At 36.1% G+C, this 288,358-nt stretch overlaps 17 protein-coding genes across 25 annotated transcripts in view; 6 read left to right on the top strand and 11 right to left on the bottom strand.

Moving 5' to 3' along the window:
* LOC120415163 (insulin-like growth factor 2 mRNA-binding protein 1) overlaps positions 1 to 98,621 on the top strand; it is a 118,444-nt gene extending 19,823 nt beyond the window's left edge. Inside the window, exons 1-6 of one of the 4 annotated variants that reach the window (XM_052707168.1) lie at positions 37,097 to 37,610; positions 78,544 to 78,714; positions 82,751 to 83,134; positions 83,214 to 83,928; positions 84,009 to 84,158; positions 89,491 to 98,621. In XM_052707168.1, coding sequence (XP_052563128.1) covers positions 37,504 to 37,610; positions 78,544 to 78,714; positions 82,751 to 83,134; positions 83,214 to 83,928; positions 84,009 to 84,158; positions 89,491 to 89,640 — 1,677 coding nt within the window. In that variant the 5' untranslated portion in view covers positions 37,097 to 37,503 and the 3' untranslated portion in view covers positions 89,641 to 98,621. Of the gene's footprint in view, positions 1 to 37,096; positions 37,611 to 63,362; positions 63,909 to 78,543; positions 78,715 to 82,750; positions 83,135 to 83,213; positions 83,929 to 84,008; positions 84,159 to 89,490 lie in introns of those variants that run through there. The other 3 variants (XM_039576598.2, XM_052707170.1, XM_052707169.1) reach the window with 3 other exon arrangements.
* Positions 98,622 to 103,678: 5,057 nt separating this feature from the next.
* On the bottom strand, positions 103,679 to 104,523 carry LOC128092707 (uncharacterized). Its single transcript, XM_052707075.1, has 3 exons — positions 104,079 to 104,523; positions 103,816 to 104,019; positions 103,679 to 103,761 (listed from the first exon to the last, which is right to left on the bottom strand). Exons 1-3 carry the CDS (start codon positions 104,155 to 104,157, stop codon positions 103,679 to 103,681), a joined length of 366 nt encoding a protein of 121 aa, XP_052563035.1. The 5' UTR covers positions 104,158 to 104,523.
* Positions 104,524 to 108,523: 4,000 nt separating this feature from the next.
* LOC120415194 (UDP-xylose and UDP-N-acetylglucosamine transporter) lies at positions 108,524 to 114,308 on the bottom strand. The gene is made up of 5 exons (XM_039576651.2): positions 114,018 to 114,308; positions 113,853 to 113,896; positions 113,668 to 113,780; positions 113,431 to 113,599; positions 108,524 to 109,813 (listed from the first exon to the last, which is right to left on the bottom strand). The coding sequence occupies exons 4-5, from the start codon at positions 113,505 to 113,507 to the stop codon at positions 108,877 to 108,879; spliced, it is 1,014 nt and encodes a 337-aa protein (XP_039432585.1). The 5' UTR covers positions 113,508 to 113,599; positions 113,668 to 113,780; positions 113,853 to 113,896; positions 114,018 to 114,308; the 3' UTR covers positions 108,524 to 108,876.
* A 9,480-nt stretch (positions 114,309 to 123,788) lies between these two features.
* Positions 123,789 to 135,736, top strand: LOC120415185 (major facilitator superfamily domain-containing protein 12-like). 2 transcript variants are annotated; one of them, XM_039576642.2, is made up of 5 exons: positions 123,789 to 124,008; positions 129,610 to 130,424; positions 130,542 to 130,867; positions 134,895 to 135,359; positions 135,421 to 135,736. In XM_039576642.2, the coding sequence occupies exons 2-5, from the start codon at positions 129,657 to 129,659 to the stop codon at positions 135,584 to 135,586; spliced, it is 1,725 nt and encodes a 574-aa protein (XP_039432576.1). In that variant the 5' UTR covers positions 123,789 to 124,008; positions 129,610 to 129,656; the 3' UTR covers positions 135,587 to 135,736. The 2 variants fall into 2 exon arrangements, with proteins under 2 accessions (XP_039432576.1, XP_052564051.1); XM_052708091.1 differs by having other exon boundaries at positions 123,789 to 124,430.
* An 8,288-nt stretch (positions 135,737 to 144,024) lies between these two features.
* On the top strand, positions 144,025 to 163,004 carry LOC120415208 (sorting nexin-17). Its single transcript, XM_039576664.2, has 6 exons — positions 144,025 to 144,230; positions 160,146 to 160,338; positions 160,479 to 161,197; positions 161,258 to 161,464; positions 161,850 to 161,948; positions 162,014 to 163,004. The coding sequence occupies exons 1-6, from the start codon at positions 144,168 to 144,170 to the stop codon at positions 162,200 to 162,202; spliced, it is 1,470 nt and encodes a 489-aa protein (XP_039432598.1). The 5' UTR covers positions 144,025 to 144,167; the 3' UTR covers positions 162,203 to 163,004.
* A 5,877-nt stretch (positions 163,005 to 168,881) lies between these two features.
* On the bottom strand, positions 168,882 to 172,465 carry LOC120415189 (regulatory-associated protein of mTOR-like). The gene is made up of 4 exons (XM_039576647.2): positions 172,326 to 172,465; positions 171,258 to 172,264; positions 170,006 to 171,201; positions 168,882 to 169,816 (listed from the first exon to the last, which is right to left on the bottom strand). The coding sequence occupies exons 1-4, from the start codon at positions 172,330 to 172,332 to the stop codon at positions 168,922 to 168,924; spliced, it is 3,105 nt and encodes a 1,034-aa protein (XP_039432581.2). The 5' UTR covers positions 172,333 to 172,465; the 3' UTR covers positions 168,882 to 168,921.
* Positions 172,466 to 174,969: 2,504 nt separating this feature from the next.
* On the bottom strand, positions 174,970 to 237,539 carry LOC120415213 (ras-related protein Rab6). Of its 2 annotated transcripts, none has more exons than XM_039576671.2 (6): positions 236,822 to 237,539; positions 225,923 to 225,981; positions 196,980 to 197,139; positions 187,215 to 187,420; positions 186,908 to 186,974; positions 174,970 to 178,537 (listed from the first exon to the last, which is right to left on the bottom strand). In XM_039576671.2, the coding sequence occupies exons 1-6, from the start codon at positions 236,889 to 236,891 to the stop codon at positions 178,467 to 178,469; spliced, it is 633 nt and encodes a 210-aa protein (XP_039432605.1). In that variant the 5' UTR covers positions 236,892 to 237,539; the 3' UTR covers positions 174,970 to 178,466. The 2 variants fall into 2 exon arrangements, with proteins under 2 accessions (XP_039432605.1, XP_039432606.1); XM_039576672.2 differs by lacking the exon at positions 174,970 to 178,537 and adding an exon at positions 178,589 to 179,387 and having other exon boundaries at positions 236,822 to 237,532.
* On the bottom strand, positions 185,641 to 186,595 carry LOC120415210 (trypsin 5G1-like). Its single transcript, XM_039576666.2, has one exon. The coding sequence runs from the start codon at positions 186,464 to 186,466 to the stop codon at positions 185,693 to 185,695; it is 774 nt and encodes a 257-aa protein (XP_039432600.1). The 5' UTR covers positions 186,467 to 186,595; the 3' UTR covers positions 185,641 to 185,692.
* LOC120415211 (trypsin 5G1-like) lies at positions 201,385 to 202,226 on the bottom strand. The gene has a single exon (XM_039576667.2). It carries the CDS (start codon positions 202,177 to 202,179, stop codon positions 201,406 to 201,408), a length of 774 nt encoding a protein of 257 aa, XP_039432601.1. The 5' UTR covers positions 202,180 to 202,226; the 3' UTR covers positions 201,385 to 201,405.
* Positions 206,845 to 207,981, top strand: LOC120415209 (trypsin 5G1-like). The gene has a single exon (XM_039576665.2). It carries the CDS (start codon positions 206,879 to 206,881, stop codon positions 207,671 to 207,673), a length of 795 nt encoding a protein of 264 aa, XP_039432599.1. The 5' UTR covers positions 206,845 to 206,878; the 3' UTR covers positions 207,674 to 207,981.
* Positions 212,918 to 213,839, bottom strand: LOC120415212 (trypsin 3A1-like). The gene has a single exon (XM_039576668.2). The coding sequence runs from the start codon at positions 213,714 to 213,716 to the stop codon at positions 212,970 to 212,972; it is 747 nt and encodes a 248-aa protein (XP_039432602.1). The 5' UTR covers positions 213,717 to 213,839; the 3' UTR covers positions 212,918 to 212,969.
* Positions 237,540 to 242,671: 5,132 nt separating the features above from the next.
* Positions 242,672 to 244,136, top strand: LOC120415205 (protein FAM8A1). Its single transcript, XM_039576660.2, has 3 exons — positions 242,672 to 243,161; positions 243,226 to 243,367; positions 243,429 to 244,136. The coding sequence occupies exons 1-3, from the start codon at positions 242,783 to 242,785 to the stop codon at positions 243,901 to 243,903; spliced, it is 996 nt and encodes a 331-aa protein (XP_039432594.1). The 5' UTR covers positions 242,672 to 242,782; the 3' UTR covers positions 243,904 to 244,136.
* A 5,776-nt stretch (positions 244,137 to 249,912) lies between these two features.
* Positions 249,913 to 257,160, bottom strand: LOC120415196 (glutactin-like). The gene is made up of 3 exons (XM_039576654.2): positions 256,175 to 257,160; positions 250,525 to 250,902; positions 249,913 to 250,461 (listed from the first exon to the last, which is right to left on the bottom strand). The coding sequence occupies exons 1-3, from the start codon at positions 257,072 to 257,074 to the stop codon at positions 250,000 to 250,002; spliced, it is 1,740 nt and encodes a 579-aa protein (XP_039432588.1). The 5' UTR covers positions 257,075 to 257,160; the 3' UTR covers positions 249,913 to 249,999.
* A 98-nt stretch (positions 257,161 to 257,258) lies between these two features.
* Positions 257,259 to 269,829, bottom strand: LOC120415190 (glutactin-like). Of its 4 annotated transcripts, none has more exons than XM_052708386.1 (6): positions 269,698 to 269,829; positions 258,949 to 259,436; positions 258,370 to 258,894; positions 257,938 to 258,312; positions 257,546 to 257,876; positions 257,259 to 257,485 (listed from the first exon to the last, which is right to left on the bottom strand). In XM_052708386.1, the coding sequence occupies exons 2-6, from the start codon at positions 259,402 to 259,404 to the stop codon at positions 257,382 to 257,384; spliced, it is 1,791 nt and encodes a 596-aa protein (XP_052564346.1). In that variant the 5' UTR covers positions 259,405 to 259,436; positions 269,698 to 269,829; the 3' UTR covers positions 257,259 to 257,381. The 4 variants fall into 4 exon arrangements, with proteins under 4 accessions (XP_052564346.1, XP_052564343.1, XP_052564344.1 ...); XM_052708383.1 differs by lacking the exon at positions 269,698 to 269,829 and adding an exon at positions 266,706 to 266,849; XM_052708384.1 differs by lacking the exon at positions 269,698 to 269,829 and adding an exon at positions 265,631 to 265,864.
* LOC120415197 (uncharacterized) lies at positions 268,686 to 269,722 on the bottom strand. The gene is made up of 2 exons (XM_039576655.2): positions 269,425 to 269,722; positions 268,686 to 269,365 (listed from the first exon to the last, which is right to left on the bottom strand). Exons 1-2 carry the CDS (start codon positions 269,498 to 269,500, stop codon positions 268,755 to 268,757), a joined length of 687 nt encoding a protein of 228 aa, XP_039432589.1. The 5' UTR covers positions 269,501 to 269,722; the 3' UTR covers positions 268,686 to 268,754.
* Positions 269,830 to 276,289: 6,460 nt separating the features above from the next.
* On the bottom strand, positions 276,290 to 277,231 carry LOC128092835 (uncharacterized). Its single transcript, XM_052707698.1, has 2 exons — positions 277,072 to 277,231; positions 276,290 to 277,004 (listed from the first exon to the last, which is right to left on the bottom strand). Exons 1-2 carry the CDS (start codon positions 277,142 to 277,144, stop codon positions 276,349 to 276,351), a joined length of 729 nt encoding a protein of 242 aa, XP_052563658.1. The 5' UTR covers positions 277,145 to 277,231; the 3' UTR covers positions 276,290 to 276,348.
* A 3,358-nt stretch (positions 277,232 to 280,589) lies between these two features.
* On the top strand, positions 280,590 to 283,606 carry LOC120415191 (uncharacterized). The gene is made up of 2 exons (XM_039576649.1): positions 280,590 to 282,317; positions 283,601 to 283,606. Exons 1-2 carry the CDS (start codon positions 280,683 to 280,685, stop codon positions 283,604 to 283,606), a joined length of 1,641 nt encoding a protein of 546 aa, XP_039432583.1. The 5' UTR covers positions 280,590 to 280,682.
* The last annotated feature ends 4,752 nt before the right edge of the window (positions 283,607 to 288,358 follow it).

Below are 288,358 nucleotides of genomic sequence, written 5' to 3'. Positions count from 1 at the left end.
ACATTCAATATTACGCCCTTTTGAAATGTTTGTCTTGGTTTAAAAAATATGCAAATATTTTTTTCGAAAAGATCGGAAAATTTCACGAATGTTTCATATTTTAACATTGTAAATCGGACCATTAGTTGCTGAGATATCGACATTAGAAAATAGTGGGTTGTTTGGGTGAGACTTAGAAAACATCAATTTTCCTGTTTTTAAACACTTGCATGGCAATATCTCAGCAACTAAGGGTCGTATCAACAAAGTTCAAAAAAGCAAAATATAGAGAATTTTCTCAGCTTTTCAAAAAATTTTTTTTTCAAAAGTGGGCAAACATGTGCACTAATTTTAAAAATTGAAAAACTGCGACTATTTTCAAAAAAGTCACCTAAAAATGGATTTAACTTGAAAACGGTGCACTTTATCAAAATTTCACTACAGTACTTTTTGATTGCAAATTTGATTTTACATCGAAAAATTAATTTAAAATTTTTTGCGACCAATATTTCGATTTTTTGAAAAAATCAGTATTGATTAAAAAAATCATAACTCGGTCAAAGATTTTTTGCACAACCTGGAAATTTCTGAAAAGTTGGCATTTGATGTCCTCTAAAACATATAAAAAAATAAAAAAAATAAAAATAGTGTTTTTTTGCAAATCAAGTTTTAGTGACAAAAAGTTAAATAAAAAATCACCAAAAATTTGTTTACCGTGTATCATATTTTTTCAGTGTAGTCCATATCCATACCTACAACTTTGCCGAAGACACCAAATCGATCAAAAAATTCCTTCAGAAGATACAGATTTTTGAATTTTCATACATCATTTTTGTATGGCCAGCTGCCAAATTTGTATGGAAAATTATATGGACAAACTAATGATGCAAAATGGCTTCTTTGGGCATACCGAAGGTACCAAAAAAGTTTCAGTCGGATTAAAAAATACAAAAAAAAAAATCGAATGACCGAAATCTGAGAGAACTGCTCAGCTGTATCAAGATTTTTTTCAAGATTTAAGGCAAAAATCTTAATCTCACTCAAACACTTGCAAAAATATACGGTCCGGTCCTACTCAAAATCCTTTTTTCACCCTCGAGCACAAATCGGACGTGACGCAAATCTGATCCTTCTCTACTGCTCTCTCTCTCTCACACTCTGCGCAGAGTCGCTCCAAACTGATTCGAAATAGTTTGCAATCGATTGTGTTTTAATCATTAATTTGATGGCTTAAAATCAATGTTATCAAAAACATGTTACAACTATGGCAGGTCAATTGAGTGTGGCTACCAAAATAAGTTTCACTCCTCTCTGGGCATATTCGTGTGTGACTGTCGCTGACGAACGGAGTAGGCCAAGTTATTCACCAAAGATTTGAATAGCTGTGTAAAGCGTCCAGAAAGAATCGCTGGTTGCTTGCGAATCGTGGTAGCTCACGATTGATTGCGTGATTCAATCGTTACCGATTTTATCGACTCTGAGTGAGTCATTTCTGATATTTGAGCCAAAATTGGGATCATTGATTGCAACTTGCGTTTTCAGCGTAATGAAGGAGAGAGAAAAAAAAAGAGAGAAAAAAAGAGAGAGTTTTTTGAAAATGTCAGTTGTTCGTAGATGTGATTTTAAAGGTTTGAATAATTTCTACATTGGAATAATTTTGTTGTTAAACATATTTTATTGTTAGATGTTTAAGAAACAAATTAATGCAGTTTCAAAATTCAATTAATTACAAATGAGCAATTGAAAATCTTCTTTTTGCGTCTTTCCTGCACACAAGTGCATCAGATGCAATCTGCAACCAGAGGTTTTTGGAATTATCCTCGTCGACGACGAAGAACACGGGAAGGAATCTCAAAAAAAGAGAGAGAGTCGGCGCAGATGCATTTTTATCGTGTGGACGACGCGTGCCGAAAGAATTGCAAAAAAAAAACACAGCGAAAAAATGCCAGACCGGACTCTTCATACTTGACCAGAGATTGTTATTAAGTGCAAAGTCTTGGCAAACGAACGCAAAGGCGCCGAGGGGCGGGCAAACTGGCCCCCAGTGGGCACGAACTTCGATTAGCGAGAAGGCGCTGCCTGTGTTTGGGGTTCGGGTTAACCCTCGGTTGTCAGTTTTGGAATGTCGACAAATTAGAGGACTTCATTACGCAGATCTAAGGGTTGATAACCTGCTGAGAGGAAAAAGCTCTTGCATTGATAGTAAAATAATCGAATCGAGAGCATTTTTCTCTTAGATTATTTTCATAGTAAAATCTACCACTACTGAAAAGTTCAAAGAGTATTATTATAAACATACACACAAAAAACGCAATAATAAATTCGAGAGCATATTCCTCCCAGTTTGATAATTTAAACCGAGAGCATTATTCTCTTAATCTTAAGGCAGGTAAGCTTTACACAAGCAAGTCATGACTTGCGATGGAATCCAAATTTAATAGCTAAAATCATTTCATTTACCTTAAGTTGAGGGTTAAGAAGAAGCTTCCGAGACATTCCTTTTTCTCTGGGGTCTCTGGCACAAGTGGCAAAGTGACAATGACCTCTCGCGCGCGCCCTCGGACCAACTCTTATTGCTCTGAATGCGGGGCAAGGTGTTCGGCGCACACTTTTAGGTTATCTTACTTTGGGCACCCGTTCTCATTTATAATTATCCCCACTCGGCTCTGGAGGGACCCCAGAAAGCAGCCGCCGCTGGTCATCATGGCGGTGTATGAAACATTGTCATTAGCGGGGATTGGAAATGTGCCGTGTGTGTGTGTGTGTGTTGATGGGGACATACCAAAAAAAGCACGAGGGTCTCAAGCATTGCAATTATTTTGAGAATTATAATTTTGGGATGTTTGCTCAATGAGCTGTGGAGTTGAAGGAGGGCTTGCCCGCATGTGTGTTTCGATAAATTGAACCAATTATTGGTAATGGCTTAAGGGGTTACATACATGTAGAAAATCACAAAATTTCATATTACAGAAAATTTCTTAAATCAACTTAAATCAACTTAAAAGAAAGTTTCATAAAGATATTTTATGATTAAATAAGTTACAGACGATTTAAGCTGAAAATTTTGCCATGCGCCAAGCGAACTGTCAAACTTTGCAAGCGTTTTTCTCTGAACACCGAGTAGATTTACGGGTTCCACGACATCTCGAGATGGGATGGACCAAATTTGCTGAAATTTGGGGTGAAAACTCGCAAGACATATCCCGTGTGCATGGCCAAGCCTGATTAAAATTTTGCCCTTTTTTAAAAATACAAATCAAAAACTTTCATTTTTTTTTATATAGAAAATAAAAAAAATATTATTATCTTTTTTGAAAATAAACTTTTTGAAAATCGGCCTTCGTCATGCACACAGGACCGGTTTAACGAGTCTTCGACAAAATTTTGAGCCGATTTGGTCAAGGCATAGTTGAGATATGGTGGCACCCGTTTTTTGAAAATGCTAACTTCATATAGCTTTATCTCGGCAATGATACAACCAAATGTCTCAAATTTATTTTGTTAATAGTTGAAGACGTGAATTTTAATGTCCCGAAAACAGATTTAAAAAAAGTTTAAGTTTGTGCTCAAACCAAACTCTGACATTTTTGCCGATTTACATGTATTTAACCCCTTAACCCATTTAACATTGAGATTTTTTTATGTTTACGTATTATTTTATTTAAAAAAAATCACAAGCTAGCTGCGTTGCAAAATAACGGGTATTAGTTGGAATTTTAATTAAAAAAATACCAAGACATTTTGAAAACATGGCTGAAATGAATACACTTACCTTGCTGACCAAATAAAAATATTGTTAATTGATTTGGAGGTTTCGGGACAAAAGTTCTCAACGCTGAAAATATTATTCTATGATTTTTTACTAACATATCCAAAAATGATGAATATCTATGAGCAGGATTCTGAGATTTATTGAATATAAAGAACTATGCTTTCCCAGCAAATTGAAGTTGGAACTCATTTCGATGGAGAAGCATCGTACTAAAAAAGTCAATCCATATACAGACCAGATTCGATTATCTGAAGGCTTGGGAAAATTTCACTTCGGATAATCGAATCACTAAAAAAATATATTTTTTTCTTTCTCTAATTTTTGATTGTCGATCTCAAGTATGACGTCTAATGGACTAAAATGGGATCGCAGAACTCGAATTTGACGTTTAAAACAAGAAAAATAAAAAAATAAAAAAAAGTTTGTGTTCGTGATTCGATTATCCAAAGTCCCATACCTTCGGATAATCGAACTTCGGACAATCGAAACCTCGGATAATCGAGTCTGGACTGTACCGAAATCCGATTTAAATTTTTTCGATAGCCCTATTTCAGAATCCTGACATATGTTTTTATATGTTTCATAAATCATCCTGAAATACCTGAAATCTTTGGTCCCGAGACCTGAAAATCTGCAAATAAAGGTTTCTATACCAAATTAAACCTGTGTAGGTTCAGCTATATTTTTTAAATGCCTTTTTTAGGATTTTCTATTTTTTAAAGCACAACAAATGATCATTAATTTTTAAATTGCCAAACAAAATAATCACGGGTCTTATTGTTCTGATCAAGGAACTCAAAAAGGAACTTCCATTTCAAATTTGAGTAAAATCGGATCACTTTCGATCCGGATCCTGCTGGTTTGACGTGGAATCCATGAGTGAATTATCAACTTAAAACCTAACATCAAGGGTCCGTATTGCTCCAAAAAGACCCATTCACTCGCGATCACAAATCGAACGTGACGAAAAACTGCTCTCCCTGATTCCTACCGTTTGTAACTTCCACACCAATCGCTACTGAATACTCTCTCTTTGCGCTCCTTCACTCTCACTCCAATCGGGTATTACAGTGCGTAGCTCAGAGAGGCTGATTGCATTTTGTCGTTCAAAGCTGACTGAAAATAGTCTGCGATCGGCGTTGTTTTGATTATTTATCAAACTGCTTAAATGTTTTGCAATTTTGTTGATAACACAACATCGAAAATATATTTTTATTTCATTTTTAAATTTACGGCAAACTATGGTAGCGCAGGCCAAAAGAGCGCCGAGCGGGTATTTTGTAAGATTCTCTCCTCTCTGAACATATTCGTTTGTTACTCGGGTCGACGGACGGAGTAGAAAAAGAAATTCACGAAGTATTTGCATCGCTAGGTGAAGCGATTGACCAAGACGCTGGCAGCTAGCGAGTCGTGTTCGCTCGCGAATGGTTGCGCTCTCCAGTTCGGCAAAGAACCTCTCCGCGATGAGTGAGTGATTTCTGATCTTTGTGTGTGTGTGTGTGTGTGTGGTCCAATCCAATACCCGCTAACCGGTAGCGAAATTATGGGAAAGTATAATTTGTATCAGACTGTGTACATGCCGAATGCTGATACAGCTTATCTCAGTCCCGGGTATTAGGTGGTGATAGCCCTCGCGCTGCTTCCAACGACCCATTTCAGAATGACAGAGCTCCTTGCGGTCCAATTCCGAGGTCGCTGGGCATTGTTCGGCCCCGCCGAAACATAGAAGCAAGCATCTGAAGGAAACTCAATCTATATTTAGACTTCCAATCCCCTCAGGCAAATCAGGGATCAGCGCGTATTTAATAATATGAGAAGAAGAGATAACATGTTTCAACACTACGGATCAATTCACTGCTAGAGTGTAAACCTTCTGATGGCCGACTGCTTAGCGTTCCAGACAACCACCAATCCAAAGGTGTGAGTTCGAATCCCACCTGATTCATTTTAGTTTTTATTCATATTCAAATTCCTGATTTCAAATTTCAAAGGTACCGACCGGGATTTGATCCCTGAACCTTCTGCTTGGGAGACAGAAGCCGTAACCATTAAGCCACAGAGCCGGTTGAAAGGGACGTAGTTCTCTGTATGGCTTTTTGCGAGATGAGAGCAGAGGACAACAATCATCTCAACGTTTCCACTTTATCCGGGCTAACGGCCGGCAGTTCCAGTTCACGATGAATTCCCTTCATATGTTAAAAACCACTTATGATTTTGGCACATATTCCGTTTGTCAGCGTTTCCTGATGTTTGACAGTTGCGTTGGAGAATTTGAACGGTGTGCGTCGCGGTTATCACGCAGGATTTTCGTTGCCATTTCCGTCTCTGTTGTCCCCCCGACTGTGTGTGTATTTCGAACCGGGCGGTTTCGGGATGTTTGACAGTTGCGTTGGAGAATTTGAACGGTGTGCGTCGCGGTTATCACGCAGGATTTTCGTTGCCGTTTCCGTCTCTGTTGTCCCCCCGATTGTGTGTGTATTTCGATCCTGGCGGTTTCGGGATGTTTGACAGTTGCGTTGGAGAATTTGAACGGTGTGCGTCGCGGTTATCACGCAGGATTTTCGTTGCCGTTTCCGTCTCTGTTGTCCCCCCGACTGTGTGTGTATTTCGATCCGGGCGGTTTCGCGTTTTCGCATTTTATTTCGTTTTATCTTTCCACAGCCGGCTGTCTAAGATTAAATCATTTCTAAACTCAACACCAAATAACCAGGAATAGTCTCATCCGCATACTCCGACTGATTGCCTTGAGAATGCATAATACATCACACCATTAAACAAAATTTATTGATTATTGGGTCGCATCATCATCCTCTATGTTGAATCCTGGCCATTATCCATACCCACTAACAAAATCCCAAGTAGAAGTAGTTTTCCGGCACACGCGGGGGTGTGGATATCGTATAGAACCCACCCTTGGTAGCAGCCTGTGCTAACTAACATTCCCGTCCCATTCCCTCGAGATCTACAAACTGACATGGCGGGCGCCGTTGGTGGCCAACGACTGTTACCTATTCGCACCGGCTCTAGTTTTGATGATCGTGATGTTTTATCTTTTCAGCGCATTCATGAATGCTGTTGATAAGGGAAACATCATTTGATCGTTGAAGCGTGTGACCGGTTGTGCTGATGGGATATTATGGTCCTGTTCAGCAACGGAGAAGGACAACCATGGGTGGTCTCTCATGCTCATGCTCATGCTCATATTCCGTTTGTCAGCGTTTCCTGTCATTACTGGCGGGAAAAATCTACGTGGAATCAGCTGTGCAGACCTCATGTATGACAGGAATGCAGGTTGAGCGACTCCCACGGGCAGTGAGTGATTTCTGATCTTTGAACCGAAAATCAGGAGGTGATTAATTGTCTGAAAAATATAATTTCAAATGTATGTTTTTCGAAACAGTTAGAAAAATAATTATTAGGGGAAATTCTTGTATATTTGGCACGTTAAGGATCCTTTTTCTATCAAATCGATCATAATCTCTGTTTGAACAACTTATTTTGGAGATTTGAAATGTCAAAGTTCTCCAAGCGACATATGAGCAATTCTCCCCCAGAACCGGAAATGGATTTTAATTATATTATTTTATTGTATTCAAACTTTGTGGGGTCCTTCCCTATGACCACAGAAGCCATTTTCTGTCATTAATTGTGTGATAGGGACACAATATGGCTTCTTTGGTCATTTATTGACAAAGTTTGAGCCAAATAAAAAAATACAAAAAATGAAAATGGTCGAAATCGGCCGATTTCGTAGAGAATTGCTCATACATGAATTGGGTTTTACGCATCAAACTCAAGTCACTTCAAGAGTCCTTCCTTGCACTTTAGTCCTGATTCGCGCGCATCCAAGCAACCGCGGTAATGACATTGTTTGCGACGCGAACCAATCGTTGACAGTCGCGATAACGACACGAGCACGTGCCCTGGGACTCACCTACTGCGTCGAGAACACAAACTATCGCAACCTGAAAAATATTGAATTTCCATAAACATGATCAAAAAAAAAAGCTCGTGCCACTCGTAATTAACTTTTGATGGCATGTTTTGTTTTTCGTTGAGCGAGCAATTCCGGAACCAAAAAAGGGAAGATCGGAAATCATCTCGTCTTCACCCCCGGGTCGTCCTTCTCTGCTCCTGACAGGTTTTTGACGCATGACGCGATAAAAGGCGAAATTTTTTGATAAACATGTTTCGGTGCCTGGTTTAAGGAGCCGGACCACCGGCAGATACACACCACACGTCAGGGTCAGTGGCCTTGACGGAAAACAACTCGGACCTTTTGGTTCTAATGGGTGTTTTTGGTAATTGGTTTTTCTGACGGGAAATTAGTAGACGCGGGATCATAAATCAACAGGTTGGTGAGCGCATGTGGTGCACATGCTAATAGGACATTTTGCTGGCACGCGAGATGGGACAAATTGCACGTTGCGGAAGATGATTGAGTACCGTGTTTAGGTGGTCCAAGGAATCAACCAAGATAAGGAATGCAGTTTAGTTTTGCTCTTCAATTTCAGATGTTTTTGTAACCATAAATAAAACTATATTTTCAAACCAACGATATTCAATTACAGAGGAAGCACCGGAAATTGCTGATGGTATCAACCTTGCAGCCAAATCGATCACTTAATCCTGGCCGTCACCGTTTCAACTACCTGTGTTTAGCACGTCGTTCATCGGCCAAAGAAAATTGGAAAACTTTGCAAAGTGCAGCCAAAATCAATTGAATTATCATAATAACCACCTCTAAGTACGCTCATACGTGCAAGTCTTTGCCTCAAATGTGCATTTTTTACGACTTGCACGGTTCAGACGAGGTTGATGAAGGTTCTTTTTTTGAAAAATATTACCTCAACCAAATAAAAACGTTGCCCTCAGCTGATGTGCCCGCGACCAACAGCAGCAGCAGCAGCCCTCAAATAATGATGCTAATTTATATAAAATATCAAGTTTTTGCTTTACGATGCACGCGGCGCGCACGGAAAACATGCTGCAAATTGCTTCGAAAGCCGACTCCCCCCGAAGGAACCGGCGAGTAGCTGTCAATAAACTTTTGATTTGCTTATAAAAAGGACGGACCTTCTCGTGTTTCGCGCAGGTCCTTCCTTGAGGATTATAATGCTTGCAACGAGCGAAATTATTAGCTTCCTAAGCCAGTAAAAAGAGGCTCCTCTTTTTTTTTCGGCGTGCCGTAATCGCAAACGCAAACAAAGTTTTTGGATTATATAGCTCGTCAATGTTTGCCGGTTCAATTGAGGGCCACTCCGGATGGCTTCGTGGAACCTGTTTCGGGTTTGCGGAAATTTGGTGCAAATTTTGACGAGGAGGTTTGGGCATTTTGAGAGCACCAAGGAGAGGCTGTTCTCACGATGATTCTAAACAGTTTTAGTTTCCAGATATTCAATATAACGTTTCTAAACATTCAGTATTACGCCCTTTTGAAAAGTTAGTCTTGATTCAAAAAAAGATCAAAATATTGTTTTCGAAAAGATCGGAAAATTTCACGAATGTTTCATATTCAAACATTGAACGTCGGACCATTATTTTCTGAGTTATCGACATTAGAAAATGGAGGGTTGTTTGGGTGAGACTTAAAAATATTCAATTTTCCTGTTGCTTTTTTTATCCGCTATATCTCAGCAACCAGTGGTCCAATCTTCAATGTTTCTTGGACGAAATTGTAGGTCATTTTCTGAACCATTCGAAAAAAAAATATTTTTAGGAATGGACAATCAAAGACACTCTTAAAAAAAATAAAAAATAAACCCGATTTAATCCCACCTGGGGTGAGATAGAGCCTTTCTTACTTAGATAGAAAGCCATTGGCGTCGCCAGCATTGAAAACTTTGAAAACGATATAAACGATGAAAAGCTTAGAAAGCTCCTATTGGAATCCAATGGACCCTGTTAAATAAACTTACGAAATCACGAAAAATGACGTCTACCTTTAGGCGATTTGGGAAACAAATTGATTGTAGCCGGATGAATGTACTATGTCACAAAAGTTTTTGCATAAACATTGGACAGTTATGCAAAAACGCATAGGGCAAAAGAAAACGAAAAGCTACGATATCTTACACGTTGTAGTAAACATCGATAGACAAGCTACTACAAAACGAGTATAAGTCGAGCCACAAAATATATGCGCCAGCATTCTCGCGCCAGTATTCGAGGCTCAACTTGACAACTTGTCGACTTGGCGACGAAGCGTCGAAAATCGATGCAGTGTGATTTTTTGACGATTTTTCCGATTAAAATTCATGCTGAATCGACATATTTACGAAGATGAAAATGACGTCCAGCCTTAAAGTAAAACCTATACCTTTCTTTAGTAAGAAAGGCAAAAAGTAAATCGTTCTAAAAATTGATCCGAATTGCCGATAGATGTCAAATTTGTTTCAGATGCTCACTCATGGTCTGTACTATGAATGTAGAAAGAAATTGTGGATAAAATCGGAAATGAAAAGTGTTGGCGAAGGTCACCAGGTGGGCTTTTACCTTTTTTTAGGGATTTTTTTTTCTTTTGGTAGGTTAATCAAACGGCTCTAACTCCAGAACCAGATTATGGATCTGGATGAAAATTTGGGAGGTTGTAGAGCTCGAAAAATGCAATTTTTAAGATAAATAAAAGATATGAAAATGAAAAATTTTGACCATATTTTCATTTAAAAACTGTGTATTTTGTTGAAAAGTCTGGCCGCATCCGAAAACAGATGGATATTTCGAAATTCGGTCTCAAAATGACCCTCGTTCAGCACACCAGCTTTCAAATGCACTTGTAACAATCAAAATCGAAAATAGGGGAGCCGAGGACTACGTGACACAAAATTTGGCAAAAATTTTACCACACACGGACATCACTCGAACTGCACGGAATTTATTTTCTCAAAATTCGAGGGTTGGAGATAGACGAGTTCTGTCAAGGTGAATCGATAGAGCGTCGAAAATCGATGCAGTGTGAGTTTTTGACGGTTTTTCCGATTAAAATTCATGCTGAATCGACATATTTACGAAGATGAAAATGACGTCCAGCCTTAAAGTAAAACCTATACCTTTCTTTAGTAAGAAAGGCAAAACGGAATTTTTCGGACAAAATTCAACTTTGAATGGCTAAATTTTGAAAAGGGTGCACTAAATGGAAAAAATGTGTAGTTCTTTTCGATTGCAAATTCGATTCTACAAAATAAAAATAGGTCAATAAATCACTATTTTTTTTTAAATCATAACTTGTCGGTAAAATTTTGGTTTATTCATCTGAATAGCTTAGAAGATGCGGGGTTTTGTCAATACAAAAAAAAAAAACAAAAAAAAATAAATATGGATTTTGGGAAATTGATTTTTTTGTAAAAAAAAGTTATTTAGAAAACCACAATTTTTTCACATGAACATGACTTATTACAAATTTCAAAACAATTTTTTTCAAAGTATAGTTTTCTACAGTTTTTTTAAAACCTTTCCGAAATTATTAAACTTGTATTTGTTTTTATTTGAATGAAACTTTGTCTATGCATTCCATGCATTGTTGCAACTGATTATTCGATTTTCAATCTCACAAAACACATAAATCGATGCCTATGTGCTCTCTCATGCTGACTAGATAGGAAAACCAGCAAGCTTTGTACAAGAAAGCACAGAAGTATTGAAATGTTAAGTTTTCTGCTCTTTTCAATAACAATATTTACATTATTTTGAAACCTAATCACATTACTTAATTTCGACATTTCCGAATGTTTGGGTTGAATTAAAATTATGAAAATAACTCTATATTTTTGAAAAAAAGTTTTGATTGATTTTTTGTCATCGCCAAAATTGTAGGTATAGATGAGGACTGCATTGATAAAATGATGCAATAAATATGTTTTTCCTGATTTTTTCAATCACTTTTTGTCACAAAAAAATATTACCAAACTATACTTTTTATATTTTATAGGATACATAAAATGCCATCATTTCTGAACATTTCAGAAAAGTTAAAAAAATTAATGATTATTAGAAAAAAAAAATCGAAGAAGTAAAAACAAAAGCTTTATTTTGTGATCAGAAATTCAAAGAAATAGAAGTGATTTTTTGATAAATTTTACCGTTTTTTAGTTATAGTCATTTTTATGTAACTTTTTTTAGAAAGGTCGCAGTTTTTCAATTTAAAAAAATAGTCCTTAAGTTTACGATGTTTAAGCTGAGAAAAATCCCGATATCTATCTCAAGATTAACAATTATAATTTTCTGATGCCTATTATTATGAAATTTTAAAATCTAATATTTGAAAATGTCAGAAATAAGTGTTTTTATCCCTTTCTTGATTATAATATTTAAAAAAAAATAATGAAAAGAGCAGAAAATTTTGCAATTTTTTTTACATTAGTTCGCGAGAAAAAAACGAGGGTTAATTAGACCAAAGTAAGAAAATTTCATATTTCTAGTTTTTTTTATCTGCAACCAAATTTCACTAGAATACTTTTTGATAGCAAATTAAATCTTAAACTTAAAATGGGTCGATATTTGCAACATAAATACTTTTTCCAGAGATTTTAACCTTGGCTAAGATTTTTGCCTATTTCAAGATTTTCTGAAAAGATCGCATATTATATTCTCTAAAACATATCGAAAAATATAAAAATAGTGTTTTTTTTTTGGAAATAAATTTTTAGTTACAAAAAGGGATTTAAATAATCAGCAAAAATTTTTTTCCGGTTATCGATATTGTTGTCCTAGTTCATATCTACAACTTTGCCAAAGACACCAAATCGATTAAAAACCATCTTCAAATGATACAGAATTTATTGATTCTTCACATACTATTTTGAAATGGACAGATCAAACTGATGATGCAAAATGGCTTCTTTGGACACATGGCACCCAGCAAGTTTGAGCCAGATTAAAAAACATAAAAAATAAAATTTAAAAAAAAGCTCTTTTCGTAAAGACTTACTCATAGGGAATGCATGGACAAAGTTTCATACCAATAAAAAGCGAAATCGATTTATGAAAACGTAGTTAATTACTCCTGATTACCATTTAAAATTTAATTGAGCAAATTTAAAATTTCAAGCCCATACATTATAGATTATCGAAGCTATGTCTGTGTCAAAACTTTGCAAAATATCCTTGGATTTTTGAAGCTGTTTTGAAGCTTGTTTTTGAAGAACTAATGTTAGCTCCATAAAAAGGTAGGCTAAAAAACATAGACAATTTAAAAAATCTGAACCGTAACAATATTTTAAGGGTGCACAGCAACCAAGGAAGTTGTTATCTTCTAAACTTGTTGAACTTACGGACCCAATCCTGAAATAATTTGATTATAAAAATTGAAATTGATTGTTGTATATTTTCATGGAAAAAGTAACTTAGGTGATGAATAAAAAAATATATCGATAGTTCCCGTAGTTTTAAAGATACGAAAATTCCTGCAACAAAAATCTGGGTGCAAAAACTCTGGTTGATGTGCGCTGTTAAACAGATTTTAAATTTTACAACATTTATGTTCTCACATGTTTCAAATATTTCTCAATGCTGGAAGCGAAAAAGCGAAAAAGCTAGAACCAAAAATTATTTACGTTACATGATTTCACTTCCAAAACACCCCCCAAATGTAGGTCTTTACCCTCGCCCACACGACTCAGCTCTGGGTTAATCGCCCACATATTTGATGCGCTTATGTCACCGTCCTGAACCCATTTTTTGTCGTCGTCCTCCTCCTCCCCGTACAACCTAACATCCCACCAGTGCAAACACACCCGCCCCAGCATCATTGTATGGCCATCAACCCAGAAAATCGAGAGTAATTTTCATCCCAAGGACGCGCGCGAAAAGCGCGTTTCGTTTTTCCTCGATTTCGATTTTCTTTCCTCTGCTCACTCACTTACTCGGGGGCATCGACCGACCGCGTAATGTGATTTTCCACCTGCAACCCTGGTACGAACGGGGCTTCAACCACCTTTTTTGCTTTCCCTCGGGGGCGAGCTTTTACGTGATCGTGTTTGCCACTTAAAGATGAGCTCATCACTGTGGGGAAGGTTTGTAGAAGTTGGAAAAGCCAATTTGTGTCAATCTGGAAAAAAATCATGTTTTTGAAAATCATTAGAAAAATAATATGTTTACAAGATATATTCTTAGTTACATTTGATTAAAATTTAAATTGTAAATTTTCAGATGATTTTCCATTAATTTAAAATTAACTTCGATTAAATCAAACATCTTCTCAATATTGAAGAGTTGTGCATTTCCTCCCACAAATCGCAGTTGGTGTATATAAAATACACTCAAAACATTCTCAACACAAAAAACAACCCATACAATCGCACATGTGGATGTCCTTTTGGCGTTCGTTCGCCTACTTTGTCCACTTGAAGGAAAGCTCCAGCACAGGTGAATGGCATCCGGGAATGCCGGCAAGGATCACACACAGGCACAGTATGGCGTGCCGTTTCCATTTGCCGGGAAATGGATTCTGCGCAGAAAATTTGTTTGCGTTGCTGGTGTTTGGATCTTAGCATCTGATATGAGCTTGTAAAGTTTTAGTAGTTGTGTTTGTGATAAAACTATTACTAACAGTTGTAGTGCATTATTTTATGCAGACTGCACAGTGGGTCAGGTGGACAAGTCTGAGTACATTTTTAATATTTTTTTTAATGTCGTAGTTTTTTTTAAAACAAACTCATAATAAATAATCTTACAAAATGGTGCAGAATTTTTCAAATATGTTTTCTAAAAAAAAACAGAATAAATGTAAAACATAGAAAATTTAAAAATATATTCAAAAATATCAAGGCTTTTCCGGTAACTCGTCTAATTTTTGATTGTCGAGCCCCTAAACTTTTCTTAAGTGAATTAAAATTTCTAAATCCAAAATGACGATTATTAAATATTGAAAAATGCATTTTTTTATTTATTCAATTCAATTCAATTAGTGTTTATTAGTAAATAATCAATTTACAATTTCGTGTTTCTTATAACCTAATAGAGTTTTGGAGTTCCTTTCACAGTTTCCTTTACACTATAATTCATTTAGATGTAATTGGATATTCTGACAATGGATTTGGCAAGAGAAGGAATTATTTAATTTATCAGGCAATATACTATTCAAATTTGAACAAAATTGGATCGCAGAACTCGAATTTGGTGTTAAAGAAAGAAGGTGAAAAAATATGATATTTTTTTTTTGTTCACGACTCGATTTTCCAAAGTCCTATACAAACCTTCGGATAATCGAGGCTTTGGTTAATCGAGTCTGGACGGAATTCAATTGCAAATTTCATCTGTGTCGTTTTTTTGTACTATTCCATTGAAAATTACATCACAAAATTATTTCTAGAAATAGTTTTGTTAAAAAAAAATTAAAATCTCTTTTTATACAAATTCTTTAAAAAAAATAAAAAAATTGAATACAAGGCAATGTTTTTAAAAAGCAATCAGGTTTGTTAAATGCATTGTAAGTAAATACATAATTTGTTAAAATAAGTTTGAAAAATTTGTCTCAACATAGTATTATTGTATTTTTAATCAAAATATTGAAAAAATAAACAATTTTTAAGGCCGAATGCTAAATTTCAAATAGTCAAATAGCTTTTTTTTCTGCAAAACATTTTTGTTATTTTTTTAAATTTTTCTAAAAAGCACTTAACTACAATATCTATTTTGATTACAGTCCATACTCGATTATCCGAAGGTTTGTATAAGACAGATAATAATCAAATCACGAACAATAAAAAATCCGTTTTTTTTTTGTTCTTTTTCTTGTTTTGAACATCAAATTCGAGTTCTGCGACCCCATATTAGTAAAATTTGAATAGTTGATTGACTATGAAATAAAAAAAATGCACTTTTTCAATATTTCGTCACCGCCATATAGACGCCATCTTGGATTAAATTTTTAAACCACTTGATCGTAGTTTAGGGGTCGTACTTAAGCTCGACAATCAAAAACTAGACAACGAAAACATTTTTTTTTCGTGATTCGATTATCGGAAGTGAAATTTTTCCGATGCCTTCGTATAATCGAGTCTGAACTGTACTTCAATTAGTTTGCATTTTGAAATATTGTTAATGGCATAACCAGCACATTTCCCTACACATAAATATTTGAACGTAACATTAAGATTCCTATAAAATCATAGAAGCACGATAAAAGATAAAGATAAAAGTGGTTGTCAAAAAATGTCTTAGGGAAGTGAAACCTCATTTTTGACGTCGAATTTGATAACAGTTTTCAAAAATTTGCTGATGTTTTATAAATCCTACATAAATGCTTTTGGTGTGAATATTGACCCATATGATTTAATAAAAACTGAAATGATCCCCAATTTTAAACAAATAAAATCTCGATTCTCGAGATTTTCAATTTCCCGGGAATCGAGAGTTGAATCTGGCGATCCCGGGAATTCCCGAGACCCGTGAGTTTTTTTTTACTATGCCAATAGTGGCAAAATTTAATAATAAAAGTATTAAATTCGTTATTTATTCGTTAAATTAAGTATTCTCATAATTTTGAGGAACTATATAGTTTCCCGAGCAGACGGAAATAACTTGGGAATAACATTTTTTGATGTTTGAAAATACTGGGCCAATAACATTTTGTGTTATTTATAACAAGTTTTGTTATTCGCCGTTATGATTTTTTTGTTATTGGATTGTTATTGTACTAACAGACCAAAAACACTTTTAGTTATTCTTCGAACAAATCCTTGTTATTATTTTTTGTTATTTTATCAACTAATCCGATCATCCTAATAACAGTTGGAGTTATTCTTCCGTAACAAAAATGTTATTCGAAAGTGATTTTGGCTTTCAACCAATATCAGACCAATAACAAATTTTGTTATGATAACTTAAACTGTTATTCAACTCTTATGCAAAAATTGATTTCTCAAGAAGATTCCATAACATTTTCTTTTATTTTAACAGTATTTGTTATTGAGATGGCATGAATTTTGTTAATACCGTCTGCCCGGGTTACTATAAATGTTTTAAAATGTTTACGAATCATAATTCGCAATGAGTGACTTTTCAAATGTTGCACAAACTTGTTCCATGAACTTCTTATTATTAAAGTTTTGTAAAGTAAAAACATAGCTAATATATAATTTCCCAGTATCGAGATTTTTGCAATATGATAAATAACGACTCAAAACAACAATTTATACTTTTTTCATCCTTTTTAAGGTCAACTGTAAATTTTAATTGAAGATATATTTACAGTTATCAGGAAAACCGGAGTATTCACAATTGGCGAACCTTAACTTTACAAAGATTACCGCTCCAGATTTTTTTTTCCAAAATATAATTTAATATTGAGGTTGATGTGAAACATAAAATGACATCGCTTTGACATCAAAAAAAGAAATTACCTTGAAAATTAACTAAGGTACTTAGAATTTAAAAAAAAATATGAGGATTGCTATGCTCGAGAGAAGAAATGGAATTTGAACTTATCTTGAAAAAACTTTTACCTCTTTGAAATAATAAATAAAAATAATAAATATTTCTAGAGTTTTTTTTTTCATATTTCGTCCTATAAACACTTTGGATTTATAAAAAAAAAAACATTAAATTTCATTTCTGGGGTGTAACTGCAGAGTATGTTTTAAGGTAAATTTTGAGGTCCAAATTTTTTTTGGCTTCTCTCGATTATAGTTATTGGAATTTTTGACAAGTTAAAATTTAAAAAATAAAAAAATATGAATAGGAAGATTAGAGAAGCATTGGTTTATTTGAATTTGAACATCGAATATAAAACATCCAATGTTCCAAACAAATTTGAATTTTTTAAATAATTCTTGATTAGTTTATATAATTTTGCTTTAATATTTATAAGTTTAAAATTTCCCGGGAGTCTCGACCGAATTTCCCGGGAATCGAGAGGTCTAAGAATGGTCGATTTCCCGGGAATTCCCGCTCGTCACCCTCTAATCTTGTGAAAGGATTTAAAATGTAATGAAGCAGCCCCGGAAAACTTTGAGGTGTTTGAATTTTTCCCGATTCGTCACTGAAAATCATATTTAATCAAAAATGAGACCAAGGACCATTTGACGAGGTGACTGGTGGATCAGACCATCAGAATCACTGCTTTTTTGATTTTTAAATCTGCGACATTTTTTGGTGCAGATTTTGTTTGTTGGTTAATTCTAAGAACTTGAGGCAACATTTTAATTAGAATTCCCCGAATTACATTCATGTGATTAGAAGTGGGTTTGGGCCCCACTGTGCAATTTTGAGTAGAAATCAATTATGTTTTAATTTTTTTAGCGCAGCATAAACAGTAAAAAAATACATGATTTTCATGGAAAGAGATTTTTTTTCCATCAAGGTTACATGAAAATGTTCCCATTAAAAGTCTTGGCACAACAATGCATACATTGCCTAGCAACCATTCAAATCAGAAACCATGCTTTCAGCAAAAAAATTGGAAAAAACGCACACCTATTTCCATTCCATCCAATTCTAATCCGCTAGGATCTAGCCTAGACGCGTCTACTTGCTTAGGCCCTTCAGCCTTGTCCCTCATCCATTCTCCTATCGAACCCGGTACTGCAAGATTTCTAAGCAACGACGACCCCTAAGCAAAAAACAGGACCCCTTTTCTGCAAATGGGACCCGCCGCGTGTGCGTAAACCACGACGAACGCGTGTTTGTCCTAAACAAAACAAGCTTAGAAGAAGTAACACATACACACAACAACGTACGCCGTTTATGCTGCAAACGTGTGCACAAATACAAACGACGGAAAGCGTCCCGGGGCCCGCCGGTTCTTCTGTTTTCGGGTGGTTCTTCCTCTCTCTCTCTCTATCCCGTTTCCAAATTTTCGCCTATTTCGCTGTGTACTTTGCTGCCGTTCACACGGTCCTTTTCCTGGAGTCCCTCTCCGGTGACCCCTTGGCGATGTGTGTCCTGTCCTCTAGGCAAGAGAGACACACGCACACACAGCCAGAGAAAGTGGTTAGGAGAGCAGCAAGCAGCCCAAAAATGTTTTATTCATCGACCGGCTACGGGATTGTGTGATGGTGGTGACGACTCGGTTAAGGTTTTTGGATCTTTTTAATTTCTGGAGTTTTTTTTTTTGAAAAGGTCCAATAAACCAAATTTTTAGTTTTTTGCTTTCTGGGTGTTTTTCAATACCCCTAGCTCAAGCCGGTTTCAAAAACACCCAATAGGCAAAAACGGAAAATTTAGTTTATTGGACCTTTTCAAAAAAAAAAAAACTCCAGAATTATACTTGATAGTACAGCAATAGACTTGATTGAAAGTCAATAATAAAAACATTTCTTCTGTTTTGTTTGTTTAAATTGAGTTCCATGAAGCCGTTTCAACCGACACAATGCAATTTAAGTACAATCAAAACGATAGCTCAAATTAAGAGACTAATTGCTATGGAAATTTTGTAAGAAACCAAGCGTCTCCATTTATTCACTCATATTAAAATCAATTCAATGGAGGCGCTTGGTTTCTTAGAGAAATTCTTCAGCCTTAATTCCCAAAATTTCGACTTTCTAAATGTTTAGATGTGCAGTGCAGTACCAAAACCACAGAATTTAGAAAGTTTCACAAAAAATACTCATTTTTTTATCTGATATAAGAACACTTAAAGTGAAGCCTTCTATCATTTTCAAAATTCTAAATTTGACCACCACGCTTAAATGCTCTGTATTATTTAAATTTTACAAATTTCTAGGTTCTCTTAATGGGAACTGAATAGAAATTACAGCAAGTTTTGTACAATAGAGCACAGAGGCATCGATATGCCGGTTGTACTCGGCTTCAAGGTCTTGAAGGAATTTCTGATCTAAATCAAATGCTTTATGTACTGTAAAAGAACTAATTGTTTCTTGATTATTCACCTATAAAACCGAATTGCATTTAATTGAACAAGGAAGAGGAAAATCGTTAACAAAAAGTATCAACACGTGAAAGTATTACTCTAAACAACTTGTAGAAGGAATTTTGAGAAAATATTATCAACGAAGCTAAATTTATATCGTCTTACGAAAAATCAAGGCACTGATGGAAGTCAGTGCCATAACATTTAATATGTTTGATGGGTCAATCATTAGAACTATTAATCCAAAGGAAGAGTAATCTTACTATGTCTTGAGCTGATTATTTTCTTGGATTTTTATTCACAGCCGGATATTTTACAAACCCCAATTTTTTTTCCTGCCTTCAACATCCATACTTTTTTAGCTAAAAAGTTTATTAATTCTGTGCACTTTTGTGCAAGTTTTTGTTCATATTTTGCTGAATTTATGAATTACCTTTTTTAATTTGGTAAAGCATATTTTGATTCTAAAATAATTATTTTTTGAATTACCAAGTTATCTTTCAAAAATTGTGTGGAAATGCACATACATAAGCAATCAACAATTCAATCATCAACCTGAAAAAAAAACTATTTATGAATTTATTTCCATTTATTTTGCAAAATTCAACATTGCACAGTGGTCCAGATCGCAACATTAGGTGGAAAATGGATGAGAAGAGTTGTTTCAAATAAAAAGGGGCAACTTTTAGTTTGGTCGAAAATTAGGGTGATTTTGAAAATCTAACTTTTAAGGAATATTTTTGGGATTTTTTTTTACTTCTTAAAAGTTGTTGGTCTTGCCAATCCTAGCAACTTTGTCGAAGACACCAAAATTTTATCTCGTAATCTACGCCTTCTACGACCAAAATTATATAAAGATTTTGAGCAAACCTTCAAAAATCAGTTTTTAAACGTAGCAATTCAGGGTTAAGTTTTACAGAAAAGCTTAAAAAAACAAACATTTTTATGTTTTGACAAGTCAGATTGAAGGGTCATTTTAAGGTAAAAAATATGCAAATTTAAAACTTAAATATCTCGAAAAAGCGCAGGCCAAATTTTAAGCGCTAGGTTGCAATCAAAAGTTGAGATTTAGCACTATAAACGCTGAAAAAAAATCATGGGTATTTTTCTGAAAACTCGAGATATCTTCATTTGAAATTGTCTAATTTTTAAGGAAAAAGTGTATGGTATCACCCTAACGAAAATATATTTTTCCATGTAATTTTGCCCGCTGAATTTGAATCTGACCTCAGAATTGAGCCACATTGTCAAAAAACGATGTTTGGTCATATTTTGGGTTTTTTATGATAATTTTACATACCAAACCAAAAATTGCCTCTTTTATTTGCAACAACTCTTCTAAAGACACCAAAGCTCTAAAACTTTACCATTTTTCAGAAAAATCCAATTCGATCTGGACCACTGTGCATTGATACGAAAGGCTGGGAAAAAATAATTTTGTTATAATTTTTCCTAAAAAAATCGAGGACCATAAACGATATGTTATGATTAATTTGTAGTTTTAGGCTCAAAATGAAAGGTACTTATTTATGAATCATAGCAAGGAGATTTTCAAAAAAAAAATCTCAATTTTTTAATGAAATTTGAACATATTTCAGACTGTTTAGAGTAGATGCCTCATACTTGGACTTAAGTCGTCGAAACAAATCCTGACATTTGAATTAATCAGTTTTTTTTATTTTCAATATTTAAAATAACCTTGATTAAAACTAGCTCCATGTTGAATATGATAGAATTTTATAAAAAAAAAGAGTTTAAAAACCCTTCCGATCGCAAATTCAATTACAACTTCCGGAAATGATTTTTCGAAGAAAAAAATATATATATCTTCAACCTGGGTATCTCGAAGAGAATCTTCTTTATCAGTTTAAGGTGATTTCCTCTTTACTTGCCTTCTTTTTCATAAAATGGTTAGGCAAACATTTGTTCAAGTTTATACCAGCTTAATGATAATAAAATAAATTCCGGTTTTCGGGGATAAAGAGAAGTCCGCTAAAATGCTCTCCTTTAAAAAAATATATTTGTATTCGTATTATTCGACAAGAAAATAATTCATGAATAGAAATTGAAATCCTATATAAAAAATATCTCAAGAAAATTAATATCAGTTTAAACTTTTGCTTATTATGAAGAATAAAAAAAATCAAACATTTCTGAACGAAATGATTTTCAAAGTGTTTCCCTGATTCGCCACCCTGCCAACTGCGATGTGAGGACCTTCTTTTCGGACGATGCGCGTCATACCTGATCGTCGGTCCTCGCTGCTCGGCGCTATGCCTACTTGGTTCGTTCGGTTCACCGGCAAGGATATGGTTCCTTCTAGCTGTTTTTTTTTTTGGCAATTCACTCACACACACACATTCGGCTTCATTAGATCGATACAGGACGACCAGCGCGCGGTTTTTCGGCAACTTTTCTCTCCATTTGTGGTTGTGTGCGTTTGTTGGTATGCCCGCGTGGGACCGACCACCTCGGTCTCCTTTGACAGGACGACGACAAAAGGATCGAGGGACGCATGTGCACAACACACAAGGATCCGATTTGCGGATGTGTTAGAGAGCGAGAGGGGGAGAAAGGTCCCGCAGAACACCGTGCGGAGTTGGCACACGCTTGTCAGAGCAAAAGTTTCCTGTCGCCATGTTGTATCTCTTTCGGATCGTCTAAATTTTTTGTGTACACACAAGCTCCTTGGAACCGCGTTCCGTGTTTTTCGGTTTTTCTTGCGTTGATTTCCGGCGCGATCGCGAACGACCCCTGGGGTCAGCCCGGTTGAAGCGTCCCATACACAGCTACCTTTCGGCCAGTTCAAAATTGTCCCACGAGGACCTTCGTTTTCTTTGGATTTGTGTTATACCGTGTTTTTTTTCTCTCTCTCTTAAGTTCGGCGAACTTCGCGAGTGAAGCTTGAAAGAAAGTAAGCAAAAAACCCCAAAAGGATACCAGTTTTCGGAACATAACCTCATCGAATCCAGTTCCGGAACCTGTCCCCCCTCCCTTCCAGCAAGTGTACGTGTTCGGTGTTACAAACTACTCTGCTCGCATTTGGAATAACGATATGGACTCGGTGGCAAACGCGGAAGGTGCAGTTCCGGCAAACGCGCCGGAAATGCCCAATGACCCTCTTTTGGCGGACTACGTCGTGATTCCGGACGACAGTTCCGTCCGTTCCGAGGACGGTGAAGTATGCCAAGACGAAGAAGAAAACGGACATTCCCACCAACCGGGTCAAAGGTAAATGACTTCTCCCCGCGCGGTACGACCTGCTGCTGGCTGCGTTTGTCCCCCTCTTGTCAAGGCCTACTTGGATTCTACGCTGTGGCACTCTCTTGGAGTTTGAGGAGGAGGTGGTTGACATTCGGAAGAAAGTGGGAATGCCGCGGCGTTGTGGATATTTTCGGTCCCCCTTCTGTTCCGGTGTGACGGTGAAAATTGTGGAAAAACTAGCAATTGGGATGATGGGGAAAAAGTTTCCAAAACCACGTGTCCCCTCGTACGCAGAGGGGATTCATTTTGTGCGGGAAAACAAAATTTTTGTGTGGATTACGAGGGCAGTATAGGGATTCAAGGTTCTGAGTTTTCGTACTATCGAGTTGTTTCGGTGATGATGATGCTATACAGAACTTTACTTCATTGAATACCACAAATACTTTTTTTGCAACATTGTTGTGAACTACTTGGTTTTCCTGTTTTTCTGATAAAACGTTACATTTAAATCACCCAAAAAAATAGTTCTGAAAGTTTCATAACAACACTCATTTGAGTTCTTAAAGGTTCAACTTTCCAGAGCCGATTTCAAATCAGTAACAAGAGATTTACAGCGACTTGTTGTTGTCAGGTCGATTTGTTTTTCATAGCTATTCTTACTTTCGGTTGAACTTAATATACAATTGACTCTCAAATTTTCGATCTTCGCTAACTCAATATATTTCTATCTGTCGATGGTTTCTCCAGTCCCTTCAATCATCATACGTTGATGCTCTTTTTTTCTCCATATTCTCTCTAGCTCGATAAATCCCTTTCTCGATGGTTCCTTAGTATTTGTTTGCTCCAAAAATGCTTTTCGTTTGTAATTTTTTCTGTTTTATAGTGAAAAGAAGGTTTGAAGGGTCAAATACATTTGTTTGTTTTTTATATTTTTTTTTTGCTGGACGTACTTCCATGATTCTCTCTCATGGCTGGGCTCCAGGAAATAATATTTTCAATCAAGTGTTAGTTTTGCATCCTTCTGTTCTGTACTGATACTTCTCTTTCTCGAAGGTATTACGATATCGACAACCAGAAAGTTAACTGTATCGATTTTATTTGACCAAAACAAATTTACAATAAAATTCTTTTGAAAAAATGTCAAGATTACTTAAAATTTTTAAATATTCTCATTTGAATAAATGGCTTATATGCAAGAAAAAACATTTCGAAAAGAACAATAATTCAGTTTGTTTAAAAATAAGCTTTTTTAACGAAAAGTATAATCACATTGGGTTTCAATTTTTAACATAAAAATTGCACTTAAAGTTGCCGAGATATCGTCATTTCAAAAATGTTGAGATATTTTTACTTGGACAAAACAATATATAAAAAAACAATTGTTGAGTTTGTTTTGATTGCATTTTGGAAAAAAGAGTTTTTTTCAATTATTTTGTAACAATTTGCTGTTTTCTTTAGCATTGCTGCCCTAAAACAAATTTCAAAAACAATGAACTTTTTTTTGGGATATTACTTTAAATAACTAAAAATCAGCCAGTATTTTCAAGAGTGAAACTTTTTTTGCATACACGGAAAGGGGATCCATCGCCAAATCGCGATAAAGTTCGCTAAAACTAGCGAAAAATGTCGCTAATTTCTCAGCCTGCACAAAAATTACCTAGAATTGCTAATTTTTTTCGCTGGTTTGGAAACCGATGAAATTCTACCAAACCAGTGAAAAAAACACTGGTTTGGTGAAAAATGTCGCTGTTTGGGGGATCAGTTTTGCTAGAATCAGAAAATTTTCTCGCTGGTTTGGAAAAAGCGGCAGTGCACCAAAATCAACCAGGAGATTATTGTACTGGTTTTGGGAAACAATTCGCTGGTCCAGCGGATTTCTTCACTGGACCAGTGTTCTTTTACGCTGCATCAGCGTTTTCTATCGCTGACGTCCGGGTTTTTTTCCGGCGGCAGCAGCTCGTACCAAAATCAACCAGTAGATTATTGTGCTGGTTTTGGGAAACAATTCGCTGGTCCAGCGGATTTTTTCACTGAACTGGTGTTCCTTCACGCTGGATCAGCGTTTTCTATCGCTGACGTCCGGGTTTTTTTTTCCGCGGCAGCAGCTCGTACCAAAATCAACCAGGAGATTATTCTACTGGTTCCGGCAAAAAATCCGCTGGTTCAGCGAATGTTTCCACTGGACCAGTGTTTTTTTGCACTGTATCAGCGTTTTTTATCACCGACGTTTGTTTTTTTGTTTTGGCGGCAGAAGCCTATGCCAAAATAAACCAGGTTGTACTTACTTGCCACAGCACAAACTGTTCCGCGGCCATGGTCAAGTACCTCGCCTACGATTCTTGTGCCACCTGCGACAATTTGTGCACTCATCTATGCAGCAGTACAAATACATCTCCAGCTTCACTGCACCGTATTTTTCTGCTGCGAGAACTTTATGGAAACGTGCTTCTTTTCATTGAAAAGAACCCTCACCTGTTGAGTATGTATTTTAATGCTGAACACTTGATGCAGAACTTTTTCATGCTTTTTTGTTTTGAAAAAACCCCTAAAGCAATTCGATTGCCACAAATCGCTTCCGAACGTGAACAATAACAAACATTTATGACGGCTGTCGGAAGGATGTGTATCAAACCAGCGAAAACTTTCGCTGGAAAAGAAACCGTTTCGGAAATAACAAACCAGCGAAACCAAGTTGCTGGATTTGATTTCGCGCAGCCACCTTTTTCAGCGAAAAATTTCGCTGGTTTAGAGAAAAATTTCGCTGATATCAGCAAAACCAACCCAGCAAAATTCGGTCGCTGGTTTGGCGATCGATCCCCTTTCCGTGTAGTTACACTCTTTCTTACCAATTTTATTTAAATGAAAACAGCCAAAAAAAATGTGAAAAATGTAAAAAAAAGTGCTGTTTTGGTCGACCAAAACGGCATATTTTTACAATTTTTGATAACTTTTTTAATTTGAATCGATGAAATGATACCGAATTTAGTATATGAAAAATCATGGAATTAGAATTGCCTAAAGTTTCAAAACATAAACAAGTTTAAATTTTGAATTTAGGGCTGAAGTGTAAATTACTTTATTTCTTTGATTTTAAGCTAGGTTTTTGCTAAGTAAATTCAAACCTCTGCTCTTGATACAACGGTGTTTATGCCTTGAGAATAATGTTCATTCAATTTGAACTGAAAAACAAACAATAAACAATAACATTTTTAAATTGTTTGCATTGGTTCACTTTTCAGAAATTATAAATTCCATAGGGTCGTGACTTTTCTTAGTGAAGATTGATACACATTTCTCTAAAAACCTAATAAGTCAATAGAATAGAGTTTGATAACAAATTAATCCATTTATGTAAATAAATTTCCAAAGTAAGGTGAATTTTGGAGACTTCGATGGTGAAACGACGAACCCAAAAATTTTGCTCCAGGATTTTATTTTATGATTTTAAGTTCAGGAAAAACTCAAATTGATGGATAAATTTATTATGAAAAAACACAAAATTCTTTATTCCGAACAATTAAAACAAATCGTTTTTGAAAAAGCTACTAAAATCATGTAATAAACATAAGAAAGTTTTTTACCCAAAACCAAACAGTTATTATAGTTCAATTCCTACCAAACCACACATAGAAGAAAATATCCTCATCTGGGTGTTTTCTATAAAACATCACAACGACGAGGACCATTTCTCCTCGCTTGAACCAAGCTAGTAAGGGTACTCGAACTGTGTTGATGGAAAAAAGTGGAATGCGTCATTAACCTTTCTCCCCTCGCGTTCTTTGGGAAAATTTGAATTTGTTGTTGGACCCTGGAAGAGAAAGCCGGAGAGGGTGTCACGTTCTCGCGAGGACATATTGCGTATCAAAGTGGTGTAGGGTTTTGTAATGCGTAGTTTGAGTGTTTTTAAGGAAATTATTTGAATTGATTTTGGAATTGCAGTATTTCAATAAACCAAAAGTTTCTTTAAAGTATTTGACATTGAATAAAATTCACATCAAGTAAGCTATCGAACCAATTTCCAAGGCAAATAAACTTGGAAAAGGGCGAAAAGTTGCTGGTGCTGCTGCTGTAATTTGCAAAACCAACTTTTTCGCCCCCGGGAGGCGCCTCTCGATGGCCATCATTATTATTACGCAATAAAAGTTGAACAAGAGGTTCACACAATATTATATAGTTATATCGGTTCGGGTGGAGGGGAAAAGGATGGATAGAAAGCATACGAGAGCATTATATCAGCCCTTTTTTCTTGCTGTTTGAGGAGAAATTTGATTTTGGTCCTTTTCTTTAAGGAATTTGTAGGTTTTTTTGTGAAACAATTTATTCGAAAATACGGACGAGAAATTCAAGAACATTTTTTAACAAGTTGTTTACAACCTTATTTTGCTGGACACCCCTGACAGATGCAAATTGATCAATAACATATCCCTCAGTTTTCCTCTGAACCTTCCAGGTTTTTGTCACGCACATGTGGTCTGGCCATCAACCACGTGCCAGCAGGGACAGACCGGGTCCGGTGTTTTTCAATTACTGCTCAGCCGGTCACAGGTTCCGTTCCGGACAAACCGCACAAAAGTACCAGCACAGCAGAACGGGGCCAGTTTAGCGTGCAAACTAGGTTTCGAGCCATTTCCAAAGAACTCATTGTCGTGCAAACGAGGAGCAAAAACCACAAAATGACTGCGGGTAAACGGAACGAATGGTTCGGGAGAGATCGGATTCAGGACCCCGGAGGGAGCAATTCGAAATGTAAACAAATGCCACCGCTATCGCGTGAATGACCCCGGGGAAAAGAGTGTCCTCTTCTGAGAGTGATCGGCAATTGATTTCACAGGAAATAATTGAAAAACTTCATAAAAATTTAATCATTTGATTTAAACTAACTATTCAGTGAAAAATATCAATTGCAATTTTATTAAAATTTCAGTCTTTTGAAAACTATAACTGATTACTTTTTTCAAGATTCGGAAAGCGAGAAGTGTGGATTCCTCACTTTATTGAGGGGATAAGGGAAATTCTCCATGGTACCCTTATGAAGTCTCTCTTGGTGTTGAGAGTTTTCGGATAGGCAAAAGGTCTCTGTTGTGGATAAATGTTGAATAATATATAACAAGTGCTGTAATGTTGATCTTTGCAGCACTCAAACGAATGCTAAAAATTACTTTTTTGCAATTCCGTCGTGAAACTACTTACTTTTCCTGTCATTCTTGAAGGATGAAATAGCCTTCTTTTCTGTACCAAAAATAACAGAATCGAATAGCAACACTTTTCAAAATAAATGCTGCAAAGTCCTACTATTCAGCACTGAAATGGATGCTGAAAAGTTGAACTTTTCAGCACTTGTTTCGAAAAGTTATACTTTTCAGCATTTTTTTTATTTTAAAATACATGAACATTTCACTTTTAATTCCACTTAAGGGGTGTTTTTTTCGGATTGCAAAAAATGTAGTATAAAACACGTTGCAAAACTTGATTTTTTTCAGATCTCATCGTATTTATCCAACTCGGTAAACCTCGTTAGATAAATGTACGACTCGTGCTGAAAAAATCATCTTTTTGCAACTTGTTGCATAAACTACTGTTAAGTCAAATAATTATTTTTTTCACACGTTTCTAGAAAGACACTTTTCAACAATCAATCCTCAAAAAGTGCTTCATGAAAATATTCAAAAATTATGTTATAGAAATGAGAAGAATAATTGAATTTTTACAGTTCAAATCATGACTAAAAATTGAAAGGTCAATTTTATAAATTTTATAATTTTAAGTGGTTTGAAGCCACTTAAACCAATTAGTAGTGAAGGAGCTAAAATTTAGTAAAATTTAGTTTATTATAACATTGCCAAATAAATACATAAATGAACATAACGATTTTTTAACTGACCACTTCTTATTTGAAACTGGTCTCGAAACTTGAAAGCAGCTAAATTTTTCCCTACGAACCGTAAACTAGCACCAGCAGCTGCTAAATCGCAATTAACTTGAAATATGATCTTACATCATCGCTAATGGAGCTTTTCACATAACTTGCACACACACACAATCATACTCCTTCGCTCCCTAAACACGTTGCAAAAGCTCCCCACGGGGACCAATAAAGCTCGTTTCCCTTTTCGTGTATTTTCCCAGTGTGTTTTATGTCATTTTTAGAAGGAAAAGATACGGCAGAAACCCAAGGTATCTTGTTCTAACCAAAATTAGCATTCCAAATGTTATTTGTGTATGGCCTTAACGCACTTTTTCCCTCGCCTTTAAAAATATGGAAAAAATCTTCCCAATTTGGTCGATAAGAAATTTTCCGCACCACCAAATTTGCATAGTCATATTCCTTGGGCGGTGGGATTAGCATTTCCCCTGGTCCTTATCGCTAGTTTTCCCCCCGAAAATGTGTTTTGTCTATTTTTGGGGAGACTAATGAGAGTGAGAGAAGGAGAAAGGGATGGTCCTCTTTGGAATGCCCTTGGGGGGGTTCCCAGTCCCTTCTTATTAAATATTTCACACAGAAAAAGGACGGCTCTGCGTTTCAGCTTGAAAAATTGTGAAATAGGGTTTAGGGAATGTAAGGATGGAGAGAAGAAAAAAGTTTACCCATCCCTGCGTGGATTTTTTTTTTCAGTGAGGGTCCTTAAACAGACCCCACAAATAAAACTATTCCTGCCCATCTGAAACGAGTTTTGCTCCAGCAGAACCACCTCGTGGTGATCTGTTTGCCGTTATGGATTGATCGATGTTTAATCTGGACATTTTTATTAATAGAATGGAGACATATTTGAAACGCTTTTCTACACAAAAAGTTGCCAAAACAAATTTTCTTTGTTTGTATTATTTAGCCAAAATATGGTTTGTTTTAGAAAATAATGAAAAAAAAAATATATGTATAACCAAATAAAAACAATCGACAGTTCGGTACTCATAAATATAACAATATTATGAGCAAAATTTGCATTGTTACATTGCATTGTTCAATAATTATTGAATTTTAAAACAATTTCCATAAAAAATCTGTAATCCTCATATTCACACCTGAGCAATTCTCTACGAAATCAGTATTTTTTCTTTAATTTTATTTTTTTTATTTTTTTAATCCGGCTGAAACTTTTTTGGTAACTTCGGTATGCACAAAGAAGTAATTATGCATCATTAGTTTGTCCATATAATTTTCCATACAAATTTGGCAGTTGTCCATACAAAAATGATTTATGAAAATTCAAAAATCTGTACCTTTTGAAGGATTTTTTATCGATTTGGTGTCATCGGCAAAGTTGTAGGTATGAATAAGGATAACATAAAAAAATGATACACGGTAAAAAAACTTGATTTGCAAAAAAAAACTATTTCCAGTACGGGCAAAGAATCTTTGACCGAGTTATAAATTTTTGAATCAATAATGATTTTAAAAAAATCGAAATACTGGTCGCAAAAAAATTTGAAGGACAAAACAAGTTGATAAGATAATAGAAAATAATTCAAATAAAATTGAGCATTTTTTTCTTTTATCTTTTTATCTGCCAATCTCTTTTTATTATTTTTTTTATTAACCATTTAAAAATACGCTTTCACTTTATTAGGAGTCGGGTTTATTCCTCTTCAAATATATGTTTCAAAAACAGCGAAAATTAAAAAAAAATCCTTGAAAACAACAACTTCAAATTATTGTGATCAATATAGGACACATTTTAAATATATTTTGTTCGTTTTAAATCTTATGGAACACTTCTAAACTTTTTTAAAACATTAACCTCGATCAGAATGTGTCTTAATATTTATAATTCGCAAATTTAAATGTTTAATTTTTGAATGTTGATAAATTAGATGAATGTGAATATGATTTCTTTTTCGATATAATTTTATACCAATTTATTGGGAATATTTACCTAAAATTACACATAAATAGCTGTAAATTCACAATTTTTTTTTCTGGCGAAAAATCTGTGAACATTCTCAGCTAAAATATTACTAGCATTAATTTTTTTGTTTCACTGCTAAAAATTGTAAAGAAGATGTTTATTTGGTATACTGAAATAGAAAAAAAAAAGTACAAAATTCCTATTTTCTAGGAATGTTGCCCTTTTTTTCTTATTACGTAATTCGAAAAACCCAAAGACTAAATAATGAAAGAGCCAAATTTGCTAAAATAAAGGAATTTTGTACTTTTTTTATTTCAGTGTAGGTTTAAAATTTAAATGTTCCTTCAGTAAAAAAAAAAAGAAATATTAATCTGGGAAAGTGGAAAATTAGAGATTCACGTGAATCGATGTTAATTTATATATTTTTGAGGTTAAATTACAATTATTCAATAAAAATCGGTCTGTTTACATTATCAAATGATGTTTAAATTATTTGTGTAAGACATGTTTGAAACCATAAAATACAAATATACGCCTCTATCATCAAAAAAATAAAACATAAAAACCTTTTAATTGATAAGAAATTTGATGAATTCCATTTCAGAACAAAACAAAATAACTGATCCGCCCAAAAATCCTCTTACAACTTATTTTAGATCTAGAAACATTTCGAAAAGATGAAACCTAAAATTGCAAAAGTGTTATAAAATGTAGTTTTTTGAAGTCATTATAAGAGCACAGAATATTGCTAAACAAGATAATTGTGTGTAAATTTCGTATTTTGCTAGAAGAAACATATAAAATAGGAAATGAAAAGAATTGCGAGAGAGAAAAATTGCAAAGATAGACCTCAGATCACCGAAAAAAATCTTTTAAAATTGGATAGTAGACGGATAAATACATTTAAAAATGCATTTCCAATAATCCAAGACCTAGAAGAGGACTTATTCTTCGATTGGTGCTTACTTTACGAATGACCTATATAAAAATGCTTAAGATTGAATTGATTAACATTAATTTGATTAAAATTAAAGTGTTTTGGCACAAAAACATACAATTTTATCACATAAATTGAAATTGAAAAGGTGACTTTCTAAGAAACTTGATGAAGCCATTTTTTTAAAAGTAAAAATTTGTTCTGCGTTTGATCCTGATTTATTTTATTTCTTTAAAAATATATTATGTGAGTTTTTTTTATGTTTTGAGAAACTAGTTTGACAAATATTTTGTGAAATGTTTAATTTTTCACCTAATCATACCATAATTTAATACTAACAAGCCAATCTTCGCGCACACAAATGATGTTTTTTACCCTCAATCTCTAATTTAGATATTCGATAGCGTGAAAAGCCGCATCTAATACAAGAAGAAAACAGCCACACTCAAAAAGAGAGCAGGGAAAAAACAACATCAACCCAAAAAAAATCATCTAATCCAGCTATTTTAGATTCCAAACGTGATTACAGTGCTTTCGATGTGTGCGCGATGATTGCACGCGTTATTGTGTATGGAAACGTGGCACATACAATTTCAAAAAAAGAAACTGCAATTGAAAAGATCTCAACCTCACACACGTTTCTCAACAACTCATCTCACCGTGGTCTCACTGCCAAAATTCACACAAATTCACAACCGCCTCGTGAGAGGTTAAGGAATCCATTCCAAAAGTGGGCAAAAACTGCCGATCCACCGAATGAAATCTGACAAAAAAAAAGAAGGGAGTACAAAATTTCGAGGTTAGAAACGGGACGACGAAGGGCGAGGTTGTTCAACACTCACTTGAAGCAATTTTCGGTGTTTTTCGGCAAATGCTTCTGGGCTGCTGCTGCTCTTGGAGCGTGAAAGAGGAGGAAGGGCAGGGGGGAATGTGTGTGAGTGTGGAATATTGGTTGCGGGCAAAGTTAGAGCGTGGTGAAGAGAGGCAGCGTGGTGGGTGAGGAGGGAAAATAGTTGTGAACAGGGAAGGGTGAAAGTGTGGGAACAATTTTGTTTTAAAAGAAATCTAGAGTTTTTTTTTTAAGAAGTCCTATAAACATATGAAACACAATAGCTTATAGGACATTTAAAAAAAAATGCTGGAAATATAAAGTATAACTTTCCCATTAGAAATTCTATAAAAAGTTTTATTTTTCTTCAAAACTTGGAGCACAATTATTTTCTTATAACTTTTTACGTATTCATATTTTTATTGAATTTTACTGCCTATATTAATGAAATTTGATTAAATTTGATTTTTTCTTCATTAATTTCTTTCAACATTCTTCTTCAAAACTATGACGATGATTTTTGGAGTTTTTTTAAAGGTCCAATGCAAAATTTTTTTTTGCCTAATCGATTTTTCAACTACCGAATTCGGTTCAAAATAATTCTGTGCATTAAGATGCAAATTAAACCCATTTCTAAATCAAATTTTTGGCACAATTTTTACAAGGTCAATAACATGAATAATTTTAAAAGTTTTAGTTCACTTAAGTTGTCTGATAATAACGGCTAGTACACGAATACAAATCTTGTAGGCAAAGAAAGAAATGTTTCCAAAATTATCAACACTTTTTCAATTTCGATGTTTATGTTTCTAAAACCAACATCATTGAGTCCAAAACCGGAAAAAAAATTTTGACAACAGAGTTTTACCGGATCCGTTTATTGGATTTCCATCTATGTACCAGGGAATTGGCTCTATTCATAAATCATCCACTTTCAAAAATTTTGATAAAAATGTGGATCGCTCTTTTTGAATTTATGTAAAGTCGATGAAACCCCTTTCCTTAGAGAGACATTTGTTAATACATAAAAGAGCATAGAATTTTTTCTTCCATTTAAAAGTGAATTTGAACACAATTATCCAATAGATTACTTTTATTTCAGATTGTCTGTGAATCTTTGCTAAACTTTGTTTTTTGATAAATCAATGAAGCTGTTGAATTTACCTTTTGTCAATCATTAAATTTTATTTGGGTTCTTACTTTTTGAATGCCATTTTAAAACCTTTTTTTTCATTTCCAGGAGAGACTTCAACGTCTATTTTGTTTGTCAAGCGACGAACCCTTTTTCATTTCGGATTATATTTTAAGGTAGAAAAATTGTTCAACATAGAGCAAAAATTTATTATTTCCAGCTATGTCATAAATTCCATTATTTCAATTAAATATCACTCATTAAATATATTAATGATTAGTGTTACCGTGAACCGGGGCAATTTTAAAAGAAAAATTGGAATCAAATACGAACGGTATGAAACCATACTGTGCTTGGTAGAGAAGTGTTCAAAGTACTTCAAAAAGAAGTTTCCAACGAATTCATAAAAGTTTTAATAGTTAGTTAACTATTGTTATGAAAATATTGATGAAAATAATTTTAGAATTAAAGATGATTTCACACTCAGAGCAGTTAAAATTAATCTCTAAATAACAAGTTTTAAGGGTTATTGAAACAGATCACAAAAATATCTGCAAATATTTTTGCATTTTCAGTCGAACAAGTTCTTAGTTCGTAAAAGTTCTTAATAAACATGAAAAATGTTGATAGATGCTACTAAATTGGTTTTGCTGGCAACAAAAATGTATATTTCATGAAAAAAAAACTATAACAACAGGATTTAGAGCTACTTTTTCTTCATTTAGCATCAAATTTCTATATATTTAACAAAAGTGGATGAACTTTGTCAAACAAACATCTTAATGATATCTTTAAAGTAAAACATTAATATATTTCTAACTTATAATCTATTCGACATATAATTTGCGCACTGAAATTTATAAACAAAAATGTTATAATCAAATTATTTTTTTTTTTAAATTAGATGAATTTTTAAAATTAGATGTATTTTCAAATCAAACTAAAATAGGACTGGAGCACATACATCTATGGCAAATTAAGGATCTGGTTCAATTTTCGTCACATTTGTCAAATCTCGAAACGAAACTAATAAGTTTGCAAGTCTTTTGCATGATCACATTTGATACACCTACTTATCACCTTGTTATTGTTGAAAAAACTTGTTGGAAGCGTTAATCAAGCTTTAAATTGTTGATGAGTCAACATTCGATTCCGTGTAAAAATATATTATTTTCATTAGTGTACCACATTGTTTCACAGTTTAGCTTTTTATATAAATGCATTGGACTTATGCCAAAGTTAAGACAGAATGCTTATCTAGTGAAAATTTAATCAAAAGTAGCAATAGTGTTTTTTATTTTCTTATTTTGAAGATGGAATGCGAATTCTGTGACCCTGAAATTTCTAAATACTCTTAATACTCTACTACCGACATATTGGCCGTCTTCGTGGATTACATATTCCTAAATTAGTGAGGTAACTAATATTCGAGATCATCGACATTTTTGATACTCAAAGGGCTTTATTTTCTCACGATATATATTTTTCTGGATGAGATTGAAAAATGAGACAATGAGATCGAGTTTTACACAACTAAAATTTAAAAATGCAATGTGACTCGAAAGTTCTTTCTCTAGATTGAAATATTTGATGAAATCATCATTTCACTTTCTTTCCAACGCGATCTGAACCAAACCCCAACATCTGCCTCCATTTCCCTTAAACTCAACCTGTCCGCGATCTAGCCCCACCTCCCCGCGCTGCCTTATTCCAAGCGCACAGTCATCGCGACTGACCTATGAGAGCTAGCAGAACAAGCCGCCATTTGCAATTTTTTTCTTCAATTCTCCTCTACTCTCGAGACGATCATCATCGCCTTCTTCGTCTTCCGGGAGCTAGTCTCGGTTGTTCTATTCTGAGTAGGCGCGCGCGCGCGATCATTGACCAACACACTAGCGAATAATTTCGCGAATTTGGTTGATGAAGAAGGGAGTGGAGAGAAATTCGCGCGTGAGAGAATTTGCCCGATCGAGAGGCACTCACGCTCGCGTGCGATGATTTTCTCGCGATGATCGTGATCGGATTTTAGGTGCGGAATTAGGCGACGAACGTTTGAGATTTTTTTTTTTTTGGGTTTTGAGATTTCTAGAAGGGTGTTTCAAATCGTTTGGAAAACCCTGTACTGGAAGGTTTCCAAGGGATGATGAGGGTGAGTTTGAGGAAGGCGGATGATGCACAGAATTACCGAAAAAAACGCTGAACCTCTAAAACGCTCAGAAACAACATCGGTGTGTGAGTCTGTGTGTATGTTTTCCTCGTCAGCATAGTTTCTGCTCTATGCTTTTATGCTTTCGCTGGCCTACTACGACGGCCCGGTTTTGGTGGTGTTAGTCACTGCGAAGCAGTGTGCGTGAGCGTCGTATACACACATCTAACGCTCTAAGCAGGCCGTTCTTCTTTGCGTTCGCTTCTTGTTCGGGCCGTGCGTACTCGCGCCATTCACATGGCCTACTCCGTGTCGGCCGGCTTGGTGGTGCGTGCGTGTTGGTGCGAGAGTGCTCAAGCGGAAAGAGCACAGCATAGCATAGCATTAAATTGCTTGCTGGGTTCGATGCTCCCCGCGCGCGTAAGAGAGCGAGCACGCACCAATACCAGCGCAAAGCGCTCTCTTGCTCTCTTGCTTTAGAACTTGTGTAGCAGCAGCGGCGAGCCAGGCAAAGACAAGCTCGCGATCCAAGGGTCTGAGCATAAGTTTTATGTGCGATGTAATTTAGTTGATACAGCAAACTCGAGCAAAAGACACGCAAGTGCGCCGTCGCTGCGTTGATTGCAGCAGGAACGTTGTACTGACACACCACCACACTGTATTTTACGTTTTAGTTTTTAAAGTATTTTTGCGAAAAAAAACAACACTAAAAGTAACGTTAACCCCCAACATCCCAACGTTTCGGCAACCTTCCAAAAGTGTAACGCGCGCGAGTGCCCAAATTGGCCACTCCACGCCCGAAATCCCGTGTGTTCCGGAAGTGTCAGAGCGGAAATAAGCGCGCGCGGAACGCACCAAGTGTGTCCCGACTGTGTGTGCCGGTCGGTATTGTGCGTGTCGTGACGTCCCCCAAACCCGCTGCTCTCTTCTTCACTCACTCACTCCGGGAGCGCGCGCGTTCGTGATTCGTCGACTTTCGTGACGCGTGAGTGAGCCGTGAGTGCACGACACCGATCCAAGAAGGCGGCGCGTAGTGTGCGTGAGACGTCCCAAGATCGATAGGCCTACTAGGAGCGCCGAGCTTTTCGGTCTATGAGCGTGTTTGAGACCAATACCAATACCCCCAGGCAAGGTGGCCCCGTCAGAGGATAAAGTACCCGCAAAAGTGTCCCACGTGTGAAGTCGGATGAGTCGTGAGAAACCGCTGCGAGGCAAGAGGAACGTGTGCGTGTGTAATCTGTGTGTCCTGTCGTCCGGGTAGAGAACTGCGCTTGCCAAGAGTCCTTCGAGAGATCCAAAGATCACCGCGACAAGAGTAGTTTGTAACACCCCCGACTCCCTTAAGGCTGCTACGACTAAGTTTGGCACCGCGGCCTACTGAGCAAAGTGTTTATTATAGTATTTATATAATAATTAAAAAATTCTTTTTAATTAGTTTGTAGTATCGTTCAAGTTTACACGCATAAACAAAACGAGCGAAAATAAATCAGAGTGTGAGTGATGAGCAACGAGTTCCAATCGCGGGTCACCATTTCCTGATACTGATAAGAAGAGCCAAACGAGAGTCATTGTTATGTGTATTGTTTGTTAATGAAAGGCAACGGAAAAGTATTCTGAATTCTAAACGACAACAAAAAAAATCATCCCGCGACTCGGAACAAACCCAGTGCAAAAAAAAAAGAGAAGGAAGAGCTGAGGTGGTCACAAACGCCCCCTCACACCTTATTCTACAAGCTCCCTTACCCCCTTTTTCGAGAAACCCCGGTGCATTCCCTCCCGAGGGAAGGAAAAGATAGTCAAAATTTCGGACCACGACGAGCACCACCTCCACCACCCGGACAGCCCGACCACGATGGCGGCCAACCTGGACCAGTTCGCCGACCTGGAGCTGTCCAAGGAGGACCGGGAGCAGATCTTCGATCCGCCGCTGGACGCCCCCAAGACACAGAACGGCGCAAGGTGAATATTTCTTCTTTGCAAATTTGTTTTTGTATTCCTCACAAGATTTTAGATTTATTTAATTTACTAAAAATTAAATGTATTTTTAGAAACTTTCTTTGGTTTTCAAAACTATTTTTTTATGAAAATATGGTAGTCGCTAATTAAACTCGGGCAAATTATCAACTATGATGATGATAGAATCAAAAATAAGCCAAGGTTGGAGTATTTTCCTATCGTAAACTTCAGTAAGAAATTTTAAATTTAGTACCTTGACTTTATTTAAGGATAGAGCTTTTGTAATAATTCATTCAACTGGTCTTGAATTTAAATTTCAAAAAAATAACTTCCACCAATTAAAAAAAAACAAGAACAATGTTCAAATAAGAAATCATGTCTCTAAATTTTAAACACGGTTATCGGTTTGTATAGCACACATATGGCTAGTGATTTTTCACGATATTCGTGAAATTTGTTAGGATAATTTCTTCTTTGTAATTTTTCAATTACCTAAATTTTTATTTTCAAACAAAAAAGAAGATTTGTTATACTTAATTGGTTGAGTTAGTTTTTGTTATATTTGAGCGTCAAGCACAGAAATTTGACCAAATTATTCACCTTTTGTTTATTTAATTAATTTAATTCTAATATTTGAGCGTCTAGAGCAATTTCTACCACAAAAATTCAACCAAATTAGGTACTCACCTAATTTTTATTTCATTACTAAATTTAAACTTGCAGTACATAAAATTTTATATTATGATGTTATGCAAAGAAATTTAAGTTTCATGTGTGATAGTTGTATCGAAAGTTGAGCATATAAATCAGTCTTCTCAAAACTGAATTCTCATTCAAATTAGATTACTTGACTAATTTTCACAATTCAGCTTATTTTATAAAACTTACATTTAACAAATATTCAGAATTTACTGAATATTTTTATATATAATCTTCAATGGAATAATATAATTTTTGCATTGAAGTGTTGAAATAACACATGTTGCATATTTTAAAAGTAATTCTAAAAGTTTGGATGATTTATTAATAGTATGCCGTGAAATTTTCCAGGGCTACAAATCTGGTCAAGAGGAGGGGAGGATATTGAATAATTAAAAATCTCTTGGATTTCAAATGCTTGAACTCAGTCTTAAGTTTCAAATTAAATGATTTCAAATTTAAATGCAATACAATATTTGCTGAATTTTTGTAATTTTTTCTCACAAATGTAATCAAAATTGGCGTAAAATGAAGAATCTGTCTAAATCTTGAACAGAATATGGTTATTCTGTTTTCTGACTAACTCTTTTAAAATCATCTCCAAATTTATCAGGAAATCTGGCAACCCTGACAGTGTTACTTTAGATGAAACCTTAGTAAAATCTTTTTTTAGTACCAAATCGTGAAAAAGTCACAACTCTTTGATATATATTTATTCGCTTCTTCACATGGGAAGGACTAAACAATAACTCGAAAAAAATACATTGAAAAAAGATCTCGTAGACCCACCTTCACGTACAGATGCGACTTAGAATCAAAAACTGAACAATTGCTCTTAAATAATCAAATACTCAATAGGCCCTTATTCAAGACGTAAATTAAATGTGAATTTTGAAAACCTTTCATCCTTGTACACAATTAAATTGAATTGAAAGAAACATAACTCAAACAGCGCAAATGTCACAATTCTTGATAGAATTATTACTGTCATAGTTGGAAAATTATATGAAATAAAATTAACTGTGATTTGTAAATTTTAAAGATCTGGCAACATTGTAATGGTCGAAGCCCATTTTAAAATTCTTACCAAAATGATGGAAATTTCGTTAGAAAGATCATTTGAATCAGCTATCCGAAAAAACCCATAAAATGTGAGGGAGATGACAACTATTTGATAGATTTTTATTTAGATTTTCCTAGCACATTTATGTAGAATATAAAAAAAAGGTTTTATCTTAACTATAAATTGACTTCGGATTCGTTATGACCTTAGAAAATCACAGATTTATGATTTTTGATCTACAAGAATTCTTTGAAACTTATTTTTCCAATTTAAAATAATTTGCCGACTTATCCGCTCGTTTGAATCCATAGTATGGTAGACTAAACTAACATTTCATAGGTCGCCGGTTCAAATCTCGCCAGAAATGCAGACTAAGATCTTTTTTATGCTGGTATGCTGTTTCAAGAAGTTCAAGAAATGTATTTTCCTAAGTAACACGCAGCTGAAAAGAAAGCAGAAACCACTTGACATTTATTGTGTGCCATTAGTGGTAAATCTGAGTAACTTTTTGTGTAAAATTTCTTAACGGGTTCAATAAATTCAATCTGCAACAAAAATTGACCGGTTCAGGATTTTTTTGTTTCATCGCCTCTTAAAAAAAAAATCTTTTATATCAACTTTATACCATTTTCACCTGATTCTTAGTTTATTTCAATTCCGGATTTCTTTGATTTATTCGAAGAGTATTTGTCAAAATACTGATGATCAAAATATAAATTTTGAGCTACTTTCAATGGTTTTGTTGCGATCCTTTCCTCCCAAAAACAGCAACCAACACCAAACTAGCGTTCCAAGCACCAAAAATTGTTCCTACCACAATCTTTCCGTTCCTAATGTGCTCTCCTTCTCACCATCTCACCATCAAACCATCCATCTCCTATGCTCACCACATGGACCTTTCTTGGGATGAAGTATTAGAGGTAGGTACACGGCAATCCAAAAGCAACCACCATTCGGAACGTTGGTGATTTTCCGTTCCGAATGGATTTCGCTGTGAGTGTTTGTATTGCCGGCCGGTGAGTCAATGAGGAGTGAGGCGTGAGCGGTGGGACCGGGAGGATGCAAACGGGGGAAATATAATCAAAACACCTAATTTTTCGGTATTTTTTTGGCGTTTGGGTTGTTGTACTCTCTCGTGGTTGTACACGGGAGTTTTTTTTTGTCTTTCCGGCTTCTTTTTCTTTTTTGCTTAGATTTGAGATTGTTGGTCGCGCTCACTTTGGTTTGTTCTTTTACTTTTGTTTTATTATTTTTTTCTTTCCTCTTGGCATGTTTCGGCAGTTTTTGAGTTTTGTGTATTATGAAATATCGCTCTTTGCAAATGAGAATGAATCGCTGGGGCTGCAGAAATTCATAAACAGGGTTATCGAATTTCAGTGTTATTAACCCGAATTGTTCAGTTCTACGTTTCCTTTTGGGGGAGGAGATACAGGTTGCATAACTAGGTAGGCCGTGGGGAATCCTTCAGTTGGGATAAAACAGGAAGGGTCTTCTAGGTTGGCACCCACTCTAATGTAATTCCAGTAGGCTGGTGCTCCCGTTGAGAATCGCTTATCTAGACAAATTTGGGGCAATTCACAACACTGCAACTTTGCTTAGCCTACTTTAATTCAAGTCTGGTGCGACTTCTCAAGAAACGCCACCAAAATCCAGCCAGACCGGGTGACCTTGGTCGATTTCGCGCTAAAACCCACCTTTTCCACCACTTTTAACAACTGCATCAGAAGAAGAACCTGCCCGAATGAGAGATGTTGATGCAGTAGATCTTTCGATTCCTCAGATGCTGCAAACTGGTGCAGCAGACAGAAATGAAGGATGCACCTTTTCTTAGGACGGTTTCGGGAGTAGTCGTCGCACACCATTTGGAGTCTGGCCGAGCAACGGTATTTGTGGTACCTTTTCTCAACATGAGAAAAGTTACGAAATGGTTTAAAAATATAAATCAACATCAACAATTTATATCCTGTTTGATAAACCATACAAATTGTATTATTTTGTAGATTGTACTAAATTAAACACTACACCCAACTAGAAAAAGCACTGAATAATCTAAAACTGAGTGTTCTTGTGTTATTTTTTGTATGAATTCAGAAAACAAATTTCTCAGTCCGAGCATAGAACAATAATTCCCATGATTTGGCGCCAAAAGCGCAAGTTGCAGCGAAATGTTTGCCTTCTTTCCCATATAAATTCCAGCTTCCTTGTAAACATCCACTCCATTTGATTCATGATCATCCCACACGTCCCCCCCAAAATACAGAGGAGATCCGTTCCGCTTCTGCCGCGCGATGCTAAAGAGGCCCCGAGGCCGCCCCAAAATAAAAGCCTAACCTTCATCAAGCAATTCGGTGGTCCCGACAGAGGAGCTGGTAGGAAGGAGCGGGGGATGAACCCAAAATCGTTTCACATTTCGGTCCACTTATGGACCGAGGATAGATGCAGTTGTGCAGAGTCCGGAAGAGTGAGAGGACAAGGACAAGGGGGATAAGGGAGGACAGGCGCAAAATTTCTTGGAAGGACACAGAAACCTCCGAGAGAGAGAGAAACGCCGAATGGAAGAAGTTGAAGATTTTGGGTCCAAACGTTTGTGTAGAGAAGAGCGCGCGGAGATTAGAAGAAGGAAGATGCAACCGAAACATCAAGAGTGGTAAACAAGGTTCTCACAAGAGATGGCCCTGGAAGGCGCGAGAGCGTCGATCCACGTAGCAGGTTGAGGACCTTTCTTGAATTTGAAAAGCTAAGATCATAAATAACTAATATTTTGTTCCTGAGTTAATACTTACTTTAACTTAAAAATACCGATTGAAGCTCAATCTAAAACAAAGTTAAAATAGTTTTTCTTCAAAACAAGGTTTTTTTTAATTTTCATAATCAAAAAGATCATACATAATCCCACAGTTTTGGAACAGATATGAGTTCATCAAGTTTTTGAAAATCATAAATCATCATGAGAGCTAAATAGAACGTGATTTTGTGCAGCTCATAATGCCTAACATTTTGACCTTCACAGATCCCCAAAATTCGATTTCAATCCTGAGATATTCAATAAAAACCAAAAAAAACTCCGTGCATTGTTGACACTTTTCATACAAAAGATGTTTCAATCTTGTCGTGCTACCTGAATTTTTTGGTAAGTGCGACAACTGGCCAAAGGGATTTTAGGTCAGAACGCGTTTGACACACGTACATCCCCGACAACAGTAAACATTTGTAATTATAACGCGAGACTCCGGCATCCAAGTTCAACCAATCTTCGGGACAATTCACATAATGAACAGCCAAACAAAATGTGTTTGTTATTGTTTACATTGCGTGCTCTATTTTTTTGTTTATTCATGGGTTTTATATTATTGAATCGCGTTCTTCTCGGAACGTCAAAAAGCGACGTGTGACAATATAGCACGACAGCGTCGAAATGTAAACAAACTTGGATTTGGTTCATAATTACAAAAGCTGAAATCGATTATTTTTTTAGGGAGAATTTAACTTTGCCAGTTTGTTTAACACTGTGTTATGGAGTTTATTAAATTAAGATTTATACAGTCCAGACTTGATTATCCGAAGGCCTCGGAATAATTTCACTTCGTATAATCGAAACTTCGGATAATCGAATCAAAAAATGTTTTCGCTGTTTTATTTTTTATTGTCGAGTTTAAGTATGGCCCCTAAACTACGCTAAAGTGATTTAATTTTGTTTAATCCAAGATGGCGGCCAATATGGCGGTGAAGAAATATTGAATAAATGCATTTAAATATTTAATAAGCAGTCAACTATTCAAATTTTACTAAAATAGGGTCGCAGAACTCGAATTTGATGTTTAAAACAAGAAAAAGAAAAAAAAACTTTTTTTTCCGTGATTTCATTATCCGAACCATTTCATTATACAAACCTTCGGATAATCGAACTTCGGATAATCGAAACTTCGGATAATCGAGGCTTCGGATAATCGAGTCTGGACTGTATAGTAATCTAGCACATCAACCATGTAATACCATGTAATTCATGAAGGCCGGTACTCTCGTTGAGATCTACCATGATCTACCATGTTCTATTACCTCGTAGTTTAATCAGGTCAACATTTTTTTTTTCATTTTTCAAAACTGTTTGATATTTGTTCCAAGTTAACCCTACTTAGTCCCTCAAAAAAGAGCCTTGAATTCCGTACTGTATAACCCCAAAAAACAATATCTACCTCAAAAAAACAAACGAAGGGCGCACTGAAAGTGAAACGAAGACCCTGCCGCTGGTGAAGGCCAACAAAAATGCAAGTTTGGCAAAGTGCATCCGTTGCATCGCGCCCGCGCTTAGACCCAGTTAAGGGGAAGAATTGCATCCGGCCGCGCTCGTTTTTTTTTTTTTTAATTTTATTTTCGGGGGTTCCTGCGCGCCAGACGGACTCGGACAGGACTCGGGACAGCAGCCGGTACATGGCAGGCACATTTTTGGGAGCTCTCACACTATCTCCGTCTCTGTCTAGCGCGAGTTTTTCAAGGCTTTCGCGCGCGCGCGCTCCGGAATATGGCGAGGTCGTCCAGAAGAGTCAAAGTCGCGTCAGACAAACAGGAAATGAACAGGTGATAAATGTGTGCGCGAAACCCGTGTCGGCGAGGGATGTTCTTGAGGGAGGGAGGGTGGGGATCAGGTGCATTTGAAGGGAGATTGGAGAGAATTGGACAAGAGGTTATCCTCTTGAGTAGATTTTAGGAGATGTTCTATGGAATATGTATTAAGATTCAGTACTAATTTAACTTGAATTTATGACTAAGTGATGAATGCTGATATTTATAAGGACTTTGACTTCAGCTCTGCCAAATGATCAGACTCTGAATCAAACTCCAACATCAGCTTCCATTCTTATTTGATGATCAACCAAATCCAACTTCAATGTCTGATGATTGGCAACTCCACCAACTCCACTGATTTCGACCTCAACTCCAACATCAACTTACCATTCTAACTCGGTGAAAAACGCGGATCCAAATCAACCCCGTCTACGAGTTCAACAACCACGACCGTACACAGATGTTGAACTCTGACTTCGAAATCTAAGCATTTCGTATGGTATCACCAATGTACTCCGCCAAGATACGTCGTGACTCCAGCTCTCCAAAAAGATCCGTCTACACCGACTTCAGCAATTCCCGTAAATCCACCCAACGACACCCAGCTAACTGTCAATTCCCGACTGTAATCAGACCCTAACCTGGAATCGGACTCCCTCTGGTTCCAGGGCCGAGGCCAATCCCTGGAATTGCATAACCCGTAAGACACGCGCGTAGCTCGAATCCGCTGAACGTGAAGAATTCATTCACAGAAGTGAGACTCGCCCTGCACGTGCAGTCACCGGAGCCCATGGGAATGTGCTTAGTAGGCGTTGCGTCCGAACCTAACTGTGGTGCACGTGGTGCACCAGGTTGCCCCGTGACTTGTTCACAGGGTTTGCAAGCAAATCGGCCTACTTTGTGTGCGTGTGGCGTTCTCGGGAGGAAATTGGAGATTCGCCCCAAGGTCTTCTGCGATGGGAAACTCTGTCGCTGCGACAAGCGGCCAATACCTTCAAATGGTGCAAATATGTGTGCGCGCGCTCGCGACGAGGTCCTAATTCACCGATACAAGCAAAAATTTCGCTGCCAAAGGGTCAAACAAGGATTTTTTCGGCAGAGGGTTTGCTGTGCCGAAATCACAGGTCTCCGTGCCCGCGAGGAAGGTAGTAGTGGTGATCACAGCGGGCAACACGTTGAGCAAGGTGATCTTTTGTCCTGCTTTTTTGGCAGTTCGCTGCGCTCAAGTGCGAAAGGGACAGCGCGCTTTTCACTTCAAATGTCAATCAAGCTTCATGATTTAGATTTTTTTTTTCTTGCCTGTTGTACAAGGGGCCTACTTGGACCGCTTCCCTTCGAGAAGCAAACTTGTTGGCAATCTTCTGGTTTTGTACTTTTTCGGCTATTTGGGAAGCTCTGAAGAAAGGGAACCGCCAAAATTTGTTGAGCGGTCCTCCGACCTCGGGTTCCTCCGGTTCCCCACCCTGCTCGCCCACGGGCTCCTGAGAGCGCACAGAGGTTCGGGGCCATTCGGCACCAAATTTCACGAGATTTCTTCCTCCAACACCCAAAAATCCATTTGACCCCACGTTCCCCTTTCGGTTTAGGTGAAGATCTCGCTCGCGAAGGGAGTTTTGTGAAATTCTATAGTTTATCTAACCTATATCAATTTCGGCAAAAATAACATCTCCAGACGAGACCATGGGTTCCTCGGTCGTGTCCCCATTTCGAGGAACCTGAACGCGCCGTCGTTGACGAGGGGAATCTTGAGCGGCGTTTTTCACGCGTGAATTTCGAGTTTTTTTTTTTCGTTGGTCGACGAAGCGCCACGGATCAGCAATCAGCGATTGCCCCTGCTGTATGACGACTGTCCATCGTGGAAAGCTTGCTCCGGCGGGGCAAAGAACTTTTCACTTGAAAGATTTTCCTGGCCCCGCTGTGGTGAATTGTGCGGTTTTGTGGAATTAATTTGCTGATAAACGCCAGGTTTTGTAGAGAAGTTGAGAGAGAATTCGAGGACTTGACAGAGTCAAAGCCGGAACAGAATGGCATTGGAATGGGGGTTATGAGATGTGTAAGGTTAACTGCAACTTTATTGCAACTTTAATGTAATTTGTACAGCGATGGAAGAAGTTGAGCACTCACTGAGAGGGGCACTCGAAAGAGATCAGATCTATTTTCTCTATGGAGCGAAATATCGTAAGATGATGCTCAGGGAATGAATTTCATAAATTTTGGGTTAAGTTCATCTATAGTCCATACTCGATTATCCGGAGTTCGATTATCCACAGCTCTCTACAAAATCATGGGATGGTCGAATAACGAAAAATGTTTTTCTTAATTGTGATTTTCTTATTTTTGAAGTGAAATTCAATCAAATGATATGATGATTTCAATAACATTCATAAAAAAAATCTTATTTGAATCAATAAACCGTGTTTTTCAAATATTTCACTGAATATTAAACTTCAGAGTAATTCTCGAGAATTTCACCTTTTTTATTCCAATTTTTCCGTCTATGCATTCCTTTTGTCAAAAGAAGCAATTTTTTTGAATTTCTTACTTTTAACATCAAATTCGAGTTCTGCGTCCCTAAAGTCAAATTTAAATATTTGTATGCTTTTTAAATAAAAAAAAATGCAACTTTTCAATATTTTATCACCGCCATTTTGGCCGCTAGGTTGGAATTAAAAATTCTAAATCATTTTAGAGTAGGTTATGATATACTTATGCTCGACCATCAACAATAAGACAATGAAAAAAAAAAATCCGTGATTCGATTATCCGAAGTGAAATTTTTCCGAGGCCTTCGGATAATCGAGTTTTCCATTCAAGGACTTTTAAATCGATTCGATGATTTGGTGGAATTTTTCGAAAATTGTTAACATTTTTTGCATTTCAAAAAAACGTAGGATAAGCACCCCTGAAGATTTTTTTTTTACTTTGTTGATCGGACTTGATCTGCTGGATGTTGTGATAAAGCCTCTTAAAATTTAAATTTTGCGAGAAAAAGAGTTTTTCTCAGTGTAATCAAATCAACTCTCTTTGTTAACTAGCGATACATCGGAAATTGTTGGTTCGATGTTAAATGTAAAGTGTGAAACTTTTGCTAAATATTCTGTTCTTTTCATTAAAAATTATTTGGTTTTTTTTAACAAGAATATTTTTTTGAAAGGGCTAAAAACATTTATTTGAAACTTTGAGAAACATTTTAAAATTTTTAAACAGAGCTGAGATAAATTGATCACTATAAACCAAATCAGATACAAATTAAACTTTATCATAATTTCGCTGCCGGCTACCGGATATTGTATTGGGTACACACGCATATAAATTTGTTTGTAAAATTTTAAAATTTTCTTGACAATATAATGAAATGATGAGCAAATTTTTATGTTTTATTTTTGTTAATGCGAAATATTTTTTTTTGAAAGTTTGCATCTTCCACTGGTTTTTACATCAAAACGATGAACTATTTTTTTAAGTCAAAATAGATTTCATCAAACTCTTTAAAAATCATGAAATGTTTGATAATCGATCTCATTACAACAATATTTATCATTTCCTGATAATTTTTGATTGGTTAGAGAAGCTTAATAAGAACTGAATTTTCCACCAAAATTTCCATAACTATCGGAGACTGAGAGATATTTATTTTTTGGGGGCGTTCAGCTGCCCTTACCCCAGGTTCAAGTTCACCAAGCCCAACTGTTTATGATTTAATGGACGCGAGTCATTCGGACAGTACGGTTCATTTTTCGGCCTGTTGCTGAGCTGCCTGGAAGATGAACGTGCTGCCAGAAGCAGAAACGGTTGGCTTATACCTGCCCGAGAGCCGAAAGTCTATCAGAAATTATTGGAGTGGAAGATTGGAAGCTCAGGTTCAATTACCTCTTGCCCACTCTCGGGTTTCTCGGCGGCAGAGAGGGTACTTTGTGCTGCTGCCTGGATTGGCCTGGGGGCCATACGGGATGAACCGTTACTTTGGGTTTACTTGCTGGGCTGGGACCGAGAGGTCTGTTGTGCGATGGTCAGCTATGGTTAGCTGAGTTAGAAGTTGACAAGGTTGACTGTTGAGGTCGGAGACCTTGAGCACCCCTGCATGAAGAACCGTTCAACCACGTGTCTAACAAGGAAGTGAGAACGATGCTTGTTAATCCCAAATATCTTCCCAAAAGTGACAATCTCTGCACCAATGAAGATTTATCTCACCTCTTTCCCCCAGAGGTAAGATTCCGCGGGGCGCACGTTCCCAGCCTCCGGCAAGAACCACCACCTGGTACGGCAGAGTGCCCTCGGTGGTGGTCGAAGGAAGACGAAGAACGTGCACAGCAGACCAGAACGAACGGTGTAATTACCTTGTGTACGTCGTCGTCGTCCTTCGCGTACTCCTCACTCGCGCGCGCGTATCGTTTATTGTTATTGATTTTCCCCCGCGCGCGCACAACTTCCTCTTTCGACAGGGCACACAATATCCACAAGGCCTTGGCCAGGTCTTTGACGAGCAGCAGCACTTGAAGAAGACGCCACCAGCGAAAAAGTGCGCTCAACGAAGACGGCGAAGGAAGCGGGTATTGATCGATTATGGGCAATAGCCAGGACTTCCACGTCGGAGTCGTCAAAAGCGAAAAAAAAGGGAAAATGCACCCCGGGAAAAGCGAAAAGAATTAGAAAAGCGAAGTCGAAGGAAACAACTGCCGGCGACGACGGTGGTGAACAGCTGCGTTGTGTCTGCCGTTGAAGACACCACTGCGGCGTTGGACGGAAGTTGAGTTGAGGTTTGGGGGTGCTGGGGTAGGTGGTAGTGTGTACCCGAAAAATGTGCGAGGATCGAACCATTTGACGATGCTCCGAACTCCGGACAGATGGTCGGATCGGCGCGGAGTCGTCGTCGTCGATCGGCGGGAATAGATTAGATTATGTGGCGGTACTTGGGTATGTCGGGTGATGCCAGTCGGTATGGAAATTTTGGGGAAATTTCAATACCTGCGCTTTTTCAGCCTTTTCAACAGTCGAAAGTGTTCAAGATATTATCATTATGGTCCAGACTTCATAAATCGAAGCCTTGATTATCTCAAGTTTTGATTATCCCAAGTTCGATTATCCGAAGGTGTTTTTAAAGAAATTTGTTATCCAAAGTGGCAATGGAAATCATGGAAAAAAGGTATATTTACTCTTTTTATATCAATCGAGTTCTGCAAAACCATTTCAGTCACATTTGAGCGGTTTATTGCCTGTTTCATAAACAAATGCATTTTCTCAATATTTCATTACATTGGAGGCCATCTTCAACAGAACTTAATTTTTTTTAAATAAATTTTTGGGTTCAATTTTGAGCTCTGCGACTTAAAATAAGACAACTTTTTTTTTCGTTTGATTATCGGTAGATTAAATTATCCGAAAGTGTTTTTTTTTTTTTGAGAATATATTTTTTTATTTAACATAAATTGTACAGGACAAACTCTTTTTGGAGGGAGTTCTCTACAGGAGAGGATTTGTTCTGATTAATTATCGAAATTTCGTGAAATTTAGTTTTTTTTATTTCAGTTTTGAGATTAAACAGGAATTTGTACTACTAAATAGACTTGTTTGCTTCAATAACTCAATGTCTTCGATTTTGACCCAAAATTACACAAAAATCCAATTTACATCTTCTGTTAACTTAGATATGTTCGTTTTTGTTTTCTGTCTGGGATACTTTTTTTTAAATCCAGTTTTCGAGCTTTTTTGTAAAATACCAAACGCTAAATTATCTTTAGAAAAATATTTACAAAAATGTTGGATCTAGTAAGTTAATTTGAGCATTTCTTTCTACAATTCTCGAAACAAAATCTAAATTTTTGAACGTTCAAAATCTATGCTTATAAAAAATGGTGAACGTTTTACTTGAGTGATTGATAATCGTTTTCGCACGATTTTCAAAACTATTTTTTTCAGAAGGGCTTTTCTTCAAGGATTATTCTTAGACTCAAGAAACCTTAAAAAATCGAAAATGCCTAAAAGTAACTTTTTCTTAAAAATTGTAAAGTACTTTCCGATTGCAAAGTCAAATTTGCTTTAAAAAATAATTTCCATTTAATTTTTTGTCCAGATTATGATTATTTTTTTTAAATCCTCCTCCATATAAAACTATAACATTATAAAACATTCCGAACAAATCACATTGTATAGAACAGTTTTCTGAATACATAATTTTTTTCAATATAAGCAGAGATATGCTCTATTTCGTAAAATAAAAATTGACTTTCTCCAAAATTTCTGGCTTAAATCCCGATGAACACTGCCTACTAAGATATTTTTAATGATGAAAATATTTTGTTGAAACATAAAAATAATATAAAATTTTGCCAAAATTTATGGAATTTTTTATTTGAATCATAAAAAAACGCCTGAGTTTGAATGGGAATTAAATTCAGAAATTTTCGAGAATGTCATTTTTTATTTTACAAAATCGAAAATATCCAAAATTGTTAATTTTTATGGAAATTTTATTTTAAAAAATTATTCTTAAAACTTTTATATATAGCTACATAGCTTTTAAATGAAATACTCTAAGTTTAGCAGTGTTTTATTCTCGAATTTGTATCCGGACAAGCTGTTGCTGTATTTTTATGACAAATTGTACAAAGAATAGATTTTTATTTGGTCGTATCCAAAAAAAGTAAAAAATCTGGTAAATTTGGTTGGGAAACTTTTTATAATAAGTCAAATCCCGCCTCATAAGCGGAAGGTTCTGGGTTCGATTCCCGACCGGTCTCCTTGAAATTTGTCGACTATAATTGAACTTTGAATATGAACAAAAAACGCTTGGAATCAGGTGGGATTCGAACTCACACCTTTGGATTGGAAGTCGGATGCTCTAGCCATTCAGCCACCGAGGGGTTGACACCCCTTGAGTGAATTAATCCGTAGTGGTGAAATAATGTCACAAGGTCGTTTACTATATCATACAACAATCCCTTCCCCAACGATTCCCCTACACACCACACACCAATATAATCTATAAATAGCTCGAACCGGTTGGTACGGTATGTCCCCGGCTTCTTCTTCTTCCCCTGATGATTCTATGAAATGTGGGTTCCGTTCATAGAATCTGTCTCATGCGGTTAATGCAACGCAGTAGGCCGGGCCGCTTTAATGAGTGTAATAAACTTCGGGGGTTCTCGAAAGTACTGCAATCATTAATAATGACAAGAAAGAACTTGAGGCGTAATCTACCCGGATGCTTTCTTCGGACTGGCTGCGCTTGTGTTCGATTAGATTAGATTAGAAACTTTTTATCATAAGTCAAAAATGTGATTTAGTGCCTCTTGAGGCATATTCAATAGAAATTTAATGGGTATGAACATGAACCCATTGGTTTTCATTGACTTTTCTGAAGAAAAATCCTAAAAATCGAGAAAAATACTTTTTTTGCTTCAAACCCCCCACGAATTATTTCGACGAACCCTGCAAAATGTCGGGTAAGAGCCCTTCTTTCATTTTACCAACCGTGGAGCGTTCTTTTATTACGTAACGCAGTTGGGGGGTGGGGGTCGAAGACCTTGTGAGATTCCATACATTTTTTTTTTTTAATTTATGCGGACATTTTATTATGAGAAAGGGGGGGGGGAGAGGGTAAAAAAATCCAAATTTTTGAGTTACGTAGTAAAAGAACGCTCCCTTAAACCAAATTTTATAGTCAGTACCTTAAAACGTTTTCGTTTCGTTTATTTTTTTTTTATTTTGGGAATTCAACTTTTAGTATGGGTGATGAATAGAGAGAATGCGTAACGTGATTTTCGAATGATCCCACTTTGTTTACATCTACTGTTCAAGCGCAAGCATGACTTTTTTCTTACTGGTAAAAGAGCTGTTTTATAATCAGTAGTATGTGTTTTATTTTGTCTAGTTTTTGTAATTTTTTGCTGGCAAATTGTGTGTTTTTGAGAGTTTCGATCGGTTTGAAGATGTTTTTCTTTTTTACGAATGACGAAGCGAGAGTGTCATTCTGTGATGTCGTGGATAAATTAACTGATTGATTTTGGAATCCGGCAACACTTCCAGGTCCTGCGAAAAAACTTCGCTAAATCTAGCGAAGCTGATCCGACAAACAGAGAAGATTTTTACTAAACCAGTAGGTTTTCAAACGGAATCATACAATAAAGACAGCATCTGGATGGATACAACCGCATCGGCTCCATATACAACTTTCATTCATAATTATTTTAAAAAAATACGATATAGCCTTCCAATTTCTTAAGATTTCTTGACTTCAACTCCAGGTCCTCAAAAGCCACACATTTTTCATTTCAAATTATGATCGATAACAATAATCTCTACTTTTGTTGAACAGTAAATTGAATCCACTTTGACAGTTCAAAATTGAGGCCGTTTTGCGAACCACTATTCAGCACCCAGCTTTTAGTCATAAATAGTTAAACAATAAAATGGAAAAAACAGTGTACCTAGTTTTTAAGAAAAGGCCTAATCATAACCTACAACTTTGTCGAACACACCAAATCGATCAGAAAATCCCTTCTCAAGATACAGAATTTCATACATTTACATGGCCATTTTGTATGACCAGCCCCCTAAAATTATTAGAGACTTGTATGGAAAAACTAATGATCCCAAATGATTTCTTTTGAAATAGGAATGTTTACAACTTTTCTTCCAAAATCATCCACAATTGAATAATGTTTAAATGCATTGGAAGAAGAACTCTTATTTTTTTAGATTTTTAAAGGCTTGGCGTTTCGACTTTTCCTAAGGTATTTAATTAAAAATGATATGATTTGGGAGGCAACTTTGGACGTGTTTATAAATTTGGTGCTTAGGTCCTTTTGCAAAACACTACAATCTGATAATCTATTTAAAAAGTTCTGTCATAAGGGAAGACAAATGTGTGGATCTTCCCAGGTTCAATACTTGACCAGTTTAAAAAAGGGTGATGAAATGAAGGTTTTAAATCCACTTTCGGAATATTTGTTATTAGAAATGTATGTATTCCCCTACATTAAAAAAGAGCATAAACCACTTACTAATAACACCTATTTGTTCTCTATTTCCTTCCAGGTAAGCAATCGTACTACAATGTTGCAATTCCCCGCAAAATGCAGTTTCCCTCCATCAACTCGCGTGTTAGCCATACAAAAAAACTCCCAAATAACCTGACAAAAATTTGGGCACATTTGTCAAAAACCACTCCTGTACACGGAAGCGTTGTGCATGGTCCGGGTCCTGCCGGGGGTCAGCCTCCGTGTGTGTGCGACAAAATTCATTGCCATGCAGTTTTGCTGCTGACGAAGATGCGGACGACAACGAGCCCAACGAGGATGATTGATCTGCTTCTCGTGCCTCGCGCAAATTCTTCCCCTCGTAGAAGGGGTCCTTTTTTGCCATCCGGGCGTCATAATCCTTTCGAAGGAAGCAGCAATCCTTTTCGCTGTGTGTTGAGGTTTGCGACTACAATGTTGCTCGAAGAAGAATCCTAACGAGGCAAATGAGATTTTTTTCTTCTTCTTCTTTTTCTCGAATATTACGAAATTGCCTAAATGAAAGGAAGCTGGGAGTGGGAAAAAGAGGGGGGGTTAGCGAGGGGAGTGAGTTTAGAAGAACCACGAGGAAACCAACACCATTGAAATATATGTTGTTGGTTTGGAACAATTATTATGCCGGCATGATGTGAAGAACGAAGAGAAGAAAAAAAAGGAATTAGAAGGAAAAACACGAGGAAAAGCAAGCAAAAGTGCGGTCGTAATTGAAGAAAACTGATTTGGTTGGGTTGGGGGGTCTTTACAAATTTGGCGTACGTGTTCGAGGAGATTGTTGGATGTAGGACAAGTATGCTTTGATTCCATGATTTTGGGTGGTAAAATGCGGGAGCGGATTTATGAGATTTCCATCTGGTCAAAGTTTGATTTGTTGACTTTTATTGATTGAAGCAGCTCTAAAGACGCAACTTTGGAAGCAGCCGATTGGCATGGTAACCAACCAATTTATAGTATTTGTAATTTGGCAACGAATATCTAGAATAAAAATATTTCTTGATATAATTTACGAAATGGGCTTTCTCACCGTATCTGATTCCTAAATTTTCAAATTTTATTTTGTCTTTCACTTAACAGATAATATTTGCACTTGTCAAAATATTGACATCTTTTGAGAAAAATTTTCGTAGAACTGTCAATTTTTGTAGTTTTTTTTTTCACTTTGCAGTATATAAATCTTGCACCAAAAACCTATAAATTTTCGGAAATTTTAGTTCTAAAAATATGTTTTCACCTCTTTTCTGGTATATTTTAACTTTTTTCATAATTTGAGGTACAGTACGGACTCGTTTATGCGAAAAAAAAATCGTAGTTTAGCACAAATTCGACTCCAAATATGCTCTATAAGAATTGTAAATATTAAATTCAAGATGGCGGCCAAAATGGCGTAATGAAATATTGAAAAAATATTTTTTTAATGTAACATACATCAACCAATCAAATTTGTCTGAAATAGGGTCGCAGAACTCGAACATGATGTTGAAAGTGAGAAAATAAAAAACTGGTATCATGTTTTGCCCACGGTTCAATTTTCCGAAGTTCCTAAGAAACCTTCGGATAATCGAAACTTCGTATAATTAGGGTTGGACTGTAATATAACATCATAAACGAGGTAATATTCTACTATCATATTTACACCATCCGGTTTAACATTGTTTACTACTGTGTTACGTGATCATCAATGTTATTTTTTTCGTTTTTATTTATTCCATTAAATTGTTCTAATAACTTTTGCAGAGATACAAACTCTGAATTTAGAGCAAACAATTCGAGAGAGGTTTGAAATATAAAGTTTAAAGCGACAAGTTGAAAATTTGAAAATGTAAATTTAGTTATTTTCAATGTAGTTTTACCTAAATAAATGTGTAAATAGTTGATCTATATAGAAAATGTTCAAAATTTAGACAGTTTTTGATGTAAAATTACACACTTTTTGAGAAGATAAGACGGCGAGTTGAACATTTTAAAATGTAAATTTAGCTATTTTAATGTAATTTTACCTAAACAACTGTGTAAAAAGTTGATCTACATAGAAAAAGATAAAAATATTCGACAGTTTCTGATGTAAAATTACATACTTTTTGAAAAGATCTGAAAGTGAGGATAATATCTTCAACGTGGTAATTTTTTTATTATTTCTTTGTTATTTCATATTGTTACACGTCAATGTTGGTAAAAATACATAATATAGAGGTACATTTAAAACTCCAACCTTGTTTACATATGATTATTTTTTTCACTATGTTGTTAAATAATAGTATCTCAGCGGAGTTTTATTGATTTTTCTTGTCAAAATATATTCAAAAAAACTAAATCGAAGCTACGTGTTACGTATTTCAAATGTTAAAGATACACACGTAGATTTTTTTACCGAATTCAATAATTTTTACTGATTTTTGAGCTGCTGAGCAGTTCGATAAACTGAAAATTATCAAATTTGGTAAAATTCTACCGAAATTCGTTAATAAAATTCATTATTGTTCATCTCACAACCGATTTTCGAAATTCTTACATATTTATTACCTTTAAGATTTTTTTTGATTATATCTCTATTCCAACATCCTAAAATTGTGTTTCGAAGGTCATTTGTTACATACACACTCAGATTTTTTATCGAATTCGGTAAATTTTACCAATTTTTCAACTGCTGAACAATTCGGTAAACTGAAAATTACCGTATTCGGTAAAAACTTACCAAAATTCGGTAATGCAGTTCATTATTACCTTCATTGTACGTACAGCCGAAATTCGGTAAAATTTTGTTCATGTTGACGGATGGTTTTATCTTTATCGAACCTACAACTACCGAATTCGGTAAAAAAAATCTAAGTGTGTATCCAGCTGTGGTAAGGTAGACCATATCTTAGCTTAGGATAGTTACTGTACAAAAGTAATGCAAATTCAATGGAATGAAATGAAAAAAGTTAGGAACATAATCTTAAATAATTTATGATGATTTTGCTAATTTTTGAGAATTTGTTTTAGTTTTGATCAATGGTTTTGTAAAAAAAAAACCTCAAAAATTGATGATAAATTGCATACTAAAAAAACGAGAAATAAGTAAAAAACACTTAAAAGTTTTTTGAAAATATGGAAACTCATACTTAGTAAAAAAATACAACCATTATTGAGAAAACTTATTGAATAGAAAAATAATTATAATCATTTGATGTAAAACAATGTACCTGAAATCCTGTAATATTTTTGCATGGCATTGAAATCTCCACCATTTTCCTGAGCCTGCCATCAAGCCCCCTCATCATAGGTCAAAAATTCCATTCCTCAAGCCTAGCAAAAAAAAAGAAGAGAGTGCAACACCAGTTGCACTTCTACACTGCCCTAGCCACTCCCCATCACAGTGCTTCTCTAGCCCTTCCAGAACGACGGTAAACCCTGCAAAACTTTTGCAATCATACAAAAAAACCGCGGCACCTTCCCTGCCAAAATGCGTCGGCGCGCCGTCCAAATGCAACAATTGAATGCAAGGGGGCCAGAAGTGCATCGACGGTAAGCAAATGAAAATGCAAGCAAGTTGTCGAGAGAGAGAGAGAGCGAAAAAAAATTGTTTACATTTTATCACTGCAATTTCCATACTCATAAATAATGCGCCCTTTTGTGAGTGTATTTTGCGGTGTTTTTATGTGCGAATGCAATTTTGCGCATCGTTGTGTGAACATTTTTCGTGCGAGAGAGAATTTGAAAAGGGAAGGGGTAAAAGCTCTCTTCCCCTTTTTTGTGTGTTTTATGTGTTTTTAACTTGCATTTGTATGTGCAACGTGCATTTTGCGCTCTCCTCTCTTTAAATTTCTCATAGCCTTTTTCGAATTTAAAATTCACTTGCACACCACCTTCTCGCAAACACCACCGCAAACTGCAAGCTGTTGCACATTTCAAACTCAAATTTGTGTTAGTAAGGTGTTGCATTGGTGTTTTCGGTGCACTTCTGGAAATTCCACAACTCTCAGTTTCTCTCACTTTCACACAACGCGATCTGTCCCCCCGTCAGTATGCAAAATAAACACATCGAAAAATGCACGTGGATTGCAGTTGTAAAATCCCGCGCCCGCACACGTGAGTCAGCACACAGGCCCACCACGTGACCCTCTTCTGGATCCTTGACTTGACCAACTTTTCGCTTCGGGCGAAGTCAATGAAGCCGACCAGCATAAAAAAACAACTGCATGCGGACGGAACCATTCAATTAGGGAAACCCCTGAAAGAGACCACTAATTATGACCATCAATAAATCAGACCTACAATATAAGGCCCCTTGCTCCGAAAATGAAAACACAACAATCAAGCCCTTGGCGGGAGAGAAAACGATGACGGTGACCACGAGGAAGGTGATTTATTCACCTGATGAGAGTTTCAACGCTTTTTCAGTTAATTTTAAGTCCAAATTCCAAGACTAGCGTCCAATGTTTCAATCTTTTTTGGTTATGTCAGGATGTTATTTATTTTCAAAACAAATAAAAAATATTTAAGATTTTTTTAAGAATTTAAACCAAACTTAGATCCAATGATTGAATTGAATGGAAACCTAACAGAATATTGACATAATCCAGACTCGACTATCCGAAGTTCGCAATTTTAAATTTCGGATAATCAAATTATTCAAATAAAATTCAAGGTTTAAATTTTTTGTAATGTCGAATTCGATTTGTGTTAAATATAAACTAAATTTCAAGCCTGATTTTTTTTTATTTCGAAGCAAAAGGTTTCACAAAAGGCTTTATGCTTCATTACAGTTATGCTAATCATCAAAAATTTGAAAAATATCAATGAATTCATAAAAATATATTTTTTCCAAAACTTTTACAACTTTTATCGATCAGTGGCCCCAAAATACAAAATTTGTTAAAATATTTAAAACAAAATTTTTGTTGAAAATCCATAAATAAACACTATAGGGGAACTATACCCTTTCTCAGCCTATTTCTATTATCGGCCTATCAGCACTTTGATCATGAATTACAGCTTTTTAAAAGTGTTTTTGACTGTTCCAGAGTAATAAGTAGCTCAAACAAAAGTGAGCAAGCAACTATCCATTGTTGATACATCTGAAAATGTTGATTTAATAGCAGAAAACGGCAAAAGTGATGAGAATTGGTCGAACGGCTTAGAGTGATTAAAATGGGCATATTTCCCCTACATTCTATTCTGAATAGTTTATAATCGATTTTAAATATATTGCTAAGAAAAATGAAATTTAAGTAATTTTTGTGCATCCTTATTTTTGGGGGAATTGTAAAGGGGACAAAAACAAAACAATGCAATGGCCGAATTGAAACATGAAAAGTGTCGTATTTTTAATCACTTATTTTTTACATTGAATTCGAGTTCGAGGCTGATCGCTAAATGAAAATTCACAATTCTTCATCACCGTTATGTTGGCCGTCATCTTTTACTAATAAATACTAATAAGTACATATTCCGAGATGATTTCGAATACAAATATTTTTTAGGTAATATTAGTGCTCTACAACCCAAAGTAAGACAGTAAAAATAAGTAATTTTTGCGATTTGATTATTTCAAAATTTTATTAAGGGCCCATAAATCATGTGGAAATTCCAGAAGATTTTTTTGAGAACTAATAGACTATAATGGAGTCTGAATTGTATGTTATTTCAAGAACAAATATTTTTGTTTTTTGCTGTTTCAAATTTTATTGTTATAGTGTCACTTAAAGTTTCAGTGCGTCGACACAAAAAAGAAGTGTTAATAGGGGAAATTCTCGTATGTTTGGCAGGTTAAGCCCTCGCTTCTAACTCCATCCAATTAGCTGATTTTCACTATTCAAACAACTAATTTTGCAAAACTTTTGATAGAAACTTGCTTGCTCACTTCTTATTGAGATATTTATCACTCGAGTTCAGTTGAAAACGCTGTTAATTAGCTTTAATTGAATGTCAAAGTTCTGACCTGCCAACATTAGAGGCACGCTGGAATTAGATGCTGTTCCCCTATGTTGAATATTTATTATTCCAATAGAACTGCCCCTGATCGCATAAATGTCCCATATGCATTTTCATCGATTTCGAGTTATAGATGCAGTTTTGTTCAAAATTGTGTTCTCTTTCAAAAGAGCCTATAACATCCAGTACTTTGTTGTAGAAATCAGGAGGAAATCCAGTTTTTTCGCGAAAACTTAACACGTAGCCTTATGTATGGGACAAACTTCAAATGCGTTTTTCTCAGCTTGCTGTTTTTGCATATGGGACATTTATGCGAGCATGGGCAGAGAACTTCTCTAAAATGATTTGAAATTTTAAGATCCAAGATGGCGGCCAAAATGGTGAGAAAATATTGAAAAAAATGTATTTGGTAATTTAATAGGCAATCAACTATTTAAATTTGACAATGCATAATTTTGTCGCAGAAAACAAATTTGAAGTAAGAAAATAATTTTTAAAAAAGTTTATGAATTTTGAATAATCGAGGCTTCGGTGAATCAAGCTGGACTATTATATAAGAAATCAGCCATTATTTCAAAATTTTGTTGCGAATATCTTAATTGAGAGCATAAAAATTGCTTTGTTGGCAGTTACAAGACAAATCATATTTGTCTGGATTTGAACTAAAATCAGTTAACACATGAAATGAAAGGGGTAAAGGTTTAAGGAAATTTTATCTTTTTGCGATTTTTATTTTTATTTTGCCAAAATACATATAACGAGGTGAAACTTCGCGAAGATCAGGAGAAATAGAGAATTTAAGCTAAATATTAGGGTGGGTACGTTTTTCAAAAAGTTCTCGGACTTGTAGGGCATGCCCATAGGGACTTTCATGCCAAATATCAGCTCATTTGATTGTAAACTGGCTGCGCGCATCAGGGTCAAAGTTTACATGGGAATTACTATGGGAAATTGGAACTTTTTGTTCAAACGCTCCTACAGGTCTAGGAAAATCACGCGCCAACTTCTGGTATGGTCAGGCCTATGGGGAATGGTCTGGAGAACACTTTTCCCGAAGAGAGCATATGGATTCGTTGTCCCTAGACCTGGCGCATCGGCAAACAATCCGATGTCTCCGGAATCAACGGTTTTCCCTCAAAAAGCATCAAATTTTCCTTAGCATGCTATGAAAGCTTGATGAACACCGCGACGCCATACGTCAGGCAGCTACCACGTGGTTGAAATATTTGCAAAAAAATACAAATTTGCTATGCAAAGATTCTGAAATCGTCTAAATAATATCAGGATTACTCGAAATGATCATTTTCTAGTTAAAAGAAGGTTTGCAATTGAATATTCCAGCCGTTTCTCACCCACGTGGTAGCTACCTGACGTATGGAGTCGCGGTGTTCATCAAGCTTTCATAGCATGCTAAGGAAAATTTGATGCTTTTTGAGGGAAAACCGTTGATTCCGGCGACATCGGATTGTTTGCCGATGCGCCAGGTCTAGGGACAACGAATCCATATGCTCTCTTCGGGAAAAGTGTTCTCCAGACCATTCCCCATAGGCCTGACCATACCAGAAGTTGGCGCGTGATTTTCCCAGACCTGTAGGAGCGTTTGAACAAAAAGTTCCAATTTCCCATAGTAATTCCCATGTAAACTTTGACCCTGATGCGCGCAGCCAGTTTACAATCAAATGAGCTGATATTTGGCATGAAAGTCCCTATGGGCATGCCCTACAAGGGGAACCATACTAAAACTTGATCCGAGAACTTTTTGAAAAACGTACCCACCCTACTAAATATACTTCTTTGTTCTGTGCATTGTTTTTAACGTGTCAAAATCGTTTGTAGAATCATTTTGGTTTAAAATTACAAAATAAAAATGTAAATTACAGTCTTTTTTGTTTCTTAAAACTCTAAAATGTGGTTTTGAGACTTACCCAAAGTATAATGTTAAGAATGTTAAGACGTGGTATTTTGTTTTAAATTACGTTTTGTTTTTTTTTGTTTTTTTTTATTAATGTTTTAATGTTTTTAAATAAGTAATTTTAGTCGTTTTAGGCCAGTCTAACATTTCAAAATGAAAATTATTTACATCTATGAATCTACCAAAATCTTGTTAGCAAATTTTCATTTGAATTTTCTTTCTCTTTTTGTTGATTCTTTGTTGGCTCCTGTAGTGCCCTTTTTGCGGGCAAAAATACCCATATTAGGTGAACAGAATGTATTGCCATCGAGCACCGACTCATGAGCAGTTTTGTGTTCAATTACAATTTCTAAGAATTGAAAAGTGGATGGCAATATCAAATCCTCAACTTCCCAAAAATAGGAGAATTTTCTCTGTTTTGTCTATTGACAAACTCAAAAATGCCGTTCTTCGGATACATATTTTGGCTGATTTTTTTTCATTTTTGTTGGATTTTAAGAATGAATTCCGTCTACGGATGTCGTTGAGTTGTTCAATGAGACGCTGCAAACAGATAACAATTTCCTAAGAAACTTGCCTTCTTTCAAAGCATTACGAAGAAACTAGAGTTTGCAATCACAAGTGGTAATTCTAGAATAAACGAGAAGAAGATTGAAAAATTAAGTATTTATCAATGCTCTCAAAATTTATTTCTGTTTTGCTATTTTTTATAGTTTAATCTGAACATTGGCTTTCATAGAACTCAAACTATATAAAATCTTGCCGAAAACATCTCCTTTTTACACAACGAGATCCTCCAACAAGAGGAAGCAACATCAAAAACAACCCACAAAAAAAATACTGCCAGAGAGGAAATCCATCATAACTCAAAGCAGCATTTGTGAAAACACTGAAAACCCAAAAAAAAATCCTCGAAAAAGTACCACCACCAAGATGATCCCCGTTTCAGTGTGTGCAGCAGGCCCAACCTAACCTCTTTCTAAAGCTAAACATGCGCGCGGGGATTACCACCAATACAGATAACCTTCCAGATCTAGGAGGCCGCGCGGATTAGGGAAGGGCGGGGGAGCGCTGCGCTCGTTGGCCACTTCCGTCCCATTTTTATTTTATTTTTTTTCCTCTCGACTGCTTGTTCAACTTTTCCTTAATTGTTCTTCCTCGTGTGGATCTTTACCCGATTTTGGATGTGTGTGCGTATTTTTTCCAGGCTTCTTCTGCTTTCCGTGTGTAATTTGTGATATGTGGTTCCTGGTTTGCTCGAACCAGCCAGAGAAGCACGTGTATTTGCGAAAATGGTCTTAGAGGGATCTTCTTCGTGATTTGTGTTGGTTTTGTTTTTTGTGATAGAAATATGTATTTTCCTTTTTGAGGAAAGCTGTTAATTCGGTCTGAAAAACTATGATTTGGAGACCACATTTAATCTTTCCACTTGAAGAGATCAAAATCTACATCCACACGAGAAAAATGGTACAGAAATGGTTATCCTGATCTTGATACATTGCATGACATCTTATCTGCGAAAACACGCATTTTTCGCATTTTAGTTCTGTAGTCCTCACCAATGACAATATGCTTTCGCTTACAGAAGAATCTTGTAAAGGAGAAGAGCAAAGCGGTAACGTGTTGATTTGCCTAAAGTTGTTGGTTCAATTCCCGATTCGTATTTGTTTACGGTTGAGGTTGACACAAAGAATGCTTAAAAAATTGTCGAAAATGACACAAAATCTTGCAGAGTTTGACAATCTGTATTGCTTATTCTAAAAGTATGTCACACCGCCATACAAATCAATGCTTCCAACTCCTAATCTCAGGTAGAGCCGAAGCCCCGACGCCCTCAATAGCGTCACCAAAATTCATTCATAACTTGCCCCAATCTCTATGTATGAGTACGCGATCATCATCGCGCTTTGTCCGACACAACCACGCACTCACACCTTCACAGCTCGATCACCAAATCGGACCGGTAAAAACCATAATTAGCGCAACTCATTTTTTGCGCTCCAAAGCCTTTCTGCCGAGTCATCAACCTTTCCCGATCTCCCAAATCCGCAACTCTTCCAAAAGCTCGACCCAGCAGACGTCAAGTCCGCGCTTTAGGACTTGCACTCGGCGTAGGTAATTAGCGATCCGTCGTAGTAGGCGACGACCTCCAAGACTCTTGCGGAAAGCTCACACCGTTGGGCGCCGCCGCCATGCCCCGACCAGTGTGATTCATTCAGAAAAGGGGAGGCAACGTGGTGGATTGCTGCGATGTGGTCGTGACCAGAGATCATCAATGGAACGACGTGGAAAGCGGAACGCGCGAAAGCTCCCCCCTTAAGGTGGTGGTAGTAGGCTGGGGAGTTTTGCCGGCCGGCTTTGCTGGTGTTGGTAGTGTATGAGTGTTGTATAGTAGTTGCAGAGAATGTTTTTTTTTTGCGAAAACTGCAGAAATACGACACTTTGGAGTGTGCAACACAACACTGCTGGAAAGCTTCCCTGCGACGACACACACATGCAAAAGGTGGGGGGTTATTTTGCTGAGCGAAGTGAGATTCTTTGACGAAGGTTCGGCCGGGACAGCCCGGTCCGGACCACTTTAGTCAAGTGAGAATAGTCGTGTTGCGCGATTCAGTACACACGTCGCGGTGCATCCGTGTCGCATCTTTGGCTTCTCTTCTGAGAGTTCTGTTACGTTCGAGGTGTCCAGCTTGCCGATTGAACTAGGTCGCCGTTGTTTACCTGTTTGAGGTGTCGCCGCCTACTGTGGCTGTGGCGTTTGTCGAAGACCGCGAAGCGATCCGGATCGATACGACGCGTCCAATCGATGTTTACACAGTGTATCGTACACCTAGCTGTTCCAGCCGAGTTAATACGCTGATTTCGCAGTATATTTCGCATGCACACTGGTTTCGTTGTAGAGTGGGTTATTTGCGTTGTGTTTACAGTCGGATAATCGACACCGTGAACGCCTGGTACAAGAAGAGGATTGTCAGAACGTTTCTAATGGTGTTGGTTGCATCGACCACAGTTTGTACGTACAAAGTGTCCAGCAGTAATAAACTTCATAAAAGGACAAGTGTCAATCGATTGCCGAATACAACCAACTGCGCATGAATGGATCTGTACGAGATGATTAGGCCGAGCCGAGATCAACGGTAGGTCACGCTCTGGCAACACTTCCGGCTTGGCTGTGGCGCTAAGTCACTGCGCGACGATGGCGCTTATCAAACTAACGTCACAATACACTTGAAAAAAAAGTATAAACACGAAGAGAGCGTTGTTTACATTGGCCTTCCAGTATGGTCTCCTGTTCCCGGTGGTACTCATACTACCGCCTCTTCGCTACAATGTACGGTGGTATTCGTACCCGAGTGAGAACAATAATTGAATATATTTCTTATCAGCGCAAATAGAAAGTCTAGGCGTTCTAGCGTTGACGAATGTACAATAATTCCTGTTTATTATTCATATCAATACCAGGAAGCGTGCAGTGCAGTATTTGTTATTGTCCAAATATAAACCAAACAGTGCTGCCAGCACTTCCCCCCAAATTTGTCCATCAACCACATTAGTTTGTGTGAATCCGGAAGTTGCGCTTGTGTCATTGACACTTTCTCTGCTTGTCACTCCTCCCCGTCTTTCTCCCCGTATCACACGGACTCGATGTTGTTTTTGTGCACTTACCGTACACGCTACTAACTGCTGATGGATGGTAGCTGTGCGTTGCGTTGTGTGCCCAAGTTTTCGATCAAGTAGGCCATGTGTCGCGGTTTGAGGCCGTGTTTGTAGTAGGCTGAGGATTAGAGCGGAGTTTATAGTTTGTGCAATATTTTTTTAATTCTTTTAATTTCTCGTGACATTATCTTAAAAAGGCAGGAAACATAAAAAGATCAGCATTTTTTGGTCTAAAACTATTGAAGAATACAGTCCAGACTCGATTATCCGATGGTTTTCTTAGAAACTTCGGAAAATCTAATTAAGGACGTTTTTTTCTCACTTTTAACATCCAATTCGAGTTCCTAGTAGTCAAATTTGATTAGTTGATTGCCTGTTACGGTACCAAATGCATTTTATAACAACCATTTTGGTCCCTATCTGGGATTTAAATTTTCCAAATCATATTTCTAGTGTTTTTTAAATGTCCCATTCGGATCTTATAAATAAAACTCTGGGTTCGAGCACCCAAAAGAAGACAAAGAAAAAAAAATCATGTTTCGATATTTAATTTCGTTCTGAAAAACTATAAAATAATTTGAAAAAAAAAATTAGCGAAATTTGATAAATCTTTTCATATGGAAAATTTTCGTACTTTGGACACATTAAGGATTCGATTCTGTTACCAACCAATTTTTGATTTTATATTTTAGAGTGTACCAATGTTCTACAAAGTAATAGAGAAAACAAAAACAAAAATTATGATGTATAAACATAACGGGATTTGCATGTAGAGTATTACGAAAAAGTTTTTTTTTTTTTGAAAAAGTTATGATATTGACCATTTTTTATCAGTTTTTCAAAGTCTTCTTAATTCATGGTTCAATTGATGTTTTTTTTAATGCAAAATTTGTTGAACTTTCCGAAAAAAATGCTTTCAAAGGCACGCGATTTAGTTTTAGGGATCATAACTTCAAAAAAACTGGTCGAAAATTGTCAGAAATGGTCAACATCATCACATTTTCCAAAATAACTTTTTCGTAAAATTTCTTTTTTTTTCTAAAAAACGCAATTTTTACCCATAGAATACTTTTAATTGAACAAATCCTTAATCAGGAAGGTGAAACACAACTTTCTACGTATAAATCTCACATGAGTGTTTTCGATTTATTATATTTGGCTTCCGCCATACCGTGGAATAAATTACCTGGGTTATTGCAGAATCGAAAAGTACATCAAATTTCCCATAAAATTACATGTCTCTCGATTTTTGACAGTTGAGTAACGAGAAATGGCAGCGATTTTGAAACTATTTTGATGAAAAAAGTTCTTTCGGAATTTTGAGTAACTGAAAAACGGATCTCAGTGAAAATACGAAAAATGGAAAGGGTCGTAACGCCCCACCGTCACGACACATCGAAAAACGAATCGTGATTTAGGGATCAAAATTGCTCTTTAAACAACTGCTGTGAGTTGGCGGAGAATGACTCGTGAGTTAAAAGAAGCCAGTTTTCTTCACCCAATAAGTCTCCCCCAAGTCTCCCTTAGAAGTGATTTTCGGATCGAGTTGGTGTCTTCCGCAAAGTTGAAGGTTATGATTTGGAGTTTATAGAAACAAATGATACACGGAAAAAATCTCTATTTTTTATTACACTTTTAAGGATCAGTCCATTTTTTGTTCGAATTTTGTTCCCCTCTTCGAAATTTGCCCAAAAAATCAGGGGGAATCAGGGGAAGGGAGCTTAAATTATGAAAAAAAATGTCTACGTCTTTTATGGATGGTCCCTCAAAGACATTTAAATTTCCTACAATATCAAATCAATGAAAAAATATTTTTTTGCTTAATTGGAGTTTTTGAAACCGCCTAAAAGTAAGAGGAATTCAAAAATACTTAAAAAGCTTGAATTGAAAATTTTGCTAAGCTTAAATTGAAAATTTTGTTTATTGTACCTTTTTTTTCTAGAACTGTTATAAAAAATAGCTTTTTTGCAATTCCGTCGTGAAACTACTTACTTTTCCTGTTATTCTTGAACGACGAAATAGCCTACTTTTCTGTACCAAAAATAACAGAATCGAATAGCAACACTTTTCAAAATAAATGCTGAAAAGTTCTACTTTTCAGCACTGAAATGGGTGCTGAAAAGTTGAACTTTTCAGCACTTGTTTCGAAAAGTAACACTTTTCAACATTTTTTTTGATTCAAACGATTTATTGACAAAATACATGAAAGTTTGACATAAAATTTCACTCAATGGGTGTTTTTCGGAATTGCAAAAAATGTTGTATGGAACTCGTTGCAAAACTTGATTTTTTCAGCACTCTTCGTATTTATCCAACTCGGTGAACCTCGTTGGATAAATGTACGACTCGTGCTGAAAAAATCCTCTTTTTGCAACTTGTTCCATAAACTACTATTACCGTTGCGTTTTTCGAAAGACGATATCTCGGAAACTATTCGTTCAATTTTCATTGTTGAAAACTAAAACTTTCATAACTTTCAAGTTTTTGAAACAGGCTCTTAATTTGAAAATACCCAAATGAGTGAATGAAATGTAAGGCCTGCTTTTATAATTTTAAAATGATTTTTAATGAAACAGCAACAAAAAATCACAAAGGTTATTTTACATTTTAATGTCAGAAATCGATCCCCAAAATCGATCGAATGAGATCTAATTGAATAATTACAAAATTTAAAAAAAAAAAAAGAAATCACTGGGCTGTATCTTAGCAACTAGCAAAGTCTTGAAAAAATGTAGGAAATCTGAACATTGTTTAAAATTTTGCAAGGTCATATGCTCGTTTTTTTTCAAAAATCTTTTTTTCTCAAAAATCTTTTTTTCTCAAAAAATAAAATAAAATTGATACTAAACTTTGCACCATCTTAAGCTCCAATGTGAAACTCGTTTTGAGTAGACGTTTTTCAGTAGTTTTTTTTACTTAATTTAGGTTGTTTCTTTAGTAGAGTGATGCTTCTGAATTCTGGATGTTTTTTTTAATGTTCCAATAAACAACATTTGTTTATATTTTGCTTTTTGGGTGTTTTTGAATCTCCTGACTCAAGGCGGTTTCAAAAACACCCATAAAAAGAAAAATGAAAATTGAGTTTTTTCACAAAAACTCGAGTATTGTACTTTGACCATCTTTCAGAACTTTGCTCACAATTACAATTAAAGAAAAAAACAAGCCATGAATGAACCGACAATCCCCGTCAACACCTCTCTCTCAGAATCGAATCCTAATCGGGTGGTGGTGTGCCCTCTCGGAACCCATCGCGGTCGGGGACCAAAAGTCAATATTATGTTAACACAACACCGCGCAAACATTTGTTATCAATATGATTCAAACAATTTCCGGGCGCGTCTTAGCGTCGTGGTCCCCCCTCTTACAAACGCAGCACATACAAGCATATGTGAAGAGTTCAGTGTAAAATTTATTTTCATTCATAAAAATCTCGCTTGGAGTTGGAGCGCGGCAGAACGGGACGGGATGAGCAGACGAACCTCTTCCCTCTCAAATGCGCCAGAACGGGGGGCAGCTTGTTGGCAAACTTGTTGTACGCGGTTCAAAGATTAAAGTGTTTTTCTTCAAGCGGAGAGGAGGTGGTTGGGGGGGCAAGAAGTGTTTGGTTGATAGTAGGTACACACATGCATCGAGACGCGCATATGCCCCCCTCAAGCCAAGTCCACAAAGTCTCAACACCGTGCTTCTTCGTCTTGCTCTTCGTCCAGCCGAGGAAGAGAGTTCAGGGCGAAACCGCAAACGAAGTCAACATATTCATACAGACATCCATTAACTTCGAATTCCTGCCTTCTCCGTCCGTCCTGGGTCCTCAAAACCATGGAATATAGCCGCTTTGGAGTTATCCAAGGGATGCACTGTAAATATTTTGACTTTATGACGCTGATTCCGTTGATACCTGAAATTAGCCCTATAAAGCGATATACTGCTACTACAGTGCTGAATCAGTGCCATTCTTGCGCGATTTAGTGCTTTTCAAACAATGTTAACCTCTTTTTCGCACTGTGTCTTCAGCGATCCCCGAAGAAGTCGATCTCGGAGCATATTTGCGTTTTCTCTTTCGCGATCATCTTCGCAGCATCCGCCGCCGCCGGATTCCGGCGGCTGATGTTTTTTTTTCTGCTTCTACGTTCAACCTTCTTTTTGCAACCCATTACGACGACGGACCCAAAGATCTGGCTGTGGAATGTGTGCGCCTCGCGTTTCACCCCGCAGCAGTCGTGTGATACAAATCTCGCCTGATCCAAGTCGGCGGCGGCGACGCACCAATACAGGCCCGTTGCAGCATTCCCAAGCCGAAGCGATCGACGGCCAGACCGAACCGGACCGGAGAATTCCAGGAAATGCGGCTTATGAATGCGCTCCCGAGGCGCGTTGACGCGGCCGTTTTCGTGGCGTGGCGTCACTTGGGAACGGATGGCAGCACTGCCGTGAAATCATGCATTTTTAAAAAAAAACTCAAGCTTGAAGAAATTTGCTTCAAAAATTGACCCATTTACCCCATTTTCTTATAAAAATGACGTTGTTTGTAAACAAATCCTGCTTGGGTGCCACCAACACATCGTCAAAACGAAGAAAGGCGAGAATGCACAAAGCAAGCGTTGCTTGTACGCCAAGTTTAACTGCACTTGCAAGTAATCACGAACAACTACCTACTTTTGTACCGGACTCTCTTTCCCTTTAAATCGTGCTCGCTGAGATTTTGCACGCCTTCTTCGATGTTGGAGAGAAGCGAATACGTAGAAAATATATTACGTAGTAGTTTTGTAAATATGGTTTTCCTCGTGCTATTTGTGGCAATTAGTAGTTGTTATTTACTGTTACAGTTCAGTGGAAAACGTGATTGCATTGGAAGAGATTTGCCAAGTCATGGTAGTCCTCTATTTAATTTATTTACTTCCTGAAAATAATTAATCAATCGTCCAATAACACAAAATCTTGTTTTCAATATTATTCGAAGTTTCGATTATTCGAAGTTCTGCATAAAATCTGTGGAATCAAGTCATGAAAAACATGTTAATTTTTTTTTCTTCTTATTTTTAAACTCTGATTCAATATCAGTGACCAAAAACCTGACAAATTTGAGTCTTTGGTCACCATCTTGCATTTCATATTCGGATATCACCTTAAAAAGATTTTTGAAATCATGCTGAACTCAACGACTCAAAGTAAAGCTACGCAAAATGTTTGTTTCCTGTTTTGATTATCCGAAGTGAGATTTGTTTCCGAGGACTTGGAATAATTGAGTCTGGACTGTGTTACAAATCACAAAAAAATGATTCAGTTATATGTTTTTTTATATAAAAAAAAATATTGAGTTTTTATTTGTTTATCAAACAATTTAAAATATTTAAAATATTTGAAAAAAAATTAAAGGGGTCGTGGATGGGAACCTAAGTATGATATTTTTTATGATCATATCAACATAAAAAAGTGAATTTAATTATCAAATTTATTTAATTATAATATTATAATTATGTTATAAATATGTTTAATGATTTCATACAAAAAAACACATGATTTTCTGAATTTATAGAGAATCTTTTAGAGCAAACTTAGAGAAAAACTTCATTTTGACGTTTTTTTTTTAAATTTAAATCTCTTCAAAAATCTCATTTTCCGTGTATTTGTATTCATCCCTCGTGCATGATTTTAAACTCACGAACAAAAATAATAGTAATGAAAATTTAAGAGATTACAGAACGAAAATAAAAAGAAAATGAACTTCTCTTGTTTTATATTTTTCTTATTCCATTTTAAGTAAATATTTTAAATTGCTTTTATCTTGGTTAGTTTATGTTTGTTTTTGATTGTATTTGACTTTTTCAACAACCTTATATCCTAACCTTTTGCATTTCTAGTTCTTTCATGATTTTAAAGTCACTTGTTCATTTTTTGCTTGTTTTTCACTTTTTTTTCTGTGGAATGATACCATTATCATTTAACTTGTTCAAAATTGCGTAGATGCATAGTCTGGGACATAACAAAAATTACAGCATACTTACTTTTACATAAAATTACGGAAAATTACATAAAATAAAGGCAAGGATTTTTTATAATATTGAAAAATAATTCACTTTAACATTTAACAAAAAGTTTTGTATAATTTAAGTTATCTCTAAAAAAATAAAAAATCGCTTTTTTAACAGCATACACTCTGTTTTTCAAGTTAAACATTTGTTTCTATATAATGTTTTCTGATTTCAAACAAAAAATCTTTTTTTCTTTTTATATGTAGAATTTTTTAGAAGTGATATTTGTATAGTTACTTAATCGTTTATTATAAATTCAATCAGGTGTTTTCCAAAAAAATACCAATAGTTTAGTAACTTGGAGAATCCCTGTAGGTTGTAAAATATCATGTTTTTTAACTACCTAAAAATAGTTTTGACGCGATTTGGCGCTGGATCCGTGTAAGAAATACAAAACAAGTATTGTTCTATGTCCCTAAAGAGTTTCAGATCTTTTTTTTTTAAAGGTCCAATAAATGAAATTTTCAGTTTTTGCTTTTTGTGTGTTTTTTAATACCCCTGACTCAAGGCGGTTTCAAAAACACCCAAAAAGCAAAAACTGGAAATTTGGTTTATTGGACCTTTTCAAAAAAAATCCAGAGATGGAATTAAAGCATCTTAAAGCTGTATTTTAGTAAATTATTTTCCGATTTGGATGATTCTTGATACATTTGAAAGAAGATAAAGAAGAAAGAAGATGCAAAATAAATACAAGTACTCTAAATCCAGAATAAATACCATTTCCTTTTTTAATCCTCGATAATTTTCCATAAAATGTTGATACCTACATTTATTTAAGGTTAAGTCTTATTAACATTTTTTTAAGTAAACTATTTGACATTTTGATTTATATCAAAAACAAAAAAACGCAAAGAAAAAAGTTGGATTTGAATTTTTCCCTGTAAGAGTAATGGTGGATCTACTCAATTTTATGTTTCCTTCCGCGTCAAATGCAACAAGAATCATCGAAATCTGTAGGAAATAAGCCGAGACACAGATGTTTAAAGTTGCATTTCTATCTCCTTGGTCCTTAAAAATAGATGAGAATACCGAATATCTTGTGTGATAAAAAATATGTTTTATAAGAATTCGTTAATCCTTGACTATGAGATTTGATTGAAATCAAGAATTTGCAATATTTTTTCTCTGCTTTATATTCAGAAGACCGGAAAAAGCAAACATGAAAATTGAAATTTGTGTTACCGATTCAAGACTCTTATCTGGAAAAAAAAAATTAAATAATTTTATAAGACAATTTTTTTTTATAGCTTACAGAACTTGCCCTAAAAATAAAGACTTTGAATCGTGAAAAGATGACTTATCTTTATATTCTTTTTGGTTTTGTTTTTAAGTTTGCAAAATTTCGTCAAAAACACTTCTAGCTCTAGATTTTGCCTACTTTATTCTCACCATCGTAGTCCGTGCCATTTTACTCCCAGCCTAAAAGCCTTTTCCTCTCAACTGAGTACTGCACTGCTTTTGAGTGCAGCTAAACTCAGTACTCAGCAAACATGTAGCCCGGGCTGCTTTGAAATCGATCCCAGTCGGCGGCGCATTCCTCGTCACGGTCCCAGAAGGTGGCGGCGGCGCCTCCAACAGGCCGTTTGTCCGTTCCACGTGACCATCGCCGACCTGACCTGGACGCAAGCGGTGACCTGGATTTTGGCCCTAATTGACGGTGGCCATAGGTGGTTTAACCCTTGGCTATTCATTTTGTACAAACTATTTCGGCTTAAAATTTCCGATTAGGCAGTTGAGGGTTACCTCGAAGGATCCACCGGTGGCCAAGACATTCAAGTCGCCAGCGGACACGGCCAGAAAGCGGAGACCGAAAATATGCAGAAACCGTTAGAAATGTGTACTCACTTATAGAGAGGTGAAATGATAAATGTGTATGGGAAGATGGAGGTGGCGGTGGCGGTGGAGACCCAAGACTTGGAACCCGAGTCCCTGGACCCGATATCTCGCTCTCGCTTGGCGTGGCGTGGTTCGTGAGAACGTGTGAGAGATTTGTGCGCGCAGGAATTTTGTGCATATATGTAAAGTCAATATCCAAGTCAAATGGGGGTCTTTCTGATTTGCCGCCACTGGAACGGTCAAGATGATCAAGATGTTGGTAGGTCGTCCATGGAATAGCTGGTTAAGCTAGCACTGATTTCAAGAAATTCGATTACTACACCCAAATGAAAACTGTATGACTGAAAATGTCACCGTACTCCTTTATCCGATCTGTCAAAACGAGCTCAAGCGAAATTCATTCAAAAAGTGTGCTACAAAGTAGGCTACCACTTCAACGAAAGCGGCAACAACAAAGCGTGCGATACCTCGAATGAATAGCTGCGCGAAATCTGCCAACACAACAACAACAGCAAAAAACCCAAAACATACCGAGCCAATTAGGTATCCGGGGGGGTCAGGACACACGCGAATCGCCCAAAGTGTCCACGGCGCAGCAGGGAGCCTAACAAATGGCTTCCTGGACCCGTCGAAAAAAAAAATAATGCAGAATTGCCGGCTTTTTTAATGCTAATGAGGAAGCGCCGGCACGTCTTTTTTCGCACCCAAAACACAGCCTGAGCGAAGAGTTGAGGGGAAAGAAGAGGACCTTTTTTGGAAAATGATACGTTTTTGAACTTGGGTGAGTTTGTGCCAGTGAAACATACAAAGTAACCCTTTGCACTTCGTGCGCAGGTATCCTACGAGGAAAAGGTCGTAGCCGGCGCTGTTGAAGGTATTGATGATGGGTTCAACGACCTACGGGCTACGAAATTAGGTTTACCAAGCGCTAAAGCTAATACAAAGCTGTTTAAATGCTAGAACTTGTCTGCCTAACTAACGGGCCAAATCATCAACAAGTAGAGCACAGCCTGACGGAATGCGGAAGAGTAAACTCCGCCCGATACGGCGCTTCCAACGAACGAACAAATGCTACAATGTTGCTTATTTATGACACCTAATCTGAATGCGCCACTGCAGACGACGACGCCGTATGTTTGTGTTTGTGTTTTGAACGCCACACAGTCAGCGCCCCCCATGCTGTGCGGTAAACACGCGGACGATTAGCGATTGATTGATTCTTGGAACACACAGCGCAGCGCATCTTCTACGTTGTTTAGGCGGCGACCCCCGAGAGGAGAAAGACGCCGATTGTGCACAAAACCCGACCCGGCTGCTTCGATTGCGCGTCAACGCCAGAGACGTAGTCAGGTTTCGAGATGCAAATGTATCGGACCCGAACCGGGATCTCCGACGGCAAGAACTTGCCAAAACAAACAAATGAAGAGGTGAAGAGGATCGGCCAAAAGTGACTGAACCCCCCTTCGTGGATCCCCCTTCGGGAGTCACCAGGGCCGTCGTTTTATTGATGATCCCGCGCGGTAGACCCAGACTCTGGGTGATCTGGACGAGAGGGTGGACCTGGAGCGGCGGAGAAGCGCAGTCGTGATCGTCTGGTCTGGTTTCTCCGGCGCGGTTTCCAGTTTCGTTTTGACTCTTTCACCGCGCGCGTGTGTGGGGTCCCCTCCGAAGGGGGCGGAGCGCCACCCCTCTCTTCCCTCACTCTGCTCCCCAAGATCGATATGTTTTCGTTCGCGACAATACAAGAGTTGGACGGCGGCGCGCCTACTCTGATGTAGCGTGACAGATCGCGCGGCTGGAAAAGCTGTAAAAGCGCACACTGCACCGCTGGCGGTTCAGCAGGACCGGATTTATGAACTCGCGCAGCGTGTTCCCAGAGTTCGACATCCGCGAAAGGAAATCACCCAAATTCCGCGACACACTTCCCCTGGAGGGCTCGAAAAAAAATGCAAAAAAAACATATTTTTTCACCGATTCCTCTGCGCATGGCTATTTGTTTACAACTTCGCGGGAAGAACCACGAGCAAGAACATAACCAAGAAACTCCCGTCACATCATCGCGGTTGATCTCGGGCGCGCGCTTCATGTCATCGCGCCCGGACCACTCTCGGTGTGCACTTGCCCGCGGTCAATGACGTTACGTACTCCAAATCGCGCGCGCGCGTATTTATGCTCGGCATGTTCTGCCGCGCGAACATAACCTGCAAAACAAATCGGTGTTCGGAGCAGGAGGAGAACGCGTAGCAGGCCGTGTAGTAATCAAAAATTTTTAATGATCCGTGCACTCTTTCTCTCCGTGAATGCAACAGGCCAGGCCGAGGAGCAGGCCATGCCAATGAACGTCGTCGACGACGACGACGACACTCCAGGAATAACAAGAACCGGGTTCGTGCATTGACTCTGCTGGAGGAATGTTGTGTCGCGCGTAATTTTTGCGTACTTTTTTACCAGTCTGGTGACATTTTTCCTGCCTCCAGACGCGACTTGTTTGGGCTTGTGCGAGTTGGGCGAGGTCAACGTACTTTATGGATGTTCCCTCTGGAAGAGATTCCTTCGAGAAGGCTTGAACTCAAACGTGAGTAAAAATTCGTGAGCGTGTAACGCGAAAACAATGCGTTTGACAGTTTCAAGTCTAGTTTCAAGAAATGCAATAAAAACCACCGCAATCGCAAATTCCATCAAGCCAACGTGCTTATCCTGCCGAACTGACATTCCTCTAAGCACAACTCATCAAACAGTCATCAATATTCAACGGGGCACCCACCCAATTGAACGTCATTAGCGTCACCCAAGGCGTCTACGTCTAGTTGTCTGTGCCAATCGGCGACTAAGCGGGGCGGCAGCAAACATTCGCCTGCATCCGGGACTTTTATAACCTCGTTTCGTGGAAAAACTATTCTCCAACCGAATGACTGTAGCGACTTAGACGCGAGAACTAATACACTCGCGTACAATTAGTACCGTGGCTTATTTTTAGGCATTTCATTCATAAGTTCAATTCGTGTAAAATAGGGTTTGTAGGACTTTTCTTGTTTTTTCGACATTGTTTTCATAAAGGTTATCTGATATTTCTTCATAAAAATACTGGACATTGAAGAAATATCAGTTCCAAACAGTGTAATACAGTCCAGACTTGATTATCCGAAGCTTCCATTTTACGAAATTTCGATCATCCGACGTTCGAATTCCAATGTTCTTGAAAACTTCGGGTATTCGAATCATTAAAAATTTCACATTTTCAACCAATTCGAGTTCTGCGACATTATTTTTAATCAAATTGGAGTACTTGATTGCCTGTAACATTAACAATTCTTGACTTTTTTTTGATAAGGTCCTATAAACAAATGTAAACATTGAGTGTATCCCTTTCACACCTTATGTCAAAGTCCATCGGAGTAAGCGGGATACACTCAATGTTTACATTTGTTTATCGGACCTTATCAAAAAAAAGTCAAGAATTTCATTTTTTCAATACTTCATCAGCGCCATTTTGGCCGCCATCTTGGAGTGAATTCTTTTCAAATCACTTTAGAGCACTTTTGTGGTCATATTTGAGCTAAAAGACCCCAAAATCAGAAAACGAAAAATATATATTTTTATAAATCACTCATAACTTTCGTTAAATATCTGGAAATTTCTTAAAATCAAGTTGATCGAAAATTAGAACTCTCGACGGTATAGTGTTCCAAATATATGTTGCAAATACATTTTATTTTAGAAATATTAGTGTATTCCTGTAATTTTCTGGTTTAGAAGTCAAGCAATAAAAAAACCTTGTTTAACAAGTATACAGCATTTGATCTCTTTTTTTCGCACCCCCAATAAAATTTTACAACTTTTAAATTTTTTTCTAGAGTTTTATTAAAAAAGCCCTATAAACGTAGGAAGCCTTATAAATTATAAGACCTTTTTAAAAAGATTTGATTCGTTGGTTTCAGATGATCCTTATGCTTTTGTTTATAATTTGAGGAGAACCCAAATTACGAACAATAAATACGGCTAATCAATAAAAAAAATGATCCAATTTTTTAAAAAAAAAGCAGAAAATATCACATTTTTTTACATTATAACATTTTTTGTCTCAATTCTGCAAATCATCAATGAATTTTAAAAAAAATTCTATAGTTTTGATTCTTTTTTCGTTTTGTGGTCCACAAATTTGAATTTTTGTTAAAAGATTTGAAAGCAATACATTAAACAAACACAAAATAAACATAAAACGTATTTGAAATCTCGGGTGAGTTTTCAAAAAGCCTTGAGAGCCACTGTGACTACCGACACTAATATTCGTATTTCTCTAAATTGTAACAAAATTTCATTTATTTTTCTTTTGGGGACTTGAAAGACGTGTAGTTGAACAATTTTTGAAATTGATTTTTCGTAAGTAAGTTGAATACCGAGGCAAAAAAGGTTTTGTTTACCATTGGCTCTTACGGCTTTTTGAAAACTCACCCGAGAAATACATGGTATAACGCTAGTGAAAGGAAGGAAAGGTTTTCATGTAGAAAGTTGTTTTTGAACTTCCAGATTATTTAGGATTTTATTTAGAAATATTACATCGGTGAAAATTAAGTTTTTCAGAAAACACGTATTTTTCCAAATAATGTACAATGAGTGGAGGCGCTTGGTGGCTCAAGAAAATTTGGTTTTGTTTATGTAAATAAGCCTTATTAAATGTCGTATTTCAATATGTTTTACAATTATTTTCACCTTAAATTATTATTACACTTTTGACAAAAGTAATTACTACCTAACATCTCCATTAGCGTGAACAAACTTTTTTTCGGAAAGCACACAATTGTTACACTCAAAAAAATGAGTTCGCGTAAACGTGAACAGAGTTCATGCCAACGGGAACCAGGAAGAAAACTGTTCATTTTCATGGTGCAATGCACTATAAAAGTTGAACAGTTTTCTTCCTGGTTCCCGTTGGCATGAACTCTGTTCACGTTTACGCGAACTCATTTTTTTGAGTGTAGAGATAGAATATATTGAATCTTACGTTTCATCAATCAGGAAGAGGAAACACAACTTTCTACGTATAAATCTTGGGTCATCTCGATTTATGGTATGCTTCCGCAATCATTTAACAAGTTTTACGATGCAAATGTAAATTTTAAGAAATATATTTATCAGCTCCATGATTTTGTGGGGCAATTTTGAAATCGTTACGTTTGTTTGTCTGTGATAACGATTTCACATATTTCAAGCAAATACTTCAGATCTCAGCTCGAGCCTGTAATTGAAAAGTTGCCTTGCAATATTGAAAAAATAATAATTCAAATATTTATACGAAACAAAGACTCAAACTTGGAAAAGGCAATATATTTCAATATAGTTTGTAGCGTTATTGAAATCCTTTTCCAGTTCTTTTTTTGACATTTGTTCGACAATCGTATCTACTTCTAAGTTTATGTTGGTTGCATATTGTTGGCCAAATTTGAAAACCTCAATTTTCATTATTGAGATTTTTTTGTGAAAATTTCTAGGAAAAACACTTTACCAAACATAAACATGATTCTGAAATGCATGTACCGTTGCATTCACTAGCAAACTGCAGTGCATCAGTTTGAGCAGCATTCCAACGCAATGACTACTTTGATGACTAGTTCCGGTGGTTGCGCAGGCAGAGAGGCCTTACATGTGTGGTGGTGGTGCAAAACATTGCAAAAACTTGATGCGCCGACCGGCGACTGACGGCTTAACCGGTAGTGACTAATTCCGCCTCCGGGGGGGGCCCCCGTCTGCGAATGCACTTTACGCGCGCCCCGTGATGCATTTTAGTTTCATTCATAAATGAGCTGCACTGTTGGAACATATGCCTACTTGGATTGAAATTAATTAAATTATCATTTTTGTCTTTTCTTATTTTCTTGATGATGATTTTAATATTTAACTGTAATATGATACTTACTTTTTGTATTTGTTTTTCAACAGTGCACTTTTGCTAGTGCTAACGCACTTATTTATGATGTAAACAGGAAGCATGGCCCTTTTACACCGTGTGTTCGTCAATTCTGCGGAAAAGCCCTTCCCGCAAGAATGTCTGTTTGCCGTCCCATCCTCTACGAATCTGTGACCGTCATTGACGTTGCATTTCTTTGAATTCCTCGACTATTTGCAATAACAAGGCTTACTATGTTTGTGCATCGCTGCAGTTTGAATCGGGGCTAATGCAAATCACATTCCATTCTACGAGAAAGCCGTCACAATCTAACTTTTCCCCCCTCTTTCTTTCCATCTTTTGCAGCACAATCGCCAAAATCGTAATCAGCGGAATACCGCAGCACGCCAAATTCGATGACATCGAGCCGCTGTTGAAGCCGTACGGCAAGGTCGAACACTGCGACGCCGTCACCAGCAAGGACCCGACCACGCAAACCGTCCATATCACGTTCGAAAATCACGATCAGGCACAGAGGTGAGTTAGGTGTCCTTATAAAAGTTTAGATCATAGATTCAACGGTTGGTACTAAACCAAACATGCTATACATGTAATGTTTGGTAGGTCTTAACTTTAAAAAGGGAACATGATACACCATGCGAAAACATTTGTTATTTAAATTTATTTAACAGGTCAAACAAATAAAAAGAGTTTACTAATCCTTTACTGTCTAAATTGTCCTTTGAACATTTTATGTATTCCATATTCCAGAAATCATGATGCAAACTGTGTTCTACAAAAAGCCTTAAATCTAATGTTTATGTCTTTATTCTTATCAATTTAACTTTTCATAAAATTTGAATATTTGTGACGCGATTTTTTATTTGTGTTGAAAGCTCTCTAGAGCATTGTGGGCCAAAGTATGGCATATGGTCTATAAGCTATTTTTTATGACCCACAGAGCCATTTTGAATAATCTTGCAAAATGACCATTTGGCCATCAGACAATTTTTCTTCTTTGTTACAAATTATAGGTTATTTCTGTTCGCAAGAATTTCAAACAATTGTCCTGAAGCAAATTTCTACATATTTTTCACAATAATATTATTCAAGAATATGTAAAATGATGTAATATTATTTTAATTTTAGTTTAAGTACAGTTCAAACTCGATTATCCGAAGAAGTGTGTCCATTCCATTGATTTTTCCAAAATCGGGCTTTTTCGAAATAGAAAAATCAAATTTTGGTCTGATATTCAGATTTGATTAGGGAACAGTTGAATACTTGGTAATCGATAAGAATTTTAAAGCATTAAAACTTGTATTTCGCATATATTACCATTAATTTGGCTTATTAGGAAAATTGATAAATTTTAGTTCACAGATCCTCAAAATGCTTAAAATTTTTTCTATTTAATTTTATATATTTTTGAAGCACAGGCTTCTTTATTTACGTTTAACATTTGAAAAAAAATCACATTTAATTATTTATCATCAAACTCCCGCATTTGGGGCAATTCAGGACAAATGTAACAAATTAAGCCATTTTTTGCCTGATGTTCTGATTATTTTTGGATTTCGGTTTAAACATGACCAGAACAAAAGAATTAGCACACCGATTTCCAAATTCATTGCTCTAAAATTACACTGTAGTCTCGATTTCCTCCAGTTGGCGGTAGTTACTTAAAGATAATTTGTAAAACATGTTTTATATAAAACATGAAATTGAATACTAAGCTGAAATTTTATATTGACCGGCATAATTTTATTTGTTGTCGTTTTTGGTTTTTTTTTTCATTTTCAAAGAAACTATTTTCAAGTCATGTCATATAAAAAAATATTTATAAGAGGATTATAAATTTTGATGCAAATTGGAATTGGATAAAAAATTATTGTTCATTTCTTTTCCAAAGCACAGCAAAGAACAAAAAAACATTTTAAATTTCTTTGAAGCTATCTTAAAACTGCTGGCCTTGTTTAGGTTGAAGTTTAGATTATTACCAATCAATATTGTATTGAGCTAATTCTACGATTTTAAGCTTGAAAAACATAACAAATATAATGAAAACATAAATTTTATAACTGTTTCAAAAATTTAACGGGATTAAAAAAATTGGACGCTCTAATCCGAAGACTCCATTACCCGAAGTTTCGATTATCCAAAGGTTTGTATGAGACTTCGAAGATTCGAATCATAAACAAACAAATTTGTTTTAGCATTGTTTTTTATTTTGTTATTTTTAGCATTAAATTAGAGTTCTTTGAACCAAATTTAGTCAAATTTTAGTTTTTGATTGTCCATAAGCACAAAAATGCATTATCTCAATATTTCGACACCACGATGTTGGATGCCATCTTGGATTTAAAAATTCTTAATCACCAATAATTTTTTTCATAATTAACTATTTTTAATGGTTAGATATGAACTTTGGGCAGCCTTTTCCATAGAGCCCTCAGAAACAACATCTCTATACAGCAATTCCCCACGAAAACAGCATGATTCGAAAAAAAAGTTCTCCGATCGGGCTCAAAATTTTTCTGGGGGATCCTTGGCCGAAATAATTAGACCCGTATTTTTTTGTTTGGCCATTAGGGTGACCTACGCCGTGTTAGGGTGGTCCGAAAAATGGCAATTTTCGTCGATTTTCGCAAAAACCACTTTTTTCAAAAAATCATATCTCCGCGCCATATCATCCGATTTTAGCTGTCCTAGACGCAAAAGAAAGGTGATTAGTTTGGCTATTTGGGAAAAATAGTAAGAAGTTTCGAAAATCTAGCTTAACATTTGAAAAGGTCATATGAAAACTTAAAATGCTGTTTTGAAGGTCTCGGGACCAAAGAGCCTATGTATGAAAATATTTTTATCGGATTCCTCGGAAAATTTCACATAACATATCAAAAAATGGTGAAGTTATGTTTTCGATACTCTGAGATACGATTTTTTGAAAATAAAAACTGTGTTTTTCGACGCGCCACGCGCAAAAATTGGAAAATGACGAAAACGAGGAAAAATCGACTTTTTTTCACTAAAACTGCGATAACTTTCAAATTTCAGCGATGACCTATAGATGTTATGGTACCAAAAGTTGCGTCTTTTAATTACGAAAATTTTAGTATCCTAACATGTATAGGTCATCGCTGAAATTTTAAAGTTATCGTAGTTTTAGTGAAAAAAGTCGATTTTTTCCCGTTTTCGTCATTTTCCAATTTTTGCGCGTGGCGCGTCGAAAAACACAGTTTTTATTTTCAAAAAATCGTATCTCAGAGTATCAAAAACATAACTTCACCATTTTTTGATATGTTATGTGAAATTTTCCGAGGAATCCGATAAAAATATTTTCAGACATAGGCTCTTTGGTCCCGAGACCTTCAAAACAGCATTTTAAGTTTTCATATGACCTTTTCAAATGTTAAGCTAGATTTTCGAAACTTCTTACTATTTTTCCCAAATAGCCAAACTAATCACCTTTCTTTTGCGTCTAGGACAGCTAAAATCGGATGATATGGCGCGGAGATATGATTTTTTGAAAAAAGTGGTTTTTGCGAAAATCGACGAAAATTGCCATTTTTCGGACCACCCTAACACGGCGTAGGTCACCCTAATGGCCAAACAAAAAAATACGGGTCTAATTATTTCGGCCAAGGATCCCCCAGAAAAATTTTGAGCCCGATCGGAGAACTTTTTTTTCGAATCATGCTGTTTTCGTGGGGAATTGCTGTATAACAAAAAAAAAAGATTATCGGGATGATCAGATTTGATGTTTCAATAACATAGTGGTTATTTAATAACACGAAAATAACATGTAAATGATAGTTTTGGATATTTTAATGACTTTGATGATATTTGTGCGAATTGTATATTGAATATATAGAAGCTTTTTTTTTTGTTTTTGTTAATTTTTCTTTGTTATTTTGACAATTTATCTTGTTAAAAAAGCATGGTAATTTATATATCAATAAATGATACATTAATCGGATTTTCAATGTTCAAAGTTAAACTTTTGTAAAAAATTTCTCACTTTTTAGGAAAAAATATTTTAAGATTCCTGAAATCACGACTTACATTTTAATTGGGCTAAATAATATGATTTAAGCTCCTAGGGTGTAAAGTTTGTTGAAAACGAGTTTTAATGGTAAAAAGATGTTTAAAAAAATGAATATAGATTTTTGAAATTTTTCCCAACACTTTTTTATGGACAGACCCCAAATTTGTTTGGAGACTTGCATAAAGAAATAAGGAATCGACGGATACAAGTTAAAAACTGATATCATTGTATTTTTTTGTGCGAAATTCTAGAGAACTGCTCATGTACTTTGACCTACTTTAACTTGTTAAATTCATGTCTTAAGAATATTTTTAAGACTAAAGTTATATTTCTAACCCGTTTTCCGAGATTTTTTTTTCTCGTAAAACGGGTTTAAAATTATAGTTAAGTTCTGCGGAGAAAATATTTAAATTAAATACATTTAAAAAATTGAGCAGTTTGCTTACTTAAGCGAAAATAAACTAAATTTCCATAAAATTGTAAAATTTCTAACAATGTTCTTTATTTCTCCTCCAATTTCTCCCCCAGAGCGGTATCCGGCCTGAACGGGATCGACTTTGAGGGTTCGAAGCTGCTGGTGGAACTGTTCGAGACCAAAGTGGCGCGGCGAAGTGCGCGGGCACGCTCGCAGTACGCCGGAATGCCCGGCGGCGGCGGCCCCGGTCGCCAGACGGACTTCCCGCTGCGGCTGCTGGTGGCGTCGGAGATGGTCGGCGCCATCATCGGCCGCCAGGGCAGCACGATACGACAAATCACCCAGAACAGCCGGGCCCGCGTGGACGTGCACCGCAAGGACAACGTCGGTTCGCTCGAGAAGGCCATCACAATCTACGGCAACCCGGAGAACTGCACAAGCGCGTGCAAACGCATCCTGGAGGTGATGCAGCAGGAGGCGAACAACACAAACAAGGGGTGAGTTGGTTGGGACGGATGGATTTTAAGGGATCTTTGAGGGTGCTTATCGTGTTTTTTATCTTCTTCAAATTTCCAGTGAAATCTGTCTCAAAATCCTCGCTCACAACAACCTGATTGGACGCATCATCGGCAAAAGTGGGAACACGATCAAGCGAATAATGCAGGACACCGACACGAAGATCACGGTCAGCTCGATCAACGACATCAACAGCTTTAACCTGGAGCGCATCATCACCGTCAAGGGTTCGATCGACAACATGTCCCGGGGCGAGAGTCAAATCAGCGCCAAGTTGCGCCAAAGCTACGAGAACGACCTCCAGGCGCTGGCCCCGCAAAGCATAATGTTCCCGGGACTGCACCCGATGGCGATGATGTCGACGGCCGGCAACGGAATGGGCTTCGCCGGACGTTCCGGCATGTACCCGGGCTCCAGCTATCCGATGTATCAACCGCCGACCGCACCCGGGGTGCCGCCGGGGTCCAGTGACGTCCAGGAGACCACATACCTGTATATTCCAAATAACGCCGTTGGTGCTATCATCGGAACCAAAGGATCGCATATTCGTAATATCATAAGATTTTCCGGTGCTTCCGTCAAGATCGCCCCACTCGAGGCGGACAAACCGCTGGAGCAGCAAACCGAGCGCAAAGTTACCATCGTCGGCACGCCGGAAGCCCAGTGGAAGGCCCAGTATCTGATCTTCGAGAAGATGCGGGAAGAGGGCTTCGTGTCCGGCACCGACGACGTGAGATTAACCGTGGAGATCCTGGTGCCGAGTGCGCAGGTGAGTGTAAGCCATGACATGACCCGGCTGTCCGGCTCTCCAGGGAGTTGACAAAACTAAAAAAAAATCCTTAAACTATCCAACAGGTCGGACGCATCATCGGCAAGGGTGGCCAGAACGTGCGGGAACTGCAGCGGGTCACCGGAAGCATAATCAAACTGCCCGAGCACACGGCCGCGACGCCCGTGGACGAGGAAACCACCGTGCACATCATCGGTCCGTTCTTCAGTGTTCAGGTGAGTGTTGGAATTTGAAATTGTTTAAGCTTATTAAATTTGTACACCCACAAGAAAGACATGCTGCACTAAAATGTTATTTAGCACTAGATACTTAACTTGGTAGACTTTCTGCAAAAAAATGACACATTATCATTGAAATTGGCCGATTTCATAAGATTTTATTTTCTAAAATTCATGTTTCTATGAGAAATGGTGCCATTTGTCTACAAGTCTCCATCGAATTTTAGCAACTTTCCATATTAAAATGTTTTTTTTTAACCTGTGCGATCATCACTTATTTACGAAACTGTTATCAGATCGCAAAATATAAAAATTTGATCAAATGAAATTGATTTTTTCAGTTTTTTCGTTATCATTCGCAAAAAATTTACATAAGAAATAACAATAAAGAAATACAATTATAGAATAAAATAAATAATTTCTCAAAAATTTCATATTTCATATTGAAAATTAAACCTAATTTTCAAAAAAAAACATTTTTTCAAAAAATTATCGGGTTCCGGGTCAGCAATCCATTGCAATTAAAATAACATGAAAATCTTCACAAGAATACGTATTTTTTCCTGTATTTTTTAAATGCAATGTTTTTTGAGCTTATATATGGGTGTTATAACAATAGATTCTAGTCTGCATTGACAATCGAAATGGGACTAATCATCAAAAATAATCATTAAAAAAATAAAGTAAAACAAAAAAAATCGAAAAATGTTATTGCAATCAATTGTATGTATTATTGTACCGTCATCTGGAGCGAATCGGGATACATGGGGTTGATTGGGACAGCAGTTTAAGCAATGTTGCAACCTAATATTTTGCTTTTTTGACATGGTTACGGTTAGACCAGATTTAGAGCAACCAAATGTGCTCATTCATTCAAAAATTGAAAACTTCTAAGTGCTCTAAAACGTGTTGTCCCTATTCAGACTGTAGTCCCGATTCACCCCAGTTGACGGTATCACATAATACTTTTTTTAAATACTCAAAATTTTTATACGTATTTTCGAAAAAATACTCAACATTTTAGTAATTACAATATGAGTATCAAATGATCTAAAAAATTTCACACTTTTCAAAAGTATTAATACTGATTTTGAAAATACTCACAATTTTCACAAAACAACGTATTTTTGAAAAAAATACTCAAAATTTGAGTAATTACAATATGGGCATTAAATGATGGAGATTTTTTCACACTTTTCGAATGTATTATTATTTTCAATTCAATTCAGGTTTTATTAGTGAATAATCATGATACAATTTGTTCATTTAAGTACATAACAGAGTTTTGGTGTTCCTTACAGCTGTGAGTTGTTTAATATTTCATTTGGAAACTCTAATTGCTTTTAACTAAAGATTTAACAAAAGATAGAAAAATTTTCAAAAAAAAACTATCTGTACTTGTTTTGGAAAGGAGATAGTGAGAGAGGAAAGCTTAAAACTAGATCACAGTAAAATATTTATCCATTATAGATATACTTAATCATAAGTTCGCCAAGCGCCATAAATTGCTCCGCCTTGTTACGGCAGGTCTTGAACCGCGTCAACATCTCCCCCGCGAGAGCAAAGAACTCCGGCAGGGTGAAAAGATCCTCGCCAGTTACTTCTTGCTGCGCCGAATTGCCGCCAGCGGCAACGACGCTGGCAAATGAACGTCCCCATCCAGGAGGAGACGCTGAATTGCTCGCTGGGACCGTACGCTGCTCAGCTGCAGGAACGGTTGTGCACGTACTTCGATGAGGAGGGCGGGACGCTGCTGGTTTCTTCTTCCTCTTTTCTTGCTCCTCGAGGTAAGTTTTGCGTGCACTGCATCCACGGTAATTACTGGTATGATTACCTTCGCAGTTGGCGCACTTGATGCGCGGCTTGGTTTGGGCTGCGTCATCCCCCAAATCCGCCTTCCGTGGCAGTGAACACACCTCAGAAAGGTGTGTGCCACCGCATTTCACGCAACGTGGCGGGAGGTTGCAGTGTCGCGAGCCGTGGCCGTACTTCTGGCAACGGTGACATTGCGCTGCGTCGTTCGGGTGTTTCGAGTAAAACCGCCAGTTTACCCAAAACCCGTCCAACGTTTTAATCCGCCGCAGGTCCTGGATCTTGACGGCGCCGCGATTGAAGTACAACAAGTACAGCGTGTGCGTACCTGTCTCCGTGGTCTTGCGCGAGAGCACCTTTATCTCCCGCGGTTGTACTTTCGCGTTTTGGAGGTGTTCCTCCAGCTGCGAAATATCGCGATCCATATACCCGCCGAGGACAATTTTTACGGGGACGTCCTCTGCATGGCTAAAAGTGTAGTGCCTTATCCCATTTGCTTTGAGAGTCGCGATCACATCGGCAAAACTTTTTTTGTCGAGTGTGATGACTTGCACTGCAGTTTTGCCTAGCTTGAGCGAATATTTATTGCCCTCGAGGAGCTCATCTATATCGTCTGCGAGGTGGCCCAGACAATAGATAGGCGGCGGCCTTCGTTCTTTCGAACGCGTTTTGTTCTTCTCCTTTGCGCTGGACTCAGGAGTGTTGCTGTTGTCGTCGTCGTCGTCACTGCTGGTTTCGACATCTTCTTCCTCTTCCCCGCTGAGGGGCTCGTACGGGTTGCTGGTTGAAATTCCACCCGTTGATTTACTGCCGTCAGGTTTCGGCGCCTTCACCTGGCTCGGGCCTGCTGCTGCCGCAGTCTTTCCACGTGTCAACACGGGACTTCTCGGGGCCACGATGCCACGTGGTCGGTATTCGGGATGCAAAAGTGTATTATCGATGACACTTTCGCTCGTTTTAGCGATGACGGCGGTTTTGGCGACGGCTTGTTTACCACCTTTTTGCACTCGGCCGGTGGAGGAACTTCGCGGATGTTTCGAGGCCGCACTCGAGCTGCCACGACCCCGGCCGGACTTCGGCATCTCGGGTAGGCAGTTTCGCGGATAAACACGTAACTCGCGACGTTAAAATTGAAAAAACTTGGAGAGCGTCGAACACCGTGTTGTTGCTGGCTCTAACGTTGCCAGGGTTGTGATGTATTATTACTTTTTTGAAAATACTCACAATTTTCAAAAAACAACGTATTTTCGAAAAAATACTCAAAATTTCAACAGTTAAAATATGGGTATCAACTGGTCGGGAATTTTGCATACATTTCGAAAGTAATTATACAATTTAAAAAAAAAACTTAAAATATTCACAGCAACAAAACAATACCAATTTTTTTTTTCTATATATGGATATCAAAAGATTGTGAATTTTTCGCAACTTTCGAATGAAATGATACTATTTTGAAATGCTCCAAATTTTTCACAAAGCTTAGTATTTGCTAAAAAAATACTCCAAAATTTGAGCTATTGCAATATTTGTATCAAACCAAAAAAAATCTTCACAAAACTACGTATTTTGTACATTGTAACTAAAATGTTTAGTACTTTTTTGATAATACGTACATTTGTGAAAAATTTGAGTAGTTGAAAAAAAAGTATTATAGTTTTCAAGAGGTATGAAATATTCTCCATCATTTGATATCCATATTGTCAATACTAAAATTTTCATTGCTTTGAGTACTTTCTAAAAAAATATTCCTTTTGAAATCTCGGATCAGTTTTCAATAGGACGTAAGAGCCATTGGTAAACAAAGCCCTATTTGCATCGGTATTCGAACTACTTACGAAAAATCGATTTAAAAAATGCTTGAGATTGTTCATCTACACGTCCTTCAAGTGCCCTAAACTAAAAATAAATGAAATTTTGTTTCAATCTGGAGAAAAAAAAAACTTGTGTCGGATGTCACGGTGGCTCTTACGGCTTTTTGAAAACTCACCCGAGAAATGTATGACACATTTCTGATCATTTGATTATATCTTACTTGCGATATGAAAAATTTTCGAAAATTTAATATGCATATTGTAAATAAATCAGATGAACAACTTTTTTTCGAAAAATACGTAGCTTTGTTATTTTTTTTTATTATGAAGAAAAATCACTCAAGTATTTGCTAAAAAATACTTTTGAAGTGTATAAAACGCATCCCATATTAAATAAAAAAAAACTAAATCGAAAAAATAAAAAAATACGTAGTTTAGTGAACAAAACAAATATCTTACTTGCGATATGGATGTTGTAAATATAAAATTGTTGTAAATAAATCAAATCATGTGTATTTTTTTTTTCGAAAATACGTATTTTTGTTAATTTTTTCACTGACCTAGAAAAAAAATTTCACTTACGAAATCTATAAAAAAAAATCCGATCATTTGATACCCATTTTGTAATTGCTAAAAAATTTAGTATTTTGTGAGAAACATTTTCTTTAAAAATACTGGCAAAAAAAGTATTGATGTGAAAATTTTAATTTACTTTGATTTTATTACAAATTTTAATTGAAATGAATAGCTGACCACATTCCGCTTCCAAAACATTTTTTTTTAGTTTGGATTATTTTTCAAGAAGTTTAAATTTTTTTTTCCATATATAGCAAAATCTGAAAAGCTCAAAATTACTTCTTTTGACATAAGGAATATATGGACAAAGTTGCATCGAAATGAAAAAAAATATAAATATTGAATGAAGTGGTTAAAAATGTAATAGAACTACTCATTTGAGATATTTCAACGGGAAATTTCTATCATAATTTGTATGAAAATTGAGATATAAAAATGCTCTTTGCCCATTCCACGAAAATAACTCAGTTTGATATATGTTTTGTCTTTTTAATAAAAAGTAGTTTTTTTCAAACTACCAATTTTCAAATTATGTTTTCAGTATTCAAATTTTAATCCTTTAAGTCTGTACTTACTGTTTTTCTATGTTTGTTATTGTAAAGGGATGAGGCACAGACAACAACAAAAAAACTTTGTTGATTGATTCCTTTTGCTTAAATGAGCCGTTCTACATCATTGGTCTCCAAATACAAATTTGGGGGTTGTTCATTAAAAAAATAAATTTATATATATTTTTACCAAGATTTTTTTGTTCAATAAATTCGGTTTCTTCTGCAAAGTTGTAGGTTATGATCGAAAAATAGTAAAAGGATAGATGTCCCTATTTTGGGTCTAGTATCAATCAATACTGGACCTACCAAACTTAATTAAAGAAATTGTGCAAAAAATCAAACATTTCCAGAGTTTTTTTTGAAAAGGTCCTATAAGCTATTGTGTGCCATATGTTAATAGGACCTACTAAAACAAAACTCTGGATTTTCATAAATCTGCCATGGGGTCTGTGGTTCGAAAATAGGTACACAGTACGCCGAATTTTAGAAGCAGTAAATGGGGGCAATATTTGTTTATGTTTTTAAATGTATCTCTTTTCAAATCTGACTAAAATTTTAAATTTGTTTCTTCCCCTACAGTCTGCCCAGCGGCGCATCCGCACGATGATGCTGGCGACGAATCCCCCGCCGGCCACGAACCGACAGAAGTCGTCCAAGGGCAAGGAAACTCCGACCTCGTCCGCACCAGCCACGCCCGCCGCCCCTCCCTCGTCGAGTACAAACGCATAATCAAAAGCTGAAACTGTAACTGCAACAACAACTACAACTACTACCACAACAAACAAAACAATTGCAATCGCACCACCAGCATCATCATCATCATCGTCCCTACCGGAAGTGCGACCGCAAAAATCCGTTACAGAAAGGTCAAACTATCAACAATATCTGGAGCAGCAGCAGCAGCATCAACAGGAGGAGTCCGCAATTGGGAGGTAAAATCAGTCCTTTTTATTGATAAATCAAGTAAGAAAAAGAAGCCTCAGGAATACAACTAAAACACACACACTAGAAGAGTAAACCAACACACTCAAGTAGAGCCAACGTATCGCCTCTCAGGTCAGCTATCTAGACAAAATTAAGCAGCAAAATTTAAACCCCCAAAACAAAATAACAAAAAAAATAGCATGCACCACTAGTAAAGCACGAGTACCCCTGCTAGGAGGATCGTGTGCGTACATTTTTCGGCAGCAAAAAATATATATCCACACATCCAAAAAAAAATTCGGTTCCCGCGTAACCCTCTCGAACCACTTTCGGTCAAGTTTTCTTAAATATTTAAAATTTACACATTCCTCAATTTTTCGGCACGATTTCCTTGCAAGATAAGCAACCTTCGATGGCGTTCAAAAATATATATTTGCTCTACTTTTTTTTTCGGGAGAATCAGTTGTAGAAACAAGCTGGAAATGTTTTCCGTGTAGGCACTAAAAGAAGAAGCTACAAAACACTACTTTGAAAGGAAACCGCAAATCAAAGAATAATTACCATTATATCTGGAGCCGGCAGGAGACCGTTAAATTTTTGTCTGTACATATATTAAGCTAAAAAGAAGAAGAAAAATCTAGGTTGTAAAATTCTTTACTGTGCGAGAATCAATAGTGTGCAAAAAAAAACAAACCAACAAACAACATCAAACAAAGTTGCACTTGTGTATTCTCTTTTCTTTTCGGAAGAAAACAAAAAACACTGAGAGAAAAAGAGATTTTATTCTCTCGTGCCGAGAGAGAAAGATTCCAACGTTAAAGTTCCTCTTTTGGACGGGCCAAGCTATATTTACCACGTGCACGTGAGAGAAAAACAAAATTTGATACACGAAGCTTTTTTAAGCCCAAACGCGCGCGAGCGTGCCAAGAGCGAGAGATGCGAGAGAGAGAAACGAGAGCGCGCGACTTTTGCGACGACGAGGAGAGAGTTCGGTCGCGTGGGTTGCTTTGATGGTGTGCGTGACTAGAGTGACGTCACCCCACCACATTGAAATGCACGTGGCCGGCGAACCATTTGAATGCCTTAAGATTTCGGTGCTGAAGATGTGTATGAAACTCGAGTAGTAGTGACCAGAATGTTGCCAACAATGTTATGAAAAGGTGGCAAAAAGGGAATAGAGGCGTTTCTCAGTCAAAACAAAATCACCGTTTCGGAAGCAGATTCAACAGATTCAAAATTTTATGGTTCGGACAACAGCTACCACAATACCTCAGAGTAAGTGCATTAGTCGACGATGGAGAACACTAAAGCAGTAGAAATGTCGCACTTTTTCATACAAACAGTGGAACAATGCCGTAAAGAAAGCCTACAACTAATTTAGGGTAGCCAATAAATGACCAACAAGCAACGAAAGCCCGCTCAGTGCCATTCTTTTCACACTGGGTGCGGCTATTGTTTACTATCCTATTTTTAAAATGAGAAAAACGTGTTTCGTGAGAGAGCTTGTGTGTTCTCTCGCGCTCACACTCACACAGTTACAACCAACCGCCGTATACACAGTAACAAATGCAAAAGTTTTGTTTTTAAAACGTTTCAACTTTACAAACACTGATGGTGCATTATTCAATTTTTATTAACTTGTTGTTGAGCATACTTGTTGAATCCTATATTTCCTATACAAACTATTTTCCCCCTTAGGACCTCCTTCCGCCTTAAGCGTTGTTTATTAACTTTGTTTTAACTTTTTTGTTTAAATACAAGCGAGACAAACTCACCAACACACACACTCATATAGAAACCACAGAACAATCAATATCTGTAATAGAGAAGTACCTCAAACGCATACACAACAGAAATCAAAATAGTTTACTTGTTTTTTTCCACACACCTTCAATCTACATAGTTAGTAAATAAAAAATCAATAAACAATAGTTCTTGCGAAACAATCACACTCACACCTCACTCACGCATTAGCTGACTAGTACAAGAGTTCTGTTACACTGTTACAAAGTTCTTAATTCTATCCCCCCAGCAGCACCTTTAAAATGCAAAAATCCTCAGTTATCAAAGTAGGCGTTGCGCGAGCAAAAGTAGAGCGCGCCATCTTTTGTTTTCGTTACCACATGGTTCGGTTTGGTCTCCCCGCAATCCCACACTTTTTCTTCCCAATTTTTCCCCAACCCTGAGCGGAGCTATTGCTAGTGGCGTCACGTTCCAGCCCTGCGTTTGACAGCTAGCTTACCATTAGATGTGAAGCACCTAGAAGAATTCTGACAGTGACATAACCAAACTTTCTGGAAACCTCCAGCAAACGTCAAACCAGTGCAAATTTCAAAACAAATGACTCAAAACGGACGCAACGTAAACAAAACGCTTATGCCGCTCACACTCCTTGTGGACTTTCACTGGAGTGAGAAGGGTAGACTGTTTGTTTACATTCAAGGTGACGTCCTTTGGAATTGTTTGTTCCGAGTTCATCCCGCTCCCTCTGGTGAATGTTTACAGAAGAGATCCGGAAAAAGATTCAGCAGCAAGTTTGTACTGGTTTGATGTTTATTAAGAATGCAGAAAAGTGAGGTTATGTCACTGCTTGCATAGAGCTTTATGACGTTTCGCGTACACACACTAGCGCACTATTTGATTTTGCTGGCCGGACAAAATTTAACCTCACTTTTTTTTCGTGTACGTACACGCAATACATACGCACGTAGATTACTCTATAGTCAAAGTGGTTGACTGCTAAAAGTAAGCTAGCTGTCAAACGCAGGGTTGAATTTCGCCCCCCTCCATAGCTCCACTTCCTAGGGCTTTTGTTAATTTGATTTGGTTAACCGCGGTGGATTTTCTTGAAATAATTCGAACTGTCAAAAATCAACCAAAACATCTACCACATTGATCACACAAAAAACTGTGGTAGAAAAGTATCAACCGGTAGATCCTTTGGTGGATTTTTGACAGTTCGAATTATTTCAAGAAAATCCACCGCGGTTAACCAAATCAAATTAACAAAAGCCCTCCTGACTAGGGAGGCAACTTCCGACGGAGTAGGGTCAGATTTAGTAGTATGATAAAATAAACTAAAATAAATCTAAAACGGTATGATTTTTCAAAACGAAACATTTTTGGCGAACGAAAAAAAAGCAAAACTTTCTGGCATGGCAGTGACACACAAAATTGACAAATCTCTCGGCAGCGCAAAATTTTAACGTAAAACAAAAACAAAACACAGTTGGACACACTGGGCAAAATCAGCACGTGTTTTTGGCACAAAGTAAACTTTAATTTATGATTTCGGAAACTCGTACGGGGGTTTTCAGAGAGGGTTAGCATTTCTTTTTTGCTGGATCGAGCAGGAAAGAAGAAGATGAGGAAACCAATTTTGGAGGTAGGATACAGCACACACGCAGACAAAACAGACACTCACCCAGACGTGAAACTTGTGAAGCGATCAAAATTCAAAATTTTACCGAACATGACGATTATTAACATTCAACCTAAAAAAATGACTGCTTTTTCACACACAAAAAAATCATTGACTGAAATGAAAGAAAAAATTAAAAACTAAAAGAAGTAAGCAAAACATGCGTCTCGAACGCATGGAAAAAAACTAAAAAACGTAAAAAGCTAGGCCATAGATTCGCACATTATTGGTGCGAATTGTGCGGATAAAATTTATTTGACAAGTTTATTGTCGGGGATAAGATTAAAATGATACTAAAGAATGTGAAACATACACACACACAAAGCTAAACACACACGAAGAGTGAAAACCCAAGTGAAGTTATCTATTAAGGTGAAAACAAAACAAAAAAATCGGAGAATGAAATTTGGTGGTAAAACATGAGAAAAGTGACTAAAATCAATTGTTAGATTTTTTTATTATATATATTATATTGAAAATATACTATATATATTTAAAATGGTAAAGAGAGAAAAAAAAAAACAAAAAGAAGAAAAAGATATTTAGCTAACAAATTTAATATTTATTAAATACTAGAGGCTATAATATCGTTGAATATTTGTAAAAAACGAACCTTGATGAGAGAAAAAGGTCAAAATTGAATTTAACTTAAGAAGTATTTTATTTTCCTATTTTTTATTATTTTCGTAATATTTTGTTTAGGTTTTGTTGTTTACTTTTTGTAAAAAAGAGCATGAAGCGGAAGCGGAAGAAAAAAACCAGAGGTTAATGCGTTATTTAGTTGTGCCAAGCAAAGAGCGAAAGAGAGAAAAAGCTGGTTTGACAAACTCCACCAAAAGTCAAACCGAAGCGAAATCGAATGGATTTAATGGGTTGTGATATATGAAACAAGCAAAAAATTGCGGGAGAACTAACTCTAATTTTGAACTGTTGAAAAAAATGCAGCAAATTAAAAAAACACACAAACAAAAAAAAATATCGCTGAGTGCCGTCAGATGGAGACGCCACAGAGCGGTTTTTCGAACCCAAATTTCAATCAAAGCAACCTACAATGCTTACTATTTTGGCTGGCTTTATTCAAACTTCAATCACAATCGAAAGCAAAGCAAGCCTTGGAGTGTTCCATCTGAAAATTACACCTTGTTTATGTTTCTTGCAACAGTGAAAAAGCAATTTCAGAACAACATTCTTCTAAAATATGCAAACAATAGTTCATTTTGATGTTTTGTTGCATACTTGTTCTTTTGAACTTCGACATCTGAATACAATCAAGTTCCTGTGAGATTTCTGGAAATTATTTCAAACAACTATATCAAAACGCATTTCAACTTTTTGAAATGTTGGGAAACAATTTTAAAATTTCTTTTTTGAAGCTTCAATGAAAAAATAACCAAATCATACACAAAACACTCAAACAAATCTAACATTTTTGGGTACAAAACGAAAAGTACAAATGCAAACCGACAAAAGACTAACGAAAAACTTGAGTTCAAACGGCTTTTGCGTTCGATGATTTTATACAAAAAGAATCCATTCAACAACAGCAGCAAAAACAACCGAAAACGCAGCAAAATCGAAGTAAATGAAACGAAACTGTATCATCAATTGGCAGAGCAAGACCACAAACGAACAACTGAAAGCAGCAACCAACCGGCAGAAGAACAGAAAAGAAGAGAATGAATCTAAACATAAAATAAACAACAAAACATAGCCACTTATCTAACAACAAAAAATCTAACAATGATGACGAAGAATGTTTATTCCCCGTACAATATGTCAAAACACAAGATCAACTCCGTAGCCCAGAAAGAAAACAAATGGACATGGCAACAACAACAACAATTGGCAAAAACTAAACAAATTTGATGAAAACGTCTAATCGAGAAGAAATCAACAAAAACTGACATGAAAGAAATAACAGAATCAATCAAAGCACACATTGACATGTATAAACTTACACTTCACAATGTTGGATATAACAAACAATTTGGAAAACAAATCTAAAAATACCCCCCAAAAACAAATGAAAAAAAAAAACTCACAAATAATAATCGTAGCAAGTTTTGGCCCCTTATTTGCACATCTTTAGGATTAACAAACAAAAATATAGAAGAAGAAAAAACACACTCGCTTTTGGCATATTATGATGAGAGAAAAAAATAAGTAAAAACAAAACATGCTTCACCAGAACAAACCACACAACCACACATAGACATTTAACGAACACGTGGACTTGAGCATATGTAAACAAAGAAAAAAAAACTGACAGTCGATCAAAGCAGGCAAGGTGATCGCAGGGTGACAACGGTATCTCTTAAGGAAAAATTATGTTTTGTTTTGGAAGTGCAAACAAGCAAAACCCAAATCTGTAGGCTAAACTCACACACAAAATAAACACACACACACTATTTAAGACAAAATGAAACAAAAATAAAGTTTGGTAAATGAAAACAAACACAAACACACACCCTAGCGCGATTGTTGGAGCGGCGACGAAAGCGAACATATAAACTGTAGTATTAATTTTTAGATTCTCTAACCTCAAAAAAGAAGGCAAAAAAAATCATCCATATTATCAGAGTACATGAAAAAATTTAAGAATAAAAAAGGCAAACAAAAAATATAATTGGTAGCTGTAGGACTAATTTTTGGCGTGTTTCTCCCATACTAAATTTATCACAAAGCGCAGAATACTAAATAATCTTAAACATAAAATGAAAACATATATTATAACAAAAATTGATGAAAAAAAATTACACAAACACAAACATATGGAGATCACCTTGTCACTTGCGGGAGCGATCAGATTAAGCAAAAACAAAGAGATAATTGAAACAAAAAGAGAATCCCGGTTTCCTCGCTTCTGAATCATAACCAAAATAAAAAAAGAAAGAAAAATGAAGGAAATATGATTGGGTTTTGAAAACAGAAGAAACATTCTTACCTCATACTGATAACAAAATATTTAGGATAAAACCGATTTACCAGAGAAATGAAAAAACAAGCAAGCCATGATTGGTCGAAAAATGAAAACAAACAGCTGTCAAAATCGACTCCGATTTTGATAAAATTTTAGCTTTCTGTTTTTGGCATAAGGTAAACAAAAACATGGAATATCCCAAATATATGGCGTGCACACCTCACAAAATTACACCCTCGAAAAAAAAGGTAAACAAATACTTGACAGAAGCAAAACATTAAACACTGAAAAGAAAAGTATGTATTCAAACTTAATTTTTGCGTTTATTTGACGGCAAAATGTATTGGATTGATGTACCGGAAAAAAAATCTTATTTTGTTTAGAAATGATTAAAAAACACTATCGATAACGCAAACATAAATATTTGGACATATTCTAAAACAAAGAAAATCGAAAACCAAGGAGCAAGTTTTAGATTTGATTATTAATACTACTACTACTACTTCTACTACTACTACTATTTAATACTACTTCTACTACTACTACTAAAAAAGAAATTCGTGAATTCTACAACTTTTTTGTTTCTTTTAAAAACGTACATTTCTTTAAAATACTTTCGTTTAATTTGAAATAGCACTGTAAGCATTTTTGATGATGAAAAGAAAAAAACTAAGATGAAATAAAACTAAATTATTAAAAGCTAGATGCAAGATGATCGGAACTACTAAAAGCTAAAGCAAGCGTAAATTTTAAGTTTAGGTAAACGTAAATCAGTGACATCCTGCACACACACACACGCGATGATAGTTTGACACGGATAATTTTCCTTTTCGATTTCCCTTTTTTAACAAAAAAAAACACACACACATTTTTTGCCACTCATTCATCAATAGAGAGCGCTCCTTTTGACGGCCTTTCCTGGAGAGACACTCTAGTTCACAAAAAAAATCATCCCACAAAAAAAAACAAAACACAAAAACACAAACAATAACAAACTGGCGGACCCGTTCTTTATTTTTGTGTTTTGTCTCACGCACGCTCGTGTACGGTATACATAGGTTTATCAAGAAATGGAAAATATTATTTTTTTCGCTTAATTTAAGTAATGTGTAAAACATCCAAAATCCCCCCCTAAGAAATGAAAATGAAACTAGCGCCACCACCAAATAAGGAGACTGAACTACACCGTAATGAAAAAAAGGTGGCGTACCTATTCTTATCCCGCAACTCCCCAGAAAAAAAATCTCCGCATCATCAAAGCAGGCCGAAACATTGGTCTGCTTTGACGTTTGCGTTCCTCCTCCCCACCAAACCCTTCACCCAGTTCCCAAAAAATCAAACATTCTTTCTTTTTGTTTTCGTTTTTTCTTCTACAAATAAAAACAGTTTCATTTTCCAACGCCTGCTACGGTACGCCGAGGAAGGTGAAAAATGAAAACAAAAACGGTTTCTTTAATTTTTCGTTTGGTTTGTCATCGCTCGAAAAAAAACCAAAAACAGAAAAATAACAAAAACTCATCCAGAAGTAGAAGTTTTACAACAACAGAAACACACTAACGCGAACGCCGTTAAAAGTGTAAACGGATGTAGTAGTTGAAGAGCAACATCAAACACCACCACCTCCAATACCAAGCCGAGAAAGAAAGAGTTCTTGAAAATACTTTAGTTTGAACACTACACGTTATGTTCTCAAGAATGCCTGTAATTAGTAAGAATCAGTAAATTATAATATATTTTTATTTTTTCATTGTTTAATTATTAAAGAAAAAGAGAGGATAACTACAATAGTACAGTAGGTATGAGTTAGGATATAATGCAAATATTGACAAGCCTGTGTGATAATAGTTTATATTCCTGTCATTATCTGTATTTATATCTCCCTCAAGTAAAGAAGTAAAGATAGAACTGTAAAAATACGTTAATTAATGAAAACGAACCAATATTAAAACATAAAGATTATATTTTTATAACTTTTTATTCTTATTTCTATTGACCATAAGCAAAACCCACAACTACAACAAGACAGTCGGCTTATTTTCACCATTTTTGTTTTAGTTTGACAGCACACACCCACATGTACACAGTTACACTGACATAAATCAAAAATAGCCATAAACATTTATCCACAATTTGCTAAACTCAGTTTGCTGTTTATTTTATTTTTTGTTTTTATACCGCAAACAATAGCCTCACCTGACGCATATTTACCGAAGTCTATTAATGCAAACTTTACTGTTAAACAAGTCATATTATTATTTTTTACACACCCCCACACACACTCAAACAGCAACAATAACAAACATCCGCAAACGAAATAAACAAAATATTTATATACATACACAAACACACACACCAAAACGCAAACAGCTAAACGCACCTCCCCCCTATCCAAAATCAAGCACCACTAAACGAACCCCAAGTCTTCGGAAAGAAGAGAGCCGGAAATACCAACAAACAAATTTAGTAAACAAAAAACAACTATTAACAGCTTGGAGAATAAAATGGCATGCTTAAACTGAAGGAAAACTAAAAAAAAAACACACACACATACAACAAGACTAAAATATATACAAACAAAACAGTTGCAAAATATTAGCAGAGAGAGAATCATTTTTCCAGCGTACACTTGAAGGTGTACATTCAACAACAACAAATAAACAAAAACAGAAGAATTGTAAACAAAACAAACACACACACGCGCATGAGTAGGAGTTTCGAAAGGAGAGTAAACAACAAGAAAGAAAACTACCTCAAAAATATATTATAACGAAGAAGTAATGGATTAATTTAAAGGTAACAATTAATAATATAACAAGATTGAAAAAAAAGAAACGAAAAAACCCTATATATTAAAAGTAGTTTGTATTTATATGGAAGGAAAACAGTTTAAAAGAAAAAAGCAAGAGAGAACACAGAAAAGAGAGGATGCAAATCTCCAACAACAGCAAGGAAATCCGCTCTGCTAAAGAAAAAAAAAACTGCAAACAACAACATCCGACCAGTAAAACAACAGCACACACACTTATTGCAGAACAACAGAAAAGTCGAGAAGAACGAGTGAAAAAGTTTTCTTTATTGCGTTTTTACGTTCCGTCTATTTGATTTGGGACCTAGTAGGAAGGTTATGTCAAAGCAAACGAAAATCACAACAAAAACAGTGCGAGAAAAAGATCATGTCAGCCATATTGGAAAAAAAAGAAGCGCGAATGGTACGGAATGTCGAAAGAAAGGTTTAAACAACAAACGCAAAACCATACAAATCCGATGAAGAAAACAACAACAAGCCAAACTAGCAACACTGTATTATTTTCCGAGACTCCCATCAAAAGCTGAAAAAATATTATCTCCAATCGAATAACCTTCAGAAAAAAGAAAACCAACGCATTTAATTACGGCAGAAGAAAACGCACGTAAGCAGGAGACAAGAAGGAATAAAATAAGAAGAAAATCCCCAAAAAAATCGTAAAATAATTGGAAAAATTAAAAAATCTAATAATTGAGGCCCGTTCCAGCAGACAAGCATGTCCCAGCAGCAGCACACTCTCACACACACAAACAGAAAGAAAGAAATAAAAACTTACTGCAGAATTTTGTTTTGTTCAGGAAAAAGTCCAGGAAGAAACGAACAAGAACAACAACAAAATCTAAAAAACCATTAGGATTGAAGTAAAGGAAGAAGAAGAGGAAGAGAGTGGCGGCCGATGTGTGTGAGCGTAACCAAGTGAGGAAAATGATTCAGAAGGTGGACAGATAGTGGTGAAAAACAGAAAAAATTTACAAGCTATAAATGTACCAGAAAAAAAACCCAATGTCCAAACTTGATTTTTTTAATTTTTCTAAATAAATTTAATTTTTCAAAAAAAATGGCGTCGAGTTTTGTTCTGGGTTTGCGCCCGCTAGTGATGACAGTCCCTGTTGAGGTTTATAAATATCTTGAGAAGAGATTTCCCGATCGACTTTGTGTCTTCAACAAAGTTTATGTTTATGGAGTGCATAATTGGCAAAGGGAGCGCGTGGTCGTAAAAAATATTCGAAGTATATTTTTATCATCGTTTATCGGAAGGCACGGCGTCGGGTGGATTGTGTTTAAATTTTTCGAATAAGGTTTAATTTTTTTTGCGGTAAAAAAGCCATTTTTATATAATGATCGAAAGACGCACTGACAATTTGGATAGTCGAGTTAATAGTGGAGCAAAATAACTGTGTGTGAGTGATTTTGTGTGTTAACCAGAAATACCTTCCCATAGCATCGTTGCTCGGAAGGCTCGCCGACGGGTCTGTTATAAAAGTCCTCCCCATAGCGTCGTAGCTCGGGAGGCATCGAAAAGCCAATACCTTATCCTACTAACCCAAAAAATATTAATCACGTGATGCTTGAAGGAGATGCTGTGGATTCAACGGTCTCAAGCGGTATCAACAAGTATATAGCAAAAAACTGTATGCTTGATGAGTCTGCAACTTCAATTATCGGACTAACATTCCTCCCTTTCGTTGAACTGCAGGCTTCTTGGGAGGGCGCCGGTATTGACTAATAAAGTAGGGATCTTCACTATAGAGCAATTATAGAGCAATTCCCGCTCAAATCAGGAATTCGAAGCCGTTGCATCGTATCAAAAAGTGGTCAAAGACAAACTTGTAGGAAATTGGACAGGCTTTCTGAAAAAAATACACTGAATGAAAAATACACACCACTTCTATAAGATTTTTCAATTATTAAGTTTAAAAGTTAAATTTTAAAGCGATGTCATGATTTTTTTTCCGTTCAACATTTTTGAGAATTTAGCCTGAGATTTTACAAAAAGACTCATAAAAAAGCAGGATGGTATGTCTTTCCTAAAGAAATACAAAAATCATTTACTAAAACTGTTATTTTGAAAAGTGGTCTAAACGTCAAAATTTCTCAAAACCGAAGTGGGAATCGATTTCTCAGACAATTTTACATAAAAGTCTCCATATTGACCATTTTCTATGTCCAACCCTTGTGAAAATGGCTTATTTAGGCCTAGGATAACATGTCTAAAAAGTTTTATTGAAATCGGAAAGGGTCGGGTACAAAACTACCAGAAAAAATCCTAATTTGAGCTGGAATTGCTCTATACCTTTAACTATGGTTACATATATTTACCTAATTTATTTATTAATTCATAAATTTGAATTTCGCTAATTCAAACGTATTCGGATAAAAATGCACTCAAACGTCAAAACCAGTTGTTGAGCTCGTATTTTCAAGCTGTTGACAGCTGTCAGTATTTCCAATTAGCGAATTTGGATTCGCGAATTCGATTACAGTTCCATTCCAATCAGCGAACCCACTCTGTAATAGTTTCTGCAACAAGTTTGCAAGTTGCCAAAAGAAGATTTTTTTCAGCTCGATTTGTACATTCATCCAACGAGGTTTAACGAGTTGAATAAATATGACTAGTGCTGGAAAATATCCAGTTTTGCAACGAGTTGAACACATTTTTTTTAAAGTTCCACAAAACACCCTTTGAGTTAAGGACACTAAGGCTAACAAACAAACAAACAAACTCGCACTTTTTGACAGTTTGCCTGCTTTGTTTGTTTGCCTAGATTTCGTCAGCCTGCATACATTTTGCCTTGTTTGCGAGTTTGGCAAACTGTCACACAAGATAAAGTGCGAGTTTGTTTGTTTGTTTGCGGTAGTGTAATGACTCCTTTAGTCTTTTATTTCAGTAAAACGTTTGTTTGTCCTCTCTTATGTGATTTGCCGTCAAGATAAGTGGCAAATTCCAATATAGTATTTTTAGTAAATTTTTAAATCAAATCCTCACTCATTCCCCATGGTGTGCATTTGTGATTTTGAGAGATTTTGCCTTCTTCTCACATTCTGCCTTGAGCTTTAGAAAAAGTTGAAGTGTTGAAGTTATAGAATTTATTACACCGCCGCGGTGTAAGAACTGGATATTCTTAAATGCTGCTGTTACATATCATAGAAGATTGAAAGTATTAAAGTTTTAATGAAAGTACCATATAAGGATTCAGGATTTTGCAAAAAGGTTTCAAAACATCACGCAGAAAAATATTTTGTAGAATCAGCCTGTACGAGGTTCGATTCAACAAAATTTTTGTTGAATATAATCAACGCCGATTTTGCGTTGAAACAAACCTTGATTTTCTCAATTCCACAAAAATCTTTTGTTGTTTTGAAAAAGTTGCTTTGACGTTTAGCGTTGATTCAACAAAAATCTTGATTTTCAAAATTAATCAACAAAACGTTTTGTTGATTCAAATATGTCTTATTTTTCGGCGTGATTGGATTTCTTTTGCATCTTCATTCCCCCCCCCCAAGAATGGCCAAAATCTCCCCAGGGGGGAAATTCCTCATCGGTTGAGAAACACTGACCTATGGGGATCAAGCCCTGAAATGCTCGCAAAATTGACCAATTTTGTTACATCCTAGTGCGCACACTTGCCCCGGTTTACTCTACAGGGTGACAGAGGCAGAAAGAGCGATTGAACACTGAAGATAAGAATTACACCAAAAAGTGTAGAATCCAACCATTTTCGCACAAGACCACGCTTGAACCACCGCTCCGTGTAAACAGCCCGGAACACATTTTCTGGATTCTGGGCAAAAACGCATCCAATGTGTAAATTTTTGATTTGGCGGTAGCCGCCTGGTGGCAAAAATGGGAAGCTGTCGACTAGCGGGAATATTGTGCTGCCACCTGTTGGTGAATAGATTGGACAAATTATTTCTTTCTTTTTGTGGCTTAAATTATAACATTAAAAAAAATTATTTATTGAGTTTTGTAAACAAACTTTCTCATTTCTTATTCAATCACTTCACTCGACTCGACTTAACAAAATTGTTGACCTTTTACGCCTACGGCGTGCTAGTGTGAAGCATCTTCCGTTGGCGCTTTCTCCTGTACCCATACACGTTTTGGTACCATTCCCGCGGCGGATGGGGCATTGCTCGAGGCGCTCGAAGACTGTGAGATTGCGGCTATCGCCGTAGAACCGGCTAAGCGGATGTAAAGACCGTTGCGCTCCGAGTTACCCTTGTTCTTGAACAGCACGAGCGTGGCCGCTTGACCAGGTTAGATTCGACGACGACGGAGCAATTTTCGCCGACTTTTTCATGTTGGCCAAGGGTTAGGTTCTGTAAAATCATCATATAGCTCTCAATGCGCAGTGAGTTGTCGGAGCTGCCAGTGTTTAGTTGATGGGTGGTTTGATCAGAAGGTTCGTTGGGACGATGGATTTTTACCGGATAGCCGATGCGCACACAAAGGCAGTCCGTTCCGTGAGGGTCGCTGCAGCGACCATTAGTATCGGTTCCAGCGGTGTCGTCGATTGCAGAAGAATGCTTGTCACGTGTGCCAGTTCTCCAACTACCGGTTTCGCTCACCCTTGTCGTCCAAGGACATCCAGCGGCCGTCCATTCAGCCGGAAGTGGGCTGCAGCAGCACCGATGCCCCAGGGAAATCAAAATGCAGGAACGGCGCATCTGGTTTGACCTGCTTCATAGTCACGGTTTATCGCGTATCGGAGACGCGTACGCCCAACCCGTTAGAGCGAAAAGGTCGTAGTACACCGGACTCGGTTGTCGTGGTCGGCACTGTTGGATGGAGAAAGTCAACACCTGGTTTGGTTTTGTGCGATTAGGTGATACTCTCAGTATGTAATATAAATGCAATGTTGCGCGTAATGTCCGGGCAGTTGGCCACCGTTCTCCTCATTCGACACCCAGGGCTAATTCCAGACACTAAACTTTCTCGGCTGGACAGTGTACGCGTACTCTTCCTCCGGGGCGGTTGACCCTGCAGGTTGGCAAGTTCCTCCTTTTCCGAGGACAGCGCTGGATCGCCGGTAGTGCCTAAAATAGTAGAAGGTTAAGATCGCCCAAAAACTATAAGAACACTTCCAACATCTCACCACTTCCATGAAGGCCAGCGCTGGCGGCTATCGCACTGGGATCACAGGCGCCGGGCAGCACCGATCCGTCCCGGCCCATGAACTTCCGGCGCCGACCATCGCTGAACCGCTGGTAGACGTCCCGCCGCGATCCTTTTGGATTTCGTGCCTTGGCTTCTTGTACTGCCGCTTCTCCTTCCGACTACTGCTGTGATTGTCCACAACCTGTCCGCCGGCGTCGCCCCGTGGTGCGACGAATACTGGTTCGAGTAGATTGGCGCGAACGCGGGACTTAAAGAAACAAGAGCGTTACAATCTGCGACGATCGCCGACCGGGGAACCAACCGTGACGCTTGGTCGCGTTCGAGGCGAACTCGGCCAGTATCTGGCCGGCAAAGTCGTGCGCCTGGTACCGCTTCTCGTACACTTCGATACTGAGGTGCAGCTGTTCGCTGTTGATCTTCTCCCGTCGCTTAATAATCTCCAGCAGTGTTACCGCTCGACTTAGGTCCCGCCTGGAAGAGTTGAAATAGAATGCATTGAGATAGCAGCTCTGAGTACCTAAACATCAGCTCCGACGAACTCACCTCAGCTTGGGCATCTTTTCGTACGACGACTCATTTTTGCGGTTCTTCCTGGTTTGCGTTTCTTCGGTTCTCTGCCGGAATGCCAGGTACGGAATGAATCCGGAATGAGATCCGGGAGAGAATCTACGGCTGCGGAGTTTTCCGAGCAGTTGAGCGGAAAGATGTGGAGATGATGCGCAAGCGGGCAATGTTTGAGGGAATCCGGACGTACCAGGGCAACTTCCGGAAGATGATGGGCGTGTTCACGAATACACGTCAGAATAAACCGAAATATTCGACAAATTATGGCAGTCGGTTCCGACGGTAGTGATGCCATTTGAGCTGCAGCTGCACGGGGTAAACGCGCCTCCGGAGGTTCGAAAGGAAACAGTATTCCTAGCAGTGGCCGGAGGAGTTCCAATGATTTACTAATCGGCGTTGATCGGTTGTAGTTTGAGCAGAAATGTCATATAATAACTCTGTATATTGAAGAAAATGTTGTAATAGTTGATAAAAATCAAAAAAATATAAAAACTTACGAAAACTTTGCTAACACATGAAGACCGCATGCTTTTTTCACTGCTCATCTCAACGTCAAAGTCCGGGACTGGTGGCGACACCCACCGGCAACTTTGTCGAAGCAAGCGAAAAGGAGTTTACACATTGGATGGATTTTTGATCGAAAACCATCGCGATGTGTTAAATCCACACATCGATTTAAAAACAACCGGGTTTACACATTCAGTGTGTTGGATCGACACATTTTGGGCGTGATTTTTATCTTCAGTGAAGATTTTTTTTTGTTTACATCGTGCAGTGCAAGATTTCAGCTGCTCTCGACAAAATTGGTATTTTCACAAAATTAAATATCAAGCAAGTACAAATTAATTCACAAATCAACAAATTCGTCATTTTCAAACATTTTCCATTCCAGATCTGCCAAAAACAATGGTTTCTGAAGCAACTTCCGAAAACAAGTTCACCCCAGTCTGTGTGACGGTGAGCCACCCCGTCTCGATCGACAACCAAAACTCGCTGGCCAAAGCCACGTGGCACTACTGGTCGGCCACCTACTATCGGGAGCTTCCTATCGGCGAGGATGCCTTCGTCCGGATGTGGAAGACGCTCATTCTGCGTCATCTGCAGGATGTCAACCAGCCCTCTTCTCCTCGCACAGTGGAACAGCTGGTCCCGATTTACGGCACCATGGCCATTCCCACGCCGCTAGCGGACCTACTGAACGCGCTCGGAGTGTACGAAGATCGTGTCACTGGCATCCGTCACTGCGTGGTGCCGCCAACTCCACCGGTGAAACTTTCCCCCGACAGCTGGTGGAAACTCGATGGCCAGATCGTGCGGGACTGGGTCCTGACTAACACGGCGATGCAGCAGTTTTCACTGGGGTTGGTTCAGCTGCACGAGTTTGACCAGGGCCAAGCCAAATTCATCGACCGACCACTGATGCTGACCACAAGACAGTGCGATGATGAGGTGGGAACGGTTACGATCAAAGCGAGAGCCGCTGGAACACGACCGGAAGATGCGCTGGTTCGTGCCAACAATGACGAACTGTTCGAGAATTCCTATCCGGTGGAGGAGTGCGGCATTGTGTTGTGCTCGGTCAACGCACCGTGCACCAGGGCCACGTCCATTAGACGGGTTTAAGAAGAGGTTATCTGAGAAGGACTTATGCAAAGGTACATTGAACAAGAATGTACAATAAAATATATGCTTAACTGATCGATCTTAAATCTGACTTGAAATAAATGTAACATTGAATTGATATGTTTATTTCTTTTTTTTTAACCAAAATATCATTAAAAAAAACTCGGAGGCAGATGAGATTTTTATATTCTTTGATTTGGTTAATTAAAGCTTTAAAGCTAAGTGGGAACCTTCCATTTTGGCAAAGAAGTTATTTTTCATAATTGATTTATCAATAAAATGTAGGCAGCTGTCACAAAAAGTAGTTTCAGAAAAAAATCACTAAATATACACTCTCATGAAATCTTTTAAAAAATATGAGAAATTATGTTTTGTATTTTTTATATTTTCTTAATTTTTTTACAGTCCAGACTCGATTATCTGAAGGCCTCGGAATAATGTCACTTCGGATAATCGAAACACAAAAAAAATATTTTTTTTCGCTGTCTAACTTTTGATTGATGATAATGAATTTAATTTGATGATTTTGTAAGTATGACCCCATAACTACGCTAAAGTTATTTAAAAAAATTAAATCCAGGATGGCGGCCAATATGGCGGTGACGAAATGTTGAAAAAATGCACTTTATTATTTAAAAGGCAATCAACTTTGACAAAAATGGGGTCGCAGAACTCGAATTTGAACAAGACAATTAAAAAAATGATTTTTTTTTTGTTCGTGATTCGCTGGTGATGAAATATTGAGAAAATCTAGGAGAAAACGCATTTTGAATGCTTACTAGGGTGGTCTAAATCTAGGCTTCATTGGGGTTGACTCTTGAATTCAAAGATCACTGGTGGAAACCCATCACTAGGTTAAATTCCAAATTTGAGCTGTATCGCAGAATCGTCGATTATCAAAGATCCAGAGAAATTTTGTATGATTTATTTTCAGCTCTTCGAAAATATTTTTTTTGCAATTCCGTCGTGAAACTACTTACTTTTCCTGTCATTCTTGAACGACGAAAAAGCCTACTTTTCTGTACCAAAAATAACAGAATCGAATAGCAACACTTTCAAAATAAATGCTGAAAAGTTCTACTTTTCAGCACTGAAATGGGTGCTGAAAAGTTGAACTTTTCAGCACTTGTTTCGAAAAGTAACACTTTTCAACATTTTTTTGATTTAAACGATTTATTGACAAAATACATGAAAATTCGACTTAAAATTTCACTCAATGGGTGTTTTTCGAAATTGCAAAAAATTTTGTATGGAACTCGTTGCAAAACTTGATTTTTTCAGCACTCGTCGTATTTATCCAACTCGGTGAACCTCGTTGGATAAATGTACGACTCGTGCTGAAAAAATCCTCTTTTTGCAACTTGTTGCATAAACTACTATTTCAGTTGTGCTTTTCTTTCAAGAATTATTTTTTAAACCTTTAAAAAGTAGCTATAACTGAAAACCATACTTAAAAAAGTGAAGTACTTTTTTGTAAATTTTAAATTGGGTTTGCTATAAAAAAAGATTTTTAATAATTTTGTTGTCCATTTTTTTGATATTTTACCAAAAAACACTTTTTTAAAAAAAATATGTCTCCTAAACTAAATTTGGTACTGTGACGCACTATGGCTCAAAAAAGGTTTTCTTTTGTCCCCTAAAATCTATAATATATCTAAACACATCGTAAATTCAATATATCTAAACACATCGTAAATTCAAATTCAACCTTCCAAAATTACAGCTTCCAAATTTACATTATTTTTTACTGTGTAGGTCTTACTTGACAGCTCTTTCCAAAAGGACCATAGTTGATCCATTGTAAAATGTAGTTCTGTCTATTTTTATTTTTCTGTATTGATATAAAAAAAGTGGAACAGCCTTTGTTGTGGATTTTCTTTAGAATTGGGCACTAAAGCCCTATGCCAAATTTTACGTACAAGGTTAAAAAACACGATTAAAAACAATTTCTGATCACTTTTTTTCATTTTAATGCAATTTTTTTTTTGACAAGACAACATTTTTTCGATGGATCAACTATAGTCCCCTTGGAACGAGCTGTCAAGTAGGAGCTTTTCTGTCAAGAAGGATAGCGAGGTTAATTTTTCAAAATTGATTTAAAAATCCATTTTAAACTCTTTGTGGTCGTACAAAGGGTCATTGTACTCAGAAAAATAAGCTTTATCGCTGTAAACAATAATATCAGCAATCTAAGCTTCATTTTAGGACCCAATTCAAGGATAAAGAAAGAAAAACTCATTTCAAATCAATTACTCTTTATTGCACTAATTCTAATGGTTGGTGTAGAAAACGGCGAATCTAGCTGATTCTTACATTGTACGTACAAAACTGCATCTCCACTTGCAAACTCCACGACGAACACAACTTTATTCGATCAGTTATAAAATGACAAAAATAAACTAATACTTACTCAACAATGAAGTGCGTGATACGGACTTGATCATTTAAACTACCTAATTTGAAAGAGCTTGTATTTTTTAGTTCAATTTCGTCGTTGGAAATCTCTTTGAGCTAAATAAAAACCTATTGAAACTTTTAGTACTTTTCATCGAAACAATCCGCCAACTAAAATAAACCCTGAAAACCTTTTAGTCAACCTTCTTCTCAACTTGCGCCTTGGCGGGCCCAGCCACGGCCTGGCGAACCTTGTCCACCACCTCGGTGAAGATGATCGTCCCCGTGAACACGAGCAGCGTTCCGATCCAGTGGTAGATGGTGAACGGGTTGTTGAAGTACACGATCGAGAAGAGCAGCGAAACGAACTTGCGCAGCGTCACTACCAGGGTCACGGTCAGCGAGGAGCATTCCGTCGTGAGGACGTACACCGAGCTGATGCACACGTACTGGGTGAGGACGTTGCCGAGCAGGTAGAGCCACGTGATCGGAACGCCAATATTGAGCAGTGGGACGTCGTAGAGCGGGCTTGCGTTGGCCAGCTTGATGTGCTCCCAGATGTTGGTGGTCAGGATCAGGAAGAACGGCAGTGGCAGCAGGTGAGTGTAGAACAGGGCTTCCTTGGGGTGTTTACCGTAGCGTTTGTACAACACTTCCTGGTAGAGTCCCATCCGGGCTGACACGAACAGCGCCAACGTCAGCAACGTGATTCCGACCGTCCACCAGAAGAACACCTGCACCGGGTCCTCCTCTTCGGCGTTCTCAACCACCTGGGTGCTCTTTACGTCCTTCCCGGAAACGATCGTACAAACCACGATCCCAAGCGTGATCATGCCCACCGACAGGTACTTGGAAAAGGCGTACCGCTTCCGCAGAATGATGATCCCCATGATCATGTTGGCGATCAGCGACCCTGCCCGGAAGATCATGTGCAGCGGCATCGGGATGTTGAAGTCGAACGCGTAGTTGTTGCACACGCTGGCCACGAAGAACATCGCCACCAGGATGGTGTAGTCCTTGAGGCCGATCCGCGGCTTAACCGTGCCGCACTTGGACGTAAACAGGAAGCCCTCCAGGGCGATAAACAGGAACTGCAGGAACGTGATCAGGTTGCCCGAACCGGGATCGACCCTGGAAGGAACATGGTTAAATTGATAATTAAATTTTCTAGAATTTAAAGTTTCAACCGTTCTTTTCTGACATAAAATCATTTTTTTGTCAAATAACTTATGTTAATGTTTACTTTAAGGCCTCATAACCTTTATATTCGGGTTAATTTGAAAATTTTGCAAATATTTTCATTCAAGATATTGGAAAGTTTCACGATAGGTACCGTAAACTGGGGTGCCATTGATAGCCCGGGGTGACTTTGATAGGTTTTTCAAATGCGCGTCAAATTCATAGCTCAACATTTTTGAGAATTTTGAGTATATTAGCCTAAGGGCTACCATATTTTCATACATATATGCAAAAATGTGACTGTTATATTGGATAATTCAAAATAAGTGGCCAAATCAAATTTCTATCAATGTCACCCCGGGCTATCAATCTCACCCCAGCTTACGGTATCTTAATTTGTTGACATTGAAAATAGGATGCATTTTTGATAAATTATCGTCACTTAAAAATTCATTGTTAAGAAAACCACTTTTTGTGATATTCTTTCGGAAGATGCTGGATAATGTATCTCAGCAATCGTTGGTCAAATCTTCAATATCTTTTAAGCATATTTATAGAAAATTTTAAATTTTTAGTGGATATAAATCGAAAACGGTGCACGACATGAAATTTATGCCAAGTACTTTTTGATTGGAAATTTAATGTTACACCTAAAAAATAAGGTCAAAACAAAAATTTATTTTTTTCCTTTTTTTTAAATTGTGTGTTTTTTTTTTAATTTGTAACACAGCCATCTGAGTTTTGACCAACTTTTGCTGCATCTCAAAAGATGCAATTTTTTGGCATTTAAAACATATCCAAAATGAGATTTTTCATAAATGGGTATTTTTTTACTATCAATATTTTTTTCTGAGAAGTCCTAGTCATCATTTTAATTTGTTTTGAATTTAGCCTTTTGTAGCTGTAAAAATTGTATGAAAGCCTGTATGGACGAACACAATGCACAATAACTTCTTTGATCATAGAAAAAGTGCAAACAAAGTTTCATCCAAATCAAAAAAATACAAACAATAATCGTTGTCCCAAGTCTCAGAGAATTGCTCAAGAGTTACTTTTTTGCAATTTAAAACTTCATGAAGGAAAAGCACCCTAGCAAAAAATAGTCGAAAAAGAAATTTATATTTAGTGCTTTCTCCAAAAGCTTAATTTTTGTGAAAATGAGTTTTTTTTCTGAGTGTCACCTAATAAGCCCACATTTTTTAAATCGCGAAAATTATTGGTTTGATTTTCAACAATAAAAAAAACTTATGTTAAATTATCTGCTGTTTTCTATAAAAATAACTTAACTTAAAAATCCAGCTCAACATTTGAAAATGTCCATAATAAGTGTTTTTAGCACATACAAAAGGTTACTCCTGATTCTTAAATTGCAAAACAAATTCCAATGAAAATTGCAAAAATTTCACAAGAGTTTCGTTTTTTTAACATTGAAATAGATCGCTCGAGTTAAAAAAAAAGATTAATTAGATGACACAGAGAAAATCAAATTTTTCACCAAATTTATGCTTATAGAGGCTGTATCTCAGCAACCAGGCATCCGATCAACCAAATCAAAAAAGGGAAAATTGTTCGAAATTTTCGCATCTTTTAGAAAATATTTTCGGAAGGGATGTTTTTCTCATGCAGTACCTATGTATTTATAAATTGCAAATTTAATTTTGCATCTTAAAATGATTGTTGAAAATTTTGTTTAACAAAATTCATATTTTTTTCAAAAATCACAACTTAAAAAAAATATTTCCGGTGACAGATTTTACACCATCCTAAACTCTAGCGCAAAAGATGAATTGTTTAGTCCTCTAAAACATATAAAAAAGAAGAGTTCAACTTTAAGTGATATAAAATCAAACTAAAAAATCGGGATTTTTTCCATTTTTTCAGAAAAATCCCTCTCATACAACTATGGAATTTCAAAAAAGTGTACACGGGGTTTATGGATGGTCTTTACGCAAAAGCCTAAGAAAGAAAGCCCATCACCAAATTTTAGTAAAAACAATACAAAGGAAATTCATTTCCGGTTTTTGTAATTTAAAAGCTATTTTGCCTTTCTCACTTTACTGAGGAAAGGCTATAAAATCACTTGAAAAATTAACTTCTTCATTTGACCTCCTATACCGGAGCAAATGTCTGTGTGGATGTGTGTAGGGATGTGGACAAAACAATTTCACTCGATTATCTCCGGATTGGCTTCACGGATTTTGACCGTTTTCGCCTCATTCGATCCGTCTTGGGGTCCCATAAGTCTCTATTTCGAATCAGCAAGTTTAGTTAAGTACTTTAAAAGTTATGCTTAAAAAACGATCTTGACAACACTCCGGAAGATGGTAAAAAGAGTGGTTTTTGTAAGAAACACATTTTTAGAAAGGTCCTTTCCAACAAGCCCAAAACATTGAAGATCTGACAAACCTATCCAAAGTTATGAGCCCTTAAGTGTTTGTTATACACTTTTTAGAGGCCGGATCTCAGATATTTCGATGAAAATGACAGCTCTCACAGGGAAACCAGATTTGCAGATTTACAGTCATCCCTCATATTCAAAACAGTTTACAGATCGGCCATTGTTTAAAAAATCATAGCAAATCGTTAAGTGAACCTATTGATTCGCTTTTAACTTCATTTGAAAGCTTTACTTGCGATCTTTCTAATGCTGTATCGAACAACTGCAAATTTTTACTTTTAAGCTAAACATTGATTCTTGAAATCCACAAATTTGGAACACATTTTTCTTACGGAAATAAACAAACTTTGATTCTCTCCAGGAGTACATATTTTTAACAAAATAATGACTTCACACACTGCAACCAGTGAAACTCAAGCTTAGTGATGTTTTATGAATGGTCTGATAACTTTTTTTGTGAAAATATCAGTTAAATTCAGGTGTTCCACAATTGTGGGAGGCACAATAACATCCCACAATTATGGAACAGGCGATTTGGAGGCAGTGTTTTGCTGCTCTGAATGAAATAGTCTTAAGATGCAGTTTTTTGTTTTAAAAGTACTACTTTTACTGCAGATATTTGACTTTTAGCAGATATTTTTGAAAGACAAATTTCTTTCATTTATCATGTTATATTTTTTTTGGAAGGAATTTAAAAATAACTTTCGAATGATCTTAATGAACTTAATGTTCTTGATACAATTGAGAACGGTTCTCAGATATTTGTATTACACATGATAAGTCAATGGTAAGAATTAACTGAGTTAAATTCATAGAACACTGAAAAAGCAGATGTTGCTATTTTGGATAAAATGACTATATAAATGTGAGGAAGGCATCAACCACCTAATGGTAGATTAAGTAACGTTTTTATATTTAAAATTATTGATACTGTTAATAAACATTTAATAAGTTGTTTTTTAAGAAAGTATATAGCTGAATTCTGAAACCTCTAAAAAAACTCAAGATCAATAGTCATGCCTCTGAGCATAATAAATCTAATAATAAGAATGACACAGCATAAATATTGCAACACAACAAAACACACTTATACATAACACACAAACAATCAACTCAAGGTCATGTCACATAAAAAAAACCATTTGACGAAAAACCCCACTCGCGGACTTACTTGACCAGCAGCTCCAGGAACACCACATTGCTGCAGCATCCCACGAAGACCATCACGATGGCCATTGCGGCGCTCATCTTGGCAAGTTTTGTTGACGGAAGTGCCCGCCGTCAGCGCCTACTAATTATTGCCGCACGCGTACTTGACGCCGTCAATGAATTTCTATGATCTGCAACGCATGGTGGAAAAACTGGTTTCAATTTCAAGTTCAAGTAGGCCATTCAAACCGATACTTACAGATCGACTGCCTGGATTGTTTTTTTTTTGTTTCTTTGACAAAACCAGCTGCCTTGACGTAATATTCCACTGGTCATGCGATTTTATGAAGTGGCAAAAGTTGCTTGCTCGCACTGTACTTAGAAAGAGATTAGACAATTAGTTAAAGTAACGTCACCTTGAACACTGCAAGAAAGAACACCTACCTTAGTGCAATGTCATGCTGAAACTGATAACAATTTGTCGTCGTCTAGAAAATAATTATGATTAGACACAACGTTCATTGATGATAGCAGAACCTTCAATACGTGGGCATTACTCTGAGTAAATACTGACACGAGCAAAATGACCAATGTGTACTGTACACATACCTCAACCGCACCTGTCGTTTGCGGTGAAAAGTCGAAAGTTCGTTCAAATCAGAGAAAAAAATCGGCGCTAATGAATTTATTGCCTATTTTTGGGAAAACACACAAAACTATCACTGACGACACTGACACCGACGAATGAAAAGATGAACCAAAACTCCCTCACTCAGCCGAGCTAGGCCGTGAACTGAGACGAAATGCCGTGGTCATGCCTTAGGTATATTGCAGTGTTTATTTTAGCCGCAGTTAGTAGCGGTATTATTGGCCACTAGTTTTGTGTTATGTACCGCCGCTGACGATGAATCAGGTGAAGGTGTGTGCGGAGCTCTCATGTGTTGCTTTTGTTGACATTCGACGTTTGACAGGCATAAACGTCAGCAGAGCATGAATCCCCAATGGCGGATTTCGCTTAGCAGTTCACCTTAATGTGAACCAAAGATGGCCGACTGTGCGCAGTTGGGCGTTAAACTTTTAAGTTTGTTTGATTGTGCAGTTGCGATGCAAAGCACAATAGCTTTTAATAATTTAATAATTAATTGAATAATGTAAGAATCCTTTGTCTAATTTTAAACGACTATTTTTATTTATTTATTTTATCATTCTAATTTGTATTCTAATTTGTAGTTTTCCCCACATTTTTAACCTGAAAGCAAGACTAGAAAAAACACGAATTTTGGATACTACAGTCAAGACTCGATTGTCCGAATGTCTTCAAAGAAACTTTTTATAGTCGAATAATGAGTTTTTTGTAAAGACTGCTACAATTTTTATTTTTATTAAAGGTCGAGGGGGAGGAGAGAAAAACTGAATTACAATTTCTAACCAATTTTTAAAAATTCCAAAGCAAAAACTATCAAAAAATGCTTTATTTAAAAATGCTTTAATTCTCAGCAATACCTTTTGTGTCCTCTGATTTTTGGGGAATTTACAGTGGAAATGGGATAAAAACTTGAAATAAAATTTGCAATGGCCAAATATCAAGAGATCAAGATCGTGTTGATGGAAACCAAATTAGTTTACTTTAAGTGGTTGATTAATCGTTAACATGAATCAACGAAAAATTATGTTATCAACATCTGAAAAAAATTTCTTGGGTCTAAAATTTTTTTGACCATCGATTTTTAAAGGTTCATCGATTTTTAAAGGTTTGACGTGTCAATGTAAAATAAGCCGATGCAATAATGTTCACGAAAGTTTCATATTTTAACATTGAAAATCCGACCATTAGTTGCTGAGATATCGACATTAGAAAATGGTGGGGTTTTTTGGGTGAAACTTAGAAAACATCAATTTTCCTGTTTTAAAATCTTTGCATGGCAATATCTCTGCAACTAAAGGTCGTATCAACAAAGTTCAAAACAGCAAAATGTAAAGAATTTTATCAGCTTTTCAGAATTTTTTTTTTCAAAAGTGGGCAAACATGGGCACTAATTTTTAAATATGAATAACCACGATTATTTTCAAAAAAATTACCTTAAAATGGCTATAACTTGAAAACGGTGAACTTTATCAAAATTTCACTAAAGAACTTTAGGATTGCAATTTGATTTTGAAAAAAATTTGCGACCGATATTTAGATTATAAAAAAAATCAGTATTGATTCAAAAATTCATAACTCAGTCAAAGGTGTTTTGCACATTCTGGAAATTTCTGAAAAGTTGGCATTTGATGTCTTCTAAAATATATCAGAAAAAAATAATATTAAAATTGTGTTTTTTTATTTTTGCAAATCAAGTTTTAGTGAAAAAAGTGAAATTATAAATCAACAAAAAATATTTTACCGTGCATAATTTTTTTCATTGTAGTGTAGTACCTACAACTTTGCCGAAGACACCAATCGATCAAAAAAAATCTTCAAAAGATACAGGTTTTTAAATTTTCATATTTAATTTTTGTATGGACAGCTGCCAAATTTGTATGGAAAATTATATGGACAAACTAATGATGCAAAATGGCTTCTTCGGGCATACCGAAGGCACCAAAACAGTTTCAGCCGGATTTAAAAATACAAAAATTAAATCAAAATAAAAAGACCGATTTCGTAGAGAATTGCTCTTCTGTAAAGACTCGATTATCCGATGTTTTGATTATCCGTAGGTTTGTGTGGGGCTGCGGATGATCGAATCATGCACAAGAATTACTTTTCGTTTTTTTATTATTTTAACAGCAAATTAGAATTCTGTAATCCTATTTTTGGCAAATTTGAAAAAATTACCAAATGCATTTTTTCAATATTTCATTACCGCCATTTTGGCCGCCATCTTTTAAAAATATCCAGATCAATTTAGGGTAGTTTGGGGGTCATACTTGAGCTCGACAATCAAAAATAAGACAACGACAATTTTTTTTCCTGATTCGATTATCCGAATTGTTTTTTTTTCGAGACTTTCGGATAATCGAGTCTGGACTGTATATAACAATATGTCATATTTGACGAAAAGACAATTTTTCAACAAAATTATTCAAAAGCATATTCCTAAAATTGATAATACTGATTTAAAAAAATAGAAGAAAAAACAACTGAAGTTTGTTTTAATCGGATGTATTACTTTAATATGCTCAACTCCCGTATACTAGAATACCAGATTTCACAAAAAAAAAAAAACAAATAACAAAAACTTGTTCTAAGCAGCCTAAAAAAGTAAGAAAAAACTAAATAATTAAAATGAATCATTTCAGTAATCCTCCAAAAAATATGGTGATAATTTCCTCCATTGCCATGATTTTCCGTACGAAGTTATAAATTATGTTTCCGTGACAATTGCACAAATCGGCATTTTTGAAGTTGATTTCAGTCAACGCTTCAGTTTCAAGGTTTGATAGATTTGAGCTTGCTGAACATGATCCAATCGGCGGAATTGAATTTAGATGAATTCCCAGTCAACAAATAAAACTGTAAATTTCGGGTATACATTCTATGGAATAATCTCAAGCAACCATGCGCACCCACGTTTATCTTTGGGGATAGCAAAAATAATGGGGGCGCATGGTTTCATAGCATTTATGCTCATATTTACAACTTTACTTATTGACAGAAAATCCACTAAATTTCCATTTCTGTCGATTAAAACGTGTTCAGGGAGTCCAAATCTGTCGAAACCCGTCTGAATCTGGATTTGGTTGAAGAAGGTCAATGTTTAAGTATATTTGATAGAATTTCAGATTTACTAGAATAAAACCTTTTGGTAAACTTTTAATTAATTCAAATGTTGAGGATTTCGTCATCCAAATCCACACAATCCCAGCTTAACCACTTTACTACACGTACCTCAAGGAAGATGAAGCCCTACAACCAGAAACTCATGAATCTTTCACTATCGATTTGCATTCACTCTGAGTGTGCTCAAACACCTCTATATGCGGTGTACTTTAACATTGCCGACCGAGCTCGTACATTACATTAACACACATGTTTCAGGCATTCCGTCGTTTCGCATAAAAGTTGAAACGTGATATCGTTCGGTTCTCCGTTCTGCCTGCTCGTGGTGGGAATTGCTAATGTTCTTGCTAATGTTAATACTTTGTTGTACTTCTGCTTTTAAAGGACGACATTTTCACCAACAAATGATAGAAGATGGGAGATTAAAAAACCATTTAGCGATGAAATATTTCACAATCATTTGGTAATGCTTGTTTGAAAAAGTATTAGTTTAAACTCTGATATATTGCTTATTGCCCAAAGTGACGACTGAACAAAGTATAACTTGGCGTCGTTAACTTTATAATAAATGAGCTGACGACACCTCCATATTTTACTCATCTTAACAATCGGATAAAACTCCTTAAAACGTGGCTTAAACACGTGCAGTATAAATTGTCATAAGCATATGAATTGTTGAACTAGAATTTCCAGAAAATATATTTCTAAGAATGGATATAATTATCAATAACACAATTTCCACAACAAAATCCGAATGTATACGATCGAAAACGAGTAACTAAAATCAACGCAGCAGACTCTCCAATACAAAGCAAAAAACGGACACGCCAGCGAGAGCATTATCAGTGCTCCGGACGCCTTGTTTTATTTACTTTGAAATGTGTCCAACTTCACACCACAAACGGCCCTCACGCGTGTGACTTCTTTTCTCAGAGACAACGAAACTCACATGCTTGTGTAGTTTGGCGCGCATCAACAAACGGACTGAACTGGAGCAACGCGTGGTGCATCGTGCGTTTACTTGTCTCGCGTGCTAGAACAAAGTTCAATGCATTGATCTAGTTGGAATGATTAGAAGAAGTTGGAAATTCAAAATGTTCAAATAAATTCAACTGTTTATGCTATGATAACATTAGGTATAGTACAAAATTTATTCGATTCCGACAACTGAAAACGAAACCCCCTTTTTGATTTGAAAGATTTTGCTTAGTTTGAATTCTCTTGTAATTTTCTTTTAATAACTAACTTGAATGAACAATTTTATTTTCCAGACTTTCATACAATTTTACCTGTTTAGAGTTCATAGTACTCATTTAAAATTAACTATATTTTTTATACAGAATACCAAAGGTAATCAACATTTTTTATTAAGGCATAAATTAACTTCATTGATTTGATTTTTTGATATCAAGGCTCAACATTTTGCTGCTACTAAATAGTTGAAGCTTCATTCTTTACAGTTCCATTGGGTGAAAAGACACATGTTTAGGTGGCTTGTCATGGTATATTTTCGCGAATTTTTTCGTCGATTCTATCGAGGTCACTTAACAACCTCTCAATATAGAGGGTGACGATTCTCGAGATTTTCAATTTCCCGGGAATCGAGAGTTGAATTCTGCAATTTCCCGGGAATTCCCAGCACCCGGGAGTTTTTTTTTCAACTACGCCAATAGTGCCAATAATTGTGTTAATAAATGTGTTTCTTTTCAATGAATTCAATTAATATACTTATTCAATGAAACGTTAATTAGTAGCCTAACTCTTTTCGAGAATTGTCTACCTTTTATTTCTTTCTGAATCTGCAAATACAAGATCGTTTCTTGAGCTTTTTGGGACTCATAATTGTAAAATGTTTACGAATCTTAATTCGTACTGAGTGATTTTTCAAAAATTGCACAAACTTGTTAATAGATTTTTGTGATGTAAAAAAATAGCTAAAATATAATTTCCCAGTATCGGGATTTATGCAAAATGATAAATAACGACTCAAAACAAGAATTTAAATTGTTTTTTTTTCCTTTTTAAAGGTCAATTGAAGAAATAGTTATCAGGAAAATCCGAATGTTCATATGTGGCGGACCTTAACTTTATAAAGATTGCCAGAGTTTTTTTTTATTTAAAAATGAGGTTGGTGCGAAACACAAAATAACTTACCTTGATACAGTGAGTCAGATTTGCGATTCCTTTCCGTAGGGTCGTGAGAATTTTCGCGTCCGCCGTCGGTGTGTTTTTCGTTTTTTTCGCGTGCGTGTGTGTGTGTGAAGGTGCGGCTGGCTCAAGCTGTCCCAATGACAGTTGAGCCAGTCAGATTTGCGATGCCTTTCCGTAGGGTCGTAAGATTTTTCGCGTTCGTCGTCGGTGCGCAACAACAACATAACCTTATCATACCATTTCAGCTCGATACACATCGAAACTCGTCGTTCGCACCGTTAATCGGTACCTCACTAAACATCAATCATTTAAAACTCGTAAAATCATCTCAAGCTAAATTTTACATTGTTTAATCCTTCATTATTTAATTACAAATGATTTTGGTTCTATCTTTCCACAGCCGGCTGTCTAAGACTAAAACAAATCATTTAAAATTTAACAACCGATAAACGGAAAATTTCTCATCCGCAGCATCGGATTGCTTGCCTTGAGAATAATATATAATACCTTTCAACAAACACTATGATTTTGGGTCACATCATCATCTTCTATGATGAATCCTGACCAAATACCCTATCCTACTAACAAATTTTCAGGTTCCTGGTGCTCGTGGGGTGTACGCACAGAGTAAATCAGCTGCCCTAGTAGCAACCTGCGCTAACTAACATTCCCGTCCCTTAAAATCGAGATCTACAAACTGACAAGGCGGGCGCCGTTGGTGGCCAATGACTGTTACCTATTCACAACTGATCTAGCTTTAGCAATCATGGTGTTTTATCTTTTCAGCGCATTCATACATGCTGTTGATAAGGGAAACACCACTAGATCGTCGAAGCCTATAATCAGTAGTGCTGAAAGGATATTACGGTTCTGTTCAGCAACGGAGGGGCAACCATGGATGCTAAAAAAAATTACCTTGATACAGCGACATTGACTTACTAAGCATTACAAAAAAACAAGAGCATTACAAAAAATCAAGAGGATTGTTATGCTCGAGAGAAGTTTTGTAAATTATACTATAACTGCTAAGCATGCATAAGTTAAAATTTACATTTCTGAATAAGAAGATTATTTTTTGTGCATCTTTTTTGGTTTTGCAAAAACAAGGGCAAAACATGCTCTAATGCATTTTTCATATTATTTTAACATCTTTAAATTACAATAAAATGTAATTTCCATTTTTCCGATATATCGAAATCGGGAAAAGTTGCCCCGACCCCTCTTCGATTTGCGAGAAACTTTGTCCTTAAGGGTAACTTTTGTCCCTGATCGCGAATCCGAGTTCCGTTTTTTGATATCTCGTGACGGAGGGGCGGTACGACCCCTTCCATTTTTGAACATGCGAAAAAAGAGGTGTTTTTTAATCATTTGCAGCTTGAAACGGTGATGAGATAGAAATTTGGTGTCAAAGAGACTTTTATGTAAAATAAAACGCCCGATTTGATGGCTTACTCAGAATTCTGAAAAAAACGTATTTTTCATCGAAAAAAACACTAAAAAAGTTTTAAAAACTCTGCCATTTTCCGTTACTCAACTGTAATTTTTTTTGGAACATGTCATTTTATGGGAAATTTAATGTACTTTTCGAATCTACATTGCCCCAGAAGGGTCATTTTTTCATTTAGAACAAAATTTTTCATTTTAAAATTTCGTGTTTTTTCTAACTTTGCAGGGTTATTTTCTAGAGTGTAACAATGTTGCACAAAGTTGTAGAGCAGACAATTACAAAAATGTTGATATATAGACATAAGGGGTTTGCTCATAAACATCGTGAGTTATCGCGATTCTACGAAAAAAAGTTTTGAAAAAGTTACATTTTGCGTTACTCTTTGTTTCGTCATCCGTGTTTGTCGCGGGTGACCATGAACGGGCATTAATAACGACCTGGGTGCTGAAAAGACAGAATGCGTTACGTGATTTTCGAATGCTCCCAACTGCTCCTCACTAATACAAGTGCACTACTGCTGTAAACATAAACAAACTAGAAGGCTTTGTTCAAGCTCAAGCGTGACTTTTTTTTGCTGCTGAAGTGACTTGTTTTGAAACATTTTGAATCTGTTGATGTTAAAGTTTTTGCTGAAAAATTAAGTGCTTCGCGCATTTTTGGTTCGTAGACTAAACGATGGGTGGCCAAAAGATGCTTTTTTTTATTTTCCACGTGACGAAAAATTGCGTCAGAAGTGGGTGGAATTTTGTGAGCCAGAAGAACAACCGAATGGAAGTTCCGAGATTATGTATCTTTGTATCTTAAGATTTGTTGACTTCGAATACCTCAAAAGTTCGAATCATTTTTTTAATCCTGACAAAATAAATTATAGATTGATTACAATACTTGCCACTTCTTGGTATCATTTTGCAAACAGTAAATTGGTTCCGCTTTGACAGTTCTAAATTGAGGCCGCTTTGCGAACAACTATTCTGCACCCAGATAACGACGACCAACTTTTTCAAAACTTTTTTTTCGTAAAATCGCGATAACTCGTGATTTTTATAAGCAAACCCCTTATGTTTATATATCAAAATTTTTGTAATTGTCTGAAAAAATGACCCTTCCGGGGCAATGTAGATTCGAAAATAACATTAAATTTCCCATAAAATGACATGTTCCAAAAAAATTTACAGTTGAGTAACGGAAAATGGCAGAGTTTTTAAAACTTTTTTAGTGTTTTTTTTCGATGAAAAATACGTTTTTTGGAATTCTGAGTACGCCATCAAATCGGGCGTCTAATTTTACATAAAAGTCTTTTTGACACCAAATTTCTATCTCATCACCATTTCAGGCTGCAAATTATTGAAAAACACCCCTCCGTCACGAGATATCAAAAACGGACCTCGGATTCGTGATCAGGGACAAAAGTTACCCCTGGAACAAAGTTTCACGCAAATCGAAGAGGGGTCGGGGCAACTGCTGTGTGAGTTGGCGGAGAATTACCCATTAACAACTTCTGGCGTATTCAAAAATTCCGAAAAAAGATTTTTTTATCAAAATATTAAAAAAATAAGTTGTTAAACTCTCTGCTTTTTCGTTATTTTTACATTAAAAATATCATTTTTGCAATTCCGTCGTGAAACTACTTACTTTTCCTGTCATTCTTGAACGACGAAATAGCCTACTTTTCTGTACCAAAAATAACAGAATCGAATAGCAACACTTTTCAAAATAAATGCTGAAAAGTTCTACTTTTCAGCACTGAAATGGGTGCTGAAAAGTTGAACTTTTCAGCACTTGTTTCGAAAAGTAACACTTTTCAACATTTTTCGATTTAAACGATTTATTGACAAAATACATGAAATTTCGACTTAAAATTTCACTCAATGGGTGTTTTTCGAAATTGCTAAAAAAATGTTGTATGGAACTCGTTGCAAAACTTGATTTTTTCAGCACTCGTCGTATTTATCCAACTCGGTGAACCTCGTTGGATAAATGTACGACTCGTGCTGAAAAAATCCTCTTTTTGCAACTTGTTGCATAAACTACTATTTCAAAATTTCATTGACATTTTGAAGTTTCATTTTTTTTTTTTTTTGAAAAAAATTTGGGTAACAAAAACTTTAAAGAAAATTTGTACCAGCCTTATCAATACCCTACAAAGTTGTTGAGTGGACAATTTCAAAAATGTTGATGTATAAACATGAGTTTGAAGAAAAATACCCACATATGTAAATAAAAAAAAAACTCACAAACTTTCTATAAAATCAAGTCGGAGCGACAACTTTTCCGCAGACACTAATTTGATGAGAAAATCCTTATCAAGGATACAGAATTTTGGATTGTTGCTAAATTTGTTTGAAGACTTCAACGGACGAACAAATATTGCAAATTGGTTTCTTTGATCATAAAAAAGGCCTCCTAATGTTGAACCAATGAATCGAATTCATTCAATTTTTTTTTAAAAGAATTTTCAAACTAAAAAATTAGTCATTTCACGAAAATAATTTATTTTTTTCAAAAACTGTCGATGACAACAATATTTTATAATTGTCAAAAATTCCAAAATTTGATATGTCTTATAATCTTTGGAATACTGTTATTTATCCTATAAATTTTACAACAATTTTTTGATCTTCAAAATGTATTTTATTTAGTTCAAACATTTTCTGGTGCGATAGAAGAGAAAAATGGTCACATGCAAATGCGTTGCTTACATTGAGCAAACAATTAAATACTCAAAACTACAACAATTCTCATTTTGTTACAAACAAACCCAGTACCAGTTCCACACAATGCACTCAGCCAACTTGGATGCACCACACATTATTTGACTTCAATATCAAGTTACCAGACAGAGCCCAAAACCCAAAACTCACCGTAACGTCTCCAAGGCATACTAAGGTGTTTCGTGTTGGGTTGGGTTCATTCAGCGGTTGTTCCACGTGCAAGCCCACAATTGTGAAGGTGGGGGTGGGCGGGAAGTTATACAAGTGAGTTCATGCCTTTCCCCACAACAGCAATTCAACTGCTGCCTTCAGTCGAGATCCAGCGTTCGCGTCGACGAGTCGTACAAGTTCGGTTCCGCAGCTTTCTAGAGCGTTTGAGACGTAGTTGTGCCAGCACACGGTGGATACACTAATACTGGTGCAGAAAAGGGGAAGCTTCTGCGTATCCAAAGCAACCCCCAAGTGGATGAATCAAGATGGGTGGTTCGTGCTGAGATATATAACCAGTGATAACGAATATACACAGTGAGTTTGACGTTTTTTTTTGTGGAAATTCCGTGCTCGGGTTTACATACGCAAAACGCATCAATTGAAAATCAAAACAACGTCGCAAATAGTTAGAAGAACACTATCAATCGAATACAGCATTATTGGGGCTAAGCTGAAGGAAGATAACAAAAACAGTGGGAATAGTAGAGCACAAAGAGAGGTGGTGATCTGGACTGATGACACACATCTCGAGACAATCAGTATTGTCAGAGAAGGCTTAATGGTGACCAGAAGTGGCAAAGTGGGGTGCCTGCTAATCGGTATTTTGCAAACAAACGTGGCAAACCAGAAACAGCTGGTTGGCACCACATTCCCAATTGGATATAAGAGTCAACATGGTTTAGTCATAGTGTAATTAACAGTGTGCGGAACTATCGACGGGTTGAAATCTGGAAAAGGTACGAAATTTTGGCTGTAACCTATGGGTGCTAATTGGAGTCTCGATGGTTTAGTGCAAACAGATTCGTCAATACGATGACGAATGATGGTGTTTGAACACCTGAGATAAGGTCGCGTAAACCTAGGTTGACACCTAGGTTGACATTGGTGCGTAGCTTAGGTATAGCAGCAAATTGCTTACAACGGGTCATTCACGCGCTGTTATGTACGAAAGCATAAGCAGCATAATGTGATTGAGAAAGGGAAGTGACTGTTGCTTGATGTCTTGTCTACATAATGAATACCAAGGGTATCTACGAGACAGTATAATTTTGATTATGTAATCTCAATAATATAGGGAAAAGCATGTTTTTTTTAAGATGCTTCTCAAAGATTTTTTTAAACTAGAATCATGTAAACAATTGCTAAGTAAGAAGTCAACATTCTTGAAAAACAGCCAATTTGGATGGAAATAGGGCCGAATCCTTAACCTGCCAAACATATGAGAATTTCCCCTGTTTTGAATACAAAGAATAAGACTGGTACAAATCATATTAAAAGTTTTGTAACTCGGCTCTGATCGAGGTCTTTTAAATTTCGAATATCAAGTCTGATTTTCAAAAATTAGGCGTAAAGTATCACAAAATGCCTTAAACATGTATACAGTTGTGCTACTATGAAAAAATGCAAATCATCAATGAATTTATGAAAAAAATCCCAATTTAATAAATTTTGCATGAAAAACATTTTTTCACCTTCTTCAGGCTCGGGTATCAATGGGTTAATCTCAACCAATTTCGCTCAAAATTTAGACAGATTCTTAAAATAACTCAAAACCCCGTTTTCCGCTTGTGGAGCAGTGGGTCATTTTTTCTGGGCACCCTAATGTTCCTACATCCTTTTATACCTTTCTTACTGAGGAGAGGCTATAAAATCACTTGAAAAATTAACTTTTTAATTTGAATCAATAGACCACCCTTTATTTAACCCTGAGCAACTTTTGTTCTACTTAAAACTTTACTTCCCTCGTTTTTGGTTTTTCTTGTTTATTTTTTCTGATTTTTATTTCCATTTATCAGGTTCAGTTTATGTTTGTTTTTTTTTTTAATAGTATTAGGCTTATTCTACTACCTCATATCTTTTACCTTATTAGTTTTTTTTCGGATGTGCGACAAAAGATCGAAAGACATAAGGTCGAATGGACAAAAGGTCGAATGCCAAAAGGTCGAAAGACACAAGCTCGAATGGACAAAAGGTCGAAAGTGGACAAAACGTCGAAAGGACAAAAGGTCGAATGTGAAAAAATGAAACAAATAATTATAATTATAAACTTCTAACAAATTCTTGAAAAAAATATTTTCTTACAAACAAATCTGATTTTTATCAGTGAGTTTATCCTTGGTTTATCCATCCATTTAGTAATGATCTTTTTTTTTTTTAAATAAGCAGAATAACTTCCAAACCATTTTTTGAGAAGATTTCCATTCTTTCAAACATGAGCAGTATTTCCAAAAAAAAAGTTCGACTTCTAAAATATTTTGAAAGTTTATTTTTATTTTTAAAATTAACCTATTCTTGACTGTTAAAATATTTTTTTCAGTTCTTCAAAAAAAAGTTCAACTTCTAAAATATACCTATATTTTTAAAACCTTTTCTTGACCGTCAAATTTTTTTTGCGAGTTTTTCCATGCTTTCAAACATGAGCAGTTCTTTTAAAAAAGGTCGACTTTTAAAATATTTGTTAAGTTTTTTTTTTAAACTAAACAACCTATTCTTGATTTTCAAAATATTTTTGTGAGTTTTTCCATCCTTTCAAACATGAGCACTGCCCAAGTTCGCATAAATGTCCCATATTTTAAAAACACCAAGCTGAGAAAAACGCATTTGAAGTTTGTCCCATACATAAGGCTACGTGTTAAGTTTTCGCGAAAAAACAAGATTTCCTCCTGATTTCTAGAACAAAGTAGGGGAAATATACCCTTTCTAATCAAACACCTATCTTCGTCATATGGAGAGTTTGATGCTCGATTAAAGCTCCAAAAATACTATTTAGGCTGTAAACTTACCAGCAACAGCACCGCCTCGAGTAAGCACGCAAATGTATGCCACTTACTGGCCAAAAAAATCAAATTTAATGCACTTTTGATCATAATTTCTATTTTGCGAGACCATTTCTCATCATTTTGGTGGCACACACATCCACACGCAAGATCAGAGGTTAACTGCTTAACGAAAGTCGCCATCAATATCCTTTCACTTGCGCTAACGATTTCAAAGCGCTTAAGATATAAAATTGCTTCCAACTACCGGCAACATGTTCTTTTGACCGTTACTTAGTTACTCACTTGAAAAATAATCCCGAAACATGTAAATAATTAGCAAGCGCCATCAAAAAGACAAACGCGCCAAGTCTTTTGACGTTTCAATCTTGATGACCCATTCCAAGCGAAGCCTGAAGAAAACCGAGCGAGAGGCAAAGGCAAATAAAGAACAAAGGGTGGCCACCAACACCACCAGCAGCGCTTGTGGTGTTGCCAGGAAACTTTCTCTATAAATGCTACTTTTCGTGAGTGTTCGCTCAAAATTTCATCAATTTTGGCAGCACGAAGCAGACCCAAACGAACGTTGGAAGAAAAAAAGAACTAAGCTGAAAATAGAAAAATGGGCGTGGCCCAATGCACACGACTGATTAGAATGCGTTTTTGAAATATTTTTTTAAAATGCTTGTAAAAGAAATAGCATAACTTTTAATAAAAGTGAAAATAAACAGAAATGTTCTCTAAAAGTTGCTCTACTCGTTGGTGTACTTGGTTTTACTGAATTTCAAGGAACACTCCAGATTATCATACATCATTCAAACAAGACCGCTTATTAGGCTTAAAATGGGTTTATTTCCCCTACTGGATGTTGCAGGCTTTTCTGAAAGAACACACGATTTTGAACCAAACTGCACCAATAACTCAAAAACGATGAAAATGCATATGGGACATTTATGCGATCAGGGGCAGAGCAGTTCTTCAAAAAAAAAAAAAAATCAAATTTAATTGTTTCGAAAATTGTAAAAGTTTTGCTTCTTAAATATTGTTCCAAGTTTTCTATTCTTTTTAATCTATCTTTCATGGTCACCATAGATCCTAAGAAAAATCTGACTTCAAAAATATAGCTGTATATTTTAAACAATCGATCGTATTTATTTATATTTTTCAAGATAAACCCCCTCCCGCCCCTTTTTTCAAAAAGCCTCCAACAATCCGGGGGCAAGTTTTTATTCAGAAGACCTCTAAATTTTTAAGAATATAGAAGTGAAATTAAAGAAAAACGTTCAAATCACCTTTCCATAGCTGCTTTTCAATATTGGTGTATTTGGACTCACATCAAAAGTTTTGGTTTGTAAAATGTTTTTTTTTTTAATTTGATCTTTTGTCCATTCGACCATTTGTCCAATCGACCATTTGTCCACTTTCGACCATTTGTCCATTCGACCCTTGGCATTCGACCTTATGTCTTTCGACCATTTGTCATACATTCGTCATTTGAATGGTAGATAAATGCGCAGAGACATAGTCTGGGCCATTAGAAAAATTACTGCATACTTATTTTTACAAAACATACAGGAAATGTTGGTGAAAAACACAGCCAAAGCTGACCCCAGAAAAAAAATGACTTTTTTGAAAACATTGGCAAATTCACATAAAACAAGTGAAACTTCCAAACATAAAATTTTCTTAAATTTAATGAGTTCTTCTTTCCAAAGCTTTTCAAACATCAAATATTGGTTCAAAAATGGATTTTTGGCGATTTTTTAGATCAAAGCCCATCTAGATGCGGTTGTAGAGGGTTATACTTATCGACTCAGAATGTGTGTGGGATGTTTATCAAAAATATGCACTTGATTTTCTCGGCTTTGGCTGACCGATTTTTTCCGGATGTGGTCTACTCGGTCCAGTTTCGGGTCCCACAGCTTGGTATTGAAAATTGTAAAGTTTCATTTAGTTGCTTAAAAGTTATGGTAAAAACGTTACTTAATCCACCTTTAGGTGGTTGGTGCCTTCCATTCATAAAGTGAATACATTACACAGCCTCAAAAAAGTGTATAAATAACACATTTTTATCAAAATATCTGAGATCCGGCCTCAAAAAAAGTGTATTAAAAACACTAAAGTACTTATAACTTTTGATAGGGTTGTCAGATTTTCAATCTTTTGGACTCTTTGGAAAGATCTCTTGATTACCCATCCAACGATAGGTCGCATGGTAGATCCGGACAACGTTTTCATCAAAATATGTGAGATCCGGCCTCTAAAAAGTGTATAAATAACACTTAAGTGATTATAACTTTTGATAGGGTTGTCAGATCTTCAACGTTTATGGCTCGTTGGAAAGGTCTTTTAAATACCTTTCTTAAAATGTATAGCATATCGGGTTTCCTTACAAAAACCACCCTAAAATCGTTTTTTAAGCATGACTTTTGAAGTACTTTTCTAAACTTTATAATATTAACTAGGGTCTTGTGGGACCTCAAGACGGATCGAATGAGACCAAAACGGTTCAAATCGGTTAAGCCAGTCTGGAGATAATCGTGTGCATATTTTTCGGTGCACGGACTTACAGACATACACACGCACAGACATTTGTTCAGAATTTGATTCTGAGTCGATAGGTATTCGCGAAGGTGGGTTTACGAGCAGGGATGCCACGTGGTTTTTTTTTAATGTCTGTAAAAAAGTCTGTGTTTGTCTGTGCATTTGTCTAAAATTCAAATATATCAATTTATAGTCATAGAAATCCATCCGAAATTGCGTTTTTAAGCATTTGAAGACTAACAAAATAAGTTTCGACAAAAAAGATTACAAAATATTAATTTAATAAAGTTTTTTTAAAGTCTGTGCACCTAAAAAAATGTCTGACACAAGCTCAAAAGTCTGTGAAACACAGACAAATCTGTGTATCTGGCATTCCTGTTTAAGAGGTCGAATTAAGTAGTTCATTTTTCAAGTGATTTTATAGCCTTTTCTCATTGAAGTGAGGAAGGCAAAAACAATTTAGACGACTACAAGGAATCAAATTGGGTAATTACGGGTTTCTTGGTTTAAATCGAGAGTTTGAGATGATTATTTTTTTTTATTATTCGTAAATTAGATGATCAAATGATGAAATTGATAGCAATTAATTAATTTAGGGTTTTTTCACCAATTCCAGGACTCGTTCCCAACCTTTACACATCTCACCGTGTGTAACCTCCAAAAATGTCAGAAAAATCCACTCTTAACGATAGTAGAAATCCAACACAACAGCAGCAACCCCTCCAGAATGGTAGTGCCAGTCCAAACCACCGCCACAACAGTAGTACTTACGGAGCAATAGACGAAATAACCACAGCGACACCCACGTCAACCGCCCCCAACGGAGGCGTTCCCCCAGGCGAACCAGGCGGATCATCCACAATGGGCGGTGATCGTCGCTCGACGCTCAAAGTGATGGAGAAGCTCGGTTACGGGTTGGGCCACGTGTACAACGATCTGTGCGCCGGGGTGTGGTTCAGCTACACGTTGCTGTTCATGCAGGGTGCTTTGGGAATGCCGGCTGCGGAAGCCGGTGCCCTGGTCATGCTGGGCCAGGTTGGCGACGCGGTCGCCACTCCGATCGTGGGGTTTTTGACCGATAAGTACGGGACGAAGAGGCAATGGCACGCGGCGGGGACGTTTCTGGTGTTCCTGACCTTCCCGATGATCTTCTCGTTGTGTCCGTGGTGCGACGTGGCTCCGCACTGGTGGGAGATCGTGTACTTCACCGTGGTGATTCTGCTGTTCCAGTTTGGCTGGCCAATCGTGCAGATCACCCATCTGGCCATGATCCCCGAGTTGTCGCGATCGCAGAAGGATCGGTCCGATTTGACAGCGGTTCGGTATTCGGTGTCGATCGTGTCCAACGTGGTCGTTTACCTCGTGACCTGGGCGGTTCTTCGAACCAGCTCGGACAACCAAATCGGTGCCAACGATGCCTATCGATTTCGTGTGAGTTTCTCCCCCCCGGCAATAATGTGTACAAAACGCATTTTTAAGGCTTGTTTCGGCCACACCTGACTGGACTTGAGGAGACTCAAATTACGCTCACTTTTTTTCTCTTTCCAGGATATCTCGTTAATTCTGACGCTGGTCGGGGTGTCCATGTCGGTGCTGTTCAACTTTTCGCTCTCGTTCAGCGGCTACGAGCATCGGCGACATGCCGCGTTGCAGCATAATGTGATCAAGGCGGGGCCCGGAAGTGGCACAGGCAGGAGGGAGCAGCCGCGGGACCCGGAGAAGCAAGCTTTGCTACAAGCTGAGCAGACGGGTGGAACTTCGCAGCAGACGGTGGCCAATGGGGGGACGGTCAAGCCGGCCGACGACGAGGTCGTGCTGAGGAAGCCCAAGAAAAACTTCTTCAAGTCACCACTGCTGTACCAGAATGCGTTGCTGTGAGTATGGAATGTTTTTGTCTCTATTTTTTTTATGTTTTGACTAAAATGTCAAATGGTTGATGGGTTAAAATAGAAAAGCTTATGGGCTGAAATGAAATTTCATCAAAATACAGCAATTCCCCACGAAAACAGCATGATTCGAAAAAAAAGTTCTCCGATCGGGCTCAAAATTTTTCTGGGGCCAAAATAATTAGACCCGTATTTTTTTGTTTGGCCATTAGGGTGACCTACGCCATGTTAGGGTGGTCCGAAAAATTGCCATTTTCGTCGTTTTTTGCAAAAACCACATTTCGACGGCAATATTTCAAAAGGCATCATGTACATTTTGACACTTTCTGTGTTATTTCATATTCTGTAAGTACTCCTAATAAGCTACCTCTCCACCAAAATTGAGCAAAAGTTACTTCAGTAAAGTCAGTTTAATAATGATTTTAAATAAAGTAACATAAACAAAATCTCTGGCACCAGCAGTGCCTGTTTATATAGCCCTGTCAACCTGTCAAATAAAAGACTACATGAACCTCGTGACGAGAAAAAAAAGCATCATGAAAAAGACGCCATGTACATTTGCCGACGAAAAGCAAATCGCAATTCGCAATTCGCAATTTTCAGTGTAAGAACGGGCCTTGACCGATCTTATGCACCAGGTTCCCGACGAACACGCACTGCCCTTACACCTACATCTCACCCTTGCTCTGAGTCAGTACGAGCAACACGCTAGAACACGCTTTTGAGTGTTCGTGCCAGGCATGCACACCTTCTTTTCCGGTTACGCATTTTAACTCGGCCGGGGGTGGTACATTACGTAGGGTTTGATGTAAGTATAAGCGCCTAACCATCTATAGTGTGCCTATCAATTTTCATTAAAGCAAGTACTGTTTTATTTTTAGTTTGAATTCAAAAACTAGTTGTTATTCTACTGTGTACTGTTTTCTCTTGAAATCTTCCCTAATGTTGAATCGTGTTAATCTGTTGCTATTTCTTCTGTCACGGTGTTTTGTTACAATGTTTTGGACCTAAGCATATTATTCAAAAGTTTACCAAAAGTACAATAATTTTATGTGTGTGATCATTCAATATATTAAGTAAGGACTCGAACCATACTTGTTTGAAGAAAAGGGCGTAGATTTAAACAATATACAATAAAGGAAAGCAAACTACATAAAGTTCGATACTGAAAGAATAATTGTAGTTTGAAGGAAAGAATAGTAGGAGCCGATGAAAATTACATTTTAATAAATAAGAAAATGGGTAAAGGAAAGATCAATGATAAACAGAAGTTAAAATCGTTCGCATATTAAGGGAAACTGTTTTTGTTAGGGAAAACACGTTTCAGTATTTATTGGGAAATGAGAGCAGAAGAGTAGAAAGATGAGTGAAGCAAAATTAAAGTACAGTACTTGTTCGATAACTGAGCTTGTTTGACTGGACTACTTGGGCTGTAGCCCACTTAAAAAGCAGAAAAACGTAAAATAACCAAACAAACCGGAATGATGAGGGGCCAGTGGATGCAAAAGCATGTTCAGCAAATTAGAAATCATATTTAAGTTTTAATTAAATGTTAAGTCAAAATTAAAGATGAGCTCTGAAAGAAATTTAAGCAACCATCATTTTACATTTGTAGAGAAAATGTTATGCATCGGTCCCCTCATCATTTTTCGTTCAGCCCAGTTTGCGAGCAACATTCGGTAACTGTGCTACATTCTCAGCCCAGTTACCGAACAAGTACTGTTGTTGGAAATGTGCAGAAAAAAAACCCCGTGCTGCGATGTTCTAGGTACATCCACAACAGTTCGTTCAACATGCTGTGAATCAAAACAATACCTTCTACAATCACAAATGACTTCCCTTTCCCACATTGCCGCTTTGTTATTGTTGTCCATGCTCTGCAAAGAAAGGGATGTTAATAAAATATAAAAACTATAAAATAACGATACAAATACTTCCCCGAACCTGAGTGCCATCAGGTTGTTGTTGTTGCTGTTGTTTCCAATGTGATAGATATCACACCGGAGACGCCTTGATTCGGTTGTCCTGGTGCGACCGTCCTCCAGTCGTAGGCCCAGGCATGACATGAAAATGAAGACAAAAAAAAAAGATGCATTGATACATGATCTTCTTACTCACGAATAACCCAATCCCACCCAAAACAACACAGCTAATTTAGGTATGCACCCAAACCAACTGCGTTGTTCCGTGCCCTCCTCATTCGGCTATTTCAATATGATTGTCCTGGAGAATCCTCCCTAAGGATCGTTAAATTCCGGAGTAACTTCCCAAAAGGGCGCAACTCCTGTTGCAAACAAACAGTTCACTTTGAATGTGACTGGAATAGGCTGCCTGCTCACACCCAAGGCTACACTCCATTGAAAAATCACTACGGAACTCCCTAGTGATGGCCGTCCACGCAATCATACTTCGTCATGATAGTGCTACCTTGTCACTCGCCTATACGTCAGTTACGTAAATACATGTGACAAGACAGGGTAATCACCACGATTCGAAACATGGACATCATCAACCGCCAGCTAGACAGATGTTCAAGTCATCATCTAACATACGGGGAGGCATGAGGATAGGGAACTGGTGCAGGACCAGAGCTATACTGTTCAAACTCTCATAACCAGAAATTACTAACAACCAACAATTGGCGGATCGCTTCCCTGATTACGATAGTCGCGAACAGGACTGCCGATACAGTCAGTTCCGCTCCTTCCAGGATGTCCTGCACCTGGGCATCCCTAGTATCCAAAAGCATTAAAACATAGTTCAAACTAGCAGGACTGGGAACTTTATTTATTGCACTGTGGATACTTGGAATCTTGCAGCCCTTGGCCGACATTTGCCGACGAAAAGCAAATCATAACAAAACTTCCTCTCCACTGGCAAAAGGCGCCATGTAAATTCGGCGAAGAAAAACGAATCATAACAAAGTGTGATATTGAATATGGATGATCAAGTATCAATAAAAGCAACGTTTTTCATCGATTTTTATCATTAGAACATCCTCTTTTGCTTTTATATTAAAATGGGAATTGAAAAATGATGCTCAAAATTCAAATGCGTTTTTCTTGAAACGCATGGTTTGTACATGATGCGTTTTTGAAATGTTGGCGTCGATTTTTCAAAAAATCATAACTCCGCACCATTTTAACCGATTTTAGCTGTCTTGAGCGCAAACGAAAGGGTAATTAGATTGGCTTTTAAGGAAAAATAGTTAAAAGTTTCAAATATCTAGCCAAACATTTGAAAAGGTCGAATGAAAACTCAAAATGCTATTTTGAAGTTATCGCAGTTTTAGTGAAAAAAGTCGATTTTTTGCCGTTATCGTCATTATCCCGTTTTTGCGCGCGGCGCGTCGAAAAACCCAGTTTTTATTTTCAAAATATCGTATCTCGGAATATTGAAAACATAACTTTACCATTTTTTGATATGTTATGTAAAATTTTCCGAGGAATCTGATAAAAATATTTTCAGATATAGGCTCTTTGGTCCCGAGACCTTCAAAAGAGCATTTTAAGTTTTCATTTGACCTTTTCAAATGTTAGGCTAGATATTTGAAACTTTTAACTATTTTTCCTTAAAAGCCTAACTAATACCATTTCGTTTGTGCTCAAGATAGCTAAAATCGGTTAAAATGGTGCGGAGTTATCATTTTTTGAAAAAAGTGTTTTTTGCAAAAATCGACGAAAATGACCATTTTTCAGACCACCCTAACACGGCATAGGTCACCCTAATGGCTAAACAAAAAATATGGTCTTATTATTTTGGCCAAGGAACCCCAGAAAAATTTTTAGCCCGATCGGAGAACTTTTTTAAGTAGGTTTCAGATTTTTAAGCAAAGATGCCATGGCGAACCTTTTTTGTAATGTTGGTACCACTGCGTAATTTTAACATTTCGGGCGTGCACCATTCGTATCGCCATCTTCGCTTAAAAATCTGTATAAGGGATGCAATATATTGCATTATAAATTCTATCAAAAGATTCTGTCAAAACTTCGTTTCTTCTCTTCCAAACCACCAGTTACGTCTTCTCCCGCCTCTTCATGACCACCTCGCTGGTGTACATGCCCCTGTGGCTGGACGAGCGCACCTTCCAGCCTGATCCGGTCCAGAACAACGCCAGCGTGGAACATCTGGCTACCATTCCACTAATGTCCTTCCTGTCATCGTTCGTCTCGTCCGTAATCCTCAAGTACGCCAACCGATACGTCGGCAACAGTCTGGTCTACTTCGTGGGATCCACCATCAGTTTGGGAGTTTGCTCTTGGGTCGCGTTGAGCACCAGCGACGGTTCGTACACCACCTTTGAACTGCTGGTGATTGCGTCCCTGTTTGGCGCCGGGAGTTCCATCACCATGATCAGCAGCTTGTGCATCACGGCGGACATGATCGGGAAGCACGCGGACCAGGGCGGGTTCATCTACTCCGCGGTCACGTTCGCCGACAAGCTCATCACCGGCGTTGTCGTAGTCATCATTGAGTCCATGTAAGTTCATGATTTTTTAGGGTTCAAAATACCAAGTCACTTACTCTTAATTTTGTTTTAGGAAATGTAAGAATCGAGCCGACTGTCCGGACTACTACCGGAGTGTGCTGGCATACGCGTGCGGGACGGCCGCCGGTCTCGGCTGTCTCACGCTGGCAACCCTGGTCTGCACGCGATCTACGACGCGTCGATCGAGGAGAGCGGCGGCGCCAGTACAGCAACGATGATTGGAGCCAGTGACATATTAGCAATTTTCTTTTAAAACTAAGTGATACATAGTGTCGATTTTAAACATTCTAATCACGATCATGATATTTTAACACGCAAGAGTAATGTTTAAGGAAGTCGTTAAATACCAATAAGTATTTTCTAAATTACGCGAGAGTTAGGCTTTATTTTTGATGACACTCTATATTGACTTTGATCGGGAAGATTTGATGTCGTGCAGCGTTCTCGGATTTTTTCAGAGTTATTTTTTGAATTTCCACTATTCTAATAAAGTTTTGTCTTCGTTATTTTACCGAACAAAGGATATAAAATCACTCTAAAATGATTTTTTTAATTAGAATTTATAGACCCAAATTCACGTATACACAGAAAAAAAATCATGGTAATATTACATCTGGGAAGGGGTACATCTTTTATGTCAGAAAAGTACATCTGGAAATGTGTAATTTTACCACTTTTCTGCTGTAATGTCACTTTTTCTGTCTAAATCGAGGTAAAATAACATCATAAAAGAGGTAATATTCAACCTTCCAAAATTTCAGCTTCCAAATTTACATTATTTTTTACTGTGTACACATCGACTCAGAATCAAAAACTGAACAAAATTTAATTTAATGTGCGTGTTTGTAGGCATATGGAAGTGTGTAACGAAAGTTTTCACTCGATTACACTGACCTACAAAAAATACAAAAATGACTGCGCAGGCTCAACTCGAGGGGAAGCATGTACTTTCGGGTCCCCAGAAACACGTGCACTTTGAATGCTTCAAAAATATTTAAACAGGGCCGCATGGTTTTTCCCCAAAGTTTGTATGGAGTGAACGTCGTCCTGAAGTTTGGTTGAATTTGGTTGCTGGAGTCCAGAGTTCTAATTACAAATGTTAACGGTAGTCGAGCTCATACCTGTGTCAAACGCGTTCTGACCTGAACTTCCTTTGACCAATTGTCGCAATCAATTTTTACGCTGTGTTAAGATATCACGACAAGAATGAAACTTCTCATATGAAAAGTGACAACAAAGCACGGAGTTTTTTTTCGGTTTTTATTGAATATCTCAGGATTGAAATCGAATTTTGTGGATCTGTGAAGGTCAAAAGGTGAGGCATTGTGAGCTGCACAAAATGGCGTTCTTAACAAAATGCACGTACGACAAGTTAGCACGACGGCGACGATTTGATTAAAAAGAGTGTTGTAAAATGCATTTTACACCTGCTCAGTTGTTTTGCAATCCTTATTTTTTCAAAATATCTAAGGCCGTTGCACATATTTTTAAGAGTTTACTTTTCAGCACTTGTTTCGAAAAGTAACACTTTCCAACATTTTTTTTTTGATTTAAACGATTTATTGACAAAATACATGAAAATTCGACTTAAATTTTCACTCAATGGGTGTTTTTCGAAATTGCAAAAAATGTTGTATGGAACTCGTTGCAAAACTTGATTTTTTCAGCACTCGTCGTATTTATCCAACTCGGTGAACCTCGTTGGATAAATGCACGACTCGTGCTGAAAAAATCCTCTTTTTGCAACTTGTTGCATAAACTACTATTTTGCAATTCCGTCGTGAAACTATTTACTTTTCCTGTCATTCTTGAGCGACGAAACAGCCTACTTTTCTGTACCAAAAATAACAGAATCGAATAGTAACCCTTTTCAAAACAAATGCTGAAAAGTTCTACTTTTCAGCACTGAAATGGATGCTGAAAAGTTGAACTTTTCAGCACTTGTTAGGAAAAGTTATACTTTTCAACATTTTTTTGATTTAAACGATTCATTGACTCAATGCATGGGCATTTGTCATATAATTTCGTTCAAAGGGTGTTTTTCGGAATTGCAAAAAACGTTGTATGGAACTTGTTGCAAAACTTGATTTTTTCATCACTCGTCGTATTTATCCAACTCGGTGAACCTCGTTGGATAAATGTACGACTCGTGCTGAAAAAATCTTCTTTTTGCAACTTGTTGCATAATAGTAGTTTATGCAACAAGTTGCAAAAAGAGGATTTTTTCAGCACGAGTCGTACATTTATCCAACGAGGTTCACCGAGTTGGATAATACGACGAGTGCTGAAAAAATCAAGTTTTGCAACGAGTTCCATACAACATTTTTTGCAATTTCGAAAAACACCCATTGAGTGAAATTTTAAGTCGAATTTTCATGTATTTTGTCAATAAATCGTTTAAATCAAAAAAATTTTGAAAAGTGTTACTTTTCGAAACAAGTGCTGAAAAGTTCAACTTTTCAGCACTCATTTCAGTGCTGAAAAGTAGAACTTTTCAGCATTTATTTTGAAAAGTGTTGCTATTCGATTCTGTTATTTTTGGTACAGAAAAGTAGGCTATTTCGTCGTTCAAGAATGACAGGAAAAATAAGTAGTTTCACGACGGAATTGCAAAAACTACTATTTTGCAATTCCGTCGTGAAACAAAAAAAAAATTAATACCTTTCCATACCAGTGAAATGGGTGCTGAAAAGTTGAACTATTCAGCACTAGTATCGAAAAGTATCATTTTTCCATATTTTTTAGTTTTGAACGGTGAATTTACTCAACACACGGATGCTTGACATAAAATTCCAGTCAAAAAGCGTTTTTCAGAATTGCAAAAAACGTTGTAAGCAACTTGTAGCAAAAAAAATGTACGACTCGTTGTTGCGGCCGCTTGTCCTCAACAAGTCGATTCCACTTAAGCTTTCGCGGGACTGTATACCACGTTCTGGGACGGAATAAAAACACACGTTTTCTCTAAAAACTTCTACTCGACCGATTTTTATTTACACGTCTGGACAACTCAAAACTTGCGAACGGAATGAAAATTCTTGTACTTCCTCTTTCTGTCGTTCTTTGCGCGCGCTTTTTCTTCGCGCCAAACAGTCGATCAGGTCGCCGTTGCTTCTTCGCCGCTGACGTTTGACAGCGGCGGCGGGGGGTTTGCCGATCGCAGCAACCAGTGCTGCCATCTGTCGTGGTTTTTCATCTCACGCTTGAAGAGCCTACCAAACGGACGCGATGGCGGACATTCTCCCGCCCGCTGCGAAGCTGAAAATCCTTCCTGTCTTGAATCTTCGTCAAGCCATGAAGCTTCATCTGACCGACGATCCTGGACTGGTTGCTCCGATTCCGAGAAGGATTTGACGACAATTGCCAACTTCAAGGCTTGCCGTGGTACGTTGCCAACGCCAGGCCGTACGTCTGTGACCTTGTGCCGCTTGAAAGGTTTTACAGGTAGTTGGCCGGGAATCGACGTTATCTGTCGCGGAGGAACTGGACGATGCGACAGGTTTCGTTGGCGTTTGGTTTTCGCTGGTGGGCTTGGTTTTTGGATGCGATCACCGGCTCTCCAGTGGCCATCGCTGTCGAGTATCGGTGGGCGAGCCGGCCGGTACGCGGCTGCTCTCAATTTCTGCCCGGGGATCGGTGCAGGACCGTCGAACGGCAGCACGATTCTTGCGGAAGGCGTGTCCTTGTAGCGAATAGCGTCTGGATCAACAACACAGCGCGGAGGAATTCGGGTATCCGGGATCGGACTCGGAATTTGAAGAACGCAGCGATCGTTCTCGTTACAGCGGTGGGTTGTCTGTACTTGACTATCGACCTTTTCGTTCTCGGCGGAGAGCAGTGTTGACTCTACGATCTCTTCCAGGGTATCCAGGCGCATAACATTTGCATGAAGAATAGAGTGACTCACCTTGTCGCACGGATCGTAGGTACCCGTGACAATCCAACCCAGATCTGTCTCTCGAAGCGTTACGGTGCCGTTGCGCAGCTTCACTTTGTCCGACCGCAGCAAATCCCACATGTAGTTGGACGCCATCACCAGGTCGATGTCGTTGGATTCGAAGAACTGAGGATCTGCAAGCTGCAGTCTGTTGGGAATTTTCCATCCGGACGTGTTAATCCTTTCGGACGGAATGATCCCCGTTGGCTTCTCCGAGATGAGACAGGAAATGGTATCACGGAAGTCGACGTACCTAGAAGAAAAGTTCAGGCTGACACTTTTCCTCGCTGGTGTTTTTACTGCATTCGCTCCAATCACCGTTACGTTGCACTTTGTCAGCGGAAGTCCGAGCTTACGTGCCATCGCCGCTGACAGGATGTGGGCTTGCGATCCGGAGTCCAGGAGTGTGCGACACGGATGTAATCGACCATGCTTGTCCACTACGTTGACGATTGCTGTCTGCAACAACACAGGTCGGGAGGTTTGCAGCAGCCCGCTGTTACAGCACGATGTCGTCTGCTCGGGGCTGTCGGCTGAGTTCATGTTGCTGGGCGCTTGCACAACGGTGGGTGAAGATTGGGGAACAGCTTCGAACTTTGGCGGCGCTTGTTCACTCGGTAGGTTCATGTGAAGCAAATTATGATGTCGCTCTCCACACTTACAGGTCCATACGGAGGGACACTTCTTGACCAGGTGGCCAATTCTCAGGCAGTTGTAGCAGGCTCGTGCCTCTCTCACCTTCTCCAGCCTTTCCGGGATAGACATGCTGCAGAAGGCACTACACCTGTAGTTCGGATGGTTGCCACTGCAGAACTCGCACACCACCTCGCTTGTGGTCGTGGCTGCAGCGGACACATTCACCGAGGGTTTCGTTGAAGACGGCATCTTGGGAACTGTTGGCGTGACAGCAGATGCCTCTAGGTCGGAGAGCTCGCATCGCTCGAGAATGTGGCATCGCTTCCTCAAGAAGTCGACGGTCGCTTGGTACGTCGGTAACTCACCTTTCTCGATCGTCGCTTCCCAGAGCTCTCTCGTCTCGCGGTCCAGTGCCGATGCGAGGATATTGACTACGATGAGCTCCGACACTCCCAACAGCTCTTGCTTGTGGAAGCGTAGTCCCTCGACGTGCCTGGAGCACCGCTCGACGACATCTCGCAACTCTTTCGATGACCGCTTGTCCATCTTCTTCAGCTGCAAAATGCCTTGGATGTGTAGATCGATGATTAGCCGCGTGTTCTCGTACTGCTCCTCCAGTTCCTTCCACGCTCCCTGGTAGTTGTTGTCCTGGATGGTTCGAAGGTCGATCTTCCCTTCCGCTTCGCCTACGAGCGCCTTGTCCAGGTGGTACAGCTTGACGGCATCACAATCTGACGAACTGCGCATCAAGTCCTGGAACATGGCCTTGAACTTTGCCCAGTTCTCGTAACGTCCGTCGAACGTCGGGAGTGGGGCACGCAACGCTTGCTGGTGGACGATAACTTGCTGGGCGGCTTGACTAGCCGGAAGCACAGCCTGGGCCGAAACAGCCGGTCCGCTATGCGCAGTCAGCAGCATTTCCAACGCGACCAGCGTTCGGTTGTAGAGTTGCTCAAACTCCAACCACTTAGCATCTTGCTGCTTGGCTCCCTCGTCTTCCTCCACCACGTCCAGAATTTTATCATGGATCTCGCAAAACTCACCATAATACTTCTCTACGTTGCGCTGGTGAACTCGTAGCTGCGGCGGTGACACGTCGGCCTCACGTGGTTGGACACCCGGCAAGGCACCGGGCTGCGTGCTCGGCTGCACTGCATGCAGGATTCGCGTGAGTTTCCCTTTAACTTGGCTTCGCTTCTTGGAAAGCACCTTGACCTCTCCGTCCGCCATCTCTGCTTTCTTCGTTTTCTCCCACAACTTCTTCGGCGTCAGCGGTTTCACTGGGGACGGCACTAGCACTTCAACGACGGGTTTCTTCTCTTCTTCGCTTTCCGGTTCCGTGGGCAGCTTCAGGAACGACCGCCACATAGAAAAAGACCGGCAACTCTTGTGCGGCCTGTTTCCTACAGATTGTTCCACTCTTGGGAACCACTATCACAAAATGGCGTCGCTGCGCTTTTTCACTGCAGTCTCACCACGGAACTATCTGGCACTTTTCTCACTTTTTATTTGCGGGCTCTTGCCGCCACTGTTTCCGCCGTTCCAGGCCACGGAGTCGCCTTCCGGAAGGTTTTTTGAACTTCTCACTTCCGGATCCACACTCGGGTTTGTTTCTTGCCGAGTTGTTCCGTTCACATTTTCCGGAATCCACAAACACTCTTGGTTTTCACTCGCGGATCCGAGTTTCCGAGGGCCGAATGTCCGGTACGAAGTGACCAATGTTGCGGCCGCTTGTCCTCAACAAGTCGATTCCACTTAAGCTTTCGCGGGACTGTATACCACGTTCTGGGACGGAATAAAAACACACGTTTTCTCTAAAAACTTCTACTCGACCGATTTTTATTTACACGTCTGGACAACTCAAAACTTGCGAACGGAATGAAAATTCTTGTACTTCCTCTTTCTGTCGTTCTTTGCGCGCGCTTTTTCTTCGCGCCAAACAGTCGATCAGGTCGCCGTTGCTTCTTCGCCGCTGACGTTTGACAGCGGCGGCGGGGGGTTTGCCGATCGCAGCAACCAGTGCTGCCATCTGTCGTGGTTTTTCATTTCACGCTTGAAGAGCCTACCAAACGGACGCGATGGCGGACACTCGTGCTGAAAAAATCTTCTTTTTACAAGCATAAACTACTATTAAATTCTTAAACAGATTATAGAAATGACGGATTTTTTTTTTTCAGAAAAGTGTTTTAGATTGACTGAGTGAAATGAATTTAAAAACTCTGGGGTTTTAAAAAAATCAAAATTTTAATTTATTGCATCTTTCTTTTTTTTTTTCAAACAGTTATGCTTAGAATTCTCAACTTTTCCCATCCTTTGACAACAAAAAACACAAATTGCTGATTTTGACGAATTTTCGACTTTTTTCCAACTTTCCTGATTTCCTGACTTCAAAAAACAAAAATGTTCTTATCTAATCTCACACAAACGCAGACAGCCCAATGAAAGCATATTGGAAAGTGTTGTGATTAGATTACGCCCCAAGTTCTTTTCTTGTCGATGTTAATTATTACAGTACATCCGAGAACTCTCGAAAATTAAATACAAAAATTAGAGCTTCGATTTAAAAAATCGCCAAAAATCCATTTTTCAACCAATTTTTGATCTTCAAAAAGCATTGGAAAGAAGAACTTTTAAAATTTTGGAAAATTTTAGGGTTGGAAGTTTGACTTGTTTTATGTCACTTTGCCAATGTTTTTAAAAATGTAATTTTTTTAGGAGTCGACTTTGGCTGTGTTTTTCACTAACATTTCCTATATTTTAAGTAAAAATAAGTATGCAGTAATTTTTCTAGTGCCCCAGACTATGCCTCTACGCATTTATTTACAATTTAAATGATAATGGTTCCATTTTATAGCAGAAAATGTGAAAAACATGCAAAAAATTGAAAAAGTGACTGTAAAAACATGAAAAAATTAGATAGGCAAAATGTAATGATAGGAGGTGGTAGAGTAGGCCAAATACTACCAAAAACAAACATAAACTAAACAAGATAAATGCAAATTAAAAAACTAAAAATGAAACAAGAAAAACATAAAACAAGAGAAGTGAAGTTTTTCGTAGAACAAAAGTTGCTCAAAATGACCTCCTGAACACGGGAAAAATAAAAATTTTCGAAAAAAAAATTTGGGCAGTAGAGGGTTAATTCACAAAAACCATAACATTCATTCATGAAACCACATCAAACCACCACCTCACAAATACCAACCCATCCGTACTCACCTTCTCCATTCAGCCATTTTGCTCACTTCTTGTACAATGACAGGGCCCATTCAGCCCGACTTCTGCCAGTGTCAGTCAGTCATTCATCGTCGTTCATTCGAGCTGCTCGGGTCGGGTCGGTTCCATCGCTTTAGTTGGCTGGTCTCCGTGACCACCTTCTCTCTGTAGGCTGCGTGTGTGTGTGTTTCTGTATGGCAGGAGTCTGGTCTGTCTGTCTGGCCTCAGTGCTCTGTGGTAGTATTGTGTAGGTTGATAAAGTTCATTAAAAAAACAACATAACTCTACATTTTGTACGATGTTTACCCTGCCGCACCTGTAATCTCCACGGCGAATTTCGAAAGGTTGTGACATCCTGACCAGGGTGCGAGTTCCGTCCCATGATCTGCAAATGTGGGACAATACGATAGAAGGTTGAAAAAAAAACCCTCATAATTAGATGTCTTCAATCCTTACCTCGTTGGTGTTGGTGTAGTGTGTTTGTGTGTCCGTCGTAATCATCGAAGACAACATCAGCCCGTCGTAGCAGAATACTTTTGGTGTTTTATTGGCTTTGTTTGTGGGTCATAACAATCTAGGGAAGCTCTACGACCATGGTTCCTCCGTTGATTGCTCCATGATAAGACAAAACAACAGCCCAACGACGTCCAAGGCGACAACGACGACGACCTGGGAGTCAGTTCAACCCCAACTAGTGTCTGTCGTATTGTGCATGCAATCGAATTAGCTGAAAACGAAAAAGAAGAAAAGACGAAGAAGTTATTTGCATATGAAAATCTCCAGCAAGCAAAGTAGTGGTAGGATGTAGTGTCCAGAGCAGAGTACCTACTTGTGTCAATTACCTACACACAACTCAGCTCTCGACGACGTCGTCCGAGATTTATCAATTGAAAGAGGACGGGGATTACACACTCGACCGTGTTTGTTTGTAGCAGCAGCAGTAGATTTGCAAATCCAGGGATTAAACAGCATAGGGGCGGCTGTGACAACGGAGTAGGTTGCGTAGCGCAGCGATGCACTTCTCCATTCCGGACACGCAGGAGTTCGGGCCGGACAATGCGGGATCGTCGTTCACGGTGAGTTATCGGCTATTGGTAGTTAAATTCCGGGATGTGACTGATATTGTTATCTGCCTGTCAATGCTCATTTCATTTTCACGAAATGAAATGTTACAAATAAATTTCAAACCACAAATCAAAAATAACAGTGCTGATTTTTTTAATATATTATGAAGAGTTTAACTTCTCAGCATACATATGATTCGGGAAGTAAAACTTTTCGAAATTTTTTTGGTTTTTGCCTTGACCAAGCAAAAAATTCTGATTAAAAGTGTTTTTTTTTTTGTGGAGTTGCGCAAAGGTTTTTCAATCTCATTTTTATTTTTTATCGTGGGATGAAAATGTTCGAACCAGTTCGAAAACTGGAAAATCTAGTTCCAACTAGAAAACATATTTTCAGATTAAAGCTATTTGTTTTCAATAAGTTGATTGGCTTCTTTAACAAGTTTTTACATATTTCTCTTGATATATTTATTGATTAGTTAGATTAGCTATTGTTAGGTTAATTAATTGGTTTTGCTAGTTTTTTTGAGTATTTCAACAGGTTTTTTTTAAAATTATTCCATTGTTTCGAAACACTGTACAAATACTACACAAAGTCTGTAATTTTCCGGCTACAAAAAACAAAAAAAATGCAAAAAAAATATTTCAGAACCTGAAAAAACTAAACTAAACTAAAACTAAACTAAAACTCTTAAAATACTGTACAAACTTTCAAAACTTATTAGTTCACTTAAGTACTTAAAGTACTTAACATTATTTAAATACCGTAAACCGGGGTGACATTGACAGGATTTTAATTTATTTTTGGAATTTTTTCCAACTGGTAAGGGTTTTCTCAAGACTATTATTTTTAAAACATGTACTAGGATAGGCCACACAAGGTCCATGCATAATTTGTGAAAAAAAGTTTTTTCAATAGTGTTTAAAAAAATAGTTTCGTTGAATATTCTTATTTTGAATACCGGGATGACTTTGATAGTCATAGTTTTTGTTGTTAAAAGCAGGTTAAAACTGCTCAAATGTTATTTCTACGTCGAATGTACCATTGCTAAGGTTGCTGATATAGTTTTTAACAAAAAAAACTATGTTTATATTAAGTTAACTATGCTTATAAGCTTTTTAACTAAATACATATGAATTTTAGATAAAATTGTTGAAAAGTCATAATTTTACCGGAAATTTGTTAAAAATATTTTGTTTATAAAATTATCGATTCATATTGCATTTTAAACTGAATTTGAAGCTCGAATCAAAAGATTTCACATTTTGAATGAAATTTGTTCTACCGAAAATGACTATAAATATGTAGATTTGATTAAACTGTGTTTCAAAAACACATGATAATTATTATTTACAAACTTCGTTTACATTCTCCTAGTGGAAAATTGTCCAAAGAATCCGAAAATGCATTCCGTTTTCCAATTTGAAATTATGTTCATTTAGAAAATTATGACACTTTGAGAATATGAAAATAATCAACGTTTTGTTAATTATAGTTGAATATCTTTTTAAACTTTTCAAAATTTAATGAAGACTTCTTCTAGAAGTACCTTGAACCTTTCACTACCCCGGTCAGTATGATGCCATACAATTTCGTACGTATTTTATTTGTACTCTTCATTTTGCGAAAAAATCTCAAACATATCAAAGTCAAAGTCACCCCGTTTTACGGTACCTAATATTGTTTATGCTATCTCGGGACACGTCTGCGGTAAGATTTGTCATTAGAGACACTAGAAATTTCTTAATCTTTTCCTATTATTCGATTTTTTTTCAAAAAGCAATAATATTTTGAAAATTATTGGAAATATTATAAAATTTAAGAACTTATTTTGATATATAATTCAATTCAATTTACTCTTCATATTCAAAACATCCTCAAAAAATCATTTAAGAAATTTGTACTATCGATTGTAAACTAGATACAAAGAATACATTTCATAGCATTTTTTTTTTGTAATTTTAATCAAATAGAACTATTTAAACCTTATTTTTTTTTTGAATTTGGGATGAAATATCGGAAAAAGACGTAAAACTTAAAGAAAATATTATTAAATTAATTTCCTAAATTCACTGAAACATTCCAATTTAATGACAGAAATACAACTGTATAAAGCATTTTGGGAAACTTTTTTTTATTTTATTTAGTTTTGTTTTTATTTAATTTGATTATGATATGTGATATAAATTCTGGATGGGTGCGGGACATTTCGCCGAATGTCGTTTCCCGACGGTCATTTCGCCGAAGGTCATTTCGCCGAATGTCGTTTCGCCGCATGGGACGTTTCGCCGAATTGACAAATAATCGTATAATAAATATATAAAATGGACAAAAATTGTATTAAAATATTTTGAAAAAGTATAATGTCCCTAAAAGGTGATATTGCAATCTTTCTTTAAAAAAAATTGTTTTGTTTCTTAGTATGTTATTGTTATAAGTTTATGCATTATTATATGCATAAACATTCGCTTAAAAAATAATCTAGCTAAAAAAAAATATGCGAGTTTTTGCATTCTTTGAAACTTCCCAAGTAACCGCGAGGCACTAAATAGCGGCATTAAATCAGCATTATATTGGCATTTAATACCAGCAAATAATGCTTCAAAACATTAAATCAGCACTTTTCCCTTGAGAAATATTTCAAGTGGCGCACAGTGATGCCGATTTAATGCCTCACCGAAAGCTCGAACAAAAAAAACTGCTTTATCGACGTCAACGCTGGGGAAAAAAAAGGACAGCTAGCTGCTCCACACACTTGGTGGTGGGCCTCCTTTGTTTTTTTTCTCCTGTTGCGTTTCATGTGTGAGTGTGACACTTTGATGTTATTCTTACATTTTTCTCGTCGATCTCCAGGATGCGCGCCAGCCAACTGATGTATTCGGAATTGAGTGTTTGTTTTGAAAGTTTTAATCGATGTGGTTGATGCATCGAACATTAATTAAGACTTTCTTTCTGCTGTTCGAGTTTCTGGTTCATGAGGAAAACCCGTTATCATTTCGTTGGACGGAAATTATTTACGAGTCACACAGCAAATTGCGGCCAATTCCAAGGAGTGCTTGGTCCACGGTTGGCAAAATTTCACAAAGTGTATCAGACTTACGGAAAGCAGCTTATTGCTTGTAAGAAAAGTAACTAAATTTACCACAAAGTTTTCCACAAAAAAAAAACAAAAAAATACTTCAATCGGCGGGAATTGAACCCAGTTCACGCAAAATTATAACTTATGCACACTGGGAGAACTGCGCCTTAGTCCGCACGCTTATTAGAACGGTATGACGGGAGAAGGATCAAAGTCAATAAGAGCGTGTCTGGCTGAAATGTTTCCCGTATCGATGGGTTACTTTGTTGATAAACATCAAATGCTTTGAAGCACATTTTCAAGGTCTTAAATGGTGATTTAATGCCAGTTGTAATGCTGCAAAGTTTTGGTACTTTGAGGCATTCGCAAAGCTTATTTACTACTCCAAAACATTCGAGTGCTGATTTAGTACTGAATTAATACTTCAATTTAGTGCTTGTGGTTACTTGGGTTTGTATATTTTTTTGTAAGTTTTTGTATTCTTTCCAACATGAGCAGTTCTTTTGATTTTCAGCATAACATTTTGAAAAAAATGCCGGTAGTTTTTGCATTATTTGTTTACTGAGCATATTTTCAGAATGGTCCACCTAAGTGAAATGTACCGAAAATCATAGAAAAACATACAAATTTATGAATACAGTGTAGTAGGCTTATGCTTTGGGATGTTTCCTTCATTGTTGTTGTTGATGATTTTTTTTAATTAAAACTATGTTTGAGCCACTTCAAACAAAATTTTTTTTCGACTAACTTTCTAGGGTGCGGGGCAGAATGGGCCACCTTAGAAAACAAGCCATTTCTTCTAATAAAACGTTGAAGGGTGATAAGAAATGACTTGAGGGACCTTTACAGCATAGTTTCCATGAAGTTTGGCCACTTTTATAAAAATAGTAACTTAACAAAACAAAGATTTTTGAAAATAGTGTAAATATATCGAAAAAATACACTTTTTACAAATAAGCATTAACACAATTAAAAAAACAACTAGTGTTGTATTAAACGTGATTTGTAAAGCTACCAGGAGTGAAATAATTCATTTAATCAAAATTTCATAACTTTGGATTGTTTTTATAAGGCAGAATAAGGGTGGTCCATTCTGCTCCCAAGTGGATTTTAATTTACCACTTCCACCACCAAGCCTCTAAATGATTTGAAGATTCCGATGTTGTTTGTTTACCTTGGTAGTAACATCTAGTAACATTATAAGCATTGAAAAAAGATTTTCATAAAATCCAACTTTTCAGAAAGCTTATTTGAAAACCTCGAAATAAACAACATTTGCGTGGTTTTGTCAATAATTTATTCAATTCAATTCGGTTTTATTGGTGAATTATCAATATACAATAAGTTCTTTTGAAATACATAACAGAGTTTTGGAGTTCCTTTCAGCTGTGTGTTACATCATAATCCATTTTGGAACAATTGTTGCTTGTAGTTAAGGGGTTACCGAAAGTAAGAAAAAGATAAGAAAAAAAAACTTACTAAAATTGCAAGGGAAAGGGGATAGAAATAGAGAAAGCTTAAAACTAGATCACAATTTTTTATCCTTTATAGATGTGCTTGATCATCAGCTCCCCGAGGGCCAGAAATTGCTCCGCCTTGTTACGGCAGGTCCGAAACCGCGTCATCATCTCCCCCGCGAGAGCAAAGAACTCCGGCAGGGTGAAGAGATCTTCCGCGGTGACTCCTTGCTGGGTCGCATCGCCGCTACCGGCAGCGACCACGCTCGCAAACGACCGCCCCCATTTGTCAATAATTTACATTTTTGCTCATAATTCGAAAAATACAATGAATTCAAACATCGTTTTCGGTGTGGTGATGTTTTTTGACGTCTTTTATAAGACCCTTGCCTTATAGTTGGTCTAAATCCATTCTAAAGCTGAAATTCATGGGTAGCCCATTTTGCCCCCCTGGTCCATTTTGCCCCTCTGCCCCTATACTGATTTTACTGAATTTTCAAAGGTAAATTAGTAATACGTCAAAAAGTAACTTTGGAACCCATTTGAACATTTTACAATTTTTACCAAATTCATTTTATTGGATAAGACATACTTTTTTCATGAATTTTCTTTTCAGATATTGAAAAAATTACTACAAATCATACAATGACAAATCACAGACAGTTAAGGAAGTGATGAAGATGAAACTTAAGATAAAACAAGCCTGATAATTGAGTGCACTGATGTTGCAGCTACTGTTCGTTGTTACTGCATTCTTCTGACGAAGGGGTGGATCATTTTTCAAATCATAATAATGTACCCTTCTGTGTTTTACACTTGTGAACGAAACGCAGATTGCCCTTCTCTAAACTTGATGCTTTCATTTGCATGGTCGTGTGAGTTCTTCCCCCATAAGGCTGGACCGTTGAACTTCGCAGTGTTTTCGCTTTCGTTGCAACTCAAACTAGAGCGACTATCGAGTAGCTGCTCTTACTAATTGGTGGTGGTTTCAACCGGATTGATGGCATCCCGGCCTCGGTCGTCTGCTCCGGTTCGGTTCGGTTGGAATCAATCAAGTGTGGTTAATTGACACCGGTTGCATAGCTGCAGCAGCACAGCAATTGAAATATTGAAATATTATTCATTTTAATTGCCACAGGAGAGATTCCTCTCTGTGCCGATGGATTGTATAAATGGCAAACAAGTCGTTTTGGCTAGGTAGAATATATTGCTCGTAACTTATGAATTTTGGCAGCCATCTGGTGTAGCCGGTAAAGCCACGGTGGTTACTCAACCTGGTTTATTTTTGACGAAATCAAAACAGATTAGCATTTTGCGAGAAGCAATCTAGGTCGTCACCATCCCTACATCCCAGACTATTTGCCAGACTGTGGCGAAACACAAACAAGAACATCAAAACAACTCGAAAAAAAATCCTTCTTCTAGGGTGCATAAAAGTTGGCCGATTTTCACCTTCGGTTGGTTGGTTGAGCAAGAGTTGGGAATGATTTTTTGTTGTATCCGTCCTCGAAACTTTTCTCCAAAAATAGACCCCCGAATCGATATGAGCTGTGGTGCGAATGTCTGTAAACAGAGAAGACTTCCAGCAGTATGGCAGCAGATGTGCTTTTTGTGGTGTTACTTAACGTTCTGACGTTCTGCGTGGTGAAATTGTTTAATCAATCCAGTATGGACAACATAATAATGAATGAAAGGTCATCAGCTAGAGTGCACAAATCTTCTAGAGAAAACAGACTGTTATTGCTTGATATGGCACAACTGTTTGCTGAAAGGACTTTTTATGGATGAATAACAGAATAAACAAAACTATAGGTATATATACAAGTTAGTCATTGCAGGTGTAGAACGTATAATCGCATACTCCAATAGAAATACATATTGCCCAAGGAAAAACACCTAGTGAAATGTTTCCCACTTAATTTTATTCGCTGCAAATAGTTAAATTTTGAGCTATGGCGCTTCTGAATTACAGTGGACTCTCTCGTTGTCGATATTGAAGGGACCGTCGAGAGCGGGAGGTATCAAATTATAGAACGAAAAATCAAAGCATGCTTCTTGAAGGGACTGAAAAATTTATTGACAGCTGGAGCAATATTGATATCGAGAAGATCGTCAGTCGGCAATCGACTGTATTTATGTTTTTGAAATTAAGTAAAGTTTGAGAGACTGAGCAGTTTTGTACTGCCACAGTGGTTTCGGTAAGCAGAATGAGCAATCATTTGAACCAAAATTTGATCAAAAACTGGATTTTTGATGATTTGTTAAAGTTTTGGGTCAAACAAGACCTCAATACCTTTAAAGTTTTCTTTTAATGAACGCTCCTCTAGGGGTCATTCAAGGTTTATTTATTTCGATTGCTCAAAATTTATATGAAACGTGATTTTCGAGCAAAAACACATTTTAGACCAGTTTGAACACGCTGTATCTTTTTTTAAGAGCAAGTTAGCATCATACTCTTTCGGGAATGTTGTAGAGCACCTTTCAGAACAATCGACTACGAACGTGGAATTTTTAAATATCAAAATAAATAAAAATGTTTTCCCCCACCGAATTCCCATAACAAAACAGAAAAAAAATGAGAAGCATAAAAAAAACTAACAAAAAACTTTCTTAACTAATTTTTAGATGTTAATAAATTTAGCAATCTTTTCGAGTTATTGCAAGATTTGAAATAATTTTCCTTAAATTTAATTTTCACATTATTGTCAATCTTTCCTCCCTGCTAATATAAAAAAAATCCAATTTTAGATTAATTTATAATCTAAAAGAAATACCTTTTGACACAAGGACTTAAAAGTTATACTTAGTTCTTTTTTTTAAGTTTCAATATTGTTTTAAAAAAATATTTTATACAGTCCAAACTGAATGACTGATTTGAGTTATTGATGCAGTTTGGTTCAAAATCATGTACTATTTCCAAAAAGCCTGCAACATCCAGTACTTTGTTCTAGAAATCAGGATGAAATCCAGTTTTTTCGCGAAAACTTAACATAGCTTTATGTGTAGGACAAACTTTAAATGCGTTTTTCTCAGCATGCTGTTGTTGCATATGAGACATTTATGCGAACATGGGCAGTAAACTACGCTAAAGTGATTCAGAATGTTTAAATTCAAGATAGCGGCCAAAATGGCGGTGATGAAAATTGCATTTTGTAATTTAATAGGCAACTATTAAATTTAGACTAAAATTGGGTCGCAGAATTCGAATTTGATGTTAAAAGCAAGAAAATTAAAAAATAAGAAAAAAAATGTTCGTGATTCGATTATTCAAACTCTTTTACAAACAATCTTCTTTTTGCAGCTAGCATGAACTAGCATTTCAGCAATTTCAACTTTTCAGCACTTATATCGAAAAGTAATTGTAAGTTTCTAAAAATCAGATTTGTGATTGTAAATTTCTCTTACCTCACGGTAATACCCAACGAACCGCAGTAGTATGTCGTTAATTTGCCTCCTAGCCGGGGGCAAATGTTAAACTTTTTTCTCCTTCTATCTGTCTGTTAATTTGTGTTCCACCAACAAACATGTAAGCACATAGATGGAACTCCATACAACCTGTTAGCTCAAAAAGTGGGACGATTGTTCAGTTCTGTCACTGGTATAGTGGAAATTTGTCCACGCTTGTCACAGCCTACTCAGCATCAACAACTGTAAAATTTGAATCTATTATACCTCTTGCAAATTGACAGATCAAAACACGTATACCACTTGTTTGTTGACAGAAGCTTAGATTACAACGATCAATCGTACGGAAATATCTGGAGCAACACGAGAAAAGGGTAGATAAGCATTTTAATAGCTGGAACTATTTCGCAAATTCCGAGCCAACAGTTAACTTTTTCTCAAAACTCGATGTGTAAAACAATAGCTCGCCTTCCCAGCAACCTTCTAACGCTGCGGGTTTTGTTAAATAGTGAAATGTTATCTCGGAATTTGCAAAATAGCTCTAGCTCTCAAAATGCTTATGCGTCCTTTCAAATGTTGCTCCAGAATATAAAGTTGGAAAATCATGAGAGTATTCAGTAAAACTCGCACAAAAGTACCATGCGTAATTCAAGCATTCATTCATTAAATGAAGGAGTTTATGCTGCTTTGGTGACGCGACTTCTTTGCTAATGATTCAATTTGTATGCTTTTCCTCAACAATTAAAGCTCTCCCTCGTGATTCACTGATAGACGATGGGTTAATGACGTCGTTGATTTGAAAATTGAGAGGAACAGATTTTAGAGCTGCGAATACCCTCCTCTTCCCATATGTTTGTTCGATGTCAAAGAATTCAAGCCATGCACTACCTAAATACCTGTTTGCAATCGAATAAAAAGATGAGCCATGGTATCTGAAAATGCAGTTTTTAATGCACAGTTTTTCCGGCATTTTGAGCAGGAAAGAATCGCAAAAACAAACGGCCAACACGAGAGGCAAAACGAAAATTCAAATCATGGAGTGCTGCGATTTTGTTTACTTGAGGCAATGTTTCAGTATACCAGTTTTGATCGGACGAGGGGTCAATGCATATTTCATGAAGCCGGTGCATGATTAAGTAAAATTATCAACGAAGATTTAACTTAAAACATTAGAAGCATGATTTAAAAAAATGATCGAAAAAGGATAAAATTTGGAATATAAGAAAACTAGCTAGAAAATTAAAATTTGGTTGTGAGTGATACAAATGCATATTCCGGCATTGCAACGTCACGAAATTTTCCATTTTTTTGCGAAATATGTCTCGTACCAGTTCCAAATATAAATTTTATTACAGGTTCGGATTGGAAATTGAATTTTCTACAAGAAGTGAATATGGAAGTCTTTTTTAAGTCGAACTTTTCATTTGCCCCATCGATCACTCCGTGACGATGCAACGGAGTGAGAAATAATTAAAATGTAAGTCCTATCAGTCGAAATGGGTCGTTTTTGTCGCTAGAGAATGTGTCATATGCATGTAGCATAAAATTATGAAAAATATTTCGAATAATATTATGAACAACAATCGAACAAATGATATTCTGCGCTACTATAAGCGTTTTTAAGAGATTGGGCACAGAAAAAGAAAATAGAATTAGAATAAAATTGTGATCAACAAATGGGACCAGATTAAAATAAAATAAGGATTACTCACTATCTACATCTACTGACAATAATTATTAAAATCTACAGAACAACGACAACATCAAGGGATGTGTACTGCCGTTCTACGCATTATTGTCCCATGTCAGTTTTGGACGATTTTGACTTTATGATATTTTTAAGTTTAGTTTGAATAACACCAAATAACACCAAGTCTGTTGGTCCCATCGTAACACTTCTACGCATAATTGTCCCACCAAGTATGTTCTTACACGGAATCATTAGTTTTACTAAACATTATGTCTTGTTTACCTGTTGTATAGCAAGAGAATCACAAATCTCGAGTTTTTTTTTGAAAAGGTCCTATAAACCAAATTTTCATTTTTTGCTTTTTGGGTGTTTTTGAATACCCCTGACTCAAGGCGGTACTAAAAACACCCAAAAAGCAAAAATTGAAAATTTGGTTTATTGGACCTTTTAAAAAAAAACTCCAGAAATAACGGTGATAAAATGCTAACTAGGGTGATTAGGGACACACAGGGCGAAAAGGAACCCACGGGACAATTATGCGTAGAAACACAGAAATCCGTCGAAAAATTTCAATCGCGTTTTTTCAGTTGCCCTTTTTTGAACATGGGACAGTTATGCGTAGAACGGCAGTGTATGTGTGTGAGAAATTGTCCAAGGCATTGTGCACATTGAAATCAATAATCGTAATCGGCTATGACATTATTTGGCTGGCCGAAAACATTGTTTTCAAATGAGGCAAGTTTTGTAAAAAGAGTTCTGTTGAAAATGCTGTTTAAGTTCAACTGCACGCCGAATTACTGCTAAGTCAACATTATGTTCTCGATGGAAATAAATGCTGTTATCATAATTAAAAATAATTTTCCACTTTTTATTATTTTATGAAATTTGAAATATTCTAATTACATGCACTATGGACGACCCGTCGATGCAAAACTGTCATAAAAACTTTTCGAAAAGTTGGAGCTCTCCACCGCTAGAGGCAGCACCGTGCATATCCTCGTTTTTTAACCTGAAGTTCCACGGATGTGATGTAAGCATTCCGCGCACATGTATGTGTGCAGGTGCACGCGCGGTGTACGTGTGCTGCACACGATCCACACGATTACTTAACTCAATTACAAACTACTTCTTCCCAAGCAATGCCAACGAACGCGGCACAACAACAAGCCAGCGGTTTGTTGTGTTTCCCATGTTTTTAAACAACGTGGTGTGACGACAATGTTTAAGGGCGGCGTAAACAAATTGGAATCAACCCCGTTTTGACCCACTTGGCCCTTCTTTTTTTATTTTCGCGGGGTGAATAATGATGGCAGTAGGTATAAACTTGTCTACAGATTTATAAAGTGTCTAGTGGCAAGTGTTGGGCAAGTGAGTCCGTGAATGTAAATAAAATAAACGCGAAAACGAGTTTTTCTTACTCATGATAAGTTTGTGGGTTGGTCGTCGTTGGCAGTGGTCAAGGATCGACGGACCTTGGCGTCCAAATTCACCGCCCTCAGCGGGGGTCTCCGCTAATTGAGGAGAAATGTGTTAGCATTACATGCTCCAGTAATTCTACGGTCGAAAACCTTGTGAAGGCTACGGTCAAAAAAGAAAGTAACCGGCCAAAGTGATTTAATAAGTGTGTAGATTCACCCGGCGCCACACAAAAACACACACACTTGTTGGAAGTCCGCGGTTGGTCGATTGCATAAATCATTTCTTATTTAGCCGGTGAGTTTGCGAGTTTTAATAATAGTTTAGATGCTTTAAAACGGTTGGAAGTTGCGAGCAAAACAGAAATAACTGCTTTGGGTTCAATGATTTTGCGAAAACAGAAAGCTTTATTTATTGTGGCAAACTTTAATTGCGAACAATTTTAATTGAACCTGCTGTTTCAAGAGTTCAACTAACTTTCGTGAAATAAAAATATTGCCTTAACCTCATGGCTTCATGAATAAATAATAAACAATTTTGAACAAGTAGGTTATTTACGTTAATATAAATTGCTTCGAAAAAAAAAAAAAAAAAACAATTCTATTAGACTAAACTGTAGAGCACAACATTGTCTTATTAAATATATAGCTATCATAAGCTTGATTTATGAAATAAAGATCTGGGCAAGGATTATTTTTCGAAATGCCTAACGTTTTTTTATGATTTCCAGCTAATAAACCTTTAAACAAAATTCTGAATTTTATGTAAAAGCTCAAAACTTTGATCATATAAAAAATGGAAATATTCTTAGGCTGGAATCAGTGTCACCACTTTTTAGAAAAGTATACGCGATTTAATTTTAAAATGAATATTAATTTCCATGTCTCCCTAGAAGACTTAACCCTCCACAACTCAACCCCGCCTCTAGGCGGGCTTCGTTCTAAAAATTCGCCAAAAATCAATTTTCAACCAAATTTTGATCTAAAAAAAATAAGGTGGGAAGTGTGACTTGTTTTATGTGACTTTGCCAATGTTTTAAAAAATGTCATTTTTTCTGGGGTCAACTTTGGCTGTGTTTCTTACTAACATTTCCCCTATATTATGTGAAAATAAGTATGCAGTAATTTTTGTAGTGTACCAGACTATGCCTCTAAGCATTTTTTACAATTTAAATGTTAATAGTATCGTTCTATATTAGAAAATGTGGAAAACAAGCAAAAAATTGAAAAAGTGACTGTAAAAACAAACTAGATAGGCAAAAGGTAATGATAGGAGGTGGTAGAGCAAGCCAAATACTTTAAGACAAACATGAACTAAACAAGATAAATGCTAGACAAGATAAATAAAAATGAAACAAGAAAAATATAAAAGAGAAGTAATGATTTTCGTAGGACAAAAGTAGCTCAAAATGACCTCCTGAACAAGGGAAAAAAAATCGAAAAAGAATTGAGCAGTAGAGGGATAAATTTAAAAGTTTAGTTTAATAATTCATCTTTCAAGTAAAGAAAAAGTTGTGTTAATTTTTTTTTAAATTTATTTTGTTTTAACATTGATTAAAATAATCGTTTTTTTAACGTGGAAATTCAGGGCATTTTTGTTTTTGAAAAACTTATTTTGGACCTAAGGGTCAACAGTTACAGTCATTTTAAGGTAAACTAAAAAAAATCCAATTGTAGAACTCAAATATGTCGAAAAACTGCAGTCCAAATTTCAAGGGGTATTTTTTTAACTCAAAATATCTTAATTTAAAAATGTATCATTTTCAAGAGAAAAATGTATGGGACCAACCCGAAAGCGGGAAGGTTGGTCCAAAACACACTTTGATGAAAATTGTTCATAAAATTGATTTTGTGCATTTTTTTTTTTATCAATTTAACAGTTTTCACACAGTTAGTTGCGCAATTGAAAAGTAGCAGTGCACTCAAACTTCTCTTATATTTTAATTTAAAATATGTTCCCATCATCGTGTTCCTCGGAAATTTTTACGTAGGTTGCAAGAAGAAAAAAACTAGTCCCCCTCAAATAAAAAAAAATGCAAAAAAAATACTTAAAATTAGAATTTAACGAAAATGTTGATGAAAACAGTCAACTGGAATCGAAGCAAGCAGTGCGCGCGTCGTGACGTTTTGAATTTTTGCTCCGTGTTTTTTTTTTTGCGTTCAAATCGGAGGTCAAAGAGAAGTGTGATTCGTAAACTGGAAATTCAGTGGCAGTTTTTTTGGGCAAGTAAAACCGATGTCAGGGACCTTCGAGGGTGAGCTTGCCCTAGCTAAGAGCAGAACATTTTGAAGCTGCTGGTGGAAATTTCGGTGCTGTCGGGAGCGATTGATGCTGAATGGTGGTCGAGATGATCGAGTCAAAGATTTGGATTTGTCTCTATGTTTCGTCCTGGATCGTTTTGTCCTATCCCGGTGAGCTCTTTCCTTTTTGGAACTTCGTTTAATTTTCACGGAACGGAACGGACAAAAATATGGGAGTGGCCGTGGCTGACTGGTAACGGGTTCGATGCCCATCGGCTCCCAACGAAAAAGTTTAAGACTTTAAAATACTTGAAATACGTAATATGAACTAAAAATCAAAGTCGCTCGAGGCGGGGTTCGATCCCCCGTTCTATGGATTGGTAAGCAAAAATGCTAACCACTGCGTCATCACAGCTTGGTGAGCTTTGACATGAATTAGGAAAACTGTTACTACCAACTAAATACGCGCTGGGTTTTTGTCCATTTGGCAAGGATCCGGAAGTTCTGAATAACGTTTGAATCCGATTGATGCAAACGTTCTTTAGGGCGGGGCTTGTCGGTTCAAGCTGAGGTACCTCGCGCACGGCTAGCCTGCGTAGAAATGGGTCACCGAAGCTCGACAGAGCTAACACTTTCCAAATGCCTATGCGAGTTATTTGCATGTATAGAATGTAAATCTAAAATACATGGAAACAACTCAATTTGTAAGAAGCGGCCGCGTGGCTCCATTTGGTTGGTTGCACACACACACACACACACAATGTTGATGAAAACAGTCAACTAAGTGGTTAAGTTCATAAATACATGCAAAACAATTTAAAAAAACTAGTGGAAATTTTTATTTATTTATTTTTTAAGAACATCCCCAAATTGATTGGTTGACCAATAGGGACGTGGCGTTACATCGTGCTGCCATCTGGTTTTTTTAAGTGCAAGAGTGGAAAAGTGCTGAGTCATCGTCTAAAAATAGACGGCGTCCTATCTCGCCCAGCAAAATGTAGTCGATAAAGTAGTCGGTTTCGATGTGAAAAAGTGGAAAACGTGGTCTAAAAATAGCGACGCCATCCCCCTATTGATTTCACAAATTCTCCCCCTTTCAGTTTTTACTCTGCATTTTCCAAAAATAAATAAATAAAATTTTCCACTTGATTTTCTTTAATGTTTTGCATGTATTTTTTTTTTAACTTGACCACTTAGTTGACTGTTTTTCATCAAAACTATCATTAAATTTAACTTTTTTGCTTGGAGGGGTAATTTGGAGGGGGACTAGTAATATTTTAAATCTGGAGTGGTAAGCTGGTGGGTTACATTACACCACTGAAAGTTGCTAAACGTTGTTTATTCGGTATATTTTAAAATGAGATTGGATTGAAATAAGGAAATTAATTGGTTACAAACAATACAAAAAGGCCCATGAATTTTTCATTGGTCAATTTCATGATACAGAAAAATAAATATTTAAAAACGGTTTTGTAATGGTTAATCATCCTTCTATAATTTTCAATATTATGAAACTTTTCCAAAATTGCTTAATAGTGATTCATGAATGAAATCAGTGATTGTTCATACTTTACACGACATCATCAGTACACACCCAGCAACTCAATCCTCCTCCAGCTCAGCTGATTTGGTCGACACTTGGCGGGTGCTAGACGGAAAGACAATTAAATGGGCGGCTTCAAGTGAGACTGATAACGACCAGCCTGAAGAGCCGCGGCGTGGGTGGGTTTGCAAACAACTGAGTGTACTCAACAACCACCCCCTTCTTACAGCTGAGAGCCAGTATCGTTATGTCACTTAAAGGGCCCCATCACAGTTATTTGAAAAACTCTTCAACTGGTCGAGAATGCACTTGAACTGTTCCAGCGTTTGTGTAATCTAGATCTATTTAGTGCGACCTGCAGCAAGCCGTCGTCATTCTGCTGTACCATGCCATATTTATCATCATTTGTCCCGCGGCGATCGAATTAGGGCCGGTTTGGTTAGTTGAGTTGATTGAAATCGTGCCTCATTGAGGGTGGATTTAAGTATGACGCACGCGAGGATAAATTGAAATAGAAGTAGTTCAACTAGGAACGTAAATTACAGGCTTAGAATACCACAGGGAACAGTTATCAGATTCTGAAGTAATGATTTGGAAGAACAGCATCCGAAAATCATAACTTACAAAGTAATTATTGCACTTGGATTGGTTTCTAAGCAACTTGGGCTGGACAATCATCACATATACATGACGAAATCCAGTCTGCAACCCGCTAAGATCACCATCTCCATGCGAATGTGAATTTATAAATTCTAAAGTGAAATTATTTTACAAAATCACCCCCTGCAACGGCAGTCACATTTAAATTCGTGCGTCAGTATACAGTTCCGTTTCTCTCGCTCTCATCATCATCTTCCCTGCGGCAACAGCATTGCTTCACACGCAACTCTCGTGAAGAGATGTTGGCCAATTTGTAAACCGCTTACGCGTTACTAAATCACTATAGCTAAATCGAGGGAAGCGCCCGAGGGGGAGGCTGCTCTCATGTAATACCTATTGCAGAATTAATTAACACAGTCTTTTACACGTCGTCGGCCTCAAGCCTCTTGTCTAGGTCTATTGTTAATAAACTTCTTTCCCTCTCTGTTTCCATTTACAGGGCTTCAACATCCACATCAACGGCAGCTTCCACTGCTGCCTGCGGTACAAACAGCTGCACAGCCTGCACGAGCAGCTGAAGCGTTCGCTGCCCACGCTCGTGCTGCCGAGCTTTCCACCCAAGAAGCTACTCCCGCTGACGCCCGGCCAGATCGAGCAGCGGCGGATCAGCCTCGAGCGGTACATTCAACTAGGTGAGAGGGGTGACCTTAATGACTAAAATTGGTAGTACTTACGCAAGACTGACTGCATGAATGACCTCCTCGATCTGCAAAAATAAGATCACAAGATCAAGCCTATGAAGTCAAGCTAACACGCTTCCTTTACCTTCCAGTCGGCCAGGATCCGGTGCTATGCCGGTCGGAGCTGCTCCGGGCGTTCCTGCTCAACGCCCAGCAGGAGTCCTCGTTCACCGAGTGCCGCGAGGTCAGCGTGGACGTGTTCCTGATGAACGGCTACCGGATACAGACCAAGGCCTTCACCACCGACTGCTCCAGCAAGGTGCTGGAGAAGGCGTGCGCCTTCATCGACCTGCCCAAAGAGTACACGTACTACTTCTCGCTGTATCTGGTGCGCAAGGAGTCCAACGGAGACATCGCCATCACGAAGAAGCTGATGGACTTTGAGGCGCCGTACATCTCCCAGAAGCAGTGGGAAGACTGCAAGATTGTGATACGGACCAGCTACTGGGACGCCAACTACGACCTGGAACTGATGCGGGACCGGATCGCGCTGAACCTGCTCTATATCCAGGTGCTGAGCGACGTCGAGCGGGGCTGGATCATCACGTCACGCGACCTGGCCGAGCAGCTGACTGACCTGCAGGCTCGGGGGAACAAGCGCGAGTACGTGGAGATCGTCCGGAAGCTTCCGCTGTACGGGTGTCTGCAGTTCCCGCGGGTTTGCGTCGACTACCCGCAGCCCAACACGCTGGCAACCGTCATCATCGGCAACCGGGAGCTGAACCTGCTGACCAACTACGGCAAGAAGATCCAGGAGACCAAGTTCAAGGTGACGAGGATCCGCTGCTGGAGGGTGACCACCATTCACAACGTGAGTATTCTTTCACATTCCGTTGAAATTGGTACTAATCCATTGCCTCAACCCTTGCAGAACGAGGAAATCTCCTCCAACTCGTCGTCGGAGAGCCGCGAGCCGTCCAACAACCTGGAGCTGTCGTTCGAGTACCTGATGGCGAAGAACCAGCTCAAGTGGATCACCGTCTACAGCGAGCAGTCGATGCTCATGTCCGTGTGCCTTCAGTCGATCGTGGACGAGCTGCTGAACCAGAAGAACGGCTCCGACATCAACAACATCCAGGTGAGAGCTTCTGGTAAAACTTGCGCGTCTCGTTGAGGCGATGCAGCTGCTTCAGGTCCTCGAACTCCAACTTTTGCTGATATTCTCCTTTAAAATCGCTCTACCAATCGTTCCGTCAAACTTGTTCCACAAATACGATGGTGCTTTCCGCTGCTTTGATACACTAATGATTTTCTCTGATTGATTGCTAAGCGACATCACGGACACACAGTCCTGTCACAAACTAACAAAATCGGTGTCTTTTCACAGCTAACCTATCCAGTTGCGCTTGTGCGCCAGCTTGCTTAGATTGTTTTCAACTTCTGATTGGTTGCCAAGCGACAGCACGGATACCTGTCAAACAAACACAGACTCATCAACTTATCACTTTTGTCATGCTTTCCAGACTCACCAAGCCGAGTTTGCTCGCCTGTCCTACATCCGGCGCGACGGTTCCAACTACTGCATTACCGACTCCAGCTCGACAGATACCCTAAGTAGCATAGTAAGGAACCGTAAATATCATCAAATTAGAACCAATACTGATCAAATTACCTTCTTCTGTTGTAGAGTGACAGCAACAGTACATCGAATCAGTCCAACAACGGCAGCAGCACCACCACCACGACCACCACCAACAACGGTACCTCGTTCATCCGACGAAAGCTCAAGGAGTTCAACACGACGGTGCGCTTCAAGAACGGCAAGGATTCGGTCCACAACGAAGCCTTCGAGTGGATCGGCGACGACGATTTGTAGCTTCGGTCTTCGGTTAGGAGGTAGTGCTGAAAGGGAACTCTCTATCTTTTCGTTTGGAAACAATATTTTTTCACAGCAGACACACAGTACGTACACCAATACAGTAAAACACTATTCATACTATTTGCTAAACTGCTCAATACACACAACTGTAATGACTACAGGCTAGAGGTTATGAATGCAACAGGGCACATGTTCCAGTAATAGTAAACAAAACAAACACACTAACACTGCTACAAAAACACATCAGTAAGATTAAGGAAGGAACCTACAAGCGAATTTAAGTATACTCCCTCAAACATTTACCCGTTTTGTATTTAATTTGTACATTTTTTTTACAATCGATTATGTTTATACATTCAAGTTGACTTTTGTATAGAATAAACGAACTAAAACTAAGAAATCTTCATCAAAACAAAAGAAAAGAATAAAAACTAACATTTATGCAAAGTCTTCCATTGACTAAACGAACAAGCAACCAACAAATATCCAGTTTAATCAGGAATAAACCACTCTCTACAAACGAAGAACAAAGATTTAAGACTATATCGGTTTAGCGTTTAAGTTAAAAAAAATACATTTTGTTCATTTGTGCCAATACAAACCTAATACATACTACAAAACACTAACAAATAAACTCAAATAACAAGCTACTACTCAATACGAATACTGCTACACTTTACACAAAGAACACACACTCTCTCCTACACACGCTGATGTTATCAATCAAATTAAACAAAGTAAAAAAGAAACACCTGCTTCTGTAGTAAGCACGTCAGCACTGGATCAGGAAAGCGCGAAATTAAAATCAAATTTGTACTAAACAAAACACTAGAACTTGGCACTATCCGCACGCGTCAGAAGCTGCTGATATTTGGAGGTTAGGGAAGGAAAAAAAAGTTAACCTGGCCATGGTCTTCGTTTTCTACATACACGAATGGTATTCCGGGTCTATAGGACCCAGAAATGTTTTCGGCTGCCAAAATTCGAAATTGTAACCGATTTTGGATGTCTTGGCCGCAAATGAAAGGCTAGGATGTCTACTTTCTGAATCTGACCGGCAGAACCGGTTTTGGACACCGTGGCCACCGGGAACCTGCTATAACTGAAAAAAGTCCTTTTTGAGGCCCCTACTTTAAGGAACTGTATCTCCGAAACGATTGCACATAGCAGGTTGCTTCCGGTTGCATTCGACAGATAATAACCTGAATTTTAAGCCCCAAAAAAAATAATTGGTCCATAGTGGCCACCGGTTCCGGTAACCTTGAACTTCCAGAAAACTTGATTTTTGCAGTTTTTGACATAAAACCGTCACACGGACCAATCTTTTGAAACGGATTATTTTGCAAATCATTGCAGAAGGATACTACATACTACCCCTGACTGTTTGGTATCGGTTCTGGCCAACTGTGGCCAATCCGGAACCGGTTCCAGGGGTACCCTAAACGGTTCCAATAATTGTCACGCTAGAAATCCTTCATGTTGCATATCAAACTTCATGAAATTGAAAATTATGACCATCTGAGGTCATGCCGATGTCCTCTGACCCAACCTGGTCACTCCGGAACCGGTTACCGGTGGCCACTGAGGGACACTATCGGAATATGCAATGAACCCTATCATCCGACGTATCAAACTTCATGAAATTGAAAGTTATGACCCCTCGTCTTCCGGCATGATCTCAGATGTTTGATACATCGGATGATAGGGTTCATTGCATATTCCGATAGTGTCCCTCAGTGGCCACCGGTAACCGGTTCCGGAGTGACCAGGTTGGGTCAGAGGACATCGGCATGACCTCAGATGGTCATAACTTTCAATTTCATGAAGTTTGATACGTCGGATGATAGGGTTCATTGCATATTCCGATAGTGTCCCTCAGTGGCCACCGGTAGCCAGTTCCGGAGTGACCAGGTTGGGTCAGAGGACATCAGCATGACCTCAGATGGTCATAACTTTCAATTTCATGAAGTTTGATACGTCGGATGATAGGGTTCATTGCATATTCCGATAGTGTCCCTCAGTGGCCACCGGTAACCGGTTTCGGAGTGACCAGGTTGGGTCAGAGGACATCAGCATGACCTCAGATGGTCATAACTTTCAATTTCATGAAGTTTGATACGTCGGATGATAGGGTTCTTTGCGTATTCCGATAGTGTCCCTCAGTGGCCACCGGTAGCCGGTTCCGGAGTGACCAGGTTGGGTCAGAGGACATCGGCATGACCTCAGATGGTCATAACTTTCAATTTCATGAAGTTTGATACGTCGGATGATAGGGTTCTTTGCGTATTCCGATAGTGTCCCTCAGTGGCCACCGGTAGCCGGTTCCGGAGTGACCAGGTTGGGTCAGAGGACATCGGCATGACCTCAGATGGTTATAACTTTCAATTTCATGAAGTTTGATACGTCGGATGATAGGGTTCATTGCATATTTCGATAGTGTCCCTCAGTGGCCACCGGTAACCGGTTCCGGAGTGACCAGGTTGGGTCAGAGGACATCGGCATGACCTCAGATGGTCATAACTTTCAATTTCATGAAGTTTGATACGTCGGATGATAGGGTTCATTGCATATTCCGATAGTGTCCCTCAGTGGCCACCGGTAACCGGTTCCGGAGTGACCAGGTTGGGTCAGAGGACATCAGCATGACCTCAGATGGTCATAACTTTCAATTTCATGAAGTTTGATACGTCGGATGATAGGGTTCATTGCATATTCCGATAGTGTCCCTCAGTGGCCACCGGTAACCGGTTCCGGAGTGACCAGGTTGGGTCAGAGGACATCGACATGACCTCAGATCGTCATAACTTTCAATTTCATGAAGTTTGATATGCAACATGACGGATTTCTAGCGTGACAATTATTGGAACCGTTTAGGGTACCCCTGGAACCGGTTCCGGATTGGCCACAGTTGGCCAGAACCGATACCAAACAGTCAGGGGTAGTATGTAGTATCCTTCTGCAATGATTTGCAAAATAATCCGTTTCAAAAGACTGGTCCGTGTGACGGTTTTATGTCAAAAACTTCAAAAATCAAGTTTTCCGGAAGTTCCGGGTTACCGAAACCGGTGGCCACTATGGACCAATTATTTTTTCTGGGGCTTAAAATTCAGGTTATTATCTGTCGAATGCAACCGGAAGCAACCTGCTATGTGCAATCGTTTCGGAGATACAGTTCCTCAAAGTAGGGGCCTCAAAAAGGACTTTTTTCGGTTATAGCAGGTTCCCGGTGGCCACGGTGTCCAAAACCGGTTCTGCCGGTCGGATTCAAAAAGTAGACATCCTAGCCTTTCATTCGAGGTCAAGACATCCAAAATCGGTTACAATCTCGAATTTTGGCAGCCGAAAACATTTCTGGGTCCTATAGACCCGGAATACCATTGGTGTCAGTTTTTTTTTGGCGGGCACTTCCGGTGGCCACCGGAAGTTCATTTTTGGCCAGAATGTGTGTCTTAATAAGTTACACAAAGTCACAAAATTTCAGATCTCTAGGTGTTTTTGGTCAAAAGTTACAATCACTTTTATAGTGCTACTGGGTCCTATAGACCCGAAGACCATGCCCGGGTTAAAAACAAGTGATAGAAGTTGTAAAGTTGTGTTTTTCTGTTTTTTTTTTCGGCTATGTAAGGAGTCCACAGTGGATAATCCCGTAAGAAAGAATGTAATAGCATGTGAAGAAAAGGATTAAAATACATAAAAATTTATGAATTGCAACATCAAACGTGTTTTCAATATTTACGGATTCGGCTTGCTGTCGTTGATATTCGATATTATCCCGCACAAAATCAACGAGCTGCAATTTTTAAGCGCTGCGCAGGAAATTTTAAAATTATTAAATTAAAAAAAGCTGAAATCATAGAATTTTAATTTTTTCTTAGTATTTTTTTGAATTTATTCAAAGAACTGTACACTTTTACAAAGAAATTTATGGCGATCTTAATTTCTGAGATGCAGATTATTTAAATTGAAGAATTTTATAATTAAAGAATATCAGAAATTATGAATATTTGCAAAATAATATCAACAACACATTTCTGAATTCAACAAGTCTTCAAATTTATATTTTAGTATTGAATTCTGTAATTATTTTTTTGTTAATTTTAGATTTTTAAATATAACAATCTTAGTATTTTAAATAGTTTGTGATATTCTAAAATTGTAAACATCAGAAGTTTTCTATTTTCTTACTTCTTTTGCTTATTTTTTTATTTTTTATATTTTATAATCACAGGAATGCAGAAAAAATATACCTAATTACGGTTTATCTTATTTTAAAATTAAATTTTAGATGAATACACTTTTGTACATAAAAAATTCAAATATTCAAAATTTACATATTTTCGAATTTTTGAATACCAAAAGGTTAAGAGTAATAGAATATCAGAATTAAAAAATATACCCAAGTTTTTTTTAGTTTAAACATTGGCTAAGTTACATAAAACAAGTCAAATATTCTACCCAAAAAAAATATTCTTAAATATTAGGAGTTATAAAGAAGGCTTTTTAAAGGTTAAGAAATTGTTTTTGGTAAATTTTTAGATTAGATGTAGAGGGTTTAGTTTAGAAATTCAGAATTATAAAGTTAAAAAACCCAGATTTTTTTTTGAAATTCATTATTTTATAATATTACAGGATCACAAATTTAGAATGTAAAATATAAATAGTATGCACTCATCCCCCGGTGGTCAGTCACATTTTCGTTTGACACTTTTTTAGTTTCTACCTCGAACTGTTACTTTTTACACGGCGCTCACGCACACTATCAAACGTTTGATAGTGTGTGTGAACTCCGTGTAAAAGGGGTGTCAAACTAAAAAAAATTTAAAGTGTGAAACGATAGCTGGACTTCCCAGCTACCTTTCAAAACTAAGGGTTTTTTTTTTAATTTTTGTCTCGGAATTTGCAAAACAGCCCCAGCTGTCAAAATGCTTGTGCGCCCTTTTCAAATGTTTCTTCAGACTTTAAAGTGGTTAGGGGCTCTTAAGCTCGTCAATCAAAAATAAGACAACGAAAAAAAATAGCTGATTCGATTATCCATAGTGAAATTTTGCCAAGGCCTTTCGATAATCGAGTCTGGACTGTATTTCTTTTTTAGATTTAAGATTTGTTAAATTAAAGAATCTTAGCAACTTTTGATTTTCTAAAAATTGCTAACGGAAGCATTTTAAATTTTAGAAATTCAGAATTAAAATTTCAGAAATCCAGAATTCAAAATGTTGTAGCATTAAAAGATCATCAAAGATTGAAAGAATTTTCGAAACTCTAAAATTTAGAATTTTGAAACTTGAGAAATTTTATAATCGTCTAATACCAAAACATTTAATATTTTCATTTTAAATCAAAGATTTTTACAGTTGTAAATCATCAGGAAATTTAAACATTGAAATATTGAGAAATTTTGCTATTTTATTTTATATTATTTTATATGAATGTACAATTCAAGGATTTTTTTTATAATTAGTTGAATGATTTTTGAAATCTCCAACTTAGAGATTCTGTAAAAACTTTTAATAAAATTTGTACCAGCCTTATTTTAGAATTTCATTTTCGTATTTGCTAATATCTGAACTTAAGAATTAATTTTAGAAATCATTTATTGCAATTATTAAAATGTATTTTTTTAATCAAGGAGCGAATGAATAGTGAAGAAGCTTTATTTAAAACTTCTGAATTTTAAATTTTAGGTTTAGAATTTTTGATATTTAGAATTTCATCTTATTGTTCAGAATTTTATATTATTAGAATATCAGCAATTAAGATAAACAAAATATAAGATTGGATGAATTTTGATTTTTTTTTTTAATTATGGCTTGAGATTTTGTTTAAATACTAGGTATTTAAACATTGAAATTTACAATTGAAGACTTTTAATGTTGTAGATTATCAGGTAACTTATATATTGATTTTTAAAGAAATTTGTTTATTTTAAAATATTAGAATTTACACTTAGATCATCAAATTCAATATTTTTGAAAGTTATAAATTAATAATTATAGTTATAGAATTTTGGGATTTATCTTTAATAAAACAATATTTTTTGAAGGATTTTATCAAAAAAAAAAGAATTTAGGATTCAAAAAATCTCTGAACCAATGAATTTTCTATATTTAAAATTTAAGTACATATTTAGAATATGAACAAAAAAATATTCAAAAATCCGAAAACGTGCACTTCAGACCCCGCCCTGATACCAACAATGGACGCATGTCACCATTGTTGGCAGCTTCATTTCGCAGTCGCAGTCTTTGCCTGTTTCCTACATCTTTTCCCAAACACCATCCGAAATCCACTCCTCCCTCTGAGTCCTTGATGCACTTCCACTTCTCTTCAACACTTCTCCGAAGCTCTGGCTTGAGGCTCACCACAAATGCCCTGTATTTGACATTTTCTCCTCTTGTAGTACGACACGCGCAACTCGTAGTCGGATGATATCGGTGCTGTGGATATTCCGTCTATCGAGCAGGTTCCTTTGGTCACTTGTGGCTGATACAGATTGGGTCTTCCTGGTTCTCGGTTCATTCAGCACGTGACTTAGTGTAACGAGCTATGGAAAAAAGAGCGATCCCGCACCATGTCGTGATTACCACAGACTTCCGTAAACAGCTTTCCGGAAGCGAAAATTCAATAAATATTATTTGTACATTTAAAGTAAGGTAAGTTTATTAAACCGCGAGTTACTTTAAGAAATTGCGTCAAGTGTTAGAAAAAAAATTAACCATCTACTCTCCACCAACCTTCTCGCCAAACAGCACCGCCATGTTGTCCTTGTATCCGACGCACATCAGCAGCTCCGTCCCATGGAACGCCACACATGTCGGCGGTCGTTTCTTCCCAACCGCTCCTCCGACAACAACTGGCACTCCCTCGCCCACATCGTTCCGATCAACTCGCGCCACTTCCTTCCCTTCAACGGTGTAAACCTCAACCACTTCGGCGCTGCACGTCGCCATCAGGTCCAACCGTTCGTGGATGGCCACCTCGGGGAACGCTAGCTCCGGAATCGACCAGGTTTTTACGGGTGTCATCTTCCTGGTGTCCAACACGTGGACCGAACCGGCCGCGCACACGCTGACCAGCGTGTGTTCATCGTTGGGGCGGAAGCTGATTATTTTCGGCGGTTTGGCGTGCTTCGGTGCAGCGGTGGCCACTTTGTTGGGTGCGCGAAGGTCGTAGAGTCGGACGGCGCCGTCGGCCGTGCCGACGGCTAGGTTGTGACCGTGGTTGGTCATTGCCGTGATTGTTCCGTGGTCTGAGGGGAGGTCTTCGGAGAGGACTTCCTGGTTCAAGTCCCAGCAGCGGATGTGTTTGGAGTCGCCGCCGACCAGCAACTTCCGGTTGTCGATGGTGGTCATGACGGGGTTGACCGGCTTTGGTGGAGTTGGGGTTTCGTGGTCGTACAGGGCCTGCCAAGCGTTGATTAGGGTTGGGGACTCCTGGTCTGTTGAACTCCACATACGGACGACGCCGTCACGGTGGCCAACCAGGAGGTTGGAAGCGCTTTGGAAAAGAAGCGAGGTTACTGGGTGGGCCGTATCGCCATTTCCGGTGGCACTCGGCGTCGGTTTCAGGTTGTGGACCGCTTCTCCGTCGTAGTCCTGCCAGGAGACACATTCTCTGTTGGGAGAGATGCTCAAGTTAGAATTGATACATGAAGAAATAAGTAACCTTACCGGAAATTGGCCACATCTTGAACTTCTCCAAGGGCACTTCCGGTTTTCAATCAGTTATGTTGAACTTGGTCTCATAATTTTGAAAGATATTTATTTCAACAACAAAAACAATCAAACTTCCCGCGATACTCACTTGAACGGAATCGCCAGCTGCCGTTGCGGCCCGAACCGAACAATTTCCGGTGCCCGCTTTGTTTGCAGATGTCGCAGCTGGTGGTTCAGCAGCGCCATCGTTGGATTCCTCGAATTTTCCACACCATTCGCCAGTCTGGAGTGGTTCTCCTTGTCTTCTTCGACCACTTGCGGTGGCGCAGCCACCTTCTCCAGGAACTCCCGAAGGCACCGCTCCCGGTAGGACTCCCTCGCCGGAAGTAGCATAGCGTTCGCTTCTTGCGCGGCCAGCTTCTTCTTGGCCTTCTTGCCGGCATCGTTCCCATTAGCGTTGGCTTTTTGACGGACCAGGTTCACCAGCGAGCGTACCGCCCCGGCCACTTCCGGATCCGGGTCGTTCTGCAGCGTTTTAAGACATGACCACGCGCGGGTCATGACGGCTTCCGATGAGGTAGTGCTCACCGCCGTTGGCGGTTTCTTTTGCTTTGATTTTGCCTTGGCCTTGGCGGCACTCTTGGCCGGTTCCGGCTGTTTGATCGACTCCTGCTTGCAGGATGTGACCAGTTCCGGAAGTCGTTGGTTGGCGGCAGCGTTCAAGACGTGAACAAGCTCCCGGCGGACCACGCAGGAACTGTTGGTCGGAATCAGTGAGACTATCTTGTCGAGTAGGACGTCCTTCTTGTCCAGGTTGGCCGCAATCCAGCCGGTCATCGCTGCCGTACGGACCTTCGGGACGGGATCGGTGAGAAGCGACTCCAACGACGGATGATTAGAACCGATCTTGGTCATGAGCAGAATCGACCACAGGCGGATGTCCGCATTGGAATGCTCGAGCAACTTCTCGCACGAGTTCAGAAGCAATTGACAACGATCCTTCTCTTCGGAACTTTGTTCCGCAAACAGCTGCAGAACAATCGTCTTCACAACGAGATCATCGCTGAATTCGACCGGAAGTTTGCCAATAAGATTGACCCCTTCCAACTGCTTCAAGCTCGGAATGTTTTCCGAGTTGATCGTGAGAAGCTTCATGGCGCTGTTGATAGCTTTGGCAAAGATCTGAGGGTCTTCATTCGATTTTAGCAACTCCATCAACCCAGCAAACACAAACTGTTGCAGCTTGGGGTCGGCTTGGACTTCCGGCCAACAGTTTGATAGTTTGTCCAGCGCAGAAACACTCTGCTGAGGAACCGTCAAGGCGTGCGGGATGAATGGGAGATACTGACAAAAAGATAGTTAAAATGACCCGTGGATTTTCAAAGTCCCTAAAAACCTACCGTTCCCTTGTCCTCCTCCATCACCAACCGGAAGAACATCTCCACCAGCCGACACTCGCGCTCATCCTGCGCCTCCAGCAAATCCACCGCCCGATCCAGCAGCTTGTCCCACACAGCCCAAAGCCCATCTTGCGCACAATTCGGCAGTTCCGGCTTCGAAACCGGATTGCATCCGTACGCCGGAAGCGTCCGCTGAGCCAGTAGAAACCGCCTAAACATTGTGGCCACCATCAAATCCCCGCGAAACAACCGCTCAAACAACTCCGCCGGAAGCGTCCGCTCCCCAATGGCATCCAACATCAGCGTCAGCACCCAATCCAGCTGACCCAGCAGCATCTTCCGGTTGGGCAAATGTCCCGGAAGCCGCTCCAGCGGCTGCCCCTTCTTCCCAAGCTTGCAGCGATGCAACTCAACCGCCGTTTTCACCGGGCACGTCAACAAGCAGCCGAAAAGATCCTTCCTCACACCCCCTCGAAACGGAAGTCGCTCCCCCCGACCACAAACCCCCAAATACAAACTCCCATCCCCATCCTCCGGCAACCCGTCCAGCACGGTCTGGGCCGAGTTGCACTCCACGATGAAAACCGCCGGCATGCGGAGCCACTCACCCACCTCAGCCACCGGAACCTCCACCAGCTTCTGGTACCGGTCATCGTTGCACCAAAAGCTCGCCGCCACTTCCGGTCGGCGCGCCGGCCGCTGATCCACCGAGTGGCCACAGTAGTGAACGACGGGCCACTCGTGCGCCTTCAGCTGGTCGCACGCGGACCGCAGATCGGTCACGCAAACATCCGGCAGGCTGCGGAACCGCGACCGGAAGTAGTGCGACTGTTCGCGGTCGAACGATTGGAAGTGCCTGCGTTCGGAGCGGAGCAGCTTCGCGGTGGAATCGTCCTCCAGGCAGAGCAGGTTGATCCAGGCGTTGGTGCGCTCGGTGAGTTCCCAGCCCGCCACGTCCACCGTTTGGATGGCCGTGTTGAGGTGGGCGGAAGTGAGCAGGAGCGAATCTGGAACGCGGAGTGAGGTTATGTGAGGGATCGGAGGGGGACGTTGACGAGGAACTCTTACCCAACATTTTGGAAAGTTTTACTGTTGATAACAACGTTTCTAACGATTAAACACTAAGTTAAGTCACTAAAGAGGCAAAAACAAGTTTATTAGCTCAAACAAATAACTTTTAGTTTGAAAAATTCCAAATTTTCCGCTCAGTCGACGATTTGATTAATTTTGACTTTTGAATGAGAAGGAAGTACTAGATTGAACATTTTACGGATTATTCACAAATGACGCAACGGTTTCGTTCAAGATTACAAACGCTTATTCGAAACAACCCAAATTCAGGTTAAAATATGTACACAAAAACCCCGGTTTTTTGACACTTTTTTCCGAAAAATAATTTTTCGTTCGATCCTTTTATTTATTTTTTGAAAAAAAAAAAATTTTTTGAAAAGTGGGATATTGAACTCAGAAAATCATGATTTTTGGTAAGGGTGTACACTCAACCCCCGGTGGTTGGTCACTTTTTCGTTTGACACTTTTTTAGTTTGTACCCCGTTGGTTGGTCAAAGTCAAACTAAAAAGTGACGAACTGTCACTTTTTACACGGCGCTCACGCACACTATCAAAACAAACGTTTGGTAGTGTGTGTGAACTCCGTGTAAAAGGGGTGCCAAACTAAAACGTGACCCCGTTTGTTTGACAACAGTTGGTGTCAAACCATCGGGGTTTGAGTGTATCAAATCTGAAACAGATCTAATACACACTAATCACACACAAAGAAAAAACTGCTGTTGGGACAAAAGTTTGATTGATTGTGTTAAAAGTAGGTACGTATTGGTAAATTTCAGTAGTTAGTATAAAACATTTGTATCAAATCAAAATTCAACATATCTCGGATTAGTTTTCAAAAAATGCTTGAGATTGTTCATCTGCACGTCCTTCAAGTGCCCCAAACTAAAGATACATGAAATTTTGTTTCGTTTTGGAGAAAAACGAAAACTAGTGTCAGAGGTCACGGTGGCTCTTACGGCTTTTTGAAAACTCACCCGAGATATGTTTTCCACTTGGGTTCAATGTTTTATTTTTAGTTCGCGAGATATTGAATTTTGAAGGTTAGAGTTTAATAATCTACATATATAAAAAATTTCGACGGTTTTGTTCGAACGCGAATGAGTTCAATACGGAGCGTCAGATCGAGGTGCTTTTTATTGCGTTGGGTTCGTATAAGCCCAAGGAAGGTTCTTACGCTAACTAATTGACATTTTGGCCACCCTGGAACCGATTCCGGAGCATCGGCAAATTGTATGGAGAAAGTTACGTAAAATCATATTTTGATCACAGGAGGCTAAATAAGCAAAAATCAAAAAACGTCAACAAACGGAAAAAAGGCAGAACGAAGTTTGTCGGGTAAGGCTTGTTACCTATAAAATGCCCTGGCAAGTCCCCCTTTTTCCAAAATCGAAAATATAGTCAACATCTTTTTAACCTGCAAAATGGAATCCGGTATCAGAAATTTTCTTTTTCTGCAGTCTTTTGAGTTTGTTTATTAAACTGCTGTTCGCTGAAATACATTTCATAAAGTATACATTTTGTGAAAAATATGTTTTTCTTGGTGTCAACTTTTCTTATTTATTTTGTTTGTCTCAATCAGCCATTGACGTTAGTTTGGCTCGGATTGCTGTTACCTAAATTTCCTATCAATTTCCTACAATTTTCTTCTTTGTTTTGTTGATAGGGATTAGGGATACTTTTTTCTGTTTTTTGCTGAAATATCTGCAGCAATAATTATAAATTAATTTTGAGAAAAAACAGAATTGTGTTTCACTTATAAATAATCATTATTTTAAAGGAATAATTCGTTCGATTGGTTCTAAAAATAAAACACTTATTTTTTATTTTGAACATTTTTTCCAAACATGCACGGGCTAACTAAATACGCTTTTGTTTTAATTTTCTTAAACAAATAAAAAAATAAAAAATTAAAAGAAACGTGGAATATAGCTGTTTTGAATTCATAAAAAGTTCTTTGAAAAAAATTAATGTTATTTGAAATTTGCTTCTTATAGGACCTACTATTTATTTTATTGTAAAATTTAAAATGCTAAATATGCTAAATTCAATAAAAAAATCTTTGAAAATGTTGTTTTTGATCTACGTTTCCAATTTATTAAGATATTATTGTTCCTCGGATCAGGCCGACATCAAGCCCCCCTAAAATAAAAAAATATGAAAATTGAAATAACATGCCAGCATTTCAACGTTTTAATTCAAAAAGGCATGAAAAAACAGCAGTACAGTCGGTTTGCAATAATAAATTTCAAAAAATTTAAGTTTTTAAGAAAATATTTCTTTCGCAAAAAAACAAAAATTTAGCTGTACTGTACAACGAAAATTTACAAAAACTCAATTTATTTTTTAAATATTTCAAACATGTTAAAAATTATTTTAAACGCAGGCAAATTTGAAATTGTTTTCAGCTAATTTCACTTCACTGAAATTTTGAAGTTTTTTTTTGAAAAAATATTTTTTTGTCCCTTGTCTTTTTTTTACCGTTTTTCAAAAAAAAAGTTTGATTTTGTATAGCCATATGTTAAATATTTTGAAGATTTCGGATAGTAAATATAAGCACATTTTTATTTATTTTCAATGAATCATCATTTTATTTTAACTATGAAAAGCGACTAATGTGAAGGTTTCTTTTTCATCTGTTTCCCCCCCGTTTCATCTTCATCATCTTGCAAGGATTTTCCTCATCAGTAGAGATTTTTTTCTCCCTCTTCCTTCAAACAGCCACAGAACGCTCGCGTCGTTTTTGCCATCCTTTCCCTTGCACATTTTCATCTTGTCTAATTTCTTATAATATATAATAATGTACTTGTAGAATGCCTGTTGGTTTGTTTGGTTTCGGTTCTGATGTGTAGGTTTGAATGTTTTGTGAATGGGAATGAAAGAGATTTTTTTAGTTTGCTTTCTTTTTTTTTTTTGGTATATTGTGTATTTATGATACTTCTTTTCGTTCGTTTAGCGATTAGGGTTTAATTTATGTTTATTTTTAAAATTTTCATATTTTGCCTATAATGCTTCCTTTTTTCCTCATATTTTGTTTTCCAAGTCGATATTAGTTATCTTTCATATTGTTTACCCATTTTTGAAACGGTTTTAGCTAATGTTTGCTTGAGTGATTGAGTCTGTTATGGTTCTGTATTAGCTCCACCAGTGTGCTTTCGGTTTTTTAGGATTGAGATTTTCTGTGTTATTCGTGGTTTGTGTCGGCAGCTATTCGATTGGCTAACATTAGCTTGCAGCGTCCTAAACTGTAGCAAATCTTGAGATAACCGTTTACGCTAGGATTTCAACGGCTAGGCAGTGAAAGATGTGATTATGAATGTTCTGTTTTTTCCTCTAATGGTGATTTGTTTGAAACTCTACTGCGCATTACATGAATGATTGATCTCTTTTAATTCAGTTCCGTTACCTGCAATAACATTTAATTATGCATTTAAAATTACATTTAATGAAGAAATTTTCTAAGAAGCTGAACCATTTCGCCAGCTGCATCGGCCCCATCCCACAGTAATCACACCTTTCCTCGCCCGAACCCTTCTTAGAAAACTTCCAATTGTCTGTTAAAGTCACATTTTGTGAATGTTTTTTTTTTGTTTCTGTTTATGTTTGGATCAACCTCGAAAGCTCGCGTTTCTATTATTTAGCAGATTTTATTTTTGTCTTACGGGGTTCACAAGTATTAGGAGAGATGCACAACAATACACATTTGCCACGTGTGGTTAACGCAAGTGAAGCCTTGCAGGAGATGGTGTACCTTGGGAAATTTAGTAAATATTTTTTTTGTCAGCACTCAAAAGCATGTTTGATTTTTCTTAAGCACCTGAGATTTTTCTTTTTTTTCGAGAGCGCGTCTCTAAATTTCAGTAATTTCGTCATTCATTAAAACCGGTTACTCAGATTTTTTTTGGATCAGCAGGTTCGGCTTTGATGAATTCTGACTGAAAATTACGCAGAAATGAATGCTATCAAATGAGCGTGTATTATGATTTGAGTTCAGCTGTCAAAACAGAAACTGTAGCATTCTAGTACCTCATTTTTTCACGAAAAATGTTTTTGCCGAACTGCTGGGAGATCTTTACGAAACTGAATCGGCCGGTCAATTCGCAGTTGGTGGAATTTTTTTTTTTTTTTATCCTTGGATGGCCCACCTCTTACCCATACACAGTTTTTGCAGTATGGAAGATTTACGAGCAGATATCTTTCGATAATTCTAAGTTCGTGTTATGAGAGTGTCCTGTAATCTTAACTCAACTTCCGTGTATGCCCATCCATATCTCTCTTTCTAATCTCAAGGCGCTCTTACAAATCCTGTGCAGAGTCTTTCCTTATCATTCAGATTGCAGACATTTTATCCATTTAGGGTATTGGAATCATTTGCTATTCCACATGCATATGAGCACATAGGGTTAAACCGCGCCCAGATTCGCGTTACTTTTGATCAAGTTTATCATATGCATCATTTATCAAAGTGTCATTCCAATTCTGTATTTCGTACTGAAAGGACGTCTTTCCTTCCAAGAGGTTATTGGCCCAGGTGGCTTCTGTATTTCGGACTGATCGGACGTCTTTCCTTCCAAGAGGTTATGGGCCCTGGTGGCTTTGTGTAGCGGGAACTCGGGAGTAGCTTTTGGAATCAGCAGAAGTCAAGGCGCAGGGAGCGTTAAGGAGCTATGACACTACGGCAAACAAACAAATAAACTCACACTTTTTGACAGTTTGCCTGGATTTGTTTATACACACGTCAGCCTGCATACATTTTGCGTTGTTTGTGAGTTTGCTAGTTTGGTAAACTGTCAAACACGAAAAAGTGCGAGTTTGTTTGTTTGCGGTAGTGTAATAGCTCCTTTACAGCCGGAATTTCTGAAGATCAAGGGTGGACGGCTCAGTCTTGCCGGAAACGGTGTGCTGAGCGTTTTGATTGCACAATTCCTGCCGAAAGAACGAGCAAGGAGTACTGAAAATACTGAGAATCGTGAAAAAGTACCTCACCGAAATTTGTTTTGAAGATAACAAGATTCCTAAGGGGAATGGAAAAATGCACTTCAAAAACTTTTATGTTAGTTCGACCTCGAGGAGTTCACTTTAATTGTTTAACGTTTGAATTAGTTACCAGCCATAAGCTCAGAAGTACACCACTCACTGCAGTTTTTGATGGTCTGTATTTGTTTGGTCTTTTTTTACAGTGAGCAAACCAGTTTGTTAGGCGATAAAGATAGAAAATGGAGCAAAACATAGCCGTTACAAATTTTAACTTCCAGAACTCTTATTTTTAAGGTGGCAAATGGGGAGGAAAAGACGTTACAAATTGCTTTAAAATCACAATGCACAACACGATGATATTATGACGATGAGTTTAAGCATGCACTTAAAGTTTACCTTTTTTTCTCTGCTCGCACTTGATTTATTTACGCTTCTTTTTAATGTTCGTTAAACTGGGACTTTATGATCGATTTTAGGATGGTGGGAATGACGAGTTTAAACTGTCGTTTCATGGTTTTTTCTAAGAGCGCTAATGTTGTGTTTAACGATTTCAAAATGGATTTTTGCTCTGCTAGAATGTGAGGAATGAATGTTTGTGGGCTCACCGGAAGCAGGTGCGGCACTGTTTACAACAGCTTTTCCAAGGTGAGCGAACTAAATGAGTGGTGTGTCACTAATACTTTGCATGTTTTCGTTAAGATCCTGCACTTGTTCGCTTTCGCCATTGTCATAAAAAGTTGATTCTTTTTGTTTGTGCTTTCTTTTGTTTTCTGTTAGTTTTAAATATGAATGTTCGCTTTGGTTACTGCATAGCTAAATTGGTAAATCCTAGGTTTTCCTTCTTTAATTGAACTCTTTCGTTTTTTTATTTGCCACTAGCTTGCGTTTGCAAAGGAGAAACTCTGTTCAGTTTTGATTTTTCTTCTTCCATATTTTCCCCTATTTTAATTTTAGTATTATATATTTTATTGTATCTGAGGAGCTGCTGCTCTCCACATTTATAAATTAATAGTACAAAAAAAGTCTCGACCAAAACCTGGGCAAAGCTAATAATACACACTGCTGCTTGTTGCTGCGCTGCTCTGCTTCGTCATTTTTGTTTTCTTCGTAGGATATTCTTCCATATCAATGTATCTGCATTCCGCTGACCGCTCAGTCCCAGTTTTAACACATGCAGCCACCTTCCGAGTCCTGCTGGTCGCCAGAAGCCGAGGGTTGAGTCTGCAAATCGACGGCTGTTGGAGGGTGCGAGGGGCAATCGGGGGTTAAGGAAAATAACGCTTCGATACTGTGTGTGTTGTTTAGTTTATTAATTAGTTTCTCTCGCGTAAATTAAACGTCCAGTTAGGACGAAAACCTTAAATGTTAGAGCACTTTATAGTAAATATATCAGAAGGTTGTTTTAGCAAAAATAGCAATTTAATTTAGTCGGTTCGTCTTTCTTTTACACATTTATCGAAAATTTAATCTAAATGCTAACGTAAAATTAAAGGAAAGTATGTCGTAATAGCTGTATTACTCTCTTGCACGGCTTACCAGCTAAGTTAAATATAGAGTCGTGTAATTTTAAGGTAGCAGAAAAATAAGTAATTTGCGGAAAAATATAAGTGTTACTATTAAACAATGTTGCTGCTGTTGGTCCTTTAATTGAAACAAAAAAAAACTATAAATACAACAAAGAACAATGATTTACGCCCTTGAAAAATATTTTATCGTTTTACATGCAACACTTTCCTCTGCAAAAAAAAAAAATCAAAGAAAATTAGGAAAATAAGGAAAGCGCAAACTCACTTTACACAAAAAAAAAAAAACAGTTTTAATCTTGCCTTCTCAACTATAAATAAATAATAGTATGGATAAAAAATAAACACAAATTTAGTAGCGATGGACCGTTCTCTTCTTTTCTTCGAAACTCCAAACTTTTCTGGATCTGCCTGCTTCGTGGGCGGTGGCGCGTATATTGATCTTGATGGAATGGATCCTCCTGCAACTCCTGCTCGTCGTCGTCGTGGTGGTTCTAGCACGCGCAACCACCTTCCGGGTCTTTCGTTTCGTTTGGCGAGTCCTTGAGCACAACTTCTTGCACTGGTTGAGCAGGAAATTATAAATGAAAAAGTTAAGGAAAATAAAAGCAAACACAAAATGAAACGCCGGAAAACGGAACGGAAAAGTTTTGTGGTGAGGATGTGTGTGAGTTTTTTTTCTTTTTGTTATTTTTGTTCAATTGTGTGTGGTAAACTGAAAAGGAAAAGCAGGAAAATGATAATTTGATGACGAATTGGAGGAGGGTGGTTTTTTGCAGGTGCAGGATGTTTCGCAAAGGTTATGAATGGAATTGATTTGACAAGCAGAAATAAAGAAATAAAATAAAATATTTACACAGTAATAACGAAGAGTAATTCGTTAGAATTACACTAAATTTTCACGATTTTCAAAACGAATTTTTCTACGGCAAAAGAAGTTGTTAGTTTCTTCATACAGGTTTCCATACAATTAACCTGGGTGCAGAATAGTGGTCAGCAAAGCGGCCTCAAATTAGAACTGTCAAAGCGGAACCAATTTACTGTTCGCATAATGATACCAAGAAGTGGCAAGTATTGTGATCGATCTATATTTTATTTTGTCAGGAATAAAAAAAAGTCGATGGCGTCGAGCTATTGAGGTATTCGAAGTCAAAACATCTTGAGCAATTCTCTACAAAACCGGCCGATTTCGACCATTTTTATTTTTTGTATTTTTTGATTTGGCTCAAACTTTGTGGGGGCCTTCCCTATGACCAAAGAAGCCATTTTTCATCATTAGTTTGTCCATATAAATTTCCATACAAATTTGGCAGCTGTTCATACAAAAATTGTACGTAAATATTCGTAAATCTGTAACTTTTGAAGGAATTTTTTGATCAATTTGGTGTCTTCGGCAAAGTTGTAAGTATTGTTAAGGACTATTTAGAAAAAAATAGGTACACGGAAAAAAAAATTTCCCGATTTTTTTATTAACTTTTTTTTCACAAAAACTCAAATTCCCAAAATACGTATTTTTTGATTTTCGAGATTTTTTGATATGTTTTAGGGGACAAAAATCCGCAACTTTTGAGCTATAGAGAAACATGGTCAAAAAATCTGCCGCCGAGTTATGATTTTTTGAAAAACTGGTGATTTTTGGAAAAAATCGAAATTTCATACATAAAATTTTTTTGACCTCATTTTTTTATGCAAAATTGAATTTGCAATCGAAAATTACTTTACAGATTTTTTGATAAAGGGCCCCGTTTTCAAGATATAGCCACCGAAAGTTTGATTTCAGCGAAATATTTGCAGTTTTTCGATTTTTAAAAATAGTGACCATGAGTGACCATCTCTAAAAATATTTTTTTTTGAAAAGTTCAGAAAATTTGCTATAAAATTGTCTAAAGGACATCGAAGATTGGACCTCTGGTTGTTGAGATACAGCGGCTTAAAGAAAAAGAAACACGAAAATTGAAGTTTTCTAAGTCTCACCCAAACAGCCCACGATTTTCTAATGACGATATCTCAGCAACTAATGGTTCAATTTTCAATGTTAATACATGAAACATTCGTGAAATTTTCCGATCTTTTCGAAAAAAATATTTTGAAAAAAATTAAATCAAGACTAACATTTTAAAAGGGCCAAACATTGAATATTATGCCCATTTGAAATGTTAGTCTTGATTTAAAAATTTTCAAAATATTTTTTTCGAAAAGATCGGAAAATTTTACGAATGTTTCATGTATTAACATTGAAAATTGAACCATTAATTGCTGAGATATCGTCATTAGAAAATCGTGGGCTGTTTGGGTAAGACTTAGAAAACTTCAATTTTCGTGTTTCTTTTTCTTTAAGCCGCTGTATCTCAACAACCAGAGGTCCAATCTTCGATGTCCCTTAGACAATTTTATAGCAAATTTTCTGAACTTTTCAAAAAAAATATTTTTAGAGATGGTCACTCATGGTCACTATTTTTAAAAATCGAAAAACTGCAAATATTTCGCTGAAATCAAACTTTCGGTGGCTATATCTTGAAAACGGAGCCCTTTATCAAAAAATCTGTAAAGTAATTTTCGATTGCAAATTCAATTTTGCATAAAAAAATGAGGTCAAAAAAATTTTATGTATGAAATTTCGATTTTTTCCAAAAATCACCAGTTTTTCAAAAAATCATAACTCAGCGGCAGATTTTTTGACCATGTTTCTCTATAGCTCAAAAGTTGCGGATTTTTGTCCCCTAAAACATATCAAAAAATCTCGAAAATCAAAAAATACGTATTTTGGGAATTTGAGTTTTTGTGAAAAAAAAGTTAATAAAAAAATCGGGAAATTTTTTTTTCCGTGTACCTATTTTTTTCTAAATAGTCCTTAACAATACCTACAACTTTGCCGAAGACACCAAATTGATCAAAAAATTCCTTCAAAAGTTACAGATTTTCGAATATTTACGTACCATTTTTGTATGAACAGCTGCCAAATTTGTATGGAAATTTATATGGACAAACTAATGATGCAAAATGGCTTCTTTTGTCATAGGGAAGGCCCCCACAAAGTTTGAGCCAAATAAAAAAATACAAATAAAATCCATTTCCGGTTTTGGTAGAGAATTGCTCTCTTAATAAGAGGGTTGAAATCGAGATTGGCATAATTCGTCGCTAACATTTCAAAATCGCTATGTCTCACGCAAAACCTAGGTTTATGACGCTTTTTTTTAATTTTAGCGACGAATTATCAATAGCTATGAATAGTACCTGCCAAATAATATTGGATGATCTCACTCCGATATTATCACTGCACATCAAAGATACATAATCTCGGAACTTCCATTCGGTTGCTCTTCTGATTCACGAAATTTCACCCACTTTTGACACAATTTTTCATCACGTGGAAAACAAAAAAAAGCCTCTTTTGGCCGTCCCTCGTTTAGTCTACGAAGAAAAAAGTGCGAAAACATCAACATCAACAGATCCAAAATGTTTAATAACAATTCACTTCAGCAGCAATAGTAGTTTATGCAACAAGTTGCAAAAAGAGGATTTTTTCAGCACGAGTCGTACATTTATCCAACGAGGTTTACCGAGTTGGATAAATACGACGAGTGCTGAAAAAATCAAGTTTTGCAACGAGTTCCATACAACATTTTTTGCAATTTCGAAAAACACCCATCGAGTGAAATTTTAAGTCGAATTTTCATGTATTTTGTCAATAAATCGTTTAAATAAAAAAAATGTTGAAAAGTGTTACTTTTCGAATCAAGTGCTGAAAAGTTCAACTTTTCAGCACCCATTTCAGTGTTGAAAAGTAGAACTTTTCAGCATTTATTTTGAAAAGTGTTGCTATTCGATTCTGTTATTTTTGGTACAGAAAAGTAGGCTATTTCGTCGTTCAAGAATGACAGGAAAAGTAAGTAGTTTCATGACGGAATTGCAAAAAAAATATTTCACGCTTGAGCTTGAACATAGCCTTCTACTTTGTTTATGTTTACAGCTGTAGTGCTTAGTGCAGTTGTAGTAGCGGGGAGCAGTAGGGAGCATTCGAAAATCACGTTACGCATTCTGTCTTTTCAGCACCCAGCAATTAACGATAATGATTTGTTGATACTTTCATCGTTTTGAATCCACGATATTATCGACAATAATTTTTGTACAAGCAAAAAGTTTTAAATTTGCTTTAAAAAAATATTTTAAACACTATTTTCGCTGTCTTTCTTGACAGAATTTTTGTATGAAAGCTCGTTCCATGGACCCACAAATGATATTTTCTTTAAGGAATGTTGTTTAAAAATTGTAATTATAAAAATTTAAGGACTTTATAATTTAATAATTTAAACATTAAATAATTTTATAATTTTATAATTTAATAAAGTAATCATTTAATAATTTAATAATTTAACAATTTAATAATTTAATAATTTAATAATTTAATAATTTAATAATTTAATAATTTAATAATTTAATAATATAATAATTTAATAATTTAATAATTTAATAATTTAATAATTTAATAATTTAATAATTTAATAATTTAATAATTTAATAATTTAATAATTTAATAATTTAATAATTTAATAATTTAATAATTTAATAATTTAATAATTTAATAATTTAATAATTTAATAATTTAATAATTTAATAATTTAATAATTTAATAATTTAATAATTTAATAATTTAATAATTTAATAATTTAATAATTTAATAATTTAATAATTTAATAATTTAATAATTTAATAATTTAATAATTTGATAATTTTAAATAATTTAATAATTTAATATTTAATAATTTAATAATTTAATAATTTAATAATTTAATAATTTAATAATTTAATAATTTAATAATTCAACAATTTAATAATTTAATAATTTAATAATTTAATAATTTAATAATTTAATAATTTAATAATTTAATAATTTAATAATTTAATAATTTAATAATTTAATAATTTAATAATTTAATTATTTAATAATTTAATAATTTAATAATTTAATAATTTAATAATTTAATAATTTAATTATTTAATAATTTAATAATTTAATAATTTAATAATTTAATAATTTAATAATTTAATAATTTAATAATTTAATAATTTAATAATTTAATAATTTAATAATTTAACAATTTAATAATTTAATAATTTAATAATTTAATAATTAAATAATTTTATAATTTTATAATTTAATAAATTAAAAAAATAATTTAAAAACAAATTTTTTGACGAAAACAGAAGAAAAACTTTGACCCTTGAAATCCACAAATTCGGAACACTTTTTTCTTAACGATGTAAACAAACTTTGGTTCTCTCCATATTTTTACAAAATAATGACTACACGCACTGAAACCAACGAAACTCAAGCTTGGTTATGTTTTACGAATGGTCTGATAACTTTCTTTGTTAAAATATCAGTTAAATTCAGGTGTTCCACAATTTTGGGAGGCACAATAACATCCCACAATTATTGAACAGGCAATTTGGAGGCAGTGTTTTGCTGCTCTGAATGAAAAAATCTTGAGGTGCAGTTTTTTGGTCAAAAAGTACTACTTTTACTATTGAAATAGCAAAAGAATGTCCAAATAACGATGTATTTGGCATGCTATTGACAAATTATCATAAAAGTGTTCCGAATATGTGGGATGACTGTACTAAATATCGAAAATTTTCAAAAATTCAATACTTTTAAATTAACTTAATCATACTCAAAATGATTCTAAAAAAAGGGGAATGCATATTCAATTGATTCCAGCTGATTGCACTTAAATTTCCATTGAAATTTTTAAGTTTTTTTTAAATAAAAACTTTAAATAAAATTTGTACCAGCCTTATCAGTTTATCAACTAAGGATTCAAAATTGAACATTTTTTAATTCGCCGTTTTTGAAGGAAAACTTTATTTCAAACATAGTTTTTTTGTGAATAACGTATTAACATTAAAAACAATAATTTTTGCTTTTCATAAGTAATTTAAAGAATTAAGTTTTCAGAAACGATATTATGTGATTTTAATTTATTTCAGACTCGATTAGCCGATGGCTCCATTTTCAGAAGATAAGATGTTTATGTAAAAAAAAAATGAAAATTTACTATGAAAAACACAAAGATTGTTAACAAACACCGTAAAACTCCATTTAATGTTGACACTCTTCATGTATGAAATGTATCCGAACGAATCGTGCTATTTTGCCACAGGTTTCTTCTATGATAGGGACATTTGAAAGTTGCGAAGTGGTGATGATTGGTTGCTACTCTTCATCTGTGGTCCACGGAGCAATTCTTGGAGGTCCTGGTCAATAACAGAGTAGCAACTACGGGTAGACACCAATGCTATGCTATGCTATGTTATCCATAAGTTTCTTCTTACAAGTCTCCATACAAATTTGAGTGTTGTCCATACAAAAGTGCAATGAAAATAAGGACTGACAATTTAAATGGGCTAAATAATAAGATTTCAGCAAATTTTAAATGCGAGGGCTGATTTTAAAATTCTGAAAATATTTTTTTCAAAAAGATGAAGAAGGTTCAATTTTTTTAACACACAAAATCGGATCCATCGTTTTGAAGCTATCGGCGACTGAAAAAATAGGTCTAACTAAACCAAATTTTCGTTACATTCAAGCTTTGCAAGGATAAATGACAGCACCAATGGTCGGTTATTTGGAAGGATTTTTTCTGTGGCGGCGGTGCTGAATCCCATCTTATCTTGAACAACGTAAGCAGAACCGGAAGAAAGGTGGAGGATTTCTACCAGCTCATGTTTGCGGATTGAAAGGTTTTGTAATTCGATTCGGTTTAGCATAATTCCTCTCGAATGGAGTTCGAATTGAGGGGTTGGAGCAAATGTATGGGACTGGAAATTTGAGTTTGCTTTATTGGACTAATTGTAACTTGGGTATTAAACATCACTAACGAACTTAATCCAGCTTCGAACGGATGAGACCTTGGCGAAAACAACAGGGTATCCAACACATACGTATGGGTAAGCCCATGAAGCTACTCCGACCAACTTCCTGCCATCCACCAGTGGACCTCCGGAATCTCCGTGGCAAGCCGAAATATGTTCGCTTCCAGCACAGATCATCTGTTTGGTCAGATAGTTAATTTTCCTGAACTTTTTGCGACACTTCTCCCAATTCACAATTGGAATATTTATTAGCCGTAAATCTTCTGAACCGAAATCTTCGTCCTCCGTTTTACCCCAGCCGGAAACCTGCAGACACGTTCCGTCCTCGATCGGTTCGTCCTGCTCGGGCAAGTCCACGGCGTAAAACTCCTCACTCAGTTCGATCTCCTCCTCAAGCTCCAAAAGTGCAAAATCATAGTCAATCGATAATGGGTTGTACTTTGGATGCATTACAAATGATTCAATGTCAACTACGCGGCCATGTGCCAACCCGTACGTGGAGTTGATCCTCACTTGAAGCTCATCCGTATCCTTTACTCTTTGTACGCAATGGGCTGCCGTAAGAACCCAGCGACTGGATATCAACGATCCTCCACAGCTGGGACCACGATTTAAATTCAGTGCCACCTGGAACGGAATCTGCGAGATGTCCGCTTGGTAGCCTCCGATAATCCGGCCGTTGCACGCATTCAGGGGTTCTTCCAAAGTACTTGAAGTGAATTTTGTTAGAAACATTACAAGGAAAAGGGAATAGAAAGATTTCATTCTGGGACGGTTTTGTGTGACAAGTTGGAGAACATACTAACTTGCATCAAGAAAGCTTGCTTTACTTATAGCAGTGTCAGTAGAGATTTTATGATTGTTTGTTAATATTCAAAGGCATGGTTTGACCATAACATTTGGCAAAACACAGTTAAAAAGTATGACAAGATTATGCACTTGATTTTTTAATTTTCTAAACATATTACGAATAACGTTTACGAAAATAGATTTTTCAGACAATATTTTTTTAAATCAAAACGATCATTAAAAATTGTATTAAAGTCATGACGAGAAGTTAGCTTCCAACATTCATAAGACCCACTCATGCTGAACCAACCCGAAGCTGTAAACCTGCAAACCTGCAACCCTTAAACACATGGCAAACATTGCCGCTCATCGTTTCGAGCAGGGGGTTTATTTTTGGCCATGCCAACAAAAGGATACTGTCTTCTGGGGGTTTGTTCTCGGTCGAGTCCATGCCGGGCAGGGCGGCGGCCACTCGTCGGAAAAGCTGGAAAGGAAAAACAAAAGCAAAAGGTACAAATTGGCAACCAGAAAGGGAACACAAATCGTAGCATGAATCAATTAGCACTCTCCGAGTGTCGTTTGCATGTCGAGCTTTCGGCTCGGTTTTTGTCCGAGTCTGAAACGAATCGTGTTGCTTTCAAGAACCTTGTTACAATGACCAACTCCCCCGCCCGTCTGGAGTCGCAATTTTTCACTCTATTTTACTGCCCGCCCCTTCAAGTACCTGTTTCACATTGTAGCCCGCCTTCGCACTCGTCTCGATGAACATCACGTTGAGCTCCTTCGCTTTCCGCTCGCCCTCCTCCGTCGACACCTGGCGCTTGTCCGAGAGGTCCGTCTTGTTGCCGACGAGCATGATGATCACGTCGCTGCCGCGCTCCGTCCGGACGTCATCGATCCACTTGGACGTCTGGTGAAACGAGTTGGCGTCTGGAAGGAGGAAGGGAGAATAAAGGGTTAAATTTAGTGACTAAACTCCAAAGATTTATGATCCTAACCTAGAAATAGAATACTTCATAAAACAATTAAGAGTTAAACAAACTCAAAAATCAACTAAAAACGAATAAACAAATAAAAAGAATTTCTCAAACAAATATTTAAAAAATAAACTAAACTCCAAACTTGCCAGTCCGAGCCACGTAGCCCAGTGGTAACGCTTCCGCTTCGTAAGCGGTAGATCGGGGTTCAAATCCCGGCTCGGACCAACACAACTGGTGATCTTTTCCCTTCTGGAATCGATTGCTTAGTAAAGGGAAAGTAGTGTATCGTCACAAACTGGACCTTATCACGACACCTTAGGGAGGCGACCTATGGAATGTTAACATTAACCTTAACATGTTAACATTAAGTTGAGAATGAAATTTCCACTGAATCCGCTTTGTAAATGCCGGCCCCGATACTCTTCAAGGGTGTTCCCCTCAGGAACTGGGAAAGATTTACTTTTTACTTACAAACTTGCCAAAAATGCTGGCTTCAGTATCTTTAAGGCCTTTAAAAGAAGGGAATGCTGCCGCAGCAAAGTGTCGAAAAAGATTGTACATAAATATTCAATTGATTGCGAATCACAACTTGTGCTTTTTCGTCTTCTTTTGCTCGTGGGGAATTGAAGAAAGCAATTCTCGGAATTGAAAAGTGATGCTGAGATTGTCAAAGGAGTGTGTCTTGTTTAGAAAACACTTTAGCTTGCAGTGACTTCCAGAGGAATTGTTTAAAATGTCACAAAGTTGGTGTTTCTTTTTGAAATGTTCAAGGAACATCAAAATGATTCACGTAACGAAACCTAGACGTGTGATAAGAATAACTTTCTTTTCCAGTTCGCCAAGCTCACCTTTGAGTCATGCTGTGAATCGATAGCCCCAATTCTGTACTTATCTAATCTTTACTATGTTATGTTATTGAATTTTGACGTTCCAAATTAAAGTATTGCTGCAATAAAAGCACAAGACTGAAATTTTATTCTGAGATTCTATAGAATTCTAAAAAAAAAACATTATTTTTTTGGGCCAGCTTTTATTCAATTTACTAAACGACCAAAAAAGAGAAAAAAAAAAGCCAGAAAACCCAAGCACCTGTAAACCGTGTCCGGTTTGTGTGGTGGCCACGTCACACTGGAGTAGCCGTCGTCAGGTGGATTTCTTATCAGAAGAAGCCGCCAACAACTGCCGCGCGATTGTTGTTGTTGTTGTTTTCCACATTGAACACACCCAATCAGTTGCAGTGCAGTGCTTACCCGGCGGCGTGGTAGTGCTGGTAGTGCTGGCGTGGTAGTGCTCTCTTGTCACAAGTGCAAATTTGAAAAGTGCAGTTACTTTGAATTTAAAATTAAAAAAAAAAGTTGTCTGAAAATATTTTATTTGGCTTTTTGGTAATATTAATTTGAAAATATTTAAAATAAAACTGGATAAACAGTTCAACTTTTTTGTTGCATAGAAGGTCAATTGTTTGACAAAAATTGATTTGATTCGTTCAAAAATTAATAAAAGAATCTGACTTGAAATAATATAACGACCATCCATTATCCATAGTTTCCTTATGTCAAAATAATGCTGGTCAATATAAGGCTTTGATTAAAATTGAGAAAGAGGCAAAAAAAATCAAGCCAAATTTATTTTTTTCAAAACAAATGCTTTGTACATTGTAACGGAAATGCTACTGTCAACAAATTCAAAATGACTTTGTAACCTATCGCTTGTACGTAGTACAATCTCTGGTCACAATGCTTCGCATAATCCTGTCAAACTGAACCGTAGGGACAAGTTAGGATATTGTAATCAACCATTACACTTAAACAACATACAAAACATGGTATCCCTATTCCTAAAACGGTTAGCACGACTCACATCTCTTTGAGCAATTTTCGAAATACGCAAGAACAAAGACTTAAAATTAATAAAAGGGACTTCGTCATTTTGAATCGTCCTCATTTGCCGCTACCGACCAGAGTCCGTTACACATACTCTGGTCAAACGAAGAAATTGTGAACGTTTTGTAATTTAAAGTGCTGTGAATATCTGTTATTTGTACCCAGCATTCCTGTAGCCGGCGAAATGGTAAATTTAGTTCTTGTATTTTTGAGTCGTGTCTAATTAGTGTCTTAATTGTTAATTGTAGTGTCAGGGAGTTGGTCCCAACCCGCACCATCCAAACTAACCGTCAAGGACCGCGCTCTTCGCTAAAAGTGGTCGTTTGGTTGGTGGTGCAAGGAGGTAACAAGATTGTGGTAAATATTAAAACAAAACGTTAAAGCTAGAAAAAGTGATTAGAAATGAACTCCCTTCACAGAACCTCCAAGTTGGCAGAGCGCGCCAACCCGAGAATCTGTTAGAGCGCAATGGCGGAGGCCATCCGGTGAGTTCATTGTTACCACAGTTACACAAAGCACAAGTACTAAACCAAAACTTAAACGTACAGGTTTTTATCCAAGACAAAGACACAAAACCAAAGACACCAAAACCGTTGCTGCGCCAGGCCTGGCCGGAGGAAGATCCTCCGACTTGACTCGACCACCGCGGGATACACTAGAACACACGAACACACACACACACATGGTTAGGTTAGTTTTAAAACGACGAAAAACAATAAATCAGGACAACTTAAAACGCAATAAACTTGATTTTTCCATAAACCAAAGCGACGATATTTGTGATTCTTTTTGCCAGGACAGAGCGATTTGCTGAATCGAACCAGGATTGTGAAAGGGTAGGTACAATTCTCCTTCCCCACGTCAAATGTGAGCAGTTGCAGATTTTTACATCTCTCTCTCATCTCCAAGAGTCTCAAGTTCTGGTTTTTATTTAATTTTTAATTAATGAACTAGTGGTGGTAATTGCCCCCTAGTTCGTTATTACAACTTATTCATAAAATTTGGTTATTTCTTGAGTGTTGTGTCTATTTTTGATGAGTGGTCCCTAAATAGAAAATTTGTAAATGGCCTAAAAGTACTCTGTTTGATTAAAAATACCTAAATAAACGTTAATCAATGTATCCGAAAAAGTTAACAATCGGCAATCGGTCGATACAAAAAAGAAAAATGCATTACAAACTAGTACAATTTGTTTGCAATCATTTGTTTTCAAAAAATCTAAGTTTCAACGAAAAATATTTTCTTCGAAAAAAATTCTTTCTACGAAAATCACGCCCTGATTTTAGGGACGCTTTTGAAGGGGTCAAAAACTTTGAAAAATATTTATAACAGCCAGCGATGGAAGAATCATCATCAAAATAAAATCTTTTGACGCTCATCCATAGAAAAATCGGAAGGGAACTTGACTCCCCTCTCTCGCGCACGAAAAATCGGTAAAAGGAAACTGAAAAAATCATCACTAAGGTTATTCGTGGGAACATCGATTTCTCTACTACACTTGCAGATGTAATGCCACACGTCTAAAAATGACATTCGTAGATGAACAATGGTTGTAAAAAAAACGAAATAAATTAATTTAAGTGGTGCTAAAAATGAGAATCACAAAAAAACTGGTTTTTTGTTTTTCGGCAAAATTTTTAAGGGGTGGATAAATGAAATAAAATTTGCAAAAAACAGCCACGTTTAACATAAATTTTGAAATATTTTATGAAATTTTATGTAATATTACACCAAGAAATATGTAGCCCATCTGTATGGGAAACCTGCTTGATTGAAATGCTAAGCTCACATGGAAGTTTATCATTTCCACACTTTATCGGAGTATAGATGAGCTGGCTAAGGTGCCAGTCATATCTGTGAGTGCTGGGTTTAAATCCCGTCGGTTTCAACTTAAGAGAAAAAATTAAGAAAAAAGCCAAATTTCCGATTTTTGCCCGGAAGGTTATAATGATGGAATTTTTATCAAGAGTGTGATTCTAATAAGAAATTTAACGATCTACAATTTTGTCGAAAAGTGCAAAGCTATCCGAGACGTTTTTGAATGAACTGATTTTCTTCACATTTAACGTTCTACAGCTACAGCTTCACCAAAGAAAACATTTTTCGCAAAAAAAAATTACATAAAAATTTCACAAAAAAATCTAAAGATTTTTAAACGAGCCCAATTGAGCAGGAAATTGTATTTCAAATTGATTTCAGTTGATCAGACTTATATTTCCATTAAATTTTTAAGTTTTTCCAAAAAATATTATTTTTGCCCCCTGATTTTTCGGTATTTGCTACGGCAGTGTTTCTCAACCTTTTTCGTTCCATTCCCCCCTTGACTAATTTTTAAGAGCCTCATTCCCCCCCCCCCCTACCTCCTCCAATGATGTTAAGCTTGTTGGTATCAATGCATGAATATCAAAATTTAATCAAACAAATCAAATTTTCTTACTGAGAATAAACAAATCATGTAATACATGAGAAATACTCTAAAGTATTACATAATTTCATAAACAAATGAATTATTTATTTTTAATAATCTTTTTGTTGCACTGATAATGTTTCATGCCATGAAAATTTAACAAAAAGAAACATTAAAGTTGAAACATTCTTTTCTAAAACAATTATTTCTTGTAACTTTTGATATTCATTACAGTATTCATCAAAACCTTACAAAAAATCTCAACGTTCAATTCAATAAGAAATAAAACAATTTCATTTGACAAATCTCTCTCAAAACCCCAAATAACATCTGGTGTTCTTTTTGGAATTGAAAATATCGAGAATTATTTAAAGCAAATCTGTTTTAGTATTTCAAGAACCACTCATGCATTACCTAAACCATGTTATAACATCCTGAAGTGAAAGTGATCGCTTGAAAAAATAAAACTTATTTATAAATTTTTGAAAAATGCCGTAAACTCAAGTAAAACTTGTTAGAAACTGTGAAAATGTACAAAAATATTTTGAATAACGTTGAAACTTATTTGTAAACATGAAATTTACAAAGAAAGCAATACATGTTTAAATAAATTCGATTTATGATACATCCTCATTCCCCCCCAGGGGGGAATTCCTCACCGGTTGAGAAACACTGTGCTACGGCTTAACCCTCTACAACTTAACCCCGCCTTTAGACGGGCTTCGATCTAAAAAATCGCCAAAAATCAATTTTCTAACCGATTTTTGATCTGTAAAAAGCATTGGAAAGAAGAACTCTTAAAATTTTAGAAAATTTATTTGTTGGAAGTTTAACTTGTTTTATGTGACTTTGCCAATGTTTTTAAAAATGTCATTTTTTTAGGAGTCAACTTTGGCTGTGTTTTTTACTAACATTTCCTATATTTTCAGTAAAAAGAAGTATGCAGTAATTTTTGTAGTGACCCAGACTATGCCTCTACGCATTTTTTTTGCAATTTAAATGATGATGGTGCCATTCTATAGCAGAAAAAAGAAAACGAAAAATATAACAAAGATGAAGAGCATGTAGCCATACCACTTAGAATGTAAATGAAATGTAATTATTATAAGAAAGTTCAATAAAGACATATTTAATTTCAAAAAAAAAAAAATTTCTATAGCAGAAAATGTGAAAAACATGCAAAAAATTGAAAAAGGGACTGTAAAAACGTGAAAAAATTAGATAGGCAAAATGTAATCATATTAGGTGGTACAATAGGCCAAATACTACCAAAAACAAACATAAACTAAACAAGATAAATGCAAACTAAAATACTAAAAATAAAACAAGAAAAACATAAAACAAGAGAAATAAAGTTTTTCTAGAACAAAAGTTGCTCAAAATGACCTCCTGAACACGGGAAAAATAAATATTTTCGAAAAAAAAAAATGTTGGCAGTAGAGGGTTAAGCCGGAACATTATTGATCCAACTTTAGGTTGCTGACGTATAACGCTACACAGCAAAAAAGTAGTAATCCAGCTGCGTGTAAAAGGACCGGGTGTAAAATAAATTTTGCATTATTTTATGAAATTCTATGTACTATTATACCCTGAAATATGTAGCCCATCAGTATGGGAAACCTACTTGACCGAAATGTCAAGCTCATATATGCGTTTATCCTTTCCATACTGTATCGGTCTGATGGCCGAGCGGGCTAAGGCGCCAGTCCGTACTGTTGGTGCTGAGTTTGAATCCCGTCAGTTGCAACTTTTTTTTTGTGTTTACAAAAATTGTACATGCAGTGTGTAATATTAAGTGTCTTTTTTGACGAAGGTGATGTGCATGCTTTTGCATGCGATTTTACCATCGGATTTTTTGCTGTGTATTGTCTTGTTAAAAACGAAACTCTCATGAAAATACTGTCAGTATATTAAAAACAATACAAAAAAAAAAATAGCAGAGCAATTCTAAATATTTCTTAATCTAATTATTTAAAACAAGCATTAGAATGTAAAACATTGTTTTTAATATTTTTTTCAGTGCTAATTTTGACACCAGAGCTCAACATCAACCAACTGTTTATGGTGGCTCGTGGCTCTGTCGTGGTCGCGCGGCGAATCGTTGAACTCGACACGTTTTTTTTGTGTGTTGGTTCATTCAGTTAATGCTCCATTTTCGAATGTTTAACAAACGAACGGCATTGTTGGAGTTTATTGGAATGTGGTAAAGGGTTCGGTGAAGAAGTTTTATGGACAGAGGCGGAATTGTATGTGGCTCTTTGATAACGGGTGTAACTGGGTGACAATATCGGTTTGATCTACTTTTATTTCGAAAGTAACACTTGTTCATCACAGCTGCGTTCGTTAATTTGGTAAACTCATGGTTTTCTTGAATTTTCTTTTGTTTATTTTTTTTTGTGTTCATTAATTTTTATAAACGAATCAAACAAAAATTCTTCAAATTTCAATCTCATGCCCAAAACGACTGGGAGCCCAATCCTAGCAGCGATTACATGATCAAAGAGCTTGATTCCATTTTGGCCACCTTTCCAATTCGCTCACCGGGTTGTGGTCCAATAAACGTCACAAAAATATAACAATTATCGATTTCGGCAGCTTCTGCTTCCATCATCAAAAGGCCACTGCCGGCAATTCGCTCAATTTGTGGGAGGTGGAATTTTCGGCCAATTTCCACAACTTTTTTCTTCTTTTCCCTGCGCAGGCCACAGTTGGTCGGTGTGTCATTTTCATTGCGTCTCATCGGGTTACGGTTCGATGGGTTCGCATTCGATTTAAAAAGTGCAGTTTGCACCATATTCCAGCCCGGTAAACGGCCAAACGTTGTTGGCACGCCGAAAAGTGCCGAAATTTTTGGAAGGGGGTTTGGGGTCTGTTTCTGTTGTTATTTCGCCGCACGCTGCAATCACGATGCGACGATGACCGGCGACAACGTGTGTGCAATGAATTGGGTTTAAATTGTCGACAATTTTTGCTCTTTGGGGCGGATTGAAAATGATTGGTTGAACGATGAATTGTGGTTAAACGTGGATAGAGATGGTCAAGAAATTTTATTTGAAATTAATTTCAATTAATTAAAATATGGTTTGCAAATGAGGCATTGTTGTTATATATTGAAACAAAGATTTTTTTTTCAGACATGTATTTTTGTATTTTCCTTAATCTTTGAGAACAAATTTCTGATCAATTTGGTGTCTTCAACAAAGTTGTTGGTTCGGATTAACCCATTTTTTATTTCACTTTTTAATACACAAAAAAGTAAATTTGGCCAAAAACACTATTTGCAAAAAGATTTATTTTTTACCTTTTAAAGAAAACCAACAAAGATAATTTTAGAGCTATAAACCAGATAGGGCAAAAAATTAGATGTAAAATAGAATTTGGCATCCAAAGTACATTTCACGATTACTTTTTAAAAACAACCAATGCGCCATAGGCTCCTTCCTTATGCTCATGGGACTTTTTGAATTAAATGAAGCATTTTTGAGAAAATAAATGTTTTATTTTTGCGAAAATTTTGTGGTTTTCAGGTTTTTTTTATTAATTTTTGCCTTATAGACTTTTCGCAAAATTTTCAGAAATTTCCGATAAAATATTACCAAATTTTTTATTTCAAAACTGACATTTGAAAATGTCCTAAGCAAGCATCTTTAAACATTTCAAATGTGTGTCTAGGACTTAAAATTTCGATAGTATTTAATTTATTTTATTGTATTTAAAACATAAAAAAACGTTTTTTTTCTTTTTTAGACATTGACAATATGATCGATAAATGAGGTATCGACATTTAAAAATGAGTGCTATTTGGGTTAATGAAAAAATAAATTATTTTTCTGTTTTTTGTGTGGCTGTATCTCAACAACAAGAGGATAAATCTTCAATGTTTTTGGACAAATGTATATGATATCTAAACTTTTCAAATAAAAATTTTTTTCAGACTCCACTTGGGCACCAATAAGAACTACTGAAAACCGATAATCAGCTAGATTTACACTAGAATCCAACTTTTGTTGGATTTACCTAGAAAACGGGACATTGTAAATTACTTTTTGATTAAAAATTCGATTTTCCAACTAAAACTGAAGTAAGTTTTTTTCAAATGGACCATGTTTTTGAAATTTTCCAAAAATTATGATTTTTCCAATTGCATTGATAATTTCTAATTCTCAAAACTTTAAAATAAAAAATATAATTTTCAAAGATGGTGTTTTCGCTTAAATTGTTATTCTTCTGTATTGATAAAAAGTTAAATAAACATTCGATGAACATTTCTCATAGTGTAACCATTTTTCCTAATCAGGTGAAATGAAAAAAAAAAAAAACGCCAACCTTCACCATAATATGTTTGTTTTAATTTTATAAATATGCTGTAGTTTCCCATTTTAGAGCAACAGAGAAAAAATATTGGTAATTGTTTTTTTTTTGTATGGACAACTGTCTCGAATTTCTAAGAAAAATGTCCACGTGGTTTATGAATGGCCCCTTAGAGGGGTTAATATTAGCCTTTCTCCTCCTATTTTTTTACCAAAAAATCTTGATCCTGGGTTTTGAAAGGCAATTTGATGGTCTCCTAAATATTTAAAATAAACAAAATAACAAAGATACGTATTTTGAGCATTTCAACTTTGTTTTATAAAACTTAAACAAATTATACGCTGTTTAGCTTTGCAACAAGTTTTGCAAGTTTTATCGAGTTTTCAGTTGAGTTTGTGTCTTTTTTTTTTTTTGGAAAATTCATCCCAATCATAAATCATGTAAAAATTCTTTTTGTGGACGCTTTTCAGATTCCCAAATCCATTGACATAGTCAATTAAAAATAATGTTCCACGGATAACTGATTAAATTAGAAATAAAATAAAAATCACGCATCACTTGCAGACACTTTAGCCATGATGTATTCGTACACGTGAACGAGTAAGTCGAGCACATTTGGGGACAGCAAATTGAGAAAAACCGCAGAACAAATTGAAAGTCATTTCCTTCCCCCCCGCTGATGATTGCTCGCACCAGATTTCCCAGACTTTTTTTTTGTTATTTCAGTGGGGAGTTGGTCTGTCTGCAGACCAGGAAGTATGCTTGGTTGAAGCGGACAGAAAACTTTTTTTAAAGTGATTAATTCGTACGGTGAACTCTGAGGGAATGTTGGGGACCCCAAAAATTTGTTTGGTAGCAAAAAAAATCATTAAAAAACAGAAAAAATTAATTAAATCAAGAATACTCACTTGTAATATCGTACACGACTACCGCCACGGTCGAGTCCCGGATGTACGAGGGTATCAGCGATCGGAACCGTTCCTGGCCGGCGGTGTCCCACAGCTGTAATCTCACTGTTCGGTCCTCGAGGTACATCGTTTTCGACAGGAAGTCTATTCCGATGGTTGCCTTTTTGGTGGAGAGAAGAAAAAAAGAAATACCAAATTAAATTCGTGCTTCAACAAACTTTCTTTTTTCTTTCCCGGTGATTGTTTCGTTACGACAATCCAGGTAACGAATCCCCATCAATTCTGAGTTTCTACGAGAAGAACGCCTCGTCGTTCCGGGCTGTCACTTCTCGCGGGAAGTATTAAACAACCATTTCAATGCATAACAAAGTACTTCGAGTAACTTAGGCCAAATTTAACCAACTGACGTAGGCGACACTTGAAAGGATACCATTCAATGTGCTTCCTAGAAAGGACTCTGACAGCCTCACGATTTTACTCCGGTTCGTACCGTCGCTGTGGTGGCGCTTCACTTTCTATAACCATAAATCTTGCAAATTTATGTGCAAACATCCGAGCGTGCGTCAAGCCTGGTGTGCGTGACGGTACCGCAAACCCTTGAAACAAGGAGGTTTTGACCGGTTTCTACAGGGTTGCGTTCAAATGTGTGTGTTTCAGGATATTTTCGTCCTCGTTTTCCCCCCTATCAACACCTGTACACTGGCCAGGTTGACGATTATACCGGTTGCAGGGTGGCGAATTGTTTTTCTATTGCCAAATTCTGAGTTTTTAAAAAGATTACCTAATAATTTGTGTTTTTACAGTTTATCCTTTAAACACTATAATAAAAATGATTTTGAGGATATTTGAAAAAATAATAAGTTCAACTATTTACGATAAAAAAGTACAGCGATAAATAAAAAAAAGGTAAAATAAAAAAAAACATATTTAAAATTAAAAATAGCTTCAAAAATTCGATAAAATTTAAGTTTTCATGCAGTAATAGATCCTCAAATTATCGAATTGTTATAGGTTTGATGGGTTGTCTTGTTTCATTAATTCCGGAAATATTTTTTTTCTTGTCATCCAATGGTTTTATTGTTTAGAAATGAGCAACTCTCTACGATTTCGACCATTTTTATTTTTTGTATTTTTTTATTTGGCTCAAACTTTGTGGGGGCCTTCCCTATGACCAAATAAGCTATTTTGCGTCATTGGTTCACCCATACAAGTCTCCATACAATTTTGGCTGCTGTCCATACAAAACTGGTAAGTAAATGTTTAAACAGCTGTAACTTTTGAGTGAATTTTCTGATCAATTTGGTGTCTTCGGCAAAGTTGTAGGTATTGTTGAGGACTTTTGAGAAAAAAATAAGTACACGGAAAAGAAAATTTGCAGATTTTTTAATCAACTTTTTTTTTACTAAAACTCAATTTCCCAAAATACGTATTTTTTTGATTTTCGATTTTTTTTAATATGTAGAGAAACATGATCAAAAAATCTACCGCCAAGTTATTATTTTTTGAAAAAATAGTGATTTTTGGAAAAAAAATCGAAATTTTATGCAAAAACAAATTTGACGTTATTTTTTAATGCAAAATTGAATTTGCGATCGATGTCTACTTTACAGATTTTTTGATAAAGGGCTCCGTTTTCAAGATATAGCCACCGAAAGTTTGATTTTAGCGAAATATTTGCAGTTTGCCGATTTTTAAAGATAGTGACCATTTCTAAAAATATATTTTTTGAAAAGTTCAGAAAATTTGCTATAAAATTGTCTAAGAGACATTGAAGATTGGACCTCGGGTTGCTGAGATAGAATCGCTTTAAGAAAAAGAAACACGAAAATTGAAGTTTTCTAAATCTCACCAAAACAAAGCATCATTTTATAATATCGATATCTCAGCAACTAATGGTCCGATTTCAATTTTAAAACATGAAATTTTCCGATCCTTTCGAAAAAAATTTTTTTTGCATAATTTTAAATCAAGACTAGTATTTTAAATGGGCGTAATATTCAATGTTTCAATGTTTTTTTTTAAACTTCAACGGAAGTAGAAGCGCATCTAATCGTGAAACTTTTTATATAGAAATGCATTTTTATTTAAGTAAATTGAAAAAAAATGTTCGAAAACTAATGTAACAATACAATTTCCTTCAAACTCTTTTACAGAAAAATATAAATGAAAACAAATGTCCGTTTTTCAGTAATTACAATACACTTTTTGTGTATGCGTAAGAATGTTAAAATATTGTTTTTTTTTTTCATAAAACAGCCAATTTGAATTTTGTATCAAACTTTTTATTATTGTTTTGTAAACCTTAGCTGTTCAATCTTCTTTCGTAAAGTTTTGTGTTCAGTAAGACATTTAGCGAAATTGTTGTTCTACAAAAAACTTTTGCTTTATTCTATGTATCACTCTTTTTATGCACAATGATTTGTGTGTGTGTGTGTGTGTGTGTGTGTGTGTGTGTGTGTGTGTGTGTGTGTGTGTGTGTGTGTGTGTGTGTGTGTGTGTGTGTGTGTGTGTTATAATATCAGGCCTATTTTTGTGTGCTGCTTGCTGTAGATAAAAATAAATCGCTAAAAATATTTTTAACAGAATTTTTTAGCAGATAATTTATCAAAGAAATGAAATTTTTAAAATTTTCATCTGTTTTTTTTATTTTGGCCGGCTTTGCGTTGCTGTACATCTGAATTTCATAAAAAATCCAAAATATTTTTGAACAAGCCCAAACATTCTAAATTTGATCATCAACACATAAAAATGATTTGTAGAATATAAATAATTTTAACTTTTTTTAACATTAGCTTAAATAAATGTTAGCAACGGCCTTAAAAAATCTGTTTCTTTAGAAAGATTTTAGTTTATTTTGTCGATTTGGTGACTTCGGCAAAGATGCAGGTGAGCAATTCTCTACAGAATCGGTTTTTTTTTAATTTTGATTTTTGTTTTTTTTAATCCGGCTGAAACTTTTTTGGTGCCATCGGTATGCTCAAAGAAGCCATTTTGCATCATTAGTTTGTCCATCTTAGCAACTAATTTTTGCGACCAATATTTCGATTTAAAAAAAAATCAGTTGATTCAAAAATTCAAAAATTGTTTCAAAAATTCAAAACTCGGTCAAAGATTTTTTGCACAACCTGAAAATTTCTTAAAAGTTGGCATTTTATGTCCCCTAAAACATATAAAAAATAAAAATAGTGTTTTTTTTTGCAAATTAAGCTTTAATGACAAAAAGTTAAATTAAAAATCACTTTATTTGATTGATTTAAATTTCTATTCCTCGACCTTAATCAGAGCCGAGTTACCAAAACCTCTAATGAATTTTGTACCAGCCTAATTACAATAAAAAAAAAGTCAAAGTATTTCCCTAGACATAACCGGAATGACGTTGAAAAACGTAGTTAATGTCAGTTTAGTAAATATCGAGCTCAACTAGAACAATTTTTTTTTGTTGAAAACCAAGTTTCATTACCTACATAATTTTGTATTATCTTTGTTTTGTTTTATTTTATTTTACATTTTTTTCAATTTTATTATGCATTTATTGTTTAGATCTTGTATTTTTTTAAAATAACATCAACTTATATTATAACCGGTGAATAAATATTGAGATAGTTTCATTCGATTATCCGAAGTCCCATACAAACCTTCGGATAATCGAGTCTAGACTTACAAAAGAAATACTTTTGAATTCTTTTTGAACAAAAGTAATAAAAATGTCAAAACACGGCAAATGCTTTTGAAGTTAAAAAAAATCGTTTAAAAAGTTTTTTTAAAGTAAATCCTTAGATTTCAAAAATATTCAGTTCAACTTTTTAAAGTGATATTGTTTGCTTTTCCAAGTCAAGTTGCCACCACCACCACAAAAGAGCCATTACACGACATAAACAAAAGTTGGCTTCAACAGAAAAAGAAAAAAAGTCTTCAAATTCGCAAACAAACCACGTCCGGGGACACACCCGGAACACAGTTCCCTCTACCCCTCACCCTCAAACCCGCTGTCTAATGCAATCAAATATAGATAAAAGTGAATCATACGGTCGTACACTAAACTGTTCCGGGAATTGCTTTCGGCACCTCGTCTTCCGGTGCCGGGTTGTGCGTGCGTGTGCGTCCTCTGTCTGGCTGGGATATGTATTCCGAAAAAAAAAGAAGTGGAAAAGGAAGAAAGATCCCCTACGGGGTGGAGTCTGGCGGTGCTGAATCCCATCAGGTTAATGTATTTATTGGAAAGGATGATTGGCTTGAAGAACGTAAGCCGAACCGGAAGAAAGGTGGAGGATTTCGACCAGGCTCATGTTTGCGGATTGGAACGCTCTGTAATTCGATTCGGTTTAGCATAATTGCTCGCGAATGGAGTTCGGATTGAAGGGTTGGAGCGAATGTATTGCATTAGAAATTGGAGTTTTCTTTATTAGGGCCAATTGTTACTTGGGTATTAAACTTCACTGACGAATTTAATCCAGCTTCGAACGGATGAGACCTTAGCGAAAACTCCTGGATATCCAACACAAACTCCTGGGTTGCCCCATGAAACCACTCCGATCAACTTTCTGCCAACCACCAGTGGACCTCCGGAATCTCCATGGCAAGCCGAAATTTGTTTGCCACCAGCACAGATCATCTGTTTGGACAGATAGTTAATTTTTCTGAACGTTTTGCGACACTTCTCCCAATTCACAACCGGAATATTGATTAGCCGTAAATCTTCAGAACCGTAATCTTCGTTCTCCGTTTTACCCCAGCCGGAAACCTGCAGACATGTTCCGTCCTCGACCGGTTCATCCTGTTTGGGCAATTCCGCAGCGTAAAACTCCTCACCCAGTTCGATCTCCTCTTCAAGCTCCAAAAGTGCAAAATCATAGTCAATCGATAATGGGTTGTACTTTGGATGCATTACAAATGATTCAATGTCAACTACGCGGCCATGTGCCAACCCGTACGTGGAGTTGATCCTCACTTGAAGCTCATCCGTATCCTTTACTCTTTGTACGCAATGGGCTGCCGTAAGAACCCAGCGACTGGATATCAACGATCCTCCACACTTGGGACCACGATTTAAATTCAGTGCTACCTGAAAAGGAATCTGCGAGATGTCCGCTTGGTAGCCTCCGATAATCCGGCCGTTGCACGCATTCAGGGGTTCTTCCAAAGTACTTGAAGTGAATTTTGTTATGAACATTAGAAGAAAAATGGAAAAGAAAGATTTCATTCTGGGACGGATTTGTGTGACAAGTTGGAGTACAGACTGACATGTTTCGAGAAGCTTGCTTTACTTATACCAATGTCAATTGAGATTTTATTATTGTTAGTTAATATTCACAGTCATGGTTTGACCATAATAATTGGCAAAACACAGCTAAAAAGTATGACAACATTAAGCATCGATTTTTTTAATTTGATATACAGATTTTTTTGAGTCCTTCAGTAGTTATATCCAGTAGTTTAGGCAAATAGTTGCAAAAAGTATTTTTTTCAGCACAAAAATTAACTTTTGCAACGAGTTCCATACAACATTTTTTTGCAATTCCGTAAACACCTTTTGAATTGAATTATAAGTCAAGTTTCCATGTAAAAAAACAGTAAAAATTTATGTAAATTTGGAAGGTTACCTCCTATAGGATGTAATTTTACCTCAATTTAGACTGAAAAAGTTAAATTACATCAGAAAAGTGGCAAAATTACACCTTTTCATAGATGTACCCCTTCCCAGATGAAATATTACCATGATTTTTAATTAAGTGGTCCTGAAACGCAAATAAATAAATAAAACATGATTGTTTTTACTGTGTAGTCAATACATCGTTTAAATCAAAACAATACTGAAAAGTATTACTTTTAAAAAAAAGTACTGAAAAGTTCTACTTTTCAACATCAATATCAGTGCTGAAAAGAAGATTTTTTTAGCACACAGAAAATTTATGTCGTCGATTTTTAAATTGGTATTTTTTTAACAAAGTAAAACATTAGTATTATGAAGATTATTATTGTTGTGTTCGTTTTGAGCCATAGATTTGTACGGACAAACTTTTTGCCGGAGCGCTAAAATTTTTTGAAAAAGGTTTTTTTTTCAAATAGGAATTTCACTTTTTTAATCTAAAATTAAATTTAAAATCAAATAGTAAATTACAGGAATTTAGATCAAATGCACCGTTTTCGAGAAATACCGCTTAAAGTTTACACATTAAAAAAATGTTTAAAATTCGAAGGTGTAAATTTTTACGTTTAATATTGGCTCTTTTATGATATAATATTACTTCAAAAAAAGCTAAGTAATCCACTTTAACGACCCCGGGGTCTTTTGTGGTCTCTGTTGCAAGTTTCTGCTCATTTCTAGGCGTCCGAAGGTTATGTGTGGTGAGTCACTCAAAACCTCTTTTACGCTAATGGACCGACGTTTTACTTCCCCATCCGATAGAAGGCGTGGTCAGGCAAATCTCGTCTCGAAAAATGCCACCGGGTCCGTCTGGGATTGAACCCAGGCCATACTGGGGTTTAGAGGCTACCACGCTAACCACTGAACCACCTGACCCGGTCAATGTAGTCAATACATCGTTTAAATCAAAACAATACTGAAAAGTATTACTATTTAAAACAAGTAAACTGAAAAGTTCTACTTTTTAACATCAATATCAATGCTGAAAGAAGATTTTTTTAAGCACACAGAAAATTTATGTTGTCGATCTTAAATTGACATTTTTTTTAACAAAATAAAATAAATGTCTCAAAATTGGTATAAATAAACTTTAAATTTTTGTTGTGTTTGTTTTGAGCCATAGAGTTGTACGGACAAACATTTTGCCGGAGAGCTAAGATTTTTTGAAAAAAGTGTTTTTTTTTCAAATAGGAAATTCACTCAAAACTAATTTGAACGTAACTTTTTATTCAGAAATTAAATTTGAAATCAAAAATAAAATTACAGAAATTTGGATCAAATGTACCTGTTAATTACGGATGCTGGCCGATGCAGTGAAACACGCAGATGTACAACGAAAACACAACAACTTTTATTTGTCACAAAATACAAACAAATATCTTCACTGCACCAAGTCCAGTCTGTGGACGAGGGTGCGAGGAGTGCGATGTGATCGCAACGACGGTCTAACTGTTCTGATTCTGCTGCTGTACAGGACCAGCTGATCGATGCGAATTAGCGTAGAAAGGCTCGGACAGGCAAACTATTGTCTTTGCCTAATCCGACGACGATCAGCTGGTTGAGTCTAGCAGCAGAAATGCAGACACTGCACTATGGGTGCAGATAATGAATTTGGTGGTCAAAATTGTGGAAAGTAGTCCAATGTGTTTTGAACAGTACCGTTTTCGAGAAATACCGCCTAAAGTTCACACAGTAAAACATGATTAAAATTAAAAGGTGTAACATTTTGAGGTTTAATATTAGCTCTTTTATGATATAATATTACATCAACTTAGATGGAAAAATTGAGAAAAAACACTGGAATAGAGGTAAATTTATACATGTTTAGAGGTAAAATTACACATTTTATCGGACAAAAAATGTGTACTGTCTATAGTTTAAATCTAAAAAAATAGTTTTGGAATTTTTATAAATTCAAATTTGTATGGTTGATTGCCTAATAAATTATCAAAAATATTGAGAAAATTATATCACCACGAAAATAAAAAAAAAATGCACGGAAAACATTTTTTGTTTATAAACCAATCATAAACTAAAATGTTTTGCGTGTTTTTCATTTTCTTATATTCAACTTCAAATAAAACTTAACTCACAAATCCTTGGATAATCAAACCAAGGATAATTGGATACAATTTAAAAATTATTGAATACTTTAATGTAGGGAAAATATTCCCATTTTAATTTTAATTCTGCACATTCACTAAACGGGAAATGTCTCAACAGCAGCATACGATTGCTTGCCTTGAGAATAATAGTTTATCCGTTAATCTCACTTATGCCAATGGTCGTATCGCTTGCTTAGGGCGAATCCCAGACCTTTACCTATCACAACTACCAACACCCCGCGACACTTACGCAACCTTGTTGTTTAAATTCGATCAAATTTGGTCAAACGGTCAATTTGATCGAGTTCCACAATAGGGCTGGGAAAAAGAGCCTGCGGTTTCGCTACCCTTTTCTAAGTAAGTCAAGCATCAACATTTCCCGTGCTCCGCATCCTTTTTCCTTCCCGGTGAATGGTGGAGATGGGAGCGGCCGGCAATTGATGGCTTTCATGGTGCTGCCTGTCCTGTTCGGGTATAATTGGTTTTAATTCCCTTTAATCAATATCTAAGCAACCTGGGCTGGACAATCATCACATATACATGACGAAATCCAGTCTGCAACCCGCTAAGATCACCATCTCCATGCGAATGCGAAATATACCCATTTTAATCACTCTAAGCCGTTCGACCAATTCTCATCACTTTTGCCGTTTTCCACTATTAAATCAACATTTTCAGATGTATCAACAATGGGGAGTTGCTTGCTCACTTTTATTTGAGCTATTTATTACTTTGGAACAGTCAAAAACACTTTATGAAAGCTGTAATTCATGATCAAAGTGCTGATAGGCCGATAATAGAAATAGGCTGAGAAAAGGCATAGTTCCCCTAGTTTAGGGATCATACTTTAGCTTCGTTAATCAAAAGTAAATCAACATTTTTTTTAGTTCGATTATAAGAAGTGATTTTTGTCCAAGACCTTCGGACAATCGAGTCTGGTCAGTTTGAATTTTTGGCGTCAAATTTCAATTCATAGTTTTCAAGCGAAAAGTATCACACATTTATTTACACACAGTTGTACTACCGTCATTGTTTTTTCAAAATTTTAAATGAAATTCAAAATAAAAAAAAAAGATTTTGATATTACATCTAGGAATGTTGACACACATCAATTGAAGTAAAATTACATCGAAAAAGAAGTAATATTCAACCATGCAAATTTTCAACCTTTTATTTTTTTTTGTTTACAATGTGCCTTGTTTGATCAAATTTACTTAAATAAACGTTATACTATGTATTTTTAATAGGTTACAAACGATTTACCATGTTTTTTTTCCAGTGAAAATTTTAAAATTGAACAATTGAAAGGGGACAAAAACTTGAAACAATATTTACATTGGCTTTAGAACTGTTCAGAAAAATGGGTATTTCATTTTTAACGTAATTAACTTAAACTTGAATTCTCAAAACACCTATTTTTGGTTTTCGAGATTTAATGATATATTTTTTTGTTATAGAAAACCATAAAACATTTAAAATTGATTCAAAATATAAAGATCACAATATAGTTTTCTAAATTTTTCACATTTCAGTTTATTTTTGGGCTATGTATTCTTTTCTTTTTTTAAATATTTAAATTCTGTTCAAACACTCTTGGGACTAATTCACTCAGCGACTCAAATTTGCTCCAAAACTAGCTTGTGAGTTTGACCCTTTCTCCCCTGAGTTTGTAGCAGGATGTCAACGTGTCGCATTGTAAGACTAATATATGCTTGGTTAAAAATAAAGTAATAATACGAATACGAGAACGGGAGACGCGCCGCAAAAAGCAGTTATTTGCCCCACCGAGAAGAAGAGTAGGGGAGTTGGAGACATCCTGACGCCCCACGCTAATGCCATCCAGGCCATGTGTGTGCGCGTTTTACAGTTGGGGGTGGCCACCCTCACTTGTTCGTTCCCCTCGTAAGACCGGTGATTTCGATTGTAGTACTTTAAGTGGTTGTGTGTAAACACATTTGTGGGGGAAAGAAAGCTGAAGGGAATACTTAGTACGTAATCTGCGGTTTGCTTGTGGTAATGAATATGACCCATTTGTGTCATTACGACAGGAACATGACTTGAATGTTAACTTCTTGCAATAACTGTTGAGATTTTCAGTTTAAATAGATGATTTTCCGCGTTCTCGGAATCAGTTCCGACAAGTTTTCAAGATGAAGACATTTACAACAATTCTGGTTCTTCTCCTGGCAACAGTCGTTGCTTCCAAAACTACGGAAGGACCTCTTAATCATTGCAACGCTCGCATCGTCGGCGGTTACCACGCGGACATTGCGGAGATTCCCTTCCAGGTGTCCCTCATCCGTGGTCGTGGCCCGTTGTGCGGTGGATCCCTCATCTCCAACCGGTGGGTCCTAACGGCGGCCCATTGTGTACAATCTCCGAGCCAGCTTCAAGTCAGGATCAACTCCACCTTGGGGCTAGCCCACGGAACGGTCGTCAACGTTAACAGGCCTGTAGTCCACCCAAACTACAACGCGCTGACTACGGACTACGATTTTGCCCTGCTCGAGCTGAAGGATGAGATCGAGCTGACCGACGAGTTCTACGCGGCGGAATTGCCCGAGCAGGACGAACCCATCGAGGACGGAGCGTGCCTACAGACATCGGGTTGGGGAAGCACTGAGAACGGGTCCGGCTCGGAAGACTTGCTCGTAACGTACGTTCCGGTGATCAGCTGGAACCAGTGTCGCAAGAACTACCGCAAGGCGCATGCGATTACGGAGCGGATGATCTGCGCCGGATATGCCGACGGTGGCGTCGACGCCTGCCAGGGAGATTCGGGAGGACCGCTGGTCGATGGACGGAAGCTGGTTGGAGTGGTTTCGTTTGGCACGGGCTGCGGAAAGGCGGGGTTGCCGGGGGTTTACGCGAAGGTGTCGGCCGTTCGGGATTGGATCGCGTTTGTGAGTGAGGGTGAGAATGATTCTGAAGAGAGTGAAGAGTAACGTGGTTTGATGTTTTGGGTACGGAAAAGTTACACCAGGAATAAAGATATACGCATGGATAAGCACTTTTTTTGGAAATTGAAACCGCGAAAACAAGCTTTTCACCGGAATGCGAAGAAAAGAAAAAACAGAATGTAAAAAATAAGGTGGGATCCTTTTCTATCCTATCAACTCACCACAAGTGCAAACGAGATGATGTAATATGATTAGAAATAATCTTGCCATCGTTAGTTCTCGTAAAGGTGAATTGTCTTATATTTGAACTATTATAAATACATCATCTAAATAAAGTTTAAGCTTTTAAGAAACCGTTTGTTTAATCTTTTTCAACAAAAAAAAAAAGTCAAAAAACATACTCTCAGAAAAAACTAAAAATACATTATAAAAGCAATTTTCCTAGATTCAACTTGCAAAAAAAAAAAACATTTTCATTTATGAACTTTATAGAAACATAAATCGAAAGAAAGATGAATGTTTTGAAAAAATAATCCAGGATTTTCAAAAATACTCAGGATGAAAACTGAGAAATGTAGAATGTAGATAACTGCCCCAGCCTCCGGCTGAAAACCTGTGATAAAAAGCAGGGTGGCCACTGAAATTACATTTTCAAATTCCCGACATTTTCCGGTTCACGATGGCAAATCGTCAAATACTGTAAAAAATGTCGATTGCTATCATCGAACCAAAATTTTCGATTTTTTTTTAAATAAATGGTAAAAACAAAAACCAAACAAAAAAAATATTTTAAAAATTCTGCACAAATCATAGCTTTAATGATTTAATGAGGTGAATAAACAATGAGCCTATAAAAACATCACAAAATATAAAATTTTAAGGGAGATAATGAAAAATTAAAAAGACTTAATTTAATTAAATTTTATTGATTTCATTTATTTAAAAAGGACGAAAAATCACAAATTCCTGCCATTTTTCCCGATTTCTCGCGGATTTTGGCAAATTCCCGACTTTTCCGATTTCCCGACTTTAGGGATCGCCCTGTAAAGAATAAACAACAAAACAAATGTTAGAAGTAATGTATGAAAAACGGAATTCGCAATCGAAAAAAAGTTGTTGAATGGAAAACAGACAAATGAAATAAGTCAACCCTACATTACATGTTACAGTCCGGACACGATTATCCAAAGTTCGATGACTCTAAGGAACTGCTAATAATAAAATCATTGAAAAAACTGATTTTATATTTATTTTATCATTCTTAACATCAATTTTGAGTTTAATTACTATTAAAGTATGAAAGTATTAAAGTATGAAATAAACTTTTTATATTTCTTGGATAATTTTGGTAATTTTTTAAGAACATATTTGAACCAAAAACTTGTTTTTTCTTTAATCGTTTGCCTGGAACTTTTTTTTAACTATGTAACGCAAAATTTGGGATTTTTAGACCCTTCTTCCACCTCTACTAGCATACTATAAAAAATGTGAAATATATTTTGTATGAAGCGGAGTAGTCATCCACATATGACGTAAATTACATTTTTAAATTCAAGCCTTTTCCAAAACCTCAAATAAAATGAATTTCTTACCCAAAGGGACCATCCATAAACCACGTGGACACTTTAGGGGGGGGTTCGCGGTTTTGAAAAAAAAACATTTCGATTTCGAAAGAAAACTGAACAAAAATTGTCTTTATTAAATAATTAAAAGCATGAACATGAAATTTGAAGGTTCTCTTGAAAAATTCCAAACTGAAAAGAACATTTCTATCCACAAAAACAAACAACAAAAAGTGATAAAATCAAAATTTTAATTTAAATTTTTTGCTCGGAAAGAAAGCTTTAACGTATTTTTTTCATGCAAAAAAATTAAAATAACAGAAAAACTCGCGTGGAAATTCGTTTTTATCAATATTTTTTTTTAATTTTGTAGATTTTGATATTAAATTTAAATATCAATGATTATATTTCAAGTTGTCAGTGTTTAAATGTTTTCATTTTTTTTCTTCAAAGCAATAGCCAGTATAATATGATTATCTATCATTTAATGCAAAGTTTTTTTTTTAAGAGGCCAATGCTATAAAACCATTTGTAATTTGAAAACGAAAACCTTTTGGATTTCATCAAGTTAAATTTTCCTGATGCTCTAGCTATTTTTTAACATTCTCATAAAAAAAGTTTTTATTAAAATTAAAACATTTTTCTACAAAAAATTGTTATCCTAATCTCTAAGCTGATAAATTCAAATAAAAAAACTACACAGCAAAAAATCCGATGGTAAAATCGCATGCAAAAGCATGCACATCACCTTTGTGAGAAAAAGCATGTAATATTGAATGAGAAAACGTGTACACAAAAAGCATGTACCGAAGAAAAAAAAATCAGGTCTGCTCACCCCAAAAATAACATCAATCCGGCGAGAGTCATATTCAGATTACCAAGTCCGCGCCCCAACCCACTCGGCTATTTCGCCGCTATGAAAATTGTTGGATCTTCACCGATGTAGCTGTAGGTTCCCCATACATCGTATGCAGTTAACACAGTATACGACGTACGGAAAACCTACTGTTACATTTGTATTGATCCGTCTATTATCATAGCGGCGAGATTAAGCTGGGTCAATAATCGGTCAAATTAAGCTGGGTCAAATTGGTTGTTGTTTAAGGGTACACAACAACCAAGGAAGTTGTTTTCTTCTTATTCTAAAATTGTCAAACTTACGGACCCAATTCTGCAACAGTTTGATTTTAAAAATAGTCAAATATTGTTGTAAATTGTTTGGTAGACAGTACATTAAGTGATGAATAAAAATTTTTATCAATAGTTCCCGTAGTTTTGAAGATACTAAAATATCTGTAACAACAATCTTGGGGCAAAAGCTCTGGTGTGTGTGCACCGTTAAAGATAAATGTTACTTTTGCATTTAAATAAATTTAGTTCAAAATAAATTAAAAAAATGATTAAAAAAATATTAAGAACATGCATGTCATCCTAATCATCCAATATGTAAAAATAATTTATTATATTAAATAGATTGGAATAGTTAAATTCTCCTTTATATTTTTTTTGAACAGATCTCAAAAATAATGTTGTAAAAATATTTTTGCAATTCCGCTGTGAAACTGTCAACTTTTCATGTTCTTCTGGAGAAAAGAAACGGCCTACTTTTTCCTACCAAAAATAACAGAATGGAATATTAACACCTTTCAATATTAGTACTGGAAAGTAGAACTTTTCAGCACTGAAATGAGTGCTGAAAAGTTGAACTTTTCAACACTTGTATCGAAAATTATTTTTTTTTTGTTTTGAGCGGTGAATTGACTTAACACATGGATGTTGAAAAAAAATCCATTCAAAAAGCGTTTTACGGAATATCAAAAAATGTTGTAAGCAACTCGTTGCAAAACTTTTTTTTTCAGCACTCATCGTATTTATCTATCTCGGTAAACCTCGTAGGATAGATGTACGACTTGTGCTGAAAAATGTACTTTTTGACACTTGTTGCATAAACTACTATTTTTGAACCTTTTCATAAAAAAAGAAAAACTCTTGATCTGAACTTAAGAGTGTTGATTGGATAAGTTAATTGTTCAAAATTCCTTTAAAAAAATCTGGTCCAATACAGTTCAACTAACCCTACATATATACAGAACTGGAGAGTACAACTCTGTGGTAGGGATGAATCCCGAAAAATTCATCACTCGTCGCCGTCGGATGTCGGACAAAAGAGCTGCGACCCATCCTAAATTTTCAACAAAAAAAAAATAAGAAAAAGAACCTTGCTGTACACTTGCATGTGAAATTTTTCTGGGTCACACGCAAGCCCAAAAAAAAAAGGTCGTGTTCCCAAATGTGAGTTTGTATGAAATGAACAAACAACAAACAAAACCCCACACGCACACAAACACAAGAAGCAACGGAATGATTGACAGACCACACATACACAGCAACAACAAGAGAGAGAGAAAAAAAAAGCTTTCAAGTTCTGACAAGCGACGACCCAAAGTGGCTGCTGCCAAGTTGAGCTTGAATTTCGGGACAGCTTTTCAATTTCGCTAATGGAATGAGGTGGTGGATGGTGTTGGGTACCGTCTAGTTGAGGAAGCGGTATTTGTATTTGTTGTTTCTTCGCTAAAGGTCGACTAACCCTCCTCTGTCAACAGAGGGTTGAAAGGTCTGGTGGGTCTAATTGATGGGTCGCTGTATGATGTTAAGATTTTTTGAAATTTTTCGGCACAAAAATCTTAATAGTGCTGAAAAGTTCTTCTTTTCAGCATTTTTTTGAATAATTTTCACAAAATTTTGTTTGCATTCGTAAAAAGCTCGATTTTTTCAGCACTCGTCATATGTATCCAACTCTGCAAGGTGCTGAAAAAATCGAACTCGTAAAAAAAATCTTCAAAATTGATGTTCAAGGGTTAGAAGCTTTCACGCAAGTGGTCCGGAAATAGCAACACGTGCCAGACACCTTGGCGCACGCGGTGAAAGGTTCAAGGAAAGCCGAGGCCGGTCCGGGCTCGGTCCCTAACCACGATTTTTTCCGGCTGATTAGGTTCTTGAAGGCGGCGATGATGATGAATTAGGTGAAATATTACCCCCGGAACGAGGTACGTGGCTTGCCCTTTTGAAGAGGTCGATGAAATTAGATGGAAAGCATTGTGAGAAATGTGTCGGATGTAATATGGATTCACTCTATGTTGAGATATACTAAGGTTTTGAAGAATCTATTCAGAGGACTCTACCATATACGAGGAATAGTCCGGAGAATCAAATTGCAAACTAACGATTAAACAATAAAATCGAGAATAAAAACCAGCCAGAATCGTCGAAAAGGCCACAAAAACAGTTTGAACGAATCGATCCGTGAGTTCCGATACCACAGTCCAAGTGATAGCCACCTATAATTCGCCCCATCGGTTTTCATTTCCCAAACCGATACCACAACTACTCATCTCTATACCTGGCATTTCGTACGTGATGTCACCACCCGGGTTACCCGGTCTCAGACTGGCAGTTTGAAAAAAAGACGGTTTCGCGTAGCACGACCTCGCATAAAAATCAATAAAATACAGTTCCAGAATTTAAGACCTTTCCCAGCAGCAGCTTTTATGTGCTTCTCCGGAACAGTCATAAATTATTCAAGAATCGTCGTCTTTGCGTTGGTTGGTGGTGGCTTTCAGCGAACTTTGCCCCCACCAGAAGATACTTCTGAAGGTGAACTCTCCAATTAGACTAGACGGTAATGGATAATTAAGGTAATTAATTTGAGGACAAGTCGCGCACTGAATCTCGTTTTCCATTTCTCTTCCAGCAGATGGTATTTATTTGCGTAACTCAATTTAGTTTACTCCGTCGGTTATGGTAGAGTTGATCCAACCTAGCACGGAGGAGACTCGTCCGAAGATAGCTGGATAGATGTACCAACCGTCACCGTAGCTATACGAAGCCACTCCAAGCAGCGTATGTCCCTCAAGCAGAGGACCACCCACGTCTCCATAGCTCAAGTTATCCCCTCCGTCGTCACTTCCAGCGCAGATCAGCCTATCGGTAACGACAAACTCGTCCCAAACAAGCTCCTGGCATTCGTCTCTATTCATAACCGCAAGCGAACCCCGTCGAAGCTCGTAATTCCAAGAATCCCAAGATCCACCCCACCCGAAAGCGTCCAAAGCAGCTCCATCTTCCGGAACTCCATCAACCCCGGGAAGCTCCGCAAACTTCACCTCCACATCCCGGTCCAGCTCCATCAGCGCAAAGTTGTAGTCCCGGTCGTACAGCGAATACCGCGGATGAACCACGACGGACTGCACTTCGGCGAGTACGCCGCCCTGGTCGACGGCGCTGGAGTTGACGCGGACCGTGTAGCGGACTCCCAGGTAGATGCAGTCCGCCGCCGTCAGGAGCCAACGGGGGGAAAGCAACGATCCGGCGCACTCGTAGTAGCCGTAGTACAGGACGGACACCAGGAAGGGGGCTTCCGAGATGTCCGCGAGTTGACCGCCGACGATCCGGTTGGACGGGATCGTCGTTGGGTGACCCTTGGCCAGGAGTGTTGGGATCAACAGTAGAAGTATTGAGGGATTCATATTGTGGTTGGTATTGTGAAGAGATCCCAAGTATAACTACTGCTTCCGAGGTGTTCGCACAGTATTTATACGGTAGGAATCTTAGTTTATGAACTATTACTAGTAAAAAGGAATGCGGAAGTATTCCATATCTTCATTTACTGGCATTCTCAAGTTATACATCATTCTTCATACTTATCTTAGATGAATACAGGGTTGTTACAGAAAAGTCGAAAATTCGCGCGGAATCCGCTCCAAATTATAAAAAAAGTTTACAATAACTCATTTTTTTTGTACGAAAAAAGAATAACACAGCAAGTAATTGACAAAAACAAATCAAACTCTGTCGAAAGAAACGAAAAGTTCCTTCAAAAACGCTCATGAAAGGTCAAGGAAAGAGTAATGAAAAGATTTTTCTTAAACGGTAAGCAGTTGAAAAGAGACACAACCGGAAGGTGACGTTAAAAAATAAGCAAATATTTGAATTTGCAAATTAAAAAAAAATGTATTCCATATAGAGGGTGACGATTCTCGAGATTTTGAATTTCCCGGGAATCGAGAGTTGAATTTGGCCATTTCCCGGGAATTCCCGGGACCCGGGAGTTTTTTTTAACTATGCCAATAGTTTCAATAATTTAAAAAAGAAAAGTCATAATTTTTTTTTTTCAATGAATTCAGTTACAATTCATTTATACTTATTAAAAGAAACGTTAATTTAAGTAGCCTCATTACTTCAAGGAACTATTTCAACCTTTAGATATTTTATCTTAATCTGCAAATACAAGATCGTTTTTTGAGCTGTTTGGGACACAAAATTGTAGTTTAAAGTGTTTACGAGTCTTAATTCGCAAACAGTGATTTTTCAAAAGTTGTTGCATGCACTTGTTATTAGATTTTTGTGAAGTAAAAAGTAGCAAATATATAATTTCCCAGTATCGCAATATGATACATAACAGCTCAAAACAACAATTTGAAACTAATTTATTTCTTGTTTAAGGTCAACTGAAAATATTCATTGAAGAAATATTTACAATTATCAGGAAAACCCGAATGTTCACAATTGACGGACGTCAACAAAGATTGAGGCAATCTTTACAAATGCCAGAGTTTTTTCTTCCAAAATATATTCTAATATTGAGGATGATGTGAAACACAAAATGACTTATTGACATCAACAATGAAATAGCTATGCTTGAGAGAGGATATGGAAATTGAACATTTTGAAAAGGGTTTTCTCTATAACAAATAATAAAACAAAAATAAAAAAAAACTTTATATTTCATTTCTGGGATGTAACTGTTAAGCTGGGTGCAGAATAGTTGTCCGCAAAGCGGCCTCAATTTAGAACTGTCAAAGCGGAACCAATTTACTGTTCGCATAATTATACCAAGAAGTGGCAAGTATTGTGATCGATCTAAAATTTATTTAGTCAAGAATATAAAAAAAAATCGATGGCTATTGAGGTATTCGAAGTCAAAACATCTTAATAAGAGGGTTGAAATCGAGATTGGCATAATTCGTCGCTAAAATTTTATAATCGCTATGTCTCACGCAAAACCTATGTTTATGACGCTTTTTTAAATGTTAGCGACGAATTATCAATAACTATGAATAGTACTTGTCAAATAATATTGGATAATCTTACTCCGATATTATCACTACACATCAAAGATACATAATCTCAGAACTTCCATTCGGTTGCTCTTCTGATTCACGAAATTCCACCCACTTTTGACACAATTTTTCATCACGTGGAAAACAAAAAAGGCCGCCCATCGTTTAGTCTACACAGAAAAAAGTGCGAAGCACTTAATTTTTCATCGAAAACATCAACATCAACAGATCCAAAATGTTTCATAATAATTCACTTCAGCAGCAAAAAATATGTCACGCTTGAGCTTGAACATAGCCTTCTACTTTGTTTATGTTTACAGCTGTAGTGCAGTTGTATTAGTGGGGAGCAGTGGGGAGCTTTCGAAAATCACGTTACGCATTCTGTCTTTTCAGCACCCAGCTGTTAAGTATGCTTTAAGGTAAATTTTGGGATCCACATTTTTTGGGCTTCTCTCAATTATAGTTATTGGAACGTACGACAAGTTAACAGCCAATGTTCTAAACCATTTCGAAATTTTCAAATGTTTTTCTGATTAGTTTATAACATTTTGCTTGATTTTTATAAGTATAAAATTTCCCGGGACTCTCGACCAAATTTCCCGGGAATCGAGAGGTCCAAAAATGGTCGATTTCCCGGGAATTCCCGCTCGTCACCCTCTAATTCCATAAATAAAATTTCAAATCCAGAATACTTTCATACGGCCGAATTTCAAAACGGAGAATCTTGAAACGCCGAAGATAAAAAGGATGTTTTGCTGGAATTAAGTAAACCAGAGGAAAAGCCATAACACACCATTGACAAAAAGAATTCAAAAACATTGAAATTAAAAGATTCAATATTTAGAAAAAAAATAAAATTTCAAAATTAACAAAAATTTAAAGACAGAAAAATAAAATATCGTTAAAATACGTTTAAATACAGTTTGTACTAGACGATCCTTGCCAAAGTTTCACTCCGGAAAATCTAAATTCAAATAATTTTCTTCTCAAAATTTCTCTAACCTTATATAGGGCTCCGAAAATATTTCAAACTAAGAAAGCAACATTTATGAATTTGATAAATTTGCTGAATTTTATGAAATTTTAAGAAATTTATATAGTTTATGAAATTTATGAAAGTTATGAAATTTATAAAATTTATAAAATTTATAAAATTTATAAAATTTATAAAATTTATAAAATTTATAAAATTTATAAAATTTATAAAATTTATGAAATTTATGAAATTTATGAAAATTATGAAATTTATGAAATTTATGAAATTTATGAAATTTATGAAATTTATGAAATTTATGAAATTTATGAAATTTATGAAATTAATGAAATTAATGAAATTAATGAAATTAATGAAATTAATAAAATTAATGAAATTAATTAAATTTATGAAATTTATGAAATTTATGAAATTTATGAAATTTATGAAATTTATGAAATTTATGAAATTTATGAAATTAATGGAACTTATGAAATTTATAAAATATATGAATTTTGTGAATTTTATGAATTTCAAAAAAAAATGTTCTGAATTGTCTGAATTTTTAAAATTTTCAAAATTTTCTGAAGGTTCTGAATCGTCTTAATTTTCTGAATTTTATAAATTTTATGAATTTTATAAATTTTATGAATTATATAAATTTTAGGAATTTTATGAATTTGATTAATTTCATTATTTTTTTAAATTTTGAGAGTAATATGAATTTTATGAATTTTTTGAATTTTAAGAATTTAATGAATTTTATGAATTTTATGATTTTTTTGAATTTTATAATTTTTTTGAATTTTATGATTTTTTTGAATATTATGATTTTTTTTTAATTTTATGAATTAAATAAATTTCATAAATTTCATGAATTTTTATGAATTTTATGAATTTTATAAATTTTATAAATTTTATGAATTCTATAAATTTTATGAATTTTATGAATTTTTTGAATTTTATGAATTTTATGAATTTTATGAATTTTATGAATTTTACGAATTTTATGAATTTTATGAATTTTATGAATTTTATGAATTTTATGAATTTTATAAATTTTATGAATTTTATGAATTTTATGAATTTTATGAATTTTATGAATTTTATGAATTTTATGAATTTTATGAATTTTATGAATTTTATGAATTTTATGAATTTAATGAATTTAATGAATTTTATAAATTTTATGAATTTTATGAATTTTATGAATTTTATGCATTTTATGAATTTTATGAATTTAATGAATTTAATGAATTTAATGAATTTAATGAATTTAATAAATTTATTGAATATATTGAATTTTATGAATTTTATGAATTTTATGAATTTTATGAATTTACAAAATTTTCTGTATTTAAAATTTGATGAATTTGATGAATTTTAAAATTTGATGAATTTTAAAATTTGATGAATTTTAACATTTGATAAATTTTAAAATTTGATAAATTTTAAAATTTGATAAATTTTAAAATTTGATTCGATTTGATTTGATAAGGAATTCGTTGAATTTAAAATTTGATGAATTTTAAAATTTTATGAATTTTATTAATTTCATGAATTTACAAAATTTTCTTTATTTTATGAGTTTAAAATTTGATGAATTTGATGAATTTTAAAATTTTATGAATTTTAACATTTGATAAATTTTAAAATTTGATAAATTTTAAAATTTGAGAAATTTTAAAATTTGATGAATTTTAAAATTTGATAAATTTTTAAATTTTATAAATTTTTATGAATTTTATGAATTTACAAAATTTTCTGAATTTTCTGTAATCAATGAGTTTAAAATTTGATGAATTTTATGAATTTAAAATTTGATGAATGTTAAAATTTGATGAATTTTAAAATTTGATGAACTTTAAAATTTTGAATTTAAAATTTGATGAATTTTCAAATTTAATGATTTTTAGAAATTTTAGGAATTGGATGAATTTTTTAAAATTTGTTGATTTTTTATGAATTTAATGAATTTCATTAATTTACTAAATTTTCTGATTTTTTGTAATTTATTATAAATTTTGATGAATTTTAAAATTTGATGAATTTTAATAATGCTATGAATTCAAGAATTTAAAAACTTGAAAACTTTTATTTTTTAAATTCATTTTTTTACGTTTTTGGTTTAAGCAATTTCATTTTTTTAATTTTTCCTATTTCACCTACAAAGTTTTTAATTTTTTAATAATTTACTCTTTTCAACAAAAAAAAAAAAAAAAAAAACTATCTTTTTATGCATGTACCGAGCACGAGCTCATAAATACTATTTAGAATTCAAATGCGGAGCTTTAGTTCCTGTTATGTTCAATCAAGCTCATCTTTGGGATTTAGGCTCAGTACGCCCCCCAAACAACACAGAAAACAATGATGGTAATATTCATCAGGAAATGGTGACAGATTTTGTGTAAAAAAAAGTTTAATATTACATCAGGAATTGGTGAATTTTCATCAGTTTCTGATGAAAAATCATTTAAGGTATGATTCAGAAGATAAAAAAAAGTGTCCAGTATGGCATAAATAAGATTACATAGAAACATCACTTAAAACTCAATAGAAATTCGATATTTAAGGCAGACAAGCATGTCTGTTTCGACGTTTCTTATTAAGAAAAAACAATCAAAAGTTTTTGAAGTAAGTTTGTTTCAAAAGAAATTGAGTTCTACAAAAATACTATTTAATTTAATTGATATTTTCCTTTGTAACTTGAAAGGAATTCAAACTCTCTAAATTATGTTATTGAACAAAGTTGATCAAATTAAAACAGTAAATTCGCGCCAGATCCGGCGCGCCGTAACAACCCTGATAGCAACTGAAGGTCCGGATCTGCATTAATACGTGTGGAATATCTCTTACTAGAAAATCTCCCAAGAAGGACTCCGAAGGGACTGTCACACCATCAATCACCTTCAATGTCAATGTTTGCTCCCCAAAATCTGCATGACATCCAATCTGCTCCGGACTAGTAACTTGTCCCCAGCCCACACACACACACACAGTTCACCGGATCAATATTTGACATCCAATTAAGAGCCACATCAGCCGAACGTCGTAACTCACGGAGCCGGAAACGGATCATCCACTGGTCTTCGCTCCGTCCGTCAAACACACCGTAATTGGCTTCCAGCAAAGAAGTGGTCCCACTAGGAACTCCCACCGATTCCGGGTTGGTATTGAGATAAAGTGCCCGCCACGGACATCCTCACAGCAAATAAAAAATTTACCTCGTGATTACTCATCGGAGTCAGGTATTCCGGCCGTTTTTGCTGCACACCTCAGTTGGGTGGGGTGCTGGTGGTAAGGGAGAAAGTATTGCGAAGGACCAACTAGGTCAGTGACGGGGCCCTTTCATCCAGTATGTACCGGCACAGAGGAGTAGGACGACGAAATCCATAATGGAACAGCAGTTTTGCCGCGCCACGACGAAGGACCGACAAAATGGCAATAGTGTGTTGACTCATGTCGTGGTTCGGTATTTGGTTTGGACTTTTGCAACTGTGCATACATAGAGGGGTTGGGAATGGGCTGTCTGGGAATCCGACGGACTCAGCCCCGGACTATTCTGTTATTCTACGGTAGCACCAACCACTATGGTTGATTGGCGTTCCTTTCGGAACTTTGGAATCGTGTTGTACGATGGAATAACAAAATTATTGTTAAAGGTGAAAGCGTTACGAATTCATCCATGGGATTTGAACAATTGGACAAATCAATCATATTATGTGAATCTTGAAGTTATACACAACATATTAAACCTAGAGAGAGAGAGACATGCATCCCATTCTCAAACTTCGGAGGACTCCTAGCGGCTATCTTGGAGATTCCTGCAATACAACAACTTTTAGTGTGTCGAAACAATTCTTTCTACGTTGACTGAGTAGGACAACTAGTTGTAGTTTAGTCGATTGTGGTATATCCCTTTCCCTGACGACCTGCATGCTCAGAAAATGTGTTGAGTACAACTTTGTACTGCTGGAGCTGGAAGTTTCTTAATCTACAGATCTCCAAGGATTCTTGGAGGCTTGTAGCATCAATTTTGTAACGATTCGGATTGGGAACATTCTCGAACATCTGGAACTATCAATATGTGCCAATGTGCCATGTGTAAGGCTACCAACTGTACGGATTTTTTCCTTACCATACGGATTTTCGAACCTCTTCGCGGATTTTTAACAGGCAGGAATTTTTTTAGGAAATTTTACGCATAATAAAGATTTGTACGGAATTTTTACAACTTTTTAATTTGCTTTTTTTGATTTGGTCGAAGCTTTTGTTAACTAGAAATTTTGATTTTTCTGTGAGTTTGATTTAAAAAGGGTGAGTTTTCCGGGGTTTCCTCAATTCAAACTTGATTATTAATAATTCTAGAGTTTTTGAACTATTGTCTTTCATATGTTGATAGGACCTTTTTTTAAAAAAAAACTCTAGAATTGTTCTTTTAGAAATTCCTAACTTAATATATTTATCATTTTCCAAAGGCTTTCTAAAACTTGTAAATACATTTGAACATTTGAATTAACAAATCTAGAGTTTTTTTAAAGGTCCTATAAACTGTTGTGTTTCACATGTTATAGGACCATTTCAATAAAAAAAACTCTGGAAAAGTGTTCGTGAAAACACTAAGAACGATATTATTCGTAAAAGCAAAATTGACATTTAGTAAACATTTAAACGTTTAACAAAAAAAATTGAAGAATATAATGATTTGATTCAAATCACGGTTTATTTTATGAATACTTTTAAACGTGCAAATCATAAGCACTCTGATAGCATTTTGTGAAATTTGATAGCTATAAAAACGACACAGTTTTATATTTTTAATTGTCAAATTTATTAAATTTATTTATCTAAATAATTCATTGACAGTTTTTGTTATATTTTGGTGTCATATTGGCAAAGTATACGGATTTTTGCTCAGCAAGAGTTGGTAGCCTTAGCCATGTGCTATATAATACTCTTTTAGAACATAGCAAAACCATTTTTCTCAAAATGAAACTCGTTATAGCTTGGAGAACAACATAAAAAATAATATATCAGAATGCATTTTAGGTTTAAATTTACCAATTTCTACCAAATTCATAATCTAGACTTTTTTATCTATAGTATGGGCTATATTATGGGATTTATTCAAAGTAGGGGACAGAGTTTTCGGTCGAATGGATCGAGTAAACAACTGAAGGAAAAACGTTACAAAATAACCTTCGAAATAAATTACGATGTACATTGTTTTATTTTTTTTTTTTTTGGTAAGGGAACATTTTGAAATTTATTCATGAAATAGAAATGATTTCTATTCATTTATATGTTGTTTTCAGCAATTTCATATGAAAGTTCATTCAAAAAAAAATGATTAAAAGTTTGTAAGGAGGTTCCTTGGCCTAAATAATTAGAACATATTTATTTGGGCCGTATGAGGGTTTTCAGAACCATGATAAAACCTGTAGGTTTAAAAATGTTACTAGGGGATGGTCCTAACTATGTTAGGGTGGACACCAAAATTTAAATTTGAAAAAACTTAAGTTTTTCAGAGAATCTGAAAAAAAAACTATTTCAAGACACCGTAAAAATAGCATTTTAAGTTTCATACACTAGCCTGCACAGAATGTGGCGATTGCCTTACCATGATCATAATTTTTTTTTAATTTGGTCAGGTGGTGACCATAAACGATGTAGTTTTTAAGAACGTCCATATTATTTCGGAGCAGAGCTAGTGGTTTAATACGATTTTTCAAATGTTTGGTTTGATTTTTCGGACCTAAATTTTTTTTCGTTATAAGCCCAACTTATAATCAAGATTTCAAAAAAGTGATTATCTTATTTTTTGGCAAATTTGAATTATGGGAATTGTATGTTAGGGAATTCATATAGAAATACGTGTCTAATTATTTGGGCCAAACAGTAATATTCATATGGAATTGCTGTTTTAATATTTTAACGTTTTGAAATAATCACTAAATTTTAATTTTTTTGACATTGCACTATAACCTTTGATAAATATTTGCAACGACTTTACTTGGAGGTTATTTTTTTTTTCTGATATTTAGCCATTTCTGATTTTATTTTATTCTTATCGGAATTCAGAAAAAATATCAAAGTGTCCTAATGATCGGTCTTGTCTTAGTATAAACAATTTTTTAGCAAAATTCTATTTTCAGCCTTTTTATTGTTAGGCTTAACGTACCGTTTTTATTTGGCTGTGTAAGCGCCAATGTATATTATTTGTTTAAAAGCAACGATATTAAATTATTACATAAAAAAATACAAAAAACAAGTTGAAAAACAACATTATTTTAGTTTCTTTTTCGGACAACTGACATTTGTTTTTTTTTTAAATCAAAAAGTTTTACATTATAAACCTTAAAATGATTTTACAATAATCATGCTAGGTTATTTTCGAAAATATTGTTTTCGAACAGATCGGAAAATTCATTGCATATTTGCTTCAAAAATTTTGAACATTTTAAGTAGAGAAAATTATTTGAAAATGTACAAAATAAATGTCCAAACCGTTTAAACTTAAAAAAATATCGCTGGAAAATAAATTTTGATCATTTTCTTATGGATTATTTTGTATTCATTGAGAAAATCCAGATTTTTTTTTTAATTTTTGATAATTTTGAAGAATAGTAGAGATAAAAACTTGAAAAAGTAATTGTAATGGCGTTGACTAAAAAAAATTACAGTAAAAGCATACTAATAGCAGGATTGCCCATCAAATCCCATTTTTAAATTTCCGACTTTTTGCAGAATTTTCAAAACGTAAATAAAAATAAAACAAATTCCAAATAAAACATGTTTGGAAACTCTAAAATAGGGTAATTAAACAAAACTTTCTAAAAGTAATAAAGATAGCTTTTAAGATTTGAAACCTTTTTTAAAATATCGAATTTTCCGTGTATTATTTTATAAAGCATTATGAAAATATTCTCAAAAATAATCATCTGCATTTCAAATACTGATTCAATTTTGAATTGCCGTATTATTCAGTAATCTAGTGTCTTTTCATTCTGAATGAAGCGAACATAAATATAAATAATAAGTAATAATAAAAAATATTAAATATTTTTTACAATATGCCCAAAAATTTTAATTTCAATAAATTCTTCTGTTAAAAAATAACTCCAATAATATTCAAGCTTAGTTTCAAGTTCCTAAATAAAGATATGTAATGCAATAGTAGATTTCTTAACATTGTATAATTTTAAGTGATATAAAATTGCTTTTTTTAAATAAAAAATTGCATTTTTTTCAATATTTTATCATTGCCAATTTGGCCACCATCTTTGATTAAAAATTCTAAATCATTTTAGAGTGGTTTATGGGTCATACTTAAGCTTCTCAATCAAAAATAAGAAAACGAAAAAAGAAAATTTCTTGGTTCGATTATCCGAAGTTAATTTTTTCCGAGGCCTTCGGATAATCGTGTCTGGACTGTATTTATGAAATTGAAATTGTCAAATATTTCAGAAATAAATAAATAAAAAAAGAAAGTTATAGATTACAAGTTTTCAAACATTACCATTGTTGATATCAAACTATATTTTTGATAACAAACAAAAATATCATCTGCATTTAACGGAAGAGCATAAAAAGAGATGTCTGATTTTCCAGAATCATTGAATAAAGTTTCATTTGTTTTGAATTTTTGCAGCAAAATTAACGTTTTTTGCTTTAAAGTATTTTTTAATGGCATTATATTTGGTCTGCCAATTCTAGAAAATATAAATACAGTGTAATAATTTGTAAAATGTGATCTTGCATAATTTTTTTTGAACTATTTTTCAATGATAAGATAAATGATTTCACAAGAAATGGTATTTTTGAACTACAGTAAATTTAAAATATGGTATTGAAAATAAAGAAAACAAATGTATTGAAAGATTGCATAATAGTTTAAGCTTTAAGCAATTGAGCAACACAAACTAGAAAAGTAATAAAAGCAAGTTTATCTGTTATGTCTTCTCCCATTAGCATTCGCAAAATGCGTCACATCTCAGACCACAAAGTTTGCCTCTCCGCGAACCGATTCCGAAACCACCGCCGGGATTCAAACGGGGGGTCTCTAATTGCTTTAATTACTCCGAGCATTTCACTGTTTAATTGAGCGCCGAGACAAGAACTTTTCGAACTTAACAAACTCCGCGCCCGCTAGGGATTTCACTAATGCAAGCGTAAAACGCCTAATGTTAGGCAACACAACCATTGCGAGAACTCGGTTTAACGCCGAAGGTTGGGGGCACAAAACTTTCACTTTTTGCTCGATTTTGAATGTTTGACAGTCGCAAATGATGTCCTATGAATATTAATATCTGGGGCAGGGAAAAAAAATCTGATAAACAAGCTTTGGGAGAGAGGAAGTCACATTGTAACGTGATTAAAATTCACAGCGTTGTAAATAATCAAGAGTCTCGAACTAGAAACAGGACACTTCTTTACACTGGGATGAGCAAGCTAGAGCCAGCAGTGTTATCCCTTATTTATCAACATCATCCTTCTGGGCAGCCCAAGCATCATATCCAGATTCATTCATTCATATACGAAGTGTGGAGTGGGGAGAACACAGTTGTTATTCATGGGGTTCAGCAAAGCAGATTACAGTGTAATCCTGCTCGCAAAGGCCACCATAAATCATTTGGATACAATGGCAACCGAAACCCCCCTCTGGATGGGGGTTTCGGGATGAAAGAGTTGGATTCTGTTATTTTTCTGTTGACTAGGAAGAAACGTGATAACTTGATTTTCACATCGCTTGTGAAAAACGATAAAGTTTGACATGTCGCATGACAGGGTTTGGTGAGGTGATGTGTATTGTCCCTAACGTGGAATCGACTTCCGGCAATCCGGATCTACCGGTGATACCTTCTTTCAAATTAATTGACGAACCTTTTACTGTAATTCTTCGTCAAAAATACAACTTAGTTTGAGGAGATTAGTTTGTTTGAAGCTTGACTTGAAATGTTGAGTCGATTCCGGACTTCCGACCCAACCCGGAACCCCAGAACCGGCCCCAAAAGGGGACAAGTCCCACATCCCCGCCAAAACCCACCATGCGACGTGTCAAACTTCATGGTTTTTCACGACGATTCCAAATTCTAGCCTCGTTTCTTTCGATTATAAACTTGCAATTCCATCTGCCTTGTTGCCAAACCATAAAACCACCCTTCCGGAAGTCCGCGTGTTCTAGGATATGCCATTACATTTCCTAGGTTAGTAGAAGCAGCTGATGTTTTTGCCTCGATGGAATGCACCCCGTAGGGTAGTGCAAATAGGTTTACTCGGGGGCTGGGACTGGGACTTCGTGGGGCATAAAATAAATTCAATATTTTACTGGCTACTGTCAACGGTGGTGTCCTCTTGTAATGCGCTCCACCCAGGAACAGGAAACGTGTACACAAACCGTAAAACTGGCTTTGTGGGAAAAATTGTGAGGAAGGATGGGAATGGAAACTCAAACCAGGAATGGCCAAGTAAACTTGGAGAATCCAATAAAAATGTTTGTACATCGGTGCACGATAACAGGAAACACGATAGAGTGGTTGCATTACTCGGGACATTTTCCCGAAGAAAAACATTATTTATGGTTCTGGATGGTCGAAGAACTTAAAAGTTTAAAAATTACTCAATTTAATCAGAATCTTACCTGGTATGTGTTGTCGAAGCTGTCGTACATAAACCGGGTGATTAGCGAGGTTTTACCCACTGCAAACAGAAAAGAAGAAGAAAAAAATAAGGTTCAGATAAGGCGTACTTGGTTGATTTATGGATTATTTTATCGCAAGAAATTGCGCTGGAAATAGAAACACTTGTTAACCACCTACCCTGCTAGAGCAGGGGTTTTCAATTTTAGTTCCACGGTCACAGTACTGGGTGATTCACATCATGGGGAAAATGGAGCAGATCCAAGGTTGGTAACCGCAAAAGTTCGTGTGAAATATTTGGTGAAAGGTGAGAACAATGACGTGCCGCACTAACAATGGCCTTGTTAACCCTTGGTTAATCAATTTGTAGAAATTCAAGAACTTCAAATTCAATTTTTAGAGGTCAAAATAGTTCATTAGAAAAAAGGTATGAGAAAAAAAAATATTTAGAGTTTTAGAGTTTTGGTGTGTTCAGCTGAATTGTTGCAAAAGCGAAGGGGCAACTTTTAGCTTGTATCAAAATTAGGGTGGTTCACGATAAGGGTGTTTTAGAAAATCTAACATTCCATAAATGTTTTTGGGATTTTTTTTAAATATAATCATATAAATCTAAAGAAACCTAAAATACATTTGACCAAAAATCAGTATTTTGATACAATTTTCTTAGGGTGGTCCAATACAAATTTTCCCTGAAAATTAGACTATTTAGAAGGAAGGTATATCTAATTTAAAGAAAAATATCATTAAATTTGTCCGCGTTTTTCGGGCTAGATCTCCACTAAAAATGGATGTAATTTTTGAACAAAATGTCCAAAAATAATTTTTCGAACTCTAAAATTGCTCAGAGCAGCACTTTTCTCTAGAAATTAAAAAAAAAAATGCTACGGTAACAAAAAAATGTTTTAGAGGGTTTGCTCTGATGTTTTTTTTTTTTTTGTAAAATTAAGCGTAGATTGCGAGATAAAATTTTAGTGTCTTCGACAAAATTGTTGGGTTTGTCATGCTCAATAGTTTTGCTAGAAGAAAAAATTCCAAAAGTTTTCATGGAAAGTTAGATTTTCTAAACCACAGATATTGTCAAATTTTAATTCTAGATAATTTTGAAAAAATTAAGGGTGCACAGCAACCGAAGAAGTTGTTGTCTTCTTATTCCAAATTTGTCAAACTTACGGACCCAATCCTGAAAGAATCTGATTGTCAAAATGGTCAAACTTTATTGTAAATAACTTTGAAGACTGTAATTTAGGGGATGAATAAAAAATCATATCGATAGTTCCCGTATTTTTGAAGATACTAAAATGTCTGTAACAGAAATCTGGGTGTAAAAGCGATGGTTGATGTGTACCGTTAAATAAAAATTAGCAATATATTTTTTAGAGTGTATCTATAGCCTACTTTCCTTCTCTTGCTGATCCTTGGTTTGCTATTCCTCTTTATATCGATGGATTCAAACAGCATACTTCGAAGATTCGGTTCTATAACTTGATTCCTGTTTCTCTCGATAGCCTTTTCGATACTGACAAGTGAAAAATCGTCTGTATTTCTTTTCATAAAACAAATTTTATTGAAAGTTTTTGCCTGCTTTAATTTACAAGTATTCACTCAAAACATATTTTAAATCAGTGTTTAAATCATTTGGTGATAAATTTGCAGTCGGAAAAACTATTTTGGAACTGTAATTGAACGTCAAAGTGCCGAATTAGATGCTGTTCCCCTAATTGTTTAAATCTTTTGATTTTTTATCTTAGCTAGAAATTTGAATTTTTTAAACTTTCTCAAAATTCTTATTTTTTAAATTTAACAAATTTTACAAGTTTTCTAAATTTTTAAAATTTTAAAATTTTCTTAAATTTTCTGAATCTTTTAATTTTGTTTTAAATTTTCATGATCTTTCAAATTTTCTAAATTATTGTAAATTATTGTAAAAATTATTGTAAATTATTGTAAATTACTGTAAATCACTAATTATAATTTTATTTTAAATTTTCAAGATTTTTCAAATTTTCTAAATTATTGTAAATTATTGTAAAAAATATTGTAAAAATTATTGTGAATTATTGTTAATTACTATAAATTACTGTAAATTATTGTAAATTATTGTTAATTGCTGTTAATTATTAATTAATAATGTAAATCATTGTAAATTATTGCCTAATAGAGCAATCATCTACAAAATCGGCCCCTAAAATTTTTTTCGTACAAATATTAATACTATGGATTGCAAATTTTACTAATTATACTATTTTTTTTTTTGCCCAGCCCTCAACTTTGGCTAGAGTCTAGGGAAATAAACTTTTTTTTTTTTTTATTGATCATACAAAAATGGTACGTAAATATTCGAAAATCTATACCTCAATCTTCCAACCGATTTGTTGGTGTCTTCGGCAAAACTGTAGGATATCACACTCTAAAAAACAAATAACCATTTTTAATATATTTTTTCCACAAAACATCAAATTCCGAAAAAAAAAACGTAAAGTGGACCAGAAAAAGCTACTGTTGAGCCTCAGAGATATTTTCACGGAGTTTTTTTTATGAAAAAAATATTATTTTTTTTTTCAAAAATATCTGATATTTGCTCTTTTTTCAAAAATAATTTGAACAGCATAATTAAAAATGCAGAAAAATATTAAACGTATTATTTTCAAGTTATAGACATTGGAGGGGTAATTCCAGGTAGAATGTAATTTAAATTTATATAATTTCTGAAAAAAAAACTTGATAGCCAAGAAAATTCTCAGCAATTTCCTTTTTTCTTTATTCTATGAAAATCGGACAAAAGGTTCCACTGCAATAACTTGAAATAGAGAAAATTGAAAGGACTTATTTTGCAACTGACGATAGCTCGGCAATCATTTGGCCGATTATCAAAGTCAATAAAATTGTAGCACATTTTCTCAGCTTTAAAAAAATATATTTTTAGAGATGAACATACATGGACACTATTATGTTACAGCTTTCTACCTGGAATCAACCCTTGAATGTCTATAACTTGAAACCGTTACCTCTTATTGAAAAAAAGTTAGTGTACTTTTCATTTGTAAAATGGATTTTTTTTGTTCAAAATGGCATTTACAAATTTTTTAGGGTTCATTTTGAATATTTTTGAAAAGTTTTAAAAATTCATATAACGTACGAAAAATTAAAAAAGAGTTGAATTGCATTTAAAGCGAAAAAAAACTCTACCTTAAAATATATTTTTGTTGTTTGAGTTCGGAAATTTGTAATGATTTAACAATAGAAGAAATAAAATAGAAACGAAACAAAACAAAAGGTGCACCAAGGGTTAATCACGTCACGCTTATATTTCTCCAATTCCGTGCGCGGGAGATTAGCGTTTTGAGCTCTATATTTGGGGATTTATTTGGCTGGTCTGCATTTAATGAGATGCTGCTGGAAAAGGTCACGGACAAAAACCTCTGGCGCTTTTGCTGAGAACTATACAATGAAATTAAAATATTCAACCAGCAGACATGCGACTTAATTTAGAAAGTTGCTACTTTTTGTGTGTGTGTGTGTGTGTGTGTGTGTGAGGGGGGTAGAACAATGTCGGCTGATCTCTTGATGTTGCAGCTGCAATTTCTGAATTTGCAAGTAGTTTTGAAGAGGTAGGCTAGAGGGGGAAGAAAGTTGGTTTCGCAAACGCGAAAACAATGGGCTCTAGTTTGCATAATTTCACATGAAAGAGGTTCCTACCTGTAGCCGAGAGAGCGGCTTTGTATTAGAAGCATTTTTTTTGTGAATTATGTCAGTGTTTTTTTATTTCTCCCTTAAAATTTGTTTTGAAACAGAAAAAATAATATTTCTAGCTTTTTACTTGATTAGGTACTACAAACACAAGGAATCTCATTGCTTATTAGGCTTTTTTTATTAGCATAGCATAGCATTGGTGTCTACCCGTAGTTGCTACTCTGTTATTGACCAGGACCTCCAAGAATTGCTCCGTGGACCACAGATGAAGAGTAGAAACCAATCATCACCACTTCGCAACTTTCAAATGTCCCTATCATGCTAGCCAATAACAGCGCCGGCCACGACCAGTGGTAAGACACGGGGAAGTGGATAGGAATTTTAGTCCGATACTTGAGTGATGAAGACCGCTAAATCGGCTGCGTCTTCGACAAAGTATCACGTGAGGTTTGAGGGTGTTAGTAAGACGGGTGTGAAGCCAGGATTCACCGTGGTAAGTGATGCAGCCGGTCAAATCTATTTGACACATTCCGCCGTGACGTTGCAACGCTTTGACTTTTCTTTTTTCAGTATTTCGTCTGTAACTCAAAAATTACATTGAAAAGGTACATATGTTATTACAGATTCGAAAAGAACATTAAATTTCCTATAAGAAACAATGTTGAACGTTTTTTTTTAGCGAATATTCTATTTTTGAGAGGGGAATATGTAGCGTGACGTTGCAACGCGTGACTTTTTCTCAATCCTGACCTAATTCATGTTTCGCCATTAACTCTGCTCTGTTAAACGGCAAATTTGGAGTTCTTCTTCCATTTTTAGTGTAAAATTGGCCAACAAATCGAATGCAATCATTAGTTTTTCGAAAAAATTAAACCTCGATTTTTAAAGACCACTTACATTTCGTGACGTTGCAACGCTCTGTTTTTGAAAAAAGGGTTTCTCGTTGCGTTGCAACGTCACGAAATTTTAGTTTCAAAATAAATCATAGTTTTTGTTAGATTTAACAACTAAAGGGTAAAAATTTAATAATAATTCATTAATTGACAGTACTAGGACATGTGAATTGATTGGCCCGCCCATGTAGGCCCCCCCTCCCCCCTACCCCTATACCGCTTTCACAGTAGCAGTACGATTTACGAAGTTTTCCAAAGCGTTTTCAAAATATTTTTTTTGTTTTATTCCATTATCACGAAGGACACCCCCCCCCCACTCTCCCCTCCTCTATCCATGTAATGGGGCGTCCATGTATTACGTAACGGCGTAATATCAAGGGGGAGGGGGGCGGGGTTCGAGGATTTATACAAAAAAATGTATCGAAAATGTATTACCAGGAGGTGGAGGGGGTCTAAAAATATTAATGTTTTGTTACGTAATGCAAGAACACTCCCTTAATATTTTAATGGTTTTGGGCAATTTACAAAACACGTGGAAATTTTAGAAGGGAGGTAAGGAGCTTCAAGTTTTCAGGAGGGCTGAAATTTATAAATAAAGTGCCCATATCGTTTGTTCATGGCCCCTAAGGGGTGATCTGCAAACAACGTAATTTATTTTGCTGACTTTTGCGTTTTTTTTTTAATTTGAGGAAATAATAAAACGGTTTACCTGCGCAACATAACATTATTAATTGCGAACAACTAAACGTTGCATACAACTTTTTTAAGTAAGAGTTCGTCCAACAACAGAGTGACAAAAGTTTGTAAAAAAACAATCGAATCACGTGATTTTTATTGTTTAATGAATGTCACTGTAATTTGACTTACATAAGGGTGTGGGATAAAAAAATCGTTGCGTTGTATTAGAATGAACCCTCACGTAAATCAGTTTATCATAAAGGGGCCATCCAGTAACCACGTGATTACTTTTTTGAAAGTTTTAGAATTTTTCCCCCTTGTGAACATCGGTCTATTTTGATTTGTTCAACAAGTTTCATAAAATACTTTTTTTCGAGTTGCATACAAAGTTAAGTGACGGAATTTGTGAATGACCCATGTACAATTCTTCTGTAAATATGCTCGGAAACATTATATAAAAAATATATAATATTTAGTACCCTTTTATCTTCAACAACCAACTACGCATACACCTTTTTTGCCATGTGACCAATATGATTTAAAATTTCGTGACGTTGCAACGCAAACTTAAACCTGTTGTAACTTTGGATCTAGACAACCAATTAAGTCGCTCTAGGTTGCATTTGAAAGCTCTTTCTAAGTACAAAGAGCATCCGAAATATCAAAATGATTGAATGTTTAGTTTTTTGTTGACATAAACAAATGTCCCTTTTTCGTGACGTTGCAACGCAATAAAATGGTAAACTTACACTAGTTTGAAAAAATACTTAACTTAAGATAAACTGCAAACCCATGACATTTCCGTTTAGTACAACTAAAAACCTACAAAATGCAATCAAAAGAATAATTTTTGGATTTTATTTCGCTGGAAACCAGGAGTTTTTAGAAAAATGTTTAAAAACGATGATTTTTATCACGAATTGATGCATTATTTAACCAACTTGTACATAATGATATTCAAATGATCTATTAATGAAAACCATGATTTTTGAAGCTTCAAGTAGTCTAGAATCGAGGAAAAATATCCAAATAGCTCATACATGCTTTTCAAAATTTCATCCTAAGGTGTACATTGCCGGAGAATGTGTCATTTATAGTCCTTGATTCTTCGTATGTTCTTGGATTCATTTTGGAAGCTTTCCAATTCGGTTCACCAAGCTTTTTGGGGTGAATTCTGGTCGTGTTGAAAGTTCAATATTCACCTAACGAGTATGCAGCCGAGTAAGTTCTTGAATTCAACTTTGCATTCAATATTGCATTGTCTGTTCTATGGTTCTCAGATTCCCATCAAGTTTCTTGGATTCTTATAGCATTCTTAATCCTTCTAGTCAACTAAACCTCGATGGTCTGGTGGTTAGCATTTTTGTCTGCTGACCCAAAGGACGGGGGATCGAACCCCGCCGCGAGCTAATGAATTTTTCGTTCATATTCAAGTGTTTAGAATTCCTTCTTTCCAAAATTTCTCGATAGGAGCAGATGGGAATCGATCCCAGAACATTCCGCTTACAAAGCGAACAGCGTAACCATTCAGCCACGCCTACCCCCATTGCTTATTAGGCTTTTTTTATTTAAAAAAAAACTCCTCCGTACTAAACTTGTAGATTTTCGTAAGAATTTTTTTTTCAGATAACAAAAAAGGATACATATTTGACGAAAACTTTAAATCTATCCCGACAATCTGTATATTTTATGAAATATTCATATCTACATCGATTTTCATCAGCTTTGTTAAAAAAAAAACCCCATCGTCACCTCTGATGATGGCAAGTACAAAATTGTATAAAAAAGAACATTAAATGCGTCATCTGTTCCATGGCTAAATCGTTGTAATTTTTATGAAAATACTTCAAAACATCGATACAATAAGTCTAGGAAAAACATTCTGAACAAGGTTGTTAATCGATAAAATTATCGAGGCTCGAAAACGATAACGATAGTTCTATTCCATTTTTTCGAAAGTACTCAATTTTTCATAATGTACAATAATTGATACCCTTATTGTGAAGCGAAAATTGTTAAGCATTTTCATTTTTTTTATAAAATACTCGAATTTTCACCGTATACCGTATTTTTTCGAAAGAACTCAAATTTTCATAATTTGCCATATGGGTATCGATCTAAGCGAAATTCTGTATATTTGTTTTGCTTTATTAAAGTTTTTTTGGAAAATACTAATTTATTTACAAACTATCGTATTTATTCAAAAATACTCAATTTTTGAAAAAAAAAAAGCATATTTTTATTTAACCAAGCGAAATTTAGAATGCTTTTCACTTTATGAGATTTTTTTTGGGAAATTCTAAATTTTTCACAAAGTACCGTATTTTTCAAAAATACTAAAATTTTTATAATTCTTTTTTTTTTTTTTTTTTTGGGAGGGTGGTCCAGCCGCACATCGTTGATGTTGAAACCTCTAAACTGGGCCCTCGTCCTGTCACGTCCGTCAGTAGTCTTGTCGTACATTTCAACTAGAATCAGATCTGCCAATGAATTAGTACACTTCGACCAAATAAACACTGACGCTGTATGGATCTGACTCTAGAATAAATGCACAGTTGTGTGTTATTCATAAGTCCAAAATGTTCAATTATTCATTTAAGTCCAAATATTCATTTGCTAACTACTTTGGATTGAAAATCTAAACTTTAATCTAAAATCCTCTAAACTTAATGTTCAAAACTAAACATTTCTTTACCTGTTATAGCACTACTTCTATCAAAAAAAAATAAAAATTTATGAACTGATATACAAATAGGATAGAAACCGCGATTTAAAAAGAAATGACCATTTACGTCAAAAAATCCGTAGTTTTTCGATTCGCAACAATGGTCGATACAATCATAATCCGAAAACCGTTAGTTCAACAGATCAACGAATTTTGTCCGATATCATTACATTGTTGATTGATAGAGACTCTATGGACAATTTGACATAAAAGAATGCCTAGTATTCTACATCAATCAAAGTTTATTGACAGCATTACTTTAACTTAACTAACTAACTTTAAAATCAAATAGATTTGTAAAGGATACAGATTTATTTTAAATGCTAATGCTAAGCAACAACACAATTGTACTATCCTGAAGTCCCAACCTAAATCCCACATTGTGATAGTGAAAAAGTCACAGAAGCAGCGGTGTCTTGTGCAATTGTGATATTTTCACTATCGTAGAACTACCTAGTTCACGAAGACAGCTTATCGGTCAACGCTTAAGCCCTGGGGCTGCGACAAAGCGAGTTCTCGTAGCATGAAGTGGTGTCCATAGTGCTTATAAAAAAGAATGTATACCCAAATTTTAACTAATGCACTAGGATCAAATCATGCCCCTTGACTTTACAAGGCCCAGGGAATACTAAAATTTTTATAATTCGCAACCTTATTATCAAATGAAGCAATTTTTTTATGAAGCATGCAAAATTTCGCTTCGTTTGATACAAATATTGGAAATTATGGAAATTTGGGTATTTTCGAAAAAAATAATGTAAAAATGTTAGTATTTTCCAAAAAAAAAAAAAAAAATCAGGGGGCAAAAAAAATTTTTTTCATAGAACTTCAAAATTTCAATGGAAATTTAAGTGCAATCAGCTGAAATCAATTTAAAATGCATTCTCCTGCGTTTAGAATCATTTTTAGTATGTTTTGGTTGTTTTAAAAATCTTTTGAATTTTCGATGTTTATTATCGCAAAAAGTTTTTCTCGCTAAAATTTTTGTTTCATATTTTTATTTTTATTTTATTTTTTTTGAATGCGAATGATAACAAAATAACTGAAGAACTAGTGTAAAATGCATTTTAAAATTTTTTTTCTATGCAAATGTTGAAACTACGGCTTGTTATTTCAATATTTATTTTTTTTATTTTTTTTTTGCCCCCCTCTTCCTCCCCCTCGACCCCGGCCAGAGCTGTGGGACAAAAACTTTGAAAAATATTTGCATCGGCCTTATAACTAAGCGTAATTTTGTATGCTTTTGACCTACTCAGAAAATACCCATATTTTCACAAAATACCGTATTTTTCGAAAATAAATAATTCGCAACATGGGTATCAAACGACGATTTTTTTATGAAATATACAAAATTTCGCTTCGTTTGGTACAAATATTGAAATTTTTTAAAATTTGAGTATTTTCAAAAAATAAATCTGAAAATGTTAGTATTTTCCAAAAACAATCTAATAAAGTGAAAAAGAATACAAAATATCGCTTTCGAAAAAATACGATATTCCTAAATACTCGGGATTTGCAAAATATTTCCAGTTGTCAAAATGCTGCCATTTTAAAAATGTTGTTCCAGAATTTGGAGTTTTTTTAATTTGAGACTTACTATTTACATTTTCCAAGGAAATATATGCTTTGTGATAGCAGTGAAAATTTAACAGGATATGGTTGAATTTATCGATTTTAGAAAAATTTTAAACATGAGTTATCGTTCGTTATCGGCGATAAGATAAGATTTTTACAATGAATACCAAATACAATATTTAGCAAAATGACGTGACGTTATAGAAAATTTTAATCTTTTATTCAATAATTTATCGCTAGCATGATCAAAACAAAATTTTTGTTGTTTTTATTTTCTTACTTTTAACACCAAATTAGAGTTTTGCGACCCCAGTTTAGTCAAATTTGAGTTGTTGATTGCCTTTTTAGCATATCAAATACATTTTCTCAGTATTTCAACACCAGCATTTTGGCCGACATCTTGGAATTACAAATATTTAATTATTGTTTTTCACAATAAACAAGACAACGATTTTTTTCGTGATTTGATTATCCGAAGTAAAATTTTTCCGAAGCCTTTGGATAATCGAGTCTGGACTGTAGCTCTAATTTTTAGAAACAAATGTTGAAAATATTATCATAGTTTTTAAACCAAGAAATTAGAACAGATTACAAAAAAAAAAGAAATACATTATAGGTACCATTTTTACCTGAAACATTTTATCATATTGAAAGTAATGCTCGGGATTTGAATATTTTTCAAAGAAAACAGAAAATAGTACATTCTTAACACTATGAATATTTATTAAAAAAAACTATGAATAAATATCAAATAATCTATATAAAAGAAGCAAAAAATAAAACAAGAAAACAAAACTAGAAAGGGTAGGTTCACGTTAAAAATACAAAATTTTGAAACAATGCAATTAAAAATATATTAAAAAATATTCATGAGATTATTGGCATTTTTCAAAATTTTGATACTCCTTGTCACTGCCCGAAAATTTAAATCTTCTTTGTTATTAATTTTTGTTGGTTTGAATGTAACACAAAAAAAAAAAAAAATCCAGCAGCAAATTTAACCACACATGGGCGATCTGGTTTCTTTACCACTTCCTCCCAAAACCAGAGCCCACAATCTGACCACCTCAACCGTCAACACACCCTCGATTACTCAATCGATCAAAAAAGTGAAGTGAAGGCCATTCCGTCCCACGCAAAGTCAGTGTTTCTTCGTCATCGAATTAGTCATCGCCCACCCCGTCCAAACCGGACCCGACCAAGCGGCAGCGAAGAAACGGTACAATTGAAGAAACAATTTGCATTCTTTTTTTTAAAGGCCACCAACAACAACAACGGCTTACACGTCACCCTCTTCCTCTTGGAAACCTGGCGCAGATTCCCCAGCGGACGACACTTACCGCTCTGTTCGCCCAGAAAGACCAGCTTGAACTTCCGCAGCGGATTGCCGAAATCGCCCGACGACGACATGGTTCGCTAGCAGCCTTCTTGCTCTCTGGTTCTAATCCAACAGTGACCGGTGATGTTCCGGATCTCCCAACGCTTAAGCTCCCTTCTCTTTCTGGACCCCTGTCCGGGTTCGTTCCGGTAGAAACCGCTTGCACGGGGGGGAGTGGGCACAAAATGGCAGCAGCGGCAGACCCGAGGCCACCCCACAATCCAACGGGATCTCGGCGACGACACTCCGCAGAGGAAAAACTTTTTTCAGCACTTTCTGCTGCTTCTTGGACAAACTCCGCTAGGGGGAGGGCCGGTGGGAGGAGGGCAAAGGGGGGCCACACCAGCCAGCCAGACGCACACGTACACCACACTCACACACACGCAGCCACACCGTGCTGGAGTTGGCCACTTTTCTCTTTTCACCACCCTCTCGAAAGGAAGAGGAGAGAAATTTTGAACCCGAAACTCTTTTTTATTTCCCCGTTTCAGAAAGAATATCACCGCAATCCCGGAATCGCGGTCACACTGGTTCCGACGACGACGTGGACACCGCGGCACTCTTTCGCTTCGGGAGGAACCGACCTTTTCAGCTTTCCCCGGACACTACGACGACGACGACCGTTCCGTAATCCGTGCGCTCCACTGAAAAACTAGTGACATTACACTTTTTCAACGCGAACTGACAGCTGCAGACGGCACTCCTCCTCTCTCATCGCCTTTTGCTTTGCTGGCCGCTTTGTTTTGCTGCATGGGACGCGGCAGTATTTTGATGTGACGTTGGCAGGAGTAGGAATGTTGAAATGACTGTTGCTCGACCCTAAACATTTCAGAAAGGCGTAAAGTTAAATAATATCATAAATAATAATAAAAATCTTGGTTTTTCAAAAACGTACCATGGGATAACACTTTGTTCGTGGTTCCCATTTTCATTAACGCTTGTTCACGATTTTGGGAACTATTTTTCTCCGTGTAGGCATACCGATTATGTTTAATTTTCTGAGCCCAATTTATACAAAAAACAAAAAATCAAAATTGATTTTTAAATTAATCTAGAAAAATGTCGTTCTTGACGGAAAGTATCTTGCTTGACAGCTTGTTCCGAAGGGACAGAATGTCAACTTGTCAATTTATTGATTTTTGCTCGAAAATAAAAAAAAGTGATCAGAGATGGTTCTCTGGCATGCCTTTGATCGTTGTGTGTAAAAAAAAACATGGGGCTAAAGAAGTTATAAAAAAAAAAACAGATTTTTGCGAGGATTTTTGGGAAAAATCTAAAATATTGTCGAACAAAAATTCCAAATCATATATAGGCTAGTATGGAGATCGGAAGGAAAGGGGTCAAGAAACAGCTTTACAAACAGCAGAACAAAGGAGAGGGAGCGTTTTCTTGGGGCTTTCCTTCACCCTCTCTGGCTTGCTTTCGCTGCCGCTGCTGCTCATTTGAAATTTTTCTTGACCGGTTCCTTCCGATGTGCGTATACCGCTTATAGCTGAAAAATTAAATTTGCAACTGAAAATGACCTAACATGCATAAAGTCTAGAGTTTTTTTTAAAGGTCCAATTAACTATTGTGTATCATATGTTTATAGGACCTAATAAAAAAAAGTCCAAAAGTGCAACGTTTTCTATATACATATAGTTGATTTTGTTTTTTTGAAAATGTTCAGTATTTTTGCAATTTAAAAACACTTTATGGAGGAAAAGCACTTCTTTTTTCAGTGAAAAATCCAACTCGCGGTTTCCCGGCAAATTTTGGATTAATTTTGAATGTTAAAAAGTTAAACTTTTGTGAATTTCTCTGCCCTTTTTAATAAGCATAATTTTGAAATTTTGAAATATACCTCAACATAAAATAAGTCAAAAATAAATGTTTTTAGAGTACGTTTGAGCCGTGTTTCACAAAGTATTTTTTTTATTAAATTTTCGGGATTGCCTCAAAAGGTAGAATCTCGGACGGCAAAATTTTGTCTTTTGCTCAGAAGGCAGAACGTCTCAAATGGCCGAATTTTTCGATAGGTAGAATGATCAAGGAATTCAGAAATTTGTTCATATTTTCACTATTTTAATTGATTATGATGTTCAGAGATACAGTAAATTAACAAGCTGTATTTTTTGAGTAATTTTAAGTGAAATAAGAACATTATGAGGGCATTCCACGCATGAGGGCATTCTGTTTATCTTTACCGATATTTGTTTTGTATATACAATAATTTAAAATATTTTATATCTAAAATTGTGTAAATGTTTTTTGGTTATATAAAAAAATCGAAATTACTTTTAATGAAATGAGCAGAAAATCTCTTGATTATAAAAAATCGAACCAATTGGGTCCTGAAATTCAGCTTATATTTGTGATATTATTTTTCACAACGATAAAGATTATTTTTCTGAGTATAATAACCATTTGAACGACCGGAAAGGATACAAAAATACAAAAACACAAAAGTACAAAAATACAAAAATACAAAAATACAAAAAAAATATACAAAATCTAATCTAATCTAATCTAATCAGACCCTAGCGCAGCCAATCTTTCGAAGGGATCCTGGAGAGTGCCTTAGGTTAGATGACGCCTAGCACTCTTCTTGTCAGTTATTAACATTTGTAGTGCGCCATTGCATTAGAATGCATTGAAACATCACAAGCGTTAAAGCGGCCAGGCCTACTGCGTAAAGCCGTATCGCAGAGATGATTCGTAATTGGGTTGAGTTTGAGCACTGAGTGTTCGAACAACAACACAATTCTGAATCGACAGGGGAGGAAGAAGCGTAGGGAACAAACCACCATACGCTCCGAGATTTGGTTGTATTCGTTGGGAGCACCATGCTAAGAAGGTTTGGTACTCCGGGACCCTCTGGGATGGGACATTGTATTTCCACGAATGCCCTGGACACTATTTGCCGTGGTTATAGCGCCACAACTCGCTCTCTGTAACAGTATTCTTAATTCCAGTCCACGCTCACCAAGTCGTCATGGCCTAATGGTTAGCATTTTTGCTTACCAATCCAAAGGACGGAGGATCGAACCCCGCCTCGAGCGACTGTGATTTTTCGTTCATATTCATCATTTCAAATTTATGTGTTCTTAACTTTCTCGTTGGGAGCAGATGGGAATCGAACCCAGAACCATTCGCTTACAAAGCGAACACCGTAACCAGTCAGCCACGGCCGCTCCCACAAAAATACAAAAATACAAAAATACAAAAATACAAAAATACAAAAATACAAAAATACAAAAATACAAAAATACAAAAATACAAAAATACAAAAATACAAAAATCGATGCCAACATTTCAAAAAGCATCATGTACAAACTATGCGTTTTGAGAAATTTGAATTTTCAATTCCCATTTTAATATAAAAGCAAAAAAGATGTTCTAATGATAACAAACGATGAAAAACCTTGCTTTTATTGATACTTGATCATCCAAATTCAATAAAACATTATTTCCGTAATTTTATTTGAGAAAAACAAACATAACTTCTTTTGAAATCACCAACGTCTATATCACCCTGCTGTCATTGAGGGGGACGCTTTGTTATGATTCGTTTTTCTTCGCCGAATGTACATGGCGCTTTTTTCATGATGCTTTTTTTTTCGTCACGAGGTTCATGTAGTCTTTTGTTTGACAGGTTGTCAGGGCTATATAAACAGGGACTGCTGATGCCAGAGATTTTGTTTATGTTACTTTATTTAAAATCATGATTAAACAGACTTTACTGAAGTAACTTTTGCTCATTTTTGGTGGAGAGGTAGCTTATTAGGAGTACTTTCATAATATGCAATAACCCAGAAAGTGCCAAAATGTACATGATGCCTTTTGAAATGTTACCGTCGAAATACAAAAAAAAACAAAAATACAAAAATACAAAAATACAAAAATACAAAAATACAAAAATACAAAAATACAAAAATACAAAAATACAAAAATACAAAAATACAAAAATACAAAAATACAAAAATACAAAAATACAAAAATACAAAAATACAAAAATACAAAAATACAAAAATACAAAAATACAAAAATACAAAAATACAAAATACAAAAATACAAAAATACAAAAATACAAAAATACAAAAATACAAAAATACAAAAATACAAAAATACAAAAATACAAAAATACAAAAATACAAAAATACAAAAATACAAAAGTACAAAAATACAAAAATACAAAAATACAAAAATACAAAAATACAAAAATACAAAAATACAAAAATACAAAAATACAAAAATACAAAAATACAAAAATACAAAAATACAAAAATACAAAAATACAAAAATACAAAAATACAAAAATACAAAAATACAAAAATACAAAAATACAAAAATACAAAAATACAAAAATACAAAAATACAAAAATACAAAAATACAAAAATACAAAAATACAAAAATACAAAAATACAAAAATACAAAAATACAAAAATACAAAAATACAAAAATATAAAAATATAAAAATACAAAAATACAAAAATACAAAAATACAAAAATACAAAAATACAAAAATACAAAAATACAAAAATACAAAAATACAAAAATAAAAAAATACAAAAATACAAAAATACAAAAATACAAAAATACAAAAATACAAAAATACAAAAATACAAAAATACAAAAATACAAAAATACAAAAATACAAAAATACAAAAATACAAAAATACAAAAATACAAAAATACAAAAATACAAAAATACAAAAATACAAAAATACAAAAATACAAAAATACAAAAATACAAAAATACAAAAATACAAAAATACAAAAATACAAAAATACAAAAATACAAAAATACAAAAATACAAAAATACAAAAATACAAAAATACAAAAATACAAAAATACAAAAATACAAAAATACAAAAATACAAAAATACAAAAATACAAAAATACAAAAATACAAAAATACAAAAATACAAAAATACAAAAATACAAAAATACAAAAATACAAAAATACAAAAATACAAAAATACAAAAATACAAAAATACAAAAATACAAAAATACAAAAAAACAAAAATACAAAAATACAAAAATACAAAAATACAAAAACACAAAAATACAAAAATACAAAAATACAAAAATACAAAAATACAAAAATACAAAAATACAAAAATACAAAAATACAAAAATACAAAAATACAAAAATACAAAAATACAAAAATACAAAAATACAAAAATACAAAAATACAAAAATACAAAAATACAAAAATACAAAAATACAAAAATACAAAAATACAAAAATACAAAAATACAAAAATACAAAAATACAAAAATACAAAAATACAAAAATACAAAAATACAAAAATACAAAAATACAAAAATACAAAAATACAAAAATACAAAAATACAAAAATACAAAAATACAAAAATACAAAAATACAAAAATACAAAAATACAAAAATACAAAAATACAAAAATACAAAAATACAAAAATACAAAAATACAAAAATACAAAAATACAAAAATACAAAAATGCAAAAATGCAAAAATACAAAAATACAAAAATACAAAAATACAAAAATACAAAAATACAAAAATACAAAAATACAAAAATACAAAAATACAAAAATACAAAATTACAAAAATACAAAAATACAAAAATACAAAAATACAAAATTACAAAAATACAAAAATACAAAAATACAAAAATACAAAAATACAAAAATACAAAAATACAAAAATACAAAAATACAAAAATACAAAAATACAAAAAAATCAAACATAACATTCACACCCCTGAACGTCACACACAAAACGCAAAATCGTCTCCGAGCTCTTCCCTCTGTGACGTTCGCTTTCAGCTGTCAATCCTGATAAGTAAATAAAAACACGTACCCCTAGCAAAATCTTTGTTTTCTGACGCAGTTTTCCAGCAAAATTTCCGCATAGTTTTCTTGCTTATATCTTTTGTGCACTTTTCCTGCAAATTATGGACGAACCGTCGGACAAAACGGCGAAACCCGATCCGGATGAGGCCGCAAGCCTCGCCGACCCGTCGGTTCCCACGGTCGATCTTCCTGCTTCGGCGATTGCGATCGATCCGTCCAAAACTCCGAAACAGATTTACTTCGAGCTGCTCCGGGTGTGGCTGCACCATGCCCAGATGCAGCAGCAACTGCAGGCCTACTTTCCGTACTACTTGATGAACAACTATCCGCAGCTGTTCCAGGCCGGGACAGCTGGGCCGGGAGCGGGCACGGCATCCGGAACGACCGGTGGGAACAGTGTGGTCCCCCATGGTGGGAACCAAGCTCAGGCCAACCAGAGGAGGGCCGCGCAAATGTTGGATCCTGCCAGGCAGGAAGAGAGTAAGGGTTTATTTCGCGGGAATGAGTATTTCTTGAATTAAAGATTTTGTTTTCTGTTTCGCAGTTATCAACCGGAACGGCGGCTACGAGTACATAATTGCACCCCTTTGGAAGCGCTTCGTGGCCGAGGCGATCGACATTATCATCATCTTTTTGCTGAAAGTTATGACCACGATGGCGTTCATCGACTTCTTTGAGATTGACTTGTAAGTATTGCTCGCTCTACGGCACGGCCTTGGTCAAAACTTTCTTCTCGTCATTCTACAGACTCGACATCGACTTCGACGCCATCCGCAACTCGATCGAGGAGGACTACACCGAACTACTCTCGTACACCTCTGAGCTAATAATACTGGAAATAATCACAAAATGCGCCGTCTGCGTGTACGAAACTCTCTGGACAATCCACGGCCAGGGTCAAATCGGCGGCGCCACACCCGGAAAAATGCTGATGGGCATACGAATCGTGCACGTGGACGCCGTCGTTCTGCTGGATCCACCCCCGGCCGGCGGGTTGGTGGCGAACCAGCAAACGCCGATCCGGGCGCTGCTCTACCCGGCGGCCAATCCGGGCTTCCGGCGGGCGCTCTGCCGATCGGTCGCCAAGAACGCCCTGATTGCGCTCTTCTTCCCGATGTGCTTCCTGATGTTCTTCTTCAGGCACAACCGAACCATGTACGACGTCATGACCAAAACCATCGTCGTCGAGGACAATCCTGCGCCGGTGCTGCGAAGGCGCTAGGAAGGTTAAGAAGATGGTGGTAAGTCGCGTTTAGTCATGGAATCGAGCTGTGTTTGGGGATTTTATTTTGAGTGGGTTTATTAAGTACTAAGCATCAACCGTTGGACAGTTGATGGAAAATTACGCAAATGGCAGGGTGTTGCCTCTCGGGACCTGATCCGCGGGGGGGATATTTCGTTAACCAAATATTTTTTAATCGATCATCCTAATAAATGTAGCAGTAGTAAAATGTCTGCATCTGTATTTGAAATGTAGAGCAACGAAAGAAAGTCCTTTTTTGCAAAAAAAATAATAATAAAACTAAAAACTAAAAACTAAAAACTAAAAACTAAAAACTAAAAACTAAAAACTAAAAACTAAAAACTAAAAACTAAAAACTAAAAACTAAAAACTAAAAACTAAAAACTAAAAACTAAAAACTAAAAACTAAAAACTAAAAACTAAAAACTAAAAACTAAAAACTAAAAACTAAAAACTAAAAACTAAAAACTAAAAACTAAAAACTAAAAACTAAAAACTAAAAACTAAAAACTAAAAACTAAAAACTAAAAACTAAAAACTAAAAACTAAAAACTAAAAACTAAAAACTAAAAACTAAAAACTCAAAACTAAAAACTAAAAACTTAAAACTTAAAACTTAAAACTTAAAACTTAAAACTTAAAACTTAAAACTTAAAACTTAAAACTTAAAACTTAAAACTTAAAACTTAAAACTTAAAACTCAAAACTTAAAACTTAAAACTTAAAACTTAAAACTTAAAACTTAAAACTTAAAACTTAAAACTTAAAACTTAAAACTTAAAACTTAAAACTTAAAACTTAAAACTTAAAACTAAAAACTAAAAACTAAAAACTCAAAACTAAAAACTAAAAACTTAAAACTTAAAACTTAAAACTTAAAACTTAAAACTTAAAACTTAAAACTTAAAACTTAAAACTTAAAACTTAAAACTTAAAACTCAAAACTAAAAACTTAAAACTTAAAACTTAAAACTTAAAACTTAAAACTTAAAACTTAAAACTTAAAACTTAAAACTTAAAACTTAAAACTTAAAACTTAAAACTTAAAACTTAAAACTTAAAACTTAAAACTTAAAACTTAAAACTTAAAACTTAAAACTTAAAACTTAAAACTCAAAACTTAAAACTTAAAACTTAAAACTTAAAACTTAAAACTTAAAACTTAAAACTTAAAACTTAAAACTTAAAACTTAAAACTTAAAACTTAAAACTTAAAACTTAAAACTTAAAACTTAAAACTTAAAACTTAAAACTTAAAACTTAAAACTTAAAACTTAAAACTTAAAACTTAAAACTTAAAACTTAAAACTTAAAACTTAAAACTTAAAACTTAAAACTTAAAACTTAAAACTTAAAACTTAAAACTTAAAACTTAAAACTTAAAACTTAAAACTTAAAACTTAAAACTTAAAACTTAAAACTTAAAACTTAAAACTTAAAACTTAAAACTTAAAACTTAAAACTTAAAACTTAAAACTTAAAACTTAAAACTTAAAACTTAAAACTTAAAACTTAAAACTTAAAACTTAAAACTTAAAACTTAAAACTTAAAACTTAAAACTTAAAACTTAAAACTTAAAACTTAAAACTTAAAACTTAAAACTTAAAACTTAAAACTTAAAACTTAAAACTTAAAACTTAAAACTTAAAACTTAAAACTTAAAACTTAAAACTTAAAACTTAAAACTTAAAACTTAAAACTTAAAACTTAAAACTTAAAACTTAAAACTTAAAACTTAAAACTTAAAACTTAAAACTTAAAACTTAAAACTTAAAACTTAAAACTTAAAACTTAAAACTTAAAACTTAAAACTTAAAACTTAAAACTTAAAACTTAAAACTTAAAACTTAAAACTTAAAACTTAAAACTTAAAACTTAAAACTTAAAACTTAAAACTTAAAACTTAAAACTTAAAACTTAAAACTTAAAACTTAAAACTTAAAACTTAAAAGTTAAAACTTAAAACTTAAAACTTAAAACTTAAAACTTAAAACTTAAAACTTAAAACTTAAAACATAAAACTTAAAACTTAAAACTTAAAACTTAAAACTTAAAACTTAAAACTTAAAACTTAAAACTTAAAACTTAAAACTTAAAACTTAAAACTTAAAACTTAAAACTTAAAACTTAAAACTTAAAACTTAAAACTTAAAACTTAAAACTTAAAACTTAAAACTTAAAACTTAAAACTTAAAACTTAAAACTTAAAACTTAAAACTTAAAACTTAAAACTTAAAACTTAAAACTTAAAACTTAAAACTTAAAACTTAAAACTTAAAACTTAAAACTTAAAACTTAAAACTTAAAACTTAAAACTTAAAACTTAAAACTTAAAACTTAAAAACTAAAAGATTTTGAAAGCTTAAAAAATATTCAAAGAGATTTATATTTAGATAACAAAACAAACAAGCAAACCAAAATTAAGCAGTTTGTAACAAATAACAACATTTTTTAATAATTATCAACAATTCACATTAACATAAAACGATTTACAACAATTTGCAATAATTTACAACAATTAGCAACAATTTAGCACAATTTGGAACAATGTACAACAATTTATAACTATTTACAACAATTTACAAAAACTAACAATAATTTACAATAACTACAATAATTTTCAATAATTTACAGTTACTTTCAATAATTTAACAGAATTTACAATAATTTGCAATAATTTTCAATAATTTTCAATAATTTTCAATAATTTACAATAATTTACAATAATTAACAATAATTTACAATAATTTACAATAATTTACAATAATTTACAATAATTTACAATAATTTACAATAATTTACAATAATTTACAATAATTTACAATAATTTACAATAATTTACAATAATTTACAATAATTTACAATAATTTACAATAATTTACAATAATTTACAATAATTTACAATAATTCACAATAATTTACAATAATTTGCAATAATTTACAATAATTTACAGTAATTTACAATAATTTAGAATAATTTACAATAACTCACAATAATTTACAAAAATTAACAAAAATTAACAAAAATTAACAAAAATTTACAAAAATTTACAAAAATTTACAAAAAATTACAAAAATTTACAAAAATTTACAAAAAAATACAAAAATTTACAACAATTCACAACAATTTACAATAATTTACAATAATTTACAATGATTTACAATAATTTACACCAATTAAGAAAATTTGATTTTTTTTTTAAATTGAAAATCTTAAAATTTCGAAAATTTTGATAATAAAAATTTTAAGAAAGTTTCTAAAATTTAAAATTTCCAGCTAAGAAAGAAAAATAAAAAAAAACAATTAAATATTAAAAAAAAAACAAAAATTACTAATACAGGTGGTTAAAAAAAAGTTAAGTTTATTTATTTAGAAAATTTCGAAAAGTGAATAAATGAATAATTCAGGACAACATAATAAATAATTTACAACCATTAAGCAAATTGAAAAAACTCAAAAAATTAATAATATTCACAAAAAAATTATTCACGAAATTTATATTTTTTAATATTCAAAAAAAAATAAGAAAATAAGAATTTTGAGAAATTTCCAAAACAAATAAATTTCTAGCTAAGATAGAAAAATAAAATGATTTTAAACTATTACGAAATTTCAAAAAAATTAAAGAAGGTTAAAAATATATATAAAATAGGAAAAAAAAAACACACAAAAATAAATGATTTAAATTAATTTTGAAAATTTTAAAAGCTAAAGAAATAAATTATTCTGAAATAAAAAAAAATAAAATTTAAGCATAAGCATAAGCATAGGTGCCCACCCGCAGTTGCTACTCCGTTATTGACCAGGACCTCCAGAAGTTACATCCACGAGCCGTGGAAGATAAGTGGGTGCTATCTTTCCTCGCTTCGCAACTTCTCAAAGGCCCCTATCATGCTGATCAATACCGGCGCCGGCCACGACCAGTGGTAGGGTCACGGGGAAGTGGATGGGAATGTTAGTCCGATACTTGAGTGATAGAGACCGCCCAATCGACTGCTTCTCCGACAAAGTATCACATGAGTTTTGAGGGGGTTAGTAGATGGGTATGAGGTCAGGATTCACGAGTGGCAGTGATGTGACCATGAGCATTTTGTTTATCGGTTGAAATTTTAAATCTTAGGCAGCCGGCTGCGGAAAGATAAATAATTGATTATTTAAAAAGTTTGTTTTAATCGAACGCGTGCCAACCGAGCGGTAGTGCTATGGGCTGGACTTATCAGTATATTTTTACTGTTGGTACAATTAAGATAACGCGAGCAAATGTCAAAAATAGTAGATGAGTTAATACTAAAGCTGCCAATTGGAATAAATTATTACGATCAACGAATATAAACGAAAAGAAAACAGGACACCACGTAACCGATTGTAATGAAATTAAAACAATAACTTAAACGAACTTAACCGGCGGCGTGCCTTCCTATCAACGATGATAAAAGAAGGACTTATAAATTTAAAATATAAAAAGACTCCAAAAAATACGTTGCATAGTAACCGCGAAGTCCCGCTACTCACAATCGAATCCGAAAGATAGCTATCTAGAATTTTAAATATAGTATTAATTCGACCGCGATCCTCCAGAAATTCTTCGTCGGCGTGCCTTCCGATCAACGGTGATGTAAGAAGGGCTTTATTCATTAAAATGATTTTATATCATAAGCCTTAAAACATATTCGTCGGCGTGCCTTCCGATCATCGATGATATAGAAAGGACTTAATCCAGCAATACGACTTGCTTGTCTCGAAAAAAAAAAGAATTCGGATCGTTTCCATCGAAAACCATGTAAAGAGAACAAAAATAAACTCATTGGCCAACGAACGCGCGAACTAAAAATAAAGAAAAAAGAAGAAGAAGAAGACCAATCACCCCATGCACACAAACAACGACACAAAAGAGATGAAAACAACACGAATCAGAAGAAATCCAATCACCCCATGTACACAAATAGCGACACAAAAGAGATGGAAAATAACACGAAAAAACAGGACTGCGCGTCCACACAGGCACCGCACTACTGATGCCATTATTTAATTATAATGACCAATCCCATGCACTCGAACAGCGACATAAAAGAGACGGAAAATAACACGAAAAAAAAACAGGACTGAGCGTCCACACAGGCACCGCACTACTCAAAAAAAAAAAAAATAAAATTTGATTGAAAACTAAACTGTGAAAATTCAGAATTTCAAAATAAAAATTTAAAAAGGTTTAAAAACAAGAAATTAGAAAAAAATGAGATATTAAAAACTTGAATATAATATTTTTTTTAAATATCAGAAATTTGGAGAAAATTTTTAGAAATTTCAATATAAATTGAAGTCTTATCAACTGAAAACAACCTGAAATGCATTTTCTGCATTGAAATTCACATTTAGTATGTTTGAGCTCGTTTGAAAATAAGTATTTCTAATTTTAATGAAATTCAAAGTACGGCCTTAAGAAACTTAAAAATATACAAAAAGAAAATCAAAAACAAAATTTAGGAATTTTTCATAAAAAAATGAAAACTATAAATTTAAAAAAAATCAAAAAACTTAGAACATTTAGAAAAAAATACTTAAAAAATGTCTGAAAATTGGAATATTTCTGGAGTTTTTTTATTAAAAGGTTCATAAACCAATGTTTCATTATATTCGTTTTGTTGTTTTTTAAATACCTCTGACAAAAAGTGATTTGAAAAACAGCCAGAAATTTAAAAAGTAAATTTGAAACAAATTAAGTATTTATAACTATTTATTAAATGTAAAATTTTACAGAATTTTAAACTTAACTTAAACCGGAATATTATGATAAAGAAATGCAATCCACACAGAAAAAAAGCAATTCCCGTAATCGTGAATTAAGTTCACGAATGTGAGATCCACGAAGGAATTTATTCATGAGTATGGTGCATTTGCACCATAAACGTGAATATATTCCTTCGTGGTTCTCATAATCGTGAACTGACTTCACGGTTTCAAGAATTGATTTTTTTCTGTGCATTAATTATTCTTTACTTTTTATTTTACGCGTTTCATGGCTTTACAAAAAAAGCAAACAAAGCATAACTTTTTAAACAAACTTAAAACCATCTCACATTTTAGCCACCTTTTTCGGCTTCTTCGCGATCGCCGTCGGATCATCCATCGTGGCCGTAAACTGCTCCACGTAGTTCTGCCCAACGGTACACTCCTCGTTGATCTTCAGGTACGGCCCACATACCGCGCTCATAGCTGGCCACTCCGGAACCTGTTCCGCCTGCGGCACTCCGCCGATCGCAAACGAAGTCCACAGGTCGACCATCCGCTTGGCGATAACCGTATCGCGCTCGTTCAGCTGGGCCGCCGCCTTCGGGTACGGAAACAGGTACTGCAGATCATCGCTGTGGTGAACTCCGCCGGAAAAGGGGAATTGATCGGTGTCGACGCCGAACCCGAAGCGGGTGTGCTCTCCGGCGTAGTCGAACGAGTACAGGAAGGTCTGGTTGGGTTGGTGGAGAGCGTTGAGTTGGGCTTGCTTCAAGACTGGACCTTTTAGGAGGCAGGTTGCAGCGTGCTGGAAAGAAGAGATGAAACTCTGAAGATCATTGCGACTTTGAGGCGCCATTTAGTGACTTACATCTGACATGCTTGGAATCAGCCGGAGTAGATCTCCCGAGGCCAAATCTTCCTGCTTGTAGAACAACGCCGTCTGCAGCGAACGCCCAACGCAGGTTGGATCGTCCATGCCCATGATCTGGTTCAGCTCGTCGATCATCGAGTACGAGTTGATGTCCTTGCTTCCGAGCAGCTTCTTCGCCTTCAGAAAGAGGAAACTATCGAGCAGAGCGAACGTCCCGTCGTGCTTGACCGTTCCGATCAGCATGGGAAGGTTCTTGCGAACCTTGCCCCTCCTCATGGCGTAGTACGGATTTGTTGGGTAGAGGCCATGCGGGCAACCGACCGTCAACCGGCAACCTCCGACCTCGTTGACTCCGGTTTTGGCGATCATAATGCGCTGGTAAAAAAACGAGAAAAATTTTTAGAAAATTCGGGAAATTTAGACAGTTTAAAAAAATAGAAAATTATAAAAAAATATAAAAATTGAAAAATTTATGAAAAAATTAAGAAAAAACACATATTATTAAGATTTTTGTATAAATTTATAGAAAATTGAAAAAAGGAAATTCAAAAGATTAAGATAATTGAAAAATATAGAAAAATAAAAAAAAAATAAAATTTATGATATTTAAAATAAAAAATATCAAAAATTTAGACAAATTTAGACCAACAAAGTTTTAGAAAAATTAAGAAATTCAAAAAAATATGTTGTTTAAAGTTATCTAAGTATTGTCAAAAGTTATTTTTTACCGCGAAAAAATAAACATTTTGCGGTATTACACATTGGAATTCCACAAAAAAAAAATCAAATATTTTTGAGCGAGCCCAATTATGCTAAATATCAAGGTTGTTAATGATAAAATTTCGAATTTCGATAACTATAATAGTTATTCGTTTAAAAAATAGGCGTTATTTTTCAAAAATGTTCAAATTTTAATGAAAAATACAAAGAAAAACATGGTTTTCTAAAAATAAGGTATTTTTTGTATTTCAAGCTTTGCTTGATTTTTGATAAATTTGAGTGTTTTTATCAAACGGCGTTTGTGAAAATTTTAGTATTTTACAAAACACTTCAATACATTGAAAATGCATTCAAAATTTCGCTTCGTTTGATACCAATACAGTCCAGACTCGATTATCCGAAGGCCTCGGACAAATGTAACTTCGGATAATCAAACCACGTTGTCTTATTTTTGTTTGTTGAGCCTATGTATGACCCATAAAATTTATTTAGAATTTGGAAATCCAAGATGGCGGTCAAAATGGCGGAGATGAAATATTGAAAAAATATTTAATTTAATAGGCAACCAACAACTCAAATTTGATTAAAATTGGCTCGCAGAACTCAAATAAACGAAAAACGAAAAAAAAAATGTTCTAATTCGATTATCCGAAGTCCCATGCACACCTTCGGATAATCGAACTTCGGATAATCGAGTCTGGACTGTATAGCGAATCATAAAAATTTGATTACTTTCGAAAAACGTCGTATTTAAGAAAATTTTAGTATTTTACAAAAAAACTCTAATAAAGTGAAAATGCCAATTTTAGTATTTTCGAAAAACTACAGTATTTTGTAAAATTTGTTGTTCTTTTTTTAAAAAAAAACTCTAAAAAAGTGAAAATGCATACAAAATTTTGCCTAATCTGATACTCTTAATGCAAATTATGAAAATGTTAGTGCTTTCAAAAAATACGGTATTTTTTTAAAATTTTAGGATTTTACAAAAAAAAATGTAATGAAGTGAAAATGCATAGCAAATTTCGCTTAGTTTGATAACCATATTGCAAATAATGAAAATTTTAGTACATTCGGAAAAATACAATATTTTGTATTTTCAAAAAATATTTTTTTTTATTTGAGTATTTTACAAAAAAAACTCTAATAAATTCAAAACAGCATACACAATTTTAGGAGGGACATAAACTTTTTTTAAATTTGTGCAACAGTCTTAGAAAATTGAACAAAAAAATGAAATACAAAAGCATTTGTAATAAATTGTACAATTAATAAATTTGGAACATTTAAATTTAATTTGTGTAATTCTTATAACTAAATTTAAAAATTCCGATTTTTTTTGCAAAGAAATAAGAAAATTTAGAAAACTGAGAAAATCGATGAAAATTTACATAAAAGTTTTTTTTAGTGTTGAGAATCAAAACAAAAGATGGTTTTAAAAACATCCAGAAAATTTCATAAAATGATAAATTAAAAAAAATAAAAATGATAAATAAAAAAAAAATAAAAATGATAAAAAAAATTAAATCAAATTAAATTAAAAAGTTTTTGAAATTAAAAAAAAATGCAAAATTAGGAAAATTTAATAAAATTTAAAGTTAAAGATTAAAAAATAAAAATTGTTATAAAAAAATAGATTATTTGAATTTGGGCTTTGTCATAATGAGTTTCATAGGTTTGATGCTTGTTTGACAAAGAGTATGATTTGATTCGATGTGGAATTAAAATCGAAGTGTTCAGTTTATTGCTGAAGCTTCCATTTTTACACATGGACACCACTTCATGCTGCGAGAACCCACTTTGGCGCAGTCTCAGGGCTTAATCGATGGCCGGTAAGCTGTCATCGAGACAAGGAGGTTCTCTGATAGTGGAAATATCACATTTGTACAATGAACCGCTACATATGTGATTTTTCCCTATCTTAATGTGGGTGTCAGGTTAGGATGCGGGTTTTAAAAAAAATAGTTTTTGTAGAATTTAGGATTTTAACTATAAATATCAACTTTTTATACTTTGCCTTTAGTTATTTAGGGACAAAATTAGTAACAGTGAATTTAGTAATTCTATCACAATCGGTGATTTTCATTCAAGTAGCATAAAACCATTATGATTTGTTTAAATTTCCGTAGAGTCTCGATCAATCAATAGTGAAATGATATCGGACTAAGTTCGTTGATCTGTTGAACTAACGGTTGTCGGATTATGATTGTATCGACCATTGTTGCGAATCGAGGATCTACTGGAATTCTGACGATCAAATGGTCGTCTCTTTTTCAATTGACGTCTTGTAAAATATGAACTGTTATTAATTTTTTTTTTTGAGAAGCCAGACAGGTTTTAAAAGAAATGTTTTTTTGGCTATTAATCAACATGTCGGGGATTTGAGATAAGAGTAGCTTTCGGATAGGTTGCTTTAAATCTTGTATTCAATTCAAGTTAGGTAGTTATCCGCAAATGAAAATTTGGACTTATATGAATAATTGAACATTTTGGACTTATGAATAACACACAACTGTGCATTTATTCTAGAGTCAGATCCATACAGCGTCAGTGTTTATTTGGTCGAAGTGTACTAATTCATTGGCAGATCTGGTTCTAGTTGTAATGTACGACAAGACTACTGACGGACGTGACAGGACGAGGGCCCAGTTTAGAGGTTTCGACATCAACGATGTGCGGCTGGATCACCCTCCCAAAAAAAAAAAAAAAAAAAAAAAAAAAAAATTATTTGAATTTGTGTAATACTTTAATTGAATAAAAAATCCGATTGTTTGCATTGAAATAAGTTTTTTTTCATATTAAAAATTAAAAAATATGAAAATTCAGATTTTTTTTTCAAAATGATAAATAAGTAAGAAGAAAATTTTAAAAATGTTAAAAAAGAACTAAAAATTAAATCAAATCCAATTTAGTTTTTTTATTTTTAAAAAAATGCAAGATTAAGAAAATACACAGAAAGCCGCCCCAATATGTACACGCTGGACGGTATGAATGTGGTAGTTCAGGGTGTGCATGAAAGCTTTTGCACAGTCGACATAAAAGCGCGCGAGCCGAGACGCGAGCAGGGAGAGAGCAAAGTTCAAAGAGAGAGAGAAAAACTCCAGATTTTGCTCTCTCCCTGCTCGCGTCTCGGCTCGCGCGCTTTTATGTCGACTGTGCAAAAGCTTTCATGCACACCCTGAACTACCACATTCATACCGTCCAGCGTGTACATATTGGGGCGGCTTTCTGTGTATTTTTGGATGCGTTGTATGGGAACTCGTGCATGGAGAAATCCGAACAGGTTGGTGGCTGCTTGGGAGGATTTTCAGTGCGCGTTAGATTTTCATTGAGAGCTCTATGGACACGAATGCGCTTGGCTGTTCCATGATTCCAAGACGATTTGGCGTGCTTGCTCAAATATTTTAGTAAAACTTTTTAAATTGTTATAAATAGTAGAACGGCATGTTGCTTCCAAAAAGCGTTTTTAACTGAAATAAAGTAATAAATAGCTCTGTCAAAAGTGAGCAAGCAAGTTCATATCGACAGATTTGCAAAATAATTTGGAAGAAAATAGAACGAAATCTTTAACCTACCAAGCATACAATAATTTACTTCAAAAGTTATTTGTACAAAAACAAAAATCAAAACAAAGCTTAAATAAGCTGTCGTAATAATGTCTACTTGGTTTGAATTCTTGAGTTTTGATCGTTTAAATTTTTTTTTCGGAAAATTTTATAAAGTGATGTTTTTTATTTTATTTTATGGATTTATATTGAGATATGAGATGCAGTAAAAAAACAAAAAATCTCAGACTTTTTATACTTAATTATGGCAATTATTTTTTATTTGTGGCTATCAATTCAAAATTTGTTATATGCTTAAAAAGCCCATTTTGAAAATCAATGCAAAAATAAAGGTTAAACGTCCAATCGATTGCACGAGTTTTTGTTAAATGAACATTTTTATTATCATCGATATAAATTTTTTCTCTTCTAGTGTTTTAGGGAAATTTTGAAGAGAAACGTAAAATACATTTGTTATGGCCTAATTGTTTTGGTCAGGAAACTAGAGCACGTGATTTCAGTCATTCTAAAGAAAACTCCAGGGAAAAACTTGTGGTTGGATTACGCCTCATTTTTGAGTTTTGATTTAGTTTTTTATTCATTTACAAAACAAGCTAATTATAGAAAACTACGATGTAAAAATCATTTCAATTTTACACTTCTTAAAGGATGATCATTGGTGTAATTTGAAAAAGTTACTATTTCAATAAAAATCATGTGATCAATAATTCTCACAACAATATTGCTAACATCATCTAATTTCTCTTTATCATGTATAAAAGATATTTTTTAAATATAATTGAGCTAAAAAACTTGAAAATTACTGAAAAGATTGTTTGAACAGGTAAACATTTTGGCCACGCGTCGCCTCTGATATAGAATATTATACATATTCGAAAATAAAAAAAAATAAATTGAAAATTTAGAAGATTAATTATAAAAGTTTTACCAATTTAGATAATTTTAAAAATTTAGAGAATCATGAATTTTAAAAACCTGAAAATCATGAAATTTATTTATTTCTTGTAAATTTAGGTTTGTATAATTATTGAATATATATTGAAAATTTAAAATAATTAGAAAGTGTAAAAAAACTTGCAAATAAATTAAAAAATTAAAAAAAAAAATTAAAAAAAATAATAACAAAGTTTAAGAAATAGAAAAATAAATTAAAAAAAATCTGTCAAAATATATATATATATATTTTTTAATTTAGAAAATTTTCAAGATGTTGAAAATTTTATAAATTTGTTAAATTTTGAAAATAAAAACAATTTGAAATTTAGCAAAATATTTTGAGGCAATTTCAAATCAAAAAATTCAGGCATTTTTTTTAGAATATTTTAAAAAGCTTAGAAAATTTAGAACTGAAATCCAACACTTACGTAATGCTTTGAGAACGCCCTCATCAACTCCCGAATGTCCAAATCCAGCAGGAATTGTTCCACTTCCTCTATCGAAGCCTTCGGACTGCAACCGGCAAGTTCCGCCATATCCCTTGCGTTCTCATCCGGATGCGGATCGTAGGTCCAGGAACTAAAGCAGCATCCCGATTGAAGTATCAGCTTGTGGAACAACTTCTCCGTATCTATCGCCGGACTGTACAGCAGCGAGCTGACCATGGAAGCTCCGGAGGACTGGGTCATGGCGGTCACCTGGTTGGGATCTCCGCCAAAGTGCTCAATGTACTTTTGAACCCACTCGAAGGCCATGATCACGTCGTGGATGCCGGCGTTACCTGGGATGGTCTTGGTTTTGGTTGAGAGGAATCCTAGCGGTCCCAGTCGATACTGGGGTACGACAAGGACTACGTCCTTTTCCATGAGGTAGTTTGGCGGGTAGTGGGACGCGGCACCGTCGTAGAACATTCCACCGTGGATGTACACGATCACTGGCTTCTTGGCTGTGGTATCCTTCGTGTAGACGCACAGGTTGATGCAATCCTCGAGGTTTCCGGAGAGCTGCTCCGGGCTGTAGTGCTTCATGTCGTGGTACACTGGAGATCCCAACTTGGGGCTGGACACGTCGAGAACACCCGTCCACGGTTTCGCTGGGATTGTCGGCTTGAAACGAGCTGTTCCGTTCGCTGGTTCACCGTACCGAACGTTCAAGAACTGGAGGATCTTGGTACCGGACCATGCTCCCGTTGTGGTAGAACCCTTCAGCGATCCTAACCCCGGTAGGTCAACGATCGGGCTTTCACTGCTGAACATCCTTGCCGCGATCACTGCACTGTTCCGATGGTGAACCACTCCACGAAGCACCAGTCCGCTGATCTTGGACATCTTCGTGACATTGAGCAGTTGCACCCGGTTTCAGCTGCATTTTATCGACAACGATAAGAAGACCGTGAGGTTAATCCGGATGAGCTTATCTGTTCACGGGAACCCAGTTGACGATGACGCGCTGTGTTACCGACGGGATTCTTCAACCGATATCGTTTGATAAAGCGAAATGACGCGGAAGATATTCGTTTATCTAGAGATTTATTTTGGCTAGTCGACTATCTTAAAGTTACTTAACATGCTAAGCTCTTAGGGTAATTCTTTGTGGTGTGTTTTGGTTACCAAGCGTGTGACCAGAACAGCTGATTCACTTGGCCCTGCGGGCCTCATCAGTCGCGACCGTCATCTCGTCCAGGAAGTTCTGTCCGATGGAGAACTGCTTGTCGATGTGAAGGTACGGGCCGTAGATATCTGGGTAACGAGAGGCGGTTAGTAAAGCATTATGAAAGCATGATCACTCGATTAACTTACTCTTAAACGCTGGCCATTCGGGAAGATCCGGCGTCCGTGGGACTCCGTCGATCGCGAACGAGGTCCACAGGTCGACCATGCGCTTCGCGATCTCGGTGTCGTCGGAGTTAAGCTGCGCTGCCGATTTGGGGTACGGGAACAGGTACAGCAGGTCGTTGGTGTGGTGGACGCCGCCGTCGAACGGAATCTTGCTGATGTCCTGGTCGTATCCGAAGCGCGTATGCTCGCCCTGGTAGTCGAAGCTGTACACGAACGTCCGGTCCGGACAGTGGCGGCTGTTGTACTGGGCTGATCGCAGCGTGGTCGCCTTGATGATCGTCGTGCCGCAGTACTTGAAGAGAAATAGGAGGATTAGGCGATCTTACGGTACCGAAGATCCTCTCTGTACTTACATCGATCAAGCTGGGGATCAGCTTGCGGAAATCTCCTGAGCTGAGATCTTCGGCGTTGAACATCGCCTTGGCGGTCAACGGTCCCAACGAGTTGCTGTTCTCGTTGACGGCCAGAATGCGGGACAGCTCCTCCAGCAGATCGTGCCGCATAAAGTCCTTGTTCCCCAGTAGCTTCATGTGGGCGAGGATCACGCAGATGTCCACCAGCGGGAACGTTCCCTCGTGCTTCACGACTCCGGTCAGCATGGGGAGATTCTTGCGTCCACCACCACGCTTCATGACCTCGTACGGGGTCTTCGGGAAGACCCCCGACGGACCTCCGATCGTGAAGCGATGTCCTCCAATGGTGTTGATCCCGTTGGGAGTTCCTTGCCACTGTCGGGAAAAAAAACTCATTAGTCTCGATCAAGTAAATGATCACGCTCATCTTACCATATGCTGCGAGAACGACTTCAACAGCGTGTACGTGTCCAGCTCGAGCAGGAATTTCTCAACCTCCGCAAGGGGCGCCTTCGGGTCACATCCAGCGCGTCGTGCGATATCCCTAGCGTTACGCTCCGGGTTGTAGTCCACCGACCAGCTGCTCGCCAACCCTGCACCCGAGTTCAGGATCACCTTACCGAACAGGGACTCGTCCGCTGCCGGACTGAACGTCAACGCCGAGATGATCCCGGCTCCGGCGGACTGTCCAAAAGCGGTCACCTGGTCTGGATCACCTCCAAAGTGTGCGATGTACTTCTTAACCCACTGGAATGCCAACAGAACGTCCTGGATCGCGGCGTTGCCGGGTATGTTCTCCGTTTTGGTCGACAGAAACCCGAGGGCAGCCAGTCGGTACTGAGGCACCACCAAGACCACGTCCTTCTCCAGCAGATACTCCGGTGGATGCTGGGCAGCGCTTCCGCTGTAGAATCCACCTCCGTGGATGTACACGATCACCGGCTTCTTAGCTGTAAGCTACAACACAAAAAGATTAGACCCCAAAAACAACCCAACCAAACCTATACCTACATCCTTCGTGTACACACACAAGCTGATGCAGTCCTCCAGCTCCCCCAGCGTCGCCTGCAGCTCCTCCTTCGGCAGCTTCTTCATGTCGCCGTAGTACGGAGCCGCACGACCCCGCTTCGAAACGTCCCGCACCCCCTCCCAGGGTTCCGCCGGAACGGGGGCCTTGAAGCGGCGCGATCCGGTGGCAGGTTCCGCGTAGCGAACGTTCAGGAACTGCTGGATGGGGACGCCACTCCAGGCGCCCTTGGTCAGTGATCCGCGGAGTTTGCCCTGCCCGGGGAGGTCGACCAGTGGGAGATGTGAGGAATCGCTAGATGGATGGGTGGAGTCTGGGTTGGGTTCCGCGGAGAACAGCCGGAACGAGGGGTGGAACAGGCTGGTGGCAGCAGGTCGTCGGGTATTTTGCTGGGCGATGGCGCCCAATCGCTGGGTCAGCATTTTGGACAGCGGGGACATGGCGGATTATGGAGGAGTTTGAAAGGGGCTTCCTGAAAAAGGGGGAGATTATGTTTGATAAAAGTGATTAGGCTTTAGGTCGACAAACGGCGTTGGGAAGGGAAGAAATATGTGTGCAATCTTATCTCAGTGTGGGATTTAGAAGTGACACTGAACTTGTGAAGAAATTGCAGCACTTGTGGGTGACTGGATATTGTTGTGTGAATTCATTTGTATACAATTTTACGAATTAATCTTCTCTAAGGAAAGTTCTTACACCAAAAGTGACAACTTTAGCCACTCAGGAACCGATTCCGGAAAATTTGCAGATTGTTTGGGAAAAGTTATGTAAAATCAAATTTTGATCACAGGAGGCTGAATAAGCAAACAAGCTAAAAACGTCAAGAAACGAAAAAAGACAAGACGAAGTTTGTCGGGTTTAGCTTGTAATAATATATAATAATTTAAAAACAAATTCTTTGCGATTCTACGTCAATAAAGTAATATCCAAATCAAAGGGGCCTTGGTTTGGCCTAAATTTGGCATGGAAGTTTTTGGTCAAAATAATTAGACCCATATTTTCATGTTTGGCGATTAGGGTGGTCCTACCCGAAGTAGGGTGGTCAAAAAAATGGCAATTTGTTTTAACGATTTTCAAAAAACCTACATTTTATAAATATACGGCTGAACCAATTTTAGCTCACCACCTTACAAAAGAATGTACGGGTTTTAATGCAAAATTCTAAGACATTTTTAAACCATAGCTGAGTACACTTACAGATCAAATGAAAACTTTGTTTGCTGATTTGAACGTGTCGGAACTGTAGAAATCACAGCTGAACATATTTTTCTATGATTTTTCAGGATGTTTTCGTGACATTTCCAAAAATGGTGAATATCCATCTACAGGGTTCTGAGATATGATTAATTCAAAACCAAAAAAAAATATCACATTTTAAATTACCATGCTTCTCCATCGAAATGAGTTCTCAGTACATTTTGCTGGAGACGAATGGTACTTTACAGTGCTTTAAAGGTGACCTTTTAAAGTTATAAACATTACTGGAATTTGCAAAAAAAATCTAAGAAAATCGGAAAAATGCATGTAACTTGCAAAAAAATCAAAGAGATAGGCAAGAGTAGGGAATTTGCAATTTTTTGTTGGGAATACAAAATATAGTTCAATTGTATTTCATAAATCAATTTAATTGTCTTGAGTATTTTTCAAATTCGGTTCCTGTCGTGGTTAAATAATATTTGAAAAAGATATGGACCTATTGTAATGACATTAATTTGATGTTTAATCACATTGTAATTTTTAGAACCGAACCTAAATCCAACAGTAAAAAATTGTAAGTGAATTATAGAAATAAGAATTACGCTTTGTTTGTTTTTTTTTATGTTTTGGGTTATAGATAGCAACAACTTGTCATTTTAAATTCTTGGTAAAGATTGATCAAAATTATACTTTTATTGCATTCAAATTTATTATTTCTTAGTTTCTGTTTATTTAATTTTCTAACATTTGTCATTGGTCAGTAAAATAGTTATTAATTCTTTTTTATGTTTTGGGTTTCATTAAAAAAATGAGATACAGTGAAACTTTTTTTTACGCGGTGGCGTTACGCTTTTTAATTCGTCGATTTCTCTGGAACGACGCAACATTTTTGCAATCTTTTAAAAGCAGTTTGTAGGTTTTGTTCAGATCTACAAAACGCTTTTTGAACCATACAAAAATATTGTATGGTTTGAGAGAAATCGACAAAATTAAACGCGTAACGCCATCGCGTACAAAGAGGTTTCACTGTAGTTCTTTAAATTCTTGGTAAAGAGCATGAGCATGAGCATGAGCATGAGAGACCACCCATGGTTGTCCTTCTCCGTTGCTGAACAGGACCGTAATATCCTATCAATACAACCGACCATACGCTTGAACGATCTAATGGTGTTTCCCTTATCAACAGCATGTATGAATGCGCTGAAAAGATAAAACATCAAGATCAATAAAACTAGATCTGGAGCAAATAGGTAACAGCCGTTGGCCACCAACGGCGCCCGCCATGTCAGTTTGTAGATCTCGGGGGATTGGGACGGGAATGTTAGTTAGCACAGGTTGCTACAAAGGGTGGGTTCTATACGATATCCACACCCCCACGTGTGCCGGAAAACTACTTCTACTTGGGATTTTGTTAGTGGGTAAGGGTAATGGCCAGGATTCAACATAGAGGATGATGATGCGACCCAATAATCAATAAATTTTGTTTAATGGTGTGATGTATTGTGCATTCTCAAGGCAAACAGTCGGAGTATGCGGATGAGACTATTCCCGGTTATTTGGTGTTGAGTTTAGCATAAATGATTCAATCTTAGACAGCCGGCTGTGGAAAGATAAAACCAACTTAAATGCGAAAACGCGAAACCGCCCGGACCGAAAAACACACACAATCGGGGGGGAAACAAAGACGGAATCGGCAACGAAAATCCGGCATGTTACCCGCGACGCGCAACGTTCAAATTCTCCAAAGCAACTGTCAACATCGCGAAATCGTCCGGGTCGAAATACACACACAATCGGGGGGGGGGAAACAAAGACGGAAACGGCAACGAAAATCCGGCGTGTTGCCCGCGACGCACAACGTTCAAATTCTCCAAAGCAACTGTCAACATCGCGGAATCGTCCGGGTCGAAATACACACACAATCGGGGGGAAAACAAAGACGGAAACGGCAACGAAAATCCGGCGTGTTGCCCGCGACGCACAACGTTCAAATTCTCCAAAGCAACTGTCAAAATCGCGGAATCGTCCGGGTCGAAATACACACACAATCGGGGGGAAAACAAAGACGGAAACGGCAACGAAAATCCGGCGTGTTGCCCGCGACGCACAACGTTCAAATTCTCCAAAGCAACTGTCAACATCGCGGAATCGTCCGGGTCGAAATACACACACAATCGGGGGGAAAACAAAGAAGGAAACGGCAACGAAAATCCGGCGTGTTGCCCGCGACGCACAACGTTCAAATTCTCCAAAGCAACTGTCAACATCGCGGAATCGTCCGGGTCGAAATACACACACAATCGGGGGGAAAACAAAGACGGAAACGGCAACGAAAATCCGGCGTGTTGCCCGCGACGCACAACGTTCAAATTCTCCAAAGCAACTGTCAAAATCGCGGAATCGTCCGGGTCGAAATACACACACAATCGGGGGGAAAACAAAGACGGAAACGGCAACGAAAATCCGGCGTGTTGCCCGCGACGCACAACCTCTTTAAATTCTTGGTAAAGATTGATCAAAGTTATACTTTTTATATTCTATTTTTTTGTAGTTTTAGTTCATGGCGTCCTTTTTTAATTTTCTAATATTTTTCATTGGTCAGTGATATAATTTTAATCGTGCCTTCAGTATTGTATTATTTTTCAAGCTATTAAATCTTCAAAGCTTGAAATTTGGTAATACTTTATCTTGTTTTACACAACTTTATTAATCGATGGCGGTGTGCTCTTTTGTACTAAGCTTGCTGGGATTCCTGTCAAGATAGTACAAGAAGGCACGCGGGCATCGAAATGTTGAGGCAATAGAAATCAATGAGGGCTTCCCTTTCTGAAGCAAATTTTTTAATACAGACCTCTTTTAACGCGTTGGCGTTATGTTTTTTATTTCGTCGATTCTAAAACCAAACAATATTTTTGCAAGCTTCAAAACGCGTTTTGTAGATCTGGACATACCTACAAATGCTTTTAAAAGATTGCAAAAATTTTGCGTTGTTCAAGAGATACAGCGAAACCTCTTTTTACGCGGTGCGTTACGTTTTTCTAATTTGTCGATTTCTCTGGAACGACGTATTATTTTTGCAGTCTATTAAAAGCAATTTGTAGGTTTTGTTCAGATCTACAAAACGCTTTTTGAAGCTTGCAAAAATATTGTATGGTTTTAGAGAAATCGACGAAATAAAAAAGCGTAACGCCACCGCGTTAAACAAAATTGCTTCAGCGTAACGCCTGCGCACTATGCGAGGTTTGACTGTAATATGTTAAATTTTCGAAATTCAGGTTTATTTCAAACTTTTTTATGCTCGTTTTTTTTTTATTTTTTATTAGTAAAAAACTTATGATTTATTAATATTTTGATCCCCATTTTACTACACAAATATTTTGAAAAAAATCTTAATAATTAGAACAATTTAATCCGTTTCTATGTTAGTGAAACTAGTAAATATCGTCAAAACTTTCATTAACTTAGGTAGAAATCTGTAATAATTTCAAAAATATAAGTATTTCATATTCCCATTTGAAAATCATGATGACCCTTTTTATGAACTGACCCTAAAACTTACTTTGCACTTAGAAACCTTCCCTCGAGAATCGAACTGATTATCCTGATTATTCTCTACAGACAGTTGGCTAACGAATCTGATTTACTACCATCTGATGAAGGCAGACAAAATGTTGAAATCGGAGGAATAAGGCTGTTGCAAATATTTTACAAAGTTTTGTCGACCAACTCGTCCCTTCCCCCTCATCATTAAATATTGGTTCGAGTAATTGGGGGCAAACATAGCTTTATTCAAAAAAAAAACCTCAAAAAACCCTCAAAAAAAAAAACCTTCAAAAAACAAAAACCTTCAAAATATCAATGACATTTAAAGTACAATCGCTGAAATTTATTAAAAAATGCATTCCTCTGCGTTTAGAATCTTGTTGAGCATTATTTGGAATTTTAGTGAATTCCCGATGAACCGTTAGGCTGTAAGAGTTTTTTTTTCTAAAATGTTGTTTTCGGCAAATCTTACATTTTTTGAAAAAAAAAAAAAACTAAACAGCTTGAATAATTTTCTAACATTTTTTTCCTTCATCCATAACTGGACATCGGTATACGAGAGAATAAAGAGCACGATTCGGTAGTAAAATGGTACTGTGTGCGGACTGAGAGAATAAATCCCAAAATTACCGAGAGTACTTTACTCATGGGTTCATCTTCAAAAAAAGTTCATCTATCAAAAAAAAAAAATACTAGTACCGAGACTCGAACCCAAGACCTTCGGCATATTGAACCGTGCCTTTGCCGTATGGGCCACCATGGTTCGGTGACTAAGTGGCGGTCATTTGTCCATATAAGCCACTCAATAGGATGATCTGTTCCAATGAACGAATGAACACGCGAGAGGACTATACTCTCGCAAAATAGCACTTTCCTCACGTTTCTTTTGGTGAGGACTATCCTCTCGTTCTTTAACAGTTGAAATTGTGGCTCTCAACGATTATTTACGACGAGAGCTGAAAAGTTCTTATTTTGCACCGAGTTCTTTGCAACATTTTTTGCGATTCCGAAAATGATTTTTTTTTAAATAACCTATTTTGTAAATTTGGCCCGCAGCCTCATCTGATCTTCAAATTTGGCCCGTATTCAAAAAACTTTGAGCACCCCTGTGTTAAACAATCTTTTAAAACAAATCTTAGATCGACGCAAGGGGAATAAACTAAAATAAAAATACAGTCGACTCTCTGGTTGTCAATATCCAAGGGACCGTCGAGGAAGAGAATCATCAGTTTACAGAACGATGCAAAATGAAGACTCGATTGAAAATATGTTTTCCTTGGTACCCATCTATGGGAGAGAATCATGACAACGTCCAGCAAACAAAAACACACTAATGTCAAACACCCTTCAAAGCATCTTTTTGCAAAGAAAAATGTCTATGCAAGCCATGAGATAGTGACAATATTGACAACCGGAAGAGATTTTTAAAGCAAACATAATCCAAGGGACCGTCGAGGAAGAGATCCTTCAAGCAAGAGAAAATATCGAGGAATAAAGCCAATCGAAGTATGCAGTTTGAAGGGACTGAAGAATTCATCGATAGATGGAGCAATATTGATATCGAGAAGATCGACAGCCAGAGAGTGGACTGTATTTCAAAAGGTGCTAATAATGAGAAATCGACTAACTGCAAAGCGTAACGCATTACAACGTTACTTTTATTAACAGCAACTTGATCGTTATGTGTCAAAAGTCATATTTTTTTTGTAAAAACTACAAAAATGTTATGATTTAGAGAAATGGACGAAATACTGAGCGTAAAAAAGTTGAATATTTTTAATTAATAACAAAACGATTGATGAAATCATACTATACTTTTAGATAATCGTCAGTCTCTTAATTTTTATTCTGAAGTTTCACTTGAGATTGGTTTCAAGTTTGAAAAATAAAATTTTGAGAATTATAGTATATCGGTTCCAAACTCACTTTTCTAAAGCTTCTTTCAACCACAGCTCACCACCATGCGTCACGCGCAACCTTTCCCACTTTTCGAGTAAAATCCACCCTTTCCTTTCGGGTTTTCCCTTTTTTGTATCGTAACTGCACTGGAATCGAAATTCGCCGCGATGCACACTAAACACACTGTTCCGACTGGTTGCTCGAACGTCCTAAACGGTACTGAGCGACGCTCGTTACGTTGCACTGGATGCAGTTACGGTAGATTCCTAAATGAGTACAAATATAAGCTGAAGCTGAACTCCTCGCGGGTTCTTTCGATGAGCTCATTTGAGTCGGGAGAAACGTCGGGGGAAAAAAGTCCCGATGCCTTGAGCTAAGAAAAAGGGGTTGGTTTTGGGGGAAGTCTTAACGGGAGTAATCAAATTGATGCCGTAAACGATTAGTTTGATGATCGAATAAAGACATCTTAGTTATTTGACTAAAAATCACCTACAGGTTCTATAGATATTTTTGAAAAAGTAGGATTTTGTACCGTTCCTTTTATTTTTTTTTAAATTAAGTTTCCTTAAAGATTTTTTTAAATGTGACCATGTTGATGAATTTCAACCTAATATTGATACAATAATAACCAATTTATGATTAACTCGTGATACATTTTCATTTTGATCCCCTTCTGAAATTTTATCTTTGCATAGAGAAACCTCTTTTGACGCGGTGGCGTTACGTTTTTTATTTCGTCGATTTCTCCAAAACCATTCAAAATTTTTGCAAGCTTCAAAAAGCGTTTTGTAGATCTGAACCAAACCTACAAATTACTTTTAAAAGAATATAAAAATGTTGCATCGTTCCAGAGAAATAGAGAAGTTATGAAACGTAACGCACCGCGTAAAAAGAGGTTTAACTGTATGCAAGATTTCCCTGTAGAATGTTTGTCGATATCGATTGTACTTTTTAAAACACATGACACTTTGTCAACTATTTCCAGTTTTTTTTGAGTTTTTCCGTTGTTTTTACATTTAAATACCGCACACAAAATACTAAGTAACACAATTAACCAGTGTTCTTATTTTTTAAACAATGATTTAAAACGACAAACTGGTACCTTTTTGTACAAATTTTGCTCAAATATCCCGTTTAATTTCACTTGTCACATGCACTTCAAGTGTCCATAGTTTGTCATTCGATATTTTTTGCTTCAATATTCCGCGAAGACGAACCAAAATCAACTAGTTGGGCGCAAGTGATGCGTCGACCTTAAATATATTTCCCCACGATAAACTCACATTTTCCCCTCGTACACGTGTCCTGTCCAGCTTATCACTTTTATCACACAAAAAAGGATTAAGCTATGGGTACGATTTTGACTTTGGCAGCGCGCGATATCTACCCATACAAACTTACACCTGGAAGCTAATTAAAATATAACTCTCAGGTGTATTTTGCTCATCCTATAGGTGAGTGATAAGCAGAGTTCGATAAAAAAATCGGCGTACTCGATAAAACAACGTTAACGTAAACAAATCGTTGTGATGACGTGTTTTCTTCTGTTTTGTACCCGATTCAATAGGATTAATTCAATGAAAGATAATAATCGGTCATGATGTTCGTTATCTTAGACATTCCTTTTTGGGTTTAAGGATAAGTTTAACTGAACATATTTTATTATTCGTTAAATCATTACTAGAGTTTTTTGCTTTTTGCTTTTTGCTTTTTGCTTTTTGCTTTTTGCTTTTTGCTTTTTGCTTTTTGCTTTTTGCTTTTTGCTTTTAGCTTTTTGCTTTTTGCTTTTTGCTTTTTGCTTTTTGCTTTTTGCTTTTTGCTTTTTGCTTTTTGCTTTTTGCTTTTTGCTTTTTGCTTTTTGCTTTTTGCTTTTTGCTTTTTGCTTTTAGCTTTTTGCTTTTTGCTTTTTGCTTTTAGCTTTTTGCTTTTTGCTTTTTGCTTTTTGCTTTTAGCTTTTTGCTTTTTGCTTTTTGCTTTTTGCTTTTTGCTTTTTGCTTTTAGCTTTTTGCTTTTTGCTTTTTGCTTTTTGCTTTTTGCTTTTTGCTTTTTGCTTTTTGCTTTTTGCTTTTTGCTTTTTGCTTTTTGCTTTTTGCTTTTTGCTTTTTGCTTTTTGCTTTTTGCTTTTTGCTTTTTGCTTTTTGCTTTTTGCTTTTAGCTTTTAGCTTTTTGCTTTTTGTTTTTTGCTTTTTGCTTTTTGCTTTTTGCTTTTTGCTTTTTGCTTTTTGCTTTTTGCTTTTTGCTTTTTGCTTTTTGCTTTTTGCTTTTTGCTTTTTGCTTTTTGCTTTTAGCTTTTTGCTTTTAGCTTTTTGCTTTTTGGTTTTTGGTTTTTGCTTTTTGCTTTTTGCTTTTTGCTTTTAGCTTTTTGCTTTTTGCTTTTAGCTTTTTGCTTTTTGCTTTTTGCGTTTTGCGTTTTGCGTTTTGCTTTTTGATTTTGATTTTGTTTTGTTTTTGTTTTTGTTATATTGTTTTTAGCTTAACCGTTCTGTGAAGAAAAATCATTAAAAAAGCTATTCTCTCTTTTTGTAAAGATTAGAAAATTAAATTTTGGTTTTTTTTTACGAATCTGCAGATTTTCTGGAATCGGTTCTAGAGTGGCCAAAGTTGTCACTTTTTGGCGTAAGAATCTTCCTTGGACTTAAACTAATACAATGCAACAAAGATCACCTAGATCCGACGCTCCGTATTGAACTGATTCGCGTTCGAACAAAACCGTCGAAATTTTTTATATGCTTCAAAAATTTTGAGAATTAAAGGATTTGAAGGTTAGAATCTACCAAAGAGAAACAGAACTTATACGAGTTTTATTATCAAATCTCATAAAAATAAATCAATTTTTGAAAAAAAAAAAAATCCAGACAGCAACAACACACATTTCTGGGAAATGATTCATTCCTGGTAATGTTTCATTGTAAGGGATGGGCCATCTTGGCAGATGGAATTCTTGAAAATGAGATTTTTTTTTCAGTGGTAAACCATGAAGTCTTATCAAATACGATTTTCCATTGTAAAGAATTCACTCATTAAAAAATTGAAAACTGATTTGGATGTCCGTGATATGTAGTTGAAAGTGAAAGTTCAGATAACCAGTTTATTGCCTTTTTTTATTGTGATTTATTAAAAAAGGATTTGCGATTCAAGGTTCACCAATTGTTCATTCCTCCCCGGCCTCCGCCAGCTTATCCCGCAGCTGCTCACAGGCCGCCGACGTGTCCCGCTTGGCGTCCGGGCATTCCAGGTTCGATTTGCGCCACATGCAGTACGCAAAACTGCTGGCCGCCGGATTACACTGCAGTTCGGTGGTGGCAGCCGCGTACTTGTCCGTGTATTCCATGCACTCTTTAACAAACCTGTCAACCTGCGCTTCTTCGTACACCTGCTCCGCGTAGAACTTCTTAACGATCGGGCCGACCGCTTCGGCGCTGAACAAATCTCCGGCCTCGTCGGTCATGTTCCACTTCCGGGCAACGCACTGCGACACGCACACAAATTCCTCCTGCATTTTCTTGAGCTTTTCGCACGAAAATATGTCCAACGGGCCGGCGATCTTTTTGGCATCGATGACGCCCTCGGCACTGGTCAGGACGTGCTCGACGAAGCACTCGATTTTGGACACTTCGAGCTGGAGGTTCTGCTCCTCGTTCAGATTGTCACAGCAGTGGTACTTGAGGGGTCGCTTGCAGGTGCCATCTTGGGGTTCGCCAATTTTCAACAGGTTTGGGTTTTTGGTTTGGTAGGTGTAGAAATTCTCCAGGATGAAATCATCTGCAAATTTTATACGATAATTAGACAATTGTTTAAAACATCTACAAAAAAAAACTTACTGTAGTACGAATCCTTAAAGTCATACGCCCAGCCAGCACTAAACAAGAAACACACTGTGAGCACCAGTCGCAACATTTTCACTTTGCGGTAGAATCGTTGTAAACGGTGTGAGAGGCAGAACAGAAATGGACCCAATTTTATATCGATTTCGATTCTAAATGCATCCAGCGCATTTGGAATGAAATTTCTGGAAGAACTGGTTTTGCTTTGCGGGTTATAATTTAGAATCTTGTTTTGAATAATTCTCTCAGCAGGTTGAACATTTCGCTTACTTTTGTTGTTTGCTTTTATAGTTTTGCTTTTTTTTGCTTAAATTGATTTTTTTCTTTAATTGTTATATTTAAAATTTATTTTTTTGCAATTCCGTCGTGAAACTACTTACTTTTCCTGTCATTCTTGAACGACGAAACAGCCTACTTTTCTGTACCAAAAATAACAGAATCTAATAGTAACCCTTTTCAAAACAAATGCTGAAGAGTTCTACTTTTCAGCACTAAAATGGATGCTGAAAAGTTGAACTTTTCAGCACTTGTTAGGAAAAGTTATACTTTTCAACATTTTTTTGATTTGAACGATTCATTGACTCAATGCATGGACATTTGTCCTATAATTCTGTCCAAATGTTGTTTTTCGGAACTGCAAAAAACGTTGTATGGAACTCGTTGCAAAACTTGATTTTTCATCACTCGTCGTATTTATCTAACTCGGTGAACCTCGTTAGATAAATGTACGACTCGTGCTGAAAAATCCTCATTTTGCAACTTGTTGCATAAACTACTATTTCAATGCTTACTGCTTAAAACTTTTTTTTTTTGATTTCGTCAATACAGTACAGACTTGGCGTCGAATACCTCGATTATCCGAAGTTACGTTTATTGGCATGCCTCGGTTTAGCGCCGCATATTATATGGGGGAAGCAACATAGGGTAGGGTAGTCATCAATGAGACACTTTTGGTTTTCAACTTTCAAAGATTTTTCTCATTTTTTTATCAGCATGTTTTCATGAGCTTTTTGTTGCATTTTCTTTCTTTTAATGTGTTCTAACATTGACCAAAATATGAGATCGACCCGACATCTACAGCCAGAGTTATTCAACTGTCTCATTGTAGACGCACTTGACAGGAACAATGAGACAGCTGGGGAACAATGAGACACACTACGAAAATCAAGATTTTTCTAGTAAAACATCATGTTTTTGTATTGTTCCATTGCAGGTGACTTGCCTTGATCATTTTAGAGCAATTTTGCCAACATGAAACTTTAATTAACAAAAGTTATACTAAAAAGTATTAAAATTTTGTAAAATTCGTATATTTATACCAAATAACTTTGTATTTTTGGTTAAATGACGTTAATACTCTATAAATATGCCAAAAATCATTTTTAATTCATGTTTTGAAAGATTTCCATACATTTTGAAAAGTTTAATGAAGAAAAATCAAAGTGTCTCATTGTTACCCATGAGCTGAAATGAGTGGGGAACAATGAGACAGTCCTGGATACTGGGTATATTCTAAATTTTGGCCAAACCTAATGAAGAACATTGTATCCCAACTCAATCCCTATGGAACGTCGAAAGAAATTTGAAGAAATATTAATTTTGGTGTTAATGGCAGCCTACGAGCAAAAAAGTAATTTTTGTCCATAATTTACTTTTACACCCCAGAATCAAACATTTATGAATAACTTTTCAAGGGAGCGTCCATAACCAAAGCCACTATAATGGCAGACGTGTATCCAGTAGACACACCTTTCCCCCAAATATGAGCCTGATTGGTTGAAACTACGACTTGTGAGAGCCATTTTATTATTGTTCCCCGTGTCTCATTGATGACTACTCTACCCTAACTGAGGCACAAAGCTTATGGGATTTTGGCTATATGGGAGACATTGGATATAATTTTGAGAAAAATCATCCAAACATTAAAAAAATGTAATGTTTTAGAATATGGATGGTGTCAGTTTTTAATGCATTTATAATAACATGAAATTTTTTCACAAAAATATGAATTTTCTTGTATTTTGAAAATGCATTTTTTTCTAGAAAAAATCTTCAAAATTATTGATTTTGCTTTATGGGAATCAAATGATCGGGATTTTTCAATCATTTCGACATTTATAACACACATTTTTGAAAATACTCAAAATTACTACGTATTTTTGGAAAAAAAACTTAAAATTTCAGTTTTTTACAATATGGGTATCAAATGATAGGATTTTTTCATACATTTCGGTAGAAATAATATTTTTTTTTGAAATACGCAAAATTTCACAAAACTATGTATTTCCGAAAAAATACCAAAAATTTCAATTCTTTTTCTTATAATATGGATATCAAATGATTGTGATTTTTTCATACATTTCGATAGTATTAATATTTTTTGTGAATTACTCAAAATTTTCACAAAAATGCGTCTTTTTGATTTTTTTTGTATTTTTTTTCAAAAATACGTAAAGCTGTGAAAATTGTTACCATTTTCAAAAAAAATGTGTTTTAACTTGTATGAATGTTTAAAAATCCCGATCATTTGATACTTATATTGTAAAAAACTAAAATTTTCAGTATTTTTTTTAATAAGGCCGATGCAAATATTTAAAAAAGTTTTTGTCCCTCGGCCCTGGCCGAGGTCAAAAGGGGGGCAAAAAAATAAAAAAAATATTAAAATTTAAATAACAAGCCATAGTCTCCACATTTAAATGAAAAAAGTGTTTTAAAATGCATTTTACACTAGTTCAGTTGTTTTACAATCATTAGTTTTCAAAAAATCTAAGATCTGACAAAAACAAAAATTGTATCGAAATAGTAGTTTATGCAACAAGTTGCAAAAAGAGGATTTTTTCAGCACGAGTCGTACATTTATCCAACGAGGTTCACCGAGTTGGATAAATACGAAGAGTGCTGAAAAAATCAAGTTTTGCAACGAGTTCCATACAACATTTTTTGCAATTCCAAAAAACACACACTGAGTGAAATTTTATGTCAAATTTTAAAATATATTTCGGAAATTTTGGAACATGTCATTTTATGGGAAATTTAATGTACTTTTCGAATCTACATTGTCCCAGAAGGGTAATTTTTTCATTTAGAACAAAAATTTTCATTTTAAAATTTCGTGTTTTTTCTAACTTTGCAGGGTTATTTTTTAGAGTGTAACAGTGTTCTACAAAGTTGTAGAGCAGACAATTACAAAAATTTTGATATATATACATAAGGGGTTTGCTTATAAACATCACAAGTTATCACGATTTTACGAAAAAAAGTTTTGAAAAAGTTGGTCGTCATCGATCATGGCCGTTCATGGTCACCCGCGACAGACACGGACGACGAAACAAAGAGAAACGCAAAAAGTAACTTTTTCAAAACTTTTTTTCGTAAAATCGCGATAACTTGTGATGTTTATAAGCAAACCCCTTATGTCTATATATCAAAATTTTTGTAATTGTCTGTTCTACAACTTTGTAGAACATTGTTACACTCTAAAAAATAACCCTGCAAAGTTAGAAAAAACACGAAATTTTAAAATGAAAATTTTTGTTCTGAATGAAAAAATGACCCTTCTGGGACAATGTAGATTCGAAAAGTACATTAAATTTCCCATAAAATGACATGTTCCAAAATTTTTTACAGTCGAGTAACGGAAAATGGGAGAATTTTTAAAACTTTTTTAGTGTTTTTTTCGATGAAAAATACGTTTTTTCGGAATTCTGAGTACGCCATCAAATCAGGCGTCTAATTTTACATAAAAGTCGCTTTGACACCAAATTTCTATCTCATCACCGTTTCAGGCTGCAAATTATTGAAAAACACCTCTTTTTTCGCATGTGCAAAAATGGAAGGGGTCGTACCGCCCCTCCGTCACGAGATATCAAAAAACGGACCTCGGATTCGTGATCAGGGACAAAAGTTACCCCTTAGGACAAAGTTTCACGCAAATCGAAGAGGGGTCGGGGCAACTTTTCCCGATTTCGTGTGAGTTGGTAGAGAATTACCCATAAAATGAAATTATGAGTATTGAGAAAATTTTGAGTATTTTTACAAATATGTGTTATCATTTTCGAAATGTTTTAAAAATTCTGATTATTTGATTATAAAAAAAACTAATTTCTATAGCATTTTTTTGAAAATGCGTAATTTTTTTGAAAAAGATTTTTCAAAAATGTGTGTCATAACTTTCAAATTATATGAAAAACTTGCGATCATTTGATACTCGTATAACTTCTAACTATTTTTTTAGAAACATTGCATTTTCAAACTGTAGGAAAAAATACGTATTTTTGTGAAAATTTTCATGTAATTACAATTGCAATGGATAACTTACGGAATCTAATATCCGAAGTTTCGATTATCCGAAATGAATTTTTTTCGAGGTCTGCGGATAATCGAGTCTGGACTGTATATTTTTTCAATATTAATCTTTTGGTAAAAAAGGTTTGTCCATACTTTTCGTATGCTCAAAAGTTGTCTTTTTTGGTCATCTGACAGATCAACTAAACTTGAAAATAAATGTGTTTTTTTATTGTGTAACAAATTATTCACACTTTTAACGTACAGGTTAGTCACCTCAAACCGAGAATTCGAAATTTTTGATTGTTCGACCAAAAGTCGTAAAAAGCCAAGCAAATTCTTTTGAAATTTATGAATAATTTTCCATAAACCAACAACGAATGTTCAAACTGAATTTTAACATCCACTAAATTTAAAATAAACTCGGCAAAAATAATATTTGCATGCAGAATTATAAAATACAAGCCTTACCCGACAAACTTCGTTCTGCCTTTTTTTCGTTTGTTGACGTTTTTCACTTTTTTGCTTATTCAGCCTCCTGCGATCAAAATTTTATTTTACGTAGCTTTTTTCATACAATTTGCCAATGCCCCGGAATCGGTTCCAGATTGGCCAAAGTACCAATTAGTTAGCGTATAAACCTTCCTTGGGCTTATACGAACCCAACGCAACAAAGAGCACCTCGATCTGACACTCCGTATTGAACTGATTCGCGTTCGAACAAAATCGTTGAATTTAAAAAAAAATGAAATTTCGTGTTTTATGCCATCCCCTCCCATCCACTTCAAATCGAGCAAAAAAAACTTTTTAAATAAATTTTGTTTTTTTTTTTGTAAAGCGTTTGATTATCTGAATTAAAAATTCCAACGTTTTATTTTTTGTCAAGTCTTTATTAAAACATTCAATTGTTTGTTTTTTGAGCTCAGAAATTTTATTCGATCGTTAATATTACTGTTTTTCAAACAGTTTTTAATTTTTAGTCTTTATTTGATTTAAAATGCCTATGTGATAAAGTCGGGAATTCGAAAATGTGATTTGGGTGGCCACCCTGCAATAATTTTGAATCATTTTTTTTTGCAAAATCAAAATTTATCGACGCAAATGGATTTTTTTATCGGATATCAAATGTTCTATTCTTTCGTTTCTTCAAAATTTCTTTTAAATGTTCAATAGTCACTGATTTTTTTCTTAAGCTTTAAGGCATGAAGTATCCAAATAAACCGAAAACAGAGCAGAAAAAGGTGAAATAAGACTTTGGGATCCTCAACCGCATTGGACCATAAAACGTACCTATCGGCAATTAATCGCTCGTAAAATGCCATAAAATTATGTGTTTTCCAGATTCAGATTTCTGCAAGACTAGCATGACAAGCAGAATTTCAAATTGTGGTAGTCTGGTCAATCCTTTTTTCGTTTTAGGTCAATTTCTTATTTAATTTTTGTAGTAAAATTCAAAATAAAATTGAGGAAAATTTAAAGCTAGCTTAACATAAAAAAACTAACTTAATCTACCTAAGTGGTTGGTGCCTTCCTCACTCTTTACCAACTATTGGTGATTCGAAGGGTTTGGACACAAATTTCATCTAGTTTTTCTTAAAATCCGCAAAAAAAAAGTACATTAAAATCACTTAAGTGGTCATAACTCGACACAGGAATGGTTTTATGATTAGCCATCCAACGATGGGTTGGATTATGGATCCGGATATATAGTTTTAATACATTTAAGTGAGATCTGGCCTCAAAAAGTACATCAGATCTTTGATGTTTTGGACTCGTTGGAAAGTTCTTTCAATTACTTAACCAACGGTGAGTTGAGATGATAGATTCGGACATAGTTTTAATACATTTAGGTGAGATACGGCCTCAAAAAAGTACATAAATATCACTTAAGTGGTCATAACTCGAGACAGGGTTGCCAGATCTTTGATGTTTTGGACTCGTTGCGATTACCTAACCAACGATGTATAACATGACGATATTTGAATCGATTTCCGGTCACTTGTCCAACATCCGGATAAATACAAAAACACATTTTTATACATAACTTTTGAACTACATATCGAAACTTTATAAAAATCAATAGGTACGTATGGGACCTTAAGCCAAATCGAATGCAACTGGTTTGACCAAAATCGGTTCAGCCAGTGCTGAGAAAACTCAGTGAGAATTTTTGTCACATACACACACACAGACATTTGTTCAGTTTTCGATTCTGAGTCGATAGGTATACATGAAGGTGGGTCTACGAGCTTTCTGTGAAAAGTTCATTTTTAGAGCAGGATTATAGCCTTACCTCAGTGAGGAAGGCAAAATGGTTGAATGAGATTGTTAAACGAGCTTCGAGCATCAAACATCAAAGTAAAAAGGTGCTAATGGCTGAGAAAATAAAAACGAATCAGAATTGGCAGCAAAAAAGAAAGCATTAATTTACCATCACTAATATGTCTAACTGGAATGTAAATTATGGGAACCCCCTCAGTGGCCTAGTTTTGTGTTTATTTTGCTATTTATAGATAAATTTAATGCAAAAACGATCATAACTCGTCAATTAGGCATTGTCATCGAAACAATGGGCACATTTTTCCACATGCAATCATCACATCTTTATTTCCATCACTCAACTATAGATCATCGCGCTCAGTTGTCATCAAAGTCATGCTTGCCGAACATCGTAATCGGTTCGTTGTTGGCCAGCTTCTCGCGGATCTTTTCGCACTTTTTCGACTGCTCCTGCTTCTCCTTGGGGCAGGCCATCGTCGTCTGGCGCCACATGCAGTAGCCAAAGTGGGACGAGGCCGGATTGCACCGGAACTCCTCCGTCTTGGCGGCCATCTTTTCCGCGACCTCCTTCAGGCAGGTATCGACGAAGCCCTCCACGAGAGGCTCTTGCCACGGGTCAGCGGCAAAGTTTTCCTTCACGAACGGGACCAGCTTGGTGGCTTCGAGCAGGTTTCCGTCCTTGTCCAGGATGGACTTTTTGCGTCCGACGCACTCGATGGCGCAGATCAGGTCCTGCTTCGTCTTGTTCATCTTCTCGCAGTTGAACATGTCCACGGGGTCGATCATGCCGCGCGCCGAACGCTCCTTGGTCTTCTGCTCGCTGAAGCACTGCTTCTTGAGGTCGCGGATCTTGTCCAGGTTGTCGGTGTTGGCATCGTTGCAGCACTTGTGCTTGTGGTGCTGCTTCTTGCACTTGTCGTCCGCCGGGTCCGCCATGGCCGGAGAACGCCGGAACCGATCGGCCGAGGTCAGGACATCCTCCGAGTCGAGTAGATCTTCCAGCAGGAGTTCGTCTGAAATTGAAGGGGAGAAGGGGTTTTAAGGTTACGAAGATCACTCGATCACCTAGCCAGCACTCACTGTAGAACGAATCCTTGAAGTCGTAGGCGGCCACCAGGCCCAGGAATGCCAGACAAATCACAAACTTCAACATTGTTCCGAAATTGACCACCGTCACGATCAACCAGCCAACCAGGAATGGATGATTTGCGTAACCTCGCGTGTCATATTTATACTAAACGCCGTCCACCTTGTTCTGCCAGGTAAACAGCTGATCATCAAACACCGTTTCGCTAGATGGATGGATGGGTGTTAGAGCTGTCCGGGGGGAGATTGATTCCTGGAACTCGCGGAGTTGGGCGCACCACGCGAGAGATCAATCGCTCTTCTGGAACACCCAGCGGTCCTCAGAGGCTGATGATCGTTAGCTGCGGGACGTGTTGATTGATGGCTTGCAGAGATTCTAGATTGTTGCGTTGGGATTCCCGATTTAATTACCTCATTGCAGAAACGGGTTTTGCAAACATTTCAAGCAACATAAATCTAGCACTTTTCCTCTAAACTCTCGTAAGAACGATAACGCAAGATTTTAAGGCGCACAGCGTGCGCAAAGTTGTCCAAAAACTTGCGGGAGAGATTCGCATCATGAACGCGCGAGATTCTCGTTATACAGTTAGGAGACGGGCTTCGATTGATTCCAGCTGAGAGGCCGGCGTGTCTCTAATCAGTGCTGGTTTGGTGGTTCTTGTTACACTTATTCTTTAAGCTGATTATTCTTGAAGGCTCGATGATGTTTGGCGCGCGGGGGTGTGACAAAAAATGGGAAGCTTTTTGGGGGCTCTTCTGGGTCGCATTCGAGATTTGGTTCAGTTTTGCGCTGGATTCGATGTTGGGTGAACGACCCCTTCGTTCGACCAGCATGATTTCGTTGAGAAGGAAAAACTGGATTTGGCGATTGTTATGCTTGTTGACTCTGCCATGTGATTCTCCTTTTTATACAATGTGTGCTGCGAAGTTGTGACAAGTAATAAAAAGTAGTGTATGATATTAATCTCTAATCTGAAAATGTATCAGATTGTGTGATCTATGATTGAAAAATGAAAAAGTTCTCTAGAGTTTCGCAAACTATTTCGCGGTTTTAAATTTAGTTTTTTTTTATTTTGATGAGACTTTGTCCAAAGAAGCAATTTTGCATCGTTGGTTTTTCCATAGCAGTCTCCATACAATTTTCGAAGCTGGTCATACAAAATGGGAAAGTAAATATATGAAATGGGATTTTTTGATCTGATCTGGTGTCTTCGGAAAAGTTGTACATTATAAATAGGTACTTAGAAAAAATAGTTAGGGACCATCCATAAACCACGACAAATGCCCATACCAAAAAATCGTTTTGTATGGACCGTTGACAATCGCCGATTTCTCGTAAAAATGTTTATAAAATTCTTATAAAATCTGTAAATCTGTCTGAAGGATAAATCTCTATGAGGCTATGAACTTCACTTCAACTTGACGTGAAAATTACCCTAATGTCTGCAAATATTATAAAAAGAAGGGAAAATCACTTAAAATTTAATGTATCTAGTAGAAAACCTTTGTTTTATAATTTTTATTCAAACTTTATAAAAAGGATGAATCTCTATATATCCAATACCTCTCGTTAAGAAAATAACTTTACATTATCATAACCCACTTACTAACTGAAAATCAGACAAATAGTTTCTGAGATACAGCCTCATCAATAATTCGAATCAATGAAAATGAGTTTTTCTTATTAGCCTGTAATTTCTACTGACGATGTTTCGAAAAAATATTGGTACGATTTCAATGATAAAAAATTGAACTTTGGTGAAATTTTCTGATCTGATTTTCTGGTTTGAGCTCGATCGTAATTTTTATTTTATTTATTTTTTCGAAATAAGCTGTTTTTGTGGGGATAATGACTGTATATTGAAATTATTTAACTGAGTAATTCTCTACGAAATCGTTTTTTTTTAGAATTTTAATTTTTGCATTTTTTAATTCGACTGAAACTTTTTTGGTGCCTTCGGTATGCCCAAAGAAGCCATTTTGCATCATTAGTTTGTCTATATAATTTTCCGTACAAATTTGGCAGCTGTCCATACAAAAATGATGTATGAAAATTCTAAATTCTGTATCTTTTGAAGGAATTTTTTGATCGATTTGGTGTCTTCGGCAAAGTTGTAGGTATGGATACGGACTACACTGAAAAAAATGATGCACGGTAAAATTTTTTTGGTGATTTTTCATTTCAATTTTTGTCACTATAACATTATTTGGAAAAAACAATATTTTTTTTTTTCATTTTTTGATATGTTTTAGAGGACAATACCAACTTTTCAGAAATTTTTAGGTTGTGCAAAAAATCTTTGACCGAGTTATACATTTTTTAATCAATAATGATTTTTTAAAAAGATCGAAATATTGGTCGCAAAAATTTTTCAACTTCATTTTTCGATGTAAAATCAAATTTGCAATCAAAAAGTACGGAAGTGAAATTTTGATAAAGTGCACCGTTTTCAAGTTATAGGCATTTTTAGGCAACTTTTATGAAAATAGTCGCAGTTTTTAATTTTTTAAAATCAGTGCACATATTTGCCCACTTTTGAAAAAATATTTTTGATAAGCTGAGAAACTGCGACTACTTTCAAGAAAGTTACCCAAAAATAGTCTTAACTTGAAAACGGTGCCTCTTATAAAAATTTCTCTAAAGTACTTTTTAATTGCAAATTGGATTTTACATTGAAAATTGAAGTTGAAAATTTTTTGCTACCAATATTCCGATTTTTTTTAAAAATCAGTATTGATTAAAAAAATCATAAATCGGTCAAAGATTTTTTGCACAACCTGGACATTTCTGAAAAGTTGGCATTTGATGTCCTCTAAAACATATCACAAAATAAAATAAAATAGTGTTTTTTTGCAAATCAAGTTTTAGTGACAAAAAGTTAAATAAAAAATCGTATCCATACCTGTAACTTTGCCGAAGACACCAAATCGATCAAAAAATTCCTTCAAAAGGTACAGATTTTTGAATTTTCATGCATCGTTTTTGTATGGACAGCCGCCAAATTTGTATGGAAAATTATATGGACTAACTAATGATGCAAAATGGCTTCTTTGGGCGTACCGAAGGCACCAACAAAGTTTTAGTCGGATTAAAAAATATAAAAATTAAAATTTTAAAAATAGACCGATTTCGTAGAGAATTGCTCACATGCTTTTGCTCACAAAGGTGATGTGCATTCTTATACATGCGATTTAACACGGAAATTTTTTACTATGTAGTTAAGTTATTGAATTAGTCTTTCAATGGCCTTTGGTTCGATTCCAGTAGTCGACACTTTTTGTTTTTTGTTTTGACGAATGAACTTTTTTTTTGCAAATTAACCTCAAGGGAATAATTCTCTCGCCAATCTCGAGCTGTGATCATAACCTACAACTATTCCAAAGTCACCAAAACGACCAGGAAGTTTCTTCTCAAATTACAAAATTTTATACATTTAGATACCCAGTCTTTATTTACAACCTTCAATCCGATTCATCCAAATCAAAAAATAAAAAGAAAATGTAATTTTCGTGAGAGGGGAGAATTACTGTGTGTGATTGTCAATGTATTTTTAGATTTATGCAATATCAACTAATATCTCTTGACGCACAGTTCTAGAACAACCATGAAGCTAATCGTTTGCACCTTGCTGCTTCTAAACGTTCAGCTGGTTTTGACCTACAAGGTTGCAGCGCTAAACTACGTACTCGATACGATCGAATTTCTGGCCAGCGAATATTTTGGCGTTTTTAGCTGCGTTTTCTACGACATTTCTCGACGCGATCCATACAACAACATTTTGAACCAAGTTTTGCAATCACCTCGACTGAGCCACGTCGTCAAATATGTCCTTAACAGTTCTTACCAAGAGGAATTCTACGAGCAAATGCCCTTTCATCCAACGATGCTGCTCATTTATCCTGGCAACGAAATAGGCCACCTAGAACGCAACGACACCATTTGGAACATGACTTACACGATGAAGTTGTTTGATCCGACCACCAAGGTGGTGGTTTTGGTCGGACCCAATCGTCGTGTGGCTAAAGCAATGGAAGACCAAATATATTGGATCAGGTTCGCCAGCTCGGCAATCATGAATATCCTTACGATGGGGGTCACCCTTTGCAATGGAGTGTACTGCGCAGATCTGCCCCAAGTTCCACATCCGCGGTATCTTTTCACCTTGTACGCTCGAGAAATGATTGGACGGAAAATTACCTTTATCCTGAATGAACAGGCGATACCCGGTTATTGGAACCACAAATGGGTTGATGAAACGGCACGTTACCTGCAAACGGATGCTGTGGAATTACCCCACAACTGTGTTGGAACGGGTGCCGAATTCAAGGAGTGCATGAAACGGTACAAATTGGATAGTTATGCTGCAGACATCTTACTGGCGAGTTTTGCAGTCAATAGAACTAGGAATTTCCAAGAGATTTATACAGGCATTCCATGGTTCATGAAAATTGCTGTACCCAGAGATAGGCCGTTGAACGCCGTCGAGCTAATACTTATGCCGTTTACTTGGCATGTTTGGATTCTGCTGATGATCATTCTAGCATTATCCGAGTTCGTCAAACGTCTTTTTCCGAAACTCTTCAAAAATGATCCAATTCTACTTGTGGTGTGTGGCTTTGAACGCCACAATCTTCACCGAGCTGGTCTGTGGGAGAAAACAATCTTTATCTCACTGATCATCATGATGTTCTTCGTGTCGAGCGCATTCGAGACCAAGATCGTGTCAATGATGGTGAGCAAGCCATCGATCCAGCGGATCAAAACATTGGATGATATCGTGAACTCGGATGTCAAATTTTACGCCGACATTGAGCAATGCCCCGAACTTGCACTAAATCCGGTTGTCGGTAAACTGTTAGTTCAGGCTAAGCAAGAAATGATGTACGAAACCATTCCCAACTCTGCCCACATGATGGAAACTGGCTGGATTGAACTGCTGAATGAATTGTCCTTCGACTTTGAACGTATGCAGCCGTTCTACGTGGTGCTCGACGATGAGTACTACGGCGGCAACGAGATGTACTTGGCCAAGTTCCGCAGTCCTCTGCGGGAGGTGTTCCGGTTTGTCCATAGGAATTTGGTTGAAGCTGGCCTGATGAACCTGTGGAAGCGACAGTGGAGAGAAGAAGAAATTGAGTGGTTTTCCGGACGGAGAATTAAAATGTACCTCGAAGATAAAAGGGATCTCGACTTTCAGGACATGGAACCGGCTTGGATAGTGCTGGCAGTTGGGTTGGGTGTCAGTGGTGTTGTATTTTCAGGCGAATATTTTAAGAGAAGGGTGGACACTTGGTGGTTTGTGCATAACATTAACTTTTTGGCTTAATGGTCAAAAGTCTCAACCAGTTTATAGTAAAATCATAAATATTTATTTGATTTCAACAGCACATTTTATTTCATACCTCAAGCAGGTTGCTCATCGCTGTGGTAAATTTTGGCTACATATTTCAGAAAAAAGTTATTCAAAGCATTTGTTGAGTTGAATGTCAATTTTCAAATCCAGTATTAAAAAAACCATGAAGTTTGTTATCCATATTAACGCATTCGCGCATTCGTTGGAATTCTATCGTAATTCTGAACACCACTGCATTCAAATGATTGCTTTTGCCACGCAGCACCACAAAAGCAAGATAGGGGAACCATACCCTTTTTCAGCCTATTTCTATTATCTTTTATTTTATTTTATTTTATTTTCTATTATCGGCCTCTCAGCACTTTAATCATGAATTACAGCTTTCATAAAGTGTTTTTGACTGTTCCAAAGTAATGAATAAAGTAAAAAAAGTAAATCTTTCCCAGTTTCTAAAGGGAACACCCTTGGAGAGTATCGGGGCCGGCATTTACAAAGCGGATTCAGTGGCAGTTTCATTCTAAACTCAATGTTAACATGTTAAGGTTAATGTTAACATTCTATAGGTCGCCTCCCTAAGGTGTCGTGATAAGGTCCAGTTTGTAACGATACACTTCCTTCCCTTTACTAAGCAATCGATTTCAGAAGGGAAATGATCACCAGTTGTGTTGGTCCGAGCCGGGATTTGAACCCCGATCTACCGCTTACGAGGCGGAAGCGTTACCACTGGGCTACGTGGCTCGGTCAAAAGTAATGAATAGCTCAAATAAAAGTGAGCAAGCAACTCTCCATTGATGATACATCTGAAAATGTTGATTTAATAGCGGAAAACGGCAAAAGTGATGAGAATTAGTTGAAGAGTGATTAAAATGGGTATATTTCCCCTAGAGAGCCAAAAGGAAAAAAGAGAAAGTTCATGTGCCTTGGGTGCAGGAGTCACACAGAAAAAAATCAATTCTCGTAATCGTGAATTGAGTTCACGAATGTGAGAACCACGAAGGAATTTATTCATGAGTATGGTGCATTTGCACCATAAACGTGAATATATTCCTTCGTGGTTCTCGCATTCGTGAATTTAATTCACGATATCGAGAATTGGTTTTTTTCAGTGCACTCAAGTTGAGTGTCGAGCTTGCGCATTCATTCGTTTCAACTTCGTGTGCGTTTTTTAGGAATAGGGCACCTAAAATCTTCAAATTTGGAATCAAATGTACACATTTTGTTGCTCCGAATATGGTCTAACTGAAACCACTCGAAAATATCAAAATATTTAAAAAAAAATCTGGCAAGCGAAAATGCACCACTGACAGATGGTAGAGGGGTTAAAACGCGGCTTCCGTGAGTGAAGTCAAAATCGAACAAAATTTTTATCGCGTAGCGTTTTAAAAGGTCGTATGCGCTTTTTGGGTTATTTTTCTTTTCTTTAAAAACTTTTTTTTAATCTATGAGATCAGCAGATCAGCAGAGATTTAACAAAACTACGTATTTTCGAAAAAAATACTCAAAATTTCCGTTTTTACAAAGTGGGTATCAAACGATCTGGATTTTTTCATACATTTCGAATGTAATAACAATATTTTTTGAAAATACTCAAAATTTTCACAAAACTACGTATTTTTGTAATTTTTTTTTCAAATTTTCAGTTTTGACATTATGGGTATCAAATAATCAAATCAATTTTTTTCAAAAATACGTAGTTTCTTGAAAATTTTAAGTATTTTCATTTTTTTAATAACTTTCGAAATGTATGAAAAAAATCCCGATCGTTTGATACCCACATTGTAAAAACGGAAATTTCGAGTATTTTTTTTCGAAAATACGTAGTTTTGTGAAAGCTTTGAGTATTTTCAAAAAATATTGTTATTACATTCGAAATGTATGAAAAAAATCCCGATCTTTTGATACCCACATTGTAAAAACGGAAATTTTTAGTATTTTTTTCGAAAATACGTAGTTTTGTGGAAGCTTTGAGTATTTTCAAAAAATATTGTTATTACATTCGAAATGTATGAAAAAATCCCGATCGTTCGATACCCACATTGTAAAAACGGAAATTTTGAGTATTTTATTCGAAAATACGAAGTTTTGTGAAAAATTTTAGTATTTTCTTAAAATGTTGTTATTACATTCGAAATGTATGAAAAAATCCCGATCGTTTGATACCCATATTGTAAAAATGTAAATTTTGAGTATTTTTTTCGAAAAGACGTAGTTTTGTGAAAATTTGGAGTATTTTCTAAAAATGTTGTTATTACATTGTATGAAAAAACCTGATCATATGATACCCATATTGCAATAACAATTTATTTTTGGTTTCCTTAGAGAAAACAAAATGCATTTTCGAAATACAGGAAAAATACGTATTTTTGTGAAAATTTTCATGAAATAATAATTATAATGGATAGCTGACATCATCCCGATTCCAAAACACTATAATTTTTTGGTGTTTGCATGATTTTTCGTACGACTAAAGCCAATGTATCCCATATAGCCAAAATCCCATAAGCTCTGTGCCTATCACAACATTTTCGATGGAAATTGAGTGAGTATTTTGATAGCGCAACTTATTTTAAACCAACGGTCAGGAAGAATCAAACGTAATTTATGTTGTTTCAAGGAATTGAATCTATTTCATTTTTAGGTTAGTCTATTGTGATATAATGATGGTCAAGTTAAAACTTTGTACTATTTTGATATTTCAATTGTTAAATGTGGAGAAATTTAAGTAATACTTGTAATTATCTCAAATATATATGCAAAAGATAGTGAAAAATTGGAGAAATCATTATGGATGTATTTCATGCGACCATTTCAAAAACCACACGTTAACAATATTGACAGCGCCTCTTTCGGTGACTTCACGAAACTGCATGCATGTCAGATCCTTGGGTGAAAAGTGCCGATATCGTCTGAAAAAAAAAAAAAATAGAGCTCATCAACTTACATCTATTCTTGTGTTTTTGAATGGCTCAATTAGCTTTTTTAAACAAATTAATGTTTCAAAAACATAACCTTAGATGATTTTTGTAATTTGCACGTTCATGTTGGTTTAAAATCAAAATCGACTGAAAAATTAAAATCGTGCTAAATTATTCTTAAAAAATCTGACATTCCCAGATTTATCAGCCAACCTGGCAACCCTGGTTCTGAAACAAAAATCCATCAAAATCTTGACATGCCCAAAGGCTCCCGTTACATCGCGTTTTTTTTGGACAGTCAAATATAACTTCCTTTTAACTACAATAACTTCGCCGTCCTGGGATCCTAAGTGTTTGAGCACGGCACGGCGCGATGGCGCCGGATACCCATATTGACACTTAGAATTTAAGAGCGCCCGCCGTGGGATTCGAACCAGCAACCTCTGGATTACGAATTCAACTGATTCCAAAATTTTGCTCAGAATAAATTTAGGAGCAAGCAGAAGGTCCCAAGAATCTCGTGCAAATTATGGCTAAAAACATGCTTAGATTTTGTAAAGCTTGTAACTAGTAGGGTAACTTACTTGCCAGCAGTAAAACTGCTCGTGATCTAGAAAACATTCTAGTGAATTGAAAATGAAAACGAAATGGGTTCACTCTTACAGCCCAGACTCGATTATCCGAAGGTTGAGGCCAAAAATTTATCTGAAATCGAATCAAGATTTTTTTTTCGTTGCCTTATTTTTCATTGTCGAGCTTGAATATGACCCCAACACTACTTTAAAGTGATTTAAAATTTTCAATACAGGATAGCGAATAAACCAAACCAAATCGACGTCGTCGTGCTACGCGTTTTAATGTTTGACCTTGAATAAACAAAAACGAGAGCACGCAATCTAAACAATAACAAACACGTTTTGTGTGGCTAATCATTCTGTGTATCGTCCTGAAGTTTGATTAAATTTGGTTGCTGGAGTCCCGAGATATAATTAAAAATGTTTACGGTAGTACAGCTCGTACTTGTGTCAAACGCGTTCTGACGTTCCTTCATATGAAAAGTGACAAAAATCCACGGAGTTTTTTCGGTTTTTATTGATTATCTCAGGATTGAAATCGAATTTTGAGGATCTATAAAAGTTAAAAGGTGAGGCATTGTGGGCTGTACGAAATTGCGTTCTTAACTCAATTTGGCCCAAAATGCACGTACGACAAGTTAGCGCGACAGCGATAAAATATTGAGAAAATGAATTTTGTATGCTAACAGGCAATAAAACCACTCAAATTTCATTAAGATAAGGTCACAAAACTCGATTTTTATGTTAAAAGCATGAACTTGAAAGAGACTTTTTTGTTCGTGATTCGATTATCCTAAGTTTCACTCAAATCTTCGGATAATCGATTCTGGACTGTATTTATTTTGTTTTTGCTTGTGACGTTAATTCCCAGTTCTGTCAATTTCCTTTTGCTTGCCAAACGAAACGTCGAACCATTTCTTAACGTGTTCACCGACAAACGCAATCATGCCGGCACTGAACCCAATTACCAGGGCCATCCAGGCCGGTTGCATGTCGTCAAAGCTGAGATCCTTCTTGTCCTTGATCCTCATTTTGATCCTTCGCCCTGCAAACCGATCGATCTGGCCGTCCTTCCACTGCTGCTTCCAAAGCTCCATCAGACCAGCTTCCACCAGGTGGCTGTGGATGGTACGAAACACTTCCTTAAATGTGCTGCGAAACTGCATCAGGTACATCTCGTTGCCGCCGAAGAACTCGTCTTCGAGCACCACGTAGTACGGCTGCATACGTTCAAAGTCGAACGCCATCTCGTCGAGCATTTCCGTCCAGTCGTTATTCATCATGTGTGCGGTATCGGGAACGTTTTCGTATAGCTGTTGCCCTTCGCCTTGTATGAGCAGTTTTCCGATCACTGGGTTGAGTTTAAGATCGGGAATCTTTTCCATGTCGGCGTAGAACTTTACCTGTGAGTTCACAATGTCATCTAATGTTTTGATACTCTTAACGGATGGTTTTCTTATCATCAGTGAGACGATCTTGGTTTCAAAGGCGTTGGACATGAAGAACATCAGCATGATTAACGACTGAAGGACAAATTTTTCGCACAGGCCAGCTCGGTGCAGACTACGGCGTTCAAAGCCGCACACTACAAGGAGGATAGGATCGTTCTTGAACAACCCTGGAATCAGTCGTTTCACGAGCTCGGATGTAACGAGAATTAACACCAGTAGAGTCCAGGCGTGCCAGGTGAACGGCATCAGAATAAGTTCGATAGCATTGAATGGTCTTTCTCGAGGAACTGCAATCTTCACGAACCACGGAATACCTGTGTACAGTTCTTGGAAAGTTCTGGACTTGTTGACCAGCATACATGCAAACAAAATGTCAGCTACATCGGAATTAAATCTATATTTGCTCATGCACTTCTCGAAGTCTGCGTCCAACCGAGAACATTCGTTTGGATACTCCACAGCTTCAGTGTTCAAATATCGAGCCGTTTCATTGATCCACTTGTGATTCCAGTAGAACGGTATCACAGCTTCGTTCACGATGTAGGTGAGTTTCCGTCCCGTCATTACACGACGCATCAGGGTAAAAAGATTCTTCGGATGTGGAACTCCATTCAAGTCCGAGCAATATACTCCATTGCACAATGTGGCGCGCATCGTGTTGGTGTTCAATATCGCAGAACTTGTGTACCTTATTACAAATATTGTTTCTTCCATTTCTCTGGCCACGCGGGCGTTGGAATCTATCAAAACTAAAACTTTGGTCGCGGGATCGAACAATGTCATCGTGCTGATAACGTTAAAGATCGTGTCTCTGCGGATTAGGTGGTCCACATCGTTTCCAGGATAAACGAGCAGCATCGTCGGATGGAGTGGCATTTGAGCCGTCAGATCATCGTTGAATGTTCCGTTGAGGACATATTTGACGACGTGGTTTAATCGAGGAGATTGCAAAACTTCATTCAAAATGATGTTGCTATAGGGAGTCG

The sequence above is a fragment of the Culex pipiens genome, chromosome 2 (genome assembly GCF_016801865.2).
Source record: "Culex pipiens pallens isolate TS chromosome 2, TS_CPP_V2, whole genome shotgun sequence".
NCBI lineage: Eukaryota > Metazoa > Arthropoda > Insecta > Diptera > Culicidae > Culex > Culex pipiens.
This window is presented reverse-complemented; position numbering and strand designations above follow the sequence as displayed.

What these genes read in the sequence shown, in the direction of transcription:
- LOC128092707 (XM_052707075.1), bottom strand. Translation starts at nt 104,157, where the DNA reads ATGGGCCGGGACGGATCGGTGCTGCCCGGCGCCTGTGATCCCAGTGCG. An exon ending in CGCTGGCCTTCATGGAAGTG is followed by an intron (nt 104,020 to 104,078) that starts GTGAGATGTTGG and finishes CTACTATTTTAG; the next exon opens with GCACTACCGGCGATCCAGCG. An exon ending in ATTTATATTACATACTGAGA is followed by an intron (nt 103,762 to 103,815) that starts GTATCACCTAAT and finishes TCCATCCAACAG; the next exon opens with TGCCGACCACGACAACCGAG.
- LOC120415189 (XM_039576647.2), bottom strand. An exon ending in TGGAGGAGGACAAGGGAACG is followed by an intron (nt 171,202 to 171,257) that starts GTAGGTTTTTAG and finishes TCTTTTTGTCAG; the next exon opens with TATCTCCCATTCATCCCGCA. An exon ending in CAGCTGGCGATTCCGTTCAA is followed by an intron (nt 169,817 to 170,005) that starts GTGAGTATCGCG and finishes CTCTCCCAACAG; the next exon opens with AGAATGTGTCTCCTGGCAGG.
- LOC120415210 (XM_039576666.2), bottom strand. Translation starts at nt 186,466, where the DNA reads ATGAAATCTTTCTATTCCCTTTTCCTTGTAATGTTTCTAACAAAATTC.
- LOC120415185 (XM_039576642.2), top strand. Translation starts at nt 129,657, where the DNA reads ATGTCAGAAAAATCCACTCTTAACGATAGTAGAAATCCAACACAACAG. An exon ending in ACGATGCCTATCGATTTCGT is followed by an intron (nt 130,425 to 130,541) that starts GTGAGTTTCTCC and finishes TTCTCTTTCCAG; the next exon opens with GATATCTCGTTAATTCTGAC. An exon ending in GTAGTCATCATTGAGTCCAT is followed by an intron (nt 135,360 to 135,420) that starts GTAAGTTCATGA and finishes ATTTTGTTTTAG; the next exon opens with GAAATGTAAGAATCGAGCCG.
- LOC120415205 (XM_039576660.2), top strand. Translation starts at nt 242,783, where the DNA reads ATGGACGAACCGTCGGACAAAACGGCGAAACCCGATCCGGATGAGGCC. An exon ending in TCCTGCCAGGCAGGAAGAGA is followed by an intron (nt 243,162 to 243,225) that starts GTAAGGGTTTAT and finishes TCTGTTTCGCAG; the next exon opens with TTATCAACCGGAACGGCGGC. An exon ending in GACTTCTTTGAGATTGACTT is followed by an intron (nt 243,368 to 243,428) that starts GTAAGTATTGCT and finishes GTCATTCTACAG; the next exon opens with ACTCGACATCGACTTCGACG.
- LOC120415209 (XM_039576665.2), top strand. Translation starts at nt 206,879, where the DNA reads ATGAAGACATTTACAACAATTCTGGTTCTTCTCCTGGCAACAGTCGTT.
- LOC120415196 (XM_039576654.2), bottom strand. Translation starts at nt 257,074, where the DNA reads ATGTCCAAGATCAGCGGACTGGTGCTTCGTGGAGTGGTTCACCATCGG. An exon ending in GGGCGTTCTCAAAGCATTAC is followed by an intron (nt 250,903 to 256,174) that starts GTAAGTGTTGGA and finishes TTTTTTTACCAG; the next exon opens with CGCATTATGATCGCCAAAAC. An exon ending in TGATTCCAAGCATGTCAGAT is followed by an intron (nt 250,462 to 250,524) that starts GTAAGTCACTAA and finishes TCTTCTTTCCAG; the next exon opens with CACGCTGCAACCTGCCTCCT.
- LOC120415213 (XM_039576671.2), bottom strand. Translation starts at nt 236,891, where the DNA reads ATGTCGTCGTCGGGCGATTTCGGCAATCCGCTGCGGAAGTTCAAGCTG. An exon ending in AGTCGTGTACGATATTACAA is followed by an intron (nt 187,421 to 196,979) that starts GTGAGTATTCTT and finishes TCCTCCTTCCAG; the next exon opens with ACGCCAACTCGTTTCACCAG. An exon ending in GAACAAACCCCCAGAAGACA is followed by an intron (nt 178,538 to 186,907) that starts GTATCCTTTTGT and finishes ACCCTCCAACAG; the next exon opens with CCGTCGATTTGCAGACTCAA.
- LOC120415190 (XM_052708386.1), bottom strand. Translation starts at nt 259,404, where the DNA reads ATGTCCCCGCTGTCCAAAATGCTGACCCAGCGATTGGGCGCCATCGCC. An exon ending in TGTGTGTGTACACGAAGGAT is followed by an intron (nt 258,895 to 258,948) that starts GTAGGTATAGGT and finishes TTTGTGTTGTAG; the next exon opens with CTTACAGCTAAGAAGCCGGT. An exon ending in AGTCGTTCTCGCAGCATATG is followed by an intron (nt 258,313 to 258,369) that starts GTAAGATGAGCG and finishes TTTTCCCGACAG; the next exon opens with TGGCAAGGAACTCCCAACGG.
- LOC120415211 (XM_039576667.2), bottom strand. Translation starts at nt 202,179, where the DNA reads ATGAAATCTTTCTTTTCCATTTTTCTTCTAATGTTCATAACAAAATTC.
- LOC120415194 (XM_039576651.2), bottom strand. Translation starts at nt 113,507, where the DNA reads ATGAGCGCCGCAATGGCCATCGTGATGGTCTTCGTGGGATGCTGCAGC. An exon ending in TTCCTGGAGCTGCTGGTCAA is followed by an intron (nt 109,814 to 113,430) that starts GTAAGTCCGCGA and finishes TGTTCCTTCCAG; the next exon opens with GGTCGATCCCGGTTCGGGCA.
- LOC128092835 (XM_052707698.1), bottom strand. Translation starts at nt 277,144, where the DNA reads ATGTTGAAGTTTGTGATTTGTCTGGCATTCCTGGGCCTGGTGGCCGCC. An exon ending in CTTCAAGGATTCGTTCTACA is followed by an intron (nt 277,005 to 277,071) that starts GTGAGTGCTGGC and finishes CTTCAATTTCAG; the next exon opens with ACGAACTCCTGCTGGAAGAT.
- LOC120415191 (XM_039576649.1), top strand. Translation starts at nt 280,683, where the DNA reads ATGAAGCTAATCGTTTGCACCTTGCTGCTTCTAAACGTTCAGCTGGTT.
- LOC120415208 (XM_039576664.2), top strand. Translation starts at nt 144,168, where the DNA reads ATGCACTTCTCCATTCCGGACACGCAGGAGTTCGGGCCGGACAATGCG. An exon ending in CGAGCGGTACATTCAACTAG is followed by an intron (nt 160,339 to 160,478) that starts GTGAGAGGGGTG and finishes TTTACCTTCCAG; the next exon opens with TCGGCCAGGATCCGGTGCTA. An exon ending in GGGTGACCACCATTCACAAC is followed by an intron (nt 161,198 to 161,257) that starts GTGAGTATTCTT and finishes CAACCCTTGCAG; the next exon opens with AACGAGGAAATCTCCTCCAA.
- LOC120415212 (XM_039576668.2), bottom strand. Translation starts at nt 213,716, where the DNA reads ATGAATCCCTCAATACTTCTACTGTTGATCCCAACACTCCTGGCCAAG.
- LOC120415197 (XM_039576655.2), bottom strand. Translation starts at nt 269,500, where the DNA reads ATGTTGCGACTGGTGCTCACAGTGTGTTTCTTGTTTAGTGCTGGCTGG. An exon ending in CTTTAAGGATTCGTACTACA is followed by an intron (nt 269,366 to 269,424) that starts GTAAGTTTTTTT and finishes TAAAATTTGCAG; the next exon opens with ATGATTTCATCCTGGAGAAT.